Here is a 276246-nt window from a genome sequence, read left to right as displayed (position 1 = left end):
CAGTCTTCAGCCATCTTGACTGCCAGTGCAGGATGGCATCACTCCCGCGCATGAACAGAAATCATTCATCCTGGCACACTGGCATTGTACTGGAAATGTAATACTGGAGCGGTGTATGTGCAAACGTGTTAGCTTGAGCTCAGCTTTAAAGTGGTTGTAAACCTCAGAAATGAAATGTGAACAAAGCAAATCCCTCTATAGTGTCTACTTGTCTCAGTTAGGTGTCATTTCTGTCTGCTGCTTCATTCCTCTGCTATCAGTATGAATCACTTCTAACAAGTTTTCCTGACAAATGGTGACAGGAGAGGGAGCTTCAGCACACAGCCTGTGATTGACAGCCTTAGCATTGTTCCTGTGTGCTGTGTCGAAGGGGGGTGTCTCTTCCCTGCAATCAGCTTTCAGAGCTCTCCTCACTGAGCTCTGCAGTGTGTAATTTCAGTCCCCCCCTGTTTTCTGACAGCTCAGACAAGCTTTATAAGTTCTGGACTTTGAATAACTGTAGAGGACTTCCTAGTGCTGGACATAGTTGGGGTGTAGCAAAGGAAAGAATACCCTACTTGAATAGTGGGGAATAAATCAAACCAGTTGCTTTGCCCTGGATAGGAAAATAAGTTTGATTTAAAAGAAACCTTCCATGATAGAAACATGGAGGCTGCCATTTCTGACCTTCTCTTCTTTCCTGACCACATGGCTTTAGTACTTGGAGTCACTGAGTCACTGAGACAAAATGAGTATACAGATAAGGCCCTCTGACTTTCTGATGACTTTTTCTGAGCCTCTGCCTGAAAAAATGCTAAAGGCAGGTATTTGGCATAAAAGCCAGACAACTAGCATTTTTAGAAGGAGGTCAGCCATGGCAGCCCATATATTTCTCTCCGGAAAGGAGACCTGTCATAAAAGATATATAGAAACATCCGGCTAACAACCTGTTGGCAGTCTTTTATGTTTCAATACAATGCAAGTCACTGACGTGGAACAACCATGCAATAAGTAAAATGTCAATGAAACCTGGACTCTATATCTGCATACTTGCGAGAAGGTAATGACTCAGAGATCACAGAAATCAGTTAGTAGGTATGGAGTGGACCTGACCCTGCCAGCCATATGTTGTTGGGGGGAACGATGAATTAGACTGGATTGAAACCCAGTGCTGATTGCTGTTTTTCCTCCCAAAGATAAACAGCACAAGTAACATCTAACAAAGACATTCATTTTCTCCCTCTAGCCCAGTGGTTCTCAACCTTTCTAACGCCGCGACCCCTTAATACAGTTCCTCATGTTGTGGTGACCCCCAACCATAAAATTATTTTCGTTGCTACTTCAGAACTGTAATTTTGCAGTGGGAGGAATAGTGCCCCATCATTGGTATCAGTGGGAGGAATAGTGTCCCATCGTTGGTATCAGTGGGAGGAATAGTGTCCCATCGTTGGTATCAGTGGGAGGAATAGTGTCCCGCCATTGGTGTCAGTGGGAGGAATAGTGCCCCATCATTGGTATCAGTGGGAGGAATAGTGCCCCATCATTGGTATCAGTGGGAGGAATAGTGTCCCATCGTTGGTATCAGTGGGAGGAATAGTGCCCCATCGTTGGTGTCAGTGGGAGGAATAGTGCCCCATCATTGGTATCAGTGGGAGGAATAGTGCCCCATCATTGGTGTCAGTGGGAGGAATAGTGCCCCATCATTGGTGTCAGTGCGGGGAATAGTGCTCCATCATTGGTGTCAGTGGGAGGAATAGTGTCCCATCATTGGTGTCAGTAGGAGGAATAGTGCCCCATCATTGGTGTCAGTGGGAGGAATAGTGTCCCATCATTGGTGTCAGTGGGAGGAATAGTGCCCCATCATTGGTGTCAGTGGGAGGAATAGTGCCCCATCATTGGTGTCAGTGGGAGGAATAGTGCCCCATCATTGGTGTCAGTGGGAGGAATAGTGCCCCATCATTGGTGTCAGTGGGAGGAATAGTGCCCCATCATTGGTATCAGTGGGAGGAATAGTGCCCCATCATTGGTGTCCGTGGGAGGAATAGTGCCCCATCATTGGTATCAGTGGGAGGAATAGTGCCTCATCATTGGTATCAGTGGGAGGAATAGTGCCCCATCATTGGTGTCAGTGGGAGGAATAGTGCCTATCATTGGTGTCAGTGGGGGGAGGAATAGTGCCTATCATTGGTGTCAGTGGGGGGAGGAATAGTGCCCCATCGTTGGTGTCAGTGGGGGGAGGAATAGTGCCCCATCGTTGGTGTCAGTGGGGGGAGGAATAGTGCCCCATCGTTGGTGTCAGTGGGGGGAGGAATAGTGCCCCATCGTTGGTGTCAGTGGGGGGAGGAATAGTGCCCCATCGTTGGTGTCAGTGGGGGGAGGAATAGTGCCCCATCGTTGGTGTCAGTGGGGGGAGGAATAGTGCCCCATCGTTGGTGTCAGTGGGGGGAGGAATAGTGCCCCATCGTTGGTATCAGTGGGGGGAGGAATAGTGCCCCATCGTTGGTGTCAGTGGGGGGAGGAATAGTGCCCCATCGTTGGTGTCAGTGGGAGGAATAGTGCCCCATCGTTGGTGTCAGTGGGAGGAATAGTGCCCCATCGTTGGTGTCAGTGGGAGGAATAGTGCCCCATCGTTGGTGTCAGTGGGGGGAGGAATAGTGCCTATCATTGGTGTCAGTGGGGGGAGAAATAGTGCCCCATCGTTGGTGTCAGTGGGGGGAGGAATAGTGCCCCATCGTTGGTATTAGTGACACAAATGATGGGGCACTATTCCTCCCACTGACACCAATGATACTTACCTTGCTGATCCCTGCTCCAGCCTGGGCTCGCTCTCTCCCTCTCCCATCTACAGCCTGCAGAAGCAAAATTTGCACTTACCTGTCAGCTGTCTTCCTTCTCTGGCCTCTCTCCTCTTCACTCGGTCCTGCAGCTCCCTCGATCTTCTTCGATCTGCGCGCTCTGCCGCTCGGCTCCTCCTCTCCAAGCTCCACCTCCTCGCCGGTGATTGGCCGCCTGTGTGCCTCTCCTGAGCTACAGTTCCGGTGGCCAATCAGCGGCGAGGAGGCGGAGCTGTTGAGTGATCCCGGAGGTGTGGCCAGGTTACAGGGGCAGCATATCATCCCGCCCACAGATCGCGAGACAGAGCAGCGGTGTCTCGGTTCCTAAGACCATCGGAAATATGTTTTCCGATGGTCTTAGGCGACCCCTGGGAAATGGTCGTTCGACCCCCAAAGGGGTCGCGACCCCCAGGTTGAGAACCGCTGCTCTAGCCCTTTCCTTGTTGACATAAATAGGAATGTTTTTCCTAGCCTGATGTTCATATTTATGGACCCAATGGCCATTGGGTGGGGAATGATCGGACAACTTTTAGTTTTTGACTTGAGTTGCTGTTTAAAGCTTCTTGAACACGGATATATGAATGTTTATATGCAGGATCTTGCCGACAGAAAGATCCTGAGTGAAAAACACAAGTTGTGTTCCCTAAAGGGTTAGTTCACTTTTTACCAAAACAACTACTTATGAAGATAAGGGTTGTTTGTAAATAAAAACAAACTGTGCAGCTTTGACCAAGTGGAATAAAGCCCTTGCTATAGGTGTCGGTGATTTATGTTCTTCATGAAGCCTGACTGGAAAACTCCTAGGATGTTGCCTATCTGTTACTGTTCGCCTTACCATCATCACAGGAGCAAGCTCTCAAATATTGAGCTCAGAGCTGTTGTATCATGGTAGAGAAATCACAGGTGAGGGGGTTTGAATCAGAGAAAGAGCTCACTTCTGTGATGGCGAAGGTGATTAGTAACAGCTAGCTGTTCCTTAGCAACATCCTTATCAACATATTAACATCATATTAAAATACTCCTATATAAGCTGCCAGGAGCTGGCATAAAAATATAGCATAAAAAATGTTAATTTGGTGTGTAATAATGCACATTTACAGGTGAATGGTGTTTAGACACTCATTCTCTACTCTAGAATATTAATTTATCCTGGCCACTGGAATTATATTACACACATATATACGCGTTATGTGCGTATGTATGTAAATTTTGCCAGTAAGGTCTTCTCTGAACGCAGGTTTGTGGCATTTTTTTATGTGGCAAGCATTTGCACCAGTGTCAGTAGCATTGCTGACACTGGGGCAAATTCAGGTAGTTTTTACTACTGCCACTTTAAGAACTTTTCACAATGTCAGCGACAGATTCTTAAAACAGAATTAAACCTAACTTTAAGCCCTCATGCACACTGGATGTTTTTACAGCTGCTGTTTTTGGCTTTTGACGATTTTTTCTACAGCTAGTAAACCCCCCCCCCCCAGCATGTTATCCTGTGTCCATGCACACATAGACTGTAATCAACATTTTTTGGCTGGGACGTTTTTTGGCTGGAATAAAAATCCAGGACTAGTGGGTTTCTAGAGGAATTTTTTTAGCTGAAAACGCAGCAAAACACGGTAAAACGCAGCAAATCGGCGTTTGTGGACCTTTTTTGGCCAACAAAAACCTATAGAAAAAACGCAATCGCAGAAAAACATGGGAAAACATCACTAATCGTGGCAAAACGCCACTAAACGCTAATGCAAAAACGCACGTTTTTAACGTGACATTACACAGCTAACGTTACCAGCGTTATCAAAACGTCCAGTTTGCATGAGGGCTAAGAAAACTGTGAGCAAGCTCTTTATTGTAGTAGAGACATGCATTAATACATACCTGCCTGCTCCCAGTTTATGCTTGAATGTACATTGAATTAAACTGGAAATGTGCAGTTCACCGTGCATTATTGGCACACTTTGCCTACTGTGTGCACAGGTGGGATGATGTCTTCCTCCGCCAACTAATCAAGCCTAAAACCCAGCACCCAGGGAGAAGATGACACTGTCTGGAGAGGGACATAACCACTGGAAGGTAGAAGTGACTATATTGGGGAGTTTAGTTCCACTTTAACCACTTGCCCTCCTGAGGATTTACCCCCATTCCTGACCAGGCCATTTTTTGCGACACGGTGCTGCATTACTTTTACTGATAATTGCAGTCATGCAACGCTGCACCCAAATTAAATTTACATCCTTTTTTTCCCACCAATAGAGCATTTGTCAGGGCTCTGTCTTCAGCAGAGGTGTTAGGAGACCTGGCACCCCTGCTAGTACCTTGCATGGCCGCAGAAGTTCACATTAGCTCAAATCTGGCTCCAAACAGCCTTTATAAGGAAACCCTGCTCTACTCTCAGGTGCTGGTTGATCTCTAGCTTCCCAGTACCTTATTTCTGTTCCTGTGCTATTGTGATCTGTGATTTCCTGATACTGACTCGGCTTGCTCCTGGACCTGTCTTCTCTGCTTAACCCCTAATCTGACCTTGGCTTGGCTAATGGATATCCCCTCTTGCTCCTCTGTGTATGACCTTGGCTGTCCCATCTGACTACATCTGCTCTGTTTCCCACCTGGTACCTGACCTCGGCTTTGAACTGGCTATCCTGTGATCCTCTGTTTCTCAGAAGGCACCACCTGTCTGCAGATCCCATCTCAGTGCATCAGCTGTGGACCACCAAGGAGCACTCCTACAGGCGACCTGTGCCACTTTGGGCCTGACTCCTGCTGTCCCACTCTCAGGGGAGTCTGGAACTTAGTCGCAAGGGAAGCCCTCTTTCCATTGGCCTCTAACACCAGGTATGTGATAGCGTTTTTTCGGTGGTATTTGATCGCCTCCTCCTTTTTTATTTTTTGTGCTATAAACAAAAAACTATATTTTTTACGTTTTACTATTAAACATGTCCGTAATGACAGTCCAAAGTGACGATAGACCCTTGGTGAGGTAGGCTAACGCGTTTCGGGAAACGTACTCTCTTCTTCAGAGCAAAAATGTAGGCCTGCTATTCCAAAATTTATAAGGCACAAAATGATTTAAGAGGACAGGAACACACCCCCTCACATGACAACCCAATCAGGGCTGAGCCAATCAGGTCCACCTCCAGCAACAATGTCACAGCGAAAAAATGGTGATGCGCATATGAACATGAATGGACAACCAGAACGCTTGGGGCAAAGGGCATGACAAAATGGGAAAAAAAAACAAAACAAAACAGTCCTCTTAAAACATTTTGTGCCTTATAAATGTTGGAATAGTAGGCCTACATTTTAGCTCTGAACAAAGGAGTACGTCTCCCAAAACGCATTAGCCTACCTCACCAAGGGTCTACCGTCACTTTGGACTGTCATTACGGACTCTTCTTCTCTTTTTTTAATCCCCCTTTGGTTTGTGAGTATGCATGTATATGCTTTTAAATAAATTTCTATTTCACCACGGTAATGCACGAAGAGAGTGCGCCCTGTTTTGCTTATATACTCTGCTTTGTATGGCTCTGCTATGCATACACAACTCATCCTTGGTTTTTCTTGCTGTCTGTGCATTTCTGTCCCAGACAGACAGAAATATAAACTGACATTATAAACCTTCCTACCTGCACCTTGTGATTTCCACCTGCATAAAAGGTGCATTGATCATGTAGTTTCATGGTGTCTTTTGGTGGCCTGTATGCACAGCCTATAGTAGGGTAGATTATCACATTCCAAAAGTTTATCTGTAGTCAAACAGGAGGAATGTGGCATTACACTGCACAGACCTCTGCATGACCTCCGTCTGTAGTCTAAGACCTGACATGTCCTGTGAACAAACTATATATCCCACAGTCCCTGGGTTACAAAGTCTTGTGTTCTGCAGGTGAGAGCTAACCAGTAATTAGATCTGACACATACACAAACATGCAAAGCAATTAACAGAGAGATGCTGACTTTCATCACATTAGCACTCTCACATTTGTGAAGCAAAACAGAGGAAATGGCAAGGCATTCGATGAAAAACTAAACAAAACAAATGTTTTTACTTTTATTTAAACTGGTCTATGTTACAAGATTTAATAAGTATATTCATATATTGTTAATTTTACTTACAAACATAAACAGGCTCATAATAATTGCTTTGCCCCATTACATAAACAGAAAAAAAGGAAACCATTCCAAAACTGTAAAAATAAGTGAGCTAAACCTCCAAAGTAGAAAACCCATCAATGAATCAAGTCATAATCGTAGTCTTCATCATTTTCTATGTCAAGTAGTTCATTAAATTTGATCTTTTTCTTAGGTTCTTTTCCTTTGTCAAAGGTATAGCTGCTCTCACAATGCCGTAACATAGTTTCAGAGGACATCCATCTTTCACCACGGCAGTAACTTGGCTCGATACATTGGCCTTCCTTTATATCAGTTCCTTTATCGACTAATAGTCTTCTGACCGTTAGAAGTTTGCAGGTGCAGTTCCAGGGGTTGCCGTCTAAATAGAGGTGTTGCAAACGTGGCAAGCATTCCAAAACCTGGTGATCTAGGGATGTGATTTTGTTATTTCGAAGGTTGAGAACCTGGAGCTGTTTCAAATTATTTACATCATGAACTCCAATGTGTTCAATTTTGTTGCCTTTGAGGTCTAACCGGGTTAGGGTCACTGGAAGCCTAAAAAAAAGACCAAAATTAATTTGGCTTCAAAAAGTTGAGGACTGTGGGTGTAAGGCATGAGCCTGAAAAACATAAACAAATTGCTTTGGGCATGTGCCTTATTTATTTTCTCAAGTATTTATACATCGTCAACAATTTACACAGCATTTTACATACTGTACATTCACATCAGTCCCTGCTCTCAAGGAGCTTACAATCCAAGGTTCCTACCTCAAATGCATACATAATCATACTTGGACCAGTTTAGTTGGGAACCACTTAATCTACTGACGTGTTTGGAACGTGGGAGGAAAATGAAGTACATGGAGGAAATCCCCACCCAGGACCGTCCTAGTGCACAGGCCAACCTGGGTACTGCCAAGGAGCCCCAGGTGCAAGGGGGGCCCCTACTGTCCCCCCCCACCGTGCATTTTCTGGCACTCCTCTGGCACTTTGCAGGGGTTAAGGAAGAACCCCCCCAAGGCATAATATTTGCTGCTTGTGTGGGAGGGATGTGTTTTTCTCCGATCACATGGAATGAATAGGGGAGGAGGACAGCGGGCATTGAAGCAGTACACATCACGTCCACACAAGCAGCAGTGGTAAGATTGTGGCCAGATCTAGGGGACTGCTGGAGTAGACTAGGCCCCGCCAGAGTTAAGTTGCACTGCCTAAAAGCCCGCTACCACTCCTGAGGCTGTGCCGGAAGTCTTCTATCCCTGCACAGTACATGGCTTGAGTACAGCAGTAAGAGCTCCTCCTTCCCATCCGATTTCCTTACACACAGCTACAGTGTGCACAGTGTAGAGCAAGCTACTGTAACTGAGCTTCCGTTCTAACCATGGAATTTCAACAGGTCAGAACTAAACCCAGTAGCCATCTATACACTGTGCAGATTGTAGCTGTGTATAAGGGAATCGGGTTTCAGCTCCATTGTGTGCTATGTGGGGAGCAGGAGATCTTGGTGGCTGTGATCAGGCTGTGTACAGTGCATGGATGGGAGGAAGAGCTGAGCTCTGCCTAGTGCACTGTCAGTAGTGCCCCCTTTCCTCTCTCCTGCCATTAGTGACCCCCTGTACTGTGCCTTCCTGTCCCCATATTATGTCCTCCTGCTCACCCTGTACTGTGCCCTCCTGCCCCCAGACTATGTCCTCCTGCCCACCCTGTACTGTGGTCTTCTGTCCCCTGTCCTGTGCCTTCTGCCCGCCCTGTACTGTGCCCTCCTGATCGCCCTGTACCGTGCCTCCTGTCCGCCCTGTACTGTGCTATTTTGACCATCCTGTACTGTGTCTCTTGCCTATCCTGTACTGTGCCCTCCTGTCCCTTGTATTGTGCCTTCCTGACTACCTGTACTGTGCCTCCTGTCCACCCTGTACTGTTCCCTCCTGCCTGCCCTGTACTGTGCCATCCTGCCTCCTGTACTGTGCCCTGCTGCCTGTCCTGAACTTTTTCCCCCTGCCCACTCTGTAATGTGCCCTCAAGCCTGCCCTATACTGTGCCCTCCTGCCCGCCCTGTACTGTGCTCTCCTGCCCCCTTGTACTGTGTCCTGCTAACCACCCTGTACTGTGCCCCCCTCCTGGCCCCCATACTGTGCCCTCCCCCCAGATTGTTTCCTTCTGCCCTGTCTATACTGTGTCCTCCTGCCCACCCTGTACTGTGCCCTCCTGCCTGCACTGTATTGTCCTCCTGCCCACCATGTACTGTTCCCTCCTGCTCCCCTGTACTTTGCTCTACTTCCCACCCTGTACTGTGTACAGACATACATACAGTATATACAAGCCGCAGATGCTGGGAGGCTGTGTACGGGGAAAAGAGGGTCAGTGTATACAGGGGATCAGTGTGCAGAGATGGTGGGACAATGTATACAGGAGGTGAATTTAATGTGGGATTATTCCCTAGTTGTGTTTATTTGTTGTTTGTAATCAGACTAAAAGGCTACATCTGATGTAGCATGCTGCAGGAAACTCTCTCCCTAGTAGGGGTCCCAGTGCCTTACTTTGCCCTGGGGCCCATGAATCTTTTAAGATGGCACTGTCCACACAACCACAACAAGAAAATCCAGGTAGTGTCCTGGTTGGGCTTCAAACCAAGGACCCTAGTGCTATTCCCTCTTCATCTCAATGACCACTATTGCAGGCAAGTCTGTCAAAAATGACAGCTGACACTTGCTCTGCATTGCAGCAGTGAGGGCAGTCCCTGTTGTGTGGAACAAAGCTTCTTAACAGGGTTAAACACATTGAATAGAAGATTTATTGAGAAATATGATGTAACATCTATTTACTACTATTGTTTCATATGTGGGCAGAGGTGACCTTTGACCTGCATATTTTGTCTGGCAAAGTGTATATATGTAAAATCATATATTAATTTCCATAAAGATTTCAGTTATTTCTAGCCTATTTCTACAACCCCAATTCCAAAAAAGTTGGGACGTTGTGTAAAATCTACATAAAAACAGAGTGCAATGATTTGCAAATCTCATAAATCCATATTTTATTCACAATTGAAATTAGAACACATAACAAATGTTTAGACTAAGAAAATGTACCATTTTAAGAAAATAATAAGGTAATTTTGAAATCAATGGCAGAAACACGTCTCAAAAAAGTTGGAACAGGGCAATGTTTACCATGGTGTAGCATCCCCTCTTTTAAAAACATTCTGTAAACATCTGGGAACTGAGAAGACCAGTTGGTGGAGTTTTGGTAAAGGAATATTGTCCCATTCTTACTTGATACTGGAGTCTAACTGCTCAACAGTCCTTGATCTGCTGTGTTGTATTTATTGTTTCAAGAAGCGACAAATATTTTCAATTGTTGAAAGGTCTGGACTGCAGGTAGGCTAGTTAAGCATCTAGACTCTTCTACTACGAAGCCATGTTGAAATATGCAAGGCCTTCCCTGAAAGCAACATCATTTGGATGGGAGCATATGCTGTTGAAAGATAAATCCAAGTTTTAGAGCATTGATGGTGCCTTTCGAGATGTGTAAGCTGCCCATTCCATACTCACTAATGCACAGGCATACCATACTCAGTTTTGAACTGAGTGTTTATAACAAGCCAGGAGGTCCCAACAGTAAATAAAATCAGCTGATTTTCGTCCCGTCTATGGCCGACATTTAATTATTTCTGTCCCTGCAGAGAGCTATTATATTTGACATTAAAAAGTATAGTGGTTGCAACAATGTATAAATTTGTATCCATTTCGGATACAGATGTTTTTATTCGGATACAAATAGATACATTGTTGCAACCTCAATACTTTTTCATGTCAAATATAATAGCGGACTGGAATTCTTCTTCTACTTTTTCCTACTTCTTTTTCTTCTTCTTTTTCTTGCAGGTCACGGCTCATGCGCAAATTTTTTATCGGTAAAAAGATCGGCCGATTTGTCCATCATTGCCACGGAAATCGGCCGAACGGCTAAATCGTCCGATTTTTTTCCAACTTTACCAATAAAAAAAGTGCCAAAATCCAGAAAAACAGCCAACCAATTAACCCATTAATGGTGAGAAAATTTGCTGTTTTTCGACCCATATATGGCCTGCATTACTTTGATAGATTTTTGTTGCTCTGTCCCAACTTTTTGAAACATGTTGCCGCCATCAATTTCAAAATGACCTTTTTTTTCTTAAAATGCTACATTCGCTCAGTTTAAACATTTGATATTTTTTAAATGTTCTATTGTAAATAAAATATGGATTTGTGAGATTTGCAAATCATTGCATTTTGTTATTATGCAGATTTTACACAGTGTCTCAGCTTTTTTGTAATTGGGGTTGTATTAATCAGAACGATCTTGAAGTTTGTAAACTTACTTTATGAAGATCCCCACACATTTACTTCTGGGAATTATGTGACACATATTCACTATTCCCTGTGGGTAGGCACTGCTGAGTCACAGATTTTACAGTGTCTGCCTTCTGAATTACTGGGGCACTATGAGGTGGAGTTTCAGGAGGAAGCAAGGTACCATGGGCTATGTAGTCTTTAGAAATTAAAAGTAAACAGCAGAGGAGAAGCTGTAAAACATGCAGGGAATCCAGGAAGCTGTGGAAAGAGATGGCCAGCAGACAGGGAGCACTCACAACATGAAAGGAAATGTTTCAAGTAAGCTTATACTGGATTGTCAAAAACATCTACTACAGTATTTGCATTGTTATTACAGTGCTGATGTTATAAAATTAAAATGTATTCTGTGACAATATATATTCTTTAAAGTGTTACTAAACCCACAACAGTGAAATCAGTCTGTAGATGCAGTAAAGCATGCTTGTTATACTCACTGTGGAACCTAAGGGGTTAATCCTCTGCATTGTGTAAAAAGGCCATTTGATCCTTTCTTCTCTGCCCCTCCTCTTGTTCAAATGTCCAGGTCTTATCTCCTGATAAGACAGACTGAACCCGTAGCTCTTCTGCACATGCTCAGTTTAGTGTGTATTGCTAGTGAGTTTTTTTTTTCTTGGGAGAGTGCATGTGATCAGCACAGAGCTAGTCAGCACTGTCCAGACAGAGGTCAGGGGTTTTGCATCCTACTAGAGCAGAAAGAAAACTCCTACAAGCTTTAACAAGTGCTCAGCTGAAGTCACAAGATTGCTCTAACTGCTGATGAGAAAAGGTATTTAGCAGTTAATATTTACTAAAATAATTGCACTTCCATGTTTTGTGTACTGTGGGACCATATATAGTGAATTCAGGGTTTGGGGTTTTGTAACACTTTAAAGCCTAAGTTTACTTAAAAAAAATGTTTAAATCAGCACAAGGATATATTACTTAATTTAAACATGATGGGGTTTATTTACTAAAGCTGGAGAGTCCAAAATCAGACTCCCTTCTGCATAGAAACCAATCAGCTTCCAGGTTTCATTGCCAAAGCTTCATTGAACAAGCTGAGGTTAGAAGCTGATTGGTTTCTATGCAGAAGGGAGTCTGATTTTGGACTCTCCAGCTTTAGTAAATAAACCCTGATGTGTCCCTTATGCTGCTGTGTACTGGTTTAGCAAAAGTTTTCTTCCTCCTAGGCACCCCACCCCCACTGCCGTAATCTTCTGGTGTGACAGGGGTTAATAGAACTGAGTAAGCTGTGACAGGCACTTATCAAGTGTTCCTGACTATGTCCACCTTTTGGTTTTCACTCTTTGCAATGGTCATTGGCCAACTAAAGGAACTACACAAGCACCATATCCTAATCTCTAACTACCCTTTTGCAACATACCACTAGACACGGCTTTAAATGCATGTACTCTGTAGGCATGATGACTATGACTACTGACTCTGAATCAAATGAAGTGTAATGGTTTATTTTATATTTTTTTTCTCATTTTATTATTTTATATAACATTTGCCAAATTGACATAATCCGCTGTCTAGTAGGTAACAAACTTACCCCTGTGGAATTGAGGTTAGAAGGTTTTGCTCCATGGCCAAGTTGGACAAGTGAACACACCACTGGAGTGTTTTGTCTTCTAACTGAATCATTCCATTATTGTCCAGGAACAAATGTTTAAGGTAAGACAGGCTCTTCATGTCTTGTACTGTCACTCTGGAAATCTGGTTATCACTGCAGTCAAGTCTCTGTAATTTGAATGGTAATTTATTGGGGAAAGATGAGAGGTGGTTCTTGGACAGATCTAAAGAGGTAAGATTGACAACAGTTTGGATACCATCTGCTGAAGAAAGCTGGTTCCCAGAAAGGTTAAGCTCAGATAGAATTTCCAACTGTTTTACATCTCTGACTCGAACATTTTTTATGTTATTCCTCTCAAGCCTCAACGAAAGCAGTGATCGTGGGAGTTGTGCTGGAATTTTAGCCAGTTGGTTTCCTGCTAACTTAAGAAACTGCAAGCTTGGGAAGTGTGAAAAGAAATGTTCATGAAAGAAGAGCATCTTGTTGTTCTCCAAGCCTAGGTATCTCAGTTGTGTCAGCTTAGCTGTCCCAGATATGCTTTGCATTCCATTACTGTCCAGGATCAGGCGCTGTATATTTGTCAATGTAGAAAACACGTCAAAGGACAATGTCAGCAGCATGTTGTTCTGGATTTCAAGCACCTTTAGCTTGGTCAAACCATCAAAATCATAGTGATGAACAGAGCGAATAGAATTATCTCCAAGTTTCAGGACCTCCAGACTTGGTGGAAGTGATCTGGGAATAGTGGTTAGCTTATTCTTCCATACTTCCAACACTTTCAAGTTACTCAGTGCTTTGAAAGTGTTATTTTCAGTTGTTTCTGTCCCACTGGAAAACAGCACCAACTCTTGCAAACCAGACAGGCAAGTGAAGTCTGAGAGCTGGGAAAAAAGCAATTATATTATTAAGTGCTAGTAAATGTCTTTTATGTTTTTTTATGTGCTTAATGCAAAATGTGTGCTGCATAAATACCTGACTTTAAAGTGTTTATTTGCCTACATGTAAAGCCTGGTACAAACATCATGTTATTTTTGTTAATTTTAGTTGTTTTTGTTGAACTTAGCAGCTCGCAAGGAGGTCTCTGTACTAACTATTCAATGTTAGTATAGCAATCTCCCTGCTGTGCTATTGTGTTCTGAAGTGGGGGCTACCCCCACCAGAACACACCGGTCAGTGCTTGCAGCCAGTGTGTCAGGGTCCACCGCAGCGTCTCGCCCAGCGCATGCGCAGTCTCGTCAGCTCGCGCCGGGATACCGGCACTAGGTCCGCGGCTGAGGGAGACTCGCGCATGCGCAGTAGGCGCTGCGAGTCCACGCTGGGCGGCCAATGACAGCGCAGGGCGCGGTATTTAAAGATACCCTGCGCTGTCACAGATCGCCGCAAGGTCTCTTCCTGTACCTGAGTTCCTGTATTCCTGTGCCTGTACTATTGTGGACCCGGATTGCCCTGACTACGCTGCCTTCTCCTGATTTTGACCCGGATTGCCCTGACTACGCTGCCTTCTCCTGATTTTGACCCGGATTGCCCTGACTACGCTGCCTTCTCCTGATTTTGACCCGGATTGCCCTGACTACGCTGCCTTCTCCTGTCCTGACCCCCGGCTTGTTTTACCTCTCTGCGGACTGACCTTCCCTATACTGACCCTGTGTGTGACCTGACTATCCTTTGCCTGCCGTTTCTGTACCTCGCTGCCCCCTAGGTGACAACTGGCTAGTTTTGACTACGATCCGTCCATCCATCCATCCATCCTGCCTGGGCCTGCCAGCCTCCTCACATCTGGCTCTCCTCCTGTATCCATCCCCGGAGGTTCCCTCTGCCACGGGTGGGATTGCTCGGAGGTCGTGACCTGGTCCTGGTCTGCTTCAAGTCCATCCCCACCATCAGGGGCCCTGGTGAACACGCAGACCGGGACTTAGACTCCACACTCTGGGTATTCCTGTCTAGTGGGCTGCCAGAGAGGCTCCACCGGGCGGATCCGTAACACAGTGGCTGAGAGTGCTGATCAGATGCCGATCGGCTACTCGTTTTCCAGCAAGCTTGCTCGGCAGAAGATGGTCGTGAGGTTGGCTTCTGTCAAACAAGGATAGTAAAGAGATCAATCAGACCCCTTCAAAAAAAGATGTTTTAAAAGAGAATCGACAGTGGTGTAAAATTAACAGCTTTACTGAGACCACAAATAGGTAATAAGGCCAGTAGACCAGGAATCCTCCATTCACTTTAAAATAAGGTAAGATAACGTTATCTGTTTAAAATCACACCCGGGCCACACACATATTCATATAAAACTCTTAACAGCTACCATCCGTCTTAAATGAGCATATTAAATGAGTCAGTGATATACAGAGCCTCATCTAACGGGTTTACCCGCATTCAGCCAAAAGGCAGTGACAGGGCTCTGGGAATCAGTCTCACCAGGTATACCTGATAACCTGCATAATGATAACAATCATCATATAGATACACATGGGTTAAGGGGGCTATATTGAGACCTGAAATGGGTTATATAAGCGGTACAAGTCCGGGTCAATGACCACTGCAGAAATGTATCCCTATGGCTAAAGCATAGGTGCACCAGTATTGGCAGTTAGAAAAGCTGCTTAAGTATAATGAAGGTTTAAAGCTAATTAGCTTGTGTATAGCCAGGCATTACCAGCCCAATGGTAGCCTGGTTACAGGATACATAAGGTGGTGATGACATCCAAAGATAAGTTATTGGAGTAAGCGTGTGTCACTAAAGTTCCATAGAAGTGAAGCTGATGGCCGTGAATAAGGCAATATTGGACTTGTTGCACAAGAAACGGCAGCCGCCGCATAAACTGTGCCCATAGGCTCTCACCACTCCAAACGATATAGTGGATCTACTTGATGGTATTACAATCACCACATGGATAACAGAGTTGTAAGGAAACTTGGATCTCATCTGGACAAACGGACCATGATAGCCTCCGATACCCCACAGGGTTTGGGAGGTGATCCTCTGGTTAGAAGTGCTCAAGGTGGCAGTCTTAGGTAGTGAAGCGGAGGTGGCAACTTCAACACCACCTCTGCTGGGCATTGTCGTGCACCAGGAGGAACCCAGGACCCATTGCACCAGCATAGGGTCTGACAATGGGTCCAAGGATTTCATCCCGATACCAGCATAATGTTCTCCACAGCTTCTCCAGACCCTTTCACGTCTGTCACATATGCTCAGGGTGAACCTGCTCTCATCTATTAAAGCACAGGATGCCGGTGGTGGACCTGCCAATTCTGGAGTTAATTGGCAAATTCCAATTGAGCTCTATGATGCCGGGCAGTGAGCACAGGGGCCACTAGAGGATGTCGGACCCTCAGTCCACCCTCATGAAGTCTGTTTCTGATTGTTTGGTCAGAGACATTCACACCAGTGGCCTGCTGGAGGTCATTTTGTAGGACTCTGGCAGTGCTCATCCTGTTCCTCCTTGCACAAAGGAGCAGATACCGATCCTGCTGTTGGGTTAAGGACCTTCTACAGCCCTGTCTAGCTCTCCTAGAGTAACTGCCTGTCTCCTGGAACCTCCTCCATGCTCTTGAGTCTGTGCTGGGAGACACAGTAAACCTTCTGGCAATGGCACATATTGATGTGCCATCCTGGAGGATTTGGACTGCCTGTGCAATCTCTGTAGGGTACAGGTATCGCCTCATGCTGCCAGTAGTGAAACTGACTCTAGCCAAATGCAAAACTAGTGAAAAACAGTCAGAAAAGATGATGCCTCCACCTGTAAAACCATTCCTGTTTTGGGGGTTGTCTTATTGTTGCTCATCATTAACACCAAAGCAACTGAAACTAATTAACAACCTTCTATGCTACTTAACTGACCAGATCTATTTCCCAGGAGTTTCATTGACTTGAAGCTATACTCTGATTAAAAATTGTTCCTTTCATTTTTTTGAGCAGTGTACTTGTAAAGTTGAAGCTGTAGTAGGGAGCAAAAGCTGCATAAGTTGATGTCTCCTCTAAAGTGCTGCTCCTATACCCTGTCATGGTTGGTGTGTGTAGCACCAGCCAAGCATGGCCCATTCAAGTGAATGAGGCCGCTCTGCAGTTGCCCTGCAACCTTGTACAGTACAGCAAACAAAAGGTTAAATAGGCAGTGCTGTTGTGCTTTCTCAATACTTGCTTTAAGCCCTTGGACCCCGCAGAAGAGTACAGTTGCAGGGCACTTGCAAAGTGGCCCATTTACTTGAATGGGTGTCGGCTGACAGGTGGTAGCACCCACCAAAAGCAACAGGGGGTGTAATTCCTGCTGCAGCATGTGAACACCTTTGGCTGCTGCCTCAACAGCTAAAGAGGGCAGGGATTGGGGGCAGTAAACTGTGATTCAAACACAGGGTTTTACCACTCCCCAACTTTACATGTGAACAAGCCCTTAGGGTGCCACTGCCAATTACAACTAAGGGCTCATTCACAGGTGCAGTAGGCACTGCTGCTCCTCTGCAAAGTGATCCCAGTGCATTTGACAGGTGCATTTGACAGGTGGCGAGCAGGCAATATGTTGCCTCCGCATCAACTGATTTAAACCCATGATTGCCATGCAATGCACACAATTTTAACACAGTAGTATGGCAATTAGAGGTTTACATCAGGTATGAGGAGGCAACAGTGTGCCTGGTGATCTTTGACTTCTTCCATGTTGTTCAGGTTGATCACCACCTCTTTAAGGTTGTCTAACCCTGCTCTATAGCAGCAGAGCCAAGCTAAGAATCACTACTTTAGTAAAAAAAGAATGCAACAGAAACAGCTACTTGCAATTATCCCCATAAACAGCATTCTCTAAGGCTGCATTCACACTTGAGTGATTTGTAGCTTGAATCTTGAAGCTCCAAAAATGCTCAGACTTGAAAAATCAGTTGTTCTCTATGGTGCCTGTTCATATGATCGGGTGCGAACAGGCACCATAGAAAACAATTGATTTTTTAAGTTTGAGCTTTTTTGGAGTTTGGAGCTTTTAGCTTCAAGCTACAAATTGCTCAAGTGTGAAGGCAGCTTCAGTAAAGTTCAGAGTAACTCTGGTAACACATGTGAACCATTGGAGGTATCCAAGGCCCAAGGACACAGGGGGGGGGGGGCACCCCACTGGAACTGGAGAACTCTGGCAGCAGTCGAGGAGGGGATCCCATGTGTAGCTTCCTGGAAAAACTGTGTGATAGTAGGCTCTGGCCAAGTTGCCTGCACACCAGTTCTGGCAGTGGAAGGCTGCTCACCTGGCTGCAGATCACTTGTCCAGCTACTTCTACTTTATTAGGTTCGTCCTTTCTGAGCTCTGTCTAGGATCCCAGAGAGTTATGGGAAAGAGCAGCTAAAGGGGCCTGAGACTCCATCTGAACATGGTAAGTAGATGACACTCTGCTGCAATAGCTTTATACAGCACATGGTATTAATCACAAAGGAGACACACCGATAACTGCAATGTACCATTAACAGTTTCTGTCAATTCCATGCTAAAGTGTTGTCTTGATCTGTTCAGTTGTTCTAGGATTTGAAAGTGGTTAAAATTATTATTATTATGCAGGATTTATATAGCGCCAACAGTTTGCGCAGCGCTTTACAATATAAGGGAGCCAGTACAATTACTATACATTTCAGTACAGAAGGAATAGGAGGGCCGTGCTCGTGGAGCTTACAATCAAAATCTTTCTATGAATTCCTGGGTGTATCCACTTTAAAGCTGGCCATACACCTCACAATCTGATTGAACAATCTTTTTTAGATCTACCAATTATGTAGTACAAATTCAGTGCATTGTTTATACAATGTTAATGTGTGTATTATTAGAAACAAATTGCCGCTGGCAGCAGTCAGAATGTTGCAAATCCTGTCATCTGCCTAGATGCACCTGTCCCCCAGCCATTTTGATAGTCAGAAGACTCTCCTGTGACTATGAATAGCAGTGAGGCATAGAATCTTGCCAAAAAAAAGGGTAACAGTAGAAAAAGTGAATTTCTGTATGTGCAAAATTGTGATATTTCTACCTAAGGCTTATGTCAGATGGGTGACTTTTCTGCTAGTGATCCTGGTACGGATAATTTGTTAAAATCACCAGGGGCAGGATCGCTAAAAGGCTGCCTGTTTGTCCTTATAGAATGGCTCCCTCTGCAGCTGAGGCAGTGCAATGTCTGTTCCAATTCTAGCGATCAAAATTCAGCAGTGTTAGGGACAATAGTTACAAAGTTAGTTTGGCTGAAAAAAGAAAAAAGTCCATCCAGTTCAACCATTAAAAATAAAAAAAAAGAGTTATAATCCTATACTCACAGTTGATCCAGAGGAAGGCTAAAAAACCCATCAAAGCATTATACAATTTGCTCCTGCAGGGGAAAAAATTCCTTCCTGATCCCCCGAGAGGCAATCGGATATTCCCTGAATCAACTTTACCTATAAATGTTAGTATCCAGTTATATTCTGTGTATCTAAGAAAGAATCCAGGCCTTTTTAAAGCAATCCACTGAGCTGGCCAGAACCAACTCTTGAGGGAGTCTATTCCACATTTTCACAGCTCTTACTGTGAAGAAACTTTCCGTGTTTGGAGATTAAATTTCTTTTCCTCCAGACAATGACAGAGAGACATCTCATTACATCTAGCTACAAAGGGAGAGAATCCATAGGGACAGACAGAGATGCCTTTTAGTGATCCTACCGCTGGTGATTTGTCTGTAGAATCACCAGTCTGATATCAGCCTTTCTTTCAGTAAAGGCTATATTATTTTGTTATTTTACTTAGTAAATGTCTGCAGATTGTTTTTACATTTCATTAATAATTTGAGTATTTGTATTCCTGTATGTGACAGTGTCATTGCCATGGCCTCTGTATGGCTGATGTCAGATGGGTGATTCTGCCACTAACAATAAATCACCAGTGGCAGGATCACTAGAGGTTGCCGTCTGTCCCTGTGGAATGGCTCCCTCTGTAGCCAGAGGCAAAAGATGTTAATGGGCTGAAGACCAGACCTTTTCTGACACTTATTGTTTGTATTTTAAAATCAGTATTTTTGCTGTCAAATTACTTGGAACCCCTATACATACAGAGTTTATATAAAAATGGTGAGTGTTGCAATTTGTTATGTTACACGGTAATTGTGCAGTGGTTTTTCAAATGCAGTGGGGTTTTGTTTTGTATTTCAATGATTTTTATTAGTTTATAAACATTAAAAAAAAACAGGAGCAACAAGACACGCCCACACAGAGGCCAATTGCACATACAAAAATAAGGAAAACAGTGCTCTAACACCAATAGAGCAGGGCCTATCAAAGGCCCAGAAATGACAAAAACATTGGTATAACAGTAACTCAGTAACTCAAACCAAAGGCAGCTATCCACCGCTACACCAAAAACAAACAGAAATGGAAAAGGAAGGAGGAGTACAAAAGGGAAAAGATGACAAGACCATGAACAGGGGTTCGGGAACGCCAGTACCGAGCAACAACACAACCCCAGACTAGCCTGGGGGAGAGTGGGAAGGAAAAATGCAGTGGTTTTTTTCTTTAAGCAGAGGCCCTAGAAAATAAAATGGTGAATGTTGCAATTTTTTATGTCACACGGTAATTGTGCAGTGGTTTTTCAAATGTAGTGGTTTTTTTTTAAAATATACTTTAATGAAATTGAATGCACAAAAACACAATATCATACCCAATTATTTGGTAAAAAATAAAAGATGATGTTACACAAAGTAAATAGATACCTAACATGCCAAACCAAAGCCATGCTTTAAAATTGTGCACGCTGGTTGAATGGTGACAAACTATGGTATTTAAAAATCTCCATTGGCGATGATTTAAAAGCCTTTATAGGTTACCAATTTAGAGCTACACGAGAGGTCTGGTGCCAGAATTCTTGGTCTCGTTATAACGTTCACATGTGTGGTGTGAACACTATTTACATATGTGTGCACGACCTACGTATGCAGTCGCCTTTGCATGCAAGCACTTTACATTGTCACTTTTTCTGGTTTCTAATACCATAGAGATGATCGGGGACGTCGCAGTTCTCTCCTGCTGCATGAAAAAGCAATCCAGCGGCTAATTAGCCTCTAGGATTGCTTTTACATAAAAGCCGATCACCTCCTGAAAAAAATACTTAAAGTGCCACTGTAAATATACGCATTGCAGTCAGCAAGTGCATCGCTAACAATGTGAGCAACATATCACTGATCCAGCTATAGAGGGGGTCATTCCATAGGGAAAAACAGGCAACCTCTTAGTGATCCTGTTGCTGGCTTTAGTGATCCTTCAGCTAGCGATTTTTTTCTAGTAGCAGAATTGCCCATCTCATATCAGCCTACATACATTGTATAACCTTGTAAAAGATGGTGTGGCTTTATAAATCATTATAAGTACTACTACTTACATCATACCTCCCAACTTTCTGAGATGGGAATGAGGGACACCTATAAACAAAAGTATGTAGGCATAGGACACACCCCTGCCACAGCTCCTTAACCCCTTCCCGCCGGCGCCTCCCAGCCCTTGAAGAGTTTCAGACGCTGGGGGCGTGGTTTAGAGATCATTTGACCGCTGTGATGCGTCGTCACAGCGGTCACATGATCGGGAAAGGTCCCGATCGAAAGAGTGGACTGGGACCTTTCCGTGAGTACCGCACATGTGTGCTGGGAGCGCGCAGAGCACACGCTCTCAGCACATATGTTTTTTGTTACATGAACGCAAATGTGCGGCCGCTCAGCATCTAGGCCCTGACACCGAGAGGCCGCACATTTGTGTGCGGCTGGTGTGAAGGGGTTAAAGGAGAATTAAAAAAAAAAGATTGGTTAAACCAACAAGTGCTTTTTTTACCACTACTATTCCTTTAGATTGGCTTTTGGAATTTACAAAAGCAGCCATTTAGGATTTGGATGAAAAATTTGTACTGTAAAACACTTTTTGATACATAAGTATTGCATTTTATATACAACTATATAGATTAGACCAAAATTAGGGACAAATGAGGAGGAAAGAGGGACAGAGGGGCTTTGTTTCAAATGAGGGACAGTACCTCGAAATCAGGGACTGTTGGGAGCTATGCTTACATACCTCCCCAACTTCCTGAATGGGACACCTCTTAGCACACAGTATATAGGCAAATGAACAGCCCTGGTTACCCTGGCCACAAAGATTTAAAATGGAGAAAATGATTAGCTAAACCACACAAGTGCTTTTTTTACCTCTATTCTTCCTTTATATTGGCTTTTCAAAATACGATATGCAGTAATATTGAGGTTGGATAAAAGTAGTAGTGCATAACATTTTTGTTAGTAAAATAGTACATTTTGTATAGAGATATACACATCAGATCAAAAAGAGGGACAGCTGAGACTGTAAGTGGGACAGAAGGATTTGGTCTCAAAAGAGGGACAGTCCCTCCAAAAGATGGTCAGTTGGGAGCTAAGCTGGTATTACTGCTACTAATATTATAGTATTATAGTAACAAAGTATAACAAATCAGTGTTATATATACCCTTGCTTTCAGTGGATGATTTTTTTTGTAGTTATACAATATTGAAAGGGTGAACCTTTTCAAGGCTACATTCAGAGCGGCAAATTGTAGCAGCAGGAATCAGAGATTCCTGCTGCGGCTCTCAGCAGCTAGGTGCAGCCAGTGGCCCCATTCACTACAATGACAGGTCATCAGCAACCAGAGCAATTGTTGGCTCTCTGCATTGCCAGCAATTACCTGCTGTGATCACTGCTGAATGCTGCGTCACTGGCTATGCAGAGAGCTGTGAAAAGCTGCAATTGAGGGTGACCTGTCATTATAGTGAATGGGGCCACTGGCTGCACCTAGCCGCTAATAACCGCATCAGGACACTGATTCCTGCCGCTACAATTTGCATTGGCCCTAATTGCCGGTGTGAGTGTAGCATAATATAATGTCAGTTCCTGCAATGTGAATAAGCTGAGGCTTTTTTTCTCAGAGAATAGCTGCAGGTACCCCTCCTTATCCTAAAACACCCCTTGTGTCCACCTCTGACCTACCTTTGAGCACTGACCGTTGTCTCTTCCCCCTATCCACCTCCTAGTACTGCTCCTTTTAGAGAATACAGAGCCAAGTATAATTTTGCAGTGTTAAGTAATGTGCATGAAATTGGTTAACAATAATAGACACCTCCGAGCAACAACAGATCCTTTCCAACAAAAGTACACCCTTCCCCAGGAACAAAATACACCCCAACAACAGTAGATCTGTCCCAGCAACAATACACCCCTGCTGGTAACAATAGATCCCCTAGCAGTCAGTGTCAGTAGACCCTCCCCCATCAATATAAGAATCCTAGAGCAACAATAGATTCCCTACATCAACACTAGACCCCCCAGCAACACTACACCCTCCAGCTACAATAGACCCCCAGCAATTAGCATTAATAAATCCTCCAGCATACCCCAGCCCCCTTTGCTTGTACCTACACTCTGTGCTGGAGGTGGCAGAACTGTGGGCAGCACAGTGGCTAAATGGTTAGTACTTCTACCTGGCAGTGCTAGAGTCATTGGTTCAAATCCCAACCACAGCACCACCTGCCTGATATTGGCATGTTCTCCCTGTGTTTGCATTGGTTTCCTCCCACACTTCAAAGACATGCTGGTAGGTTTATTGGTTCATGTGAATGTAAGGTAGGGAGCTTAGATTATATATACACCCCTTGAGGGTTAGGGACTGATGCAGAGACTGACCATTTGGAAATGTGGGCACTGCCCAAGGGCCCAGGGTCAGCAGGGGGCCCCATGAGATGCCCCTGGTACCTTCTTCATAAGCCTTTTTGAGTTTGGGCAAGGACACAGGGGCCCCATGATTCCCTATTGCCCGGGGGCCCCATGAATTATCAGTCCGCCCTGGGCTGATGTGAATGTACAATATATAAACTTATGGCACTATATATATATATATATATATATATAAACTGATAGCACTATATAAGTACCTGTGATAAATAAATATAATCAAACATACATCACAAACCCACAATTGCCTCTCTGGGTAAATTTACTTTTAGTTATTTTATAACAGGTAAAAAAAACTTCAAGATATCTGTATTTACTTAAATGTGTAACTGTGTATTGCATAATTCCTGTATAATATTATCTCGCTATATTGTACAGCGCTGAGCAAACTATTGGCGCTATATAAATCCTGTATAATAATAATATAATGGCATTGTTCAGTAGGTATGGTTGCAGTGACATTTCCTTGCAGTACCTGCACTCACCTGTAGGTGTCGGATCCTGCTGTGGCTGATGTAGAGCTTCCTGGTGGAGGCAGGGATCCCCCCTGGGATGTCAGAGATCCTGAAACATTGCATTGCCCTGGGGGAGTCACAACTACATCGCCGAGGGCAAAGAGCCAGACAACTGCATAGGCAGGAGAGCAGGCACAGAAGACTAATGACAAACATATTCAGCTAACCCTAGTGTGAGATGTGGCTGACAATATATAGTATGATCAGATCTGATTATGGAGGGCAATCACAGTCTGTGTACTTATCTAAGCCAAGGGGTGACAGCCAACAATGGACTCCCTGACAGTCTTGATGAATTATCAGTAAACAGAGGTGATCAGTACAGTGTTGTGGAAGGTGACCATCTGGAGTCTGTATGTGTGGTCTGATAAAGCTATCTAGATGCCTTTATCAGAAATCAAACCCTGAAGACAGGTTTGTGAATAGTAAATGTATGCAGTAGTTGATGGTTTTATTATTATTCTATTCCTATAAAAAAAAACACAAGATTAATATACGCAACACAAATAAATCAGGACACTACAGCTTCTAAACAATTGGACATACTGCATATACAACATAGAGGCACAAGGGGGTATAGCTCAGTGGTAGAGCATTTGACTGCAGATCAAGAGGTCCCCGGTTCAAATCCGGGTGCCCCCTTCTTTTGTGCATTTTTTTTCTTTACACATATTCTCTTGCAGAATTCTTTCATACCAACATAGAAATGCAATTTGTGTTCCAAATATTTTATTTACCTTTACATTCTATATCAAATAAAAATCTCCCTATATATATACAACCACAAGAAAGCAACACAAAGCACTGCATGCAGATGAATGATCTCTACTGACACCTAGTGAGCAATCTTGGAAACGGGTTTTTTCTTTATTCGCCTGTAGCTCAAACTGATTTGCACTTTATTTTGTCTCAGCAGGTCACTAATCATAGGCATTTGCCCAGATTATGGCCATTAAAATACTGTTAAAACAACTAGTTTAGTTTGCCCTGTAGCTGAATATTTCATTATCATTAACTGGCAGTTATTTAATATTGATCTAAATCCCAACTTGATCACATTAAAGTGGAGCTCCAGCCGATTTTGTGTTTATTAAGTCAGCAGCTACAAAACCTGTAGCTGCTGCCTTTCAATAAACACACACTTACCTGTCCCAGGATCCAGCAATGTGCTCACCTGCGCCGTCCCTTTTCTTCTTCTCTCCAGGGCACCGGCATCTCAACTGTGGGCACCAGCCTGTGACAGCTTGCGGTTTCACAGCTGAGTGTCCACTGTGCAGGCATGAGTTGCACTGCGACTCCTGATTGGTCCAGCAGTTTTCTGGGACCTTTGAAGGTTCCCAGGAGACTACGGGAGGAAGGACGGGGCCGAACTTCCGGTTCACTTTGCCATGGCGAACCGAAGTCGGAGTGGGTACCTGTCAAAACCAGGTACTTGCTCCCCCCTCCCCAGCAAAAGGTGCCAAATATGGCAGTGGAGGAGGGGGGGGACAAACAAGTGGAACATTGACTTTTGGGTGGAACTCTGCTTTAAGGCCACATTCACACCATACGTGCAGAAAAACTGATGGAAAATGATGCGCAGATTTCACTTGCAGAGACTCAAGTTTTCATATGCGTTTCAATGAGTTTTATACACATTGCAGATTCCTGTGCAGAAAAAATCTGCATGTGATAGTAGTGTAGTGGTGTGAACAGGGCATAGAGAACAATTTTTTTTGTGCCGTTGCAAAATGCGTGCAGAAAAACTGACGTCTCTGCAACATGGCGTGAACAAGGCCTTAGTTTGCTAATGCATTGTGCATCATAAACTAAATTTAATATAAAATACTCTACATTTTTCATCCCTTTGTGTATTTCAGTGCTGCTGATCTCCCACAGTGATTTTCAGTCATTTCATGTCTATTTGCACTCGCACGCTTGTTATTGTTTTAGTCCAGCTTCATAAAAAATGATGGACCATACCCGCATAATTTGCGTCAGCATGGCTGTTTGTAGTTTCCACCAGGGAAACATATGGCCCTGTATTGCGTCAGTCGTTTGAGCGTTAATGGATTCCATTAGTCAGAATATTAATTTATTCTGGCCATTGGAATGCATTAATGCTCAAACGAGTCTAAACGCATCTAGCATTTAGACGCATTTACATTTGTCTAGGCACATTCAGCATTTTTTCTGCTCTTCAGCTCCTTGCCTTAATGCACTTTTGATGCTTTTTTTCCAGCCTGTATTATTATTATTGCACAGGATTTATATCGGGCTAAGATAAGTATGGAGGGGAGCTGTACACAGAAGATTTTTCACCTTAATACATAGAATGCATAAAGGTAAAGAACCTTCTACCTTTACAACCATTTTAATCTCAAAATTATTAAGGTCCATAAGAAACAGGTTTTGGAAAATTCAAATGCATTTGTCTTGGGTAAAGAAGGATTTAGCGTGGTCACAGGCAACCCAGGAATTTCAAGCATTGTTTGTCATTACTGGGTTGACAGCAAACTTCAGGGAGGTAATACATGTCCTGTCAGCACTCATAGCTTAGGGAAGTTTTCCAATGTAGAGGCTCTGCCAGGGTTGGAGTACCACTGGTCTCAGAACATTGTTTGCTTCTGCTTGTTGCTGGAAACTGCTCTCCATTACATAGAGCAAGAAGAAACAATGGTATGGGTTATGAAGATTTATTTTACCTTGACCAGACTAGAAGGTGCCAGTAAGGTTGGCTGGGGAAGGGGATAAACATTCAGGGAGACCCCCTAAAAGGGTCTTTGCCTCCCAGGCTTAGCCTGGAAAGAATGTGAATCCAGAGACCCGGTCTTTGCCGCCCAGGCTTTGTCTGGAGGTGAGGTCCACTGTGAATGATCTCTTTGACTCTGAGGCCTGCTGTATGTGGAGGCTTCATCAGCATCAGAATCATGTCCCAGAGAATGTGAAATTGACCTATGCTAGAACCTGGAATATAGGAGCACCTTCATAAAGTTTGATCAGTTGATTGCTGGTCTCGGAGTAGAGGCAAACCCTTGGCCCAGGAGAAGAGCTGACATTATTTTTCCATCAGAGTGGAATAATGTTGTTGTTGTTTGGGTGTCTTGTAAACCCTATCTCTCTCTTCTTTGGACTTGGCCAATAAAACTTTCAAGCAAAGATTGGTAGAGTGAACATCAGTCATTGGGTTGCCACTTTTGTGCAGAAAAGGCAGTTTACACAGGACGTAATGAGCTCACTGGGTTTCTGGCAGGATCAAAGGGTACTTTCTGTACTGGCCGCATTAAGGAAATTCAGTGCCCGCCACATAGATTGGGTTATTTTAGACTTAGCAATGTTCAAGTTCCAAAAGAGCATAAAATGATGATACGCTGGATCCATGGATCTTAAATAGTAAAATATTTTGAGTTCAAATCTGTGATAAGGCTGGTTAGTTGTTTGCTAATAAAAGTAACATCTATGTGTAGTTTTACTTCGTAGAATGGTATGAATTTTTTGTCCATGCTCAGGTCCTATGTGAGGTTGGGAAAGCCAATAAGATGTAGGTTGACAGTGTGCAATGGGCTTTGGTGAGAAAGGGTGGCTTATCCATTCTTCATTACAGAGAAAGTTAATCTATCTCCCAGTTAACTTTTCACCATCTCTGGTTTATTCATTATGCTATTTGATCACTATCTGTGAAATGCAGGAATCTTGCATTGGTTACCAAAGCTTGTGAAAACTATGTGCTTCTCATGACAGTTTCAGTAAAGTATGACAGGCTGATAACATTGTGTTTACTGACTGCTCCATTATCTTATCACAGGAATTGTCTTGTAGACACTGATGCATTGATCACTCTTCAAACTCAGTTGTGGACTTTCCCTTATGATATTAGATGAAGCTTGGCTATGTCGTTGGAGATGTTTTTGAAAGAAATATACAATGTTTACATATGCAAGGATAATTTTGCTTTGTGGGCATTTGAAGTGAACTTATATTCCATTTCGGAAGTAAACGTTCTACGTTAGAGCAGACAACACATATTAAAGTACCTGTCCCCCTTGCATTCTCATCTTTTTTTTGCTGCATTCTCCATTAATAAAAAAATTAAAAATGCAGTGTTGGTTGTGGGACCTCCTTGTAATGGCCATTGCACACGAACAGACCTGTATCTCTAGCAGAAAAATCAATCTGCCTGTGTCAAGACATAAGAAGACAGTGGGTGAATTAATTTTTCAGCCACCAAAATTTAGGTTTTGATCCAGGCCAGCAAATCTTGGGCAATTCATTGGTTTTCCGGTTAGCCAAGTGAAATTGTGTTCACCCTTATTTTAAAACAAATGCACAAGACTGGATGATATCTGTGAATATGGCTTCACTGAGCTATGTGAAAACTGTACTGCTTTAGCAAATCAGGTCCAAAGTCTGAAGCTTTCTACAGGTTCCCTGGGGAACCTTTATATGCTTTTATTTATGTACACTGCTCAAAAAAAATAAAGTAACACTGTTTAATCAGAGTATTGTATCAAGTCAATGAAACTCCTGGGATATTAATCAACAATGAGATGACCACCAAAACAGGAATGGTTTAACAAATGGAGGCCACTGACATTTATTTCCCTACTCATCTTTTCCGACTGTTTTTCACTAGTTTTGCATTTGACTAGGGTCAGTGTCACTACTACTAGCATGTGGCGATACCTGAACCCTACAGAGATTGCACAGGCAGTCCAACCCCTCCAGGATGGCACATCAATACTTGCCATTGACAGAAGGTTTGCTGTGTCTCTCAGCACAGTCTCAAGAGCATGGAGGAGATTCCAGGAGACAGGCAGTTACTCTAGGAGAGCTAGACAGGGCCGTAGAAGGTCCTTAACCCATCAGCAGGATCGGTATCTGCTCCTTTGTGCAAGGAGGAACAGGATGAGCACTGTCAGAGCCCTACAAAATGACCTCCAGCAGGCCACTGGTATGAATGTCTCTGACCAAACAATCAGAAACAGACTTCTTGAGGGTGGCCTGAGGGCCCAAAGTCCTCCAGTGGGCCCTGTGTTCACTGTCCGGCACCATAGACCTCGATTGGCATTTGCCATTGAACACCAGAATTGGCAGGTCCACCACTGGTGCCCTGTGCTTTTCATAGATTAGAGCAGGTTCACCCTGAGCACATGTGATAGACGTGAACTGGTCTGGAGAAGCCGTGTAGAACGTTATGCTGCCTGTAACTTTGTTCAGCATGACCGTTTTGGTGGTGGGCCAGTTATGGTCTGGGGAAGCATATACATGGAGGGACATACAGACCTCTACAGGCTAGACAATGGCACCCTGACTGCCGTTAGGTATCGGGATGAAATCCTTGGACCCATTGTCAGACCCTATGCTAGTGCAGTGGGTCCTGGGTTCCTCCTAGTGCACGGCAATGCCCGGCCTCATGTGGCGAGAGTATGCAGGCAGTTCCTGGAGGATGAAGGAATTGATATCACTGAATGGCCCCCCATGCTCGCCTGACCTAAATCCAATAGGACATCTATGGGATGTCATGTTTCGGTCCATCCAATGCTGCCAGGTTGCACCTCAGACTGTCCAGGAGCTCAGTGATGCCCTGGTCCAGATCTGGGAGAAAATACCCCAGGACACCATGCGTTGTCTCATTAGGAGCATTAGGAGCCCGATGTTGTCAGCCATGCATACAAGCACATGGGGGCCTACAAACTACTGAGTACTATTTTGAGTTGCTGCAATAAAATTTCAGCAAAATGGACTAGCCTGCTGCATCATTTTTTCACTTTGATTTTCGGGATGTCTTTGAATTCAGTCCTCTGTAGGTTGATCATTTTAATTTCCATCAAACTATGGGGCATCCTTAGGTTCCTAACACATTACCCAGTCCATATCAGTATAGATATCCAACATGATATTTTTCCCCATTGAGATCTGATGTGTTTTCAAAGTGTTCCTTTAATTTTATTGAGCAATGTATTTATTTTGCATAAAGGGCATTCATTAGGGCTTCATTCACATGGGTGAACAGCAACAAGAATCAGCGATTCCTGCCAGAGCAGGAGTTACTGGAGAGCCAGATTCAATGACATTTTGGCTGTACTCAAGTCAGTCAAAGGATCAGCTTGGGTACAATCAGCCTGACAATTGATGGATTGAACCTAGGCTGGTCCCCGCTGAACCAGCTGAGACTCGATCTATCTATGTCCAGCTTTACTTTTATTCCTAAAGTAGTTCTAAAACCTGGGCATTTTTAACATTAGAGCATTCTGTGCATTAAGGTAAAAAATGTTGTAGTGTTTGTTTTGCCCCCTCACCCCCCTGTATACTTACATGAGTCTTATCTTGATCCAGTGCCATGCCAATCTACAGCAGCACTCTGTGTGACTGTCAGTACATGGACACAGTCTGGCTTGGGATCAAGCCCGCAGATGTGCCCCCATAGCAAGCTATGGGGGCACACAAAGAAGAGGAGGTTTGAGGCTGGTCTGTCCCTGGCCCTTTAAGAGGTTTCTGATGCCGGGAAGCTGGGCAGGGTTTTTGATAATGTAACCGCTGTGAGTGGCTATCACAGTGGTCACATGATCGGAAAGCTTTCCTTTAAGGGCCAGTAACTGTGCAAGGTGTGTGCTCTAGGCACATGTTTGGCACAAGGGGTTAATAATGCTTTAAGATATTACATTAAATCATTTTTCAGTCCTTCAAGCATTCTCCAACTCCAGAAATACATTATAAAACATACTATATTTCAGGAGTATTTCAGCTGGTCATGAGTCAAGTTTTGCCTAATCCTCTTCTTCAGTATTGGGTGGCATTCAATGCTGTACAGTACAGTACTCATGTTTACACATGTAAGCACTGTACTTTGCTGCGAGTTACACTGCAGGTCCAAGACTGCTGGGAACACTAATGGGAAAAGGTGGGTATTGCAGCAAAAGCTGCATTTTTTATTTCAGGTGTTAGGGATATTAAGGCTCATGCAAAAGGGAATAGTAAAATACTGATGTCTATGCAGGATCTTGCTGGCAGAAAGGTTCTGCAAAAAAAGATGCATGTAATGGTAAGTGCTTTCATTTGTATATGTTTAGACACATAAACATCTGCAACCATTCATAAAGTTCTTTTTGCATTCCTTTAGTTCAGTTTTTACTCCCAGAATGAATCATTATATGTGTTTGCATAAATTATTGACCGCCAACTCAGAATTTTCTTCTTTGACTTGCAGCTGAACGCAGTGCAAGATCACTGAGCTCATAATCTACAATACTGCTACAGACAGATCTGTAAAACAATTGATGCTGTACAGAAATGAAAGCAGCATTTTTACCACCTGTCTACATGAGGTGTTAGGATATAAATTATTGTTGAAGCTAGAGTTGGACTTTAAAAAAATGTGGCTTAAAAATTTATATATATCTGCTACACAAGTAATTTTTTTAATTTATTGTTGTAGACATTTCCATTTTAATATGCAGCCATCTGTGATTCTGTACAATATATGGCATTATGCAACATGGGGGCTTTCTGTGCTCTATACCTGACATTGTTCGATTGTATATAAGTACTGTTTGTATTGTAATTGCAGAAGAATAGCCTTACAAATATAGAAAAAACCCTGTTACGTGTGTAACATGATGATGTGCACAGTTTGGAGTCGATTATTTTTGAAACGCTCATTTCCATTGTCAGTGACCATGAAGTTCCTGATTAGTTTGTGTGAGGTTAAGTGGTTGTCTGAAGTCCAGAATTGGGAGCAAATGCAAGATTTCTTTCGGAAAATTATCCTTCAACAGTTTGGATTGCAAGTCTTTAACAATCTTCGGTATATCTTCTAATGTTGGATAATAGGTAATTTCTAACAGTATAAAGCCGGCCATAGACAGACTGAAATTTGGCTGGCTCATCAGGAACAGGCCGAGTTTCAATCTTCCTATGATCAAGCTGGTTGAACTTAAATCGATCCATCAATCGACTTCAGTACAACCAGCCTATTGAGTTTATTTTGCTATAGCCACTGACAGTGATCATTGTATTCTGCTGGGAGAGAAGGTTCCCTGTGCTCTCCGCTAGCAGAACACAATAGCACTGCAGGAGGGATTCCCCCATCAACACTGACTGAGCATTCCCAAAAGGTTGGCCATGCTGTTTACAATCTCACATTTTGTTCATTTAAAGTCAGGCTGCACAATATTTTCATACCTAGTTGCCTTCACACATATCCAATAGACTAGATTGTAGATAGTAGCTTTGATGACCAAAATGCATTGAAAGGTATCACAATTATACAGTAAGTGCACTGTGCCCAGTGTGAATTTCATTCGTTTTTTTTCTCTGCTGTAGTTTCAATCATTCTGATTCATTGTAAAGACTAAGTTCACTGTTAGTAACATGTTAAATGTTATTCTCGTATTTAGGGTGTAATATATAACATGTTACTAATGCAGAACCCCCGCTCATCCACTGATCCTCCACTGTGACAGTGTTCAGGAGTTCTTCTGTCACATAAAAATCTGTGAATGATTTATATATACAGCCCCAAATCCAATCACTGTCCAAATCTTGCAGACTTCATCTCAGCAACATCTCCAAGATACGCCCGTTTTTAACCTCTGAAACCACTAAGCAACTTATTCACTCCCTGGTTATATCTCGCCTTGACTATTGTAACTCCCTCCTCATTGGCCTACCTAATCGCAGGCTATCCCCTCTTCAGTCTAACATGAATGCTGCTGCCAGACTCATCCACCTTACTAACCGTTCTGTATCTGCCACCCCTCTCTGCCAAACCCTCCACTGGCTTCCCATTGCCCAACGGATAAAATTCAAAACATTAACAATAACATATAAAGCCATTTATAACTCAAATTACATCACCAATCTTGTCTCCAATTATCACCCAAACTGTCTTCTCTGCTCCTCGCACGAACTACTGCTCTCTAGTTCCCTTGTCTCCTCCTCCCATGCTCAACTCCAGGACTTCTCCAGAGCCTCCCCCATCCTCTGAAATGCTCTACCCCTATCTATCCGTCTATTACCTAATCTGCCTACTTTTAATTGATCTCTGAAAACCTATCTCTTCAGGGAAGCCTATCCTTCCTTCAGCTAATAACTAAATCTTCTATTTCTCCTATCAGTTCATCCCCCACAGTTATTACCTTTTGTACCTCCAGCCCCGCCCTCTTAGATTGTAAGCTCCAAGGAGCAGGGCCCTCCTAACCCTCTTGTATTGAACTGTATTGTTGCTGTATTGTCTCCCTCGATATTGTAAAGCGCTGAGCAAACTGTTGGCGCTATATAAATCCTGAATAATAATAATAATATATACATACTTTTTTTATTAAAAGGTGAATTTAGCCATAAATTATAAGCCTCTTGAAGTAGCAGTAGATGCTGCAGCAGTATCCTGCATGTTTGAAGTGACACCTCTCTGTGGCACTAATACTATGGATTATCAATGATCTATGTACATACCCCTGACTCCTGCACACTGTAAGGTGCATAATTCTGAAACTGCACTACATACAATACATATTCTTGACACCTGCACTTTGTTTATTATATACACACACAATACCTGCACTGTGTATGTTACATTCTTTTGACCCCTGTACTATGTACAAGTTTTAAACTACTTAGTACAAATTTTTCACACCCAAATTTCTCCACAACACATAATGCACGTCACCTCCTTCTTCTCTGCTTGATGCCTGCGGGCTAAGGGGAGGGTTAGGCTTAGGCTCTGGCTCTTACAGGTGGGGGGGCCTGTCAGGTAGGTTATATAGGGCCTTATGATTTCTAATAGCGGCCCTGGGGCCAGCACTAGTAGTTAAGCAGCTGTTGTGACAAAGAACATGCCGACAGGAGGAGACAATAGAATAAGTAGAATGAAAGTATTAATCACATACAATTTTTTTTGTCATTAACTGTATATGATTAATACTGACAATGATAGTTTTCAGTATATGAATTCCTGTAACAGACACTAACGGTAACATTACTGGTTTAAATCTTCTTTCCAAAATTTAAAAAAACTGTTGCAATGACAAGTTAAACATTAGCTGGATTTAAGCTTTAATTTGTGCTTTGCTTACTCAACCTCTTACTCAACCCAGTCTGCCCATTGCATATAGATGGCGGAGGGGAAACTCTGTCAATGCGGACTAACATACCTGTACATCAGCCTGCATTGGCAGCTCCTGTGCGGCTCACAGAGCGTGCACCCGGGAGTCTGGCGATCGGCTTGTCACCAGGACACAGTGGATCACTTTACTGCTTTGTCTGGGTGATCACATAGTGTTTTACCATGTAACTGCTGTGACCAATCACAGCACTCATATTGTAAATACTTTAAAGTGAAACTAAAGATCGCTTCTCTCTGCTCTCAGTGAAAGAGCAGAGAGAAGTGATCCTGTAGTCTGTGAGTGTACAGCAGCCTGTCAGGTTGCATGTACACTCGCAAACTGCAGTGCCAACTACCCCAGTGTCCCAGTTTAGTGCCTCTGTGTCCTTGATCACTGCACCAGTATATCCGTAATAAATAATTCAGCCAGCCCCTGTCAGTGTCCTGATCGCTGCCATACCCTAAACCAATGCCCTGATCACCGCCATTCTATATACCAACACCCTGATCACTGCCAACTGCCTTACCAGTGCCCTGATCACCGCCATACCCCATACCAGCACCCTGATTACCGCCTTACCCCACACCAGCATCCTAATCACAGTCATGTCCCATACCAGCATGCTGATCACTGCCATGCTCCATACCGGCATCCTGATCACCCCATATGCCATACCAAAATTTTATAACAAAAACTAAGCAAAAAACCCAGTAGTGATCAAAAACCACCAAAAGAAAGCTCTATTTGTCTCAAAAAAAGGATACAAATTCCATATGGGTACTGTGTTGCATGACTGAGTAATTGTCACTTAAAGTGTGATAGTGCTGAAAGCTGAAAATTGGCCTGGACTGGAAGGGTGAAAGTGTCGAGACTTCAAGTGGTTAAAAGATGAACTGAAGTCCAAATGTAAAAAATGTGAGCAGGCAGGTTATTTATTGCAGTCAAAAAAAATACCTGCCTGCTTGCAGTTTTATTTAAAATATACACTGGTGGAAATTTGCTAAAACTGATGTACACAGAATGTGGTGCAGCTGTACATAGTAACCAATCTGCTTCTAACGTCAGCTTGTTATGACTGGTTACTGTGCACCATTGCACCAGATTCTGTGTGCACCAGTTTAGTAAATCTCCCCTGCTGAGTTTACATTCCCAGCACAGTGCCTGTGTGCCAGGATGATTGAACTAGAAAAATGTTATTTGTTTCAGATTCATTCGTTAAGTAAATAATTTTGTTGCATCATAACGGTTATTTTAGCATGATTCATTTTTGGAATTTGTTTTGTATATTTGGATTTGCTTCATATATTTGTTGTTCCAAACCGATTTGTATTTTCAGAAGTTATTTTGGAAGATTGTCTATATTTGTTCTAATGTGTTATTTCGTTATTTTGGGAGTTTACTTATGCACTGCTATTCCAACCCACAAAGAGAAATGGAATGAGCTGATTGGACAATATAGACTGGAGTCATGTGCATCCGAAAATAATGAATAAAATGAAATTAAAGTGACATTAAACCTTCAGTTTTTTAATAACAAACATGGCATACTTACCTGCTCTGTGCAATGGTTTTGCACAGAGCAGTCCCACTCCTCCTCTTCTGAGGTCCTCTGCCGGGCTTCAGTCTCCTTTTCAGTGAGTGCTCCATGAAAAGTATGTCTTCATGGGGGCACCCGTGTGGGCTCGCTCCTGAGCCACCTGGTCTGTGTCTATTGCTACAGACAGGGTGGATCGGCCCTACCCCCCTGCTCCTTTGTCACTTCATTTGATTGACAGCAGCGGAAGCCAATGGCTGCTGCTGCTATCAATCTGCCCATTGAGGAGAGAGACAGCGGCAAGAGGAGCTGCTCTCATGCACATTGCTGGATCGGATCAGGCTTAGGTAAGAATAAGGGGGCGCTGGGGGAATCCTGCAGCACAGGTGGGTTTTTTTACCTTAATACATAGAATGCATTAGGTTATAAAAGAAAACCTTCAGGCTTTAAAACCACTTTAATTTCGGATTCATTCGTGTTATGATTTGGAGATTCTGATGGACCCACCTCCATCCAACCAAAACACAATAATTAGGAATCATCATCTTATTTCACTTTTATTCCTTACTGTAGTTATTGCAATATTTAAAAAATTTTTATAATGAAAAATATTCATGCAAAAAGTAACAGCTGATTATCCAAGAACCAAAGACTACTATGCCCCTCTACTCTTAAACGTAAAGATTAATTCCAGAATAAATATGTAACAAGTCAGCGCTGAAAACCACAAACCTTAAACAGCTAGCAAAGGATAGGTATACAGAAACCCCTCGAAGCATACAATGTAAAAAATGCATTGTCTTAATAAACTAAAAAAAAAACATTATATAGCATATACTCTAAAGTAAAATAGTAAATCAGCATTAAGAAAGAAAATTAGAAAAAGTCCTTATTAGAATCTTGCTGTCCAGCCATGTCCACCATCCCAAGGAGAAAACACCACCACTTGTGACTGAAAAAAATGCATTTACCAACTCCAAAAGCTGACAGTGCAGCAAATAGCACGTTGTAAATGACCAAGACCAGCATTCCTCTATGGACATCCAGCTCCATCCATCCACCCACACTTGGTCTTCTCACTGTAGCTGCAATCTGCACCGTTAGGGGGAATAGGATTATAACCACGCCATTATACGAGTAGAGATTTCTCACCGAATCCAAAACCAGAAGTGGCGGCATGACTTCAGCGCGTAGCTCCACTCTGATGCATTTCATGCCAACGCATGTCTTCAGGGGACGCTATTTGCTGCACTGTCAGCTGTAGGAGTTGGTGAGTGCGGTATTTGTTCGCTCACAGGTAGTGGAGGTTTCTCCTCTGAATGGTAAAAGTTACAATGGGAAAAAAAGATTCTCAAAAAGACTTTCTATTCTTATTTTCTTCCTTCAAACTGATGGACTATTTTACTTTAGAACATATGCTATATAATTGTTTACCTGAGGCGTTGCATCAACCCCAATACAAAAAGAATCTTATTAGAATATTCATGCTACGCTCACTAGAATGAAAAGGAATGGATACAAATCAATATGGATAATTCGTTATGTTTTGGATGCTTCAAAAATTGTTTTGGATTTGTTGAAATTTGTTACTATTGTGAAATTCTGACAAAATTTTAGTTATTCGGATGTATCCTCGAATAGTGCACATTTGCTCCAAATTTCGTCTCATAACAAATCGAATCACACATGTCCTATCATCTTGCACAGGCTGATTGAGAAGGCTGAAGACCGAAACCCAGGAGAAGATGCTGGTTCCGGTGAGGGACTTCGTAGGCATCAGGTATTGCTTTAGGCTAGGTTCACATCTATAAAGGTTGTGGCTGATGCATTTTTTCGGTGTGTTTTGCATATTTGAATGCGTATTTTTGATGTGTTTGGCATTTTTTTGGGCTCAAGTAGCATCAAAGTAGTGAGGGAACTTTTATGTGTCCAAAGTCATATGTTAGGGTTAAGGGCTAGGGTTAGCATTATGGGCTAGGGTTATATGTTAGGGTTTGGGTTAAGGTTAGGGTTAAATGTTAGTGGTAGGGTTAATGGATAGGGTTAAGATTAAATGTTAGGGTTAAATGTTAGAAGTAGGGCTAGGGCTAACAATTACCACTAAACCTAACAATTACTCCTAACCCTTACATTTAAACCTAACCCTTAACCCTGACATATAAACCTAACCCTAATATTTAACCCTAACCCTTAACTCTAACATTTAACCCTAACATGCAACTTTGAACACATAAAGGTTCCTGCACTACTTTAAAGTGACTATTTGAATGCTAGAGAGTGTAAAGTCACATCAAAGTCACACTACATGAAAAAAACTGTAATACTTTCCAATTGGCCAAAAAAATGTGACTTTGGACACATAAGGCTCCTGTTCTACTTCAATGCTGCTTTTATGCTACTTTGATGCTACTTGAGTTCCAGAGTTGTGTAAAGTTGCATCAAACATTGCACTACATGAACAGAACTGTCATACTTAACTTTTAGCAAAAAAAAAACAAAAAACAAAACCCGCAAAATGCACTAAAAACGCAACACTTGCATTTTTGGTGCAGATTCATTGAAGTCTATTACATGCAAAATGCAATCTGCTGTGGAAAAAAAAGTCACTGACCCTTTCCAAAAAACGCACCAACTCAAATCGCACAGATGTGAACTAGATCCATAGGAAACCATGTTAAAAGGACTGTAGTGCATTTCTGCAAAATGCACTAAAAAAATGCATAAGTGAGAACCAGGCCTTAAAGTGGAACTAAAACTGTTTTATACTATGTATCTTCTGCAGTAAAGGCTTTTTTCTTTCCTGTTCCCATTCTTATTCAGTGTGTACACTCAAACTCTGGTGTGCATGTACGGGTGTTATGGCATCCTGGGGCAGCCAGTCAAGATAGCTGAAAATGCTGAACCGAAAAGAATAATCTGGGTAATAGATGTCAGCGGTGACAAGGGACCACTTGGACATTGCAATACTGGAGCCTAGGTTAGTAAAGTTCTGCTTTGTAGAACAGCTAAACTCATCGATTTAACTGCTTTCCAAAAGGAAGCTCAAGTTAGAAATGCTCAATAAATAGTATTTTTAACAGACCCAACCCAGACAGGGGCTTTTGGAGGGGACTAGGGGGCTAGCCTTTTACCTACTGATTATGACCTACAGAGGACTCCGGGGATTTTCTCTGCTTCTCCCGGTCAGAGCATGGAAAATAATTCAGTTCAATCTCTGATCCCATAAAGACAGCAGATCATTCTCTGATAGACAATAATGTGATGAATGGTGAGAGCGAGGCTCGGATTAAGTCTCTGAATAAAGACAATAAAGCTTCCCTTCTGGAGTGGATGGAAAGGTGTAATATTAATCTTGTACAGGTTAATGGTCAATATGAAAATATGGTGGCCCCCCTGCAGACTGGGTTGAAGAGGTGCCTCCATTTGGAACAGAAATATTTATCAACAATTTCCCTCAAGAAATCTATGAAGATAAATGAATTCCACTTTTTCAGACTGCTGGAACATTGTATGAGTTTTGTCTTTTGATGACTTTCCTAGTAGACGGATTACACAAGCGAAAGCCAAACACCTGAAAAACAGCATGTGTAATGTATGTTGTATATCCAGAGCTGTGGGCTTGTTTCCGGACCTTCTGGGGTGAGCTCCCTGACTAATCAAAGGCTTTATTGATTAGCTTACTGTTAATTAGATCACTGTTTAATTAGGTTACTGTTAGCCGCTAGCTGTTTGTTAGATGTACTGTTGGACGTACTGATGATATTACTGTTTAAAGTTGCATTGTTTAGGATTATGTGATCAAGATCTTATCCGATTTTGTGTGGTTTACATTCCGTGTGAATTTTCAATAAAGGGAGTTCCTGCTTACACCTAAGCTAGTGTTAATTCTTGGGTGCAATTCCCAGCTATAATACCTTGTTCCTGTGTTCCAGTGGCGTGGAAGCAGCTCTTTGACAGAGGCACCCAGGTGGGGTGCCAGGCGGTCCATCACAGTATTAAAGAATATCAAAAAAGAATTCCAGGTATGGATATTTTTACATAGTTAAATCAGTCCAGCTTGAACCAATGAAAGCATGTATAGGACTTACCTTGAAGATCACTGTGGGAGCTGGAAATCATTGTATTAGGCAACGCTACTCGGTGATCTCCACTAGCTTCCGTACCTCATGCCATGCGGCTGTCCTGCTACATTCTGAACACAAGAGATTGCCACTCAGCACAGGTGCTTTTCAGGGATCACTTTGCATGTTCTCAGTGTATGAAAAGCGATCTCTTATTGAATTAGGTAGAGAGGCAGGGTGATGATGTCACAAACTCCACTTTGTCCAATCAGATGACACTAGCATTTATTGAAAAAAATTCAAAACAATCTCTGAATGGTGCCCATGCTGAGAAAGATTTCCTGTGTTCACAATGCAGCAGGGCAGTCACTCGGCACAGGACCTGGAAGACAATGGTGATCACTGTAGTAGAGGAGACTACTACAGTGATTTCCAGCTTCTAGAGGGATCCCACGGGCATAGCACATGCATAATTTTTTTGCTTCAAGCTGAGCCAATGTAACTATGTAAAAGTATCCATGCCTAGAATTCAGCTTTAAATAAATGTTTTTAAATTGTATAAAAAGATAATAAAGCAGAAATAAATCCATCTATTTGAAGTAGAATTCCAGTCTAGTATTAACTAAGCTCCCACCCATCTTTGAACACCTATACTAACTACCTTGCTGAAGGCAGATGCATATACTTGCCTATTATCAGAGCGCTCTGGTCTGGCCATGATCCTATCTGATGAAGTCCCATGATCCGTGATATACCGTTTAGGGCGAAACATGGACTGATGTGGACTGGAAGTGATGTACTAGGAAACCACAGTAATATTTCTCTTTGTTTCTAAGTAATGTAAGTCAATTTTTAAACTAATGTGAGTGTGGTTTTAATAAATAGCCCTGTTCTCAAATACTACACCATCGGAGGCTGTTTCTGCTGTCTTTGGCATGTTTATCTGACACAACATGGCCGCATGAATGTCAGACAGCCTTAAAGTGTTACTAAACCCAGGACCCTGCATCCACTATATCTGATCTCACACAGTAAACACAAACATTAAAGTTCAATTATGTTAGTAAATATAAACTGCTAAATATATTTTGACATCAGCAGTTAGAGCAGTCTTGTGACTTATATCAGTGTCCAGCAGAGCTCATGCTAAAGCTTGTAGTAGGAGTTTTCATTTTGCTCTAGGAAGATGCAGAACCCCTTACCTCTGTCTGGACAGTGCTGATTGGCTTTTTGCTGATCACATGCACTCTCCAAAGAAAGAAAAAACTCTCTAGCAATACACACCAAACTAAGCATGTGCAGAGCGACTCCACACGATATGTCTTATCAGAAGATAAGAGGGGGGCACTGGAAAAGGATCAGAGAAGTCATGATCAAACAGCATTTTTACACAATGCAGAGGATAAACCCCTTAGGTTCCACAGTGAGTATAACAAGCATGCTTTACTGCATCTACAGACTGATTTTACTGTTGTGGGTTTAGTAACACTTTAAAGAAAGGTTTCTCAACTAGGGTTCCTCCAGAGGTTGCTAGGAGTTCCTTGAGCAATAAGCAATTTTTGCCTCTCAGGTAGGTTCCCACTGGCACCTTTGATCTTTTTAGCAATCTGTGAGGGGGTAATTCTTCCCAATGATCACAAGTGTAAGGAGCAGTATTACTTCTGACTATCACACGAATGTATCATGAATTGTAGATATAGTCATTTTTAGCAGGGGTTCCTTGAGGATGGAAAGGTATGTCAAGGGTTCCTCTGTGTTGAAAAGGTTGAGAAAGACTGCTTTAACATCCCTAGCCGTCTGATTATGTCAGTATTTCTGTGCTCAAAGAGGTACTTTTTTTGCATGGAAATATGTAGTTTTTTTATTGTAGGCAGTAATTTTTAGGAATAACTCACTGAAATCTGTCCGAACAAGAGTCTATTAAACATCCCGGGTAGGATAAAATTTGAAACACGAAATCATAAATTCTAATTTAATAAATAATCATAAAAAATAATATAATAATAATCAATTTAATTCAATAATATAATCAAACCAAAAACATTGAAATTTGAAATATAGTGCCAAGTTCGCACATCACTGAGCAAAGTCGCAAAATCGTTTTCAGTGTCTGATGAGGAATTTCCCCACGAATCATTATCACTCAATTCTGCAAGTGGTTCTGATTTACTATCGCTGTTCTCTAGCTGGTCTAAAACCGATTTTGACCTAAAGGGAAGCTTTTTGGACACCATGGACATTTCTCAGTTTCAAGGCAGAAAGAACAGTAAAAATGCAGGCAGGGCGCAGGACAAAGCAGTAGGGACAAAATGTATGTGAAATGGTTTGATACAGTAATGTTTTACTATGTGATTTTATTGTATTTAGTGAATGTCAGTTTTCGACATTTTCAAATTTCCCGCCAGTTCCGTCCCCCATACGTTCCGACGTCGCAGGCAACGGAACCCGGAAGACAGATGCCGGCATTGGTCGGAGGACATTGCCAGGGACACTGCAGGAGGGACATCGCGGGAGTGCAGGACAAGGTAAGTGAAGAAGAGATCCCAGAGCAGCGCTGCAGGGTATGACCAAGTGTAGCTTGGGGTTAACGCTTGTGGTGCTGAAACTTTACCCCGAGCTACACTCGTGAATACCTCCAGGGAGGTTAAAGGGTGTACCTATTTTCCTGGATGAGAGTCTAAGTGTGCATTTGGGCACCCTAGTGGACAGGAGGTCCTGGTGACTCTACAAGTACTTAGGAAACCCTGGTGGTCACACAGCACGCATTACACGACCTTAAATTAAATGTGGGTCATAGCACTAAGGTGTACCAATGCACATGTTTGTGGATAACGGCTGTGTATGCAAGCAGGTGCGGTAGCGACCATTGGCTGGACTTGAAGATCGTCAAGGCAGAAGAATGTTACCAACACACAGTGGATCTCCACTGTGGGTCCAAAGCTTTATTCTGCAATCACATGGTTCAGAAAAAAAAAAGTTTCAGAGGATAGCAGGACCCCTTCATCAGGCATGTGACCCAGTGTTAAGGTGGGAGCATTGTGAGCACTGAGGTGGCACAAGAAGAAGTATTACGGTTCATGGTATTGAATCACTACTGGCAATTGGGCTAACAGCACTACCAGGTTCAAGAGCATTTACAGTTATGCTCAACAGTTTGCACACCCTGGCAGAAATTGTGGAATTGTGGAATTGATATTGAAAATATGGCTGATCATGCCAAAAAATGCTCTTTTATTGAAGGATGATGATCATATGAAGCTATTTATTATCAATTAGTTGTTTGGCTCCTTTTTAAATCATAATGATAACAGAAATCACCCAAATGGCCATGATCAAAAGTTTACATCCCCTGGAATGTTTGGTTTTGGTACAGACACACAAGGTGACACACACAGGATGAAAATATTGGATGAATGATTGTCCGTTTTTTTGCATGCTAGTCATATCAAAAGTGAATAGGTTACAATTTATGAAAATTATCATAAAACAGTATATTATGTCTGAGCATGCACGGTCTTGGTCACTTGATTTTTGTATGAACGAATACTGTACTTATTAAATGAAAATCGTTCGTTCTGTTATCTTACGAGAAAAATGTTCGTGCTTGTCCCTTCGGATAATTTCACATGAACTGTCGTGATCCGCTCTTGAAAACCGTGTACTAATCATCAGACAATTGCTAGGAAAGTGGTATTTTTTGTTTGATATTCTCCTTGTGTGTACTAGGCTCTAGTCTCCAATTGGGGACACCTGTCCGATATCCCATATGGAAGAAAAATATATTTTAAAAATATTCTTCTCAAATATATTGACATATATTTGAAATGCTACAATTTTAGCCATATTCAATATATATTATTATTATACAGGATTTACAGCGAGGAACAGAAGTATTTGAACACCCTGTGATTTTGCAAGTTCTCCCTCTTAGAAATCATGGAGGGGTCTGAAATTCACATTGTAGGTGCATTCCCACTCTGAGAGACAGAAATAAAAAAAAAAATCAGGAAATCACATTGTATGATTTTTAAAGAATTTATTTGTGTTGCACTGCTGAACATAAGTTTTGAACACCTAAGAAACAGCAAGAATTTTGGCTCTCAAAGACCTGTTACTGTGCCTTTAAAAAGTCCACCTCTACTCCACTCATTAATCTAACTTAGTAGCACCTGTCTGAGCTCTTTAGACACCTGTCCACCCCACAGTCAGTCAGACGCCAACTACTACCATGGGCAAGACCAAAGAGCTGTCAAAAGACACCAGAGACAAAATTGGGGACCTCCACAAGGCTGGAAAGGGCTATGGGGCAATTGCCAAGCAGCTTGGTGAAAATAGATCAACTGTTGGAGCAATTGTTAGAAAATGGAAGAGGCTAAAGACGACTGTCAGTCTCCCTCGAACTGGGGCTCCATGCAAGATCTCACCTCATGGGGTATCACTGATAATAAGAAAGGTGAGGAATCAGCCCAGAACTACAAGGGAGGAACTGGTCAATGACATGAAGAGAGCTGGGACCACAGTTTCAAAGGTCACTGTCGGTAGAAAACTACGCCGCCGTGGTTTCAAATCATGCATTGCACGGAAGGTTCCCCTGCTCAAGTCATCACATGTCCAGGCCCATCTGAAGTTTGCTAATGACCATCTGGATGATCCAGAGTAGGCATGGGAGAAAGTCATGTGGTCAGATGAGACCACAGTAGAACTTTTTGGTCTAAACTTCACTCGTCGTGTTTGGAGGAAAAAGAAGGATGAGTTGCATCCCAAGAACACCATCCCTACTGTGAAGCATGGGGGTGGTAACATCATGCTTTGGGGGTGCTTTTCTGTGAAGGGGACAGGACAACTGCACTGTATTAAGGAGAGGATGAATGGGGCCATTTATTGTGAGATTTTGAGCAACAACCTCCTTCCCTCAGTCAGAGCATTGAAGATGGGTCGTGGCTGGGTCTTCCAACATGACAACGACCCGAAGCACACAGCCAGGATAACCAAGGAGTGGCTCCGTAAGAAGCATATCAAGGTTCTGGAGTGGCCTAGCCAGTCTCCAGACCTAAATCCAATAGAACATCTTTGGAGGGAGCTGAAACTCCGTGTTGCTCAGCGACAGCCCCGAAACCTGACAGATCTAGAGGAGATCTGTGTGGAGGAGTGGGCCAAAATCCCTGTTGCAGTGTGTGCAACCTGGTCAAGAACTACAGGAAACATTTGACTGCTGAACAATATGGTAGTGTGACAAGAGCACCCCTACCTGAAAAAAGAAGGTTACTAAGAGATCCACGCGGAGTAATATGGATACAAAAAATTACAGGCAATACTTTATTTGATCACATAGATCATAAGGAGGTTAAACATGAGCACGGTGAACATGTCAAGCAAATAAAATCATTTTAAAAGCACTTAGCGTCTTCATATCAGGGTCATTTAGGCAAGTAGAGTACCATATAAGGCAATATATGGTAATGGTGAGGTTTTGATCCTAGGTTTCCATGAATTTCCAACTCGTATTAGAGTGAACCATAGATTCAGCGAATATGTTCCCAATATAAGTCAGGATGTGTAGAGTAGCCTTCTGATGTATGGAAGCTGGAACACAAAAATACACAAAAAATGTATGAAAGTATAGGAGCTGACTCACATCCAGGCCTCACCAAACCTCCCTCTACAGTAATTAGTGGACACCTTCATTACCTTCTTAGTTGTGAAACTGTCATACCCGCTTCTCAAATGTAGGGACTTCCTGGATAGCCACCCCAAGTGAAACACAGTCCACAGTACCAAATGATTCTGGGGATATATATAAAAAATTATTATAAAGAACACAGGCATCAAGTGAAACCCTGAAAGCAAAAAACAAAGTATGGGTATATTACCATCAATAGGGATCAAGAAGACTCCCGTCGACTTGAAATAGGATCAGGTCCTTGATGCTTGTTCAAAGGTGCATATGGGGGTGGGAAGCCAGGTAGTCACAATGCGTAAATTCCAAACACATATTATGTATGTAGCAGGCCGTGAATACCTGAGTCTATATTCCCAATAAAGGGTTTCCAAATACCTAGATACATATCGTAAACTACATAATAATCCTTTCCCCAAACTTGTAGTTGCCCTAAATAAAAAAGTGGAACTGGCACGTGAAGCAAACTTACTAACTAAACGGGAATGTGACATGCTGACAGTTGATGTCTATAACATCCCCACCTTTTATGTAATCCCAAAAATACATAAAAATCCTACTCAACCACCGGGACGCCCTATAGTATCTGCTATCAGTGGTCCGCTGGAACCAATAGGTAGATTTGTAGATGATTTAATTAAGGATCTGGTCTTGGAACTTAGATCCTATGTAAGGGATACGGGAGATGTACTGAAAAAGATTCTAAATGTAAGAGTACCTAAGGATGCACTTCTGGTGGGAATTGATGTGGAATCATTATATACCTCTATTCCACATGTCTGGGGACGGAGAGCTGTGGCCTACTTTTTGGAGACATATTTCCCTGAAATGGAGGCTCAAAATGAATTTATATTGGACTTGCTGGATTTTATGTTGACCCATAACTGTTTTCAGTTCCTGGGTTCCTTCTACCAGCAAATATGTGGCACCTCCATGGGAGCACCCTGGGCCCCGGCATTTGCATGTTTACATCTAGGCTTATGGGAAGAGGAGTTGGTTTATCCCTCCACTCCCTATAAGCAACACGCAATAAAATGGTTGCGATATATTGATGATGTCCTGATGGTCTGGGATGGAGGTATAGATGAGTTAAAAAAATTTATGGAATTCCTAAATGATAACGATAGGAATATCAAACTTACTTATACAGCAGATAGAGAGGTAATAACATTCTTGGATTTATCAATCTCAATTTATGAAAATAAACTAGTCACTAAAACGTTTAGAAAGGAAACAGCGGCCAATACACTTTTACATGCTAATAGCTACCATCCAAGGAGCTTAAAACAGGGAATACCCATTGGCCAGTTTCAGAGAATAAAAAGGAACTGTACAGAAGAAGCTGAATATAGCAATGAATCTATTCAGCTCTACAAGAGGTTTAGGGAAAGAGGTTACTCACATAGAACCCTAAGAAGAGCAAAAAGAAGAGCTCTTGGTAGAACAAGAGAGGAGCTTATAAATAAACCAAAATCAAAGCCAGGGGCGAACTCGGTAAATCAACCGGTAAGATTCATAACTAAATTTGGACAACAATGGGATGAAGTCAAGAAGGCCCTGGACTCTCATTGGTATTTATTAACTCAAAATCCACAGACAGCAAGAGTGGTAGGGGAGAGCCCCCAAATGGTAGCAAAAAGAGCTCGAAATCTAAATGACATACTAGTACAATCAGCGTTTCAGAGGGCACCACAAAGAAATTGGCTAACTAGGAGGACAGGCCTATGTGGTATGTTTCCATGCGGCCATTGTCAAATCTGTCCATTTGTACATAAGTCTAATCAGTTCTTTAATAATGATAAATCTAAGGCATTCCAGATACGAAGTTTCATTAACTGCTCCAGCAGTAGAATAATATATATGATAGAATGTCCATGCAAGAAGATGTATATAGGAAAAACGAAAAGGAACCTCAGGACTAGGATCGGTGAACACTTGAGAGACATTAGAAATGAAAATAGGAATGTAAGAAAGGGAGAAAAAGAGAACCCACTGGCACAACACTTTAAAGAAGTACACGGGGGCAAAACAGAAGGTCTAAAAGTGAAAGGGATTTTCTTGCTTAATATTTCAGCCCGTCGGGGGGACTTTGATAAAGTCCTCCTACAAAAAGAAAAATTCTGGATCTATACCCTGGGTGCACTTGTCCCATACGGACTGAATACAGAACTCAACTTTGGAGTTTTTTTGAATTGAATTTCTTGGAACCTCTAATATACCCTGAGCTATAACTTAAACTGGGGTATTATATAGGGGAGTGAAATATGGATCTATCCGGATAAAGTATGAATCTAACTATGTGAGTCTTCCTATTCCCACTACATATTGAATTTTTATATTAACTAGATCAATACTAAAATTAGGAAATTGAATCCTCTCTTGATGTCTCCCGTTTGAATTATAATAAAAATTCCTTTCCATTATCCTCTTTAAAGATGATCTGATTTACAATAATATGGTCCCCCCCCTTTTTATTGCCAGCAGTCAATTTAAATTTAATATATGTGTTTTAATTCACTTTGGATCTTTCGAATGTAGTGATACTCTTTCAACACAAGATGGCGAGGTGGAGACTCTTTGGTATGCAATCAGTGCACCATATAAGGCAAAGGATTGAAGTCCCCTCCCAGTTCTGACGAAGTCTGCGGTGATTGGCGGACGAAACGCGTCAACGTAATGACGTCACTACGCTCGGCGTCTTCATAGGGTGCGGCGCCCACGAGGTGGGATGGAACGGCGGTGTCACAGCTCCTTGCTAGGAAGGTACGAGGCCCTCTGAAAACTACCATAAAGTCTACTACTACAGCGGTTCGCAAACGGCAATCCCCTAGGGGAATATACCTTCCACCGGTGGCAAGTTATTTAAGCTTACAGCTGTGTAGATTTATAGAGTATATCTGGAGCCAAGAGGGCATGTTATACGGGCCTAATCTACCCTGTATACTCGGGGAATTTTTTGGAAATCCTCTTTAGAGGATAATATATACATATATATACTTATATGCTATCCTATTTAGGCATTGTATGCTGTGACAAAGCCATATCCTATTCAAACCGCTTCAATTTTCTTAGATTGAGTAATTTTTGGAAACCCCTTCAGTGGGTATATAGACTCAGGTATTCACGGCCTGCTATATACACAATATATGTGTTTGGAATTTACGTACTGTGACTACCTGGCTCCCCACCCCCATATGCACCTTTGAACAAGCATCAAGGACCTGATCCTATTTCAAGTCGACGGAAGTCTTCTTGATCCCTATTGATGGTAATATACCCATACTTTGTTTTTTGCTTTCAGGGTTTCACTTGATGCCTGTGTTCTTTATAATCATTTTTTATATATATCCCCAGAATCATTTGGTACTGTGGACTGTGTTTCACTTGGGGTGGCTATCCAGGAAGTCCCTACATTTGAGAAGCGGGTATGACAGTTTCACAACTAAGAAGGTAATGAAGGTGTCCACTAATTACTGTAGAGGGAGGTTTGGTGAGGCCTGGATGTGAGTCAGCTCCTATACTTTCATACATTTTTTGTGTATTTTTGTGTTCCAGCTTCCATACATCAGAAGGCTACTCTACACATCCTGACTTATATTGGGAACATATTCGCTGAATCTATGGTTCACTCTAATACGAGTTGGAAATTCATGGAAACCTAGGATCAAAACCTCACCATTACCATATATTGCCTTATATGGTACTCTACTTGCCTAAATGACCCTGATATGAAGACGCTAAGTGCTTTTAAAATGATTTTATTTGCTTGACATGTTCACCGTGCTCATGTTTAACCTCCTTATGATCTATGTGATCAAATAAAGTATTGCCTGTAATTTTTTGTATCCATATTACTCCGCGTGGATCTCTTAGTAACCTTCTTTTTTCAGGTAGGGGTGCTCTTGTCACACTACCATATTGTTCAGTATGCATTTTCTGGGTTTATGGATCCACACTTATATACTAAGTGAGTCGGAGATATGATTATGACACCAGCTATTCGTGTCATTCTAGGTGGCCTGTTTCTGCTCTATTTTTGTGAGGAAACATTTGACCTCTGTAATTGCAAACAAAGGCTTCTGTACCAAATATTAACACTGATTTTCTGGAGCTTACAATCTAGGAGAGAGGGGCTAGTGGTACAAAAGGTAGTAACTGTGGGGGATGGACTGGTAGGAGGAGTAGAAGATTCCAGTATTAGCTTAGGGCAGGATAGGCTTCCCTGAAGAGATAGGTTTTCAGAGATCGCCTAAAAGTGAGCAGAGTAGGCTATAGTCTGATAAATTGGGGTAGAGTGTTCCAGAGGATGGGGGAAGCTCTGGAGAAATCCTGGAGACGAGCATGGAAGGAGGAGACAAGGGAGCTAGAGAGTAGGTCTTGCGAGGAGCGGAGTACGGTTTGGGTGATATTTAGAGACAAAATTGGTGATGTAATTTGGGGCAGAGTTATAAATGGATATATATATATACACACAAACTGTATGTTGAAATGTGTTTTTATTACAAAATATTTTTAAAAATATATTTTTTTAAAATATATTATTCAGATTTTTTTAACATATAAAAAAGTAATTTTAACATATATTTTTATATATATTTGTAAATGCATTCCAAAAATGTATTTTTGGATTTTTAAATACATACAGTATATTTGAAATGTATTTTTAAAAATATTTTTCATTTATGTTGTAATAAAAATGCATTTCAACATGTAATATATATATATATATATATATATATATAGAATATTGCCAAAATTGTAGTATTTCAAATACATGCCAATATATTTGGGAAGAATATTTTTAAAATATATTTTTCTTCCATGTGGGATGGAAACACCTTCACTTTGAAAAGATTAGGTCTCACTTCCTGCTGTGCCTCCCAGACAGGACGTGAAGTGAAATCTCCGCAGGGGCGCCTGTTAGGAGTTCTGATAGCCTCCTACCTGAAAACTAATAAAGCTTTGTCTTTAGACACACTTGAACAGGAAGCAGCGTTAACTATACCAGTAAGACACAGAGCTATCACAGCTGGACGGGTGTGTCTAGCCTCGCGGGACTTACATAGCGATCTCTCGGCAATCGCTTGCTTTGTTCTTTAGCCTATCAGTTGTGGCAGACAAGAAAACACGAGTACCGATGTATAAACGGAACTGACTAAAACGTTTACGAAGCGAAGAATAAGGAGACGTCCAACAGCGGCTAATAACGAGTTGAGGACAGGGTACTCCAATGACTTCGTGGACCATCACAGTACACGTATATTACGATAAGTAAAAGCATTGCAGACAAGTACTAGGTCTAGCCAGGGCAAAAGAATTCGCCCCCGCCCCGGTGGCCACTTTATCCAATCATAAATGAGGGTTGGAGCACCTAGCTGTAGCTGGACCAATCTGAGTGCGTCGCACACTTTCAGGTCTTGGCTTCACTACCGTAATGGGCCAATCGGAAGGCAGCGTTGTAAAACGATTAGCCAATCCGCCGGCAGGTTGCCGTAACGCCTGGTGTGAGTGACGCTCTCCATCTTCCCGTCTCCGCTGCGCTGTCATGTCGGCAGTACCGTGCTCGGGTGCTTCATCCTCGGGGCCGGTTCCCGGGATGTCCATGTTCCGCTGGCTGGAGGTCCTGGAGAAGGAGTTTGACAAAGCCTTCGTAGATGTGGATCTGTTGCTGGGAGAGATAGACCCTGATCAGGCCGACATCACCTATGAGGGCCGCCAGAAGATGACCAGCCTGAGCTCCTGCTTCGCTCAGCTGTGTCATAAAGCGCAGACCGTCAGCCAGATCAACCACAAGCTGGAGGTGAGTGAGGGGCCTGTGTACAGGCTGGCAACATGGTTCTGGGGGGGGGCTGCCTGTGGTCATATGGCTTGTCAGTGTCCTGCATGGGGCCATACAAACCTATCAGCAGCCTTGTGACTGAAGTCACCCCACGTAAGGGCTTTATATCTTAAAGAGGAACTCTACTGCTGACTTTTACAAAGTGCCTGGGGTCTAGTGCTGTCTTCCTGCAGCCTGCTCTTCTTTTCGCCATGGGTCACCGCTGCCACCATCTTGGATACTGGCACCAGCTGTGCTTTCCTGGCAACTCACCCCACTGCGCTCGCACCCTGCTTTGTGAATGGTCTTGCAGCCTCCAGGGACATGTGATGTTTCCCTTGCAGGGGGCGGAGCAGGGAACGTCATCCTGGCCCAGGTGAGGATTGTGGAAGCGATAAAAGTCAATGCACATTTTCCCCCCCCCAAATCTCCCCAGCCACCCTGAAAATCCTGTCAGTTACAGGCAGAGGAAGAAAAATCTAAAGGAGATTGTATAGTGTATGGCCAGCTTTACACACAGCCTCCCTAGACCAGTTAAAAAAAAAAAAAAAAACTTTTTTCCTGGAGTTCTACTTTAATCCTTACATACTCTATCCAAAGCAAACAAGTTTTTGTCTTTACATACACTTTCACCCCCTCAGGTTGGAGGTAACACAAATCCTAAAGTCCCTTTTACATGGGGTGAATTCTGCCAGCGGATCCGCCTGCTCATTGGGGAATCTGTTCGCTAATCCTTGCTGAGCAGGCAGATGACAGGTCCGTGTTCGCTCTGCTTATGCAAACAAAGCCCGCTTTCTCCTGTAATCAGACTGCCTGTCCATTTACATCCTACTGTCATCCGATTCGCTACATCAGTGGTCGCAAAAACTGTGGCCCGGGGGCCAGATGTGGCCTTTTGTTTGCTTTTGTCCTGCCCTTGGGGCACTATTTCATTTACCGATACCAATAATGGGGCACAGTTCCTCCCAATGACACTAATGTTGGGGCATAGTTCTGCCTAATGACTCCAACAATGGGGCCCAATGACACCAATGGTGGGGCACAATTCCTCCCGATGACACCAGTGGTGGGGCACAGTTCCTCCCGATGACACCAGTGGTGGGGCACAGTTCCTCCCGATGACACCAGTGGTGGGGCACAGTTCCTCCCGATGACACCAGTGGTGGGGCACAGTTCCTCCGGATGACACCAGTGGTGGGGCACAGTTCCTCCGGATGACACCAGTGGTGGGGCACAGTTCCTCCGGATGACACCAGTGGTGGGGCACAGTTCCTCCGGATGACACCAGTGGTGGGGCACAGTTCCTCCGGATGACACCAGTGGTGGGGCACAGTTCCTCCGGATGACACCAGTGGTGGGGCACAGTTCCTCCGGATGACACCAGTGGTGGGGCACAGTTCCTCCGGATGACACCAGTGGTGGGGCACAGTTCCTCCGGATGACACCAGTGGTGGGGCACAGTTCCTCCGGATGACACCAGTGGTGGGGCACAGTTCCTCCGGATGACACCAGTGGTGGGGCACAGTTCCTCCGGATGACACCAAGAATGGGACATTTTCTACTCCCGATGGTTACAGTGTGGCCCTTCTTAAAGCAGTGTTCCAGCTGAAAGAAAAAAAGTCAGCAGCTATAAAAACTGTAGCTGCTGGTTTTTAATATACAGACACTTACCTGTCCCTCGGTCCAGTGGTGTCTTCACCACCACTGGTTTCACTGGATGTCTTCTCTCCCTGGTGCTGGCATCTTTAGTGTGGGCACCTGACTGTGACAGCTTGTGGCTTCACAGCCGGGTGCCCACTGTGTGTGCGCGAGAAGCGCTGCGCTTTGTGAATGGCCCCGTAGTCTTCTGGGACCTGTCACATGTCCCAGAAGACTATGGGGAGGGAGGGGGGAGGACAACTTCCGCTTCCGATCGCCTAGGTGATTGCAGCATAAGTGGGAGCGGGTACCTGTCAAATTCGGGTACCTGCTCCCCAAAGGTGCCAATCCTTAATGGGGAGCGGGGTACAAAGCATTATAGCAGAACGTCCCCTTTTGGGTGGAACTCCGCTTTAAGTCTTAAGGAAAGTACACTGGCCCATTGCTTAAAAAGTTTGGAGACCCCTGCGCTAGATGGATAGGGTGCGGATCGGATACCGACGCTCCTTTCTAAAACATACTGATTGACATTTATACTTAATCATTTTATTTTTTTCTCTAAAATACACTCCCGACCTTTGACTTTGAACATTGAAATTTCACCCTGACCTTGATCCTAACCTGACACTGACCTAGATCAACCTCTAGCTATTTTTTAAAATTAATATTTATTTTTTTACACACACTTCTTTACACTTTTATTTTCTAGCAAGGAGAAAAAGATACAATGTGCCTTTTTCTCCATTCTGTAGTAGAAACACACACGGGGTGGACCTAACAGTGACGGAATGCTGTGATAGCCAATTAGAGGCTATCGCGTGATCAGGAAGTGAGCCCATTCACACAAGGTGCAGTAGGACTGTGCTGGACATAGTCCCACTGCCAGACAAGACAAAATGCCTTGTCTCCCACCAGGCCAGTTCACACCACCACATTGCAGTGGTGTTTGTTGAGAAAAAGTACAGCTTGTTTTTTTTTTTCAGTGCAATGAAATCTGCTGCAAACCCTCACCTTGTATAACAACCCATTCAGTTTAAAATGGAAAGGAAAGGCAAAACATTTTTGGATAGATATAAAAAAAATTATTAATACTGTACCCCCACTTTTTTTTAATACGTGATCACACTTAACAGCACACTGATCTTTCCAGTGAATGGTGGGGGGGGTTTGTCAGAACAAGTCTGATCACTGGAGAAGTGCAGCGCATCTAGAGAAATGACCATGCTGTGCTTTCTTGCCTAGTGTGGTAAGTTTTTAAAAGGAAAGCAGAGGGTCTGGCAGGAACACTGAGAAAGCTATAGAAAGAGAACAGGACACTTTTTCATATAAGTACATTGTACAACAGAAACATATCAGGAATATGAAATGTTGGGTTTACATATTTTTCAATGAAATGCGATTTTGTGACAGTTCAGTAAAATTTATTAATAAAAAAAAAAAAGTAAACAGTTATAAGTGTCGCAATTTTCCCTGCTGTCATCCTACTGAACACCAGCAACTGCATTCTAGCGCAGCTTCTGGTGTGGATGGGCCTTAAGAGTTTCTAAACATTCCAGACATGAACACTGGTTTGTAAATCTTGCAGCATGTTGGATGGATTGTTACTGGAGTCCAGTAGAATGTGATAGATTTTTTTGCCATGTGCTGTTCTGTGTTTTATCACACATTTGGCTGCAGATTTGTGTGTTTTGCTGTGTTTTTAGTTTAGCAAAACATGCATTAAAAACTTTCAAATGGTTATAAACGCATTGTTAGGGCTCGTTCACACTTGACTCATTTCTAACTCTTCCCAAACGCCCCTATAGCATTTGACAAGAGTTAGACTATGCAAGTTTTTGAGGTTTTTGATAGGCGTTTTACAAGCGTTAAAACTGCACCACAAACGCCTATAATGAAGTTAATGTTATTAACGCTCCGCAAATGCCTTGCAAACATCTGCCAGATGTTTGAGGAGCATCACCAAAGACTTGAATGGGAGGTGTTGAAAGGCTTCAGCTCCTCCTGACTGGACATGAGGCGTTAATTTTGTCGTGCCACAATGCTAATGCTTCAGTGTGAACAGCACTGTGTGCTGCCTTGTGTATAATTTTCATAGGCATTTGAGGAGCGTTAAAAACGCCCCTTAAACACCTGAAAAATGCCTGCCTACAAAGCTAGCGTGAACGTAGCCTTCTACTGACCTTTTTGAATTGAATCCAAGATGAGCAGTGTGTCCTAAGCAAGGGTTTGATGTGTGCCTGAACAAAGGGATATAAGCAATGCTGCTGTGGTGAATGGGACTATATTGAAATGACATTTCTGTAGAGCTCTGTGTAATAAAAAAAAAAAATAAATAAACCGTGTGATGTGCTGGGGGGTGGACCTTTCTGTTTCAATATTTTTATTAAGAAAGTTTTGCTTTAAGAATACAACAAGCTCAAGATACGACCACGCATGGGCAGAGCAGAACAAAAACACATAAACCGATACATCCTGCTGACTTGTATTAGTCAAATAACGTAATGTCCAATGACATCAAGGAGGGACAGCAAAAAAACCGAACAAAATAATAGCAGCAGTAATCCAACATATTATCAGAAAAAGAAGAGGAAAGAAAAAATGTTAGAAGAAAGGAAAAAGAAAATAAAACAAGGAATCAGAAAGAAAACATGGAGGAAAGGGAAACTAGAAGAATCACAGATCCAGGGCTAGCACAGGCAGCGACTATAAGAGGCCATAACTAGTAGGAGGCAGGGATGGCAAGGAATAACGTATCCAAGGTTCCCAAACCTTAAGGAATCTCGGATGAGAATCATGAAGAATGCTAGACATCTGTTCATTGAACAACATAGCATTCATCCGGGTCTTCACCCCCTGGAAGACAACCAACGGGGTTCTCCAAGCTTGAGCTATAGCACGTTTGGCCGAAATAAATAGGTAGGATGCCAATTTTTGCTGAGACCTAGGCAGACCCAAAATTGGTCAATGCAGGAGGGCCACCCTTGCATCCCTACGGACAGGGGGTGGACCTTTCAATCATCTGTTCATAGATCCTGTCACATTTGTAGAAGCTGTACTATGGCTTCTCTGAATGGAGGAGCTAGGTGGAAAGGGCAGGCATAGTCAGCCTCTAGATGACAGCTTTTCATAGCCCCCTCAGTTCTAATAGCCCCTACTGCACTGGAAGATCCTTGGGGGGGGGGGGGGGGGGCGGCTTAAGATTTCCAGAAGAAGGAATCCAGGAGCCAGCAGCACAAGGGACACTCTGGGTTAACAGCAAGTCATATCCCTTGTGCTGATTTATGTATTTTTTTGACTAAACTAATGCAAGCCATGCATGAATCGAGTTTTGTCTGATTCAGCAGGGACCGGTCAAATTTTGATCCATGTATGAGTAGGGTGGTTGTACAGAAGTCAATCTACTGTCAGATTTTTTTTTTTTTTGCTCAATCAGCACTGCGAACTATAGCTGGCAGCACAGTGGCTAAATGGTTAGCACTTCCACCTGGCAGTACTAGTCGTTGGTTCGAATCCCAGCCACAGAACCACCTGCCTGGAGTTTGCATGTTCTCCCTTTGCCTGCGTGGGTTTCCTCCGGGTACTCCGGTTTCCTTCCACACTCCAAAGACATGCTGGTAGGTTAATTGGATCCTATCTAAATTGCCCCTAGTATGTGTATGTATGAATGTGAGTTAGGGACCTTAGATTGTACACCCCTTGAGGGTTAGGGACTGATGTGAATGTACAATATATATGTGTAAAGCGCTGCGTAAATTGACGGTGCTATACAAGTACCTGAAATAAATATTCTGATCGGGGAGGGGGAGTCTCCCCGCTTTCAGGATGCCAAGGCATAGTGGGAGGATTCCCCCATCCGCCTTTGAATGTGTAGATGGAGTCAAGTCATCTTTTTGTTTTTTGTATAAGCTGTTTGTTGAACAAAAAATGGATCTATAGGCAGCTTTAGGCTTTAATTATTACATCATGTGTCTATATACTTCATGGAAGACATGTCTCAGAACAATTCTCTCCGTGGGAAAACAAGTCATTTCAGAAACTGAAGATGGAATCCTACGTGACATTTGTGTTTTGCAAACAAAAGATGGCAGCGTGGGGATAGATTAGATGCTTTCTTGGAGCAGTTGATGGTGGTGGGAGGAGGAGTAGGATGCATGGTGATCAGATAGTTTGCTACCATCTACTCTTTATGGCCAGCTGACAGTGAATTCTTTTAACTTTCACACACTACTCTTTGATCCTCTGAACCTACAACAAACACACCTGTCTTTGTGTTTTATAATGTGAAGTGTACATAAGAAGACATTCTCCCTAGTCTCTTTTCTAATGGTATTTTTACATGAACTTTAAAATGACTACATTTTTCTAATACATAAGGGTGAGTGCCTTAAGCTGGGTATATTCTAGGGGATTTTTCAAGGAACATCTGCATGCATATTCTCTGTACATTTAACAGCTTGATGAATGTTGTTCAAAAGGAGTTCAATAGTTTTGTTTGCTTTCAACATTTGATTTTGGAATTAGTTGACTTTACTGAATTAAAACCACATCTACTGTTAGACATTTGTTCACTTGCGAAAAAATTTCCATGCTGCTTCTTCAAATTTTCTCTTCACTGCAATCAAAACAAATGTCAATGACTAGAAAATAGAACAAATGTTCTTAAACCAAAACATTTTGAACAAAAATCTACTAGTGCAGTAATCTCCAAACTGCGGCACGGGGAAGGGGGGCAGATGTCACTCTTTGCTTGCTTTCATCTGGCCCTTGGGGCATTTTCATTAACTGATACCAACAATGGGGGCATAATGCCCCCTGCTGACACCAATGAAAGGGGCAAAATTCCTCCCAATGACACATATGATGAGGCACAATTGGTCCCAATGACACCAATGATGGGGTGCAGTTCCTCCCAATGTCACCAATGATGGAAAACAATTCTTTCCACTGACACCAAAGATTGGATGTTGTTTATTCCGACTGATGGCAGGACCTTTTCTATTCACATTGGCCTCAGTCTGGCCCCCCTTAAGTCTGAAGGACAGTTAAGAAGACTTTTTTGTTTTGAAAGTTTGGAGATCCGTGTACTAGTTTATACCCAGCTGTACAAATGTGTACAAAGTGTTGGTGTTCACCAAACCAAATGTCTGTTGCCATTTCATCATGTAGATTAGAAAACCAACAAAGCACTAAGGGCTCATTCACACCCTTGCTTCATAACAATGCATGAAACCATTTGCTGATTTGTTCTGCCTTTCAGCACCTCATGCTGCTAGGGAGCACACTTGCATTTTCCTACACTACATTGCAGAGCTGTGAACCATCACTGCTTTGTAGTGGGGTGCCAAGTAGAAAATGCTGTCATTTTGTTCAAGTAGGTGTTTGGGTGCTTGAGCAGCGCATACAGAAAGTCAGTGTTCTTTTCTTTATGCAGGTTAGAAAAAGCAGAAAATGAATAGGCTGTCTTAGTGCAAAGCATGTAGCAGCAAAATTCAGCAAGATACTGCCACATTAACATTGTAACCAAACGGTATGAATAGACCTAAGGAGTTACTGTTCGGGTTTAGGGATACTCTGGCTGATACAATGAACTTCAGTTTACCATCTAGGTGCAGCCATTCAGAGCCCCCAGCTGATTCCCCTTGTAAGCAACAAAGGACTTGTTCAGTTTGTAATCACACATTCCTGAAAGATCAATGGATTGGCTTGTCCATATGGTCAACTTACAATGAAATTCCTATAGTTGGCTAAGGTAATCAGTATATTAGAGACCTTATTAGCTAGTTGTGAGGTCAATATTAAAAAGGAAATATGTAATTTGCAATTACCCAATCCGGTGCAGCCATTCAGAGCATGCACACAGCAGGAGACTGAAATTGCACCTGAGGTCTGCTTTTTTTTTTTTTGTTTTTGACAAAAAGGAATGTATACAGAAATATTAATAAAAAAACTAAATATGTGTGTATGTATACAGTCAGGTCCATAAATATTGGGACATCGACACAATTCTAACATTTTTGGACCTGACTATATATATATATATATATATATATATATATATATATATATATATATATATATATATATATATATTTTACAGGATTTATATGGCGCCAACAGTTTGCTTATATATGTATATATATATATATATATATATATATATATATATACAGTGGGGATCGAAAGTTTGGGCACCCCAGCTAAAAATTTGTATTTATGTGCAGAAAGAAGCCAAGGAAAGATGGAAAAATCTCCAAAAGGCATCAAATTACAGATTAGACATTCTTATAATATGTCAACAAAAGTTAGATTTTATTTCCATCATTTACACTTTCAAAATAACAGAAAACAAAAAAATGGCGTCTGCAAAAGTTTGGGCACCCTGCAGAATTTATAGCATGCACTGCCCCCTTTGCCAAGCTGAGACCTGCCAGCGTCATGGATTGTTCTCAATCATCGTCTGGGAAGACCAGGTGATGTCAATCTCAAAGGTTTTAAATGCCCAGACTCATCTGACCTTGACCCAACAATCAGCACCATGGATTCTTCTAAGCAGTTGTCTAGGAAACTGAAAATAGTTGACGCTCACAAAGCTGGAGAAGGCTATAAGAAGATAGCAAAGCGTTTTCAGATGTCAATATCCTCTGTTCGGAATGTAATTAGAAAATGGCAGTCATCAGGAACAGTGGAAGTTAAAGCAAGATCTGGAAGACCAAGAAAAATATCAGACAGAACAGCTCGCAGGATTGTGAAAAAAACAATTCAAAACCCACGTTTGACTGCACGATCCCTCCAGAAAGATCTGGCAGACACTGGAGTTGTGGTACACTATTCCACTATAAAGAGATACTTGTACAAATATGGTCTTCATGGAAGAGTCATCAGAAGAAAACCTCTTCTACGTCCTCGCCACAAAAATCATCATTTGAACTTTGCAAATGAACATATAGACAAGCCTGATGCATTTTGGAAACAAGTTCTGTGGACCAATGAGGTTAAAATTGAACTTTTTGGCCGGAATGAGCAAAGGTACGTTTGGAGAAGAAGGGGCACAGAATTTAATGAAAAGAACCTCTGTCCAACTGTTAAGCATGGGGTTGGATCAATCATGCTTTGGGGTTATGTTGCAGCCAGTGGCACAGGGAACATCTCACGAGTAGAAGGAAAAATGGATTCAATAAAATTTCTGCAAATTTTGGATGGTAACAGATGCCATCTGTGAAAAAGCTGAAGTTAAAGAGAGGATGGCTTCTACAAATGGATAATGATCCTAAACACACCTGGAAATCCACGGGGGATTACATCAAGAGGCGTAAACTGAAGGTTTTGCCATGGCCTTCACAATCTCCTGACCTCAACATAATTGAAAATCTATGGATAGACCTTAAAAAAGCAGTGCGTGACAGACAGCCCAGAAATCTCAAAGAACTGGAAGACTTTTGTAAGGAAGAATGGGCAAAGATACCTCAAACAAGAATTGAAAGACTCTTGGCTGGCTACAAAAAGCGTTTACAAGCTGTGATACTTGCCAAAGGGGGCAGTACAAGATATTAACTCTGCAGGGTGCCCCAACTTTTGCAGACGCCATTTTTTTGTTTTCTGTTATTTTGAAAGTGTAAATGATGGAAATAAAATCTAACTTTTGTTGACATATTATAAGAATGTCTAATCTGTAATTTGATGCCTTTGAGATTTTTCCATCTTTCCTTGGCTTCTTTATGCACATTAATACAAATTTTTAGCTGGGGTGCCCAAACTTTCGATCCCCACTGTGTGTGTGTGTGTATATATATATATTGTGGGGTTAGCTCAGGTGGGGGATCTCCTTCCCTGGGACAAAGGTAGACCGCACAGCAGGCTTTCGTCAAAATCTGACTGGTTGTCAGTTTTATTAAAAAGGTTTGCAAGAAATATCAAAATAAACAAAACATCAAAATAAACCCTTGCCATCCAGGCACTAACTAAACAGCAGATGATTCCTCTCTCAGAGGTGAAGGGCTTCTCCCTGTCACCAAAACAAAATAACAGCAAACCTTTTCTTGCAGGTATAGTCCATACACACAGCTCTCAGAACACCTCTCTGAGTCCCAGGCCACGAGCAACTCCTTGCTCCAGCCCTGCCTTATTTATACCACCTGTTGGTGGTCATCAGTGGAGCCCAAACTCTGGTCCGGACCCACCTGCTTAACTGTGGCCCCGAAAACCCGGAGTGGACTCCACCTAAACGGTCAGGTATGAGCATATGCGAGGTGACACATAGCGTCCCTCTATCACCTCGCCGTTCATCCTGTCACAATATATATAAAAGATTGGCTTTAAAGTGAATCTTGGTGAAGTGACAGTGCCTGTTACTTTTTGGATTGGGGAAAAAGGAGGGATGTTATGTGACTCACTATCCTTTTCATGTGACAATGCTGGTGCTTAGAGAGAGATTGGTCACCTAGACATCCAACACTGCCACTTGGGAGCCGGGTTGATAGTCTTTTAAGCTGCAGGTTTGTGTTTGTTTTTATCTACAGATGTTCCTTAGCTGAGTAGTCAGATTTTTGGTAAAGGTGAACTATGTATTTTATAGACTATCTTCAGTCCTTTTTTATAAAATTAAAAGTCAGCAGCTACAAATACTTGTCCAGGGATCGAGCACTGTCTTCACCTGGGCGCCGCCATGTTTACTATGGGAAGCCAGCTGTTACTCCCTGCAGCCAAAAATGGAAAAGGAGGGTAGGGAGGAGGAGAATTAACAGAACTTCCCTTTTTAAGGTGAGGTTCCGCTTTAAAGTGGTAGTAAACTAAACATTTCTACTTTCCTCCTTTTGAAATCATTAATAATGTACATGGTGTTGTTTTTACAATCTGTCTGACCTGTGCCGTTCTGCAGAAATCGAGCTATGTTCAATCCAGTGACGTCACTGGCATATGCACATTTTAGCTGCGATTCATGGTATGTTCTGTGTGCAAACAATCCTTTTTGTCGGATGCTATGCCCACATCATCCCCTCTGTGGCATTGCATTGCAATCCTGCGAGAGTACATCCCCACACCCCCTATATGACTTACTTACTGCCTACATACTGCCCATGTATGAGTTTACGGTTGTCACCATTGAGAGGGGGTGGAAGCTGGATGCAGAAGAGGGGACCCAGGATAGCAAAGACCAGCTAAAACATGTAGACATGAAAGTAAGGAAAAAAATACTTAGCATACAAGATTTTTCGGCAAAGAATATAACAATCTGCATTGTCATCTCTTAGCCTACTGCCCTTATGTTTTTCAATTTGTGTCAGATGAGTTTACTACTGCATTAAGCTTACTCAGGGCTTTATCTCCTATTTCTGATGGGAAAGCAATAGAATGGTAATCATTTTGTGGTGCTGCATGGCTAAGATGTATTTGAATGAGTAAACTTCCTGTAGATTTTTCAGCGTTCAGAATCTTGATGGATATACTATTTATGTTTTGTGAAAGATCCAACTCCTTTCATCAGGTGTCTGAATGTTAGCATTCTAAAAGCTTAACAAGCACCTGGGACGTTTGCCATATCGCAGTGCAATGATGCAGTTTTTTAATTGATTCCCCTGTTTTAGAAGCATTTCAGAGATTGGCTTGTGTTTTTTTTTTTTTTTTTTTTCTTTTGTGATCTCTACACTTTTTACTTATTAGGGCCATTACTTCTAAATGGTAAGAATAACGAAGTGCTGATGTGCTTTACAGTTATCCTATTATCCTACAGCCTGTTTGATTTGCAAGTGTGTGTGTGTGTGTGTCATCAGTTTTCCTCTGGTGTGCATGCAGAGCTACATACAGTGTGAAATGTTGATTGCATGTAGCAGGTGCTGTTCTCACTGTTTTTAATTAGGACATGTTTTTTTTTTTTTTTTTCCCCCCAAACGAGTAGTACTGTTATTATATTAGCAAAACCTCATTATTTCATAAGTGCATGGTTATATTATACTTCCTTTTTGTTCACAAATCCAATTTAGTTTCCACAGATTTTAGCCACTTGAATTCCTGAAGCTTTTACCCCCTTTCTGACCAGGCCATTTTTTTTTTTTTTTTACAATACAGACTTGCGTTATTTTAACTGACAATTATGTGGTCATGCAATGCTATACATAAATTAAGTTTTTAGACATTTTTGTCCCCACAAATAAAGCATTCATTTGGTGGTATTTTATCACCTCTGAGTTTTTTTTTTTTTGCGCTATAAGCAAAGAGACTGAAAATTTTGAAAAAAAACCCAATATTTTTTACTTTCTGCTATAAAATATACATTTATTCTGCTACATATTTTTGGTAAAAAAAAACCCCCAATAAGTGTATATTGATTGGTTTGCGCAAATGTTATAGCTTCTACAAATGGCGCTGTGTTTGTGTATATGTATGTATATACACATATTTTTATTTATATATATATATATATATATATATATATATATAGATATAGTTTTTATTTTATTTTAATTTTTTCATAGTAGTAATGACAGCGATCAGCGACTTATAGCAGGACTGTGATATTGCAGCGGACAATCGGACACTAACTGGCACTTTGTGGGAACCAGTGACACTAATACAGTGATCACTGCTAAAAATGAAAGTGAATGAAATAGTGCCGCAAGGGCTGGACAAAAGCAAGCAAAGGGCCACATGCGGGCCACAGTTTGGAGACCACTGTCCTAGACTATCAGCAGGTGCCGGAGCTCATTCATTGGCTGGCACCCGCTGATTGGCTTCTGCTGTGACTAATCACAGCAGAAGTGGCGCAGCTGCACGTGCACCAGCTACCAGGAAGTGCAGAATCACATTTATGTACGTGATTCTGCACAGTGCGGCCGCTCTGTAGCAGTATATCTGCTCTGGGGCAGTCACCAAATGGTAAAGTAGTAAAAAGGGAACTATCAGTAACTTTTCAAGTTTGCGTTAATAAGTTCCTGGCATGTCACAGTATGCAACTACAATACAGCTGTACCTTTTTTAATAATAATTCTCTGAACTCTAGCTAAGTGATGTTGCCTAGGCTGGGAGGTTCAGTCTATGTAAATGACAGCAGTTTGCTACAGGCAGGTGAAAGCATTTACACAGTTCAGCTGGGCATACACTGATTTAGGGCCCGACCACACCAGTTGCGGTGCATTCTCAACACAGAAATGCGCTACTCTTGTTAGACATACGCGGGTTCTCCCTGCCACTCTAAGCAGAGAGCAGTAACTGTCAGGCTCTCACTGGAGTGCTGGGCTATGGAGGGAGCAGCTTGCTCAGGCTACTGGGTGGATCCTGACCTTATGTTTGTGATTTTTTTTTTTTTTTTTTTTTCTTTCCCCAGCCTGGACCGAAAGCGGGCTAAAGTTCTCTGTTGGCTGAAAATGGGTAACAGGTGTGCAGAATGAATGAGCTTTGGCTGTCCTTTAAAATTATACAATGTATTAGTATGAAAACTTTCTACTATGAGATCAAAAATGTAAAATTGTAACATTTCACCAGAGGAAGATTATTCTTTGAATTAGGGCCACTTCACACCAGAATGCGTTGCAGGTTTGTTTCCTGCACTGCGTTCAAAATGCTCTGCACTTGCGATCTGCAGTGGGTGTCAGTGCAGTGCAGAAGTGCCATGCAATTCAGTTTGTTTTTTTTAAAGTAGTACATTCACTACTGCGTTATTTAAAGCGGCGCTCCACCCTAAAGTGGAAGTTCTGCTTTAAGGACTGGTCCTCCACTCCCCATTAAGTATTGGCACCTTTGAGGAGTAGGTACCCAAAATTGACAGGTACCCGCTCCCACTACCGCTGCTGACCAATCAGATGCCGTCTAGCCCAAACTGTCATCTCTGCAAGTAGAAGAAAGAGACGGGCGGAGATTTCAAATCCCTGCCATTTTCTCCCCTCTCCGACCACTGACACTAAGCATGGGATGCCTGCAAGGAGGTTTCCCGCACCGCTCCTGTGTGAACTCAGGTTAGGACAAGCCTGAGTTCACACTGGAGCAGTGGGGAAACCACATGCGATTTGGACAGATATTGCATTCCTATTCAAATCTCATGCTATTCTTTGCAGTGCGATTTGCGTCCATTAACTCAAATCGCACTGCAAAGTATCGGTACTTGGTATCGACGAGTACTTGACCGAAAGTATCGTTACTTGTACTCGCCGATATAAAAAAAAAAAAATGGTATTGGTGCATCCCTACTAAAATTTTTACACTTTTTCACCAATCACTGTGTCTGTTGACACATTTTGGATTATATTGATTATCCTGTTAATGGGATGAAGGAGTTGATGAGATGAGTAGTGTTTCCTGGCCAGCACCACTGTTCCCTCCAGTATAAGGTAAATTTACACTAACTGTTGATATAACTGCTGGAAAATGGTCATTGTCAGATTTATCATAAACCTCCCAAGTGCATGCACTTCAATACCTTTATTAAATGCCACATTATAGTCTATCAATCAACCTTCAGTCCTGGACACAAGTGAATAGAGGCCTTTTCTGGTTAAAGCAAAACTATGTTCACCTCTGTGATGTCCAGCAGCTCCCTTGCTGGCACATCTTGACCCAGACGTCATCAGGTTCACTGTACAATGTAAAGAGGACTGCAAACAGGCAGGTAGGAATACTTCATTGCAGGAGATACATAGGGGGAGATTTACTAAAACTGGTGCGCTCAGTCTGGTGCAGCTGTGCATGGTATCCAATCAGCTTCTAACTTCAACTTGTTCAATTAAGCTTTGGCAGTAAAACCTGGAAGCTGATTGGTCTCTGTGTAGAGCTGCATTCAATTTTATACTGCTCAGTTACCATAAGGTACCATGCAAAGTATTTGCAGTTTCAGTGCCCCCATTTTAATAATTTGAATGGATAAATGTTGGGTATCAACATTCTGCATGTACGACTTTTATTCACTCATTACAACATGGTGTCATGGCAAAAACTGGTTCTATAGAAAAATGTTTTCTTTTGGCCCCGTTTTTGCTGTGCTGGGAAACACATCCGAATGAGTGAACTGGCCTTTAGCTCTTACAAAATAGATAACCGGAAAAGCGACATTCTACAGAAATGTCTTCTATGTTATTCACTGCCCTCTTGAATAGCTAAAAGTTGAGTAGAACCACTCTAATCTTTTGTTCTGACATTTCTGTTTTCATTTCTGAGGAATCTGAGTCCTGACCTCGCTGGACAGGTTTTTATGTGGGTTAATGTTTCACAATTGTTTGAACACACCTAGTAGTTTATAATCATTAATCTTTTGATCCTGTTTCTTGCTAAACTAAAGCAGGCCATAGACTGCTCAAAAACCACGTGTTTTTTTGAACGATAAATGAAAAATCGGTCGTTCGTTAAACCAACGTTACCACCAACAATTACAAAAATCGGCTGACCAAGTCATAGAGTCCACCCCATATAGCAGCCAAAACTTCTGTTCCTTCCAGGTCATGGCTAATGCGCATATTTTTTTTTTTTTTGTTAAAACGATCGTACGATTTGGCCATCATTGCTGCAAAAATCGGTCGTTTTCCACGAATTTCCAACATGACCAATAATCCAAAAGTGCAAAAAACTCGAACACCAGCCGACCAATTAACCCACTAACAGTGCGAAAATTGGCCGATTAATCTTTCGGACAAAAAATTGGCCGATTTTTGAACAGTCTATGGCCGGCATAAAGTTTTTTTTTTTTTTTCTTTTTTTTCCTTTGTCAAACAATTGTTAATTGGGCATTGGGTCTTTTCCTGCAAGAGTTTTGCCCATTCACACCATTTGACATTTGTGTTGGGCTACAGTGGGCAGCTGTGTGTGTATACAGGGAAAAAATAATAAACACACACAAACACTTGCCAAAAATATTGAGACACCCCTCCAAAACATTGGGTTCAGGTGTTCCAATCCCCTCCATGGCCACAGGTGTATAAAATCAAGCACCTAGGCATGCAAACTGCTTCTACAAACATTTGTGAAAGAATGGGTCGCTGTCAGGAGCTCAGTGACTCCAAGCGTGGTACCGTGATAGGTTGCCACCTGTGCAATAAGTCCATCTGTGAAATTTCCTTGCTACTAAATATTCCACAGTCAACTGTTAGTGGTATTATAACAAACTGGGAACAGCAACTCAGCCATGAAGAGGTAGGCCACATAAAATGACAGCGGGGTCAGTGCATGCTGAAGCGCACAGTGTGCAGAAGTCGCCAACTGTCTGCAGAGTCAATAGCTAAAGGCCTCCAAAACTGATAGCCAGGCCTTCTCGTCCGACATAATTTCCTGACCTCACAAATGTGCTTCTGTAAGAATGGTCAAACATTCCTATAGACATACTCCTAAACCTTGTGGACAGCCTTCCCAGAAGAGTTGAAGCTGTTACAATTGCAAAGGGTGGGCCAACTCAATATTGAACTACATGAACTAAGACTGGGATACCATTAAAGTTCATGTGTGTGTAGAGGCAGGCATCCAAATACTTTTGGCAATATAGTGTGTGTATGTATATTTATATGTATGTATGTGTGTGTATGTATATATATATATGAACAAAATTGTTACCTAATATGGTGTTGGACCACCTTTGGCATCCAAGACAGCCTGAATTCTCTTAGGAATTGACAAATATTCTGTAAGTCTTGGATGTAGATAATAGAATCTATTACTACTCTTCATGTAAAAATCACTCCAGTTCTCACAGATGCCGGAGGCAGAAAATGACTGTCAGCTTTGTTCTCCAGAATTAACCATAGTGGCTCTATGATATTGAGGTCCGGCTACTGCAGTGCCCAGGGAAGGTGAGACTTCGTCTGCATGCTCCTCAAACCATGATTTGAAAGCACCACCTGTGTGAATCGGAGGGTTCTTGTCTTGGTAAATGGCACTGTCTTCAGGAAACAATATCTGCACCATGGGGTGCACATGGTCAGCCAAAATGTGTACATGGTCCCTGGCAGTGTCTCTATCTTTCAAGGTGATGATGGGACCTGCAGACTACCTAGATATGGCTGCCCTAACTTTGATTGTGTTGCCACCATGCTTTACTGTTGGCACAAGACAGTCCTGGTCATAAGCTTGGGTAGGTGTTTGCCACATGTAAACGTCCAGTGGTTGGGAATAGTGTGAAGCTTGATTTATCAGACCATATTAGTCTTCCATTGATCGATCGTCCACAATTTATGGGTGTTGCACCGCTCTCTTCTGAGTATTACTATCAGTCACTAGTGGTTTGGCAATTGAATCTCGCCCGTGAATTTTTTGCATACAGAGTTCCCACTGCACAGTTTTTGCGGACATGGACTTTGGAAAACTGAGATTAAGCTCTGCAGTCACTTTTGCAGTGGTTGTTTCCTTATTGCGGGCCACTCTCCTGCGCAATGTCCTTTTTGTCTTTTTCAATCAGTTGTTATTATTATTATTATTACATCTAGTTTATATAGCGCCAAAGGGTTTGCTCAGCGCTGTACAATAGAGGGGTGGACAATACATGAAACATTACAGCACCTACAAACAGCACACGAGGGGTTATAGGGCCCTACTCTTTCGAGCTTACAATCTAGGAGGGAGGGGGTAGTGGTACAGGAGGAAGTGGCTGTGGGGGATGGAGTGGTAGGAGGAATGAAGGAGAGCAGCAGTTAGGTGAGGGTGGGGTAGGCTTCCCTGAAGAGGTGGGTTTTCAGGGAGCGCCTGAAGGTAAGGAGGGAAGGTGACAGTCTGATGGATTGGGGTAGTGAGTTCCAGAGGATGGGGGAGGACCTGGAGAAGTCTTGCAGATGTGCGTGTGAGGAGGAGACCAGGGAGCAAGATAGAAGGAGGTCCTGTGAAGAGCGAAGGGTACGGGTAGGGTGGTACTTGGGAATCAGGTTGGTGAGGTAGTTAGGGGCAGTGTTGTGAAGGGCTTTGTAGGTCAGAGTGAGTAGTTTGAATTTGATGCGTTGGGCGATAGGGAGCCAGTGGAGGGATAGGCAGAGGGGGGTGGCAGAGGTGGAGCAGGTGGTGAGGTGGATGAGTCTGGCCGCTGAGTTCAGGTTGGTCTGAAGTGGGGAGAGCCTGCACTGGGGTAGGCCGGTGAGGAGGGAGTTGCAGTAGTCAAGGCGTGAGGTAATCAGGGAGTGTACGAGTAGTTTAGTGGTGTCTGGGGTAAGGAAGGTGCGTATTTTGGCGATGTTCCGTAGGTGGAGCCTGCATGTGTTTGTAAGTGATTTGACATGAGGTTGGAAGGAGAGGTTAGAGCCCAGAATGACTCCAAGGACTTTGGCTTGCGGGGCGGGATTGATGGTGGTGATGTTAGTAGTGATGGATAGGATGGGGGGGGGGGGGGGCGCAGGCAGGAGGGAAGAAGAGAAGCTCGGTTTTGGAGAGGTTAAGCTTGAGGAAATGGAGCGACATCCAGTCAGAGATGTCGTTTAGGAGGTGAGTGATGCGGGCGGAGAATGTGGGGGTGAGGTGGGGGGTGGAGAGGTAAATTTGAGTGTCATCAGCGTAGAGGTGGTAGTTGAAGCCGTGGGAGTGTATGAGTTTGCCAAGGGAGGAGGTGTAGATGGAGAAGAGAAGGGGTCCAAGGACAGAGCCCTGGGGGACCCCAACAGAGAGGGGGAGTCAAGGGGAGGTGGCACCATTGTAGGAAACGCTGAAGGAGCGCCGGGATAGGTAAGAGGAGAACCAGGAGAGAGCGGTGTCTCTGATGCCAAGGGAGAGTAGTTTTTTAAGGAGGAGGGGGTGGTCAACTGTGTCGAAGGCCGCGGAGAGGTCCAGGAGGAGGAGGACAGAGTAGTCGCCTTTGGCTTTGGCGGTTAGTAGGTCGTTGGTGATTTGAGGAGGGCGGTTTCGGTGGAGTGTAGGGGACGGAAGCCGGACTGTAGTGGATCAAGGAGGTTGTTGTCAGTTAGGTGGGCGCTTAGGCGGTCATAGACTAAGCGCTCCAGGAGTTTGGAAGTGAGTGGCAGCAGGGAGATGGGTCTGAGGTTGTTTGGGTCAGAGGGGTCCAGGGAGGGCTTTTTGAGTATGGGGGTCCAGGGGGCAGGTAGTGAGGCGGGCTTCTGAGAAGACCCTGGTGACTTCCTCAGTGGTAGCGGGGCTGAAGGAGTGCAGAGCTGGGGGGGTTACGGTAAGCGGGGTCTTGGGTGTGGAGGGGGGCAGTGCGGTTGCAAGGTCAGAGGAGGGAAGAGATGGGGGGGGGGGGGGGGTGGGCTAGGTGGGGAGGTAGATTGCGAGTTGACTATGTCCTGACGGATTACATCAATCTTGTTGTGGAAATGAGTGGCAATTTCGTGGGCGGTGAGTGAGGTACTGAGTGGAGGAGGGGGGGGAGAGTAGGGAGTTGAAGGTGGAGGAGAGTCGGCGAGGGTAGGAGGAGAGGGTGTTGATCAGGTTTACGAAGTAAGCCTGCTTGGCGGCGTGGAGGGAGGAGGTGTAAGTGAGGAAGGCAGATTTGTAGAGGGAGAATGAACGGGGGGACCTGGTTTTGCGCCATAGTCTCTCTAGCGCGCGACTGCGGCGTTTGAGGCATTTAGTGTGGTCGTTCTGCCATGGTTGGAGCGGTCTGGGTTTGATGTAGCGTGTGGTTAGGGGTGCCAGAGAGTCTAGGGTAGCTGATAGTGAGTCGTTGTACGTGTTAGTGGCTAGGTCAGGACATGACAGTGGAAGGATGCTGTCGTGTAGGCGGTCGGCAGCTAAGTGGAGGGGGGCCGGGTTCAGGTTGCGGAGGTTGCGGCTGGTGATGGTTTGGCGCTCTGGGGGGGGGGGGGGGAGTTAGGGGAAGGGGAGATGGAGAACGTGAGGAGGTGGTGGTCGGAGAGAGGGAAGGGGGTGTTAGAGAACTGGTTGAGGGTACAGAGCTGGGAGAAGACGAGGTCAGTTGACCATGTTGACTGCATTTATGCTTATCAGACGACGTTTCCCAGAAACTGTATATGCCGTTATAACCTTTGATGCTGTACCTCGCTATACTGCAAATAGATTGGCAACTTCAGCTACAGAGGCACCAACTAAGCGGGCACCAACAATTTTGCCCTTAGAAGTTCAGTGAGCTATGACATGACTCTGTATTACTGGCAGAAACGAGGCTTCCCACCTGTTAGGCAGGTGTCTCATCATACAGCGGAAGCAAAAGAATGTTACATCACTTTCGCTTTCAATGTGAAACATGTAGTAACTTACCTGCAAATCGTGTAGTGTTTCCATATTATTATTATTTTTTTTTTTTTTTTTGTGCTTTTTAGGAATTTTTTTTTCTTTTTTTTTTTTTAAGCAACTTTGGGTGCTTTCATAGAGATTATCACCAAACAGATGCCTTGACATAGAATTATGACCTAGGGTCTGTTTACAAAGGTTTTTCCCTCAAGATTTACACATTTCACCAAAGTAACACATTTTAATGATTGGCTTCAACTGGAAAATTGAATAAATTCTGGGTGAAAGTTGTGTGAATCTTGGGTGAAGACGTTTATAAATAGAATCCTAAAGTGTGTGTGTTTTTAACAGGAATATATTTTATTTTCATTAGGGCATCTGTACTGTGAAAATTATGCTTGAAAAGGACAAGCAAGTGGGCACATGACTAGCCTCCGGTATTACCTGTAGGCTCCCTACAGCTGAAGTTTTCCCCACTATTGATCTTGGCATGCTCTGCTATGCACTCTCTGTACCAGTGGAGAAGGAAGTTGCTCCCTCATATCAGAGCTGGTGACTGGTGATCTACTTGTGTGGAAATATAATAGGAAGCAGCAGGAGATGTTCACAAAGCACAGAACCACATAATGAATGAAGCAGAAGCAGGGATCTCCACTCCAGCAAGCAACACAGTAGTGACCTCACCAAACCTCATTACAAATTTGAAACTAACCTTTACAAATGATCTCACATTACAGATATACAGTTACACAAGAGTGCCAAAGACACCCTCCTATACCAGGAATTGAACAGGGTATGGTTGTCTAGAGTTCAGGTCCACTTAAAGTGTTATAATGAATGCAGGGTCCTGGGTTTAATATCTGGTCTCCCACAGTACACAGAACATACAATGCAGTTATTTTAGTACATATAAACTGCTAAATACCTTTTTTTTTTTTTATCAGCAGTTAGAAATCACAAGACTGCTCTATCAGTATCCAGCAGAGCACTGGTTAAAGCTTGTAGGAGGAGTTTTCATTCTCCTCTGATTGTCCTATGAGGCTGCTGGACTCCAGACCATCTGTATAGACAGCGCTGATTGGGCCTGTGCTGATCACATGCGTACTCCCAAGAAAAAAAAAAAAAACCTCTCTAGCAATACACAGCAAACTATGCATGTGCAGCTTGCCTTCAAGGCTCTGTTCTATCCAGCAGATGGAATGGGGACAGTAGAAGAAGGGGGAGTATCATAGAAGTCAGGATCAAACATCCTTTTTACACAATGCAGAGGATTAACCCCTTAGGTTCCACAGTGAGTATAACAAGCATGCTTTACTGCATATACAGACTGATTTTACTGTTGTGTGTTTCATAACACTTTAAAGTAGATATGGTAACCTAAATTTAAAAAAATTACCAATGATGTGCTGATGTAATTTGCAAGTAGTTGTTTCAGGGTTCAGCAATATCTTAGCAAGATTTCCTGGGAAAAAGAAATTGCCAAGCAATCATATTTCAAGGGAATGTTAAATGGGGAAGCTGTGTATATATAGCAGCAGACCACAACGACTGCTCAAGTTTGACTCCACATCACATGCAAGACCTAGACTTTCATTTAGTGACTGTGTAAGATTGTGATTTGGGGAAGTTCCATTTTACATGAGTTCTTGTGAAGAAGTTAGAACTGAATATGCTTATATGTGGCTGGATTCATATGAAATTTAAGATCTTACTGTTCATATTTGATTAATATGGAGGACAGAGTAAGGAAATCAGGCATTGACACAATGATTTGCTTGCAGATAATTAATAAAAAAAATTACTATCCAGTAATTCTCTATTTAGTTAGTTAATCTGGTAAATAACATTAGTTGTTTAAGTCAGCTGTATAAATCTCAACCAAGCTCAATCTAAATTCCTAACAAACCCAAACAGATGGGGATAGTTAAAGTATATGTAAACCATCACCTTGTAAAACAACTCATTGCGTTTAAAATAGAAGTGAAACATTTGTGTATAAATATATATATATTAAAAAAAATAAATATATATGCCTTTTTTTCCTTTCTTTATAAGTGATCAAATTCCCTCTTAACATTCCCAGTGAATGACTGTGCAGTGCGGGTGTGTGTCATCACAAGCCTGATCATTGGAGGACAGCACACACAGAGTTCCAGCACACCTAGAAAATTGACCATGCTGCACTCTCCCGCCTAGTTTGGTCAGTTTTTAATAGGAAAGCAGAGGGACTGGCAGAAACATTAGGGGTATCACACAGAGGAATCAATACAAAGAACGGGATATTTTTTTATACACGTTCATGGTACAGCAGGCACATATGAGCAATATGAATTATTGGGGTTACATTTTCTTTAAGGTCAATCAAGTGTGTGTCCAAGTACAACAAAACACAGTATATGTCAACCCGGACTACTTTTTTTTTTTTTTGCAAGGTTTTATAGAGTTGTGCCCATTCCAATAAATAAAGTGACAATGAACTCTGGTTTAAAAAAAAAAAAAGTCTATTCAAGTATGTAGTCTTAAAGTCGTTATAAACAGCCATGTATATCTTAGATTGTACACCCCTTGAGGGTTAGGGACTGATGTGAATGTACAATATATATGTAAAGCACTGTGTAAATGGACGGCGCTATATAAATACCTGAAATAAATAAATTAATGTGTAAGCTGTACCTACAGGTAAGCCTATAATAAGGCTTACCTATAAGTATAGTAAATATATCCTAAACTTGCATCATTTTAGAAGATATTTGTAGCAGCTGGTGGCACCACCGGAGCTGTTTTGCGCCCATGACTCCTCGAGTGATGTCATTGTGGCTCGGCCATTCAAACGGCCAGAGCCTGTGAACCCAGAAGGAACACTGGGTGAATATTTGCTGTCAGCGGTGACAGTGTGCCATTGGAGGGATCCATTTCACAGTTAAGTCTGTCATAAGGTGCTAGTATGCTGTTTGGCATTCAGTGAGAACATCATAATTAATTGTGATCAACCTGAGTAGGAATTTGCTTACTTTAACTGCTGATTGCGGTGTCATGCAACGATTTACCCAAATTAAATGTTATCTTTTTTATTCACACAAATAGAGAAACAGCCCCAAAGCATGATGTTGCCACCCCCATGCTTCACAGTAGGTATGGTGTTCTTTGGATGCAACTCAGCATTCTCTCTCCTCCAAACACGACGAGTTGTGTTTCTACCAAACAGTTCTATTTTGGTTTCATCTGACCATATGACATTCTCCCAATCCTCTTCTGGATCATCCAAATGCTCTCTAGCAAACCTCAGATGGGCCATGTACTGGCTTAAGCAGGGGGACACGTCTGGCACTGCAGGAGTCCCTGGCGGCGTAGTGTGTTACTGATGGTAACCTTTGTTACGTTGGTCCCAGCTCTCTGCAGGTCATTCACTAGGTCCCCCATGTGGTCCTGGGATTTTTGCTCACCGTTCTTGTGATCATTTTGACCCCATGGGGTGAGATCTTGCGTGGAGCCCCAGATCGAGGGAGATTATCAGTGGTCTTGTATGTCTTCCATTTTCTAATTATTGCTCCCACAGTTGATTTGTTCACACCAAGCTGCTTGCCTATTGCAGATTCAGTCTTCCCAGCCTGGTGCAGGTCTACAATTTTTTTTCTGGTGTCCTTCGACAGCTCTTTGGTCTTCACTACAGTGGAGTTCGGAGTGTGACTGTTTGAGGTTGTGGACAGGTGTCTTTTATACTGATAACAAGTTCAAACAGGTGCCATTGATACAGGTAATGAGTGCAGGACAGAGGAGCCTCTTAAAGAAGAAGGTACAGGTCTGTGGGAGCCAGAAATATTGCTTGTTTGTAGGTGACCAAATACTTATTTTCCACCATAGTTTGCAAATAAATTCTTTCCAAATCAGCCAATGTGATTGTCTGGATTTGTTTTCTCATTTTGTCTCTCATAGTTGAGGTCTACCTATGATGCCAATTACAGGCCTCTATCATCTTTTTAAGTGGGAGAACTTGCACAATTGGTGGCTGACTAAATACTTTTTTGCCCCACTGTGTGTGTATGTGTATATGTGTGTGTGTGTGTGTGTGTGTGTGTGTGTGTGTATATGTATATGTGTTTGCCTAACAAGCTTTGATGTGTGTAATGTGTGCTGCTTTTTACTAAAATTCTGTTTGTTCCCTGGGAGGGGGTTGGGGGCGTCACATGCATACCCTGAACCCAGAAGAAGGGCTGATGTACAGGTACATGGTTCATTGAAAGGGATTTTCTCATCAAAAACCAACTTGGTTTGAATAGGTTACAACTAGAACTACTTGTAGTTAAAGTTAACTTGGCCTTTATTTTTGTACTCCCAGTTGAAGGTAAATTCCAGGCATGGTTTTTATTTCTTAGTTACGTAGGTTCAGATGGGCCAATGTAAATATGACTTTCCTGTAAGACTGCTGGAACAGTGGAGGCTTATTGTAGTAGTCACCGCAACTACTGTGACCGCTGCACACTTCTGGGTCCTCTGGCGGGTGTTGCTTTCTTTGGCATGGGTGCCATTCACACAACACCTTTCATATTACTCAATGCATGTGGTGCAAACAGTGATTGAATGAGGGGGAGAGGCGGGATGATGGCGTTTCGCAGGACACATTAGCTTTTCGTTTTTTTAATAAATAGACCCTTATGTGTTAAGTAAGAATGTTTTTGTTTTTCCTCTCTGTGACAGCCGAAATTTTATGTGTGTTCTTCTTTCCCTTGTGCTATATTTATTTATTTCCAAGACCTGTCTCCTAACCTACAGTGTATATTGAACTCTTAAGACACACTGGTTAATGGACTGGATGTTGCTGCCATCCTTAAAATGTAAACATTTCTTCAATTTTGCAGGCTCAGCTTGTAGATTTGAAGTCGGAGCTGACAGAGAATCAAGCAGAAAAGGTGGTGCTGGAGAAAGAGGTGCATGATCAGTTGCTTCAACTCCATGCTGTGCAATTACAGCTGCATTCCAAGACAGGACAAAATGTGGATTCAGGAGCGATCAAAGCCAAACTGGTAAGATGGAAACCCACCTTGTTACAGTTTTTGAATGGCTATATTTATAAAAAAAAAAAGTAGACAATTGAAAGTCAACTCATCCTAAAGTGATATTTAAACTTCTGCTGGCACTGGCAATTTATACCACACACTTTTTGATTTTTCATATTTTCTGAGGATTGCTGTGCCTGCTTCGCTGCCCACATAAATATACAAAGATAACAGGTGCCACTTTCACCAAATCGATTCTTCTTAAAGTATAACTAAAGGAGAAAATGTTTTTATTTATTTTTAGTTTTGAATAGAGTGGGAATGGTTTAGAACACCTATTAGGTTTTAATTGCTGTCTATGCTCCTGTTAGGGAGATTCACCCTATTTGTCCTGTTTACCATTATTGTCAAAAGAGAAAATAAAAGAAACCCCTAATTTTGTGTTATCCCCAGGAAAGTAATAGAGGGAAAATCTTCCAATAGGGAAATTAGCTTTGGCGACCTGAAGGTCCCCAGAGAATTCCCTTAATTTTCAGAGATTTTCTCACTTCCTGTTTCAGCTATGGGACAGGAAGTGAAGGTAAATCTCCCTAATGGAACCCAGATGGCAGAAAACAAACTGACAGAGGTTATAACCCTCCCTTGCTCTTTTCAAAATGATAAAATATTATTGCCTACAGTTCTACTTTAATATGCACATAGTGCCATTTTTTTCATGGGTAGATTAGGGAAGCATTAAAAACCCTTTCTTTTTTTTTTTTTTGCCATTTGCTCCCTAATGAGGCAGTTTCCCTTCACTTCTGGTCCTGTAGAAACAGGAAGTAAAAGGAAACCTCTTGAATATATGGGGAATACCCTAACTGAAAAAAGTGTCCTTGTTGGAATATTTCCTATCTATTTCTCTTCTGGAGACTCGCAGTCCCAGTGATAATGGTCACCGGGACAAATAGAGGAATTCTCCCTAACAGGGACACAGAGAGCAAGAAACACCTGATAGGGATTTTATCCCCCCACCACTTAAAAACTAAAAAAAAAACATTTGGGTTTCGATTTTCTTAATATAGAAGATAGTCCTTTAAGTGTATTTAAAGCCTTTTTTTTCTTTTAGTTTTGGCCTGTCTTTTTTTTTTTTTTTTTTAATTTCTGTTGGGTTTTTATTGCTGTCTGTGTCCCTGCTGAGTAGATTCACTCTCTGTGTCCTGGTGACCATTGCCACCAGGACTGAAATTGAAGGAATATCAGCAAAGAGGGGAATTCTTCCAATATGGGGTACTTTTTCTGATGACAACTGTCTGAAATGATTTCCCTTACTTTGGACAGATTTATTATTTTTCTTGTCTGCGGGAGTGAAGGTAATTCTCTGATAATAAAATCCATTGGAACAGAGTTGTGGTCATATGGGAGATGATGGAAATACAAGCTGTTACAGAAATTCTTGCCAAACTCCAAGAGAGATGAGAAACTAGCTTTAGTTTTCATTTTTGAGCAGATTACCAAAAAAATGTCAATTCTTAGTAGTGTAGGTTATGGACCTTCTTCACATCAGCGATTACTTGCATACACTGGATTCCTGCAGCAAGAATCAGCAGAGTTTAACAGCTAGAATGACAGGGGTATGCAAACATTTGTGTCTAGGCTTGGATATCTGTCCTTAACTGTTGGTGCGGCTACATTCAAATAGCAATGGCTGCTGTTAGCCTGTCATTGTTTTTTACAGGCTGATCAGCTGCCGCTGTTTGCATACACATGTTGTTCCAGCTGAAAGATTCTGTTGATTCTTACTGCTGGAATTCAGGGTTTACAAGTAATCGTGTGTGTGTGTGTGTGTGTGTGTGTGTGTGTGTGTGTGTGTGTGTAGGTGGCCTAAAGGTTATATTCTGCGTTATTCTGAAAAAAAGCATTTCACTAATGCGATAACTAGGATTTGTTGTACAGTTGAGTTAGTATATTCTGTAACTTTGGGCGTGTTGTGTGTATATATGGTTAGAATGTGTAGTGCTTTAAATGCCTTTCTTCTTGGTTTAATCTTACCACTTATATATTTTTTTGTCTTTACTTTTTATTTCGTTTTCTTACCCCTTTCTATTTTGTGTTTACATTCTGTTTTCTCTCTGATCAGCATGCTAATATTGAAGTGAAACTTGTGCAATTTTACTACATACCTTATTTTAGACCTAGTGAAGTCACCATTAGGCCTCTATGTAATGAAGGCAGATCATGGCTGTTGGGAGGGGCTATCGGGCATCACAGCACCATGCTTCAGTACTCCTCTCAAGAGCCTTCAGCCATTATGCAACACTGTGCGGACTCTTGGGAAGAGTTGTGCAAATATCCAAATTCCTTGATGGGTAGATGTTGGTCTGGAGGAGTAGAAGTTCTTAGGTAGACTGCATTTGCATGCAGACTGTCCTTGATAACATTTACATGCGATGAGTCTTCATGCTTGAAAGTATTCACATCCAATAAATGAAAGGTCAGACCAGAGACCGTAAGACTGGGAAGGTAGAGGGCTAGATGAATCTGGATGTTCTCTAGCCAGGAAATGAGGTGGGCTGTATCTGAATTACCGCAGATTCTAATGCACAGTCTGAGCTTAGAGTGTGCAGTGAGTGAAAGTCATTTCAGTACAGGGAAGGAGCCTGTACAGATGTACAACACTGATGGTGAGGCTGAAATTCAACTTTAACATTTTTTGTTGAGGTTTTTTTATGACAGTAAACTTGTGTTATTTGCTTTGCTTTTTATAATTAGGCTGATCTTTAGCGGTTCATCTTTTGCAAAAAAACTGCCTATGCTGGTAAGGGGTGCTTTGTAGATGTACTGCTCTGACTAAAGTTGAATAATGCTCTTATTACAGGTGTAGACCATTTACATACCTCCCGAAGCCTGACTGGAATACTCCCAGGATGTTGCCAAGTAAGGCCTAGTCATTACTGCTCACCTCCACTATTACAGGAATCAGTTCTTTTTTCTGATGCAAACCCCCCTTTCTCTCCTCTGGTGCAGTAGCTCTGAGCTCAACATTTGAGAGCTCACTCCTGTGATAGTGGAGCTGAGCAATGAGGACTAGGACTCACTTAGCAACGTCCTGGGAGTATTCCAGTCAGGCTTCATGAGGTGTGTAAATGGCCTACACCTATAGCAAGGGCAATTATCTACCTTTATCAAAGCTGTTTTTATCTGCAAACACTCCTTATCTGCATAGGCTGTTTTTTGGTAGAGGGGAACTAACCCTTTAAACAGTTCAACTGCTTTGTCAGACTTTTTCAGAGTTCTTTTTTTCTAATGCTCCATCCTGTTTTTCTAACAATGTCTAGCCTAACCAGAAATGTCTCTTTCTCCTCTTGCCTTAAGTCTGTCCCTACTCTGGAAGTCATGGTGAGTATGACACCTTTCTGTCACCATCTGTAGCACTAACCTGTTATCTGACTTTGTGTAGTTGTATTAATCTTAGTGAGGCCAACCTTCCACAAATACAACTCCAGGGGCTTTGTTAGGTAAATGTAACCATGGGCAGGCTATTTACAGCCATGTATTTACATATTCTTCAAAAGCAGTACATGAGCTTTGAAACAAGCCCTCATGACATTCTGTAGCTGCAAGCAGTGGGGGTAGATTTAGATTTACTATGGCTCCATTCACACTTGTGATGCAAATTTGATGTCCAAACTGGCATTACAAGTCACAGCCCATTCTTTTCAATGGCACCCCTTCAGTTTAGTGCAGCTTTGCATAGAAACCAGTAGGCATCCAGTTTTTGTCTTTTTTTTTTTTTTTTTTTGGTTAAAGCTTTTGTTGAAAAAGCTGAAGTTAGAAGCTGAATGGCTACCAAGTACAGCTGTATCAGATTTTGTACTCTCCAGTTTTAGTAAATCAACCCCTATGTGTAGCAGTGAAACTTCAAAGATCCAATGTATTCCTTTACGTCTGGTCTCGGCACTCTCCTATCTCACTTCTTCCTCTACACCTGTTCTTGGTTCTATATTTCAGTTTAGAAGGCTGACAGGTAGCCAAGTCACTTTGAAATCATCCCCCTCTGTACCTCCATCCCAAAGTCTTTTTAATGTTTGTTAACCACTTCCAGTCTGGACACTTTCACCCCCTTCCTGTCCAGGTCAATTTTCAGCTTCCAGTGCTATCACACTTTGAATGACAATTGCGCGGTCATGCAAGACTGTACCCATATTCATTTTTTAGCATTTTTTTGAGACAGATAAAGCTTTAGTTTGGTGGTATTTATTCACCACTGGGATTTTTATTTTTTTTGCTATGTAAATTAAAATGTCCAAAATTTTTGAAAAAAAGTGTTTTGCTTATAAAATTTTGCAAATAAATAGTATTTCACCATAAATCTTGGCCAAAATTTTTTTCTGTTTTTTTATTTTTAGTTTAAAAAAAAAAAAAAAAAAAACCAAATTAGTTTATAACCAAAAAAGTATAATTTTTAAACTTTTTTTTTTTTTACTTTTTTTTATATTATTTTTATTTATTTTTTAAATACTGTCACCCTAGCAGTACAGTGTCACCATGGTGACACTGTACTACTTGTGGGGGGTGATGATTTTTTTTTTTTTTTTTTACACTGATTGATTTGCTTTTACACCCATAAAGGATGTAAAAGCAATCATTTCTCCTCTCTAGCTGCATTCTTGCAGCCATTGAGAATTACTGAGTGAGCTGTGATTGGTCACAGCTTGTCACATGGTACAAGGCTGTTGTGAATAGCCTTGTACCATGTGACTTCTGTGATCATTCACAGATTTCACACGTATTAAGCAATGATATCACAAGTGACATCTTGCTTACTACTGTGCATGTGATCACTGATTGGCCAATCAGTGATCACATGATCGGGACCACGTACAGAGGTCCCGTCCAATGATCGGTGTTCCACTGTGTTCGGAGGACACAGTGGGCACCGGATCGCGGTGCTGCGTGCTCCCAGGGAGCGCGCACAAGCAGGGTGCGGGGAGGCCGTTTATAAACAGCCACGCGACCCTGCACTGCCACCGTTTGGCCGTTTATATACAACGGCCGGAAGGGAGGTGGTTAATAATATGTAAATAGTTGAATGCTTATTGCCTGGCAGCAGTTCTACTCAAAAACATTTTAATACAAAATAATTTTCTCCTGCCTTCATGATCAGACTGTTGTAAGTAGTAATGGCTTTTCTCTAAGGTGGGGGTCAGCAACCTGACAATTGCAATCTGCCTGTCAACCATGGGCAGGTGACAGGTAGATCGCATTTGAGTCCCTGCTGACCCATAATTGCCCTGCATCTTACTGTACAATGGAAAACATCTTACTGACCTTTGTACACTGCCCTATCCACTACTACTACTGGGGGCTTGCTAGTTAATTAAAAAAAAAAAAAAAAAAAAAATCTTTTGTCTTGACTATTTTGCAGATAGACCAGGTCAGATATATTTGTAATGTAGACAGAAGTGGTCACATGATAACTAGGGATGCGCCAAAACGTTTCGGCTGAAAACACCCCTTTTGGCTGTTGACCGCAAAGGAAAAAAAGCACTGATACAGGTGCCAAAAAAACATCGCCCTTCAAAGCTGCCAACACTTGTTCAATGCTTTTTTTTTTTTTATCCAATGCTTTACATTGCAGAGGAGAGAAGTGGGGTCTTATTGACCCCATAGCTCTCCATAAAATGGACCTGTCACTAATTATTTATATCACAAGGGATGCATGCATTTCTTGTGATAACAATAAAAGTGATTAAAATTTTTTTTTAAAAGGGACAGTGCAAAAAAACAAACATTTAAATACATTTTTTAAAAAAAAGTTTAAAGTGCCCCCGTGCTCGCACGTAGTGGTGAACACATACGTAGGCCATGCCCACATATGTAAATGGTGTTCAAACCACACGTGAGGTTTCGCCACGAACGTCAGAGCAATAGTTCTAGCACTAGACCTCCTCTGTAACTTTATACTGCTAACCTGTAGAAATTTTTAAAGCATCACCTACCTGCTATAGATGATACTGTAAAGAGATTAAAACTATTAAGCAGTACAGCTAAACAAACATAATGTGAAAGCAATTCTGTCGTTATTTTGAAAACGTAAATTAATGGCATCACTGCAAAGAAAACCTTTAATACTTGCCTGTCTCACTGCCTGCGCCTTCAGACTCCTCAGTGTTAAAGGGTAAGTCCACTTTTGGAACATGTTACTTGTTCCACCTATTTTTAGGTGGCGTTGGCACCTTCTTCACCCAATCCCCCCTCCTTGTGACAGCATGAGGGGGAATTCTTTCCCCGGACTTGCTGCCAGTTTAAAAACAGCGCGGCTGTGCGGGGATCTGACTGCACAGCTTTTTCATTTGTTCACTTTCCTGTGAATTAATCAACTACAAGTACCATCAGCCATTGCGGCTGCTAGCTTTTGGTTATCAATGAACTATGAGGACACTGATGAGCTTTCTCATAGTTAATAGCAAACAGCTATCCTGAGAGCCTGAAGGGGTCTGACATTGCACCCACGATCTGCTGATCGCTGGTGCAATCCTTTACAGGCTGCTTAGAAAACAAATAATAAATGCATCTTTTTTTTACCAGCAAAAAAGTGCTTTAATTTTTTTTTCTAAAAGGTGATTTTTAAAGAGCAGCAAAAAAATGTTCTATTCTAAATTTACAAGAGTATTAGATGCTGGCGCCCTCCTCTGTGTTTCTTTGGTTTTCTCCACTGACCCATACTTCATTGCAAGACACAGTAGTGCTGCAGAAAAACAAAGTGCAATGGGGTACAAGGTTGCTGCAATGCCAGAAATGTACTGGATGCCGAAGATCATTCAGCAAGCTTAGATCTTTAACAGAGCAGTCAGACAGTTATATTTAAATAAACACTTTAAAAATATTTAAGATATATTTTTGCTTTAAATGACAATCAAAACTCACAATTGACTAATTGGTTGCAGTAGTTTGATGTGGTTACACTAATAAAAGTTGAGCTGTAGCTGGTTCATGTTATAACATTTATGAGTCCTGTGCCTGCATTTTGCATCACTGTTTAGTGTGTATTGCCTCATCTAGTTTCTCAGTCTATACAGAAAGTTTATTTCTACCTGCTTGTAAAAACAAAAAGCCAAGTCATTTGCCTTTACTACAAGGGGTATTCTATAAAGAAATAAATTTGTAGCAGTAGACACACACCTGTGTGCTGTTCCTTCACGGGTTTTATGTTGTTTTATGCTAACCGGTTTAATCGTTTGCTTTAGATTACAGGCATGTGTATTTTAGCCTGGAACCATAGTTTAGTTTTTATTTATTTTTGTTTTGTCATATGAATTGTCTTCATGTCATTATTAGTCACAGCTAATACTGTGGTACTTGGGTGTTATGGGAAACTAGGTTCAAATAAATATTAGTATTTATCTATCACTGGTATTTATATAGCTCTGATTAGTACATGCAGATTGTAACATATTGTACATTCACATCAGTGCTTGCCCTCAAGAAGCTTAAAATCTAAAGCTGGCCATACACTGGCCAAAGTTTGACTGGTAGAGCAGGGACTGGCAGAATGTTTTATCAGTATGTGGTCTCCCCCTCTTTACAGAAGTCAATTAGTTTAATCAGCCTCTGTCAGAGGGACATGACAGAGAATTTTGGGACCATCAGCCACTGATTAGTGTATTTTGACTTTGACAGGTACAGCTGTGAAACTACAAAGAGTCTTTATTTATGATCCCATATCACTCTTTCTAGCTTTTTTTTTTTCTAGCTTTTTTTTTTTTTTTTTTTTTTTGCATTCTTTAAAAAAACTGTCATGAAAGAAAAACTAAGACTATTGATGCTATTCTTCTGAAAATGCTTTATTCTGAGTTGGGAACAAGCATGTAGATGAGGAGAGTCAGAACTCCTTATCTGCATTCTAAACCACTGGGTCAGCATGACAGCCATACATACATTTTCAGAAGGAGAGGTCAGCAGTTCAACCATCATACTTCTAGTACAGATTGCTTTTATTGTAACATTCACTGTTAAATGTGATGATGTAGGAAAAAGAACTGGAGGCCAACAAGAAGGAGAAGGTAAAGGAAGCACAGCTGGAGGCAGAAGTTAAATTGCTTAGAAAAGAAAATGAAGCTCTTCGCAGACATATTGCTGTACTCCAGGCAGAGGTGTATGGAGCAAGGCTGGCTGCTAAGTACTTGGATAAAGAACTGGCTGGAAGGTAAGAGCCCCCCAAAGCCCCCCCCCCCATCAGGGTTGTGCTACAACCGTCTGTTGCTGCTTTTTCTTCACTACACTCATTCTTGTTTACATTAAAACTAAATTTATAGCTCATGTAAAGGAAGGTAACACCACTATTTTCCGTTTTGGCTTCTTGTTTCTCCTGTCTGTTTGTTGGACAGTGAACCAGTGTAATCACACTGTCCATTGAGCCATTGTTAATTGCTTATTGAACAGGCGGATGAAAGGGAAAGCTGCATAGCTGTGATAGGATAATATTATGAAACTGAAATATATATGCATGTGAATCATTTTACCTGCCAAAGTGTACTAATTCTGTTTTTCTGTTTAGCAGCCTCTTGTGATTTATTTTAAAAATATATTATTTTTTTGTGTGTGTCTGTCCTATGGTGGCTACACTCTATGGATCTATGGACCCATATGGAAGAAAAATATATTTGAAAAATATTCTTCCCAAATATATTGACATATATTTGAAATGCTACAATTTTGGCCATATTCAATACATTTATTTATATATATATATATATATATATATATATATATATATATATATTGCATGTTGAATGTGTTTATATACACACAATGTGGCTCTGCTTGCAAACACACACACTTCGTTTTCACAGGATTTAAGTGAGATCAACAGGGGCCAGTGGTTCTTGCTGCTGTCTCCATGTCCAGTGAGGTGAAAGTGGACTGTGCTACTGTTCTCAGGCACAGCGCTGGATTGAGAATGGGCTAGGTAAGTATTTGGTGGGGTTAACTGATCACAGAAGGTATTTTACTTTAATGCAGATAATGCATTAAGGAAAAAAATGTCTGCCTTTACAACCACTTGAAAGTCCAAATGAAAAAATGAATTTACATGCTATAATGAAATTCCATTTTTCTATCTTCATTAAGGGTCCAGCAAATTCAGTTGCTTGGTCGAGATATGAAGGGTCCTGCACATGACAAGCTATGGAATCAGCTTGAGGCTGAAATTCACTTACACAGACATAAAACCGTTATCAGAGCCTGTCGAGGGCGAAATGATTTGAAGCGCCCTCTGCCAGCTCCTCCAGGACATGTAGGTTTGCTATTTTCTATAAAATATGTTTGATATATCTATTGTATGCTGTCCTATTGTTAAAAAGAGCATCATATTTGCTATGCTTTTCAGAGATTTTTTTTTTTTTAATGCTGCCTTGTTAAACATACAACAGGGCACTAAACTAATATTTTAAAGGATAAGTTCACCTTTAGGGAGCATGTTATATCGATATGTGGGGGTGACCTATAACATGCTCTCATGCACCCACCTCCAGCTGCCAGCTCTCCCCACTCTGTGTCACTGGGTAAGGGTTCCTCTCCCCGCCCCTGCTGTCACTTTTTGAAAACAATGTGGCTGCATGGAGCTCCTCCCACACAAATGCATCATTTATTCAGACCTGGTTCACACTGATGTGATGAGGGAAATGCAGAGAATCCTGTGCAATTCTCACACCGCATTGCAATCACACAGAGTCTGCTTGTTCTGCTGTGGGTGTCGATGTTTTAATGACACCCTGAAACCGACCGCAAAATACAGTGTGATTGCCAGAAGTCAGATCACATGACCAAAGTCAAAGTTGTGTGCTTGCAGTATTGAAGTATAACGGTAAAAATAGCATGCAACCAGCATTTGCAGAACAGGAATGATTGCAGTTTTTGTTTCTCTCTTGACAGATGTTTTTTGAAGTGAATTTGTGTCTTGCTCATAGTAGGCAATGCAAAATCTTTAAATTGCAAGCTTACCAATGGGTTATAATTGCCTTTCATTCACACCCCTTGCCATTGCACTTAGTCTCCTAGAGCAGAAAGCAAAAACAAGTAATTTTAGGCATGGGGAGCATGTGATTTGCTTTTTTCCACCGTTATTGGGCACTTAGATACCCAATGCTGTCACATGGAGGTGGAAAAGGAGTACTTAGCTCTGTGTAAACTCCAAATTGCAACTTTCATTTCCTTTTGTATGACTTAATGGAATGCTATAACCCCTGTCAAGTTTTTTTATTTTTTTCTTTTTTTTCTTTTTTTTTATTCTTTTTAAATTTTTGTTTTCCCCTCTGTGTGAAACTCATACAGGGCTTTGCTCTTATTTTTGGCAGGGAAGTGAAAGGTAGGTAAGCATATGTCTCTGGAGGTCTGCATTGAAGTGAACCTGTTCCATTGTCTTACATGGACACAGCACAGAATCATTGTAAAGCTGAAATTTAGGCAGATAACTACCTGATTCATATAAAATACAAATATGCAATATCTTCTTCCTACCAAAGGATTCTGCCCACAATTTCAAACCACCTTATGTGAATGGGACTTTACAGATGCTGTGAGTGTACACTACACTGAGCATGCACCACAGCGTGGGAAATAAATTGCTAGTAAAATTAGTCATACAAAGAGAAGAACAGTTAATTAGCAGTCACTTTGCAGACCTGCTAAGCAGAAAGCATATTCTGTATGTTATGGGCAATTATAGCTGCCTCTTAGTATATACTGATTGCAAACTATACTTATTAACACAACCTTTAAAACCTTAACCTACATTGATATTATTTGTTGCATAAAGCTAAGTACACTAGTTGGGCTTTGTCACCTATTTGTACAACGTTCTAGATGTTTCCTTTTGCATCAGCAGGACCCAGAATGCTTAAAGAAAAGTCAAGGAGTTGGGCCAATCAGAAAAGTTATTTTGGTTAAAGAAGATCATGAAGGACTTGGTATATCTATCACAGTAAGTAATATGGATCTCACATACTGTATATGCAGCTTTTATATATTTAGAATGTATTTTAGTATATAGATCCGTTTCAAATTCTTACCTTTGAAAAAGGAGGTGGGCACAGTGGGTTTAGCTGTGTAGATTTCAGACTTTTTATAGCTGCCTGGTCACGGAGGTTGGGGCCTAATTTGAGCAATGAAAGGGAAAAAAAAATTAAAAACTGAGTTTTTAATTAAAAACTAATTTCACAATTATGACAAATCACGGCTTGAACTATCTTGCTTTGCATGTAATGAGTCTATCTCATATATTATATAAAAATAGTGCAGCGCTCAAAACTAATGTAGATAACCAAAACAGTGATAAATACTAGTGTCAACCCTTAATCAAAATGCCACTTGTATCAAATAGTGCAACACTCAAACTAATACAAATACCAAAAAAAACATACAACAGTGATAAAATTAGTGCCAACCCTTGATCAAAGGTAAGAAATTAAAGTGCAAAACATGACCATAAATACATAGTGCATAAATATATAAATATTGCTTAGAGAAAAGAAAAAATGTCCAATACGGGGAAAAAAACTCTAACAGTGCTCACACAGTGCCACACAAAATAAAACCACATAAGTGTTAAAATCAAGAACAATGTCCTTATAGTGGAAACAAGAAATAATTGAATTCATGCGATGTGCTTTTGTGATGATGGATACAGCTGTGACTGTGTCAAAAAAAATCCTTCCGTGTATGGCTAAAGTGCCTCCTCACCTCCTCCTACTGACCCCGAAGGGCCAACAGGCATGCAGGATCACCTGGATCCTTAAATTGTAAAGGCCAGCAGCTTCTTTTCTTTCCTGGATCTCCTCAGCAGGATTCCACAAAGCCCCCAGTCAGTCAGGGCAGTCCTGGGGAGTAGTAGCTCACCAACCCGGTGAGCCAAAAAGAAACTCTCTAAGTGCAGTATTAAGTAACTGATATTTATTTTCAAAGAGTAAAAACAGGGGTTACACTCACATTGCAGACATTCTCCCTCCTCACTGATGTGTGGGTGTACTGCATGCGAATGGGACCTCTCAGGTGTAGCAAGATGGCGTCTCACGCCGGAAATGCGTCACCACGCACCGGAACTACCGACTCGCGTACCTACGCGTTACGTCACCGTCAACTCGTGACTTCATCTGGGTAATACCCTACGAGTGTAGTTCCTCCCTTTTATATCGGACCCAACTGTTGGGTCCGATATAAAAGGGAGGAACTACACTCGTAGGGTATTACCCAGATGAAGTCACGAGTTGACGGTGACGTAACGCGTAGGTACGCGAGTCGGTAGTTCCGGTGCGTGGTGACGCATTTCCGGCGTGAGACGCCATCTTGCTACACCTGAGAGGTCCCATTCGCATGCAGTACACCCACACATCAGTGAGGAGGGAGAATGTCTGCAATGTGAGTGTAACCCCTGTTTTTACTCTTTGAAAATAAATATCAGTTACTTAATACTGCACTTAGAGAGTTTCTTTTTGGCTCACCGGGTTGGTGAGCTACTACTCCCCAGGACTGCCCTGACTGACTGGGGGCTTTGTGGAATCCTGCTGAGGAGATCCAGGAAAGAAAAGAAGCTGCTGGCCTTTACAATTTAAGGATCCAGGTGATCCTGCATGCCTGTTGGCCCTTCGGGGTCAGTAGGAGGAGGTGAGGAGGCACTTTAGCCATACACGGAAGGATTTTTTTTGACACAGTCACAGCTGTATCCATCATCACAAAAGCACATCGCATGAATTCAATTATTTCTTGTTTCCACTATAAGGACATTGTTCTTGATTTTAACACTTATGTGGTTTTATTTTGTGTGGCACTGTGTGAGCACTGTTAGAGTTTTTTTCCCCGTATTGGACATTTTTTCTTTTCTCTAAGCAATATTTATATATTTATGCACTATGTATTTATGGTCATGTTTTGCACTTTAATTTCTTACCTTTGATCAAGGGTTGGCACTAATTTTATCACTGTTGTATGTTTTTTTTGGTATTTGTATTAGTTTGAGTGTTGCACTATTTGATACAAGTGGCATTTTGATTAAGGGTTGACACTAGTATTTATCACTGTTTTGGTTATCTACATTAGTTTTGAGCGCTGCACTATTTTTATATAATTTATTCACACTGAATTTGGTATCAGTTTTGAGTGCTAGCAGCTAGTGATTAGACTTAGTAGGTCCATTTGTATAGCGCAGGAGGATTTCTGATTATTCTTGATTACTATCTCATATATTAGTTTCATCTTTTAAGTTGCATTACTGAAATAAATGAACTTTTGCACGATATTCTAATTTTTCGAGTTTCACCTGTATAACCTGATCTAGAAACCAGTTCAGTTGGGCAATGAGAGAGCAGCAACACACATAGGAGCTCATCACTCTGAGTGCTGTGCAAGGGATCATAAGAGGCTGATTTCAAGAAGTGCTTATGCTAATTGTATGTACAAATACATTTTGTTTCCTTTTTTATATTTAAAACTGGATAGAATAAGAATTATCAGTTGATTAGGCAGCTAATATTTGTTTCCTTGAACAGAGCTGTGTTCTTAAAACTATTATATTCTTACTAATGTAACATGTATTTAAAAAAAAAATGTCTTACTACTTCTTTTGTTTTTATTTGTTTAGGGGGGAAAAGAACATGGAGTACCAATTCTTATATCAGAAATTCACCCAGCACAGCCAGCTGACCGTTGTGGTGGACTTCATGTTGGCGATGCAATTTTGGCAGTAAATGGCATAAATTTGAGAGATGCTAAACACAAAGAAGCAGTTACTATCCTGTCCCAGCAGGTAATTGGGTTTAAAATCAATCATTTTAATCCACACCTTGTTGTATTGTTGGAAGAATACAACTGGTGGTAAGTCTTTTGCAGTTAGTATACAATTGCAAGTTACCTTGGAGGTGTTGACTTGTGTGCTTTTTAGCTTAATATATAGTGCATTCATAAAATATTCAGACCCCTTCACTTTTTAATTTTTGTTATGTTGCTGCCTGATATTACAGTTGTTTAAATTCATTTTTTCTCTTTAATCTGCACTCAGTACCCTAAATGACAAAGTGAAAACAGAACTTTAGAAATGTTTGCAAATGTAGGAAAGGCCTGGTTCACAGCTATGCAGTTTGCTTTTGATCCCTTTTTGCAATGCTTTTTGCGTTGCGTTTTTATGTTTTGGGGGTTTTTCTTTTATTTATTTTTTTTGTTAAAGGGGAAATGTGTTTGTTGCAGGGCATAATAAAAGCGCTGCATGCGTTTCAGAGCATTGTCTCCATTGAACTCTATTGTAGCAAAAATGCTGCTTTTTGCATTTAAAAAAAGTCCCTGACCCTTTCCAAAACTGCAGCAGCTGAAAAACGCATAGATGTGAACATGTCCCATAGGAAACCATGTTAAATGGACTGGTGCGTTTCTGCAAAAAGCAATAAAAAAACATTGTTGTAAACCAGGCCTAAAAGGAAAAATATTGGCATAAGTATTTAGACCCTTTGCAACAACACTTGAAATTTAGCTTAGGTGCCTCCTATTTCTCTTGATTGTTACTGAGATGTTGCTACACTTTGATTGGAGTCCACCTGTGGTAAAATAAATTGATTAGACATGATCTGGAAAGGCATACTCCTCTCTTTAGGTCCTTTCACATGGATGTTCTGATCGGGTCTACCTGCCTGTTTTTCAGGCAGACCCGATCAGAACCTCCATTCTCCTCTATGGACATTTTTCTGTTTAACCCCTTGACGCTGATCGCACGCAAATATGCGGCCTCTCTGCATCTGGGCCTTGACGCCAAGCGGCTGCATATTTGCGTGCAATTAGAAAATACATATGTGCTGAGAGCGTGTGCTCCCAGCACATACAGTTGTGTTCAAAATATTAGCAGTCAGACATCACTAACCTGATCAATCACTGTTTTTGGTAGCAATGATATTTCTACATGGCAAATAATTTACTAGCAGGTGTAGTAGAGTAATAGGGATCAAACAGACCCAACAGTCATGACATGCATGCTGCTGATTCTGTGTAATTGAATCACTAATTGAAAGGGGCATGTTCAAAATAATAGCAGTGTGGAGTTCTATTAGTGAGGTCATTCATTCTTTGAAAAACAGGTGGCAATTATTGCCCTTATTTAAGGAAGGAAGGCAGCAAATGTTGTACATGCTGGTTACAGCGCATTTCTCTCTGAAATTCTGAGGAAAATGAGTCCTTCCAGACATTGTTCAGAAGAACAGCGTACCTTGATTAAAAAGTTGATTGGAGAGGGGAAAACATATAAAGAAGTGCAGAAAATGATAGGTTGCTCAGCTAAAATGATCGCAAATGCTTTAAAATGGCAACCAAAACCTGAAAAACGTGGAAGAAAGTGAAAAACTACCATTCGAATGGATGGAAGAATAGCCAAAATGGCAAGGACTCAGCCAACAATCAGCTCCAGGAAGATCAAAGAAGGTCTAAAGTTACCTGTGAGTACTGTTACAATTAGAAGACGCCTATGTGAAGCCAAGCTATCTGCAAGAAGCCCCCGCAAAGTCCCACTGTTGAAAAAAAGACATGCTGAAGAGGTTACAATTTGCCAAAGAGCACATTGACTGGCCTAAAGAGAAATGGCGCAACATTTTGTGGACTGATGAAAGTAAGATTGTTCTTTTTGGGTCTAGTGGCCGGAGACAGTTTGTCAGACGACCCCCAAACACTGAATTCAAGCCACAGTACACAGTGAAGACAGTGAAGCATGGTTGTGCAAGCATCATGATATGGGGTGTTTCTCATACTACGGTGTTGGGCCTATTTATCGCATACCAGCGATCATGGATCAGTTTGAATACATCAGAATACTTGAAGAGGTCATGCTGCCTTATGCTGAAGAGGAAATGCCCTTGAAATGGGTGTTCCAACAAGACAACGACCCCAAACACACCAGTAAACGTGCAACATCTTGGTTCCAGACCAACAAGATTGACGTTATGGAGTGGCCAGCCCAATCCCCGGATCTTAATCCAATAGAAAACTTGTGGGGTGACATAAAAAATGCAGTTTCTGAGGCAAAACAAGAAATAGAGAAGAACTGTGGAATGTAGTCCAATCATCCTGGGCTGGAATACCTGTTCACAGGTGCCAGAAGTTGGTTGACTCCATGCAACACAGATGTACAGCAGTTCTCAGAAACAGTGCTTATACAACTAAATATTAATTAAGTGATTCAAAGGAAAGCAAAATCTTCAAACATTTTTTCAGTTTATATAGTGAATGTTTGAGTTTGTAAAGAAGAATAATTGAGTACTGTCCGTGATACTTTTTTTATTTGCACTAACATACAATTTTGAGGACAAGCTTTCGGGGTATGTCCCCTTCTTCAAGGTCTAAGCAGACCTTGAAGAAGGGGACATACCCCGAAAGCTTGTCCTCAAAATTGTATGTTAGTGCAAATAAAAAAAGTATCACGGACAGTACTCAATTGTTTGTCGCAAATGCACTAATACGGCTACAATCACCTCAAGTAAAGAAGAATAAAGAAGAATACAAACACTGCTATTTTTTTGAACAGTCTAATCACTTTTCTTCAATTTTTTTAGAGGAACAACACAAATTTGAAGAATTTTTCTTCATGTTTTGATTTGGATTAGAATGTGTAGTGTTCCCAATGCTTTTGTGTGTATGGAAATAAAAGCTATTAGAAGGATTTTGAGCTTTATTCACTTTTTTCAACACACTGCTATTATTTTGAACACAACTGTATGTCCGCGACTGCCGGAAAGGTCCCAATCTCTTCTTTCGATCGGGACCTTTTCCGATCATGTGATGGCGAATCATCGCGGTCACATGACCCTAAAACCGCTGCCTCGCCTCCTGGCTTCTGAGACTCTTAAAGGACCGGGAGGCGCTGGCACGAAGAGGTTAAACACACTGACATCCAATCTGCAAAAAAGAGACAGATGGGGGTCCAATTCCCCTTCCATCCGTTGGATCAGGTCAGATGGAAATGGACAGGTGGTCTGTTTCCATCTGACTGCCCATTGAGGACAGGGAGATGCTCTGTGTCCGCTCTGTAGCAGTGGAGCGGACACAGACCTGGCATTCCGTTGTTCAGCGGGGATCAGCGGAGAGATCCCCCGCTGAACTAGTCTACCCCCTGTGAAAGGACCCTTTAAAGACCTCACAGCTGACAATGCATACTGTATCAAAAAAAAAGCTTTGAGGTCAAAGAAACTGCCTGCAGAGCTCAGAAACACCTGTGTGTCATCAGCTTTAGACTGCCTAACTTATATTTACACCACTGTAACTATATAATATTGTTTTGAAACCGTAAAACCATTATAAGTTGGATACACCACCGGATTATGACTGTTTTGCCACGCAGTTTAGTTTAGTATAATCAATGCTATATACCATGCTAATGGAAATTGCTGGGGTATGTAAAGGAGCAGCTGCTTAAACACCGGCTTTTATTTCCCTAGTTCAGGGATATAAATGGTACCAGTTTTCTACCTTTATGGTGTAGTGCTACAATACACCTCCCCTTTTGCAAAATTCTCAAATGATTTCTCTATTGTGTTGGTGTATTGGAACCCCCCCCCCGCCCATATGTGAATGTTCCCCCTCATTATTTATATGCGATATATTGCACTTCCCTTAATATACTGTAAACCATACTTTGCATAAACCATATTTGTCATCAACATTTACAATAGTACAATAGTGCAATTATTTATGCAAAGTGCTTAAAATAGTGCAGTCCTTGAAAAGTGCTTAAAGCAGTGCAGTCTTTTGTGTTAAGTGCTCCAACTGTAAAATGCCATTTTTCAACTTCTTTGACACTCGTGCTTCCCGCCTATTGGACCCCACTCACCGAAGCTCCAGGACCCCTTTGCAAAAAGTGGGTTCTTAGCGCTTTATTAACACTGCACTCCTCCAACTAAATGTGCTCTACCAATGTTGTATCCTTTTCCACTCTTCACACCTCCACTGCACTGAAGAAATCTGCAGAAAGGACATCCATATAGACCACGCTATACACCTGCAGAGACCGTATGGGGGATCCTGATTGGTCACTTTAAAAAGGAAGATCTGGGGGTTTCTATCGATCTTAAACATAGACGGGATTCTTCTACGTTCCTATGTTGTCAGTTAATCTCCATTCTTCAGTCTTAGCTAGCTGATACGCTGAATTTTCTGGTGTGACAATATGTATCCATCAGCCCGCCATTTGCATATTATGAATTTTCAGTCATACCCTCAGTTTGAAAGGCCCAGCTTTGTGAAAGGTTAACTTAAATAACCGCTCGAGTCAGGGTCAATGAACCGCTCGAGTCAGGGTCAATGGACATCTGTCCAACTCGTTTTACTTAGGAAACGGGACACGTCAGGGTTGCCCCCTTTCCCCACTCTTGTTTGTCCTATCCCTCGAGCCCCTATTGCGCAAAATTCGCTCGAACTCTGACATCAAAGGGATCAGGGTATTGGACAAGGAATACAAGCTCGCTGCTTACGCAGACGACATCCTTCTCTTCCTTGCTGATCCACACACCACTTTGCCTAATCTGTTAAAAGAATTTGCCCTCTTTCGATTCTTGTCAAACTTTAAAATCAACTTCTCCAAATCTTTTGCCCTTAACATATCCCTGCCTCCAGAACTCGTATCTTTCTGTGAATCTCATTTCCCGTTTCGTTGGGAAAAGGATTCCCTTCCATATCTCGGCGTCCAACTTACCCGCAACCTCGATGACCTCTATGCAAAAAACTTCCTTCCCGCTCTACGTTCTCTCCAAGAGGACCTCCACAAATGGCATCGTCCTTGTTTCTCTTGGTTTGGAAGGGCAGCTATAATCAAAATGAACATACTCCCACGCCTTCTCTATCTTTTTCAAACGCTGCCAATCCACATACCTGCTGCTTTTTTTACATCTTGTAAAAAATTCTGCACACAATTCCTGTGGAATCATAAGCGTCCACGTATTGCTTTTTCTCAACTGACTCTCCCCAAACTTAGAGGTGGAATTGGGCTCCCTGACCTTCACCGGTACTACTGGGCATGCCACCTTACACGCATAGTGGACTGGCATGTTCATTCTACCTCTAAAGACTGGGTCTGCCTCGAAAATGCCTTCTCACCCTCACCCCTGACATCGATTCCATGGTTACTGCCAAAGCATACACCTCAAGAGCTCCTCATCCACCCTTTAGTGGGGCCAAGCTTAAATATTCTCCGCCTGAACTGTAAAACGGTATCTATCTCTGAGTCTCCGAATTCCTTAACCTCCATTCGTCTCAATCCTGACTTCCCCCCAGGCATGCACAAGTCATTCCTATCTGAGCATTGGCCACATGACCAGATCTTAGTTAAACACTTTATCCGCGGTGGAAAAGTACTATCGTTCCGCGAACTGCTTGATAGCCTAGATAGTCGAGATTTTCCTTTTTGGGCCTTTCTGCAGATAAGACACTTCCTGCTCTCACACAAACTGTTCCATAACTGGACTCGTCCCCTCACTCCTTTTGAATCCCTATGCTCTAGAGCTGAACCGCGCAAACATTTGATTTCGGCGATTTACCCTCTCCTTGTTGAGAGTAGGGATTATAACTCTTTACCCTCCTGCCGTGCTTGGAACAGAGACTTGGGAAACAGCTTATTGGACGCCGATTGGGACCTAATATTTATGCATACTCATAAATGCTCCCTCAATGTCTCGACTCAGGAAAATGGATATAAAATTGCTTCGAGATGGTACCGAACTCCGTCGAGAATCTCTCGTTTTAATCCTTCCGTCCCCAACAGCTGTTGGAGATGTGGAACCCCGGATGGATCCTTTCTCCACATTTGGTGGTCTTGTCCCAATATCCAACCATTTTGGCAGGAGGTCCACCGGCTTGTAGTGTCTGTGACCACCTTGTCCCTAGCTTTCTCTCCAGAGCAGTTTCTTCTCCATCACTCCTCTCTGCCCAGGGGACAATACCTCAAATCTTTAGCAATGCATATGGTCAACGCAGCCAGACTCTGTCTTCCCACTCTTTGGGGCTCCACCCGCCCTCCCTCCATACGCGATTGGCTGCTCCGTGTGGGTAAAATTGCGGAAATGGAAGAACTGATTGCGACCGCACTCGATTCCCCCACTAAATTCTCCCATGCTTGGGCCTGCTGGAATCGCTTTAAAACTACTTCTACGTACCGGTCCTTTATGAACCGTCCAACCAACACGCCTGATTGATTACTAATCTCCATTGTATGTTACTCCACACTCTAGAGCATACGGTAGGCGACTTCCCCACTTTCAGGGCTCTATCCCCACCTACCGGCCCCGGTTAATAGACTTTTGCTCAAATCCACCCATAAAAGACCCTTGGTGTTGACGACAATACGAACCCAGCTCCCCCCTTCACCCCCACCCCCGTTTTTTTTTTTTTTTTTTTTTTTTTTTTTCTATCTTTTATCTTTTCTTGTTCTCCTTTTCTTTCTTCTTACCTTCTTGTTACTCGCCCAGTTAACCACTGGGTTCCTCTTTAGAGAACATTAGGCATGCCATTGTCATATTTACCTTGCTTACATTAGCGACCCTCACGACAATCTAAGCTTACTTACAGGTACCACCACTCCAGTAAAACACTAGCTTCATCCTCAACGGTTGTGCTGCATCTACCCTGCCTCCTTCTGCGGCGCTATAATGAGAATTACATACTAAGAAGGTCCGATGCGATAACATTCCCATGCGCCCTACTAGACTGCCTGAGTATTACAGACTTACCCCGTCGTGGACTGGCACATCCATGCTCCTTATGTGGTTCTTTGTAAGAATATTCCTACTTTCTCCCGACATGCACTGCCAAATGTTGTAAATGACCATCGTTTGCTTTTCTTTTGTATTATTATGCACTTTTTCAATAAACGTTTTTTTTTGGAAAAAAAAAAAAAAAAAAACTTAAATAAAACGCATGCAGAAAGGAAAAAACACAAAAACAAAAAAACCATAATGCCTCATGCATATGGACATTTGGCAGCTCTAAACTGAGATGGAAAATCCCAGGCGCTTTTTGATGCCTGGGGAGCTGCTTGTGCCACATACAGCCACCAGTAAAGGTGAATGACTGTACACGGCTGTGCTCAAGTTAATAGCAATGCCTTCTGCATCAGTGTTTACCCACACATGCGTGTATGGCTCCTCTCCCAGAACATGCCACTTTGTGTTTGGGGAGAGGCACAATACACGCATGTATGGGTAAACGCCATTGCAGAAGCCGTCGACATTAACCTGAGCACAGCCGCATACAGCCATTCAATTGTATTAGCAGCTGTATGTGGCACAAATGGCTCCCGGGAGTGCCAGAAAACACTGGGGATTTTTTGCTTCAGCACACAGGAAATCCCTCGTTTAACGTGCTATTTAAGCTTCTAGTTTTATGCACACTGCCCAATTGAAAATTAAAACCATTGATGCCTTTTTAAAAAGTAGGCATTGACACTATTTTTCAAAATTCGAGAATAGAGAAAATTTCTTGCAATTGAACTAGATAACCTGTTGTCACCCAAATGGTACCCCGATCATAAAAACTAGAACCTCGGCGATGATCTTTTCATAGAGAAAATAGTACCAATCCTTCAAGTCTTAAAGAATGGATAGAATCCATTGATCTAATCAATAGTGCAGCCAGTCATTGTGATTGTGACAAATCTCTTGAAGTTAAAATTCATGTAAACCATACCAATATACTTCTCTGCACTTCCTTTTTTAAATATACAATTAAAAGTGTCTTGTTATATCTGCTTGATAAGTGCAAATATACCTGTTGGTCCTCTAAGAAATCCAGTGAGCAGCTTCCTTCCTGTGCTAAGTACAACTGCTGCACTGAAATCACAAGCACTGTACCTTGCTCATCTACCTCTATGAACTACAAAACACCTCCGCCAAGTTATAAAGAGATGATCTGTAGCCCTAACACCTCTCTCCTAGTGCACTGCTTCTGTGTGTATATAAATAGAGAGAGAGAGAGAACACACTCAGAATGAGATTTACAATGGCATTGACGTTGCTTTGTTTTATTATAGGACAGATAAACATGAAGTAAGAGTTGTGTGCTGGCGGTAGTCTTACCAGTTGGCGCACATTCCATTTAGCTGCGAATAGTAAAGGTATACTAAAGAAAGATGGTGATAAAGAAATATATATGGTCAACTGTTTTTTATAGCAGGTATTCTCCCTTCCCCATCTGTTTCTTTGTGCTGAAGTACTTTGGAGTAGGTCAAGGAATGCTTCCTGGAGCAGACTGAACTTTGTAATATTATAGCAAGATTTTCATCATAAAACACCGTAGATGACACAGGTTATTAATGTAAAAACTGTATGGCATTGTTATATGATACAGCATTACTGTTGCATTCTGAATGCATACTGTTAAACTTTTTTTCTTTTTGTCCCGTCTTCTTCACTTTGGCTGTTTTTATGGATTTACAGGTGAATAAAGTTGAACTTTAGACAGATATAAAAGACACACAGTAGTTTAATTACTGTAGGTACCTGGTAATGTCTAGTATATGTCTCTTGCAATCCCTATACAGATGTAATCCGGTTGGAAGAAGGGGTCTGGTCTGGGAGCTAAAAAGTTGTGCTGCATGTTAAGTGTTGACACAGAACATGTGTGATAGAAGGAAAGGGCAGGATGAGTTCCCAAAGTTGTGTTTCCCAACAATTTGAACTGGGAGTTTAAAGGCAACCCAAAACAGACAATGTAATTATATGAATCATTTTATTCCAAAAATAGAGACATCATAATTGAACACATAACACACACATTAAAAACATACATAACATAGCAAAAGAACTGTCTATATGACTTGCTATGAGTTGAGACGACGTGTTGCACCTTCTCCTATGACCCAGAAGGCAGTGAGAGGTGAATGAACTTCAGCAAGAACTTGACGCGTTTCAGAACATGTCTTTCTTCAGGGGTATGCTGAAGGGAAAAGGTGGCCGGAAAAACATTCTACAAAATGTAGTAAATATGAATCAGAATTAGCAGTCATATAACAAAGGAAATAAAGTAAATGTACAGCCTACATACCATCTAATTTTCTTCTGGAATGTTATAGTTGCACAAAAAAAGACATGAGAAAGTCTTTTTTCTGATATGCTCACCGGTGGCATCCTGGTGCACCAAGGGCTGGATGCTAAAGGGGAACTCAAAAGAAGGGGGGGGGACGACGACAATCAATCTCTAACGTGGGCTATCCTCTCATACAGGGATCACCTGAAAGGACAACAGACCCACTTGCGTGGATGCAAGAGGTCAAGAAAGAGCCTATAAAATTACAATATAAAGCCATTACTTTATTGTCTGTTCTCATGAAGACAGCAGAAGAACGAAAAATAATCCATACCAACATTGTCACCTGAATTCTCCAATATTTCTCTGCGAGTGAGCATCTCCAGTTAGTAGTGAAGTGGCATTCAGAAGATCTTCCATGTATTGCAAAATGTGAGGTTTAAATATGGCGCTGCTCAGGGTTGGTATTGCGCATGCACGGGCATTTAGACACCATATTTAAACCTCACATTTTGCAATACATGGAAGATTTTCTGAATGCTACTTCACTACTAACTGGACATGATCACTCACTGAGAAATATTGGGGAATTTAGGTAAACAAGAACTATTTACTCTTTTTTTGGCCCTACATTCTTCCACAAATCCTCTTGGGAGGTTCCCATTAGTGGGGAGTGCTTTATTCTTTTGGTTGCTTGTTATGTGACATATAAAGCTAATCCCTTAGATCCCTATTTAACTTATATTGTTGATACATATTTATAGAGAGCCTGTGGCCATTGGGGTGCAGTCTTGCACTTTTTTCACAGAAGTTTAGACTCTTTATTGCTAGTATACACATCTACTATAAGACATGAAGTTCATTTAATATCTTGAATAGTCCCCTGAGAGGATCTTAAGCGTCCGCATAATACTTAGTGAAGATAGTCCCAGGCTACTGTGGCATATATACATTATCGTGATACACACGTTTCATATGTTTATAAGCCATTGGTTTGTAGTAGACTAATTTCAGACACCTATTGTGACAATGTTGGTATGGCTTATTTTTCTTTCTTCTGCTGTCTTCATGGGGACAGACAGCAAAGTAATGACTTTATATTGTATTTTTATAGGCTCTTTCTTGACCTCTTGCATCCACGTAAGTGGGTCTGTTGTCCTTTCAGGCGATCCCTAGGTGAGCGGATCACCCACATTCGGGATTGGTTGTCCTGCCCCCCCTTCTTTTGAGTTCCCCTTTACCATCCAGCCCTTGGTGCACCAGGGTGCTACTGGTGAGCATATCAGAAAAAGACTGTCTCATGCTTTTTTTTGTGGAACTAGAACATTCCAGAAGAAAATTAGCTGGTATGTAGGCTGTAGATTTATATATGTTCCTGATTTGTATTTCCTTTATGTGATTTGCTAATTCTGATTAATATTTACTACATTTTGTAGAATGTTTGTTTTTCGGGCCATCCTTTCCCTTCAGTATACCCCTGAGGAAAGACTTATGTTCTGAAATGCATCGGGTTCTTGCTGAAGTTCATTCACTTCTCACTGCCTTCTGGGTTGTAGGAGAAGGTGCAACATGTCGTCTTAGCTCATAGCAAGTCATATAGACAGTTTTTTTGCTATGTTATGTATGTTTTTAACGTGTGTTAAATTATGTCTCTTTATTTGATGGAATAAAATAATTCATATAATTACATTATCTGTTTTGGGTTGCCTTTAAACTCCCAGTTCAAATTGTTGGGGAACACACCTTTGGGTATACAACGTTTTTGGGATGTTGGTAACCATGGAATAAATTCAGTGCTGGGTCCATTTAGGAGCAGGATGAGTTCATCAGTCTGCTGTACTTTCACTGTCTGATCAGCAGGCTGGGGATGAAGAGAGGACGCTACTGTATACCTCTACTGTAAGTGGCGTCATCCACTTGGCTGTGTGATGACTGTAAATCTCAACCCAAACACACAGCAGAGCTGTTTGCCCGGAGTTCAGCTTCTTTTATGTTGGTTTATACGGTGTAAAAATTTGTTTTTTGGGGGGGTTCTGTTTGCTACTGGGAAAAAAAATTGTTAACTATCATTCTTTAAATTTCTTTCAGAGGGGAGAAATTGAGTTTGAAGTAGTGTATGTTGCTCCAGAAATAGACTCCGATGATGAAAATGTAGAGTACGAAGATGAAAGTGGACATCGTTATCGCTTGTATCTTGATGAGCTAGAGGAAGGTGGAGCTAACCCTGCAGTACCTAACAAAGAAGGAAGTGGTGATCCTAAACCACTAAGAGGTAACTAAAATGTGTACAGTAATTTTCATAAACAGAGCTGTAGCCTTCCTTCTAAGGCAGCTTGGGGCACGTATATATTTGCATTATACAGACCACTTCTCGCATGCATATATTTTATTTTCAGATGTCTGATATATTTAGAATCTGATGATTTGTGTACTTAAAGTGTTACCAAACCCATGCACCCATTTTGCTGCAGGTATTGGAGTGGTGAATCCTCAAAGCTTTGATAAGTAATTCCCAAATAATGAGGGCTATAACCTTGATAAAGTTTGAGCATTACCTGAGGAAGTGAAAAGCTGAAATATATACGTAGGTTTTTTTTCGAGGGTGGCAGGTTATTTCCAGAGAGAAATTGGGAACAGCATATCATGTTCCTGCCACAAAAGCTAAAAAAAAGGATAGCTGATTACTGTTAATTGATTTCTAATTCACCATCAGAATTCATGTTTGTTAGTGCCAGTAGAAAAATCAGCGCTAGAGAATAGATTGGTAAAAAGTGAGTAGAGTGTAGTGTTTGCCAGGTATTAAGATTATAAGATACTGGGATTGATCTTTGAAGACTACTTGTAATTTTGTTGTGCATTAATGCATGTTACCGCATGTTATGTGAAGGCAGCCTAATCATTTGAATTTAGTTTCTAACACACCAAATATTGGACATGCAATATTTGTATTCGATGAAATTCACCACAATACACTGTAGTATGTTACCATGTACCACAATGCAGGTCTGTTACTTTAGTACATTGAGATACCATTGGAAAAGATTAGCACTGAAGCGCAATACATATATAATGTGCATTGTGATTATCACAACACATAAGTATGACTGAGTCCTTAGTCACTTGGGGGAAATGTATGTGTGGACCAGATTAGGAAAATAAGAGAATATGGAGAATAAAGGTCTGATTCAGAAGGATGACCTATGGGGGGGGCGTGTCTGTTGTCATTAAACATGTTGAATTGATGCTACTTGGAGGGTATCTGGTACTTAAGATGTGGAACAGAAAGAAAGTTTGTGTGTTAATGTATGATTTTGTTTATTAATACTCAGCCTTTTACTACCAAAAATGAAACCTGAAATCTGACATTGAGGATTAATCAGGTCTGTCTGTTTCACAGGAAGTTGATGAACGTAAAAAGTACTAAAAGATTTGTAAAGCAAAATCCTTCTACCTCCTCAGGTCATCTACAAGTTGATTATAAAGTAGATACAGTTGGCTTTTGTATACTATGGGGGTTATTTACATAGACTGGAGAGTACAAAATCTGTTGCAGCTCTGCATGGTGTTTTTTTTTTTTTTTTTTGTCAAAGCTTAATTGAACAAGCTGAAGTTAGAACCTGATTGGCTACCATGCTCAGCTGCATCAGATTCCGAGTGCACTAGTTTTAGTAAATCTACCTATATGTTTTTGGTAAATCTTCCCTTAGTATGTCTCTTGTGTTTTCTTCTAGTATTTGACCAGAAGCATCACGTAGAAGGACATGAAAATGGAGACCTGGAGCCATCAAGTGAATCCCTTTCAGGGGACACCGCTTCCAAGCTAGCATATTCTTCAGAGTCCCTGTCGTAGGGCTCATATCTGGTGTCTATGGTGAAAGAGACCGATATTCACTCTAGTGGACGAGACAAGCTGCAGTCTCACAGGGGGTCGAGATATTAGTACCTCCAATGCGGTTTCCTCAGGGTTTGTCTGAGCAGTTTTACATGTGCATAAATCTGTCTCGTTTATCCACTAAGAACCATAACTGTTGACATTTGCATGTTTCTTTTCTAGTTTTCTTTATTTTCCCATATTGTAAGCACCAAAGCATGTCTTTTAACATTAAGGGTGTTCTGGACTGCGTGTCAGGCATTAGTAAAATAATGTTACTGACAAAGTAAGGTGATTACAGCACAGTGACTAGAAGTGCTAGACAAGGTACATTTAATGCAAGTGACAGGAGGGAAGCATTTTATGCAAAATCATGTTTAGATCATTATATATATTTTTTTCTTTAACACTTTCAGAGCTACTTTGGCCGAGTACAATCACTCTAAAGTGTTTTTTGTGTGTTCCGTTATGCAGTAAAAGATCTTCCTGCTTTTTACAGCTGCTTGTTTTGTTGACTGTCATTGTTCTTTCTATCCAGTACATGCAGTATGAAGATATTGCATTATGTCCACACTTTAACAGGTTCACTAGAAAGATTTAGTACCTGTTCCAGTTATAGGGCTTTATTTATAAACTTGGTTTTGGGTAAAAGATGATGGGAAGAACTTTTTTTTTTTTAGCAGGATTGTTTATATGCCTTTAGCGGTCACTGGGGCTGACCGTTAAATTCTGATACAGCATCATCAGCAGAGAATGGGGAATATGCACAGGAGTACACTGCTATTTTTCAGTAATGGTTAACTGGATATTGGCATTTAAGGGTGAACTCTGGGCACAACTAATTTGTTACATTTAGAGATCCCCATAACTTTATCATATGGTCTCCTCTTTTTTTCATTCACTGGCCTGTGGATCCTTTAAACCTTCAAACTTTCCAAACATAGGGCATGTTTACTGTGTTTAAGACTTTAGGGGGGCCAAAACATGACCAAAGGGAATAAAAATGTCCTGACATCATTGTGAGTAAACAATGTCACATCTTTGGTATTAGGGAAAATATTAGTACCCCATTATTGGTGTCAGTGAGAGGAATAGTGCTCCATTATTGGTGTCAGTGAGAGGAATAGTGCTCCATGGTTGGTATCAGAGGGAGATATACTGCCTCATCGTTGGTGTCGGTGGGAGAGACAGTGTTCCATTGTTGGTGTCAGTGGGAGGCATAGTGCTCCATTATTGGTGTCAGTGAGTAGAATAGTGCCCCATCGTTGGTGTCAGTGGGAGGGACAGTGTTCCATTGTTGGTGTCAGTGGGAGGCATAGTGGAGGTAACAGTACCCGTCTGTTGGTATTAGTGAAGAAGTTATTGCTTCAGTTTGAGGAAGGGTGCCTCATATCAGTGTGAGGGACTCTACCTCAAGGGCCGGATAAAGGTATGCAAAGGGCCACATTCGGCCCCCGGGCCGCAGTTTGGAGACCACTGCTTTAAACTAGCTAAATAGGTTACCTTCCACGAGCTGGAAAGCGCCTATTTTCTGCCTATACATCTGATCACCACAGCCTGCTTCTATGTGCTGGGTGACTGGTCATACAACTGCACCTCTGTAAAAGCACTGATGTCCTCACTAGTGGGAAAGGCTGGTGGGGTTTACTCACTCTACCTTGCCCTGTCCAGTACTGCTCCACTTGTTTGTGCTCCATTTCTCAATTAGCTAGTTTTACAGGCAAACTCTTTCCTACACTGACAGCACTGTAGTTTCCTATCCAGGTCAATTAGCTGACAGGATTCCTTATTCCTGATAAAGTAACGCACACGTAAATAAACAAATGTCCACCCCTCTTCTGCAGTGACCACATTCAGATCATATACTACCACGACAAACTTTCTCTGCATTCACCTAATACTATTTAGAACTGTTTTATTTGTGAGGTTCAGACTGTGGAATATTGCTCCAGCTGGTGTGAGAAACCTTATGTGCTAATTGTACAAGGATACTATTGCTTTCTATTGTTGTACAGCAGAATGCTGCAGACATGACAGGGGAGTTTCTTGTTCCTGTCATTGACCTTGGAGGCGCTCATACTTGCTCTGATAGGGCACCCAACACATACTGGAATACACATAGGGTGCCCTGGTAGCCCTTCCTGCTTTATTCAGCTAGGGATACTTCTAAAGTAGGCTCTGTAATGACATCACAGGCATTTTATGTTACAATATCTCCATAATAGTGTAAGGCAAGGAGAAAAATCTTCATTCTTTATCTTCATTAATAGGGTAGGAGAGTGACTTAATATTGGATAAATCTGTTGCCTAGAGTTCTGCTTTAAATGTCACTAAACTATTAATGTAATTTCTGATTGCACTGTCAATTAATTAAGCCTTCAGTGTCCCGCACTGATCTGATTTTGTCCCATGATGCCTCTTATCTAGATCAGAGGCTCTCAAAGCTGTTCTCAAGTGGATCTCTCGACAAAAGCACATAGAAAAGTTGTGGAGGTCATTTGGTGATGGACCTAGCTGTGTTCCAGGGAGGGAATCCACAGAACATGTTTTAATGGCAAAGCCTGTGGATTGGTTTGAGAACCTCTGCTCTAGACTCTTCTTGAAAGCCAAAATGTGAAAGGACAGTGATTAAAAAAAAAAAAAAAAGGCACTCTGTCAGTAAGGACAGGGAGATACTTACAAACAGTCCTTTTATTGTTTTATGTATGAAGAGTTTTGTGATATGGGTGTCCGTTTCTCTCTCTTTTTTTTTTTTTTTTTTGCAACTGCACTATATATTGCTTGATAAAGCTTTGAAACATGTACATAGTAGCCAAATTGCTATTTATAAATATATAGTTTTTCTTGTTTGTGACATGATCTTTGTGGTGTCACTTCTGTATATGTTTAAACCTTTTTATACTGTATATTTTTAGGTTGAGATTTTTAGTTTATACTATATCAGCATCATTAAGGCCGGCCATACATGGCCCAGTATTTGCAAGCGATGCAACCAATTGCAATAAGCTGGCAGTGTAGGGGTCAACTCCTAAGTAACAGTAAGAATTCTCTAGCATCAGAAGTATTTATCGGGTCAGAAGATGTTCTAACATGGTGTGAAATCTCTGTAATCACTCAACAATCACTCCCTTGTCTCCACTGAAAAGGGAGACCTCCTGTTAATGGGCTGAGTCCAGATGTGGAGGTAAAAATACAGCGATCTGGAAACACCATGACCGATCTCTTGGTGCCTTGCATTGTTGGCCAGAGATCTGAAGCTGCCATGACTATCCCGTTAAAGCCAATACAGTGCCAGTTTGGATGTATGTGTTTAACCATTTAGTCATTGTCATGAGATTCCATTTCTGAAACATTTGCTTCAACAGCAGACTCTGTTGACAATCCATTCATATGAAGGAGGTTTTTCTATGTGGGAGTCTTAAAAACATATGTCATTGTTTTGTACTGAGTCTTTTTTTTGCACCATAACCATCAAGATGGATTTCCGCTCTTCATAAATGGTTTTTGTCTTTTTTTTTTTTTCCTTTGGTATGCACTGACTCCAAAAGTCATATATTACAGGTGCCACTAAATTCAATAAATCCACTAAACCATTGAAATGTGTTTTGTGTCTGCTTATATACATTTGTCTGTTTGGTCTGAAGCAGGTGTGTCGGGTTGTTTTTTGTGGGCCTCACGCCCCCCCCCCCTTTTGCTTTTGCAGTCCTCATTGGCATTGAATGAGGCACCAGCTGTTTTCCAGTTAGTAAAAGCTATATTGCCTTGCATAATTTAGCAGCTGTTTTCTTTAGGAAATAAGGCCCTCAGTCTATTAAGCTGTTGTTACAATTACTGTAATGTTAAGCTAAACTCTGGGCACCAAAAAAAAAACAACAAAAAGTACCTGAAATAAATAAATAAATAAAAAAATATATATATATTTGTATATAATTGTATTTATTCCAGGTACTTATATAGTGCTGTCAGTTTACGCAGTGCTTTACATACATATTGTACATTCACGTCAGTACCTAACCCTCAAGGGGCGTACAAGCTAAGGTGTGTGTATGTGTGTGTGTGAGTATATGTGTGTGTGTGTATATGTATATATATATATATATATATATATATATATATATATATATATATATATATATCTATGTGTGTGTGTATATACAGTCATTGCCAAAAATATTGACACAAATGTTTAGGCATTCCCATGTTTTTATTTTGTTTGTATTGGTATGACACAAAAAAAAAAGTGGAGGAACAGAAAGCCAACCCTGACACATTCCACACAAAACCCCAAGTATGGACTAGACAAAATTATTGGCACTTTCTCAAAATTGTAAGAAATAATTGCATTCCAAGTTTTGTGATGCTTCTGTAATTTTGTAATTAAATTCACCTGTATCAATTAACAGGTGCTGACAATATAGAAATCACACTGGCAACAATTTTCAAACGGTGAAAAACTGAGTCAACTGTTCCTGTTGTGTGCCACATGGAGCATGGAGAAGAGAAAGAGCAGCAAAGAATTGTCTGAGGATTTGAGAACAAAAATTGTGGACAATCTCAAGGTTACAAGTCCATCTCCAGAGATCAGTCTGTATATGCAATAAAGCATGCTTGTTATACTCACTGTGGAACCTAAGGGGTTAATCGTGTGCATTGTGTAAAATTGCTGTTTCATCCTCACTTCTCTGTTCCTCCCCTTCTTCCAGTTATCTCCTGCTAAGACATTTTGTGCAGAGACACTCTGCATATGCTCAGTTTAGTGTGTATTGCTAGAGAGGTTTTTTTTTTTCTCTTGGGACAGTGCATGTGATCAGCACTGTCCAGACAGAGGTCAGAGGTTTTGCATCCTCCTAGAGCAAAAAGAAAACACCTTCTACAAACTTTACCAGTGCTCTGCTGGACACTGCTAGAGGTCACAAGGCTGCTGTAACTGCTGATGAGAAAAGGTATTTAGCAATTTATATTTACTAAAATAATTGCATTTCCATGTAGTGTGTACTGTGGGAGACCAGAGAGTGAATGCAGGGTCCTTTGTTTAGTAACACTTTAATGTTCCTGTGTCCACTGTACGCAACATTGTCAAGAAGTTTAGAGCTCATGGCACTGTAGCCAATCTTCAATGAAGGATTGTTTGGTGGATAAAGAACCTCGATCAGCTTCCATACAAATTCAAGCTGACCTTCAGGTACAGGGTTACAACTGTGTTAGCTTGCACTATACATCACCATCTGAATGAAAAGGGACGCTATGGTAGGAGACCCAGGAGGACCCCACTGCTGACTTCGAAACATAAAAAAGGCAGATTGGAGTTTGCCAAAATTTTACCTGAAGAAGCCAAAATCCTTTTGGGAGAAGGTGCTGTGAACAGATGAAACATAATTGCATCTTTTTGGTAAAGCCCATCATTCTACTGTTTTCAGAAAAAGAAATTAAGATTTTAAAGGAAAGAAAACAGTTTCTACAGTTAAACATAGTGGAGGTTCACAGATGTTTTGGGGTTCTTTGCTGCTTCATGCACTGCATGTCTTGACTGAGTGCATGGCATTATGAAATCTGACAACTACCAAAGAATTCTGGAGTGCAATGTAGGGCCCAGTGTTAGAAAGTTAGGTCTCCATAAATGGTCATGGATCTTACAGCAGGACAATGACCCAATGCACACGTTAAAAAGCACCCAGAAATAGTTTCAAACTCAATCCCACAGAGCACCTGTAGAGAGATCGCAAAACTGCAATTGGGAAAAGGAACCCTTCCAATCTGAGAGACCTGGAGCAGTTGGCAAAAGAAGAAGAGTGGTCCAAAATTCCAGTGGAGGTGTAAGAAGCTCATTGATGGTTACAGGAAGTGATTTGATTTTAGTTTTTGTTTAATCTAAGAGGTCTGCTACCAAATATTAAATTGAGGTGCCAATAATTTGGCCATGCTGTTCTCTGGTTTTGCATGGAATGTGTCAGATTTGGCTTTTTGTTTCTATACTTTTTTTTTTTTGTCATACCAATACAAACAAAAGAAATAAACGTGAGAATGCCTAAACATTTGTAATTGCAACAATTTTCTAGGTGACGTGGTGCATTATCTGACAGAAATGCAGGGGTGCCAATTATATGTGTGTGTGTGTGTGTCTCTCTCTCTCTCTCTCTCTCTCTCTCTCGATATATATATCTCTGTATATAGATAGAGAGAGATTTACTAAAGCTGGAGAGTGTAAAATCTGTCTCACTTCTGCATAGAAACCAATCAGCGTTTAACCTCAGCTTGTTCACTTAAGCTTTGGCAATAAAACCTGGAAGCTGATTGGTTTCTATGTAGAAGTCAGCCTGATTTTTCACTCTCCTGCGTTAGTAAATAAACCCCAAAGTGTCTACACACCCCTGTTAAAATGTCAGGTTTCTGTGATGTAAAAAAAAAATAGAAAATAACTAATTTCAGAACTTTTTCCACCTTTTAATGTAATCTATAAACTGTAAAACTCAGTTGAACAACAAACTGAAATCTTTTAGGTGAAGGGAAGTAAAAATAAAAAACTAAAATAATATTATTGCATAAGTGTGCACACCCTTAAACTACTATTTTGTTGAAGCACCTTTTGATTTTATTACAGCACTCAGTCTTTTTGGGTATGAGTCTATCAGCATGGCACATCTTGACTTGGCAATATTTGTTCACTCTTCCTTGCAGAAACACTCCAAATCTGTCAGATTGCGAGGGCATCTCCTGTGCACTGCCCTCTTCAGATCACCCTACAGATTTTCGATCGGATTCGGGTCTGGGCTCTGGCTGGGATATTCCAAAACTTTTAATCTTCTGGTGAAGCCATTCCTTTGTTGATTTGGATGTATGCTTTGGGTTATTGGCATGCTAAAAGATGAAGTTGTGCCAATATTGACTGGTATTTGGAACTGTTCATAACTCCCTCTACCTTGACTAAGGCCCCAGTTCCAGCTGAAGAAAAACAGCCCCAAAGCATGATGCTGCCACCACCATGCTTCACTGTGGGTATGGTGTTCTTTTGGTGATGTGCAGTGTTGTGTTTGCGCCAAACATATCTTTTGGAATTATGGCCAAAATGTTCAACCTTGGTTTCATCAGACCATAACACATTTTCCCACATGCTTTTGGGAGACTTCAGATGTGCTTTTGCAAAATTTAGTCGGGCTTGGATGTTTTTCTTCGTAAAAAAATGCTTTCGTCTTACCACTTTACCCCATAGCCCCGAAATATGAAGACTATGGGAGATTGTTGTCACATGCATCACACAGCTGGTACTTGCCAGATATTCCTGCAGCTCCTTTTATGTTGCTGCAGGCCTCTTGGCAGCCTCCCAGACCAGTTTACTTTTCATCTTTTCAACAATTTTGGAGGGACGTCCAGTTCTTGGTAATGTCACTGTTGCGCCATATTTTCTCCACTTGATGATGACTGTCTTCACTGTGTTCCATGGTATATCTACTGCCTTGGAAATTCTTTTGTACCCTGCCAATTCTGGTGTTCAATGTCAAATGCCAATTGAGATCTATGGTGTGGGGCAGTGAACACAGGGCCCACTAGAGGACATCAGGCCCCCTAGCCTCCATGAAGTTTTTTTTTCTGATTGGTTAGAGACATTCACACCAGTGGCCTGCTGGAGGTCATTTTGTAGGACTCTGGCAGTGCTCATCCTGTTCCTCCTTGCACAAAGGAGCAGATACCAGTCCTGCAGATGGGTTAAGGACCCCTACCTGTTCAGCTCTCCTAGAGTAATTGTTCATCTCCTGGAATCTCCTCCATGCTCTTGAGACTGCTGAGAGACACCGCAAACCTTCTGGCAATGGCACGTATTGATGTGCCATCCTGGAGGAGTTGGACTGCCTGTGCAACCTCTGTAGGGTCCAGGTATCACCTCATGCTACCAGTAGTGACACTGACCCGAGCTAAATGCAAAACTAGTGAAAAACAGTCACAAAAGATGAGTAGGGAAAAAAATCTCAGTGGCCTCCACCTGTAAAGCCATTCCTGTTTTGGGGGCTGTCTCATTGTTGCCCATCTAGTACACCTGTTAATTTCATTAACACCAAAGCAGCTGAAAGTGATTAACAACCCCCTCTGCTACTTAACTGACCAGATCAATATTATTATTATAATAATAATACAGGATTCATATAGCGCCAACAGTTTGCGCAGTGATTTACAAAATTAAGGTAGACATAACAGTTGCAATACTTGGTACAAGAGGAAACAGAGGGCCCTGCTCAATGTCCCAGGAGTTTGATTGACTTAATGCTCCACTCAGATTAAAAAGTGTTTTCTTTAATTTTCTTGAGCGGTGTGTGTATGAGATATAAATAAATAAATAAATATATATACACACACACACACGCAGTAACATCCCTGTGCTGTACATAACCTGTGCAGAAAGCAGAACTGTGGCTTGCTATAGAAAATTACAGGCGCAATGGAGGCAAGACCAGTTACCCTGCACAAAAGAGTGGCTAGTCTTTCTTACAGGAAGCTCCTCCACAGAGGCAACATTTCACACTGAATAACACAGATCTGGAAAAAATACACAGAGACCAAGGTTCAAGTGGGAATACACAACTGTTTGTATTTAGACAATATTTGTTTATCCTAGAGTTTAGCTTTGGTTTATAAAAGTGCTATAATCGCTCTGAAATTAACCAACTTGTGCCCCTTGACTCTGTGTAGCACTTAAGTAAGCCACTGGGGTTGATTTACTAAAACTGGGGAGTGAAAAATCTGGTGTAGTTCTGCATGGTAGCCAATCGGCTTCTAACTCCAGCTTGTTCAGTTAAGTGATAACAAAAGAAAAAAAAAAACCTGGAAGCGGATGAGTTTCTGTACAGGGCTGCACCAGATTTTGCACTCTTCAGTTTCAGAAAATCAACCGCATTGTTCCGTTTTTGCAATCTAAATCTTTTTATGTGTTTAAAAGCTTGTGGAGCAGCTTGGTGTGCTTTGTCCATTTAAATATATCTATAGGCAAAACATTTAAAAGACTATAGTGAGTTTTATTTTCTTAGCCACAGATAAAGCCCTATTGGACGAGACTCGTTTGGCAAAGCTTATGTGCCTAACGTAGTTTCATAGCGGATACCGTTTTTCTATATGGTGAGAGTAGCCTTTGAATACTACCACCTGATGTTTTGATTGGATATCAGGGTGCCTGTTGTTTTTAGGGACTATTTCAAGTGAATACAACTGGTAGAAAATGGTATTTGCACTATATGCATTAAATTTTTTATATGCACCCACATGCTGGTATATTTTCTTACTCTGGACATGGTGCAGGAAACAAGAGTTGAAATGGATTCCTTCATTCTGGCGATTTAGCAAAGCACAAATTGACCTCTATGATGCAGTTTGAGGTCTAACCATCTGGTAAGTCTGCATTGTTATTACTGTCTGCACCTCTGAAAAAGGTTTTATACAAGCGATGCGAGATTATTTTTCATTCTTAGTTCCTTCAATGCCATATTTATCTTTGTTTCACTATTTAGTGACATTCCAAGCATATGCCTCTCTGGAGTCTTGACCTTTCATAGGAGAATAAATTGCATATTGGTCCTTCCATGTAAGGCAGCTGATGACCATGTTCATGTATGTTAAATGCCTCCACCGTTAGAGACTATTGAATGTATTTGCATAGATTTTTTTTCCTTTAAGAGATTGCTGCAGTCTACACACAGCCGCATCATACATTCATAGAGTTCTGTGAATGAGTAAACTACATCTGCTGTCAGCCTGTGTAGTTCTCATTTTGCTGTGAGGGCACTGGTGAGAGTTGCCATAGTCCATAGATTTTTCCTGCCATTAAGTAACTGCCTGCCCGTATGAGGTATGGACAGACCACTTAGCTGCTTTCCCACCCCCCTATAGCAGAAATGCTGCTACAGGGCCACAGGGGTGTGCTAAATCGTGTGTGTGTGTGTGTGATTTTGAATTTCTGGGTAGGGGGTGCGTGCCGCCATTGGCAGCCTCACCTGTCGATCACCGGGTCCTGGCTGGTGATTCCCGCCAGCACCTGGTGATTGCCGTGTATCACCAACGGGGGAGAGACCTGCACGTAAACAATACAGATCTCTCCCCTGTCTGCTCCTGCAGACTGCTTTATATGGCTCTGCATAACAGAACCATACAAAGCAGTGTGCATACAGTGTAAAGCACACATACAGCACACATTTAACCTTTTGATTGCCGCCGACGTTAACCCCTTCCTGCCCAGTGTCATTAGTACAGTGCCAGTGCTTTTTATTAGCTCTGATCACTGTATTGGTTTCACTGGGGATTTCAGTGACAGTCAGTTCCCCCCAGTGTCAGAATGCCCGCCGCAGTCCCGCTATAAGTCGCTGATCGCTGCCATTACTAGTTTAAAAAAAAATTTCCACTATCTATACCACCATTTGTAGATGCTATAACTTTCACATAAACCAATTCATTTACAGGTCTGGGATTTTTTTTTTTCAGCAAAGACGTAGCAGAATACATTTTGGCCTAAGTTTATGATGAAATTAGATTTTTAAAATTTTTTTACTGGACATGTTTAATAACGCAAAAAATAAAAACCGCAGAGGCAATCAAATACCACTGAAAGAAAGTTCTATTTGTGGGGGAAAAAAAAGGACATAAATTTAATTTGGGTGCAGCATTGCATGTCCACGCCATTGTCAGTTAAAGTAACGCAGCGCCGTATCGCAAAAAATGGCCTGGTCAGGAAGGGGGGTAAATCCTCTGGAGGGCAAGTGGCTGAGTGTCTTCATGATCCAGGCATTGCACCCACGATCTGCAGCGTCAAAAAATAATTGCACATTTTTTTTCCTGCAAAAAAGATGTGCATTTATTATTATATATTTTTATATATAAAATATATATATATTTTTTTTTTGTAAAAGTCGAATGTATCCATTTAAAGTTTAACAGATGGGGTAATTGCTAAATTTCAGCAAAGTGTCCATCTATTCCTATCAAAGTACAGACTACACAATCACCACAGAGTTAAATCCGAGCTCCAAGTTTACTTTTGGTAGTTTGTTTGGGCAAAGCAGGCGTAATTGAACTATTTCCTTTGCTAAGTGATGAGGCTGCTGTCAGTGCTGTAAAAACTATACGTAACATTAGCTGTGTTGTGGCAGCTGTACAGGGGTTTCCTGTTTGGTGCTGGAGTGAAATGCTGAGGTTTTTTTTTTTTTGTCTGCCATTCACAGGAAACCGTTTATTAACCGATAGCCATTCAATGGAAGCCTTGTATTCTAAGAAGCACTCAGCCCAACTTAACTTTGTTGCAGTAGCCGACAGGAAGCCCATGCTGCTACCGGAACACAGCTGGTGTTGCATATAGTTTTTGCAGCGCTGACTGCAGCCTCATCATTTAGTAAAGCAAATATTTAATTTTAGACCGGCTTGTCCCAAACAAACTATTTAAAGGGAAGTAAACTTAGAGTTTGGGTCTTGAAGGTGTTGCTTTAAAACCAGTCTCAACAAAAGCTGGATGTGGAACCATTTGAAGCACAATGGATTAAAGAGTCAGATGGCTTTACTTTTCCATCACTTTAGCACTCAAGAGATATTAAGGCTTAAAAGCATTCTTTAGAAAAATTTTTTTCTTTTATTTGTATGAATAAACAGCTATAGATATTGTATGATCGCAGAGAATTGTATGACAAGGGAAACAACATTTTCCATGGTGCCCATTCACATTAATGCAACTTAGCATGGTGCGATTTTGGAAAAGGTTCCTGTATAACTTTGATTCCATTCCAGCATGATTTTGGCCCCATTGAATATACAAAACTTATCTAAGTTGTAATACATAATTGTATTGAAAGTTTGACCAAAATCCTTTGGCGCCAGTCTAAACCTAGCTTAAAGGATGACCACCTAAAAGAATGCGAACTTCAATTATAGTGGTCATTTTCAACACTGGTTTATCTTGGACTGTATAACCATGGCCTTTTGATATGGGCTGCTAAGACTATTGTGTTATGTTCTCTTTCCCAGTTGTCCTTTACAATTTAAGTATCTACTTTTGTGTGTATCTTGAAGGCAGAAACTGAAATCTCATCAATGTTAAACACACTGTTATGAAGTTACCTTATGCACTATACAGTGTGTGCTCATATGAAAAGAGCATTTTCTGTGTGGAATGGTAATGTGGACCAGAAAGTAGTGTGCAGGTGTGCTTTGTAAATATTGTCCTTCCTAGTATCCCTGATAGTACTGTGTTTGTACTGATACAGTGCAATGCATAATTTGATCTATGGTGGTGGCACTTGTAGGTTTATATGCTGATAAAGCAAGCACAAGCTTGAGTTTCCCTGCTTATCTAGCTGGTCCATCTCAGAATAAATGCTGGGAAAATGTATAGGATAGGAAGAGGCAAACAGAGCTGAACTTCAAAGACCCTGGGAGAGGTGAGCAAACTAAACTTACTTGAAGGACCTGTTCAGTCATCTGTGTGCCAGCCCCCCATCACAAAGTTCCATAGATAATCTTCAACACTGGGTGGAGATGAATTAATTTTTTGGTAGGTCTGACCATGTTTTCTAAAGCATGTATCCCCTTTTTTTTTTTTTCCCCACCTGCTTGTGGGACACCCTATTGGCAGAGAACTGTGTAGGCTGTCACTGCTGACCTAAAGATGAGCTCCCTCTCTGTTTATTATCTCTCATGCATTAGTGAGAGATGTTTATAAAAGTACTGTTTTTTTGTCTTTTTTTTTTTTTTTCCCTTCCCACTTTTCTTTCTTCGGTAGTGTTGTTTTATATATTAAACACTAAAAATTAAAAAAAAATTAGTTCTTTAGGGCTAATCCACAAAAATATATAAAAGGAACCACATCCCAGTACGTACCTATGCTCTTGTGTGTTGTGCTATGTACCATCCATGTCCGAGGGCTTGGACAGGTGCTCAGGTGGACACAAGATCATGTGTCCATGGAGTTTGGTTCTCCAAAGTGCACAGAAGCACTAATCTGCCATGTCTATGTGGAATAACTGTGTTCCTTTTTTTGTCCACCATTCTGCACTCAGTGATTCATGTCAGAGATTGGTGGACACAGCTCTGATGCCCAGTGTGGCCCTCAGGACCCAATAGCAACATTAAGTGTTCTTTTGTATCTTTGTAGCCCCTGAAATGTGTTTGCTGTTACAAAATAAACATTTTTTACAAGGTCTGTACATGCTGGTGTGGTGCTGCCATCCTTTCAAAACTTCAATAAACTCCTCTGGAGGTCCAGCAAGACCCCACAGTTGCTGGTAAGCAGCCCTAGGACTGTAAACCACACCTCCATAAAGTTCAGGGCTCCTACTTCACAAAGATTGCATGTGTATGCATTATAATCGTGTTCCCTCTATAACAGGGGTCTCCAAACTATGGCCCTCCAGCTGTTGAAGTACTAAAAGTCCCATTGTGCCTCAGTGAGTCTTGCCTGTGGCTGTCAGAGTCTTGCAAGGCCTCATGGGACTTGCAGTTCTTCAACACGTGGAGGGCCATCATTTGGAGACCCCTGCTCTATACCCACCCTCCTGCACACACTGATTCATGTCAGAGAATGGTGGGCACAGTGCTGATGCCCAGTGTGGCCTTGAGGTCCCAGTAGCAATATGAACTGTAGAACTGTACGCTGTGCTTTAAGAAAAGCCTTGCGCTAAGTGATGTCCACACTGACGAGGATAGAGAAAGTGGTCACTGTAGCACTGTATGTGTATTATTAGAACTGTTGCCCCCTACTATGGTCACTGCATTCTCAGAAGTTGGGGCTAATACAGGCAAAATATTACTGAACCAACGTGTGAGTTAAAGGGTTTAGTTAATCTTTTTCTGTTCTTCTACAAGGGATCTTGCAGGTGCAGCCATTATTCTGTAAAAAGGTAGTAGAGATCTCCTGGAACCTGATCCCATTCTCCAGTCATCTCCTATGGAATGGCCACAGTCTCCAACCATTTCTTATAATACATCCATAGTCTCACATAGTGATAATGCTCAGGGGATATCATGGGCTGCACTTGAGACCCCTTAATTCTAGTCAGCTGACCACCACTGACAGATGGTAAGCCATGCTTCACTTTTTATGGGAATGTAATATGCATGAAACCTTTATGAAAACTAAAATGTTTTTCTCAAAATAGCAGGAGTGCTGCCTCAATGTATGTTATATGACATGAAAAGCATGCTTAAATAATGAAATAAAGTCCCAAATGTGAAAGCAAGTGAACAAAAATCCCTTTCACATCCAGAAGGTGATAAGTGCTCTGTGCTCCCTCTCACTCACCAACTTTATTGGACTCTTATGGTGAAAAGAGTCTTTCACGCTTTTGGTTGGGCATAGGCTCTGAGGACGCTGTAGGAGGGGCGAAATGCATCAGGCACAGATGTGGTGATACTAAGCTCAGGAGTTTTGTGGAATACTAGCAACCTACTATTGTACACTTGGAGACTCATGCCTATTATATCTGCAAACATGTGAGTGCAATACCATGTGTCTGCTTTTACTAATAAACAGAATTACGCTATTTTGGATGCATCTCTCCATTCCTTATATGTATTGATCTGTTGGATCTACATTTGAATCACTGAGAATGACCAGCAACATTTAATCAGGAGGACTACAAGCTCCAGCATGACTTCCTATGCCCCACCAAAAGCGTGAAAGACTCTTCTTTCACCATAAGAGTCCATTAAAGTTGATGAGTGAAGGGGGCACACAGGCCGGGACTTTATTTCACAATTTGTCATGTGTTCATAATTTATGTATGTTTTTCATGTCATACAACATACATTGAGGCAGCACTCCTATTTTTACTATTATGTTGTTCAGGTTGTACAGCAGCCCAGTTTTTGTTTAATATTGAGTGTGCACTATTAATTGGTGTGTCCTAAGCGCAGGTGATCATTATCTATCATAACATGTTTTTCTGCTAAACTGAAAATTTAAGAAACATTACCAGTGATCTAGAAAAAAGTCTCAGGACAAGTTTAGGGATAATAAATCCTATAGAAGGGTGTTTGGTAGATTCATCACCACCAAGACTAATGCTAACCATACACTAGCTGAAAAATCGTTCAAACTTGTTTTCAAATAACAAACACTTGGTTGTGAGAACAAACGTTATTGCATTCCTGTAAGCCTTCAATGGACATAAATGAATCAGTTTTTTGTTATATATGCACAGTAAGAACAATTTGATTTTTTTTTTTTTTTTTTTTTTTTTTTTTTTTTTTTTTTTTTAGAGGGCAAGAAACACATTAACCTTTCAACTTATTGGTCGTTTGACAGAAGTTTTCCAACCTGTTCCTTCAATGTTTTTGGCTCTGAAAAGTCAAAAACTATTTTCTATTTGTGCCCATTAAGTGGACAAAAAACAAAGGAAAGGTCCAAATGATGGATTTTTAAACAAGTTTTCGGCTAGTGTATGGTTAGCAGAAGTTTCAGCAATGCTCAAGTTGATAGTAATTACATACACAGCAAGTTTAGGTTCAGGTAGTTGCACAGGATAAAGCACTAGGGACAAAATGTATGTGAAATGGTTTGATACAGTAATGTTTTACTATGTGATTTTAGTGAATGTCACTTTGACATTTTTAAATTTCCCGTTGTTCTATCCCCGTACGTCCTGACGTCACAGGGAACGGAACCCGGAAGACAGATGCTGGCATTGGCCGGAGGACATTGCCAGGGACACTGCAGGAGGGACATCGCGGGAGCACAGGACAAGGTAAGTGAAGAAGAGATCCCGGAGCAGTGCCACATGGTATTCCTGAGTGTAGCTCGGGGTTACCGCTTGTGGTGTTGAAACTTTACCCCGTGCTACACTCGGGGAATACCTCCAGGGAGGTTAAAACAGCTGTAGTGTTTTCTGAATGTGCATGATTTTGTGTGTTAAGAAATCAGCAAAAAAAAAAAAAAACATCACCCTTGTTGTTTTGTTCATTGCAGGGGTGTGGAAATGTTTGAAAAAAAAGAAACTTCCTGTCCAGGGACTAAATTCCAATCTACTTGTCCAGATAAAAAATTTTTTTTTTTAACTCAAACTGTATTTAAATCAGAGGTGATTTTAGGAATGTCTGGGGCTTTTAAAAAGAAAGGGGCTTTATGGCAACTTAAACATGTAATAATTTTAACATTGCGCTGTTTATCTCCTCCCTGCCTGCCTATGTCCAGCACCGCACCCAGGGACTAGCAGGGAGGGGGAGAGACCTTGCAGTGTAATGAGCACTGATGGGTGCTCCTCAGGAAAGGGGCATATCAGGCTTGGCCTTTATCCCTTTCGCTGCCAGAGTTGTTTTTGTGTTTTTTGCACAAGTTTAAAAAAAAAAAAAAATCATTTTAGGCCTGAAGATTACATAAAACCCCCAAACATTATATATTTTCTGAAAGCAGAGACCCTAGAGAATAAAATAGTGGTAGTTCCAATTTTGTATGAGGAATGATATTACCCCAATACCAGTAAGTTAATTTTAGGGCACAACAAAAGCAATCAATTACAGTATTTTTTTGTAAAATATAAAAGATGAGGTTGCCCCAAGTAAATAGATATCCAACATGTCAAACCTTAAATTTGCGTGCGCTTGTGAAATGTTGATGAACATCAGTACTCTATATTTTCTATAGGTGACACTTTTAAAGCCCCTTATAGGTCATCAGTATAGTGTTATGGAGGAGGTCTTATGCTAGAATTTTTGCTCTCATTCTAGCATACGCAGTGATATGTAACATGAATATCGCAATCACCTTTTTCATCCGTTGGCACCCCAGCGTGTGCTTTTACATTTGTACACGTATATATGTGTGCTTGGGTGTAACTTTCATTTTTTACAATAAAAATTTTTTTTTTCTTTTTTAACTTAATTTTTCTTTTCATCACATAGGGGACATAGTCCCCTATGTGATGATTTTTGCTTACAGTTTCTCTTTATTGAGACATTGAGGGACTAAAAGACTTTGCATGTCTCCCCTGTGCTCCACTGAATGTAAAGCAGTGCACATCGCACAGCATTACATTCTTTCCTAACCTCCATGGCTGGGAATCTGTCAACAGGAACCCTGAAGTGACATTATAATGGGTCAGGATAAGAGCTGCTCTAGCTAATGGCAGTGAACTGGTCCTGGGCCTGCAGATGCGCAAGCGGAGCCCGGGAGAGCGCCTGAATGCTTCCACCTGAAAGGTGAGCCCTGCTACTTGCCCGTGGCAGGGCTAAAAGGTTGAAGAAAAAAAAATAAAAATACATGCGGTGGACGATACGAATTCAACATTCCTGCATTAACGGCACCCCTAAAGCGGCAAACCACACACTTGAAGCTCAAAAAGGTACTTGAGCTACATTGTCATGTGTAGGGCAGTACATTAAAATGAATGGGCTGCCCTATGTTTGTAGTATGACAAAACACACATGCATAATGCCATTTTGCATACTTTTACAATAGTCTATTGATACTTCCTCCAGCTCTCTTAACTCAAAATATGTAGCTCTGTACAGGCAAGGAGCTGGAGGAAGTCTACAGGAGACTAGCCATTGTACCCACAATCCACTGATCATAGATGCAATGTCATGGAGGCTCTTTTGCAAAAAAAAAAAGTGTAATACACTGCTCAAAAAAAAAATTAAAGGAACACTTTGAAAACACATCCAATCTCCATGGGGAAAATATAATGCTGGATATCTATGCTGCTATGGACTGGGTAATGTGTTAGGAACGTAAGGATGCCCAATTGTTTGATTTTGGGGGTGTCTTTGAATTCAGTCCTTTTGTAGGTTGATCATTCATTTCCATCAAAGTGAAAAAATTATTTTGCTGAAATTTCATTGCAGCAACTCAAAATGGTACTCAGTAGTTTGTATAGCCTCCAAGTGCTTGTATGCATGCTTGACATGGTTGGGGCATGCTCCTAATGAGATGACGGATGGTGTCCTGGGGTATTTTCTCCCAGATCTGGAGCAGGGCATCACTGAGCTCCTGAATAGTCTGAGGTGCAACCTGGCTGCGTCGGATGGACCAAAACATGATATCCCAGAGGTGTTCTATTGGATTTAGGTCAGGTGAGCGTGGGGGCCATTCAATGTTATCCATTCCTTCATCCTCCAGGATCTGCCTGCATATCTCGCCATGAGGCCAGGTATGGTCGTGCACCAGGGGGAACCCAGGACCCACTGCACCAGCAGAGTCTGACAATGGGTCTAAGGAGTTCATCCTGATACCTAATGGCAGTCAGGGTGCCATTGTATAGCCTGTAGCGGTCTGTGCGTCCCTTCCTGGATATGCCTTTCCACACCATCACTGACCCACCACCAAAACAGTCATGCTGAATGATGTTACACGCAACATAACATTTTCCATGGCTTCTCCAGACCCTTTCACATCTGTCACGTGCTCAGGGTGAACCTGCTCTCATCTGTGAAAAGCACAGGGTGCCAGTGGCGGACTTGCGAAGTCTGGTGTTCAATGTCAAATGCTAATTGACCTCTATGGTGCTGGGCAGTGAGCACAGTGCCTACCAAAGGACGTCGGGCCCTCAAGCCACCCTCATGAAGTCTTTTTCTGATTAGTCAGAGACATTCACACCAGTGGCTCGCTGGAGGTCATTTGGTAGGGCTCTGGCAGTGCTCATCCTGTACCTCCTTGCACAAAGGAGCAGATACCGATCCTGCTGATGGGTTAAGGTCCTTCTACGGCCCTGTCCAGCTCTCCTAGAGTAACTTCCTGTCTCCTGGAATTGCCTCCATGCTCTTGAAACTATGCTGGGAGACACAGAAAACCTGGCAATGGCACATATTGATGTGCCATCCTGGAGGAGTTGGACTGCCTGTGCAACTTCTGTAGGGTCCAGGTATCGCCTCATGCTACCAGTAGTGACACTGACCCCAGCCAAATGCAAAACTAGTGAAAAACATAAAAGATAAATAGGGAAAAAATTTCAGTGTCAAACCATTCCTCTTTTGGGGGTTGTCTCATTGTTGCCCATTTAGTGTCCCTGTTAATTTCATTAACACCAAAGCAGCTGAAACTGATTAACAACCCCCCTCTGCTACTTAACTGACCAGATCACTATCCCAGGAGTTTAATTGACTTGATGCTATACTCTGATAAAAAAAAAGTGTTCCTTAATTTTTTTTTTTTGAGCAGTGTATAAATACACACCTTTTTTTTTGCAAAAGGTGAACTTGTTCTTTAACACATTCCTTACAATGGATAGCCAGCAATATGCTTTATTCCCTTGCCACCCAGCCCCAGTGTCCCTTTAAAATGGTCTTATACTCCAAGGGGGCATGGTTGTAACAGTGGTCACATGATTGGAAGCCAGTCCCACCAGCTCCTAATCATTACTAGAGACTGGGAATAGATATTGAGAGTGCTCTCAGCACAGTAACCTGGTCATCCACGGACTCCTATGTGCAGGGTGTGGGTGTTACAGAAGGTAGGCTTTATCACTGCACATATACAGTAGGTTGCAAGAGGTAAAATGGGGTAAAATGTTAACAGTAAGTAGAACTCAATATTCAAATATCTGCACAAAAATAAAACTGACTGAAGCAATGCTAAATTTGAGCTTGTGCATGTTATACAAGTATATTTACTTTTATTAAGAATACACCACTGAGGCATATTGCACAGTTTTATTCTTTTTTGGAGACTATACAATATTTTATTAAGACTGGAACCAAACAATTTGTTTCTTTAACAACTTGTCATTTATCCATGCTACAAACATGCCTTTTGTAAATATATGAACAAAATGTTTATGCCATGGAAAGGTGAGGAGCAATAACCTACGGTTCTCTGCAAATTTTCTCTAGGACAGAGAAATTGAGAATAAACACAGCGTTAAAGATAAACAGTCTTGTTTTGTTAGAGCCACTATTCATTTTTTGCAACAAAACTTTTTTTTTTTTTTTTACTTCCATGCAGAAAGGTAAATTGGAACTCCTGCCATAACTATGCTTATTATTACATAGATTTTGGATGGGGTAAAACCCCTGTGGATCTTTGATGGTGTCTGTTTCCACATGAACATGAAGTAAGGGGGAAACTTTTCCATTGGAGACACAGACAACAGTGAAAACTTTGTGGAAAAAAATTTAAACCTCTGCTAGGTTTTACTATTTCCCTGTGCCCTGGGGGAGGTTTACCCTCACTTCCTGTGGTGTCACTGGAACTGGAAGAAAAGAGGAAATCTGCAATGGAGGCATGCAAATAATAATAATAAAAACACCCCTATCCATTATTTAAAAGGAGTAATATTGGAATGGATCCCGTTTCTATGGAGTATTGCAACACTCTGATTATTGGAGGAGGTATATACACTTTGAGCTGACAGCTTAAGCATCATTTGTAGTGTGTCTCACTTTAGGCCTCATGCACACTTGAGCTCAAAAACACAGATTTTACAGGAGTTTGATTTTTTTTTTTTTGCCTCTGAATGCCCCTCCATGTTAGCCTATTTGTCCATGCAAACATAGGCGTTTAGAGGTGAGAAATAATACCCATCACTTGTGCAATAAAGAGGAGTATTTTGTCAGAAATAAATACACCTAAGCATTAACCATGTTTAGTGCTTTTTTAATTTCAATGGCCAGAATAAATCAATATTCTGATCAATGAAATAAACACCCAAGGCCTTGAAGCACCTAAATGTGTTTGCAGAAATGTGGCTTAGGCACGTTTTGGAGCTGCTTTTCTCCTGCCAGGAAAAAAGTGTTTAGCAACTGGGGCTTTTACAATCAGAAACTACAAGCAGCTCAAAACATGGCAATAAAACTTCACTTCATGTAGAAAGTAACAATATAGCTCAAATGTGTCTGTACTCCCATTTTCAAAATGTAATCTGTCACTAACATGTTGGCATAGGCACCAAGAGGTGCATGTATAAATCTTCCATTATCCCCTAAGAGGCCTCTAAAGGTTGGGTGGTCGAATACTTAAATATCCACATCAATGAGAACATTGGATATTGGCTCTTTCCTGTGCTCCACATTTTCCATCAATATCCTGGAAGACTTCACTGAGGAATAAAAATGTATGTAAATGGGGTGCAGCCAAGTGCCCAGTTAATGTGCACATCAGAGGACTCCATGTTTAGGGTCTCCTAGTTTGCTCTACAAGGTACAGGACAACATATGCCTACATCAGGGGTGGGCAACTGTGGCCCTCCAGCTGTTGGTGAACTACAAGCCTCATCATGCCTCTGCCTTTGGGAGTCATGCTTGTAACTGTCAGTTTGGCAATGGCTCATGGAACTTGTAGTTCTACAACAGCTCGAGGGCCACAGTTGCCCACCCCTGGCCTACATCAACATGCGGGTGCCTATCCCCACTTGATGACATTTGCACAGATGTACTTTAAGATCACCTATTACTTATAAAGCCACATGAATGCCAATCTGAAGGTTGATTTAAAATAGACACACTATGACCAGCAATTAGGTACAAGGAATCTGGTCATCACACAATTGATCCAGTGCAGAAAATAGGTAATCTTCACAATGTGTGTGCTACAGTTATTGCTCAACATAGAATTCTACTTTGTATAAGGTTTACATTTAAAACCGTACAAAACATATTTGTCAAAGTGTCTGAAATAAGAACTGTTTGTATTGTTTCATAGCTTAGATCTCAACTTTTTTTTTTCCAGTGAGGGCTAAAATGAAAAAAGGATTCTGTCAACTGCTAGTAGCAACGCAGGCAGTTCCTAATGCTTTGTTGAGAGGCTAGAGGAGACCACTAACTTGAAGTTCAAACCTTCTGTGCAAATAAAAATAGCCAAAATATCTTTCAAAACCCAACTTTAGTTAACAAGTTGCATATTAAGGTAAAACCAAACTATAGTAAAAGTTCATATAAAAGTGGTTATTCCTTCCAGACGAGGCTCAACTTCGCTGATGAATGCTAATTACATGGATGAGAGAAGACATGCATTTGGAGTTTAGGAATATTTTTGCAGGCATCATAGGGCTTACAAATACAGATAAATGTTCACATGGGTGGAGGACAATTCACCATACAAAATTCTACTTGCAGTTTTCACTGATCCCCATATTAAGTTCATCCTTTGACTAAAAAGTATGAACTCCAAATATCCTGGCCATCCCTTTGGATCCCTCTGCACACAGTGTCAATGATGCCTGTGTAGAGGTCCATAGACTGTAATACAAAGCCCTGGAGTGAGTATCATATTTCTCGTAATAATAAATGCTCATTGGTCAGCACAGCCACATGACCATGCTTACCAACGAGGAGCACATCTGAGGCATGTTTTCCCAGTAAGGTGTTCCAGAAGAAAGAAGCGCTTCTCAATAGTCAGTGCAGCCATGTGTTTGAACTGATTGAGTGCCTGTCATTGTCAGCATTATGATTGATACGGATTTCATGCCTGTGTACACTGGCAGCACCGGGCATCACGACTGCTATGTTCCGCAGAATTCGGAGGCATAGCCAGGATATTTGGAGCTAGATCATCTTTGTTTTTTTGTGAAAAGGTGAACTTACCCTTTAAAAATGTTCAGCTTTGCTCCCAGAATGGTGAATGGTGAGACAACAAACACATGCACAAGGACAGGTGCCTAGGATATTGCCATTCCATTTCATCCAACTGGCCAAATAACTAGATCATCCATTTTTTTTTAGCATCTATCCCCTAAAAAAGGTACTATTTGAACTAAAAAGGTACTATTTTGAATTTGGGTACCAATAAACCATTCCTGTTTTACAGGTTATATAAATTAAAGCAAGTTTACATGTTAAACATTCACAGTGTTAATAATCATCTGAAAAAGTAATACACCAGAAAAGTCACATTTGTAGCCAAAAGTGACTACATAAAAGTCCAAATAAGATCAAGTCTGAACAGAAAAGATGTAAAGTGATTGAGGTCCTCTTAAATATCTTCTGTACACATTGCACAAATCTCACAGTGACGTGGGCCTCTGATACTGTACACAACTCACTTCTGAAATTTCCTATCAGCCTTGAGCAACATCACTAAATAAATCGTAGAAAAGTCATGTAAACAACGCAGATGTCCAGCAGCTGGGCAGTAACAATCATAGATGGGGTTTTTCAAGTCTGTTGTCCTCCGGAGATAGTCATAAGAGCGCCGTTATAGCAGTCTGGTTTATGGGCTTTAAGCAGTCTCTCGGAGAAGAATAGCCTTCTGCCGCTAAAGTGCAGTACTGCGGCTTCTGGTAATTGCCACTGTCTGCTGCAACCCAAGTATTATGGACTTTCGGCCTGTCGTATTCACACTCCTCTATGTGTATGTTGTGGGGTGTTTGGTAGTCTCCTCCACTGTCTTCTGCACTGGATGAGAGGGAAAAGCTGACACCAGAGAAGGAGTGCTTGCGGTCTAGTGACACCACAGGGACGTTGTAACCACACTCTGGTGAGAAGGTATGGTCCCGAATGACATGGCGCTCTATGATCGGGGTGGCATACTCCGGCTCTGGGTACGTCAGCGGCAGCGCATATTCATTGGTCCTGAGAGGGCAGTCATAGTGGTTCGCCATTTCTAGGCTGCCGTTATTGAGATCTGTGTCCATGGGCTTGAATGTGGATCCTTTCCTCGTTACTGTGCCAGTACCAATCATGAGGGACTGCTCAAAATCTATGGAAAGAAAAACACAAACTCAAGTCTGAATAATATATTATATTAATACATTTCTTTGAAAAGCTGTACTGTAAAGAGATCTTGCGGAGAAGTAATGAGATTGAAGGTAAACATTATGGGAAAAAAGATGTGCATTTTACTTAAGTATATTTTTTTCATTGTTTTAGGCCACTTTCCACAAATACCCAACAAATCTTGCTGATCAACTACACATTAGTTAATATAGTGCTTGTCTCTATATAGTGCAGATTCAGATTATATGCTGCTTGTTTATTCTGTGTTTAATCGTCTTTGACAACGCTCTGGCAAACTGCACTTTAATGTTTTTTTTTTTAGAAAGACAAAGATGAAGCAAAAAGATACTGCAGATAAATCACTAATCTCCAGGTTGCCAGCTCGGACCCCATCTGGTGCTCATTATTCTGGAAAAGTTTTGGCATTTTCACCATTAGGATCCATGCACATTAGGAGCAGAAAAAAAAATGTCAAACTCTGGCAGAAAACAAGTGGCATAAAAAAAATGCTCATAGTAGCTTGTATAGCACAAGAGTTTAGGAGAGCTTATAGGCATTTGCTTTTATTAGTGTTGTTTTTTTTTTTCAAAAACATTCTCATCTGATAATTTTTCAGTGTTCACTTGAAAACACTGAGCACTCCTAATGCTGAATTTATGGGCGTTTAGCCTTTGTTTTCTCCGACTTTCTGAAAACTTTCTGAAAAACGCACTTGAGATGTTTTTTTTCTGCCCCTAAATGCTCCTCTTGAAACATGCCTCTAAATGCCCTAATGTGTATGTACACAGAATAACCGCTGCTTCTACAGGGTGAAGAAAAATGCAAAACTTCTGTATAAGCAGCATTTTTTAAGCCCAGTGTGCATGGGCCTTTAATTTGTTCAGTGTCCACTATATTTTTTTATCTCCTTTTGCCAGCAACTTTGAAGACTGAGGAGTACATCTGCTATTGTGACTGATATTTGACGGAGTTGTACTGCTTTGTATATGCTTTCATCACATTGCTATTTTGTACGTGTTTATAGTTTTATTTATAGGTTATCGATTAAATGGGGATTTATGTATGCTATTCAGTGCATTCTGTTTACTTCATCATTTAGTTATGCTGCCTTTGGATATAGACAGAGTAGGTAAGAATGAGCAGTTTTGCCTGTGCACCAATGAAGCACAGTGCAGCTGAAGATTCTGTCTTATGGTTTAGAAAAGACAAGTAACAAATAAATATTAAAATTTTATATATATAAATATATATATATATATATATATATATATATATATATATATATATATATATATATAAAATGTATTTATTTTTGTTCTCCCTATTCACTTTGTGTACCGACACTCAGGAGGGAGATTTACGAACACTGACGCAGCTGTGCATAGTAGCCAATCAGCTTCCAACTTCAGCTTGCTCAATTAACCACTTGCCCTAATGAGGATTTAGCCCCCTTCCTGACCAGGCCATTGTTTGCGTTATGGCGCTGCGTTACTTTAACTGACAATTGTGCGATCATGCAACACTGCACCCAAATTACATTTATGTGCTTTTTTCCCCACTAATTGAGCTTTCTTCCAATGGTATTTGATTGCCTGTGCGTTTTTTACACCTGTGCACCTGTCTAGGATGAATCCTGCTGTAACCCTGCATAAATCAAACATTGTGATGCAGAGACACAGAAGCTTACACAAATAAATCCATTCACACACCATATATGTACTCCTACAAAGTCCTGAAGTCAAAGATCATAGTAAGTTTTGGTTTTAGCCACACATTTCACAACAGGTGGTAGTAAAATAATTTGTTTACTTGGAGATCAGATTTTTATATTTTTGTGTTCCCTGTATGTATTTTAATTTTGTATTTCTATAGCCATTGCCTGTTTTTGAAGCATGCTGCCACTAGGTGGCACTATAGCAAAGGCAATGCATGTTTCCTCAACTACAAGGGAACCTGTGAGAATCAAATATGAGCGCTCATTTTATTTTATATGGAACAGCATTTATTTTTATTTATTTTAGGTATTTATATAGTGCTGTCAATTTACACAGCGCTTTACATATATATTGTACATTCACATCAGTCCCTAACCCTCAAGGGGTGTACAATCTAAGGTACATCATATCTGAGTCTAGCTACCAAAGTGATGATCTACAATTTGGTTCTTCAAGTGTGGACTAGAACAAATCACGAGGGGAAAAGTGGTTTTTCTTATAGGATATCTAAACCTAAGAACATGTCATATATTACAGCTTGCCAGTCTTTAGATATGGTGGCTGCATTAGTTTTTTTTTTTTTTTTTCCTGCCAGTACAGAGAAAATCCTTTTTATCCTGCTAGTAATCCAGTGTCCTTGTAGTGTTCTGTGTACTAAACTGTTACATTTTATTTGCCTTCTAAATTCTTTCCTGAGAATTACAGGACACCTTCCCCCATTTAATAAAAATGAGGAAAGAAGAAGGGGTCTGCAGTGCACATCATTAAGAGCAACCCATGGTGACAATCCTGCTCCTCCACAGGTAAAAGACAGTAAACGCTGTCATCCTAAATAAGAAGAGTTTGTCATATGAAAATAAAGGGGAATAGCCTAAAAAAAAAATGAATGCGGCTACCACAGGTAAGCTTCCACATACTAGAATCTAACTTTTGGGTTTAGATATGCTTTAACCCTTTTTGGCAGGTTGTTCTTTCGACACATTAAAATAAATCTTTTTTTAGGCCTGAAATTTACTTAAAACCCTCAAACATTATACATTTTCTGATAGCATACAGTACCCTGGGGAATAAAAGAGTGCTAGTTCTAATGTTTTATATTACACAATATTTGTGCAACAGTTTATCAAGCACGAATATTCAGTAAAAAGTACACTAATGGTCATTTTAGAACACCGTATGGATCAGTAATGTTTGCTGAACATTCTTTCTTTGTAGGACTTGTATAATTCCGTAAAAAAAAAAAACCCCAAAAGCAAAAAAAAACCAAAAAAACAAAAAACCTCATTTAGGTTATATTATGCAATTTATTTAAAAAAAAAAAAAAAAAAAAAAAACCTTATAAAAGACGAGATTGCACTAGGTAAATATATTCCCAATGCATCAGGCTTAAAAAATGTGCGTGCCTGCAAAAGCGCCGACAAACTTCAGTACCCTATATTTTTTCAAAAGCGACACTTTAAAACCCCCTACAAGTCATCACTTTAGAGTGAACTAAGAATATTGGTCCTAGAGTTATTGCCCTCACTACGGCTTGTGCAATGGTATATAACATGTAATACAAACAATGTTTTATAGGTTCCTGTGTGTGCGCATGTGGGAACGGGGTGTGGACAGTTTTTGGGGTTACAGAAAGCCGACACTCCAGTTGTGGAGTGCAGCAGCTAGGAGCTCATGTAAAACTCCCTCTGCCCCATGACATACAGTAGTGGCAGTCAAAGGGTTTAAATCGGTAACCTACAGCAGTCAACAAGAGTTCAAGGTGTACTGGTCTGACTTTAACAAAAAGAATTCTAAAAGGTTTTATGGGTTACTGCACTTTTGCTCCTCACACATTTCAATGAACACATTCATAATTCTGTAATGCAGTAATTAAAATTAAGCTTTTAAGATGGCTAAGAAAGAAAAGAGAACATAGGGATTTAGCAAGACTTTTAGGAGGAAACTACATATGTTCACAGTCAGCTTGCCTAAATGACATCCTGGGATTACCCCACTGAACTCTGTCTCATGTACCAGGTATACAGTTGGGAAAATAATTATTTAATCCCCTGCAGATTTTGTGAAATGGAGGGTCTATAATTGTTATCATAGGTGTATTTTAAATGATAGAGATAGAATATAAACCAAAAATCTAGGAAAAACATGATGAAAAAACATGATATAAATTGAGTTGAAGTTCAGTGAGCAAAAAGTATTTGATCCCCAAGATGACTTGGGTACTTGATGGAGAAACCCTTGTTGGCAAGCACAGAGGTAAGACGTTTCTTGCATTTGGTTAACAGGTTTGCACACATCTCAGAAGGGATTTTGGTTCACTCTTCTTTACAGAACTTCTCTAAATCCTTAAGGTTTCTAGGCTGTTTGGCATCTCAAACTTTCATCTCCCTCCATAAGTTTTCTATAGGAATAAGATCTGGAGACTTTCTGGGCCACACCATAACCTTAATGTGTTTCTTCTTGAGCCACTCGTTTGTTGCCTTGGTGGTATGTTTTGGGTCATTGTCATGCTGAAAGACCCATCCACAACCCATCCTCAGTGTTCTGGCTGAGGGAAGAAGGTTCTCCAAGATTTTTACAATACATGACCCCATCCATTGGACCCTCATGTGGCAAAGTCGGCAAGTACCATTAGCAGAGAAACAGCCCCAAAGCATAATGTTTCCACCTCCATGCTTGACTGTAGGGATGGTGTTCGTAGGGTCATAGTCAGCATTTTTCTTTCTCCAAACACGGCGAGTCAAGTTAATGCGAAAAAGCTCAATTTTGGTCATATCTGACCACAGCACTTTCTCCCAATCCTTCTCTGAATCATATAGATGTTCATTGGCAAACTTCAGATGAGCCTGTACATGTACCTGTGAGGAGGGGGACCTTGCGGGCGCTGCAGGATTTCAATCCATGAAGGCATATTGTGTTATCAGTGGTTTGGTGGCTGTGGTCCCAACTGCCTTGAGATCGTTCACAAGCTCCTCCTGTGTAGTCATGGACTGATCCCTCCCTTTTCTCATGATCATCTTTACCCCATGACACAAAATCTTGCATGAAGCTCCAGATGGAGGGCGATTGAAGGTTATTTTGTATTTTTCTATTTGTTAGTAATCGCTCCAACAGTTGTCTCATTCTCACCAAGCTTCTTGCTGCTGGTCTTGTAGCCTAATTCCAGCCTTGTGCAGGTCTACAATCTTGTCCTTGATATCTTTTGACAGCTCTTTGGTCATTTGCCTATAATGGTGAGGTTTGAATGGAAGAAAGATTCTGTGGATAGATGTCTTTTATACACATAATGAGTAGTCGTTAGGAGCACCTTCCTAAAATTTACAGGACTAGTCTGTGTACCGCATGAGCCAGTCTGTGGGAGCCAAAAATTATTGTTGGTTGGTAGGGGATCAAATAATTATATTACTCACTGAACTGCAACTCAATTTATAACATTTGTATCATGTGTTTTTTTGGTTCTGTCTCAATCATTTAAAATACACCTATGATAAAAATGATAGACCCTTCATTTCTTAGTAAGTGGGCTCAAAATATTATTTTCCCCACCACCACATGCTACTTCTATGAGGTATGACTGTGCAGACATTGAGCAGATTGCCCATTGAGGAGCCTTGTATTATGTGATATACGAGCCATCGTATTCTTCTTGTGAGTTGCTCTTATATTTAATAAAGGGTTTTATTCAACATACTACACTCAGATAAGCGCTGCTGTGTTTCCATCTTCTATGTAGGGAGTGTTTGATGTTTGCTTCTTACCTTCCGTGTCACACTTGACAAAGTCAAACTTCTGCATCACTTCTTTGTCACTGGAATAGCTGATTGTAAACTCTGTTGACTGCTGTCTCATGAAAGGTTGTTCAAGTTGCTTCCAGCACCCTGCACCAGAGGACATTCATTACACACATGTACATCATACAATAATTTACAGTTGTGTTCAAAATAATAGCAGTGTGTTGAAAAAAGTGAATAAAGCTCAAAATCCTTCTAATAGCTTTTATTTCCATACACACAAATGCATTGGGAACACTACACATTCTATTCCAAATCAAAACATGAAGAAAAATATATCAAATGTGTGTTGTTCCTTTAAAAAAAAAAAAATGAAGAAAAGTGAATATTAGACGGTTCAAAAAAATAGCAGTGTTTTGTATTCTTTACAAACTCAAACATTCACTATATAAACTGAAAAATGTTTGAAGATTTTGCTTTCCTTTGAATCAATTAATATTTAGTTGTATAAGCAGGGTTTCTGAGAACTGCTGTACATCTGTGTTGCATGGAGTCAACCAACTTCTGGCACCTGTGAACAGGTATTCCAGCCCAGGATGATTGGACTACATTCCACAGTTCTTCTCTATTTCTTGGTTTTGCCGCAGAAACTTCATTTTTGATGTCACCCCACAAGTTTTCTATTGGATTAAGATCCGGGGATTGGGCTGGCCACTCCATAACATCAATCTTGTTGGTCTGGAACCAAGATGTTGCACGTTTACTGGTGTGTTTGGGGTCGTTGTCTTGTTGGAACACCCATTTCAAGGGCATTTCCTCTTCAGAATAAGGCAGCATGACCTCTTCAAGTATTCTGATGTATTCAAACTGATCCATGATCCCTGGTATGCGATAAATAGGCCCAACACCGTAGTATGAGAAACACCCCCATATCATGATGCTTGCGCAACCATGCTTCACTGTCTTCACAGTGTACTGTGGCTTGAATTCAGTGTTTGGGGGTCACCTGACAAACTGTCTCCGGCCACTAGACCCAAAAAGAACAATCTTATTTTCATCAGTCCACAAAATGTTGCGCCATTTCTCTTTAGGCCAGTCAATGTGCTCTTTGGCAAATTGTAACCTCTTCAGCACATGTCTTTTTTTCAACAGTGGGACTTTGCGGGGGCTTCTTGCAGATAGCTTGGCTTCACATAGGCGTCTTCTAATTGTAACAGTCCTCACAGGTAACTTTAGACCTTCTTTGATCTTCCTGGAGCTGATTGTTGGCTGAGTCCTTGCCATTTTGGCTATTCTTCTATCCATTCAAATGGTAGTTTTTCACTTTCTTCCACGTCTTTTAGGTTTTGGTTGCCATTTTAAAGCATTTGCGATCATTTTAGCTGAGCAGCCTATCATTTTCTGCACTTCTTTATATGTTTTCCCCTCTCCAATCAACTTTTTATTCAAGGTACGCTGTTCTTCTGAACAATGTCTGGAACGACCTATTTTCCTCAGAATTTCAGAGAGAAATGCACTGTAACCAGCATGTACAACATTTGCTGCCTTCCTTTCTTAAATAAGGGCAATAATTGCCACCTGTGTTTCAAAGCATGAATGACCTCACTAATAGAACTCCACACTGCTATTATTTTGAACATGCCCCTTTCAATTAGTGATTCAATTACACAGAATCAGCAGCATGCATGTCATGACTGTTGGGTCTGTTGGATTTCTATTACTCTACTACACCTGCTAGTAAATTATTTGCCATGTAGAAATATCATTTCTACCAAAAACAGTGATTGATCAGGTTAGTGATGTCTGACTGCTATTATTTTGAACACAACTGTACATTGTAATACATCCATAGAAAAACAAAGGCTGTAAACTTACCACCTTTTTGTTCCTCATTTTTGTAAGTGTCTGTTTTCAATCTATTTCTGTAAGATTAATGAATTCAACATTTAAAATGCTAGAAAATATACATACATTTGCAATAAATCAGTAGTTAATGGTTCTGACAGCTTATTGGCAGAAGAGGGGAGGATTTGGCATTGCTATTTCTGTAGCAGGATGGAGTATACAAAACAAAGTGTTAGTTTAGTATTGGTGCATAGCTTAGGGTTATGTGAGGTTATGTTATTAGAAATCATGTGCGTTTGGTTAAAGGGTTAGGCTTAAAGTAGAACTAAAGGCAAAACCTTTTTTATTTTAGACAGAGCAAGAGAGTATTATTTCCCCTTCAACATTCACTTGGCTTTCTGAGTCCCACTGGAGAAATTTCCCTTTGCTTCCTGTCCCACAGCCAAAACAGGAGGTGAAAGGAAATCCCTCCATAGTGAGGGAATCCTAGGATGTCACCAGAACTAATGTCCCCATTGAAAGACTTCCCCTCTAGTCCTGCTCTGGTGACAACCCAAAATTTTCTTTCACTGTAGGCGAGAACAGGACTAAAGGATGAATCTTTAACAGGAGCACAAACAGTAATAAAAACCCTGACAGGTATTCTATTCCCTCTCCACTCTATCCAAAACTAAAATAATAAAAAAAAAAAGGTTTGCCTTAGTTCTACTTTAACATATTAGGCTTAATTTAGGAGCCAAGATGAGAGGGTGAAGGTTGAATAGTATGGTCGGGTGTTACATGTTAGAATGTCCTGATAGCAACTATTGTATAAGGCCAAATCCTGCGTTTAAATGAGTTTTTGAAATTATTGACAGACATGGTGTTCAATTATACCATAATTTGGGGTTAAACCTTTATTGTTGTCAAAGCATAGTTTTTCAATAATCTCTTTCCCCCACTTGTGGTACCTTGCCAAAAGTAGTATCACATTCCTTCTAGAGAGATCCTGAGGAATCAGACAAGCCAAAATCTCACGAGAAGGCACTCTTGCAATCTACTGGAGTGTCTTCTCACAATATCTGGCCTGCTTCACATTCCCCAAGAATCTTCCCAATAGGACACCAACATCAAACCCAGTGATGTGGAAGATGGGGGAATAAAATGAACTTTTTTCTTCACAGGTATCTCTTGATCATATCAGCAGGTAATATTTACAGAGGGTGGATGTCGGGACATTACAAGCAATGTCAAACTGCAATGCAAGGTCCCCATTAAAAGTGATTTTCACAATTTAATCACTTGTCTACTGGGCACTTCCAACCTTTTCCTGCCCAGACCAATTTTCACCTTTTAGCGCTGTCAGTCGCACTTTGACAATCACGCAGTCATGCAACATTGTACCCATATGAAATTTGTAAATGTGTTTTCACACAAATAGAGATTTCTTTTGGTGGCATTTAATCACCACTGGGATTTTTATTTTTTGCGCTATAAATGAGAAAATACCAAAAAATGTGAAAAAAAAATCATTTTTCTTCATTTCTGTTATAAAATTTTGCAAATAATATTTCTTCATAAATTTAGGCCAAACTGTATTCTGCTACATTTCTTTGGTGAAAATAACCCAAATCAGTGTTTATTATTTAGTTGGAAGGAAAGTTATAGAGTCCACAAACTATGGTATATATCTAAAAAGTGATAAATCCTGATGTACCGACAGTCTATCTAATTTCTTGAGGCCCAAGAATGCCAGGACAGTACAAATACCCCACAAATGACTGCTTTTCGAAACGTAGACAGCCTGAGGCATTTAGTAAGTGGCATGGCAAGTTTTTTGACTTTCTCATTGTTTGTCAAAATTTTGTGGAAAATGCAGAAATTAAAAAAACTGACTGGCGACAGTATGTAAAAAAAAATATTTTTTTAAAATTTGTTTTAAAATTATTACTTTTTTAATGATTTTGTTTTCTACTCCTGTGACTAGAGCAATACAATGTTACCATAGTAACATTGTACTACACTGGACATCATTATGATAGCTTATACCAATAAATTTCATTGATATATGCAAGCATTTTTACTGAATGAAATGGATTAATTCAGTAGTTTTTGTTGTGATCAGCTGTGATTCGCCACAGCTGATCACATGTTACAGATGGGCTGTGATTGGCCCAGTCTGTACATTTGACCACTGTGACCAATCACAGCTAGCAGCACAGTTGTAAGCAATGAATGGCATGAAAGGACACCGGTTCTTTCCTCTGAGGATGTGCTTGGCACGTAACGCGTAAGGAGGAACCTGCGCACGCCTTGACGCCACGCCGTCGGAGCACTGGGGAGCTCCGGCGGCCACTACATCTGACAGGACGGTTAGTCCTGTTCCGCCTCCATTGCTAGTTTTCATGTTTATTCACTAGCGGTGTGCATTTTCACATATTCTCTGGATGCATCCTGTTTTATTTAATAAATGCTTTTTAAATGTACCTCACCATGGGCTTTTCTTTTTATGAGGAGTATCTCCTCCTAGATGCCGCTGTTATGAAGTGAAGGAGTGGTGTTTCTCTTTGGTGGAGCTGTGACTGCTTCCTTGCTGTCTTGTGGAACGATTGCTTCCTTGATCTGGGGATCTTCACTGATCCGGGGATTGCATCTACCTCTGTTCCCTGACTACATCTTCAAACTCCATCTCTACCGCAGTATATACATCTTTGATCAGTGTATATGGGCATTTGAAGTCGTCCTTCTTTTTTTGAGACTTTTTTTGGCCTAGGGCCTTCCCTTTCCCCCCTCCCTCATATTTTTGCGGACTTATTTTTATTGACTTTATGTGCTTTTATTTTATTTTGTTTTTTGTTTTCTTTAGCGCTGCACTTTACTTTTATATTTATGTGAGGAATCTTTTGGTTGTCCTATGTGTTTCAGCTGCTCGTCCTTTAAAGCGCTCACTTTTTTTCTTTGATTTACATTCATTGTTTACAACTGTCATGTGATCGCTGTAACCAATCACAGCAGATCACATGAAACTGGCAGGGGGCCGGTGTAGTGATCTGTAATTGCGCCAAAGCATGGCCCGTGGGGAGCACGCGAGGTGTGATCCTGGGAGGATGTCATAGGATGTCCTGCCAGGATAATAGGGATCCTGCTCAGCCGTCATCCTACAATAGGCCTGGTTGGAAGGCGTTAAGGACTAAATCCAAGATTGTTGCCTATTCAATATTTCATTGCTTCTCTGATCAGCAATGATTCTTTTCAGACTCCCATCTCCATGACAAGATTTGAAGTATGGAGATATGGTAGCATCCCTATACCACCAAATCCATTTAAAAACAAAGACCAAAATTCTGGCCAGCAGTAAAGAGAGATAGGCAGTTATGATCTGATATGATAGAATGCAATTCTATGTTCCACGATCAACTGTGTTAGATTCAGTGACAAGAACAACCTACAGAAGAAAATTCTGCAGCATTAGATAAAATATTGCCCAATATAGACTATATATCTAATAACAAAGGCTTCATCCAGTTTTAGGTATTGATGCACAGACATCACCCACCCCAACCAGTATGTTATCAGTGTAGGAGAACCTACCTTCGTGCTATACATATACAGATCCCAGTTACAATTAAACACAGCACCAGAACCACTGCGACGAGGACAACAATGAGTTTCCACCCTAAATTGGAGACAAGGAAATTATTTATTTCTCCGAGAAGAAAATGTTGCTGGATAAACTGTGAAGTTCACAAAATTTATTTTTTTAATTTATATTTTTATTTTAACATTTCTTTCAGAAAGAGATGCATACCAAAGTCATTTTCTTCTGAAGGAACTGGCTCAGTAATGTTCTCTTCCTCTTTTACTGGTGTTTTGGCCCTCTTTTCATTTGCCTTCTTCCACATAGGGTGGGTGGAGGAGTTGTGAGCTGTGGGGAAAAAACATGGATTAGCTGTGAGAACAAATGTGTTACTGCACCTACTGGTCAAGGTTAAAGGCCTGTCATATGCATCGCATCAGAACAAAGTCTTAGAGTTGGAAATGCCTGTCCCCTGGCATGCGGTAAAGAAGAACTCCTAATCTCCATGTGGAAGCAGTGATCTCTGCAGAGGTCCAAGTGTCCCCCGCTGAGCCAGGGCTAGAGCTCTCCAAATCAATAAGGAGTGTGAATTTTAATGATAGCAGACCAATTGGTGTTACTCAGCAGGGGGCATGTTTGACCACAGCTTTCACACAGAGAGCAAATGTCTTACTCTACAGCAGTGTTTTTCAACTGGGGTGCTGCAAGGAGTCCTCAGGGGTGCTGTGGCAACAGCCCAATCTGTTAACTCCTGGGATAGAAGAGAAAGGAGAGCACAGTCAACTCCAGTGTACAGAGGCGGCAGAGAGCTCAGCCCACACCTCCTCCGGTCCTCCCAGCAAAACAAAGTCAAGCTGGCCAATCTACTGTGTCCTACCAACCAATGATGTCAACAGATGCTAAGGACACGTCGGGTGGCCAGCTTGGCTGTGTTTTGCTGGCAATAGTACAGAAAGGGGGAGAGAGCTGGGAGGAAGTGTGGGCTGAGCTCTCTGCCTCCTCTGTACACAGGAGTTAACAGTGCTCTCCTCCCTCTTTTATTCAGATCAGATTGTACAAGAGAGAGGAGCTTTGGAGGGGGGGGAAGAGCACAACCCACACCTGCTGGCTCTCTCCTTCTCTGCAGCTGTCTCTACTCCTATAGGGACAGTAGGAACAGAAGATGTGCTAGGAGGGAGATTTGTGGGAAGGGCAAATGGGGTTGTAGGGAGAGGGGTGCTAGAAGGAGGGATTTGAGGGAGATTTTTGCTGGAAGGGAGGATTTGTGCTAGGAGGGGGGATTTGTGCTAGGAGTGGGGATTCGGGGGCAAAATACTTACCACAAATCACGTTTTCCTATACTGCACAAAAATGTGCTTCCTTTTGCAGAAGTGTGTGGATTCCATAAATTCGTAATGGCACCCCCATGCATTAAAAAAAATATAATGTGCTGGAGCATGCAAAAAAGTGTGCACATTTGAATACACCTCCTGGTTTAAATGCACCTCCTGGTGTGAACAAGCCCTCAGACTGGTGTACCCCAGGACTGTACAATACTGAAGGATGCCTTGACTGAAAAAAAAGGTTGCAAAACACTGCTCTACAGCATGCTGGTAGGGCAGAGGATTTTCTACAGGCTGGTGCTGCTTTTTTGGACAAGGACTCTAAGACCTTGAATACCGTTTGTTTTAATGCACTTTGAATGTATTTAGCAGATTTAAACTGAAAGTTCAGTTGAGCTTTAAGGCGTTACTAGCAAATACAGATAGTGATATTTAGGAATAAACCTATAGGGACGATACCAATAATATTCTGTATTGTATTACTGGTAATTCTGCTCTCCAAAGTTTTTTTTTTTTTTTACAGTTTATAACACCAGTTCACCTATTCCTATCTTGTAATACTTTCAGTTTAATTGGATGTTGTTGCTTTGTGTATTGCATTCCACACAGAACAATGCAGTATAAGTGCTGTTCCTTGTACATACTCTGTGTAAGAGCACATCCCATAAGTTCCACTTTCATAGCAATCCTTTGGTTCCAAGTGCGTGGTATGATACGGAGAGCTCGTGCCACAACAGGAGGAATTAAGTTGTTACGAGTCTGATCTTGATAGTCTGAGTTCCCCTCCAATACCTATTGAACAGCACAATACATACTTTACTTCACTATATAATAGTCACACAAGTCATTACAACATGAATATATTACAAAAGACACATTGTGAGCTTAGAGTCACATTTTTTCCAGATAAAAATATAGTTCTGCATGTTGTCTTTAGCAATCTGTCAAGATTTGTTTCTTGTATATACTAGAGACAAGAAATTCAAGTGATTGCATCTGACAACACAGTACTTGTGCTTTAAGCTTTCATATATGAAACCCAAAAGAGGTTTGAAAGCATAAAACAATTTGAGAAACAAAATGTAAAGTTGGGATTATCCTGTAAAGGCATATATTTTAAGGTGAATCCACAGGCGGTCTGGTTATCTGGCATGACCCATACTGTACATCATCAATCCTGAAGGGCCACGATGCTTGGTGCTAAAGCTCAGTGTCTGGTCCCTTAAGGTGGCCAAGAATTGCTCCAATGACCATACACTCGAATCAATATAGGCTCGTTTCCACTATCTAATATATAGTAATTAACCTGCGCCCAGGACAAGTGAGCAAATAATGTGTGCTTAATGACTTTACAATAAAGTGAAACAGTGAATTAGTAGGCTGCTGCTTCTACAAAGGTATAACCTTCTCCAATAAACAACATACATATGAAAGAGCTGCCCAAAAACAATTGATGAAAAATAGCATGAACTAGATAACCATTATACATAAATTCAATAAAATGAATAAAGTCCTTCATGTGAAAATAATAAATTGGTGCATGTGCTTCTTCCACAAACAATACGTGATTCGAGCTCTGTGTTCCCCACTAACTCACCAGCTGTATTGGACTCTGATAAATGAAACAAAAGTCATTCACGCTTTGGTGAGGCATGTGGAGTTCTGCTGAGTCTTGTAGTTCTCCTATCCACTATCCTTTCCACTATCTGCAAAAGACGTTCTTCTACAAAAGCGATCCACGCTCATGACATGTTGCCTCCTTACCTCCCGTTTTAGCCCCTTAAATGCCACACTACCATGCTGCAACCTAACCACATGCATTGCTTTCAATTGCAGGGTGGTTGCAGCATGGCTCCATTCACTTGAATGAGTTGTGTTTAGCATGCAGTACCTGGCAAACGTGAAAAAGATAATTTCTACTGTGGTCATGATGCTTCTACATCCCCAGCCGCTGCCTTTGCAACTAAAGGTGAAGCACTTGGTAAATAAGTGGCTCGACACATAGTTTTAATGCCCCTAACTGGTACTGTAGATGAGCCCTTAGGCTATATTCACATGAGCATACTGTGTGTGTGTTTTATTTAAATACAGAATGGATCTGAGCACTATAAATAAACTTCACAGATCACTTTCTCCAGTGTTTAAATGTACTTTGCCTTTAGACATATTCAGAGTATCTAATCTGGCCATCAATACATAGAATTCTATTTTCTCTAAACACAATTAAAGCAAACAAATTTAAAATGCATGTAAATCACACAGTGTACATTCAATCATTTCAATATACTGAATGCATTTATATGTATGCAATAAAAAAATGTCCTACAAATGCACATAAATTTATTTAACTTCATATATTTCACTGCCCATGTTGATGAGGCTTTATAGATCGCTAGACAGGGTGCTAAATATCATTGGTGGACATAATCATTTTGTAATGCTCTCCAGGCAATGTATGTAAACAGAAAAAAAAAAGTGGAAAAAAAAAAAATCACCTTTTCTTCATTGTTCATTGCTCCCTTGTAAGTCCTCCACTTCAATCCATCTCTTGTAAAATTGATTATGTAAGATTTCACATAAAAGTTAAAGTTTGGCAATGTGGATCCTGTAGTGACAATACCTGAAACAAACCAAGGGAAAGGAATGTGTTTTAGTGAATAAAAAACAAAATAAAAAGGCTAGCTCTTCTCATTTCCAATAAGTGGTCATTTAGAAACTGGCATCTAACAGATCCAAATATACAGCAGGTAAAAGAAGTATTGAACACGTCCCCATTTTTCTAAGTAAATAGGTGAGGTTGACATGACATTTTCACCACATGTTGATAACAACCCATGCAATCCATACATACAAAGAAATCAAAACAAATGAGCTCAGAAAGTAAGTTATGTGTAATAAAATGGAACGACACAGCGAAAACGTATTGAACATGCTAACTGAAATGTATTTAATACTTTGTACAAAATCTTTGTTGGTAATGGCAGCATTAAGATGCCACCTCTATGGAGAAACTAGTTGCATGAATTGCCCAGGAGTGATTTTGGCCCATTCTTCCACACAGTCTTCAAATCTTGAAGGTTCTGTAGGACTCTTCTATGAACTCTGATCTTCAGTTATTTGCATAGATTTTCTATTGGATTCAAGTCAGGTGATTGGCTGGGCCATTCTAGCAGCTTTATTTTCTTTCTTTGAAACCAATTGAGAGTTTCCTTGACTTTGTGTTTGGGATCATTGTCTTTTTGAAATGTCCACCCTCCTTTCATCTTCATCATCCTGGTAGATGGCAGCTAATTTTTAGCAAGACTGTCTTGGTACATTTTTCCATTCATCCTTCCTTCAATGATATGAAGTTTTCCAGTACCGTATGCTGAAAAAAAAGCCCCACACCATGATGTTCCCACCTCCAAACTTCACTGTTGGGATGGTGTTTTTGGGGTGATGTGCAATGCCATTTGACCTCCAAGCATGGTGTGTATTATGGCATCCAAAGAGTTCACTTTTTGTCTCATCTGACCAGACTATATTCTCCCAGTATTTCACAGGCTTGTCTAAATGTTGTGCAGCAAACTAAACAAGCTTCAACATTCTTTTTCTTCAACAATAGAGTCTTGCATGGTGAGCGTGAATACAGACCATGGCAGTTGAGTTCATTACTTATTATTTTCTTTGAAACAATTGTACCTGCTAATTTCAGGTCTTTCTGAAGCTCTCCACAAGTCATCCTTGGCTCTTGGACAACTCTTCTGATAGTTCTTTTCACTCCCCTGTCAGAAATCTTGTGAGGAGCACCTGGTCTTGGCCCGGTTTAATGGTGAAATGATGTTCTTATCACTTCCAGATTATGGCTCCAACAGTGCTCACTGGAACATTCAGAAGATTAGAAATCCTTCTGTAACTAATGTCATCAGTATGTTTTGCAACAATAAGGTTGCGAAGGTCTTGATAGAGTTCTTTGTTTTTACTCATTATGAGATGTTTCTTGTGTAATTGCTTGGTAATGAGACACCTTTTTATAGGCCATCAGTTGAGATGGAAACAGCTGATATTAATTTGCACTGAAAAGAGGCATGCTTGCTTTCTAATTACTGATAGATTTCAGCTGGTGTCTTTGCTTTCCATGCCTTTTTGCGCCTCCCTTTCTTCATGTGTCCAATACTTTTTTTCCTATGCCATTCCACTTAATCACAAATAACTTAATTTATGAACGTATTTGTTTTGGTTTCTTTGTAAATATACCTAGAAATTAAAATTTCTTTGGAAATATATTTACCTAGAAAAATGGTGACATGTTCAATACTTATTTTACCTGCTGTATCTATGAATAATGTTTTCTGTGCTGTGAACTATAACCCAGAAGATCCAAAAAAACAGCCATAAAGTGTATATACATATGAACAAGTTCCGTTTCCAACAACACATTCGTAAGTTCAATTTGTAGGCAAGTCCAACAAAGTAAGAGCTTGTAGCCAATGGCTGCAAGTGCTGATCGCTGTATTCTGGCAGACGGGAGTCCTCCCTGTCAGAACAGAAAGCAAAAGATGAGGAGATTGCCACACCAACATCACTTGAGTTAGTACGGCAATCTGTCAGTTTTCTATCATTCGGCCTGCTGAATTGAATGAAGACTAACTGAGTGTGTGTATACCCAGCTTTACATGATTGGACATGTTCACATCTTTGAAAGTTGAACGTTCATATGTAGGGGACTTACTGACTTACTGTATAGGCAAAACAATTAGCTTTGGATAGAGTAGGGAAGGACTACAACCCTTGTCAATTTCTTTTTTGCTGTCTGTTTACTATTGGGGAAATTTCCCAACTCTTTCCTCTCAAAGTTGTTCCTTAAAGTAGATCTTTAGCTAAAAAAATAAAAATTGGCAGACAGGCAAACATTTTAATGCAAAAGAGACATGCCTGTCTACCTCTGTACAGTGAGCTGCGCATGCGTAGCTCACTATACAAATTTGGCAATGCCAAGTCTGACGGAACTCCTGCACATGCATGGGAGTGATGTCATCCCTGCCCGCCAGTAACAGCGGACAGCGATCAAGACCCCGAAGCCGGCCGCTTGAAGATGTCAGTTCTGCTTTAAACAGGTGTCCCATTGGAAAATATCCTCTTTGTTCTGGGGACAACATTAACCTATTTGGATTTCCACTCAGTTTATTTTAGATGACAATGGGCACCAATAAAAATAAAAAAGGAAGGCTTTTCGCAATAAGGGTATAGACAGCAACAAAATCCTGAAGGGTCTTGATTTTAACCCCTCTCCACTATCCAAACACTAATTAAAAAAAAATTAAAAGAAAAAGTTTTTGCCTAAAGATACATTTTAATGACGAGCACTACACAGTAAATGCTAATCTTCACTGAAGAGGCCTATGCTAGGAAAGGAAATGGCAAAGATTTTTTTCCTAATTTTCAGTAGTGGAAATATGAATTACATCCGACAATTGAACATCATTACCAGTTATTTTCCTTCTGTCCCCCAGATCTATTTCTAGCCATTCACGGTCAGACTGATGACTGGAAGCCCAGGACAGCCCCTGGGTATTGGGTTGGGCCTTTCCCGGGGACCAGACCATTGTCTCCCCATTCTCACTTCTCCATTCCCAGGATGAGGTAGCTGAAAATTTCTCTTCTCCATTCCCTGCAGTCAATGAAGTGCTGCAATCTTAAAAAAAAAAAAAAAAAAAAAAAAAAAAGAGAAGTAGAAATACATGAATTTCATTAAAACAATCTATAGGCATGTTAAAAACATGCCCATTCCTCTCACTTAATAAACCTTCCAAAAGTTATTCAAGGGAAAGAATGAGCAGTACTATCTTGTATAATATTTAGTGCCGCAGCAGTCTGCAGATTGCTCTAATCGTTCAAAACAAAGATAAAGCACAACTCCACCTGGATCCTGGTATGTTTAATAGAAAAGCCATAGATTTATTTCAGGTCCTGAAACTTAAAGTATATGTGAACCCTCACCTTGTAAAACAACCTAGTCATTTTAAAATGGAAATTAAAGTAAACCGTGTGTGTGTGTGCGCGTGTGTGTGCGTGTGTGTGTGTGTGTGTGTGCGTGCGTGCGTGCGTGCGTGCGTGTACACACAATTAATACTTTTTTTCTCTCATATATTTTGTTTATATAAGTGATCACATAATCTCTGTTCCCAGCTGTATGAAGGGGCTTAGAGAGTGGGGGTGGGATGGGGTAAACAGCAGTACACTAATTTTCCCAATGAATGGCTGTGCAAGTGATGTGTCAGCACAGGTCAGGGCCACTGGGGGATAGGCAGGCTGTTCTCCCAGTACAGACAGAAAACTGACCACACTGGGAAGGATGTGCCTCATTCTTAAGCTGGCCACACACGTATATATTTATGTTGGAGAATTTGTTTCAAGAATATTCATTTGATTTTCTAAACTTTAGTGGGGTCAAATCAATATTCATTTTCGACAGCAGTGACGGGAAAATTTGAAGGGGCAGGAAGGAAATCTTTTCTCAATCAAATGAAGTTTCGGCCAGTGTATGTGGTTATCATTCAGAAATTACATTACTTTTAAAGTCAAATGTTAAAAGCAAAAGACAATTTTTGAATGACATTTGTCCATTCACCGAATATTCTCGTCTGAAAATCTACACGTGTATAGGAAAGCAGAGAGGCTGGCATGAACATCAGGTATTTCACACAAAGGAAGCAATACAAAGAGAACAGGATATTTTTTTCATACAAGTACAGCAGGCACATATTAGGAATATGAAATGTTGGGGTAACTTTTTTAAAACAAAGATCATATTGCCATGAGCCCAGACTTGCCTCCTTCCTACCTAGGAGTTTTAGCTGTTCCTGCCCACTTTTGTGTGGTTCAATGTCCACCACCCCCATTGCTTTCTCTATTACTGAAATATAAAAAATACAACAGAGAGAATAGGGGTTCCAGATATTGGCCACAGTAGACCGAGGAATTCAAGCACAATGACCTCACCAACAGAGTCCCTGAGATACTATATATCAAATCGTCAGGTAGTGTGGTTCCTAAGAATCTACCAAAAGCTGAAATATCAGTTTTGGGTGCACTGACTCTGTAAATACATTTAACTGTACCATTAACAACCCATCATTTCATGTTTAAATCTTACCTTTACCCTTTTTCCATAAATAGCATGTATGCCTATTTTTTACTATTCTTTTTCCCCATAACATCTTACATTGACAAAAACAAGCTTATGTTGTCCAGTCAGGGGCGGACTGACAACTCATGGGGCCCCCGGACAACAGGGGATCATGGGGCCCCTGTGTCCTTGCCCAAACTCAAAAAAGCCTATGAAAAAGGTACCAGGGGCATTTCATGGGGCCCCCTACTGACCCCGGGCCCTCGGGCAGTGCCCAAGTTTCCAAATGGTCAGTCCACCCGTGTCCAGTTATTAATTACAGATTATGTGGAGAGTGACTGCATTCAGACATGCCATGTGCCAAGTGAAAACAAAATGTCACAAGAAAAATTTGTAAAATTGTTGCCTGGCTTGCAAGTTTTGGAGTGTGGTTAACAATATGATTGTCACAACCCAACATCTAGGAGATCTTTTATCACCTTTAGATACTTGAAATTTCAATCTAGCCTAACCTATTTCAGGCTGTTTTAATATTTAGGAGTGCCAGTGAAAACCTGTTACCAGTCATGTAAAAAGGGCCAGTCCACCCATAACGGGTATTCAATTATGCACAGATTCTGAAAGACTGACTCTTACACTGGCATTTCTATCTCTCGAAAAACCGTCCAGAAAAATAAAATGTATAATGAATAAATACACTAATTTATTCCAATGAAATGGAATACTTTTCATTGGAGTATATGTGAATGCTCTCCATAATTTTCAAAGTAGGAAGGGAAGTCTGGAACTGAGGTACAGAGATCTTTCCACCAGAGTTCTTAAGAGATACAATAAATTGGTATATAATTTAATGTCCTAAAATCTATCCAATGGAAATATCAGCTATGGGTAGGATAGCCAATAAAGTCTGTAAAAGGACTCATGACAGTATGGTCAATTAACCCTTCCACTGCCTCAAGAGGAAGCTAAGCTCTGTGCAAGAAACTCTAACCCCACAATAACAACTTGATTTATTTGGATTTATAGTGAACTGTCAGATAGTAGAGTGGTTATGCTTGGGCACCTGGAGCAATGCTAAACCCCCACTTCATTAACACTGCCACTAGGTATGGATATTGTAGTGCAACAGGTATCGGCATTAGCTGTGCATAGTGCTAATGTTATATTTCCCGTAGAGCCTTCATTCAGACTTGCTCACAAGCGATCACCCCTGGACAGAGCGAATGTTCCCAGACTTCCCCGTGGTTCTGGCAATATGACACATCAGATTATCTGGGATGCTGTGGGTGACCAAGTGCTTGGGTTTTACAGAATCTTAGCAATGCCTTTGTAACTAACTTGTGTTTTTTTAAGCAACCCTGTTGCTATAGAGCACTTTTTAAATCAAGGCATACCTGTAATAGAACACGGACAGACCCTGCTCTGCTCTATGGGCAAAAAGAGCAAAAGGATTGTCAGATTACACCTGACTGCCCTCCAATCAGATCCACCTAGACAGAGGGGGACAGATCCCCTTCTGTTTTTTTTTTTTTTAGTGGTCCTGATGGTAGGTGGGTGTAAATAAACACAAGTCTGTTTACAGCCACCGTTTTATAAGGATGCATGGACCTTCCGATCAGGTCAACCTGAAAAACTGACAGACAAAGCTGATCAGAATGGCCGTGGGAGAGGAGCCCTAAAGACAACTGTGAGAGATGTTTCTAATAACATAGCCTAGCAGCAACTGTTCATATGTGCACTGTCATTATTTGAGATTACCTACAATGCCAAATTAAATAAAAAAGGAAAAAAATCTTAGCTCTGAATGTGTTTTAAAAAAAAAAAAAAAAAAAAAAAAAAAGGACACCGCCATTATGCCTGTGCCTCCGATTCATTCAAAGTTGAAGCAGTTGAAATTTCCAAATTGGTAATTTGGAAAAATCCAGCTCTATACCCTTCCTCTTATATTGTAAGCTCTAACGAGCAGGACCCTCTGTTTCCTCTTGTACCAAATTGTATTGTAACTAATGTCTACCTTCATTTTGTAAAGCGCTGTGCAAACTGTTGGCGTTATATACATCTTGTATTATAATAATATGTTTAAGTGGGGCACAGTGAATTACAGTCAGGTCCATAAATATTGGGACATCGACACAATTCTAACATTTTTTGCTCTATACACCACCAAAATGGATTTGAAATGAAACGAACAAGATGTGCTTTAACTGCAGACCGTCAGCTTTAATTTGAGGGTATTTACATCCAAATCAGGTGAACGGTGTAGGAATTACAATAGTTTGCATATGTGCCTCCCACTTGTTAAGGGACCAAAAGTAATGGGACAGAATAATAATCATAAATCAAACTTTCACTTTTTATTACTTGGTTGCAAATCCTATGCAGTCAATTACAGCCTGAAGTCTGGAATGCATAGACATCACCAGACGCTGGGTTTCATCCCTGGTGATGCTCTGCCAAGCCTCTACTGCAACTGTCTTCAGTTCCTGCTTGTTCTTGGGGCATTTTCCCTTCAGTTTTGTCTTCAGCAAGTGAAATGCATGCTCAATCGGATTCAGGTCAAGTGATTGACTTGGCCATTGCATAACATTCCACTTCTTTCCCTTAAAAAACTCTTTGGTTGCTTTTGCAGTATGCTTTGGGTCATTGTCCATCTGCACTGTGAAGCGGCGTCCAATGAGTTGTGAAGCATTTGGCTGCATGTGAGCAGATAATATTGCCCGAAACACTTCAGAATTCATCCTGCTGCTTTTGTCAGCAGTCATATTATCAATAAATACAATAGAACCAGTTCCATTGGCAGCCATACATGCCCACGCCATGACATTACCACCACCATGCTTCACTGATGAGGTGATATGCTTAGGATCATGAGCAGTTCCTTTCCTTCTCCATACTCTTCTCTTCCCATCACTCTGGTACAAGTTGATCTTGGTCTCATCTGTCCATAGGATGTTGTTCCAGAACTGTGAAGGCTTTTTTAGATGTCGTTTGGCAAGCTCTAATCTGGCCTTCCTGTTTTTGAGGCTCACCAATGGTTTACATCTTGTGGCGAACCCTCTGTATTCACTCTGGTGAAGTCTTCTCTTGATTGTTGACTTTGACACACATACACCTACCTCCTGGAGAGTGTTCTTGATCTGGCCAACTGTTGTGAAGGGTGTTTGCTTCACCAGGGAAAGAATTCTTCGGTCATCCACCACAGTTGTTTTCCGTGGTCTTCCGGGTCTTTTGGTGTTGCTGAGCTCACCGGTGCGTTCCTTCTTTTTAAGAATGTTCCAAACAGGTGTTTTGGCCACGCCTAATGTTTTTGCTATCTCTCTGATGGGTTTGTTTTGTTTTTTCAGCCTAATGATGGCTTGCTTCAGTGATAGTGACAGTTCTTTGGATCTCATCTTGAGAGTTGACCGCAACAGATTCCAAATGCAAATAGCACACTTGAAATGAACTCTGGACCTTTTATCTGCTCATTGTAATTGGGATAATGAGGGAATAACACACACCTGGCCATGGAACAGCTGAGAAACCAATTGTCCCATTACTTTTGGTCCCTTAACAAGTGGGAGGCACATATGCAAACTGTTGTAATTCCTACACCGTTCACCTGATTTGGATGTAAATACCCTCAAATTAAGCTGACAGTCTGCAGTTTAAGCACATCTTGTTCGTTTCATTTCAAATCCATTGTGGTGGTGTATAGAGCCAAAAATGTTAGAATTGTGTCGATGTCCCAATATTTATGGACCTGACTGTATATACACAGTTTGCCACAGGTCAATGCAATGGTCAACGGACTATGTCCTGCTAATTTGCAATAAAAAAAAAAAAAAAAAAAAAAAGTTTTGCATCACTATCACAACTCTATGTTCATAACCAGATATAGCTTTTCATGCATTTCTGGGAACATTCAGAAAGTACAGCAGTTAGTTGAGCCAGGACACACATTGGACATGGCATGGATCCCCTTTAGCTAGACCAGATTTAATCAGCTGAACTGTAAACTGTGAGAACAAAGTTGTGAAAACCAGACACCTGACAAATGAGTCCTTATATAATAATAATAAATCATCAAGAGACAATGCTGAGAGTTTTCCAAAAATCCCATTCATTTGCTCTTAGAATGGTCTTCCATCACGTTCACTGCAAGCTAATCAGCTATAGAAGTAATTATTTCTCCTTCTGTCTCCCAGTAACAGTATGTATTTATACACTATTGGCAGGGGCTGCCCTGCAGGCAGACTCAACATGTGGAATTTGTACAACCTTCGCTCATTGCCTCAACAAGCTAGATATTTACTGAACAGCTGCAGAATTATTCTAACCCCAGGTGACTGCTAGCTGGAACACTGTCAGTGATCCACATAAGCATTTATTTCCAAACTGTGTAAATGCTTCACTGATAGAGCCGGCTAATGAAGCTCACTTTATCTGTTCAAAAATTTACAAATCTAAAGTAGCCATTTAGACTACAATTTTATATTTGCAAAAAAAAAAAAAAAAACAATTCATTTCAATCTCTATGTAAGAATAAATGTGCATTTAATGTAATTTATCCATGTTAATTACCTTGTAAAACTGTCCCTTGTGTACATATTCAAAAGCCCTGAGACTGCTGCTGGGAGCTGTCATCTTGGATGGGATTTCATCAGTCCCGGCAGACCCAGAGCTGTCACTCAACTGACACTCAGTAGTAGTCCCCTTCACTCCCTTCATCCCTGACAATTACATAAAATTTGTGCTGGCCCAGCTACATTCCTCATCTCTTATAGACAGTAATGACACACTTCCAGAAGAGGAGAGGGTCATGACAGGCAAGAAGGATTGGGACTATAGAACTGACATTTCCTAAAGAAGTCAAATTTGCTAGCAAGTACGGGGAATGTTGCAAGTCAATGCAAAATAGTTTGCAGGAAAGAAAAATACACTGCAAGTAAGCATTAAACATTTGATTTATCTGTGCTCCTATCTGCCATTTTTAGAGCTGGTTACAGGGTCTATTTAACTTAAGCCTCATTTCACTTTTTACAAATGCTAAATTGTCAGGTTTTACTGTATACACCTATCCACAGATATAATGAGTAGTCAGAGGTGTAGGAGGGATTCGCCTGTCATCAATGCATCTTCTGTTAAGTACAATTATGTTTATGTGACAATATGTACCATAAAACACTGTTGGTGCTGAACTGTCTTTGCATGTTTAACCACCAGAAGGATTTACCCCCTTCAAGACCGAGCTATTTTTCCTATTTAGCACTATGCTAATTTAACTGGCAATTGCTCAGTCATACAACGCTGTACCCAAATGAAAGTTATATAATTTTTTCACGCAAATGGTGCTTTCTTTTGGTGGCATTTGATCACCACTGAGTTTTTTTTATTTTTTGTGATATAAACAAAAAAAGACAAAGAAATGTTTTACAAATTAAATTCATACATTTTGGTTAAATTATATTCTGCTACATGTCTTTGGTAAAAAAAAATCCCAATAAGCGTATAGTGATTGGTTTGCATTAAAGTTTTACTGTCTACAAACTATGGTATATATATATATATATATATATATATATATATATATATATATATATATATATATATATATATATATATAAATAATTTTTTTTTATACTGCTAATGGCGGTGATCAGTGACTTATAATGGTATTGCAATAGTGTGGTGGCCAATTTGACACTAACTGTTGCTGAGGAGAACTGACTGACACTGACATATCCAGTGATCATTGATAATACTATAAAATGGTCACTGTACTAATGACACTGGCTGGGAAAGGGTTAACATTTAGGGCGATCAAGAGGTTGACTGTGTGCCCAACAATATACGTGCTGCTTTGCAGAGATAAACAGAGAGATTGTTCCCTCTGAACAGAGCCCTGTGTTGATTTTCAACACAAGGCTCTGGCCTGTGATTGCACACAGTTGATCTGCAGGTCCCAGCCATGAATCATTGGCCAGGACCTGCTGAGAGACAGGTTGCCGTCGGGGGGAGGGGGGGGCAGGCCTGCATGCGCAGCGTTTTACAATATATGGGGGGAATTACAATACAGTTTAATACAGAATGAATAGGTAAATATTCGATTGGGAAACTTTCACACAGTCCCCTACTGCCTACAACTGCTGATCAACAACAGTTTTCCAGCATGTCCCTTCAAAAGATGTCGATCAAGTGATCAATATTGGCTGAGCAGGGATGGCCACACACTTACTGAAATTTGCCTGGTTCCTGCTAAACTGGCCAAATTTCGATCAGTGTATGACCAGCTTAAGATATGTGGGACATTTAGTTAGGTCCACAGTACACAGAAGACCCTTGATGAGGGACTTTTTTTACTTTTTTTTTTTTTAATGGTTGAACTGGATGGATTTTTGTCTTTTTTCAGCCAGACTAACTATGTAACTATGACTGTGGCTTACGCATGTATTTGCAAATGTGTGCAAACAAAACCCTCTATTTTTAACGCATACTATTAGACACAGCCAAATAGTTTTATTTGCAAGCTGGCTGGTAAGTGTTGCTGGGAAATCTTTTGTTTGTCTTGTGATGTGCATTGCCCTTCCATGTGCACCTTACTGCTAAGGCTGGTTATAGGTTGGGACGGTTGCCATTTTTTATGTAGTTGGCTAAATTGGATGCATGGACGCCCTGGATGCCTTTGCTGTCATTTTGGTATAGCTGGGCATCACGTGCATCCCTGTACCTTTAAGTAGTGATGGGCTCCTCCAGGCACACCTGCCCTTAACCTATCCATTTATACATGTGCTCCTACTATGGAGGCTTTTAGTTAGGTCCACAGTATACAGAGGACCCTTGTAGTGGGACTGTGGCTTACGCATGTATTTACAAATGTGTGCAAATAAAACCTTCTGTTTTTCATGCAAACTGTTAGACAAGGCCAAATAGTTTTTTTCGCAAGCTGGCTGGTAAGTGCTGCTGGGAAATCTTGTGTTTGTCTTGTGATGTGGGACAAGGTATGCTGCAGACTCGTCCCCACCAACTTATCAAGAGTAGTGATTGAACAATGTTTAATTTGTGATTGCCAATTTGTCGATGAGTCTCCACCTGTGGTGTTTGCTAGCAGACATAATGCCCAAAAACAGCCGGGTCAGAGACTTGAATATGTCTAAACCCAGCCATAGATGGTTCAAATCGTCTATGGGCAGGCTGATTGTACCCAATTCGATTGCTGTACGACTCGGGTACAACCAGCCTGTTGGATTTTTCATGTGAATTATTGCTAGCTGCTATAGTCCCTAGCAGGGGCGGACTGACCATTTGGAAACTCGGGCACTGCCCGAGGGCCTGGGGTCAGTAGGGGGCCCCATGAGATGCCCCTGGTACCTATTTCATAGGCTTTTTTGAGTTTGGGCAAGGACACAGGGGCCCCATGATTCCGTATTGCCCGGGGGTCCCATGAGTTGTCATTCCGCCCCTGGTCCCTAGCAATAATCACTGTGTTCTCCCAGCAGGGAAGGCTTCACAATATCACTCTGTGGGACAGATTCCCAGGTTGCAGGAAAGAAAATTGCTCAATTCCCCCATCAACACAGTTAGCATCGATGGGGGAATTGAGTGATTTTCTTTTCTGCAACCCTTGGTGGTAGGAAAGAATTGCATCATCTATAGCCGGCTTTTTGCTACCCTAGAGTACCCAAAAAAATAATATATACTGGTCAGATGCATTTTGATTCACTGCACTAAGGAATTATCACTTTGACAGAATGAAGTTGATCATTCCTACAGGTGCTTTAACAAAATCTAGCCATGACTATCTACAGCACGGGTGTCAAACTGGCGGCCCTCTGGCTGTTGCCAAACTACAAGTCCCATGAGGCAATGAGGCATTGCAAGATTGACAGTTACAAGCATGATTCCCAAAGGTAGAGGCATGATGGGACTTGTAGTTTTGCAACTGCTGGAGGGCTGCCAGTTTGACACCCCTGATCTACAGTATCTCTAGGGCGTTATTAAGCCCCTTACTGAATGGTTGTTAGATATACTAGTACTGTACTTTTCAGACAGGCACTTCATGTTGGATCAACAGAAGCACTCCATTCAACAGTATTTGTTTTTCGCTTTCTCCTTTGCGCAAAGCTCTGGCCTTGTTCAAACACATAAAAAAATACATGCAGGAGTGTACAGTGTATTATTCTTACCAAGGCTGTTAAACACAAACCGGCGGTCTGAAAGTGAGCCACTGCAACATAAAACAAAAGGGGAGCAGCGATTAGTACAAACAAGACAAAGCATTCTTTCACAAAGCGGTTAATCTCATTATCTGGGAGTTATAAAGCATTGCTCCTATCGGTGTCTCCACTAGAGATGACAGATGATTATTGAACACGACTCCTCTTTAGTCTTCAAAGGCCTTTGCCCCACGTCTGTTTGCATAGTGTCCTCTCATTGTCACGGATCATTGTCATGTTTGCCGAGTATTCATTTAAAGTGCCATCTCCTGGCGATTTAACAGCTGCTCTAATGACAGCATCTTCTCAGATGGGAACATGCCAATATGACTGTCATATGGTGAGTGGTAGTCTTCATCTTCCAGAATAATTCTACTGAAGTAATAAACCCAGGCATGAGGGGTTCTGAATGTTCCATCAGGAATCATTGGGCACTCAAATGTATTTTATAATCCACTAGATTATGGGGTTAATTTACCGAAACTGGAGAGAGCAATTTTAGTAAATCAACCCCTATGTGTCTGGTGGGGTTATACTGAAATGGTCAGGTGATTTTGTTTGAATCATATGCTTTTTCACCTTTTAGTGATTAAATAGCCATTTGTATAATGAAAGATTTCTCTCATTACTTATCTATGGCAAAAACTGTAATTTACAAATGACTCTGTCAGTGTTTGCAGTCATCCGAGGTTTGTGTGAACATTTGACTCAAGCAGTGAATGTTACATCATTAAGATTTGGCGATCAGTGTCTACGGTCCATTATCCTACTCAAGTATTGCACATTATATGAATCTTCATAAGATAGCCTATGAACAAAGCTTTCTTCGGATTTAAAGTGTAGCCCTAGGCAAAACCTGTTTTTTTTTGGACAGAGTGGGGAAAGATTAGACCCTCGGCCATGTTTTTGTTGCCGTTTTCTCACTGGGGGATTAACCACCTTACCACCTCTATTTGTACCAAGGCCAGATCTAGGGGGGTGCTGGGGTGGGCAATGCCCACCAGATTTTAGTTGTGCTCCCTCAAAGCCAACCCTAATCTGCCACTATACTGCAAGTATACTAACCTAACCTGCCACTATGCTGCCCTAAATTGACACAATACAACCCTAATCTGATACTTTACTGCTCTAGTTTGACATTACACTGCCCTGTCCTGAAACTATACTGTCCTTGACTGACACTATGCTGATCACAGTTATGCATTGTGTGCGGAGGAGGAGCTCTGCTGCCTGTGCCCAGGCTGTGTGCAGTACAGCGATGAGAGAGAGCTGTGCCCCTGTCCTCCTGCCCTGCCAGCCGTGACCCCTGTCCTCCTGCCCTGCCAGCCGTGACCCCTGTCCTCCTGCCCTGCCAGCCGTGACCCCTGTCCTCCTGCCCTGCCAGCCGTGACCCCTGCCCTGCCAGCCGTGACCCCTGTCCTCCTGCCCTGCCAGCCGTGACCCCTGTCCTCCTGCCCTGTCAGCCGTGACCCCTGTCCTCCTGCCCTGTCAGCCGTGACCCCTGTCCTCCTGCCCTGTCAGCCGTGACCCCTGTCCTCCTGCCCTGCCAGCCGTGACCCCTGTCCTCCTGCCCTGCCAGCCGTGACCCCTGTCCTCTGCCCTGCCAGCCGTGACCCCTGTCTTCTGCCCTGCTGACCTCCCATCCTCTGCCCTGCTGACGTTTTTTACTGCACCCCCACATCAGACAGGTTAGAACCGGCCCTGATTTGTACTGAAGGCCATTACTACCTATCACAGAGAAAGACATTTTTCAGCTGTCCCCAGAGCAGGAGATGATGGGAAATCTACCAATGGGGACACCTGTTCAGGAACAACGGTCTAATTCTAGTCACTTTGGGAGATTTCCTTACCGCTGCATCTCTGTGACAGGGATTGAAGGGAAATTTCCCCTATAAAAAAAAAACTGGCAGAGACTTTAACTCTTCCCTGTTCTATTTGCTCTTTATGCTTGATACAGACATTTACTGTGATACAAATGAACATATGAACGTCTTGCCAGTAATGGAAACAAACCAATTAGTTTAGTGCATGATACTGCAGTCTGTTTAAAACAGTCTATGTTAACAAAATAGCAATATATTCCAGATTCTGGTTATGCTGTATAGTGCTGATAAGAAAAATCCAGATGACTGCCTTGCTTTCATACACAAAAAGGCCAGTGCTGTTAAGTGACAGGTGTTAAACAATACATTAGTGCAGGGCTTAAAATTTCAAGTCCTGAGCTACTAGCCAGGCCTTAAGAGTTACTCGCCACCAGTTGCCCCACCCAAACCCTTACCCTGCCTCACCCCTAATGCCGCCCCTAAACACACCCTAAAATTCTTTCATGAAATGAAACTGTTAAATGTTACCCACATTAAATCAGGGTCCCCAGAGTCCCCCCACATTACATCAAGGCCTCCAATGTCCCCCTAAACACTCCATCATACTTAGACCATGCACCGTATACAACCATAACCCCCCATAATCTTTCACTCACAAAACCATAACTCTACCAAGCATATCCTACCTAATATCCAACCCAGCAGTACTTCAAATGCCCCATACTCTACCACCCATAATAACCACATCATCCTGAACCTGACCAAACCACCCATACATGAAGGTTTACATACAGACACATGTACATACACACACAGACAGACACCTGTACACACATACAGACACACACAAACATGTACACACACGCACAGAGACAAATGTACACACAGACACATGTGCATACACACATACACAGACACATGTGCATACACACATACACAGACACATGTGCATACACACATACACAGACACATGTGCATACACACATACACAGACACATGTGCATACACACATACACAGACACATGTGCATACACACATACACAGACACATGTGCATACACACATACATGTACATACACACAGACACATGTACAGATACACACACACAGATACATGTACATACATACATACATACATACACACACTCACACACAGCCCTATAAAAATTTGCAGTATATCGTTAACTTCACTCACAGAGCCGGGTACTGCCCTCTAGGGGGAGGCAGAGAGCACATCACACACTTCTTCCTTTGCTTTCATTTTGCTCAACTATTGAGCACTCTGACGGCCCCCAGTGCAAGTGACAGATCTGGCCCTGAGTTCCGAGCCTGCTCAGCAAGACGGCCCTGGGGGACACACTCGCCCCCACCATAATTTCAAGCCCTGCATTAGTGTGTACAATATTACAAGGCAATGCACTTTTGAATGTTTTTTATATACATGTAAAATGTAAAAAAAAAAAAAAAATCAGCTTGATGTAAATATCAACATGTGTTTTAACATACTTTGTTTCTTTCCAGAGTGGTTGTATTTTACTGCTCCTTCTCACAAGTCTATATGTTGGTTGAGTGCTGCAAATTGAACATTTTCTCCCTCCAGTGGCTAATCTACAAATCTTTGCATTTTTAAAGCTGACCTTGCACTCCATGCAAACTATGCCTAACTAGTAAAGGCCCCATCCCCATATTTTAAAATGCTGCAAAAACAAACAAAAAAACATCTGTTATTAGGTGTAGTGGATGGGGAAGCTAGGTAAAGAAAATATTTACCCTTCCCCTGTCTTCCACTGTGCACATTGTGCATTCTGCATCCTATGGTTGATATCCTGGGAAATGCCAAGTACCCCAAATCTTATGAGATGATTCTACAGAACAGTGCAGTAGCATCTTCTAGCAAGGTTTTGACTACTTTTTATTCCCCAAAATGTTGGCCACATCGTCACCATGGGTGGAAGTGGGTGTATTAATAGACTTCTCCCGTCCTTTCCCACATGTGTTATATAGTTAGTCTGGCTGAAAAACATCCATCTAGTTCAACCATAAAAAGGGAAAAACAAAAAAAAAATTCCCATTTATTTTTTAATATTCTACACTCACAGTTGATCCAGAGGAAGGCAAAAAAAAACCTAGCAAAGCATGATCCAATTTGCTCCTGCAGGGGAAAAAAAATCCTTCCTGATTCCCCCCTCCGAAGAAGATATTGGATTTGAGATTTTCTGGATCAACTTTACCTATAAATGTTAGTATCCAGTTATATTATGTGTATCTAGGAAAAAATCCAAACCTTTTATTAAAAGCGAAGTATGGGAATATATATATATATTTTTTAATCATACTTACCTAGTGGATGCAGCATTGGTCCAATTCTGCATCTGTCCCCTAGAAGCTCTGAGGCCGAGAGCTCAGCGATCACATGACTGCTGATCACTGAGTTCTCATGGCCTCTCTGAGCAGAGATTGATGACTGTCAGTCTATTCCACATTCTCACAGCTCTTACTGTGAAGAAACCTTTCCGTGTTTGGAGATTAAATTTCTTTTCCTCCAGACGTAAAAAGTGCCCCCTTGTCCTCTGTGATGACCTCAGGGTGAATAGCTCTACACCGAGTTCACTATATGAACCACTGATGTATGTATACATGTTGATCATATCCCCCCTTAATCTCCTTTTCTCAAGAGATAATAAATTCAGTTCCTCTAATCTTTCCTCATAGCTGAGCTCCTCCATGCCTCTTATCAGTCTGGTTGACCTTCTCTGCACCTTCGCCAGTTCCCAGATATCCTTTTTGTGAATTAGTACCCACAATTGAATTGCATATTTGTTTGTTTTGCAGAAATTTGAAATTTAGGGGATGGGGGTGCCTAACTAAATAAGTGGACCTTCCACTTTAATAACACGCCTGTAAAAATGTGAACCCCACATCAAAAATGACTTTAGGGTAAATTTTGCAATAAAACATGTAATCAGTAAAAATATGCTTCCATCCCTTTAATAAAAATACCCAGCAGAGTGAAGGTGCTAGAACAAGGACTTCCAGTCTGTAAAGCAGAACAGACACACAGCCACGGCCATCTGTACTAGATTTGGAAGGCCCTTTAGCATTTAACCCCTAACAATACCCATTATGTGTCTGTGAAAGAAGACACTATTGTATGCCCACACGGTAGAAAAGGACTGCAAATTACTTCCAAGCCAGCGGAATGATCAGACTGGAATGGCAAGGTCAGGTCTATACAGTAAGAAAGCCATTCATGATTTGACATCATTACAACTCGTACTTCCAGCCTGGCTACACATTGACATGTCAGGGAGATCATTAGAGAACAAGTGACTAAATGTGAAAGTTTAAGCCAGGAAAAAGCTGAACATTAAATGTAAGCTGAACTAAAAACTGCAAACACAGACATTAACTACATGGGGTTATCTGCCCATAGGCATTTGTAAAGCCTAACATCTATGTTAAAAAGCACCTGTCACGTTTTATCAATACATTTTATTAAAGGCATGGTGCATAGTTATCATAGCGATGCATACTTTGATCTTTCATCTGAAGTGACACCTGCTTCAACATTTCTGAAATAATCTTTAAATCGAAGCGAAACATGTTGTCAAATATGACTACATAATCATTGCCCTCAATGTTCACATTGGTAAGGTTTTGACATTAGATGTGAGACTTGGAGTCCCCAATAGGCTGACCTGTGGGCTCACGTAGGGCTATCATTAGTGGTAGCTGAAAGCATAACTACAGCCAAAACTGTTTTGAACAGATTCAGAAAGAGCTAGACTCTGTCAGATTTTATTGCTGTGTCCCTGTTGGAGAAATGGGTTTACAGGGAGGGAAAGTGGTTTATTATATTTTAGCTTCTTAGATGTTGTGGCTGCAATAGTTTTCTTTTTTTCCTTTTTCTTTTTTTTTTTATTCAGACTTTTTTCACCTGGTGATCCAGCCAGTAAAGCTGCTGACATTAGTTCGTTTTTATCAACCAGCAGGCTGAATGAAAAAATAATACTGATCCATTCCCCCCATCCACAGATTCAATGTGGATGGGGGAAACCTCCCCACTTAGATATTGTATTCTGAGAGCAGGGGAACTTCCCTGCCATCAGAGTACGCTGATCAGCGCTGCAGTCTATAGCCTGCATTGCTGATTGAGCGTCTAAAATCTAACAAGCGGTTGTAGAGAAGTCAATCAGTAGATCTACCTCTGTTCAACCAGGATGCCCATGCTTGGATTAACATTAAGCTAGTTAAGCATGTATGGCCAGCATAAGTGGCAGTTAGAGAATTGAGACAAACCATTTAACAATGGCAGTGGTGCTCAATGGTCAGATTTTATCCCAAAAAACCCCCCAAAAAAACAAAACAAAACAAAAAAAAAAAAACCCACACAGTTGCTGTAACTGCATAAAAAGTGGTTTGCTGGAGTTCAGCTTTGTTAGTCAAGTCCATCTAACAGTGCTGCTGTTCAAGGCTGCCTCTGTTGTTCCATTAGTGGAGAGGAGATACTCTAAGGCTGGCCATAGATGATGCAATTTTCTTTCCTTCAACCACATGTTGAAGGAAAGAAAATAGTTTTTTCCCCATCAACACAGTCAGTGCTGATAAGGGAATCCTTCCTGCTGCGCTACAGTATTATGAGAATGGGAGGTTTCCCCACTGTCAGAATACAATGATCACTGCTGGTGGCTATATCCACTGGCAGTGATTGTACAAAAAAATTACAGGCTGGTTGATCAATAGGTTGACTTCAGTACAACCAGCCTTTCCAAAGATCCAATTCCTGCTGAATTTCAATCCGCCTATGGCTGGCTGCAAACATTTTACTGCTGTTTTTAACGACAAAACAAAGTTCCTAAACTGTCTTCTTTTTGTAACTTTAAATATCGCTGAGTTAAAACAAAGGACAAAATGAACTTTAGTTTTGCCAATCACAGGTGATCCATCTATGGCTGGCTTTAGACAGGAAGCGTGTTACTGGTCAGACCACCAGGTGAAAACAAAATATAACGCACCCACCACATTTAGGCTGCTTTCACACTGATCCATTTTTCTTCCGCTGTTACGTTAAAAAAAAAGCTGACGAAAACCGCTTGACCATGTATTCCTATGGAACTCTTCACACTGATCCGTTGTGCGTGTTTCTAAGTCCTGCTTGCTGCATTTATGGTGCAGTAAAGTAACCAAACCAAAAATGCACCTTCCCAGGGGCGGACTGACCATTTGGAAACTCGGGCACTGCCCGAGGGCCCGGAGTCAGTAGGGGGCCCCATGAGATGCCCCTGGTACCTTTTTAATAGGCTTTAATAGGCTTTTTTTAGTTTGGGCAAGGACACAGGGGCCCCATGATCTCCTATTGCCCGGGGGCCCCATGAGTTGTCAGTCCGCCCCTGCACCTCCCCATTAAAATCAATTAAAAACATGGCAAAAATGCATCAAATACACACTCGCGGTGCATTTTGTAAGTCAGGTCATGTTAAAAATGCAACAAAAACTTTTTTGTCTGAAATCAGTGTGAAAGTAGTCTTTCGGACTGGTAAGTTGCAATATATTAAATCTTTGTTTATAATACTGCTTTAAGGCTGTTTGTGTCTTCCTGTCCCAATAACCTAATTCTCCTTGTGTCTGATCCAGGAACCATTGGGCCTGGAAATTAGAGGAAATCTCCCCAACAAAGTCAGACAGACATAAACATTCCCCACTCTATTAAGAATTAAACTCTTGGCATGTATTGGGCTTTCAAAAACAAAGCCGCAAAACAGCAAGTCACATAAGCCCAAAGGCAGGAGACCAGAAAACCTCAGCAACCCTCACTGTATATTTCTTCATAAGAAAACTCAGGGACCCTCCACTTTACCTACAGAGTAGACCTTTTTCTTCTCTACATGTGAGACTAGTTCATTTATTGGTATACAAAGTAAAAAAAAAAAATGTACATTTAATATTTAAGAAACTTTCAGAATAAAAGTCTGATCTATAAACAAAGTCAATTGTATTTCAATATATGTACACTTTCTTTGCTTAAAAAAAAAAGGGGCTATGAGAAATTTAAAAAGCAGCAATTATTACTTACGCTTTTGAAAAAATTCCATTTGCCAGAACCCCTCGGTATCGACTTGCACCTTTCTGATGTGTCACATGAATTTGACCTCCAAGTTCATCTGCGATAACTCCCGCATGAACTGCAGCTTTGCAGAGCAAAGACGTCTGAAAGAAAAAATGCAAACCTTTTTTGTTTAATCTGTTATTAATACAAACATTTTAGATTGTTGTCCATTTATACTTCTAAAAAAAAAATATACATAGCATATTATAAAATAAAAAAACTCAATATTTGTTACTGATCCAGCATATCAAAACTAGGTAAAGTATCCATCTACAAAGCAGGTACTATCTAAAACAGACTGGCAGGAGTTATTTTTTTCTATTGTCATTATAAAAAAAAAATGCCAATTTCTATTGGTATGAGCACCCAAAAATACAAAGATAACCCCAACCATTGTTTTTAAGATATTTATTTCAGGTACTTCTACAGCACTGTCAATTTGCGCATCTATATTGTACATTCACATCAGTCCCTAACCCTCAAGGGACGTACAATCTAAGGTCCCTAACTCACATTCACGCATACACATACTAGGGTCAATTTAGACAGGAGCCAATTAACCTACCAGCATGTTTTTGGAGTGTGGGAGGAAACCAGAGTACCCGGAGGAAACCCACGCAGGCACAGGGAGAACATGCAAACTGCAGGCAGGTGATGCCGTGGTTGGGATTCAAACAAACGACCTTAGTACTGCCAGGCAGAAGTGCTAACCATTTAGCCAATGTGCTGCCCATATAGATATATTTTTTCACAGTGCCAAGATCCCAGCACTAGGATCAACGTATTTTTTGTAGAGAAATATATTGAATCTTATTCATTTCCTTACTGTAGATCGGCCTTTCCCAATTTTTTTTCACCTTAGAGGAACCCTTGAAATCATTATCAGCTGTTTGGGAACCTCTGATAAAAACAATTCATTGGGGTCAGTGGGAAAAATGTCCCTTATATTGGTGGTCAGTGGGAAGCATGCCCCTCCTTACAGTGGTGGTCAGAATGCCACCCTTCACACAGCTAAAAAAGGTGTCATGCAGCTAACTCTACTAAGCAATATTGTAAAAAATGCTCATGCGCTACTGGACATGCAATACTTAACAAACAAAAAAATATAAATTAAATTATTGCAGCAGTCCCATACTTGTGCAATGTACCACAATTCATGTATAATAAAATTTAAACGGACCGCACATCAATATTTAACATATAATCATGTGCATGTATATCAAACATACAGCATAATTTGCCTTTAACAAAGTGCCAAATAGTTCAATGAGTGCATGTGCTCCACTTAATTGAAATGCTTAATTTCTTCAGTTAAATCAAAGTGCTCCACTGTGCTCAACAAAGTGCCCCACAGACTAGAACTCACCCTTAGCCAATGACCATCTATTTCTAGAGTGGTCTATAATGCTTGTGGGGCATTCCCCAATGGAACAGATGTCTCCAGATCTCCGCAAATATTAGAATAGGCAAGTGACCAAAAAAGGTGTACCTTTGGTATTTTATTGAACGGTAGATGTAAAAAAATCTCACTCACAAATAAAGTGACTATGCCCGGCACCTGGTGTACTCAGCCTTATTGTTCCTATTCGGTGGAAGCCGCTGTACCAAACGCTCCTCACAGCGGTGTGTGTTCCATAGGGCGGATGTGACGTCGGAAATTACGTCATCAAATCTCGACACGTTTCGATCAAAGATCATCCTCAGGAAGTGCCTCTGCTAAGTGGCATTGGCACTGGAACTATGCAGGTGCCATGAAAATGGGAGGTCAATCAGACACAGGTCATAGAACTCCTAGGAGCTTCTGGGGCATCTCTATGGTTCCACAGAACCCTGGTTGATGATAGCTGCTGCAAATTATTATCCATGCGAGTATTAACCAATACAAGAAGAGACTTTCACGTTTTCGAGGCCAAAACATTGAACATGTTAAATGAGCATCATGCACAGTACAGAGTTCTAAAGCAGTGGAAGAGCATCACAAATTAATTAAACTCAAGAACACAAATACCAGTCCATTACAAGTCCTTTGATATGGGGGTTGCATTAGTTTCCCCTGGTGATCCTGCCTGTCCTAGGGTGAAAAAACTCACTTACTGTACTGTATCTATGAAGAAGTAGCATGGTCACCCCATGACAAAGTATTAAAACTACACAACACCCCCAACCGATTCTCTTCTCCACCATAAGGGCGAGGTGTTCTGTAGCCCATAGAGAAAAGTACAGTAGAAGCAGGGTGAACAAGAACTTACAACATTTTGGTAGAATCAACAGGTATTTTTGCACTTAAACACATACAACAAAATTATTTCAATGGTGTAATTAACAGATCAAAAAGGCGCAAATAAGTAGCTCATTGTTAGGGTTTAATGATTTTTCAAGCCATGCAGACAGGAATCTCAGACCAGGTAAGCTTTCATATGTTTTTTACTGAATATGCAGCAAAAACATGTTGTGATTTATCCTCTGAAAAGCCAGACTCTCCGATTTGGAAATGATCTTCCTAATGTAAAGACGGGGTGGCCTGTGTCAGGTGCATTCATCCAGTGATATTTCTTATGCAAGTAGAATGCAGTAGATTACTTCTAGGCATTCTGCCTGTCAGCTGTCCACTGATGTGTAAACTAGAGCACACAATACTAGCTGCAGATGGACAGCTCTGTGAACTGGAATAACAATGAAGCCACTCACAGCTGGATGACCTGGACTCATTCATTTGGATCAATGAAGCAACAATGCAGGCAACGTACTCATATGAACTTATTCTCTAGGCAAAAAGGCAAAAGTTGATTTCAATGGTTTCCTGACCGAAGTCATTAGATGGAGTTTCTACAAATTAGGAAATGCCTGCCATTCAATGTCAGCACACCAATTCTAATACTACTTTACAGTCTAAGTGCATTTCTTAGCAAAGGTTTGTGCATGGCGATAAAGTATATGCCTAAAGGCCCATACACATGATAAAAAAATCGTATGAAAACTGAATATCTGATTGTTAGTATAGTGCTTTCGACAGCCAATTCTGACTTTTTAGACGACAACAGAGGGTGCAAGCTAGAAAGTTTTTAATCACATGTGAACACAACGTCTGATTTTGGTTTAACCTCTTTGCACCGGTGCCTCCCGGCCCTTTAAGAGTTTCAGAAGCCAGGAGGCGGGCAGGGTTTTGGGGTCATGTGACCGCCGTAATTCGCCGTCATGACGGTCACATGATCGGAAAAGGTCCCAATCAAAAGGGGAGATCAGGACCTTTCCAGCAGTCAAGAACATATGTGCTGGGAGTGCGCAGGGTGCACACTCTCAGCACATATCTATTTTCTAATTGCACACAAATATGCGGCAGCTCGGCATCAAGGTCCAGATGACGAGAGGCCGCATATTTGTGTGCGCTCGGCGTCAAGGGGTTAACCACTTGCCTACCGGGCACTTCCTCCCCTTCCCTGCCCAGGCCAATTTTCAGCTTTCAGTGCTGCCGCCCTTTGAATGACATTTGCAACACTGTACCCATGTGAAATTTTTATAATTTTTTACACACAAATAGAGCTCTGTTTTGGTGGTATTTAATCTCCACTGGGTGTTTTATTTTTTGCTAAACTAATGAATAAAACCCAAAAATTTTGGACCCCCCCCCCCCCCCCCGACACATTTTTCTTTGTTTCGATTATAAAATTTTGCACTGATGTGCACTGATGAGGCAACACTGGTGGGCACTGATGAGCACTAGTAGGAAGCACTGATGAGCACTAGTAGGCAGCACTGAAGGGCACAAACCAGTAGCACTGGCTGGCAGCACTGATGGGCACTGATTGTCAGCACGGATAAACCCTGATTGGCATTGACGGGCAGCACTTATGGGCACTGTTGGGGCTGTATTGGTATGAAGGAGGTACTGCCGATAACCAGCAAGTGTTTTTACATTGTGATCAGCTGTGATTGGCCCTTTACCGTGATTGGTGATCAGCTGTGTCTGAAGGCTCAGGGAGAACGTCAACAAATGCCCTCCCAGAACTGGACGACCACACTGTAGCCATCATTCGGCTAAAGCACAGTTGGCAAGTGGTTAATGTGTACAGTAATCATATGGAAATAATCAAATAGAAAAAAAACTTGCATGATCAGAAGCAAATGACACTACAAGTCAATACCATTCCGACTACATCCTAATTTACACTTTTATGGAAAATCGCACGATTAGTTGTCCGATTTTCTTATAGTGTGTACTAAGCTTTACAATTTCATAGACCTTTAGCAGGGTCCAGTTACTCTAGGTGAAATGCAAAATAAATTGGCAGAGAATTTGTATGAATGGCAAAAGATTACACAATTTTCTTTACTTCCACCACAGATGGAAGAAAAGAAAATAGTTTGATTCCCCCATCAACACAGTCAGTATTGATGGGGGAATCCCTCCTGCATGGATATTGTTTTCTGCCGGTGGAGAGGCTTCCCTGCTGGCAGAACACAACGATTACTGCTAGTGGCTCGCCACCAACAGAGATTGCATGCAAAAAAATTCAACAGGCTGTATGGATTGACTTCAGTTCAACCAGCGTACCCATGGATGGATTGAATCTCAGCCAGTCAGCACACCAAGTACTGCACTGTTGAACTGGCCAAGATTTGATCCATCTTTGGCCAGCTTAAGACACTAGAGATTAGATAAAATGTTGGACAAGAGGAATTTATTCAGTCACCAAACAGTATTTTTTTCTTCCATGACACATTAATAGACATGCATTTTTCCATATACAAATATCTTTGTGCTACTGGGTCTCTGTACTTAGTAGAGAACAATTGATTGGTTGAGAAACCCAACCCAGCCCAAGAGTTTTTCCACCAAGAAGTCCATTGCAAAGGTCGGTGGCTTCCCATAGTGTGCACAATTGCCATATGAACATAGTCATATATGGTATGAATGGAAAACACTTGAAAAACTAACAGCACCCATTCACTCCCCATGCATTGGTCATTAAAAAGTATGCAAAGAATCTGCAGCAGACAATAAACAAGGCACCTCTCAGCAACAACAACTTATATCTCAGAGACAAAACAAGATATCCCCTGCCAGAGTCCCGCTTACCCATTAAGAACAAAAGTCCATTCACTCTAAAGAGAGTTGAACTGGCCACACCAAAACCTGATTGCATACTTGTGGATTAATCTGAAGGGGTCTGTGAAAAATCTAGCTGAACTGGGGACTGTTTAGGTAGGTCTTCTCACAAAGTCATTTTTAAAGGATTATTAAGGTCATGGCAGGGGATCAGATTCAAACTCTGGTACAAAGTTTTCCACCAAAGAAACTCCTAAAAAGACAGTATGGAGCAGCTATTCTTTTTGTTTTGAACTGACGGCACGTTTAACACAGATATGCTCTTTGTTCGCCCACATATTTTCCTGAAAATGCATAGAAAAGTAAAACCATGTTAGTGACTCATGGTATGTTAACCTTGAGAGTAAAAGATATAGAAAACAAACAAGGAATGGTGTAGTGCAGACAAATCTCTCTACATAGGTTAAAAGGAAGGCAAACCTGTTAGAGATGGAATTTATGCCTGAGGTCAAAGTACTAATCATAGACAAGACATGACAGAAACTATGCAAAAGCTTAATGTTTAAAATAACACATAGAAATACAAAGCAAAATCCTTGTGTGGGAAATTAAACTTTACTTCCCCAAACTGAAATAACATACGATAAAAAAATCAAGGATTTAATTTAAGTAATGAGACAGATTATATTGAGTTGGGCTGAAAGGAGCCAAGAAGTGCTTCTCTAAACTTCAATAGTTAACATTATAGAACAACTACATTTTATCCTAGAGAAAAGAGCATTAAAAATGTTGCTTAAAAATGTTTGTCCAGCTGTCTTTTGGCAATGCTAATGTAAGAGATAGCAAAAAGCAACACTTGTCCTTTACACATTACCCATTCCTGCATGTTCCTCTAAGTCACATATCTCAAGCACAGCCCCATGGGCTGAATCCAGCTCGCCAAGCCATTTCATGTGGCCATTGTGCCTTTCCTGCAGCTGCAAGACTGCCCTCGTCTCTGCCCCCACCTTGTCTCAGCAGTAGAGAGGACAGAACTCCTCTGCCAGATCCTGTGCTTCTCCATGCAGCCGAGGAGTGGTTCATCTCTGCCCCCCAATCTCAGCAGTCAAGAGCTGAGAGGACAGAACTCCTCCTATAAATCCTACGCCTCTCTGTGCAGCTGCAGCAACCCCTCATCTCCGCCTCCCCTGGTCTCAGCATTCAGCAAACTCCGGCAGCTAACTCCTGCCCTTCTTTAGTCCTCCTCCAGACCCTGCACTTTCTGCTTCCCAGCTCTGCCCCAAGATTCTTCCCGGCAGCAGCACAAAGTAAGGGGGTGCACCATGATATAAAGGAGGGTGGGGGACTCTTGACTTCTGATGGTGGGGGGCTCTTGACATCTGATGGAAGGGGTGATTGGGTGTTCTGGACATCTAGTCTTACAGATACAACCATCCCTTTGAGGGCAACCATAATGATGATGCAGCCAGCGATGAAATTGAGTTTTGAGATTGTTCTGCTAATGCGAAATACAGAGACTGTTAGATGAAATATTTTCTTTAATATGGTCAGGACTATAAAAAAGGTTTTCTTAATAGGTAAAATATACAGTGCCTTGAAAAAGTATTCATACTCCTTGAAATTTTCCAATTTTGTCATGTTACAACCAAAAACGTAAATGTATTTTATTGAGATTTTACGTGATAGACCAACACAAAGTGGAACATAATTGTGATGTGGAAGGAAAATGATAAATGGTTTTCAAAGCTTTTTTACAAATGCAAATCTGAAAAGTGTGGTGTGCATTTGCATTCAGTCCACTTACGCTAATACCCCTAACTAAAATCTAGTGGAACCAATTGCCTTCAATAGTCACCTAATTAAGGTGAGTCCACCTGTGTGTAATTTAATCTCAGTATAAATACAGCTGTTCTGTGAAGCCCTCAGAGGTTTGTTAGAGAACATTAATGAACAAACAGCATCATGAAGGCCAAGGAACATACCAGACAGGTCAGGGATAAAGTTGTGGAGATGTTTAAAGCAGGGTTAGGTCACCTAAACTGATAGGTCGGGCAAGGAAAGCAATAATCAGAGAAGCAGCCACGAGGCCCATGATAACTCAAGAGGAGCTGTAGAGATCCCCAGCTCAGGTGAGAGAATCTGTCCACAGGACAACTATTAGTTGTGCACTCCACAAATCTGGCCTTTATGGAAGAGTGCTAAGAAGAAAGCCATAAGAAGTCCTGTTTGCAGTTTGCGAGAAGCCATGTGGGGGACACAGTAAACATGTGGAAGAAGGTACTATAGTCAGATGAGTCCAAAATTGAACTTTTTGGCCTAAAAGCAAACCGCTATGTGTGGAGGAAAACTAACACTGCACATCACCCTGAACACACCATCCCCACTGTGAAACATGGTGGTGGCAGCATCATGTTGTGGGGATGCTTTTCTTCAGCACGGAAAGGGAAGCTGGTCAGAGAAAGTTGGATGGAGCCAAACACAGGGCAATCTTACAAGAAAACCTGTTAGAGTCTGAGAAAAAGACTCTAAAAGACGAGACTGGGGCGGAGGTTCACCTTCTAGCAGTACAAAGATTTATTTATTGAGATGCACCTGTATATTCTCCTGTAACTCCTATTTAACATATAGACACTCACTGCCAATTAGGAAAATACATTAAAGTGACACTAAACAATAACCTTATTCCATACACATCCACATACACACTGGTACTGTAATCTATTTTCCATGAAATTGTGTTATACAGTATTATTCTGCCTCCTTGTGACATCTTCCCTGAGCTCCCAAACATCTGCTTTTCCCTCTCATCTCCTTGTTCTTGGAACAAGCAGTGCACGTTAGTTGTGGTCATGTGTGTTCATTCACACTGCAAATCCCATAGTCCCTAGTCCATTTTGGGATTGAGCAATAAAAGGTGGCTACACTCCAACATACATTGGAAATAGAGAGAACAAATGTAACCACCCTTTAGCAGGAAGTCAGATCACGGCAGTAACAAAAAAATAAAAAAGAAATTTGGAGATTTGAAGGAACCCGAGAGCCATATCACGGGGTTTTTTTTTTTTTTTTTTTTTTAGTTAAGAATACATAATTGAAGAGAATTTCATTTCATAGAACAGAATTTCATAGAATTTAGTGTCACTTTAATACAGTTCATTGTTCTTGTCACACCCCAGAGCAGTGTTTGTACTGAATACACTATGAAATAAATACCTTTCCATAACTCAAGCTGCTCACAGATGGATCAAAATTTGACTGGTTCAGCAAGGAACAACTGAAATATAAAACAGCTATAGCTGTTCCCGATTGATTTCTGTTGGACAGGACTGTGGGTAAACTTTTGTTGATCAGTGGCCACAGCCACTGATCACTGTATTCTGACAGCAGAGTACTCCTTGCTGTCAGAATACAATGGCACAGTGGGAAAGATTTATCCATCCACCTGTCTGTGGATTCACTCATCCATATGTGGATAGGGAAATCCATTTGTTTTATTTTCGACCCGCCCCCTGGCTGATCACAAAGGCATCTATGGCCAGCCTTTACCCTTGAAACCAAATTGTTTCCTCAGAATTACATAAAAAAAAAAAAAAAAAAAAAAGAAGGACTATGGGTATAATGAAATTAGCCATATGGACCTATTTATTAAAGCCCTTGCCGCATTGGTAACCCTTATCTATCAATCAGATTTAAAACAAAATCTCATTGGTTGCCAAGGGTTATTAAACGTTACGCATGTGAGAACCCATTCCTTGTAAAAGGTCCTGTGCCTGTCTTACAGCCGTTTCATGATCTTTGTAACTACAACTTCAGAGATCTCTATAAAATGACTGAAACTGAACTGTATCGGTCATCAGTTGCTGGGAAAGCAAGCAGATCAATTAATGTACAAAGAGGGGAGGGCACCTAACACCCTCATGTTATTCTTATAAGTATCATATATAATTGTCAGGTGTGGCTTCTCTCTTTGTTTCCTGAGTCAGCTAAAATGCTCTTCAAAAGAGTACGGGACACACCAAGCAATCTGTGTAGGAAACGCAGCCAAGATCTTAGAGGTCACTAATCTCAGCTGCCTTCATGTGGTTGGGGTTGGCTGCATCAAATGTAGGTGTGGACCTTACAGCATTTGAAGGAATGAGTGTCTAGAGGCTTGGGTTTCACCCCAGTCATGATCTGTGCCTGACCTTGACAGAACTCTATAATTTAAAGCAGTGTTTGCCCATTAAATCACTAGCTTGTCTTAATGCAAAAAATTGGAACACAACTATATTGCAATGTCTAGATCACTTTAAATACATATTTGACCAGTTTCACACTCTACTCTGCTAATTGGATATACCAGTATATATTTTTTCCCCCACAAGCAATGTGTTACAATAAACAATAGGTGCCCATGTCAGAAGGTTGCGATCATTCACAAAAATCAATTAGATAGCTTGTGTACTGCCAGCTAAACAAACAGCCATAATGAACCAACCTAGTATTAAAGTGACACTGCTCTGTGACCTCCAATGATTAAGTTATTGGTAAATTCAATCTGGGGGTGTGCATAGCAGATTCTGGAACCCCAAAAGATACTCCAATAGGTAGAGCTCATTGTACTATTGCTCAAATGTACCATACTTGAACACACCTCTGCTTAGCAAAAACGACAAGAAGCTTCAATGACATCAATATGATACTGATAACTGCATGGTAGTATTCATAAACTCTATAATAAAACATAAAAGTGTAGAGCTACGTATAACCAAAAAATTAGTGCAAATACATGGAGTAAATAAAAAGTCCAATACACATGCGAAGGAGATATAACGTAGAATAAGCCTCTTTATTGGGACATCAATGTTTTCATGAATACTTCAAAATTTAGTCAAGAAGAGGAAGAGAATCCACCATCACCAACACTCAAAATATTCAAAAAGAATCCAAAAAAGAATCCAAACGCATATCATGGACCTGGAAACCTAAGAACGTCAAAGGATCAAACTGGCCCCCAATGGTAGATGGATAAAAACACCCGCTGGATAATTCCAAAAATTGGCTATGATGCGGACACAGGTAGAGCTCCAATCTTTAACTCCAAACATTTAACAAAAATGTTTTGGTTATATGTAGCGCCGCACTTTTACGTTTTATTATTTGATATATTGTTGCCTGCAATATTAAGGTGGCTGCTTATGTTCTACTGATTGTCTTATGTTAGGGAGTCACATAAATATTACAGCGCAGAATTTTTAACTTATACGATTTATATACTCTATTTTTACATTTTTCATTCCTTCATTAATACAAGGACATGCAATACTTTTTTCTAGTTCTACTTGAAGACCAATTTTTCCAGCAAAAGTGACAAGGATTGGAACAAACTATGACTTCTAGTTTGATACAATGCCTGTCATTTGTGGGAAGCCTGGGTCTGCAAGTAAATGTAAAGAAAAATATTAAGGCATGTGAAATAAAAACAGATATCCTGAATCTATCATTACAAGTAAGAGCCACATACATTTATAAAACAGTATTTCAGAAATAGTGTTTCTCTTTTAATTATTAAAGTGAGAGTTTTTAAATTGCTTCCTGGATTATAGACAGAAATGCACAGAATCTAATAGTTGCCTATATAAGATATGGTGGCTTAAACATTAACTATGTACAACTGGGCCAGACGCTGAATAGCTACTCATCTACTTACAAGCTTGTTTGTCAACTTGCAAAATGCCATGCTCAGTCCAGGTATGAAACTCTCCTATAGAAAACCCGTCTGGACAGAAAAAAAGGATGCTGCCACTGCTAACTTGACTTTGAAAGGCAGAAGCTCCAGTGCCATCATCCTCAGCCTTGCTTCACTACTTGGCTGACCAGAACAAGCATCATTGAAGTGTCAGAACCTCTGTAAAGCACATACTTGTTCAGTAGTCGCAGATTCTAAACCTCATCCTAAAAGGTTCTTTTAAAGGTAATCACTGAATTTAAATTGTTGGTGTCCTGACTTCAGCATGTTTGAACAATGAATGGACTTACTATAGGGCACTGCAGACTTTAGAAGAAATTTCTGGCAAATGAAGGAGCCAGTCTCTAAAACATTCTCCCCAATTTTGTAACTCACCTCTTAATAAAGCTGCATTGTAATAAATGAGGCCTTGTCATCTTTGATGGCCATACTGTGTACTGCTTTTCTACTTAACCTGCATACCTGTTCCATGCCAGAAACATGGAAGTTACCAAAGAAACCAGATCAGCGCAACAGCCAGACTATTAATTTCAGAAAGGGACATAAGGAATAGAAACATTTAACCTTCAGTACAGGTCCCCCTTTTCTATTGCCAGACACTTTTTCTTATCTTCAACATTAATATTTGCAGAGGATACCCAAAAAGAATGTACCATAGCATTTTTATTTCTGAAACTTGTGCACCCCTAAGCCACTTAGTCTTGAATGTGATGGATTAGATGAATAAAATGTCTCAGTACTTACATCCCTATATCCTTCCTCTATATCCCCAGATATGTCTCCTGCAAGGTCTCTGCATCCAGCTGGACAGTACCTGCTGCAAGCACAAAGAAACACAAAGTAAAGTCACATGCATTTTTTAAAATGAAAGACAATACAACAGGATAAAAACATCACAGGTTGCTCAAAATGGGTGATATTTTATGATCATCAATGAAAAACAAATCTACACATCAAATGAGGGGTTACATAACTATATTCATATGAAAAGATAATAATCCTGTTCATATAACATCAATAATACAGGTTAGTAATTCCTAACGCCTAAATATATGACTATAGCACACACATTACACACATGCAGACAGTTGCTGTATTCATCACTGACGTGAGGACAAAACAATACTTATATGCTATGCAAATCTTACTGAACTGTAGAACAGTACACAGAAAATAATCCTTACCTGAATTCTGTCTCTATGTAATGGTTGGAACGTGCCAGGCAGGTGATCAAATCTGTTAGTACAATATTAAAATTATAATATTAAAAACACATAAAAGTTAACACTATATACACACTGACGAAATCACCAACTTTAAAATCGACTTTATTCCAGCATACGATCTCGCCTTTCCTCCTGCCACTCCAAAGCGTTCATTTAATTTTGGCACCTAAACACAGCACGGTTTTGCTGCAATTGCCTCGCAAACTTGTCACCCAAAAAGGAGCAGGAGCTTTTTTTCGGGTGGTAAGCTTTGTAGGTCACCTCCCCATATGTACACATAATCATGACAGGTCACCTCCCCATATGTACACATAATCATGACAATCTGACAGCAGCCAGAGGAACCAGGAGAGATGAGAACTTGGAGCATTGTGTTTTATTGCTGTATCCATTATATTTTATATGGACACATTTCTAGATGAAATGGTGAGCCCAACCAAAACTGTTACTTTAGTTATGAATGGATGTCAGTAGGTCGATTCATCCGCTGGATGCTTATTTTTTTGGGGGGGGGTTAGTCCTGTAATGAGATCTCCAATGGACTTCCTGACTCCAAAGAGTTTTATTTTTCCTACTGCAGCAGAAGAAAGAATCTCTCTAAACCATTTCCTGTCATTTAAGTTTAAACCTAGTTGCAGACAATAGATGATGGTCTGACAACAGGCAGGTTTCTTTCAAAGGATTCTGCCATAAATATTCACTCTTGGGTCTCCCTAGCTTACATGTTAATGCCCACAGGGAGAAAAAGGGAGCATTTTTCAGCTACCTTTGGTACCAACTCGACCTACGCTCACCGGACACTTTATTACATACACCTTGCTAGTGCCAAGAAGCTATCCCCCCACACCATTACACCACCAGCCTGAACCATCGATACAAGGCAGGATGGATCCATGCTTTCATGTTGTTTATGCCAAATTCTGACCCTACCATCCGAATGTCACAGCAACCTGTCTGCCCATTCTCCTCTGACATCAACAAGGCATTTTCGTCCACACAACTGCTGCTCACTGGATATTTTCTCTTTTTTTGGACCATTCTCTGTAAACCCTAGAGATGGTTGTGCTTGAAAATCCCAGTAGATCAGCAGCACCCAAAGGACTCCAAAAACGCCTGCAAGGGTGGTCAGATCTGCATGTAGTCCACATTATGCATTAGGAAGGAAATGTTCTATTCTTGTAGGAGAGGAAGAGATGACACCGTCAGCGCTTCTTTTTTCCAAGGAAAAGAACAGTGGTGGGCAAATCTGGCTGAAAACAGTCACATTAGGCAATTGTTACCTCATGTCTGTGGGTATTTATAGACATACAATCATTTAATAATCCATCTGTAAGTAGCCAGACTAGGCAACCTTCAGGCCCCGTTCATATCTAGCAGTTTGGAATCTCGGTAGTTCTGTCCACAATCCAAAATTGCACTATAGTAGTGGCAAAAATGCACCACAGGTGTTCAAGTGCTATTTATCTTTAAAGGCAACTAAAATACAGTGCGGTTTTGCTGCGTTTGTTGTACGGCATTCACAGCACACTGTAGCGTGCAAAGCTTACCACCCAAAAAAAGCTCCTGCTCCTTTTTGGGTGACAAGTTTGTGCGGCAATTGCAGCAAAACCGTGCTGCGTTTTAGGTGCCAAAATTAAATGAAACCCAAAAATTGGTAGGTGAAAATTAATGGTACCCAAACATGCGTGGTTCATTTTGCCACTACTGCAGTGCGATTTGGAATTGCAGCGATTCTGCCAGAGATCCCAAAATGCCAGATGTGAATGGGGCCTCATGTATAGCCTAAAGGCAACTTGATAGCTGCACAATAAAACTCTGCATTTCACCATGGGGGGGTAATGTTCGGCAGAGAGTGGTATGATGAACATTTCAGTGCATCTCATGGTTTTGTTTTTTTCCTTTAACTTTGATTGAAGTGTCAATTAGTGCCACTTTCCATTTCAGGTGCACAGATGTCATAAGAAGGTCAGTTACCTCAATTATCACTACGCAATCATTTCACATTAAGTACCAGCTGCTATAGTTTAGGAATCCAGAGACATGTTTTTACCTGGATGATCACTGCTGGCAAAATTTATTAAGAATCCTCTTCCAGATATGTGGATCCTGCTTTCGAAACGTATGATGGCTTCATTGCTGTCCAGATACAGATCTTTACCAACATTATTCTGATTACCACAATAGCTAGCTACAATAAACAAAAAAAATATTTTGTTAGTGTGCATGTATATAGCTGTTATAAATTAAAGGAAAATACTACAAAGCCACATTTTTATTTTCCCTGATGTATGAAAAAGATACACATTTTAGAATAGTTAAAAGCTATGTGAATGATCAACAGTCAGTGAGCAACAGAAAACATCTAAGATTCTAGACCAGGGATCTCCAAACTTGCTAAAAAAAGGGCCAGATTACTGTCCTTCCGCGTTTAGGGGGCTAGGCTGGGGCAAGGGGGAGTATAAAATGTATTGGCATCAGTAGGAGTAAACAGGGCTCCATCTTTGGTATTTGGGGAGGAATAGTGCCCCATTGTTAGTGTCATTAGGAGGAATTGTGCCCTATCAGTGTCATTAGGAGGAATGTGCCCCATCATTGTTATCGTTGGGGGGGAATTATGTCCTATTGCTAGAGTCAGGAGGATGGATTAGTGCCCACAGGCCAGATAAAGGCAAGCAAAAGACCCCCTGTTCTAGACAATGGGGTTGATATACTAATAGTGGAAAATGCAAAATTTGGTGCAGCTCTGCATAGAAACCAGTCAGCTTCTGGGTTTTGCTGCCAAAGCTTAATTGAACAATCTTATGTTAGAACCTGATCGGCTACAATGCACAGCTGCACCAGATTCTGAGTGCACCAGTTTTAGTAAATCTCCCCCAATGTCTTATTGAGTGTAAAGGTCATTACAAATCTAGCATTAACTCACTGAGAATGACTTTGAAAGTAGTAGTAGTGTTGCCTGTAATAAAACTACGTCTGCAAAAATGTGATCAACCTGACATACAAATGCTTTTTCTTCATACCTAGCTTTAGTTGATATTAGAGATTGGTAGTAGATGTGGAAGCAAGATCTGATTATTATACAGATTTTATATAGCATCAATAGTTTGCACAGCACTTTACAGTACAACTCAATACTGGAGGAATCAGAGGGCCCTACTTGTTAGAGCTTACAATCAAGGGATACAAATATCGGTGGGGGATGAGCTGATGGAGAAAGTGGAGGAAGGAAGAGAATGATTAGGTTGGTATTTTGAGACTGATTGCCCCCTAAACAGATACCCATTATGCTAGTCTAATCCACATAAAAGAACTGCTTTGAAAATACAGCACATAAAAAGATATGGCCATACACTATGTGACTGTTGGGAGGTTTCTGAGGAAATGGATGAAAAATTTCTCAGTAGGTGGCCCGGTTAGTTGCCTCCCACCTGACATCCTTCGACTGTAAAATCAATGTAGGTGAAGAGAAAACTGTAAGCCAAACAGTGGCTGCAACCTATAAGATGTAGATGTTGTTCAGGTCATTTCGACAACCAAAGGCTCTGGTTGTCAAAATACAATAGCCACAGCAGGAGATTTCCCATCTACTCTGTATAGTGTTGCAGATTAAATGAGGGGAAAAACAAAAAACACTATCAGTGTATGGCCAGCTTTAGGATTGGACTGGAAGGATAAGCATCAAATAACTACATTGCCAAGACCAGCATATTGAATACGTGTGTAATTTATTCATAGTGTATTGGTCCATGTCATCTAGGGTAGGCCAACTTATCTCTTGCTCCCAAAGTCTGCATATCTGCAAGCTGTTCTTGGAAATCTGTCTTCTGACATACCAGACGCCATCTGAAGTTAGCAACGTTTAGCAGTTTAAGAAAATCCCACACAGCAAAGTATACATTGATTACACCTTCAGGGAGATTGCTCACTCTAACTTTCCCTAGAAAACAAGGATCATAAAAGCTCTCTGTTACCACAATTTAGAAGTAGGTGGAAACACACAGGCCTTTCATGACATGAAACAAAAGGTTTAAGCTGGCCATAGATGGTTTGAATATCGGTGGGTTTAGCAGGGACTGGCTGGAATTCTAACCATCTATGGACAGGCTGATTGTACGCAAGTCGATCCATCGATTGACTTGGGTACAACCAGCATATTGGATATTTCCATGCGATTGTTACTAGTGGCTATAGCTTCTAGCAATAATCACTGCGTTCTGCTGGCAGGGACAGCTTCGCCTGCAGGAGAACACAAGCGGTTTTGTGGGGGATTACCCCATCAACACTGTGGTTGCAGGAAAGAAAACTGCATCATCTATGGCCTGTCTTATTTGTCCTTGTGTTGCTTATAATTATAAGGATTGCCCAGCAAAAGTCTCTGCTGCTATGGCAGCCCATACATTCATCATTTCTTTTGTTCAACCAGTGGGTTGAAAGAAAAAAAAAAATCCAGTGAGGAAGGAGTGGGCTGGGACCCAGCAACATTGTGTGTTTCTATAGATGCACACAAGCTAGCTAGGGAGTGAGCCTGCACATGTGCCCCCAAAGCAGGCAGCTTGCTATCAGGGCACTTGGAGAAGAGGAGGGCCAAGATCGCCAGCAGAGGAGATTTGGGGCTGAACTGTGCAAAACTATTGCAAAGAGTAGGTAAGTATAAAATGTTTAGTATTTAAAAAAAAAAACAAAAAACAAAAACAAAAAATACAAAAAAACTAAACTTTTACAACCACTTTAACACAAAAGATGATTCAACACTGTCCAAAGGAAATCTGCATCGCTTGGCAAGTAAATTATTTAGTAACATACAAAAGTGACAGAACTGCAATCCAGTGCTCACCAGTTTCCCGTAACTATTGTACTGTAGTTTCTTTAAAATAGAGTTTAGCAATGTTTACCAATAAGAAATGTCATGAAAGGTAGAGCCCTCTGAATTTACCAAAAAGGGCGACTTTAGTAGGCTAACCCACACTTCTCAAAAGCAGATAACAGAGAAGACAAACAAAAAAACGCACACACATTATATACATTATACATACATACAGGGGCATATTTACCACAAGGCAAAAAAGGCATTTGCCTAGGGCGGCATTTCTCGGGGGCAGCAGTGCTCCCCCGAAAGAAGGGATGGAAGAAGGGACTCGTGGCATGGGGACCAGGTGAGAGAGCATGACTCTTTTTCTGGGGGATGGCCAGAGCTGTGAAGGTGTCTCTCTCTCTCTCGCGCCCTGGGGGGTGGGGTATTAGTGGAAGGTTCTCTCAGGGGGTTGGGCAGGGGTGTTGTTGTTCAATGTCAGATTCTATACATGGGGGGCGCCTGTTTTTTGTGTTGCCTAGGGCAGCACAAAACCTAAATACACCACTGCATACATACATACATACACACAGTGAGTATAGAACAGAATCACTGCCCTTTAAAATAATCACATTTTGTTGCTTTTCAGCCTGAAATGAAGACAGGCACAGTTTTTGTTTTATGCAGCTGTATTCACTTAGTGCAACTTATAATATATATAATAAAAGTAAAACATAGAACACGAAGGCCTTGTTCATACCATACGTGCAGAAAAACTGATGGAAACTGATGCACAGCTTTCACTTGCAGAGACATCAATTTTCATGCATGCCTCAATAAGTTTTATACATGTTGCAGATTCCTGTGCAGAATAAAGCTGCATGTGATACTAGCGTTGTGGTGTGAACAGGGCACATAGGGGACAACTGATCTCATTGAGCCCTAGCAGAACGTGTGCAAAAAAATTGACGTCTCTGCAACATGAGCCTTTACATGTTAGAAAAAAAAAATATTGAAAAATAGAATCATAGGACAGGAATTATAGGACTAAAAGCAAAACTTGTAAGAATGCAGCTTTACTTTGAACACAAACTATTAAGAGATAAGAAATGACTACTAAACTACAGGGAACTATGCATCTTCTTTTCATATTTCAGAAGACAAAGGTGACACATGGGTGTTAATGAGTGTACATTCACATATTTTATAATGCCATGCATCCACAATGCAAATCACTAAGAGCGGGATTAAGCTGATGAAAATAATGCCATCCAACATTCCCCTGTTTATAACTAAAGCTCATTTGTCTATATGAAAATCTACAAAGTCGCCATCCTCTGTGGCTCCACTGACATTCCACCGCGGACGCACAGCAAACAATGTCAAATAACTTTCCATTGAGGTATTTACAGAAGATGGAAGTACACTGTAGAGTGACAGACAAACACAGGAAGCAAGTCTTTTCATATCTACTATTTACAATAAGTGGCCTAAACCTCAACCAAAAAAAAAAAAAATCTGAATACAAAGGATTAAGAAAACACTGAGATTTGTATGTGCACATAAATCTGCAACAGTGTCTCCTCCGATACATAAAACTGCCAAACCACACCTGAATTTTGTAAAGAAACAAAAAAACACATGCTGCCTCCTTTTTAAGGTGAATTCCTAGATTCATATTTAGAACTGCCATTTTTGTATTTCTTGACCACTTCAATAATGAGATCTGCTCAACAGAACCTGTAGGGTTACCCAACTGCCAATGTATGGCATCAGAACTTTGATAAGGGTTCTCACTGAATGGAGTCTATATGAATAGAAAAATAGCAACCTGACAATAGCCACCCCAAAATCAAAGCATCAATTCTCAAAATAGAACTACACATAACCTGCCTTGTTAGTTGTCATAATTCTCAAATAATACAAAGTATATAAATGATCGGTGACCCATGGCCCTAAGCAGGAATGATAGATTGGTCAGTGCAAGATAAGTAGGAATTGACACAAAGTAGAATACAGCAATCACACTACAATGAAAAAAAAATAATCTATAGGAGAATATATTTTCCTGTTTTCTCCACTATACCCCCATAGAGCCCCAAGTGAGAACAAGGGGTAATATATTTCCCTATAGATTTTTGTTCATTATTATTATTGACAAAGAATAAAAATAAAGGGGTCAGGTGAGAGGCCGCGAGTCTTACAAGGCTACTAACAAGCCATGGGTAATCTATGAGACAAATGATATATATATACACGCAGTGCCACCGATGGAAGTCTCCCCAGAGGAACTCTATATCAACATTCTATCAGGGACAAGTAATAGATGTGTCAGTAGCAGTCTTCGCATTGAGCCACACAGGCTCGGTGGATTAGCGCACACGCAGTCTGAGACAGATAAGAGGCCAGGGATAATGATACAGGGCGGATGGATCATATGCTGGCACAGGCAAGATTTCTCATCCATGAAGGGTACTGCTGCCTTTATCTTTTCTCTCACTCACCAGACAAATCTTAATATTTCACTGGCTGCTGATTACATGACATGACTTATGGACCTTTCAGTCAAAAGGAAGGAAAATGCAGTTCCATCCTTCATTAGAGATCATGAGCTGGAGCAGAGGGCTGTGTTCCTGCAGACCGCTAAGGGCAGGCAACGGTCACTGCTTTGTTCTATCGGTATAATAGATATACGTGACAAAGTCGAAAAAGTCACTTTAAATAGAAAAGAGAGACTATTTCCTGGCATGTCAGAAACAGAGGAGGTACAGGTCAATAAATATTCTTCTAATACACATTTTGGCTCCATGAATACTAGCACTTTTCTTTAAGCTCCTAGAAGGTATGATGAATTTTTTTTCTGCTCCTAGAAGCGAATAGTGTTATTCTATGTGTCCCTGCACACATTTTTATGCTTGAAGCGTTTATAAAACTTCAGCATTTAGGAGCAGAAAAAAATTGTTTTTGTTGAGAAACACTTATAAGTCCTCATGCACACAGGAGAAAAAAAAAAAACCTCTCCTAGAAGCCTTCCTCCTCCTTTTACAACTGTTCAGCCATATTTACAGGCATCAGGCGCTTGGCCATTAATTCATTTCACTGGCCAGAATAATTGACTTCTGGCCATTGAAATGAACCAACGCTGAAGTGCTAAACGTGCCTAGTATTAACATCCATTTAGGTGCGCTTAGACACATCAAGCATTTTTTCTGCCAAAACGCTATTGCTTCTGGCCAAACTTGCCAAGTTTTTTTTATCCTGCCTGTAAACACTCCTGCCACTAAAAGATCCTAAAAGTCTATGTGTGCATGCACACATTGGATAATATGGATAGCCGTTTACAAGCAGTAAAAAAATAAAAATGCTTGACACCCCTAAAAATGGCTGCAAAAATGCACTGTGTGCATGAGACCTAAACGCTACTAAAACGCTCCCAGCAGATTTTTTCAAGCTTTTTTTGTACTATAAAAACGCTAATAAAATGCTATCACTCCTAAATGTTTTTCATCCAGAATTTTTCTAGTTTTTTGGCTTATAAAAATTGCTAGTGTGCATGGAGCCTTTATATGTAAAACATGTTTGAGATGGCAGGGAAATAAAGAGTCTAGCTATCTTATGGTGACCACACAGAGCATAAACATACACCACAAACTTTTATAAACTGCTGGTCCACAGTAAAGGGAAATTAGGAAATTCCTGATGAGAGAAAGGTAGAAGCTGCCATTGTGAATCTCCTTCTGAAAATGCACTTGTCCAATTGCATCTGACCGTAATGTTTTCTGAATCCCTGGTCAGAACAATCATGCAACGAATGAAGTCCAGAAAACTAAGCAGAAGCTCAAAGAACTGAAACCAATGAATGAACATGACAGCCAAGCATTTTCAGAAGGAGAGGGATGCAAAGGTAGTCTACATATTCAGGGAGAGGGTGAGATGAAAAAACAAAAAAAAAAAACAAAAAAAAAAAAAAAAGGGCTGAGCAAAAAAACGAAAAAAAAAAAACGAAAGAAAAAAAAACAATGATTCCTCTATCCACCTCATTTGTATTCCTGACTTGTTTTGTCATCGCTGGCTAGGAAATTATATTCTGACAGTGGCAGAATACACTGATCAGCAGCTGCAGCTACTGATCGAGGAACATTTCCCAAACATGTCCCTTTGACAGAAGTTGATCATATGATTGACTTCTGTTGAGCGGGCACGGCCACACACTGATCGAATTTTGGATGGTCCCTGCTGAGCCAATCAAATTTTGATCAGAGTATGGCCAACTTCGCTTGTTTGATCTCAGCAGGATAGTTACTAGAGGGAGGGGGGGAACTAGAAATCGGTTCATGAACTATGCTCAAGAAAATATGGCACAGCAAGCAGGTAACATGAGAATACCACTACATCATTCAAATAAACCTAACTGAAAAGGTGTACTCAATTAAAATATACTGTATCTTTATAAGTAAAAGCACATACAAGCACCCTAAAAACACAACTGGTCAAGTGAAATAAACCAGCACCAATGTCACTTGGAAGAGGTAGCATGTGGGGGCAAGTACAACCTGTCCTCTTATCTCTCAGGTAAGTTGCCAGTGACACCGATTATCTCTTTAGAGATGTGTAAGAGGCATTCTTTTCCACTGATTACTACTGTAAAGACGTTCCTCTTATTGACCACCACTGTAAGGGGGCCCTAATCCAACTGACCACCAAAGAAGGCACTTTTCCTACTGACTATCAATGTAGTAGGGCCCCTCCCAACTAACCAAAGTGAGAACCGCACTGACCACCATTTAAAGGGGCACAATTCTACCGCGTTCTTTATTCGTCAGATATACTGTATCTACAACTGATCACAGTAGTGTACCATAACTCTGAATGTATAATTTTACAAGGGTTCCCTAAGATCCCAAGAGTCCCTCCATGGCAAAAAGACTATGAAAGCCATCTGTACAGGCCTTTAAAAGTGCTAGTCTTTAATAAAAGATATAAAAACAGTGGTATGTATAATTTACTTAGCGATTTTACAATCTAGTGCATAATGCTGGGTACACACTCGTTTTTTTATTAATTCAAAAACAGAAGAGCTCGGGAGAAGCTCGCTGTACTAACTATCCAATGTTAGTACAGCAATCTCCCTGCTGAGCTATTGTGTTCTGACAGGGGGACTGCCACCCTGCAAGGGAAAATGTCACCAGCACACCAAGGATCACCAATACGGGTCCAAAAGTTTTAATGAACGATCACATAGGTTACAGCTAGGCAACGTTTCGGAGTCTCACAGGACCCCTTCATCAGGCATGTGACGGTCTCTCCCAGGGGCATCTCATGGGGCCCCCTACTGACCCCGGGCAGTGCCCGAATGCTCAGTCCACCCCTGCTCCTGAGGTTATCTTTAAAAAATGCTTCTAAATGCAAACGTGGCTTAACAGACTTTTTTAACCTACGTTTTCCAGCAGTTTCCATTGTTCAGAATTGTTATCCAAACCTCCCGTGTACATAGAGCCTAAATTGGCTAAAGGTACATGAAAGCAACATACCTACCAAATAGTGCATAATAGACTTTGGCCTTGATTTATCACTATAAAGGCACATTTCCTCAAAGACTTTTAATCTTACATGTACGTTAAAGCCCAACACCAGGAAAATAAAAAGTTAGCCCATTGTGTGGGGCCATGTCTACACTGCAAGGGATAATTGCTCCTTTATGTCTAGGGAAACAATAAAAAGATACGCAATCCTCCACTCCTTCCCGTAGCTAGGCCGGTCCCCCTTGCTTCTGTCCCCTCATGCTCTAGCAGTCTAGGGTTTAGATGTCACCGAGATCAGAGCTGGTTTCATAGCCCTGCTCTGGATGTAAAGATGCCAAGGGACAGTCCATCGCAGGATGGTGAGGGAGCTTTGTCTACTGGGGGGAGTGGTGAATCAAGTAAGTAAACCTGTTTCTCTTCTCCCTTGACAGAATGAGCTATGAGCACTTGCAGTGGGGCTGTGCGTATCAACGTTTTATTTGGCCAGAATTTGGCTTTAAGTATTAATAAAATGGCCTCTCATACAATGTTATGGCTTGTCATTTTAGCACGTCTAACACACCAATTAGCACTTCTTAAGAGATATTGCAGCTTGGGCAACTATCACTTTCAGTCTGTACAATATAATAGGACATATGTTGCATGGGGCCCCACCAGATTAGTGTCAGACAAATTCAAAATGAATGCCATCAGATTAGCCAGTATAAAGATGTATCAGCAAAGCCAGACTGGCAAAACTGGACGTAGCAGAACCCAGTTGTACTGCTATGTGATGCTGGTAGTTCATCCATAGTTATTGTTTTTTGTATGGAATCAGAAATAAAAAAAATGTTAACCAGATCTATGACATACAACCTGCACGTTTGCAGTCAACCGATATTAATAACACATGTGTATGACAAATTCGGCTTCCTGAGACAAAAGAAGACTGGGACAGTAACATCCGCTATAAATATCTGCCATGGACACACACAATGCACAGCAAACTTATAATATGACCATATCTTTGTTCAGATTCCTTACATCACACATGGATGAAAAACAGGAAACCATCCTTTGTCCAGGAATAACTTTACCCAAACATGAACATCTCTTAAAGGAGAACTCCAGACAAACGGCTAAATACAGAATTGAAATACACATACTTGTATACAGCTTTATCTGCAAAACGATTAGTACAGTAATTCTGTTCAGTCAGTCGTGTGATTTACACACCTTTTCCACACTGAACAGCGCAGCAGGTAACAAACTTTTCCATGTTCAGCCTCCGGTCTCCTTACTGGACAATAACATCGGCTATTGCCGAATTGTGACTATGCTGTAGTAGGACGTAAAAGAGTGATCTTCCTGGCTGTGTAGTGTGGTGGATTTGGGGAAGTCAGAAGATTGAAAATACAGAATTACAAACCATTTCCAGGAATTCTACTTTAAAGATCAATGTATCTGGCAATTCTAATAAACCAAGAATGGTTTTGACAAATTTGCCTACATTTTTAAAAATGTTTTGCGGATATACTGGCAACAAGTAAGCAGCTAGTCATCAGAACTGGGAGGAAGTTGGTGGTAGTGGTGGTGGGGGGTGGTGGTTAAACCATGGCTCAACCGCCAACCAATCAATTGACCGAGAACCAAGAGAAATACCTCTATACATAGGGAACGTTCCTTTAAAAGCTGGATACTTTAATTTACAGTTTAAAACAGTTTAATTATGCTTTTATTGGTCAAACATCAAATTATCGTAAAAACATAAATGTTCGTCTGTCCAGAATCTTGTCATTAAACCAATATAAATGCAGCAGTAACAGCTGTTACTGAAGGCTCAGACGGACAAAGACCTGCAGACCAGAGTATGCAGAAATGAAAATTAAGGTCACGTAAGGGCAAGATGACATATGTTAGGATGCTTAAAGCTCAGCACGCAACCTGTTAAGTGTTAATTAATTGTTAGGGATATAATGCGCAGTTGGTCTCTAATCTCATTTTCTGGATTTAGGGAAAGAGGTTTGCCACACATGATAATTTGATAGGTTGTGAGATAGCCACCTTTTGTCAAACCTCACAGGACCTGACACAAACGTCTCTGGGACTCAGATCATTTGCAATAGAGACCCACTTTCCTACCTTTACTTCTTAAAATAAATTTAAACCCTAGCAGAAATGTAAAGTATTTCAGCTTAACAGTCCTTAGAGGTGGTGCCTGGATTCGTTAGTAGAATTTCTGCAAGCACAAGTACTTGTTGATCCTGCCAGAAACCTTGTGTCTCTGTATCTTCCTTTGCATTAAAGCAGATCCCCCCACCCCTTTTTTTTTTTTTAAACCCCTCTTTACCAGTTTCAGGTCCTGCACATTTAAGGTACTTACCCACTCAGCAGATCCAGCATAGTCCTGCTGAGATCTGCTTCTTTTCTGCCTCCGCTTGGTACCATGCCACCATCTTCTTTAGTGATGTCATTGGGAAGCTGCCAGCTCTTCCGGGTCCAGCTGGTGGCGTCCTGATGATGCGTTGGCTGGCCTACCCCCATCTCCTTTTTCGATGAAGGACTGTGCCTCCTGGGAAATGTGATGTACATGAAGGGAAGGGGCAGAGTGTTTTCATTAAATTAAAATAAATAAAGCCAATTTGAGGGGAGGATGGGTGGATGGGAGACAACATCCTAATGAGGATGAAGATCTGCTTTATACTGATCTCGAACAATGTTATTGGCCTTCTCAGCTATTTTCAGTGAACTACAGAACATCTCCCCCATATATAATGAGAATGAGAAGAGCCTTTGTAGTGACAATGCTGCTCCTCCACAGATACAGCATGGTGAATGAGTATTGATAGCCTAGGACAGTGTTTCTCAACCTTTTTTCAGTCAAGGCACCCTTTAAAATTATGGGCAGTCTTGAGGCACCCTTTAACATTATTGACAGTCTTGAGGCACCCTGTTCTAAAATGTGAAAGACTATTCTAATAGTTTATATAATGCAGCAACATCCACACATGTAGGACACCCAACACTAGAGGTGATTTATTCTTCCAAAGCAAAACACTTATACACACTGGTACAGACTAGTATTCCAGTGTTTCTCCTCTCCCTAAGTTTTTCTCCATCACTAAGCTAATGTGACCCCAGCACTGATGGAGAGGGATGGGGAGGGTCAAACTAGGATTCTGTGCAGGCAGCTGACCTCCTCCTTATCTACTGATGATGTCATTGGTTGTCAGGATGCTGGCGGCTAGAAGGTTGTAATGGTGCACAATGAAAACCTGTGGCTTTATGTAACTAAAAGGCCGGCTTGTTCCACCCTCTAGCTTGTATACAAGTTTTTAGACATTTTGCCAGGGAACCCCCTGAAGAAACCTTAAGGCACCCTGGTTGAAAAAGGCTGGCCTAGGACAGAAGTGTGTTTCTGACAGGATCACCAAGTGAAAATAACGGAAAATAAAATACAGCTAGCAAATCTAAGACTGGTAAGTTGCAATAAATTACATGTTTTGGCTTTGGATCTGCTTATCAACAAGTTGAAAAGCTTCTGGAAAAGCTCACTGCCCACTAAAAAACCCTAATTGGCTTGTTCCTCAGCATGACTGTTGAGTACACTATTGGAAAGGGGCCATATTGGGTTCTAGATGTCCATTCCACCAGCCAGAAAGCAAGAGTGTTAGAATAGCAATTTTTCCTTTTCTTCATAGCAAACAGAATGATTGGTTTCTAGCTGCACGGAGATTTTTCAGAGTTCTGGAGAATGTGTGCATTCAAAGTGCTCTAGTTGACTCTACAGCCTGACAGCTTCCCAACTGAAGCAAATTGTACATTCAAAATGAAAACAAGTCAAACATTGGTTACATCCCTTGCAATTTTGAGGCTATGTATGGGTAGTCTTCATTTTTCACCCCTTTTCTTAGTATAGTTTTAAATTGGCCTTTATATTGAGTGGCGAGACAGACTTTCCGATCACATGATCACTGGGATTGGCTGTTACTGTGGTCACATAACCTGGAACCTATCCTGTTGGCTCCCAATTGTAGCCAGAGACTGGGAGCTGTGTAACAGCTCGGTTGCTGCGCTGAGAGTGCACAATGGCACCCTCTCAGCATACAAACGTTTGACCTCCATGGATGCATATGTGAAGTGAGTGGGCATTAAATCCCACCCTCCTGGCTGCCTTTACCTGGTTGTAGGAGTTTAAAGACAGTTTAGTTAGAGTGGCTGTAAACCTCAGACATGAAATATGAACAAATCATATCTCTCTACAGCAGGGGTCTCAAAACTATGGTCCTCCAGGTATTGAGGAACTGCAAGTCCCATGAAGCCTTGCAAGATTCTGACAGCCACAGGCAAGACTCCCAGAGACATGATGGGACTTTCAGTACTTCAACAGCTGGAGGGCCATAGTTTGGAGACCCCTGCTCTACAGTGTGTCCTTGTCTCAGTAAAGAGCACAAAGTGCCATTTCTGTCTGCTGCTTAATTCCTCTATCAGCAAGAATGTCTGACACCAATAGAAAAATGGTGACTGGGGAGGGATCTCCAGCAGATTGAAAGCCACAGCTCTGTTCCTGAGTGCTGTGTTCAGGGGGTGTGTCTCTTCCTTCCAATCAGCTCGCAGAGCACTCCTCACTGAGCTCTGCAGATTGTAACTTCAGCTCTCCACCCCCTTTTTGCTGAACTCTGAGACAAGCTTTAATAATTCAGCACTTTGATTGTATGTAGACAAGAGAAGACTGCTGATAAGTCACTTCACTGGGTATATGTAAGGGGTTACAACCACTTTAAAAGGACAGACATATGTAAAGAGCGCAGACACAAAAGAGGAAATGATCAAGTGTGTCACACTTCAATCACAAGACTGATGTTAAAAAAAAAAAAAAACACTCCAATAAAGAAATGATTATCCATTGTTTGAGGCAATACCTATACAATGGTAGATGGGGTTCCTTCTCTCATCTCATGTTCTTCTCCCTTAGCCTCAGTGCATTGTAAGGGGGAAAGACAGTGCCATCTTTCTGTATAATTTTACACACAAGCAAGAAAAATCCCACTAGAACTAAGCATCCAAGGCTAATAATTTCTGTTGTCATAAGACATTATCCTTGTGTATTTTCTCCCATTAATACAGCCAGGACCCTGGATAAGGGGGTACCACCAGCCCTCCTGTATGGGGCCCAGGCAGCTGGGTGAATCTGATGTGGGCAGGGAAGGTGATCGGTATGGCAGGAGGGGCAATTACTGGAACTGATCCCCTGTATGGCTCTCCCTGCAGCAGCTGAAATCTGGCTTCTTCTCCTCTCCCTTCTTGCTTTCAGCAGCTGCTGAGTAAACCATACAGGGGATCAGTTCCAGTAATTGCCCCCTCATTGAACCCATCACCCTACCTGTGCACCAAACTTTTCACTTTGCCAGTTTCCCCTTTGTGCCCCCAAGCTTGCAGTGCTGCCGACTTCCCTCCTCTCCCTCCCATCAGCCGCTGCAAGCACATAATAGGATCCTTCAGGATGGAGAGTGGGGGAAAGGTCCGGTAAATAAGTCACATTTACCAGCCCCTTCTTTTCCTGAATGAACACAATGACCGATTGGTACCAATTGCTCAGTGTTCATTCATAAATAAAGCTTAGTAAATGTTTTTTGTTGGGGTGGAGGGCCCTGTCAAGTTGGCTGAATGGGGCCCCGTGGTTTCTAACAGCAGCCTTGAATACAGCACCTGACTACAAAGATCTAACTTGCGTCTTAAATAAAAAAAGATTATAAAAAAGTAAGTGGACCAGTTTCAGAGCAAGCTAGCAAGGCAGAAAGGCCAGAGACTCACCAATTTCTTCATCAGATGTTCCTTTGTATATTTTGAGATAAGCAGATTCACAGTCTTGGGATTCGATATCCAGATCTGCCAGCTTTAGGTATAGGCTTTTACCAGCAGGCACTTTGATTTTTATTAAGCACAGGGTGTAGTTGGGGTACGTGCCAGGATAGTTCTTCGATGTCAATGTTCCACTCTCTTCATTGATAACCATGTGTCCACATCCATCCACTGCAACAAAGAACAGGAAGGATCATCATGAAATGGGCTACAACATGCTGAACAGCTAGGATTAGAATATGAAATAATGATAAATTATATGTTATCAGTATCAGATGTGACTTTATAATTTTTTTTTTTTTTTTTTAAAGGTAGCCAACAACTGCAACATATTAGGAAAAGTGACTCCTGAATAATGTCTTGGGGTGTTTCTTCTTGGCTAATAACATTTCTGAAAGAAACAATGTGACCTTACAAGAATAACTCAGTCCATCTGAACGTTAAAATTTTAATAGGTACAACTGCTCAGAGCATGGTATTTAATGAGCCGTAGATAATCACTGGCACAACAAACAGAAGAGCCCAAGAGTTGCAAAGTTTCAAGTTCCAATGCTCTAGTTTGGTACATCACTCAATACACCATTTACTGTAACCTGAAATGTAGCATTTGTAAATAGATTGGAACATGTACTGAGGCCTCCTGCAAACTGGGCATTTTAAAAACGCTGGTAGCGTTAGCTGTGTACATTCACGTTAAAAACACAAGTTTATCTGCGTTTTTTACATTCACGTTTAGCCACTTTTTTTTTTTTTTACACATACAAAACAAAAATTTGTCTCAAGAATGCTTAAAAATACCGGTTTACTGCATTTACCAGCATTAGAGCATTTTTACAACTAAAAATATTCTTGAAACCCACTAGTTCTGGGTTATGTTTCCAGCCAGAAAACACCACTGCCAAAAAAATGCGGATTAAAACCTATTATTATATTGTACAGGATTTATATAGCGCCAACAGTTGCTCAGCGCTTTACAATATAAAGGGAGACAATACAGCAACAATACAATTCAATACAAGAGGGTTAAGAGGGCCCTGATCCTGGGAGCTTACAATCTAAGAGTGTAGGATAGGTATCAAATCATGTTTTCAGTTTGTGGTAACAGTAAGTAAAATAACAAAAAAAAACCAAATCAAAGTTGCCATTGTGTGACTTTCAATCCAGGTTTTCAATTTTGAGTGGAGTGAACCATGAATGCTGACATCTTTGGTGTTCACTGGCAATCTATAGTCTCAATTATCTCATGGTAAATTATATAGTAGTATTTTAGTCATATTTGTATATAAAATGTACATTGTAAACGTAAAACAGAATAGACCAAAATAAAGGGAAAGCAAGCTCTCTATTAAGAAAGTATAAGGATATATCAGGCAACTTTTTCTTCTACTGTTACAAATACAGAGAAACCATAATAGAGGCTGTGAAGTATCATGTATTCTATGCATTCTTCCAGAAAAACAACTCCCATTACAAACCTCACCCATCAGGGATCAGGCAAAGCAGATAAACAGGAACAAACTGCAGGCTATTGTTTGGACTTTGGACAGCAAATACCGAATGCAAATCACAAAAGCATTAAAATGATACAACTGCTTCAGGAAAATGAATGGCTACAAATAAATATTGCTTTACTCAACTTTATTTAAAAACTCTTTTGTTTTGAAAAGGAAACTTCTCTTAATAAAAAAAAAAAAACTATACAAAAATACAGTACAAACTTAACGCAGACTTTTACTTTGCCTATTCAAGGTGAAGTACTAGATTTGCTGAAGGCATCATTCACCATATCAGACGCAAACGTTTTTTCTAACAATGTGCACATAATGTACACTCACTGGACACTTTATTAGGTACACCTTGCTAGTGCCAAGAAAATATCCCCCACACCATCACACCACCACCAGTCTGAACCGTTGATACAAGGCAGGATGGATCCATACCTTCATGTTGTTTATGCCAAATTCTGACCCCACCATCTGCATGTCAAAGCAACCAATCTGCGCATTCCCCTCCTCTGACATCAACAAGGCATTTTTGTCCACACAACTGCTGCTCACTGGATATTTTCTCTTTTTTGGACCATTCTCTGTAAACCCTAGAAATGGTTGGGCAAAACAGCCTGCCTGGTACCAACATCAGTGTCACTGACGTTCAAAGTCACGTAAATCCCCTTTCTTCCCCATTCCGATGGCCAGCTTGAACTTCAGCAAGTCGTCTTCACCACATCCACATGCCTAAATGCACTGAGTTACTGCCATGTGATTGGCCTATTTAGCAATTTGTGTTGCCAAGCAATTGAACTGGTGTGCCTCAAAGTGGCCGGTGAGTGTACATTATAGTGCACTAAGGTCTGGGTGCATTGCCTGCTACTGTAACAGTTTACTGTGGTGCTATTTAAAAGAATTATGAACGGAGCCAAAATAAAATACTCATCAGCAAGTGCCTCTCAATGGTGTGACAGTGCAGGGAAGAACGTAGCCCTGTGTATTCTAGGACTCCAGCGACTTGTACTTACCTTCACTCCTAATGGCTGAATACAGTGGAAGGCCAACAACAGAAAGGTAAGTAAATGCTACTGGGGAAGACTATATTAAAGCAAACCAGTAGCTTTTTCCTTTGTGGGCAAAGCATAGGTTCATGCTAAAGCTGAACTCCAGGCTGGAGCATGAAAATGCACTTGCACTGGCTCCCCTCACTTTAAGGGTTAAATATTCATCATAACTAGGGGAGACATGTAGAGTGGCTAAAGTTGGCTATAATGAAAAAATGGATTCCAGGTATAAATATTTTTAAATAGTTACATTGGTCCAGCTTGGACCAATATAACTATGCATATACCATACTTGCGCGATGCTCCTGGAAGCTGGAAATCACTGTGGTACTCCCCCCTACTACAGTGATCTCCACTAGCTTCAGAATCCCATGCCAAACAGCTGCCTTGCTGCATTATGAACACAAGAGGTAGATCACTCAGCAGGGGCGTCATTCAGAGAATTCCTTGTATTTTCTCAATGAATAAGTGTTTTCTGACTTGGATAAGGTGGAGAGGCAGGGCTTTGACATAATCTCCACCTTGTCCAATCAGAGAATATTTTGCATTGCGAAAATGAATGGCACCTGCGCCAAGCAAGCAAACACCTCTGTTCAAAATGTAGCAGGGTAGCAGCTTAGCACAAGACCCAGAAAATAGTGAGGATCAATGGAGTGGTGGTGCCTATAGCTGCATATGGGCCAAGCTGGATCAATGTAACTATGTAAAAATACCTATACCTTGAATTCAACTTTTTTATAGCCAATTTCAGTCACTCTAGAAGGGTAGGAACGTCTGTCAGACACCCCTAAAAAAGTGGAGTATTTAACCCTTGAAGTGAGGGGTGTAAAAATATCACATACTTTGAATTCTTCTTTAAAAGAGAAGTACGGGGTATTGGAAAAAAAAACCTTAATAAACAAGTGGATGCGTCATTAATCTGATGCTGCATCTGTCCCCTGCCGGTTCTGCACAGAGAACTGAGCGATTAAACACAGTGAACATGCAGTTCTCCCCCTCTGCTCCAGGTAGAGAGTTGTGACTGTCAGTCTCCGACTCTCTGCTCTGGCCCCAGCGCTCACTGGAGTGCTGGGCTGTGAAGGGGGCAGGAGGGACTGGCTCAGGGCCTCCACGGAATGTTGAGAGGCTAAGCCAGGTGCAGGTCCAGGGTTCTGGGTGAATCTCGACCGTATGGTCCGGATCTTTTCAGGCTTCAGCCCACTGTCAGTTGAAAATGGGTCACAGGAGTGCTGAACTACCTGCACTCCTGTGACCCATAGAAGTATAGCCTAAAAAGCTTTGGCTCTTCTTCTCCCTTAAGAAATTAGATGCACTTCTACGATTTATGAATACTTATGCATTTTGAACTGTGCATAATATCCTACACAAAACATGACCAACTAGAGTATTTTTGTAATTGTATACCAGTTTACTAAGAATGTAGCCACACAGTAGCTGCACCATTATATGCATAAATATATGCATATAGAGTACCTATATACACCTAGACATCTGGATAAACCTGCAATTCTAACACCAAAAACCAACTCACCCTGTAAGTCCACGTGTAAGAAAGCAGAAAATGTCTCACAAATGCCTAAACAATTCAGGCATTTTTTTACCTGATCATTTAACTATGTGAAAGGTGATGAATGAAAACGCCATACTTCTGCAAACCCCTGAGAAACTATTTTATGAATGTGACAGCAAAACTTCCTCATACAATTCATGGCAATGCCGCTCCCAGTGCATGACCGTCACTACATTTTTTCTATTTTCTTGTTTTGTGAAATTAAGCAAACCTTTTCTCTAGGGGTTAATCCAGTGACACGGATTTTTCTCTGCTGTTAATCCAATGGGATTTTCTAGGGTTCATACTGATTTGTGTAATCTGGAGCAGACACGTGCTTGTTGCTGTGCTCATAATCAGGCAGAGTAGTATGTTTAATCAAGTCTAATTAAACACACTGTAAAATTCTACTTTCAAAATTGTACTTAAAAAAATTACAGTTGGAGTTTAGATGATAAAGACAACAAAAACAATGCCACATGCCAGAGCAGAAGAATTTCACCTGCCCTTGGCTAGCATTTGTTACATGACAGTTATCCCTCCGACTCTTTCCAAGAGGCCCTCCACCCAGTTGAAGAATGTACAAGATCCCCTACTCTACTATACTTCCTTTCAAAGATAATACATAAAATGCTTGCTTGTACCTTACCAAGTCTCATACACTTATACAAACGTTCAAAAAGGAGAGCTCAGTAGGCATTCTGAAAATCCAAAGTGCTCCCAAACACTAGAAGGAGGTAGTGTGAAAGAAGCCAAATTGGTTCATTAGTTTTTGGGACCACCATCTTGACAAGGTTACTTTTCAGTGCAAAATTGTTAGCAATGGGTGGGTCTGCTTATAAAATAAGGAGAACATGAAGTGTTGGTAGGGAAAGGATAAAGCTGTACTCCAGGGAAAAACAGCTAACCATGCAGACAAAATACTGTACATATATGTTAGCCATGTTACCTGTCAAACGATCTATAAACTCCAACATGACATGATTTACACAGTTCTGCCAGACAACACAGCCAAAGCTGGCCATACACTAGTACGGAAATGAATTCATATGAAAATTTTCACCAGTACATTTGATGATTGGACCAAATGAAAACACCATTCACTGTTAGGAATTATATAGTTAGTCTGGCTGAAAAAAAGACAAAAGTCCATCCAGTTTAACCATAAAAAAAAAAAAGTTATAATCCTATACCCACAGTTGATCCAGAGGAAGGCAAAAAAACCTAGCAAAGCATGATCCAATTTGCTCCTGCAGGGGAAAAAAATTCCTTTCTGATCCCCCAAGAGGCAATCAGATATTCTCTGGATCAATCTTACCTGTAAATGTTAGTAACCAGTTATATTCTGTGTGTCTAGGAAAGAATCCAGGCCTTTTTTAAAGCAATCCACTGAGCTGGCCAGAACCAACTATTGAGGGAGTCTATTCCACATTTTCACAGCTCTTACTGTGAAGAGACCATTCCATGTTTGGAGATTACATTTTCTTTACTCCAGACATAAAGAGTGCCCTCTTGTCCTCTGTGATGACCTCAGGGTGAATAGCTCTACACTGAGTTCACAATATGAATCACTTATGTATTCATACATGTTGATCATATCCCCCCTTTATCTCTTCTCAAGAGAGAACAAATTCAGTTCCTCTAATCTTTCCTCATAGCTGAGCTCCTCCATGCCTCTTATCAGTTTGGTTGCCCTTCTCTGTACTTTCTCCAGTTCCCCAATGTTCTTTTTGCAAATTGTTCCCAAAATTAAACTGCATATTCCAGATGAGGTCTTACTAATGATTTGTACAGGGGTAATATGATATCTCTCTCTCTGGAGTCTATACTTCTTTTAATACAAGAGAGGATTTTGCTCGCTTTAGAAACCGCAGCTTGGCATTGCATGCCATTATTAAGCTTATGATCTACCAGAACTCCCAGATCCTTCAAAATTGATTCCCCCAGTTGTACCCCCCCCCCCAGTATGTATGATGCATGCATATTCTTAGCCCCCAAGTGCATAACCTTACATTTATCAACATTAAACCTCATTTGCCACATAGTTGCCCAATTAAACAGTGCATTGAGGTCGGCTTGTAAGTTGAAGACATCCTGTAAGGACGTTATTCCACTGCACAGCTTGGTGTCATCTGCAAACACTGAAATTGTATTTATAATCCCAGACTCTATATTGTCTATAAATATATTAAAAAGTAAGGGTCCCAACACTGAACCTTTGGGTACACCACTGATGACCCTAGACCATTAAGAGTATGAATGATTCACAACTACTCTCTGAATACAATCTTTTAGCCAGTTTTCTAACCATTTGCATACGGATTTTTCCAAGCCTGTAGACTTTACTTTACACATTAGACGCGTGTGGGGAACTCTGTCAAACGCTTTTGCAAAATCCAAGTATACCACGCCCACCGCCACCCCTCTGTCCAAGGTTTTGCTCACCTTCTCATAAAAAGAAATCAGATTTGTTTGACAACTTCTGTCTTTCATGAATCCATGCCGTCTGTTGCTTTAAATATTTTTTTCCAGCAAGAACTCATCTATGTGGTCTTTTATTAAACTCTCCAGTATCTTCCCAACTATAGAAGTTAAACAGGTCTATAATTATTTGGTAAAGATTTTGACCCCTTTTTAAATATTGGCACCACATTGGTCTTACAATGAATTAGTGTGAGAAAAAACATTTCCATTCTGCTCCTATGAATATTCTCATTTCTGCGATTGAAAATGACTGTCCATTTGTTCCCATTAAATCAGAAAACTGAATATTTTCTAACGATATTCTTTTAATGTGTGGCCGGCCAGCTCAAGTTACACCGGCCATAGATGAAGAGATTTTCGTGTGATTTCCCCATCAATTCATTCAGTGTTGATGGGGGAATATCTCCTGTGGAGCTCTTATGTTCTCCCGGTGGGGGAGCTGTCCCTGCTGGGAGAACCCAGTGATTACTGCTAGATGGAGCTACTGGCAATCGCATGAAGAATCAGTTTACAACAACTGAATTGAGTACAATCTCAGCCCATTCAGCAAGGACTGGCAAAGATTCAAACCATCTATGGCCAACATTAGAGACTTAATTTTTTGCTCCTGCAGTTAAGCAATACAACTTGGGCACCCACTTGCCCCCAGCCAGTGACTGAACAATGAGAGAGCAGTAGCACACTCATGCCTCAAAGCAGGAAAATATGTTAATGCCACACAAAGCTAGTTGGCTCTCACTTTCAAGTGCCTGGGGAGCCATACATGTCAAATACAGCCACCAATACAAGTGAATTCTTGAGTAAAAACAGACTGCTTTTGCATCAGTATTTAGTCGCATATACGCGCATGGCACTTTTCTTCTAACGTGCCACTTTTGTATTTGAAGAAAACCACCATAAGGGCACGAGTGGGTAAAACACTGATGCAAAAGAAACCCTGAGCATGGCTATGCACAGTTTTCATTTAGTGGACACTGCGAAGAGGGCAGTATACACTCCCATCATCTACAGACACCGGAAATGCAGCCAGGTGCCAGGGAAAATGCAACTCCTGTGCAGGTGTTGCATCAGTGACTGCCCAATGGCAGACCCTGAAGACATCAGACCTAACTTAAGAATGGTAGAAACCATCAGCACTGGCAAAAGACCAATGAGAGGGAGCATGGACGTTGCATCATTATAGAAGGGCATAATGTGCCATAATCTGCAACCTGGAGGAGGGCACTTCAGGAACTAAGTGTACCATAATGTGCAAATATGCTGTGTATGCTTGCACATTATGGCAAAAGCCCACCCATTTTAGAAGCAGCAAAGATCAGCTTTAAGCTCCTTTTGAAAACTACCGATGCTGGAGTGCCAGCATTGAGTGCTATCATACCAGTGCTCATGTATCTCAATTGATCCTTCCACATTTAGAGATGGAAGATGCTGGTATTAAGTTTATTGTAAAAGAATTAATAGCAAATCACACAAGGTTTTCTAATTTCTAACATTACCAATCCCTAACTCCACCCAGTGAAAGCCAGGAACTTTTACTGTTAGGCTTGGTTCATAACTATGTGGTTTCCCAGTGATCGTGTTTGCTCAGGCACAGCAGCCCATTCATTTGAATGGACAGCAGAACCCACTGAAAACACAGGGAAAAACATGCCTGCACCTTTTCAGAAAACGCAGCCCGTAGGGAAAGTGCATAGTGCAGTGTGGTTCCTAGAGCGGGAAACAGCACTGCAATCTCCAGTGCATGGGGTGCCATTAGGAATAATGGTACCCCCCATATCTCCTAAACTGCATCATGTTTTTAGTATGGGTGCGAAACGACGTGCAATTACACACCTTTCCACAGCCTGCACTAATGTGAACCTGGCCTTAGACACAAGGGGGTGATTTACTAAAAGCAAATAGACTGCACTCTGCAAGTGCAGTTGCTCCAGAGCTTTGTAAATGAGAACCTCTGCTGACTTCCATCATCCAATCATGTGCAACCGAAAATGCTTTTTTTATTTTCCTTGCATGTGCTTGGGCATAGTTTGCAAAGTGACACTTTACCCCATTTAATAAGGTCTGGAGCAGATTCACTTGCAAAGAGGACAGTCTATTTGCCTTTAGTAAATTAACCCCAAAAGCAGTTATGAAAAGGATATTAACAGCACTTTTTTTTTTAAACAAATATGTTATACATACCTGCTCTGTGCAGAGGTTTTGCACAGAGCAGCCCCGATCTTCCTCTTCTCGGGTCCCCTGCCGGAGCTCCTGGCTCTTCCCCCTCCTGCCAGGTGGCCCAGAGCAAGCAGCTTGCTACGGGGGCACCCAAGTAGTCTTGCTCCCGAGCTGTTGCTCTGCACGCCCATTTATATACCGAGCTACGGCTCAGTTCTGCCCCCTCTCTCTCCTCATTGGCTCACTGGCTGTGATTGACAGCAGCGGGAGCCAATGGCTAACACTGCTGTCTCACCCAATGAGGAGGGAGAGTCCCCTGAGAGCTGAGGCTCATGTGCACATTACTGGATCACGATGGGGCTCAGGTAAGTATTGGGGGGAGGGGCTGCTGCACACAGAAGGTTTTTTACCTTCATACAAAGAATGCATGAGGGTAAAAAACGTGATCCTTTACAACCCGCTTTATATATGTTGTTTTTTATACTTCGACATTGCAATTAGTTTGTTAATTCATTTCACGAGAAATTAACGTTACCTTACAATTGCATCAATACAGGAATGGTGCGGTGGCAAGGATGAGGGTGGAAGGAACAATTTTATATGGATATCCTTTAAGAACATCTTCAAAGCATGGAAAAACAACTACTTAATTGTATGCATGCAGCATCAGATCTGTTACCATCTCACACAATGTGACTTTATATGTCATCCCACACAATAATGTAAAATTTAAACACACACATATATATATATTTATATTTGAACACAGTCATGAGAGTGGTCATAAGCATACATCCTGCAAGTATTTCTTATTGATAAGCAATGTACCCTAGTTCCTGTATAATTTGCACCTGGATACCGAGAATTGTCCATAACAAAACTATGCCCACTCGTTAGTTACACTGGTCTTGTTAAATGTTGCATAGCGCTGCTAACATAATTATGCTCAAGCTGGAGATGATCTTTGTGTGTGGGAAGGTAAAGTGATGATTGATGTTACTATCCAACAAGCCTAACTAGACAATGTACTGACAAACCCACAAAGACAATACAGAAAACTAGGGAAAATTGTCACTAAGCCTGTGACTGTACATGCTGAAAACTCCAATATTATATGATGTATACTTTTTTTTCCCTCAAGATTACAACTGAGACAATTAAAATGTCTGACAAATACATTACATGTCAAAATGTAACAGGTATACAAAGTTATTGGTGAAAAAACCCATCATACTGCAGAAGTTATATCATGTGGGTAAAATATTTTGCAGCTTCCTGTAAATTAAAATTTAAAATATTCTAGTATAGGACTTTTACAGCCATAACTCAGCATGACTTTTGCCATAGTTTCAAATATGGGCACATCCAGGACACAAGAACCACCGATCAGGGTAAAAAGTCCTTCCTCTTCCTTTGGGTTAATATTGGCTTAAAAGTGGGCAAGACTTTTCAAGGTGGCTATGGCACCTAAGATCAGACAACTGGGCATATGTAACTATCAATCAGTTTCAGGTCACAGACATAATTTCAAGATATATATCACACAGGGAAATATGTTATTAGGATTATTAAGAGTCACCTTGGAATTCTTTGACCCCATTAAAAGTGGTAAGTGCATGCTTTAATGCATTTATATGGTCTGGGATTTTGTGAATAAATCCCAATATTCTTTTATTTACAGTAGGAGGTCCAGATATTTTCTCATTTACTTTAGACAGGAGCCAAATAAAAAAAAAAAAAAAAAAAAAAGAAAAAAAAAGAAAGAAAACCCACACACAACACAGGCCTCATGTGACTTCTGCACTAATTAGATATTTTGTGATTTACCTTAAAAGGCACTCAAGTATGGATGTGAAAGGGTTCCTAAGTAATAGATAACCAACATACATAGCTTAAAGAAAAAGTAAATCTTAGATGCAAGCTCGGTTAATGATTGGAGATATTAAAGAAAACCTGCACCATCCTACATTAATTTTAAACAACTCAGAGAAGTACAGAAATCCAAGGGAAGGTGGAAAAGAGGCACTGAAGGTCCCTTAAGAATAGCCTGTTGGCCAAATTTTCCACCATGAGCAAATGTCCCCTTGCCCTGCCAGATGGTAATGGCTAGTAAGCTGACCATAGACTGATTTTTCACCTAAAATGAAGATTAACAGATTGTTATGGACATCAGGTACTTTTATTTGAATAACCAAGTAAGAGATTTTCTAGCATAAATTAAAATTGTTCTTGGAAGACCATTATTAAAGTGCGTACAGCCCATTTGTTTTTGGTCCTGGATGGCATGGGAAAGGGTTAACAACTCGGTCAAGTTTTCATTGCTGAAAGCACAAGCAATATTAGAGAAATCCAGCAGTATTCTACATCAAGGGAAAGGGATCCGTTTTCCATCTAACCGAAACAGGTTGGAGGGCAGTTGGGTGTAAATGAACAGTAGAGTCCATTTACACCCACCGGTCCATAGACCAGAGTAGGCTCTGTCCATGTCCGCTCTGCATAAACTGAGCAGACATCTGCCCAATCTGCTCTAATCAGCAGTGGATCAGCAGACAGATTCTGCCCCATGTGTAAGGGGACTAACTCTCACCTATTGTCTTAAAATTTGTACACTACATTACCAAAAGTATTGGAATGCCTGCCTTTACACGCACATGAACTTTAATGGCATCCTAGTCTTAGTCTGTAGGGTTTGATATTGAGTTGGCCCACCCTTTGCAGCTGTCCACAAGGTTTTGGAGTGTGTCTATGGGAATGTTTGACCATTCTTCCAGAAGTACATTTGTGAGGTCAGGCACTGATGTTGGACGAGAAGGCCTGGCTCGCAGTCTCCGCTCTAATTCATTCCAAATGCCACAAAGTTGGGAGCATGAAATTGTCCAAAATGTCTTGGTATGCTGACACCTTAAGAGTTTCCTTCCCTAAAACTAAGGGGCCAAGCTCAACCCCAGAAAAACAACCCCACACCATAATCCTCCCTCCACCAAACTTTACAATAGACACAATGCAGTCAGACAAGTACTGTTCTCCTGGCAACCACTAAACCCAGATAGGTCCATTGGATTGCCAGACAGAGACGTGTGATTTGTCACTCCAGAGTACACGTCTCCACTGCTCTAGAGTCCAGTGGCGCCATGCTTTTTACCACTGCATCCAATGTTTTCTATTGCACTTGGTGATGTAAGGCTTAGAAGCAGCTGTTCGGCCATGGAAACCCATTTCATGAAGCTCCCTACACACTGTTGTGCTAATCTGAAGGCTACACAAAGTTTGGAGGTCTTTAGCTATTGACTCTGCAGACAGTTGGCGACTTCTGCACACTATGCGCTTCAGCATGCGCTGACCCCACTCTGTCATTTTAAGCGTCCTGTTGCTGAGTGGCTGTTCCCAGTTGCTTCCAGTTTGTTATAATACCACTAACAATTGACCGTGGAATACTTCGTAGCAAGGAAATTTCACAGATGGGCTTATTGCAGAGGTGGCAACCAATCATGGTACCATGCTTGAATTCACTGAGCTCCTGAGAGTGACCCATTCTTTCACAAATGTTTGTAGAAGCAGTCTGCATGCCTAGGTGCTTAATTTTATACACCTGTGTCCATGGATGTGATTGGAACACCTGAATCCAATGATTTGGAGGGGTGTCCCAATCATTTTGGCAATATAGTGCATCTAGCACCTTGCTATCACCTCCACCTATACGTTTTTGTTGCTGTCTGTACCCCACATGCAAACGCACCATCTCTTTTTGGCATAGATACCATTGTCTGAAGGGCTGAAAGTAAGGGAAAATTCAACATTTTGAGCTGCCACCAGAACAGTAATAGATGGGAAGTCATCTAACATTTGTTTTGCATAGCAACTGCTTTAGAGAAGATTTCTCTCAGCCCCTGCCCACTTTCAAGGGTAAGGCCTATAAATATGGGTTAGAATTTCCTGCCTAGTCACTACCTAGCACTGGGGATGTCCACTAAGCCGTCCACCTCTCAATAGGCCAATGTACATTCACCAAATCAAAGATTCATGTTTATGCCACAATCATTTCTTAGAAAGATTATTCAAAGGCTAGACCTTGCATGGTCCTACAGCCAAATCTTTCATGCCCATAGGTACTATATTTCATCTTAGGCAAGCCATAGAGGATTCAATTTACTTTCCTGCAACCAAAGAAAAATCACTTGATTCCTCATCAACACTAAGTTGATGGGGGAATCCCTTCGAAGCGCTATTGTGTGCTGCTGGCAGGGAGCCATCCCTGCTGCCAAAACCCAATGATTACTGCTAGCAGCTATAGCTGCAAGCAGTAATTGTATGTAAAAAAATCCAACCGGCTGATTGTACCCAAGTCGATCAATAGATCAACTTGGGTAGAAACAGTCTGCAATAGATGGATGGAATTTTGGCCAGTCCCTGAACTGGTCGAAATTCGATCTCTCTTTGGCCATCTTTAGTTATAATGGTAACATCTGGTTTAATCAGGAGTTGCATACCATAGAAATACTGCACAGGTCCCTTGAAAATTCACTTTTGGTACTATATTTGTAACTATTAAAACACATCAAATGTTGCAAGGTAGTAAAACTTGTGACTATGTTACAACATTTAAACAGTAGATAATGCTGATAATACTGATCACAAGTCAAAAAGATGGATATTTTATCATTGTCTTCCATATACCGCATTCTTGTGGCTGGCGCCTACGCATACAAGAACCTCAGGAAATCCTTTCTGGATTACAATATAAAAGGAAAACAAGCAGAGCAGCACATGAACACCACTCCCCCACAGATGTTACTGCCTCTCCGGGACACACCATTTACTCCCAATTTAATTATCTCCACTATGGTTTGACAGGAGCTATTGCTGCAGGCCAAACTGCCTGGCCTTTCTGTGTGATTGAGTCCCACACTAGCACAGCTGTGCTGATGTGATCGGCATAGGACTGAATGCAGAAAGAAGTTATGTCTTCCAATTCATTATATATAAAACCGTGCAAATATTTTTGTCATCTTTAAACCTTACTTAATTACCTTATACCATACTTTCTATAACAAAAGGATTTAGAAACAAATTTCTTGGGTGTATTCATGTACACACACACGAAAAAACTTTTTAGTTATTTTAAGTCTGTATACCAGCATTTATGTATCAACAACCATCATCTTGCTCTACACAGAGAACATTCCCATCAATGCTATCCCTACGGATGCTCACAATTTGACATCCCTTTAAGAAGTGGTTAAGCCCCATACACACGATGAGAATATTAAACAAAAGATTGTCCATTTTTTTTTGCATGCTAGTCTCATATCAAAAGTGAAGAGGTTACTAAAGTTACAAAAATTCATGTATGACAGAATAAAACTATGGTAGTGATGTAATGTGTTTTTATTGTATTTTCTGATGAAAATTGTACTGATTAAATTAAAATCGTACAATCTGGTACCGTACGAGAAAAATTGACATGCTTGTCTATTCAATCAATTTTGGACGAAAGCTGCGTAGCAGAATATCACGATTGCTTTGAAAGCGGTGTTTTTCGTACGATTTTCTGATCGTGTGTACTATCCCTCAGTTTGGGTGGAAGATATCAAGAGTAGCACAGACACAGGAACTCAGAAGGAGGCTCTTCATACCAGTACACTTTTTGATTTTGGATGGAAACCACCTGATAGCAACCTGCACTGTCTGTACATTTCAGTATATTGAGCATGGAGGAAACAGGCTGCAGTGTTTTCTTCTCTTGCAAAAAAGTGATATACTGGAGAACGCAAACAACTGAAAAGACTTTAGGGGGCTCACGCACACACTATGCATTTCCATGTGTTTTCTAAAGCAAAGTACATCAGAATAAATATTGCTTTTTAATGGAGATCATCCACTAGTGTTTTCCAAAAATGTCTTGCATTCTGCATCATAGTGTACTGACTTGCATTTTGTCATTCAAGTAACAAAACCAGCTCCTCCAAAAATGCATGTCCACATGTGCAGTTCTGTACGAACGAGTCTAATTCCTTTTCCCATCTCTAAATATCATCTGTCACTCAAAGACTTTAACTAAAGCAAGAGGCTGAAGTTATTTGTTTTGGTCAGTAAGGTCTCTACGTGCATGACCATCTTGACATTCTTAAGAAGGGTTCCATGGAACCCTACTGTCCCTCCAATGGTTGGTAGGAGTTCTTTGAGCTGTGGTTGATTGACCCTCTCTTACTGGCGCCAAACACAGTTCCAGGGCCAACACCACTTTGCAAAACCAACAACATGACAGCAATTATCTTTTTAGAAATCTGCAATAGAAAGCTTTTATTTGTCCTACTGACCACCAATGTAACAGGCATTTTTCTCATTGTCCCAAGATTTACTGGTTTCATCAAGGGTTCCTAGAGACCTGAAAATTATTTTAGGGGGTTCCTCTTTGGTAAAAAAAGGTCGAGAAAGCCTCATTTAGACTTTACATCTGTAGAGTGAATTTCTTCTAAAAAAAAAAACTATCATAAATCACTAAATAGAAGGTTTTCACCAGCTGGAAATGATCTGCCAATTTACCTGAAAGCAAAGAGATTAGTCTTTAAACTATGTGTACCATGCACTGAACAATACTGTATGAAAAAGTTTAAACAGTACTTCAAAATTATATTGGCACTAAAATTTATAGGTATATATCAACCCCTAAAACACCTTACTAAAGTTACTGGCTTTGTAACCTGAAAAATAGCCCACTGTGGCCCCAGATTACAATAGATGTCAGAGGTCAACCATGGACCATGGAGGCATAAATCTATTCAGTATAAAAGACTGATTTTGGTCACTAGAACAATTGCTCAGGCATGGAAGCGCCCGTTTGTCTCTCTTCAGGGGTGCGGGACCATATGACCACAATGATACTTAATGAACAGATGTCGAGTATTTTTAACAACTCCCAACGGAAATTTTTGAAAATATGGGAGCCGTGGTTGCAATCTGTCCTTCCCACACTCCCCCTGGCTAGTCTGGGGTTGTGATGTTGCTCGGTACTGGCGTTCCCGAACCCCTGCTCATGGTCTTGTCATCTTTTTCCTTTTAAACTCCTCCTTCCTTTTCTGTTTCTGTTTTTGGTGTGGCGGTGGATAGCTGCCTTTGATTTGAGTTACTGTCAATGTTATACTAATGTTTTTGTCATTTATGTGCCATTGATAGTCCCTGCGTGGGCTTTTGCTCTGTTGGTGTTAGAGGACTGTTTTCTTTATTTTTTTATGTGCAATTGATGGCCTTTGCGTGGGCGTGACTTGTTGCTCCTGTTTTGTTTTATATGTTTATAAACTAATAAAAAGAATTGAAATACAAAAGACTGATTTGGAAATTCCTCTGTTTATTACTGAGCCAGGAAACCTTTGCTGAACCAAAGGGACATTTGGGACTTCCACTCTTTGTGAGATCACCAAGCTTGAGTGTTTGTGTCACCTGTAAGCAACAGACATCAGGATGCTGGAAGGTTGTTGGATTACGGAAGTCTACTAATTCTAGAAACAAATGCAAAATAGGGCTACAGGAAGTGTTCTGTATGATATGGAATGCAAGGGATGATAAAACGGATTTAAATGGATCTCAAATATTCAGCCACAAGATTGTATTGATTAGGTCTAAACGTCTGGCGATCCATGTCATCTTACCTTTTGGCCATTGTACACACAGGCTTCACTTTGTATGACTGCAACTCCAGTGTGAGGATGTTAAACATTGACCATAATGAGAGAGCTGTCTCTCTGGAAGGCTTTAGTATTCTTTCAGTACCACCTGAAACTCATCAAAAACATAACTGCTGAAGCCTGCTAGCAGCTGAATTGTGCTTTAAAGTGTATTTCCACTTTTGCAGCAAAATTGGGATAACACCTAATTTGAATTTGTTACATGTGCCCATTCACATAGCATAACTTAAAAAAAAAATACATTGGGCTCCATGTGCAGTGGAACGGATTTCTACTGGTAGCAGAAAAACGCTAAACACGGCATAAACATGTGTAAATGCAGGACATCATTTACCCGTGTATAGCTCTTGGATGTTTATTCATTTCATTGGCCAGAGTACTTGCCACTGATATGAATACATGCCCAAGTGCTAAACGCAGTTCGCGCTTAGGCTGTTTACACGTTTTTGCCACGTTTAGCGTTTTTTTGGCTAAAACCTCTCTTTTGCATTCAGTAGAGGGACATTTAACGGGCCCTAAACTCTGCTGCTGTTAAACTCTGGTAACAGTCTGTATGTGCATGGACACAGGCTTTTATTAAGTTGAGTTCAGGGGCTTTGGCAAATAAAATGCCAAACGTTCTTGAACTCACGTTTATGAGTAGCAGTGTGCTTGAGCGCCTTAATCATTGCAGCTTACCTTCTTTTTTTCAGATGTTACGAAAAACCCAGCACTGTATATTCTGGAAATTTTAGCGCTGTAAAATCCTACTAGTTCTCTCTTTTTAGGATGGGGCATCTGTGTTTGCCATGATTAACCCGGTCTTTGCTGTGCAGGCAGATCTCATCAGTTGTAAACTAGGTTGGAACACAGTCTGTTCTAAAAAGGTGTAGAAGCTGGGCTTATTAAGTTGCATCTTAAGTTGGCCATAGATGGATCAAATCTTGGCCGGTTTAGCAAGGACCGTTCGAGATTCTATCCATCTATGGGCAGGCCGATTGGATCAACTTGGGTCCGACCACCCTATTGCAATTTTAGCATGTGATTACTGCCTATGGCTATAGCTGCTAGCAGTAGTCATTGTATTCTGATGGCCAGGAAAGCTTCCCGCACCCCCGCTGGCAGAATGCAATAGCACTGCGGGAGACATTGCTCCATCAACATTGACTGTGTTGATGGGAGAATTGAGCAATTTTCTTTCCTTCCACCTGTGATGGAAGGAAAGAAAATTTAATTAGTCTATGGCTTGCCTTGATAAGAAGAAACTTAGCCTGTCCTTAGGACAGACTCACTCTAAAATTGTTCAGCCATGAGGCTCCTGAGAAATATTAAAAACGCCTTTTTTGGTACGCTGTGTGAAAGGACGCAAACCTATAATGGGGTTCTCAAAATTGACTGACAACAAAAGTGGAAATACTTTAAATGTTTTAAGAAACTGTTCCAAGACCCATTAAAACCTTCGAAAATGTTTTGTGTAAGTTGTACACCCTACCAGGGGCGGACTGGCAACTCATGGGGCCCCTGGGCAAAAGAGGATCATGGGGCCTCTGTGTCCTCGCCCACTCTCAAACCACACCCAAAAAGCCTATGAAAGGTACCAGGGGCACCGCCCGAGGGCCGAAATGGTCAGTCCGCTCCTGCACCCTACTCTGAAGCCCACATGTACAAACCTTATTGAGCAATCAGTCCCACGTAATAGCTTCATATTTTACAGGACTAGTCATGTAATCAGTTTGTCCATAGTTTATCTAAGGACTTGTTCACACCAGCATTGTGTTACTGCATGGCCACTGAAGTTAAATGTGAAGACAGCAGTGCTGATGCGTTGCAAACAATACATCACACTATAACTTTGTTTTTGTTGGAACTTTACTGAAGTTTCATTCAGTTATATTGTCTTCAGGCCGGTGCAATGCAGTAAATTCTCTTGTACCATGCTGTACTGAATGCCATTTGAGCACACACCACCACGTAGAAATATATAACGCTTTAAAGAGAAGTATGGGGTTTGTTTTTCTCCCTCAGTTATACTTACCTAGGTGGATGCAGCATTGGTCCCCTGCCGGTTTCAAGAGTGAGAACTCAGCGATCACATGACCATCGATCGCTGAGTTCTCACAGCCGCTCTGAGCAGAGAGCGGTGACTGTCACCGGGGGAGGGAGATGCACACAATTTTTTGTACCTTAATTCACAAAATGCATTAAGGTAAAATGCATTCAGCGTTAATTACTTTAAAGTGGTTGTAAACCCGTACTCAGTGAAGGGATTGGCCTCAGGTAATACACAGAGATTAAACAAATCCTCCTACATAAGTTCTCCCTCTCTATCTGCAGTCTTCTCTTCTCTACATCTGTTCAAAATGCTGAATTTTAAAGCTGGCCTGTGAGTTCAGAAAAGAGGGGGCAGAGAGTGGACGTTACACTCAGCAGAGCTCAGTGAGGAGAGCTCCGAGAGCGGATTGGAGGAAAGAGAACCCCCAAACAGCTCACAGGAACAGAGCTTAGGCTGTCAATCTGCTGGAGCTCCCTCCTCTGTCACCATTTTTCTGTGTCAGGAAAACTTGTTTGCACTGATTCATGCTGATAGCAGAGAAACAAAGCAGCAGACAGAAATGACGCTTAGTACTCTTAATTGAGACACACTATAGGGATATGCTTTGTTCATATTTCATGTCTGAAGTTTACAACCACTAAGATCTCTAAACTTGAAGCACATCATTTTTTCAGGTCAAGGGATCTGTATCATAGTGCATTTTTAGATGTCGCCTCCCTTATCCCAAGAAAATACTGTCTTGGAACAAGGGATCTAACACTCAGGCTCCATTCACATCTGACCGTAGCATTTTTCAGCATTTTTAGCGCATATTTTATCACGATTTTTGTGAGTTTTTGACTTTTGGCATTTTTTTATTAGCCAATAGAGAAAAATATCATCCATTGCATCATTTGTTGCTAGGTTTTTCTGTTTTTTTAGTTTTTCCATCAGCTTTTAGTTTTATTATTAATTTATTATTTTGTTTTTGTTAGGGTAAGGGGTTAGCGTTAAGGTTAGAGTTAGGGTTTGGGTCAGTATTTTATTAAACATTTATTTCATTTTTTTTAAGGTTAGGGGTTATTATCTATGCTTTATCATGATTTTTTTTTCATTTATATTCTTATTCTTTGATTTTACATTTATTTATTTGTATATTACTTCCCCCCCCCCCATTTTTTCATTTGAGGGGAAGAAAAAAAAAAAAAAAAAAAAAAAAAAAAAAAATCGCACAAAACGCATGTTAAAATGCACAATGCGCATTTCTATTCTTTGCAATGTGCCCGACTTGAGCTTCAAAAGTAGCTCTAAAACTTTTTTGAGCTTCAGGCATTCTGCTTCAGGCAAATTGGAATGGAGATGTGAACTATCTCCATAGAGTAATATTGATTTTTTTTTTTCCCCCCTGAGCGTTTTGGAGCTTCAAGCTACAAAATGCTTAGGTGTGAATGCAGCCTAAAAATAAAGCGCACGATTAGGCAAAAGAAAACCAACTGTAACACTCCAACAATAGTATAACGTACACCAAGAGGTAGCATGGGGATCACAGTTTGGTACTTCAAAGATTACCATCTTAGAACACTATGCTACATAAGGTATTAGCTGACAGAGGAGTGTCCCTCTCTCTCTCGGACTGTCCCAAGAAACCAAGAACCTAACCAATAATGATCCATTGACTCATCACTGGAAAGACATACGGCCACCTAAAAGCAACAAGGCATGTTGTGTTTGGTTTCACCCAGATCAGTACACTAAAGTGCCAATCAAAGTCCACAAAATGCTTAACTCAGCTGTGACTCAGCCAGCTGGTGCGTCTCCAAGACTGTTTTCATGGAAATCAGCAAAGTTTTCTGTGGAATGACACACTGTAGGTGTTACCAATAACATAACCTGTTGGCCATGTACACAGTATAAAAATATTTGTTCACAGGAAGATGATCATTTATAGTATAAGGTATATCATATGTATTAGGTATATCACATAATAAAGCAATAAAAAAAAAAGAAAAAAAAAAGAAGAGGCAACAGAGACTTCATATGTATTAGGTATATCACATAATAAAGCAATAAAAAAAAAAGAAAAAAAAAAGAAGAGGCAACAGAGACTTTGTTCGAAAAACTGACCAGAGTAGAATTGCTACATGTGTATATGGTACAGCCTCTATATTGGTAATGCCACAAAAAGTTTCTATAATCCAATAACCGATTTGACAGGATCAGGCAATCTACATGGCATGCGTCCAAGAGATGGCCTTTGTTGAGCATACTTATAAATCTGAACGTCTTTGGCAGCACCCAAGTGAAAAATGCCTATTCACACTCTTTGCAAGTCTGAACTTTCATTAAAGCCCTCCAATGTCAATGACGACGCATAAATGTAAATAATTTGGTCCCTTATGCAAATGCCACAGAATATGTCAGCAATATGTAAAATATTTGCATAAAATTTTAGGATGACAACTGAAACAAAAGTATCCCCCTTAGGCAGTCAACGTTATGTAGGAGTATAAATTAAGGGTCTCGAAGGCCGTATGTCAGTAAAGACAGCATGGTCCAGAGTCTTGACAATGATCCAATTTTATCTGTGCAGGACAGAGACCCTGTGACATCATTCTCTATGTCCAGGCTTTAAGTGGCCTTTGAGAAGAATGCTTCTCAGTCTGAGGACTGCTCATGACAAGGAACAAAGTTTAAGTAGGACCGCTGAGCTCACACAATCAGCTGTAATTAAAAATTCTTTCCTTGGCTAGTTTGCTGTCTTGACAGTTTGATACAATATGCCAGCACTAGAATACTATACTAGATCATAATATTTAATTATACAAACAATAAAGGTATAGCTCATAAGTGCTTAAAAAGTCTGGAGTAAGAACAACTGGCTTACAGCGATGGCATTATAACATTAAACAGATAGAAAAACCTCATAAGGACCATTGAGAGCTGCTTGCCCAGGTTAATGTAGATGTAAATCTTAAAGTATAACTAAAGGCAAAACTTTTATTTTTGGATAGAGTGGAGAGGGATTAGGACACCTGTTTATTATTGCTGTCTGTGCCCCTGTTAAAGAGATTCACCCTCTCTATTTGTTCCATTTACCATTATCATTGAGAGTAAATAAAATCCCAAATTTTGGGTTGCCCCCAGAAAAGCAATAGATGGGAAATTTTCCAACAGGGACCACTAGTTATGCTGAACTGGGGGGGGGGGGGGGTCGCCAAAGAATTCCCTTCATTTCCAAGGATTTCCTCTCGCTTCCTGTTTTGCTATGGGACAAGAAGTGAAGGGAAATTTCAACAATGGGACACAGATGGCGGAAAAAAAAATAAAAATCTGAGGGGTTATAACCCTCCATTACTCTGATATGAAAATACATATTTTGCCTGTAGTTCTACATTAAAGTGATATTAAAGGTTCATTTTTTATAAAAATAACAAACATGTTATACTTACCTGTTCTGTGCAAAGGTTTTTGCACAAAGCAGCCCCAATCCTCCTCTTCTCTGGTTCCCCTACCAGTTCTCTAGGCTCCTCCACCCTGCTGAGTCCCTCTTCCTAGGGAGGTACTTGTGCAGGGTTGCTCCCACACCTCGCTGGCTGCGGCCATAGACACAGACAGAAGGACTTTGCCGGTTGAGTCCGTAGACACAGACAGTGGGGCTATTGGAGAGTTAGGAACTACAGAATATCAGGGTGCCATGACGAGGCTCTGTAGCTTACGCATGTATTGCAAATGTGTGCTAACTAAACCCCTGTTTTTAATGCATACTGTTAGACAGGTTAATTTGGTTTGTTTGCAAGCTGGCTGGCAAGTTAGAGCTGGGAATTTTTCTCTTTTGTTGTTTGACATGCGTCACCCTTCCATGTGCTCCTTGCTGTGAAGGTCAGTCATAGACTTGGGCAGTGGCCAATTTTTGGGCTTCGCCTTGCCCCCGCTCCCTCCTCACTGGATGTGATTGACGGCAGCAGGAGCCAATGGCTCCCGCTATTGTCTCTGACCCAATGAGGAGGCACAGAGCTGAGACAGCAACCGCTCTTGTGCACATTGCTGGATCGAGAACAGGTAAGTTTAAGGGGGGGGTGGTAGATGCACTCGTACGTTTTTATTACTTAATCCATAGAATACTATGTAAAAAACATTCAACCTTTACAACCACTTTAACAGAATTACATGTAAGTTGCTAAAAGACTGTGTCAAACAAATGCCTTTTCCATAAAATACCGGTTTTTACTTTTTTTTAAATTCTCTTTATGCATCCCAGTGCGGTCGATACCCTCTGCCAATTTTACTACTAAATGATAGATAATTGTTATCTACATAATTGCCCTGGACCAGCTTCCTGATAATGAGAACAGTGGACCATGCCTGCACATAGCACTGTCAGCATGGCCACCAGTCTCCACCAGGGAACGTGCGACAGGGTGAGAACATAGGATCACAACCAGGAAGACAGAGCGTTTAGATCATTGTCACCCTATAACATGAACTGCCTAAATAAGGACCCACAAAGCAGGATCATTGGGTAGCAAAAAAAAAAAAGAACCTTAAATTACATTAAAGATCAGAATTTTTTTTAATGGGTTTAGATCTACTTTAAGTTGTCATTAAACCCAAACCTCTTTTTTTTCCTTTTAGAATAAAGGTTTTACATGAATAAATAAAAGCTGACAATTTTAATCACCCCTGTCAGTGTTGAATGGTCTCATCCATGGTAAACTGATCCATTCTGCTGGAGATCTTGACCTTCTGAAAAAAACTGCAGACTTACTGGCTGAATTACCAGATGAAAATAGAAGAAAGCAAGCCTAAAAAAGAAAGCAAATACAGCCATGACATCTAAGAATTGGTAAGGTGCAATATGATAAATGTTTGCATTTGGGTTTACCTCGGTTTTAAGCCTCTGGATGATTTACTGCTCTCTGCAAAGCACAACAGACCATTCAAACAACTCTTATAAAATCCTAATAATAATAATAATACGTATGGATCACAGAAGCTACCCATCACAAATCCTTGATGAAAAAAAAACTATAAAAAGAGATGTTTGACTATAAAGGGAAGCTCTGCGAAGCCTTTGAAGCAATTTATTAAGCTTTGTAGTATAGAGGGTTAGAACAAAAGAGAAAAGCAGGAAATCCTATGGACACCATTAGCAGACAGTGTGCTGTAACCACGCTGAGTGGGATGTTATCTCTCCAACAGTCATCAGTAAAAACAAAGCATTCCCCTGACAATTTGTGCTGAAACAGTGCAAACAGATAAAATAAAGTCTGTGTGCAGATTTCTCCACTTTATATGCATAGTCAACAGTCACAACAAAAGAAGAGATTTCCAATCAGCAGATGCTCAATTTCTTATTAGATCATTTTATTGGCCATTAACCACAAACAATTGATAATTTATTTCAATGAGAAAATACTGATAAGGTCCACCATTAATAAATTTTAATTAAAGTGTGCATATGGTTACTATAATCCAACGTATAGCTTCACTCTTCATTATCTGCCTAAGTGCAGGGTGTACCAAGGGCTGGCCATATTTGCTGTGGTGGGAAGAAAGGTGGCCACAGACGTTGTATGATAGTCTCCTGACCCGGCATCATACGGCAGTCCATTGTCTATGGGTCAACGTACAAGCCTTCTCAGAAAACAATTGATTGTGTCTGCACATGGCTTTCCCACTTTCTAGGCTTGTGTGACTAGAGCGCTCCTGTTTAGAGGAAACACAAGCTCAGAATCCATTATGGAGATCAGGGACCCCCTATCCATCTTGTATTGAACTGTATCATTGTTGTATTGTCTTCCATTATATTGTAAAGCGCTGAGCAAACTGTTGGCGTTATATAAATCCCGAAGAATAATAATATTATTATTATTATTATTATTATTAATAATAATGGAGATGTGATCCTTAATACAAATCCAAACATTCACAAACGCTATGTCCAGCTTAATGTAAACCAACATTAAAGAAATACGGGGGCTATATGGCTGACCTCCGCAAAATGCTAGTTGCCTAGCCGTTATGTGAACCTGCTGGCTTAAATACTTTCTGAGCCACTGACCTGTGACAAGTAAGCAGAACGGGAAAGTTAAGCTCATCACACATATTGACATCTGACTTTACAATCTCCTTTAGATCTACCAACAATTACATGATGCATGGGCCTGCATGGACCTGTCTGACTGAATTGGAGATTGCACAGAGAATGGACAGTAAAATGTTAATGTATATGGTGAGTTTCAAAAGCACTTATCAGCATATTTGTAACAGTTCAGTGACTCTAAAGCAATGAAGAGAAATATTTATCATGGCAGTCAGGGAACTAGCATTTCAAGATTGACAGGTCAGCATTACCAGCCTAAATGTTTCTTGCCTCATAAATTTCTATGTAGGTAATCTGTACTGAGAAAACATGGGGTCTTCCATTTTTAAAATGCTAGATGCCCGGGTTGATTAAAAGTCAACAGTTCTGAATTTCCTCTGACTTCACTATTGGCATGCTTGTTATTGGTTAATGACTGAGAAAGTACTAAGTGCTGAAACAGGCAAGCAACTAGCATTTTTAAAGATAATCAGCAATAGCACCTTCTGTATTTCTGTTAGAACTGGTATTCTTTAAAGAGAAGTGTGTGATTGCTTTTTTTTTTTTTTTTTTTTAATCATACTTACCTAGGTGGATGCAGCATCGCTCCAATGCAGCATCTGTCCCTTGCTGGCTCTAAGGCTCCATGCACACTTGCGTTTTTTTTTTTTTAAGCTAAAAAAAGCTGAATAAAAAATACTGGTAATAGCGTTTTAGGAGTGTTAGATTATATTTGCGCTTTTACAGTACATGTAGGAAAAAAAAATAGGAAAAAAAAAATGTGTTTTAGTAGCATTTAGCGTTTTTTTTTTTCTGGTGGAAAAATGATCAAACTACAAAAACATTTTTTTTTCTGGTCCTAGATGCTGAACCTCAAAAAACGGTAATAGCCTAAAGTAGTGTGCATGGACACCTAGGATAACACCATTTAGCTTCTAGGAGCATAAAAATGCCAAGAACAGCTTCTAGGAGCTTAAAATATATGCTAGTGTGCATGGAGCCTAAGGGTGAAAACACATGACTGCTGAGTTCTCACAGCCGCTCTGAGTGGAGAGCGGTGACTGAGAGGCGGATCGCTGAGCCACATGCTGCTCCAGACTCTGGGGTGGATCCTGATTTTTTGAAGTCAGGATCTTTCCCCATCCTGGACCGGCTCAATGATTATTATTATTATACAGGATTTATATAGCGCCAACAGTTTGCTCAGCGCTTTACATTATAATGGGAGACAGTACACGAGACAGCACAGTAACAATACAATACATGAGGGGTTCGAGGGCCCTGCTCCTTGGAGCTTACAATCTAGGAGGGAGGGGAGAGTGGGGAGAATGATGTCAGCTGACAGCAGGTTTCAGCCGAAAATGGGTCACAGGAGTGCAGAACAAACTGCACTCCTATGATCCACAGGAGAAGTACAGCCAAAAGAGCTTTGGCTGTACTTCTCCTTTAAGCAATGTGTCCAATCTTGTTCATTGAATGGGCTTTCTCCTAATATGCGTGTATACTTTACAAGCAATGGAAGATTGTTCCCATTTATCAGCTAAAAAAGGTAAAATAGATCCCGCAGTTCTAGAGGAGCTCTTCGTTAAAGAGCAATCAACTTTTAATGCCTATAAACACAATTGTGAATGTGATATAAATCCCAAAAAACCCAAATCACACTCTAAATTCCAATTAGAAAAAACTTTCCACCCTTGAAAGCTCAAAATTATATAGGATTATTCTAAAAAGAATCTCCCCTTCTTTAAACAAATCCCCAACTAAAATATATAAACAAACCACACACCTTAAAGGTGATACTATGTAATAATCAAAACAACAATAATCATAAAGAAGCCCAGTGTCTTAATAGTTCAAAATCATTTTCTTATAATGTTGATTGCTTCCGGTGACTCAAAAATAAAAGAAACTCAGATAGTGTATTACCATAACATTTTTTTTTCCCCCACATAATGTTATGGTAATACACTATCTGAGTTTCTTTTATTTTTGAGGTTTTCACAAAAGTCACCGGAAGCAATCAACATTAGAAGAAAATTTCAAGTTTATCACATTTATTTCTTCTTTGAATGATTTTGAACTATTAAGACACTGGACTTCTTTATGATTATTGTTGTTTTGATTATTACATAGTATCACCTTTAAGGTGTGTGGTTTGTTTATATATTTTAGTTGGGGATTTGTTTAAAGAAGGGGAGATTCTTTTTAGAATAATCCTATATAAATTTTAATGCCTATTCACAGTTGCCCTAAAAGTCACCCATAAACAGTGCATGAGAGTGCAGTTGAAATCTCAGTAATTTTATGAGATAAAGAATAGGCAAAGCAATCAAAGTTTGAAATCTGTAAACTATGCAGAAACCTTTTGCTGCTACAAGCAGGATCTCTCACCATACTGACAAAATAATCTTACCATGTGTGGCCAGTATAGGAGTAACAATGTGACAGACACAGTAACAGGATAGACAGGTGTACACAGGCAGCAATACACTAGACACAGCCTAATCAATGCTAATCAGATGAGGTGGAGGATGTTGTGCTAAATTTCTCACCTATGGATAACAATAGGACCAATTGATTAAGTGCTAGACACATGGAATAGGAAAGAGATAGGGAGGTTAGGAGAAATTAGTGCTATGCAATATTGTTTATTGTATGCTACACAATTTCATCTCCTTCCCACTGTACTCATTATTTCAACCTTCTATGGTTTCTAAACATAATACATCTTCCAATGCTTCACAAACTCTACTAAGTGCACAACTACATGACCTGTGCTTATTAACCGTTTCAATACCGTGTGATTTTACACCTTCCTGCCCAGGCCATTTTTCAGGTTTCAGTGCTCTCACACTTTGAATGACAATTGCGCGGTCATACAACATTGTACCCAAACTAAAATTTTATCATTTTCTTCACACAACTAGAGCTTTCTTTTGGTGGTATTTAATCACTGCTGGGGTTTTTATTTTTTGCTAAATTAACAAAAAAAGACCAAAAATTTTGAAAACAAAACACATTTTTCTTTGTTTCTGTTATAAAAGTTTACAAATAAATAATTGTTCTTCATAAATTTAGGCCGAGATGTATTCTGCTACATGTCTTTGGTGAAAATAACCCAAATTAGGATGTATTTTGAGTTCACAAACTATGGGATAGATCTGAATATTGATCAATCCTGAAGTACTGACAGCCAATCTAATTTCTTGAGGTCCAAGAATGTCAGAATAGTACAGATATCCCCAAATGACCCCTTTTTACAGAGTAGACAGTCCGACGTACTTCATAAGAGGCATGGCGAGTTTTTTGAAGTTGTATTTTTTTGTCATAATTTTTTGGAAAATTAAAAAATTAAAAAAATTATTTTCACTATTTTTTTTTTTACATACTGTCACCAGTGCAGTACAGCGTCTTCATATAACTGGCATGGCGGTGAACAGGGACACTGACTGGTGACAGTATGAAAAAAAAAAAATATATATATATATTTTTTTTTTTATTATATTAAATTTTTTATTACATTTTTTTAAAGATTTTTTTTCATATTTTACTATGACCAAAGTAGTACAATGTTACCATAGTAACATTGTACTACTTTGGGGAAGTGATCAGTATTTTTTTTTTTTTTACACAGTCTGCTTATAGCAAAGAATTACTTTGCTATAAGCAAGCATTTAGCTGAATGAAATCGATTCATTCAGCTTTTTTTTTTTTTTTTTTTGTGCTTAGCTGTGATTTGGTGACAGCTAATCACATGACATGTGCATGTGATTAGCTGTGACCATTCACAGCTAGGCACTAGTATACAATGGATGGCATCATGAATGAAGCCATCCATTGTATACAACTATCATGTGACCTGCTGTGATTGGTCACAGCAGGTCACATGGTACCAGCCACGGGAGCCGGTACTCGGATCTGTCATCGGCCGTGTCCGAGGTGCACGGCCGGTGACAGATCGCGCTGCTGTGCCGCTCTGCATTAGCGCAAATTGTGCATGTGCGGGAGCACTCCAAATGGCGTGCACCCAGAATACAGGAGCGCATTTGAAGCCGCCAAACGGCCATTGGCCGGGCGGCTAATGGTTAAAACTGCTGTTAAGCACGCTTTGTAGCCAATATACAGTACAAACATTAGTAAGAGTCTCTATAGAGCATCCTTTCAATTTTCAACACAGAGGAACCCTTAAAAACCTTTCCAGCCTCAGGAAACCCCTGCTAAAAATTACTATATCTAAAACTCATGTTACATTAGTGTGGCAGTCTGGTGGAAGAATGCTCCATAAGGCTGCATTAACATTTGAGCGATTTGTAGCTTGAATCTCCAAAAACACTCAAGCCTAAAAAATCAGTTGTTCTCTATGGTGCCTGTTCACACCTGATTGCACGAACAGACACCATAGAGAACAGAACTGATTTAAGTTTGAGCATTTTTGGTGGTTCAAGCTACAAATCACTCAAGTGTGAATGCATCCTAATGGCTAAACAGAGGCAGAAATTTCTCATTGTTCAAGGAACCCTCTCTGGAGGAACCCAGGTTGAAAAACTCTACTATAGAGTGAGAGAACATAGGGACCCCCCATCTAGTAACCACATCCCATTTTACATACAAAAGTAAAACTAGAACAGTTGGACTTTATTGGCACCCCAAGGAATTACATAATACTATAATAAAAGCAAAAACAAAAAAAATATTAAACAGGAAAAAAAAAAAATAAAGAAACAATATTCAACAAGTTAAAACTGTTGTGCCTTCAGTGTACATAAAGGGAAACTATATGAACACTGGTGTATCAGAGGGGCTGAGGCTGCTCTTGGAGTCGAGGCACTGAACAGAAGACCTAAACTACCAAGCGGCTCCTTCAAAGGTAACACTATATATATATATATATATATATATATATATTAATGTTATGTATGGTTTACCAATAAAGTAATCTGCACAGTTACTAATATATTTTTTTTTGGTCAGAGGTCCGAAGAATGAAAAAAAAAAAAAATCAGACTAATCAACGCTGACACCCCCTTCTGAAATTCAAGTGCCTGGCTATCATGCTGATCTATTAGGTTTAATACAATCTGGAGTGCTGAACAAGAACACAGCATCAGGCTTGAGAGTTGGCTCTCTTGCTACCTGTGGCATATTTGTTCCAGGTCAGTACTTAAGTCAGAAGATCATCATGGCAGCCAGGCAACTGATGGTTTCTTTCACAGAGATGATAGTAGTACCACAGCAGTGGAGAGGAAGTGTGAGGCAGCTGATGGTTGATGCTTTAGGGCTGCTTTCTTAGATCTCTGTACATTATATAACCAGAAGGAAGTGTAGGAGAATCCAGATCTTCTCCACTACCTCAGTTTTTGAGCCTAATCTGCCCAGAGCTAGGAAAGAAGATACCAAATGTAAGACAGGGTAGTAGTGGGATAAGCGACTGTCAATGTCCCATGAGGGACACAAAATGGTATGCAACCATGACACTGGTACTCCCCAGTAGTGCTACAAGATTTCAACTCAAAACATGCAAACTGAGTCGCAATCTTGTAGCATATGGTGTCACATTCTGTCTCTTTTCATCGTTTTTAGCACAGGGAGAATTGAAAGAACTACCCCAGTATGTAAGCACTCTGGCTCTTCAGTAGGTAATAACTGAGCAGGTCTGAACCAAGAAAGTCCCTTCTTGAATGTACAATGAGATCATCTTCCTATTCAGCACAATGTATTGGAGTTGATGAGAAGGAATGGCAGTATCTTAAGACTGCATCTCAATAGCTTCTTCATTGTAGGGAAAGGAGGTAAAAAAATATAATTTGTTAAAAAGATACATTTTTGCAGGTCTGGCTTTGAACTAAGCCTAGCCTTGCATCAAATTGTGAGATCTACTTAATCACTACTGCCTCCACCCCAATGTAAAAATGCCAAATTAAAGCTCAACACACACACACACCAAGGAGAAAAATATAAAATATACTTACCTTGGAGGAACATCATCTTCTAAGATCCGAGATACTCAACATTCCTAGGATTTCACCTGGTAAGGGTATTTTGTGTTCTCCTCACATACATTTATTAAAAGATGTAATGTGACATTTTTACATGGGTTTGGGACCCTGGTGAATAGGTGGACCTTGTATTTTGCTGGTTTTTATGTTTAAGTTCGATTATATGTCTAAGTTAGACATAACGGTTTTATTTTTTCTTCACCAGAAATGGACAACTGTTAAGCACTAATTTTTCTCAGTCCCAAAATATCCCCCGGGTCTTATTTTCTTTAAAATGTCAACGGGCTTTACTTCCTTTTCAATGTATACAATACTCTGAAACCTCAGATTGAATCTACTGTCTTGAGTAACAATGACCACAGATGGGTTAATAGAATATGATGAAAGCTCCGATATCCAGCTCATTACAGAGACAATACAGAGTTGCCATTGTATTCTAGAAAACTAATATAATTATAATTTGCAGCTTACTCTACAGATGCATGGGTTTCTGGACAGACATATTTCATGCTATAGAATAAAAGAATCAGTGACTTGGCCATCTGCCCTTTATATCAACTACTTTTGCTATGTCACAGTCTCAACATTATATGGGTTGTATGTTTTCCAGCATTTCCTAAGGTTGTATTAAGTAAACTTTCAGTCCTTCAGAAAAACATTAAATAAATAAAATCAGAAGGAGGGCATCATTATACTGTAGATTTGGGCCCTAGATTAATTATATTCATTTTGCTAAAGCAGTGTGTATGAAACAATTACTATACATATATATTCACATACATGCACACATACAGAGACACTCACTGGCCATTTCATTAGATACACCTGTTCAATTGCTTGGTAAGACACATTGCTAATCAGCCAATCATTTGCAACTTAATGCATTTAGGCATCTAGACATGGTGAAGACGATTTGCTGAAGTTCAAACTGAGCATCAGAATGGGGAAGGAAGGGAATTTTGGCGACTTTGAATATGGCATGGTTGTTGGTTCCAAACGGGCTGGTCTGAGTATTTAAAAAACTGCTGATCTACTGGGATCATGCACAACCATCTCTAGGGTTTACAGAGAATGGTCTGAAAAAAAGATGATAAAAAGGCAACAGTAACTCAAATAACCAGTCGTTACAACTAAGGTATGCAGAATACCATCTCTGAATGCACATGTCGAACCTTGAAGCAGATGGGATACAGCAGCAGAAGACCACACCGGGTACCACTCCTGTCAGCTAAGAACAGGTAACGGAGGCTACAATTTGCACAGGCTCACCAAAATTGGATAACACAAGATTGAAAAAATGTTGCCTGCTCTGATGAATTTAGATTTTAGCTGCAATATTCAGATGGTAGGGTCAGAATTTGGTGTAAACAACATGAAAGCATGGATCTATTCTGCATTGTATCAACGGTTCAGGCTGGTGGTATAATGGAGTGCAGGATATTTTATTGGCACACTTTGGGCCCCTTCGTACCAACTGAGCATCGCTCCTGACCATGTCCATCCCTTTATGACTACAGTGTACCCATCTTTTGATGGCTACTTCCAGGAAAATAATGCACCATGTCACAAATCATCTCAAACTGGTATCTTGAACATGACAATGAGTTCACTGCACTCCAATGGCCTCCACAGTCACCAGATCTAAATCTAATAGAGCACCTTTGGGATGTGGTGGAACTGGAGATTTGTATCTTGGATGTGCAGCCGACAAATCCGCAGCAACTGCGTGATGCTATCATGTACATATGGAAAATAATCTCTGAGGAATGTTTCCAACACCTTGTTGAATCTATGCCATGAAGAATAAGAGAGTATGTATATATATATATATATATATATATATATATATATATTAGCAGCACAGTGGCTAAACGGTTAGCACTTGCAGTACTAGGGTTGTTGGTTCGATTCCCAAGCACGGCACCACCTGCCTGGAGTTTGTATGTTCTCCCTGTGCCTGGTGAGTTTCCTCAGACTACTCCGGTTTCCTCGCACACTCCAAAGACATGCTGGTAAGTTAATTGGCTTCTGTCTAAATTGGCCTTAATATGTGTATGTATGAAAGTTAGGGACCTTAGATTGTACACCCCTTGAGGGTTAGAGACTGATGTGAATGTACAATATACATATAAAGCGCTGCGTAAATTGACAGCGCTGTATAAGTACCTGAAATACTCACACACACTTTCATCCTTTCTTGCATTTCATGCTACTAATAAGATCCTGCAGCCACTTCCTAGCTACATCACCTCCAGCGATGACTGCAAGACATTTCCTGATGTTAACAAAAGTTTAATTGGTGTTGAAATGGCCAATCCTGGGCTACCATATTAAAATGCCTCCTACCTTTTGATCCCCTCTATCGCGCCTATGGGTTACCTCCAATGATATAAGCAACTCTGTTGAATTTTCCTTATTCACACACTACCTTTTGAATGTCTGGGGAAAATTGGTCTCTAAATTCCCAATCTCTGCATGTCCTCTCCCCATGACACCCCTTAAAAAAAAACAAAAAAAAAAAAACTCACCTTCAGTTGGAGAACATACCTTCCATTCATGGGATTGGTGCACCCACCAAAGACTAAAATAAATACTGTAAATTCTCAGGCAGTAACACAATTCTGTTTGGTCTTAAAGTGTTACTAAACCCAGACCAGAAAAATCAGTCTGTATAGGCAGTAAAGCATGCTTGTTATACTCACTGTGGAACCTAAGGGGTTAATCCTCTGCATTCTGTAAAAATGTTGTATGATCCGATCCTGTCTTCTCTGATCCTCCTCTTCTTCCAGTGTCTCTTAAATATCTCCTGATAGAATGGAGGCTCAGGAGCAAGCTGCACATGCTCAATTTGGTGAGTATTGCTAGGGAGTTTTTTTTTTTTCTTGGGAGAGAGCATGTGATCAGCACAGGGCCAATCAGCACTCTACAGGCAGAGGTCAGTGGTTTTGCATCCTCCTACAGGAGGATGAAAACTTCTCCTACACGCTTTAACATTGTGCTCTGCTGGACACTGATAGAAGTCATAATACTGCTCTGTTGATGAGAAAGTGTATTTAGCAGTTTGTATTTACTGAAATAATTACATTTCCATGTTGTGTGTACTGCGGGAAACCAGATATAGTGAATGCAGAGTCCTGGGTTTAGTAACACTTTAAAACTGGCAAGGTATTTTGCCCACATAATGTGGGTATGGCTATAAAATGACGGCATTTTTAAATGCATGGAGTCATCACGCATCCTTCTCTATTGTCTCCGTTGTGATCTCCCAGCTTCAATAAGGTGTATAAAACCAGCTGGACAACAGACCATGTTGTCTGATATCCTACATGACTTCTTCCATAGTAGATATTTTACTTATTCCACTATTACAGCTTTCTCCCCAAAGTTAAGCAATAGAAAGTTTTACAAGCGCTTCGATCCAATAATATATACGAGGTCTCACGCACAATAAAAAATAGACTTTACCAAATCTGAATTACTCTGATAAGAATGGTTTACCAGTTAAGAGGCAATCCTTATCTGGCTCCCGCACTCAGTAAGCTAGTCATTTTAATATTTTTCCTCCAAATTTACATGACACCGTTTGGAAGTATTTTCCCACGTTAATTATGTATTTCATAATAGACTTTCCGTGATCTAGAGAAACGTGTCTTTTAATGTCAGACATATAACTTGTCTGGAAAGTAAGTCAGACAACAGCTAATAAATTTGTAATCTAAGACTATGACAGAGCAATTACTAATTCATCAATAAAACTTATAGAACTGTACCTGGATGCTACATGAATAGTATGTTGACACCGTCAACACCATCACCTGATGAATATGCTAAAGTATACGTCATATCTCCGAAACCAAGAAATCAACTGAATGAATACCTGTCGAGTAAGAAATATGGGGAGCAACAAGCTCTCAGTTAATGAAAGTCAGAGTTTGTTACATATTTTCTTGGTATACATTGAGCTGGCCGTACCTCTTATACATTAAGCTGGCCGTACCTGGCTCAGTTTATCTTTTATTCAGCCCAAAGGCTTAATGAAAAAAACTGAACAGATTCCCACATCCACACATTAACCCCTGGTTCACATATATGCGGCCGTGTGGGCCACGTTTTGCACAGGCACGAGAGCCCATTCATTTGGATGGACTCCCGTGCCACACAGGAAGGAAGTCCCTGCACTTCTTTTAAAAATGCAGCCCGCACGGGAACCTCAGTTCCCGGTACAGTTTTGTTTTCCAGTGCGGGCGACATGCCATTAGAACTAATGGCACCTGCCCGCGGTTCCACATTTCTCTGTGCGGGTGGTGGCGGCTGCACAGATTTTTGTGCGGATCCGCAGCAGCACCACCCGCACAGATGTGAACCTAGGGTCAAGGTGGAAATGGGAATCCTCCTCACTGTCATTGCATTCTGACAGTGGAGGAACCATCTGGACTCCTCAGTTGTCAGAATACACTGATAAGCACAGCAGAACTGATAAAATTAACATTTTCCAGCAAGACCATTCATGAGCAGAAGACCAGTAGATTGAATGCTCTCAAACAGGACTGGCCATAGATTGATCAAAATCCATCCGGTTCCTGCTGAACCAGCTGAATTTGTGATCCATATATGACCAGCTTAAGAGCACTGGAATTAAAACAGTGGCCTAATGTCTAGACAGTTAGCATTCTCAGAAGGATAAACCAGCAGTGTAGTCTATATACAGTATTTGCCCCATGACCACACTTCCATTAAATACAACAGAAGAATATAGGTTACCTGCTCACCTGTTACAGTTACTTAAATTAATTTCTTCTAGGTTCAACTTAATTTTTGTACACCAATATATGAGACATGGTGGTTGAACATATTGGCAATAGTAAAATATATGAAGTTAGATGACAGTAATGCACATCCTCTGGAATTCATAAAGACTGGCGCAGGCAGATTTTGCGAAAGTGTCTCTTGTGCATTCTAAAAGTGATGTTGAATGCGCCAAATTCATGTACCTGTCTAGAATTTGTACTTGAATTTGGTTCATGCTATACCACTTTTAGAATGCATGAGAGACACTTTGGCAAAATTTGTCTGACCCTAGGTTCACACCTAAGCATTTTCCACAGCGTTTTGCATTTTGCAGAAACGCACTACAGTCCATGTAACATAATTTGCTATGGGACGCGTTCACATCTCCACGTTTTCAGCAAGTGTGTTTTTTGGAAAGGGTCAGGGAATATTTTTAAAAGCAAAAAGTTGCGTTTTTGGTTCTATAGACTTCAAAGGAAATGCTGCAGCGTTTTTGATGCACTTTAAATCTGCCTAGCAACAAGAACAAAAATAACAAAAAAGCAAGACGCATCAAAAACACAGTAAAAACTTGTCAAAATCACATGTGCAAAAACGCAATGCGGAAACTGATCAAACACAAACCGCATAAGTGTAAACCTAGCCTGAGCCAGTTTTTCTCTCTGTATGGTAAAAGAGTTGGTCTTAATTAGCTCCACTTTTACATATTGTGTATTCAATGCGACACAATGTAAAAATGGAGCATTTTAGAATCTGAATCTGAATTTGGTGCATGAGTCGCTGTCAGAACCAAAAGTGTCACAAATGCTTCCTGAATTTGGCACAATACCTTAACCAGACGGATTACTACCAGAAGGGTGGCACAGAAACTATATTAAATTCCCCCCATGAAGTTCTAATTCTACCCTGGTCCATATGATCTTACCTTTGTCTTGGGACACTATCCAGTTCACTGATGGCCTTACACACTTTAATTGTATTATCCGATCAACAAGCGATTTGATAAAAACGATTAAATCAACAAACAACTGAATAGAACCAACTTCCTCTCTGGCAGATTTAGGTTTGATTTAGATCAGCTCTGATCAAGATGAGTTGATCAGCCAGGGCAGAAAATAATCAACTGACTGATCAGCAGCACTGAAATGCTTAAGTCATGAATTAGATTGTATTTTGATTGATCAACGACTGCATTTTGAAAACAAAGATGCAATGGTAACTTATGGATGTAACTTGAGTTCAGATGTTTTATCTATCAGCCAAAATCCACTTTCAAGTTTGTGGCATATCGATAAAATGCGTTGTCAACTATAGATCAATTATTCCCATCAGGAGAGCTTGATCAGAAAAGAAATTGATCTGTTGCCAAAGAGTTTACAGCCACCATAAGGCTAGACCTACAGGGTATTTTCAGTAGTTCAATCATAGCCAAGCGTAGATATGATTGAACAACTGGCTCCTTATAGAGTAAACTACACACGCAGCAAGTTATCATACACAGTGCTCCAATTGCATGCAAATGATTGCTACTGCATGCTACTTGTGTAGCTTACACCACAGGGAGCCATTTGTTCAAGCTATGTAGTGATCTACTGCTACTCCTAATGATTTAGTAACTTGACTAAACTATTTTAAATCGCCTGTGAAATTCTAACTTTTGCAAATAGCTTTTAAAGTGCAATCGGTTAAAGACTGTAGCGATCAATCGCACAAACCTCCTCTCACCTGACTTTTCTTGTGATTGTGGGTTGCAGGAATTGTGCAGAATCAACAGTAATTGCAGGACAAGTCAATGGCAAGGTGGTTTGTGTGAATGATTGCAGCAATCTGTCACTAGTCTGGCCTGTGTAGTTAAGGCTACAGTGACAGCTAGAGATAATCCCAAGGTATGATTTACATACATGGCTTCACTTGGCAATCTGACCATGTGAGAGGTACAAACATTCACAAAATATCTCAGGACTCCTGCGCTGCAAGAGTAATAAAACGGCGTGGGAAGTTTTTGTCCAATGCCTTTATTCGCAGCAGATAACCTGGCACCACAGTTTACAGGTCATACATTGGTAAATTTTTGTTTGTGCAGAAAATCTCGCCAGAACATTTCATAATGTCTACTGTTTTGATGAAAATGTTCTATTCTGATCATCCAATATTTTATGCTACTGCAGCTGATAACTATCAATTGACCTCTATTAGAAAATCAAGCAAACATTCCAAAAAAATTCTACCCCTGTATGGCCATAAAAAAAAAAATAATAAAAAAAAAATCTTTTAAGGATCACTCACAAACAAGCCATGTCCAATAATTTTTGAAGCGGAAACAACAGAAGAATGATCCTGCAGCTAGTTTATCTGTGTATGATCATCTCCCACCTAAAATAAGCAGTCCCGGTCCAGTGATGAGATTTTGTCCATTGCTGGTGCATTGTTCCCTGGTGACAGTGCTTAGCATCGCAGTCTGTTCATGTATAGTCAGCACTTGCACTTTTAACTATTGGCTGAGTACCTAAACACACTGCACTCCTTACAATGTAATTGTACAATCTAGGTGATCCATGTTATACTTTACAAAAACCAGAACACAATACAACGCTAAACAAAATCAGATACCATATGAAACGCATTCACACCTTGAAAAATGTGTTCATTCATTCATTATATTGTGTAATACTAAAAGGAGTTACCAGGAGGCGAGGTTCTCTACTATAAAAGTTGATTGCTTTCTATAAATAAGTATCTCAGGTGTATGAGGAAATTTGTGACGTGATCTGTAATGAATGAATATTTTACTATATTAAACTCACTTATTCAAGTCAATGACTGATTGGATCCTACAAAAAGCACTAGTATGTGCCTTGGTAACAATCATTTTGGTTAAAATGGTACCTGTACCTTTTTAATTGTGCTGCACCATGCAATCTATTGAGTTTCCCAAAAACCAAACTAATGTATCAAAACACAATATTTCTGTTTACAATAGAAGATTATATTTAAAAAATGTGAGGTTTTCTAATGTAAACAATTTCTTTAAATTCCATATCAAAAAACATGGGTAGATAATGACTTGTACGCTGTCCATAATACAAACATGCTGAAGCTGGTAGAGAACCCACATTTCATTATGTATATATTACGGACGGACAAGTGTAGACACATCTAGAGCTATTCATCAATATTTTCAGCCATTTTCTCCACAAGATAATATTAGGAAAAATATTATTTAGTTATGTCAATCGTGGGGGAAGGTTGCCTGAAAGTTGTGTCAATCGTGGGGGAAGGTTGCGTGAAAGTTGGGAAAATCGTGGGGGAAGGTTGCGTGAAAGTTGGAAAAATCGTGGGGGAAGGTTGCGTGAAAGTTGGGAAAATCGTGGGGGAAGGTTGCGTGAAAGTTGGGAAAATCGTGGGGGAAGGTTGCGTGAAAGTTGGGAAAATCGTGGGGGAAGGTTGCGTGAAAGTTGGGAAAATCGTGGGGGAAGGTTGCGTGAAAGTTGGGAAAATCGTGGGGGAAGGTTGCGTGAAAGTTGGGAAAATCGTGGGGGAAGGTTGCGTGAAAGTTGGGAAAATCGTGGGGGAAGGTTGCGTGAAAGTTGGGAAAATCGTGGGGGAAGGTTGCGTGAAAGTTGGGAAAATCGTGGGGGAAGGTTGCGTGAAAGTTGGGAAAATCGTGGGGGAAGGTTGCGTGAAAATTGGGAAAATCGTGGGGGGGGGGGGAGGTTGCGTGAAAGTTGGGAAAATCGTGGGGGGGGGGGGAGGTTGCGTGAAAGTTGGGAAAATCGTGGGGGGGGGAGGTTGCGTGAAAGTTGGGAAAATCGTGGGGGGGGGAGGTTGCGTGAAAGTTGGGAAAATCGTGGGGGAAGGTTGCGTGAAAGTTGGGAAAATCGTGGGGGAAGGTTGCGTGAAAATTGGGAAAATCGTGGGGGAAGGTTGCGTGAAAGTTGGGAAAATCGTGGGGGGGGAGGTTGCGTGAAAGTTGGGAAAATCGTGGGGGGGGGGGAGGTTGCGTGAAAGTTGGGAAAATCGTGGGGGGGGGGAGGTTGCGTGAAAGTTGGGAAAATCGTGGGGGGGGGGGAGGTTGCGTGAAAGTTGGGAAAATCGTGGGGGAAGGTTGCGTGAAAGTTGGGAAAATCGTGGGGGGGGGAGGTTGCGTGAAAGTTGGGAAAATCGTGGGGGAAGGTTGCGTGAAAGTTGGGAAAATCGTGGGGGAAGGTTGCGTGAAAGTTGGGAAAATCGTGGGGGAAGGTTGCGTGAAAGTTGGGAAAATCGTGGGGGAAGGTTGCGTGAAAGTTGGGAAAATCGTGGGGGAAGGTTGCGTGAAAGTTGGGAAAATCGTGGGGGAAGGTTGCGTGAAAGTTGGGAAAATCGTGGGGGAAGGTTGCGTGAAAATTGGGAAAATCGTGGGGGGAGGGAGGTTGCGTGAAAGTTGGGAAAATCGTGGGGGGGGGGGAGGTTGCGTGAAAGTTGGGAAAATCGTGGGGGAAGGTTGCGTGAAAGTTGGGAAAATCGTGGGGGGGGGAGGTTGCGTGAAAGTTGGGAAAATCGTGGGGGAAGGTTGCGTGAAAGTTGGGAAAATCGTGGGGGAAGGTTGCGTGAAAATTGGGAAAATCGTGGGGGGAGGTTGCGTGAAAGTTGGGAAAATCGTGGGGGGGGAGGTTGCGTGAAAGTTGGGAAAATCGTGGGGGGGGGGGGAGGTTGCGTGAAAGTTGGGAAAATCGTGGGGGGGGGGGGGGGAGGTTGCGTGAAAGTTGGGAAAATCGTGGGGGGGGGGGGGGGAGGTTGCGTGAAAGTTGGGAAAATCGTGGGGGGGGGGGAGGTTGCGTGAAAGTTGGGAAAATCGTGGGGGAAGGTTGCGTGAAAGTTGGGAAAATCGTGGGGGGGGGGAGGTTGCGTGAAAGTTGGGAAAATCGTGGGGGGGGGAAGGTTGTGTGAAAGTTGGGAAAATCGTGGGGGGGGGAAGGTTGTGTGAAAGTTGGGAAAATCGTGGGGGGGGGGAGGTTGCGTGAAAGTTGGGAAAATCGTGGGGGGGGGGTTGCGTGAAAGTTGGGAAAATCGTGGGGGGGGGGGAAGGTTGTGTGAAAGTTGGGAAAATCGTGGGGGGGGGGGAAGGTTGTGTGAAAGTTGGGAAAATCGTGGGGGGGGGGGGGAAGGTTGCGTGAAAGTTGGGAAAATCGTGGGGGGGGGGGAAGGTTGTGTGAAAGTTGGGAAAATTGTGGGGGGGGGAGATTGCGTGAAAGTTGGGAAAATCGTGGGGGGGAAGGTTGCGTGAAAGTTGGGAAAATCTTGGGGGGGAAGGTTGCGTGAAAGTTGGGAAAATCTTGGGGGGGAAGGTTGCGTGAAAGTTGGGAAAATCTTGGGGGGGGGGAAGGTTGCGTGAAAGTTGGGAAAATCTTGGGGGGGAAGGTTGCGTGAAAGTTGGGAAAATCTTGGGGGGGGGATGGTTGCGTGAAAGTTGGGAAAATCTTGGGGGGGGGGTTGCGTGAAAGTTGGGAAATTCTTGGGGGGGGGGGGAAGGTTGCGTGAAAGTTGGGAAAATCTTGGGGGGGGGGAAGGTTGCGTGAAAGTTGGGAAAATCTTGGGGGGGGGGGGAAGATTGCGTGAAAGTTAGGAAAATCTTGGGGGGGGGGGGGGAAGGTTGCATGAAATTTGGGAAAATCCTGGGTGAAGGGTGCGTGAAAGTTGGGAAACTCCTAGGTGAAGGTTGCGTGAAAGTTGGAAAAATACTGGGTGAAGGGTGCGTGAAAGTTGGAAAAATACTGGGTGAAGGTTGCGTGAAAGTTGGGTAAATCTTGGGTGAAGTTGTGCCTTGGTAACAATCATTTTGGTTAAAATGGTACCTGTACCTTTTTAATTGTGCTGCACCATGCAATCTATTGAGTTTCCCAAAAACCAAACTAATGTATCAAAACACAATATTTCTGTTTACAATAGAAGATTATATTTAAAAAATGTGAGGTTTTCTAATGTAAACAATTTCTTTAAATTCCATATCAAAAAACATGGGTAGATAATGACTTGTACGCTGTCCATAATACAAACATGCTGAAGCTGGTAGAGAACCCACATTTTATTATGTATATATTACGGACGGACAAGTGTAGACACATCTAGAGCTATTCATCAATATTTTCAGCCATTTTCTCCACAAGATAATATTAGGAAAAATATTATTTAGTTATGTCAATCGTGGGGGAAGGTTGCCTGAAAGTTGTGTCAATCGTGGGGGAAGGTTGCGTGAAAGTTGGGAAAATCGTGGGGGAAGGTTGCGTGAAAGTTGGAAAAATCGTGGGGGAAGGTTGCGTGAAAGTTGGGAAAATCGTGGGGGAAGGTTGCGTGAAAGTTGGGAAAATCGTGGGGGAAGGTTGCGTGAAAGTTGGGAAAATCGTGGGGGAAGGTTGCGTGAAAGTTGGGAAAATCGTGGGGGAAGGTTGCGTGAAAGTTGGGAAAATCGTGGGGGAAGGTTGCGTGAAAGTTGGGAAAATCGTGGGGGAAGGTTGCGTGAAAGTTGGGAAAATCGTGGGGGAAGGTTGCGTGAAAGTTGGGAAAATCGTGGGGGAAGGTTGCGTGAAAGTTGGGAAAATCGTGGGGGAAGGTTGCGTGAAAGTTGGGAAAATCGTGGGGGAAGGTTGCGTGAAAATTGGGAAAATCGTGGGGGGGGGGGGGGGAGGTTGCGTGAAAGTTGGGAAAATCGTGGGGGGGGGGGAGGTTGCGTGAAAGTTGGGAAAATCGTGGGGGGGGGAGGTTGCGTGAAAGTTGGGAAAATCGTGGGGGGGGGAGGTTGCGTGAAAGTTGGGAAAATCGTGGGGGAAGGTTGCGTGAAAGTTGGGAAAATCGTGGGGGAAGGTTGCGTGAAAATTGGGAAAATCGTGGGGGAAGGTTGCGTGAAAGTTGGGAAAATCGTGGGGGGGGAGGTTGCGTGAAAGTTGGGAAAATCGTGGGGGGGGGGAGGTTGCGTGAAAGTTGGGAAAATCGTGGGGGGGGGGGGGGAGGTTGCGTGAAAGTTGGGAAAATCGTGGGGGAAGGTTGCGTGAAAGTTGGGAAAATCGTGGGGGGGGGAGGTTGCGTGAAAGTTGGGAAAATCGTGGGGGAAGGTTGCGTGAAAGTTGGGAAAATCGTGGGGGAAGGTTGCGTGAAAGTTGGGAAAATCGTGGGGGAAGGTTGCGTGAAAGTTGGGAAAATCGTGGGGGAAGGTTGCGTGAAAGTTGGGAAAATCGTGGGGGAAGGTTGCGTGAAAATTGGGAAAATCGTGGGGGGGGGAGGTTGCGTGAAAGTTGGGAAAATCGTGGGGGGGGGGGGGAGGTTGCGTGAAAGTTGGGAAAATCGTGGGGGAAGGTTGCGTGAAAGTTGGGAAAATCGTGGGGGGGGGGGAGGTTGCGTGAAAGTTGGGAAAATCGTGGGGGAAGGTTGCGTGAAAGTTGGGAAAATCGTGGGGGAAGGTTGCGTGAAAATTGGGAAAATCGTGGGGGAAGGTTGCGTGAAAGTTGGGAAAATCGTGGGGGGGGAGGTTGCGTGAAAGTTGGGAAAATCGTGGGGGGGGGAGGTTGCGTGAAAGTTGGGAAAATCGTGGGGGGGGGGGAGGTTGCGTGAAAGTTGGGAAAATCGTGGGGGGGGGGGAGGTTGCGTGAAAGTTGGGAAAATCGTGGGGGGGGGGAGGTTGCGTGAAAGTTGGGAAAATCGTGGGGGAAGGTTGCGTGAAAGTTGGGAAAATCGTGGGGGGGGGGGGAGGTTGCGTGAAAGTTGGGAAAATCGTGGGGGGGGGGGAAGGTTGTGTGAAAGTTGGGAAAATCGTGGGGGGGGGAAGGTTGTGTGAAAGTTGGGAAAATCGTGGGGGGGGGAGGTTGCGTGAAAGTTGGGAAAATCGTGGGGGGGGGGTTGCGTGAAAGTTGGGAAAATCGTGGGGGGGGGGGAAGGTTGTGTGAAAGTTGGGAAAATCGTGGGGGGGGGGAAGGTTGTGTGAAAGTTGGGAAAATCGTGGGGGGGGAGAAGGTTGCGTGAAAGTTGGGAAAATCGTGGGGGGGGGGAAGGTTGTGTGAAAGTTGGGAAAATCGTGGGGGGGGGAGATTGCGTGAAAGTTGGGAAAATCGTGGGGGGGAAGGTTGCGTGAAAGTTGGGAAAATCTTGGGGGGGAAAGGTTGCGTGAAAGTTGGGAAAATCTTGGGGGGGAAGGTTGCATGAAAGTTGGGAAAATCTTGGGGGGGAAGGTTGCGTGAAAGTTGGGAAAATCTTGGGGGGGGGAAGGTTGCGTGAAAGTTGGGAAAATCTTGGGGGGGGATGGTTGCGTGAAAGTTGGGAAAATCTTGGGGGGGGGGTTGCGTGAAAGTTGGGAAATTCTTGGGGGGGGGGGAAAGGTTGCGTGAAAGTTGGGAAATTCTTGGGGGGGGGGGGAAGGTTGCGTGAAAGTTGGGAAAATCTTGGGGGGGGGAAGGTTGCGTGAAAGTTGGGAAAATCTTGGGGGGGGGGAAGATTGCGTGAAAGTTAGGAAAATCTTGGGGGGGGGGGGGAAGGTTGCATGAAATTTGGGAAAATCCTGGGTGAAGGGTGCGTGAAAGTTGGGAAACTCCTAGGTGAAGGTTGCGTGAAAGTTGGAAAAATACTGGGTGAAGGGTGCGTGAAAGTTGGGTAAATCTTGGGTGAAGTTAAAGGAATATTAGGCATAGTGTCCCCTGAGAAATAAATATGTAACAATCTTAGAAATCTTGGTTGAAGGTACATAAAAGTTGGGTAAAGGATAGGTGAATCTGGGGTGAAGGCTGCATAAAAGTTGGGTGAATGCTGCATTAAAGGTAGGTGACTGTTGAATTTTTGATGACCATTTGGTGAATCCTGGTTAAAACATTGATAAACGGAGTCGGACCCACTATTGCTCAGATATGTTCCTTCCACCCATCCACTATCCCCCCCTCATGTCATTATTGGGTGCCAACTTACCCAGAGTCTCAGCCCGCAGCGGTGTCGGCATGGTGAGTGCAGAGAGCAGTGCGGTAAGTAGTACAGCTCCAGGTTGTGTCCAGCCCCGAGCTCCGATCTGAGCCATGTCTCCGATAAGTGACCACTCTCCGGGAAAGTTCTCCGCTGGCTGTCACTAGAAGCAGGATATCCTCTCCAGACAGGGAACCCCCGACTCTCCATACAGAGAGACGATGAATACACGCCGAGCTTCCCGAGCTGGATACGAGAGGAGCACATAGACACAGCACGGTCCTCCTGTCTGGACGATCTCTCCTGCCCGGCCGGCTCACAGACTCCACTACTCCGCCTGATCCCGGGGAGGGGAAGGGGGAGGCTTCAACGCTGAGCACAGCAGCGACTCCTGCTGGTGGCTCTGGGGAATAGTCAGGCAGGGTATTCATGTGAGATAACACACTGATACAGGGAATGGGAGAGAGCAGAAGAAGAGAGATCGGTCATCTGCTTGTCTTCTGATAATAGTCATAGACTGTACTCAGGTGAAAGTGGAGCCAGAACGTTTGTAGTTTTAAGTAAAACTGAAGGCAAAACGTTTTTTAATTTATTTTGGATAGTAAGGGAGGGTTATAACCCCTGTGAGGTTTTTATCACCGTTTGTTCTGTTCTTGTTCTGAGGACAACCCAAAGTTGGGGATTTTTTTTCACTTTGATTCTCAATGATAACAGTAAATGTGACATTTAGAGAGGGTGAATCTCCCTAATTATGACGCAGACAACAATTAAAATCTTACAGGGGTTCTAATTTCTCTTCTCCCCATCCAAAACTGAAAAAAAGGTTTTGCCTTTTTGCCTAGTAAAGTGATACCCTTTATTAGAAATACATTCTTCTGTCAGTTATGGCTGCAATCTTTCTTGGTCTACCTAACCTTGGCTTGGTATCAAGAGATCCCCAAACTTTCCACTTCTTAATCTGTGATTTAACAGTACTGATTGGCATATTCAAGGCTTTGGACATCTTTTTATGTCCTTTTCCATCTTTATAAAGCTCCATTACCTTGTTACGCAGGACTTTTGACTGTTTGTTCTGATCCCCATGGCTCAGTATCTAGCTTAGTCAGTGCTTCCACATAGGAGCTAACAAACTCATTGGCTATTTATACACTGACACTAATTGCAATGTAAAAAGCAAAAGATGTGGGACATTAACCTCTAATTGGCATTTTAACCCGTGTGTGTCACCTTGTGTGTCTGTACCAAGGCCAAACATTCCAGGGTATGTAAACTTTTGATCACAGCCATTTGGGTGATTTCTGTTATCATTATGATTTAAAAAGAAGCCAAACCACTATTTGATAATAAATGGCTTCATATGATCATCATCCTTCAATAAAAGAGCTTTTTTGGCATGATCAGTCATATTTTCAATATCAATGGCAACATTTCACAATTTCTGCCAGGGTATGCAAACTTTTGAGCACAACTGTAAGTCTGCCATAATTCACTGTGCATACTAGCACATTATGGCATAAACCACCCGTGGGCCCATTTAAAAATGAAAAAAGAGTTTAATACCACTTGAAATCTTTTTTTCATTAAATTGTTTCTTACTGTGTGTTTCTGCCTCCTTGTAATGTCTGCCGTGAGCTCTCAAAGCTTTTATTTTCCCCTTACTTGCACTGTTCTAGTCCATCTCTGGCGTGAACAAGAGAGGGTGCTATGTTCCTACATACATTGGGACCATGAAGAACAAGTGTAGCCACCCTCTAGGGGGAAGTTGAATCTCAGCAGCAAAAATAAATAAATACATGGATAAAAAAGGAATTTGGAGAAAGCAATAGAGGGTCACTTTAAGAGTCACTTTAATTTCAGCAATGAGGCACTGCTGCCTGCCTATGTCTGATTTCTATTCACATGTTTAGTGCCTTTATATTAAAAGGTCACACTGCCTACACTCTAATACCATCTCAGTATTTACTGTCATCAAGGCTCACAGGAGTAGTGTACATACACAAACATATAATACCACCCACCCCAAAACATTCCAGCTATGTCAAGATGTAAGAGCCATAACACATTCCACTGGAGCAAATGACAGCCAAGAAAAGGTGTCATCTACCAAGACACTTCTCAAGTCAAATTTGCAAACATTTGTCCCTAGACAGCCATCATATACATTCCTGTCCCATGTTCAGCACTGCTTGCTTTAGACAGAGCCTGATCTTTTACAAAGCATGGCAAAGCTGTAAAAAATATTTTTGTAATTAGGGGATGTGCTCAATTCTTAGTTTTTTGCAGAGGTTGCAGTTCAAAAAATATTTGTAGTTCTCTGTGAATATAATATAAATGTGCACTAGGAAAAAATGCTTACTGCAAAATAATGGCTATAATGAGCATACTACTATATAGACTTTCAACGCTATCTGCTGGAATTGGGACTGGCTGACTTAAAACAGATCCTGAAAAGTATCCCTTTCACAGAAAGGGTCTGATCAGGCAGACCTAATCGGATGGTCCATTCACCCCTATTGACCAGTGGGTGTCAACAGACTTGTGTCCCTTGCAGGGGCAGACTGACCATTTGGAAACTCTGGCACTGCCCGAGGGCCTGGGGTCAGTAGGGGGCCCCATGAGATGCCCATGGTACCATTTTCATAGGCTTTTTTGAGTTTGGGCAAGGACACAGGGGCCCCATGATCCCCTATTGCTGGGGGCCCCATGAGTTGTCAGTCCACCCCTGGTCTGTTTACAACCACCTACTGTACATCTGGGTCTACATCTGGTCTGCTAAAAAAAGAACAGAAGGGGATCTGTCCTCCTTCTCGGTTTAGGCGAACCAGATAGGATGGCAGTCAGGTGTAACTGGATAGCGGAGTCTGTTTAGTCCCAGCCCCCCATAAAGTAGAGCAAGCTCTGTCCATGTCTGCTCTGCATAAACTGAGTGGACAAGGATGTGTCATGAGCCTGCTATGCTCTGATCATCAGGGGATCAGCGGACAGATTCCCTGCTTATCTAAACGGAGTCTGCCCCATGTGAAAGAGGCCAAATGCTGATGACATATGGGTTATTTTCTTGCTGTGTTTGCCACCCCAAGATTTGCTACATTTACATAGGGACTATTTGTCACTAAGAAAATCGAATTGATTCCCTATGGGATCACTAACGGTTACATTTTAAAAGTGATGTGTTGTTCAGCAATTGCGATACATCAGTGTTTAATTTCGGCAGCAAAGTCACTTTCAACTCACCTCATTAATCTGCAAAGGCAGCAGGATGAGATTGAACACTAGCCACAGCAATGATGCTTTGCTTAGTGCCCGCAGCACCAAGCAAAGCATCAACAGGAGCAGGGGCGGACTGACAACTCATGGGGCCCCCGGGCAATAGGGGATCATGGGTCCCCTGTGTCCTTGCCCAAACTCAAAAAAGCCTATGAAAAAGGTACCAGGGGCATCTCATGGGGCCCCCTACTGACCCCGGGCCCTTGGGCAGTGCCCGAGTTTCCAAATGGTCAGTCCACCCCTGGCCGCTATCACTAATCCTGTCAGTTTTGTATCAAAATGAGCTCACTACATGGCACCTCCATCCCTACAGTAAATTTCTGCACCCAGGGCAGCCGCCCCTCCTGCCCTCCCCTTGTCTCGGCTCTGCTGCCACAGAGCGTAACCCTTTCAAGTTATGGTGCATTGATATGGCATTTACAGGGTTAAAACAGGCAGTGAGGAGGCAACATATCACCTTCTGTCTGTCAAACTCCCGAGAAAAGTGATATTTTTCAGAGAGATGGCAAGGGCAGCTGAACTTAGCCTTAGGCTGATGATGCACAGGCAACATGCCGCATGCCGCTAGCGATGCTGATGCTGACAGTTTAGGGACTGGATAGATAAGAGTTTTCCTGTTTTGTTCCTAAGGAATCACCAAGGTAGTGAGATGTAGCTCCCATCGCTAGCAATCAATATTCAGCATCAGCAGCAGAGTAACTTTTCACTGCGTGTGACTAGAGAAGGAATTATACCATAGGAACACACAGACAGGCAGCCTTTTTAGCGATCCTTCCCAGGGGTGGACTGACAACACATGGGGCCCCCGGGCAATAGGGGATCATGGGGCCCCTGTGTTCTTGCCCAAAATCAAAAAAGCCTATGAAAAAGGTACCAGGGGCATCTCATGGGGCCCCCTACTGACCCCGGGCCCTTGGGCAGTGCCCGAGTTTCCAAATGGTCAGTCCGCCCCTGATCCTGCCATTGGTGATTTGTCACTAGCTGCAAAATTGCCCTTGTGTTATCAGTCTTAATGTACAGAGAAGGGATGTGCTCAGGTTTGTTCTGATAGTGGTCCAAACCAACCTGAGCTCTCCCGCCAGGGAGCTGTCACTCATATGCCTTGCCAATCATGAGCAGCCGAGGCATACCCTGTCTTGCAGCTGCGCGGATCCAAACCCTTTGTGTACGTGCATCTGCGGGGCAGAGAACTCCTCGGAGGCTTATGATTGGTGGTCTGTAATGACAACTTTCTGACAGAATAGCTCAGGTGGGTTCAGACTAGTATCAGAACATGTCTGGCCTGATCCCTAGTACAGAGTTGTGTTTGAGTACAATCCTTATCTTGGATGTAGTAGCTAACTGATAGTGATTTAGTGATGGCATGTAGACATTGGTTTCACTAGAAACTCCATTTCAATATCCTTGTTGTTTAATCTGTTTAGTATTCAATTTGTTGTATTGACAAATGACAAAGGCACACCACACTTCTGTCTTTTCCCAAAAGATTGAAGAGGGCCCCATACTGGGAGTGAATAAATGAGGTGCTAGTCATGTGCAAACCTTCAGGTTTCAACTTCACACCCATTCAATGGAGTCATCTGCCTTCTACTACTGGGAGCTGAAGCCATGTATTGTATGCAATTAGATGCAAATTCAACATAGACAAATTTCTAGACATTTTTATTTATTGTAATAGGGTGTCCTATATGGGTGTCATATGATGGATGACAAGAACAGTGGCTAAGTGGTTAGCACTTTCACCTGGCAGCATCAGGGTTGTTGGTTCAAATACCAACCATGGCACTACCACCATGGAGTTTGCATACCCTCCCTGTGTGGGGTATTTAAGTTTCCTCCATTTACATCCCTTTTTTCATGAGTCATGGAAATTTCCCAAGACTCTTTGCTCTAACCCAGCATGCATTGTGTGACAGCAATTGTCCCATAATCCTGGTCTGGGATGTACCAAGTTAATGAGTCTCTCATGGGACACATCTTTGGCCATGTCTCCATAAAAGGTGATCTAATGGCATGTCACTTCCTTGTCTGACCACTACCTTGGTCATAGGTTGTTGTTTTATTGAAAATCAAAAAAATATACTGATTTGTAGAAAAACGTATGTTAGTCGATCGAATGTAAGCGGATGTCATCCGCTAACATCCGTTTTTCGTCTGTTCTGTTTTTTTTATGGAAGAGAAATAGGGATTTTTTCAGTTAAAAAAAAAAACGGATGTTCACGGATGCAGACATTAACGGATGTAAACATATGATCATTTGTTTACATCCTCTAGTCCAGGGCTACTAGCCAGGCCTTAGAGTTACTCGCCACCAACAAACACACACAAACAGAGACACCTGTACATACACACAGACATGTACATACATACACACACAGAAACATGTACACACACTCACAGAGACACATGTACACACACACGCATACAGACACATGTATACACACACAGGCCCGTACAGACACGCATACACACAGATACATGTACATACACAGAAATACACACTCACAGACACATGTACATACACACAGACACATGTACATGCATACACAGACACATGTACGTACATACACACAAACACACACACACATGTACACAGACACATGTACACACACACATACATGTACATACACGCAGACACTTGTACAGATACACACATGTTGTCAGGAATGGACTCGCCAATAGTGGTGGGACTCACCTGCCTTGTGGGTTGCAGTACCAGGACTGGCCAGCGGGTGCTCTCAGCAACCAGAGGCTCACTCCTGCAGTCAGCCAAAACACCTGCGGCTGATTGCAGGAGGTGCATATAAGGAATAGCCAGACTTGCAATCAGGGCCTTGGTGTAATGTTTTCCCAAGAGCCCCTGTACCTGCATCCTGTCTGATCCTGCTTGATCCCTGACTCTGATTGAACTCCGCCTGTCCTGACCTCTGCTATTCCTGACCACTCTCCAGTCTGCTCCTTTGGTACCTTGTCTGCCTGATTGCTACCAACCTGGCCTGCCCGACTATGCTTAGTATTGTTCTTTTGTTATCTGTTGGGGGTTTTGGTTTGGTTTGTTTGCACTGTGTTTATGTTTAGTCTTGCACTGCATTTATGTATTGTTTAGTCTTAAATAAATTATATTGTTTATACTATATCTGAAGCCTGTGTTTCCCTGTGTCAGTCCACACACCTCTGGTCATACCCGGAGCCCTGACACATGTACATACACACAGACACACGTACAATTGTACATGCATACACAGACACACAAACACATACACACACGTACACACACACACCCCCCCCATAAAAAGTTGCAGTACTTTGTTGTTCACTCACAGATCCTGGTACTGCACTCTAGGGGGAGGCAGAGAGCACAGCACACACTCCTTGCTGTGCTTTCACTGCGCTCAGCTATTGAGCAGTCTGACGGCTCCTAGTGCCAATGACAGATCCGGCCTGAGCTCTGGGCCTGCTCAGCAAGATGGCCCTGGGGAACACACTCGCCCCCACCATAATTTCCACTCGCCATTGGAGAGCAGGTGAGTGGAAATTTCAAGCCCTGCTCTATTCAATAGAAATACATGGGTGTCTGGTTTTCACGGAACGGCAAAAAAAAAAAGGCAAAAAAACTTTCACATGCAGTTCCCCTTTTTCCCCCACAGATCCCCTAAATACTCACCGGAGCTTGATCTCAGTCCAACGCTGTGCAGGCTTGACTGAGAGCAGTGGGATTCAATAGTTCCTGCTGCTGTCAGTCAAATCCTGTGAGCAAAGAGGGGGGCAGGGCTGAGCCGGGCTGAGTAGACAAACAGCTCTGCTCGGGATCAAGCTGGTAAGAGTACCCACCATAGGAAGCTGCTTCCAAAGGTGAGCACTCGGGGGGTGGGAGAGAGTAGCCAGGAGCACCGGTGGGGGACCTGAGAAGATGAGGACCTGGGCTGCTCTGTGCAAAACCATTACACACAGCAGGGAAGTATGACATGTTTGCTATTTTAATGCATAAAAAAATGCCTATAGTTCTGCTTTTAAGCCCAGCCCTGGTTAAAACTTGTGCCAGACCATTAATTTCAACAGAAACCTTCATATAATATTATATTTGCATTTTTTTTTCTTTTATTAACTTTAAAACCTTTTTTTTTGTCTAGACATCCAAAAGGCCTGAGACTGCTGCTGGGTGCTGCCATCTTGGATGTGATGTCAGCAAACTCAGCAAATTGAGGGGTATAACACGGCAGGGGGGAGTGGGCTGTGCTAGGGAATGAAAAGTCAAATTTGCTAGCAAGGTGAGAGGCACACTGCAAGTGAATAAAAAATAATTTATGAAAAGAAAAAACGCTGCAAGTAAGCTTTTACAATAGTTTATCTTTTTGAGCGATTCTTGAAGATACTGACAGGGTTAGATGAGTAGTACAATAGGCAAGGGGAATAATGCTATGAATCAGAGCTTTCGTAAGTTAATACATATACAATGGTAAGAGTACCTCTACATGGCTAGATGAACATGATAAGGATCTCTAAGAAGAGGGGATATAAGTGGGGATGCTTGGTTTGCATAGCTAGTATTGGCTGGGTGGGGCAGTTTTTTTCATGTTACCAGGTATACTAATCCTTGCATTGTAAACTGTTCTTATTCATTGCAACAAATAGGCTAGAAAAAAGTGCAAGGTTCAGCTAAGTGCAGGACTAGCGGAACTATGCTACATGCAAAGTTAGGAGTACTGGAAATATTGAGATGAAACATGAGATTATTGATCATTTTTAAGTTCTGCATTATTAATATTTTCAAAATATTATTCAAAATACAGTAAAAATGAGAGGGAATAATATTAATGTCCATCAAGTACAAAGTTATGTATCATTTTTCCTTATACATACTAATTTTAAATAAAGACGATGCAGGTGCAATAGTCTTAGAATTTCAGACACAGCTGTTTAAAACGTGTTAACTAGATAACAAATAACTGTGAACGTGCAAATTAAAATCTAAAATGAAATGTCTTGCATAGTGTTAATTTGATTCTGATGATTTATTGAAAAAATGTGCTCTACATAATATGTGTCAGACATCAGACATCTATGAAAATGGATTAAGCTGGAATTTAGATGGGTCTGCTGTTTAGGTCCTGAGATTCTTTCCCAGTTGATGTGTTTGCAGCCAGGCACACAGTAATCGTTCTAGGTTTATGCTTTTTTGATGCTTTATTGCAAACTTGAACTTGGATGGGTGCAAGGTAACTGTGGGATACTCCAGTACTGTTCAGCAGTAACATTAAGAAAACTTATTTTCCTACTTAAAGCAGAGCTCCACCCAAAAGGGGAAGTTCCGCTTTAAAGACTGGTCCCCCACTCCCCATTAAGGATTGGCATCTTTGGGGAGCAGGGGGAGAGCGGGTACCCGAAATTGACAGGTACCCGCTTCCACTTCCACTGCGATCGACATCTTCAGTGTTGGCACCTGACTGTGAAGCCGCAAGCTGTCACAGTCGGATGCCCACACTGAAGATGCCGGAGCCTGGAAAAACCAGACAGCTGGTGAAACAGGCTTTGGGGAGGACACTGCAGGATCGAGGGACAGGTAAGTGGCTGTTTTTTAAAAGTCAGCAGCTACAGTTTTTGTAGCTGCTGATGTTTATTTTTTTACAGTGTGAGTGGAACTCCGCTTTAAGAACCTGAGCACAGTCCTTGCAGCAGCAAATGATGGCCTAGGCTACACTGGGACACCATGAGCAATGTTCTCTTTAAGTAACGCTGACTTTAATGCAACAGGGATAACATCAGCACACAGTTGCTGGGATTTCTCACATTGATCTATACTCACTAATGTCCTTGGATAATCGGATGCCTCCTTCAAATATCTTTCAGACACCTCTCCCGTAAAGACTTTAGACCAGATCCCCCAAAAAAGAAGTCCCTCAGACAGTTCCAGCAAGGTTCAGCAGAATAGGCCCCCCAGCTAGCATAACTGTGACCTCGATGATCAGCAGAAGCATAGCTTGACTGCCCAGAAAAGCAAAAGCCCTTCCAGCTGGGATCTCCTTCTACAGGACAAGAACACTGCAGCTCCAGGCTTCAGAATATTTATGTCTCCCCCAGCCACTATCTGGGCACCCTGACCAGGGATTGGCCAGGCCCACATAAATATTCACACTATAGATTTGATTCCCCCAGCCCACTATTTTCCTAGAACCATCCAGAAAATGGGGAAGCAGCCAAATCCACAGCCAGTGAATCTAAGAGCAGACCAGGGTAATCAAAAACAGCTCCACTGATTACAGGAGAGCCAAGAACTAAATCTACCTAACCTAGCACCTATCTAGGAGGGTGCTACATAGGGTTTGGTATATTTGTTTTATACAAAATGAACTTATTTGTAAAAGATTATTCACCATGACTTCCCTAAGGCTGTTTAGAATCTGCAAGAGCAATATGAGTGTATTCCTTTTCCGGATACAACTTACCCTTCCTGCTTGGAGATGCTATCCCGCCAGGGGCAGACTGACCATTTGGAAACTCGGGCACTGCCCGAGGGCCCGGGGTCAGTAGGGGGCCCCATGAGATGCCCCTGGTACCTTTTTCATAGGCTTTTTTGAGTTTGGGCAAGGACACAGGGGCCCCATGATCCCCTATTGCCCGGGGGACCCATGAGTTGTCAGTCCGCCCCTGTATCCCACTGATACTGTTACATGAAATTAAGGACCTCACCGGACATGCATTGTCCAACTAATATATTTAACAAATGAAAATGAGTCTGTTGGTGTTGTAGAGTAAGTTGAAAAACACCAGTGGAGGACATGTTGCAAATGTGTACCGTTTGCTAGTGTAGAAAAGGTAAATATGTCTACAAAATAAAGTGAGTGTATAGGTATTATAAATAAAAGAGTTTGTAGTCTAGTGTACTCAATGTACATGTATTAGAATTATTTAAATATTGTATTAGTTGGTGAAGAATTTGTGTTAAGTGTGCATGGCTGGTGGGCAAGTGGGGACATGGGGCAGGATATGTCCACCAGTTTGCAGATAGGGTAGTGGGGAGGTTAACAGATTGGGGGATGTGGCTGTCAGGTGGTGGATTTTGAATTTTAAAAAGATGAGGTCATCATGTTACCATCATATCTGCAGGATTTTTATAAAGGTATGTAGATAGAGTGCATGCTTACAATGATGAGCTGCATGCTGTACACTGCACAGTATGTACAGTATTTCATAATATGATAGTATAATTATTTTATATAGACACGTACTGTAAATGTTTGCATTGATAACCTGTATACATTGTAAAGTGTAATGTACCACATTTATTATGCACTGTTACATCATATTGCATTATATTACCATATAGACACATTTGCAGTCTGTCACATAAAATAAGTAATGTTAGTCTTAGTTTATATAGGAAGTTTTTATATATATATATATATATATATATATATATATATATATATAAAATGCTATATATAGGTATAGAAAATGTATGCTCATTCATTGAATGAGAAAAAGTGAAAGAAAACCGAAGCTAAAGTTCTGCTTAGTACAACACAATTTTCCTAAAACAAAGGGTTAATACATCATCCAATGGTTAAAACATATGTAGACTGTCACACACTGATCTGTTAACCTAAATATTTGGTAGACTAGTTACAGAGAGGAAATGGATACTGGTCATAGACGTGTTAATAATTCAAATACTCTGGAAACTTGGAGCTGAAGGGTTAAAGCTGTGTGCTTCTCGGTCCTCCGGGTGCCTCTTTAGCAAGCTTGGTGCTAGGGATATACCCATGCGTGCAAACTCCTTATGCAGACTGTGTGCATTCATAGACACACACAGCGCTGGTAAGCCATGCTGCCTGCTCCCTCCTCACAGGAGTTTGGATGACAGCAACAGGAACCTATGGCTCCCGCTGCCCTCAGTGTCTCCTATGAAAGCAGGAAGAGAGGGTAGTGGTACTGGAGTCGAGACAGTGCTGGATTGGTTGCAGGAGTCAGGTAAGAGTTTAGGGATGGAGGTAGATAGGAAAAGTAGTGGGGTGTTTTTTTTTAACCTTAATACAGACAATATATTAGGGTAAAAAGCCTTTTGACTTTAGAACCCGCTTTAATGGCCTAAATGTACACTGCTAGTGTGAATACTAGTGAGTGAACACTGTGTACCATAAACTCCCTATCCCTACTCCTCCTCTCTTAAAACTCACAAACGACTTGCTAACCACTAAAACCAATGGTCACTATTCCATACTCTTACTCTTGAACCTCTCCTCTGCCTTTGACACAGTTGACCACCCCCTCCTCATCACAAAACTCCATTTACTTGCTCTCCGTGACTGTACTCTCCGGTGGTTCGAATCTTACCTATCTCACGCACCTTCAGTATTACTTACAACTCTACTTCCTCCTCTCCTACTCCTCTTCTCTTCCTTGGGTCAGCTGATAGCTTCTCATGGTTTCCAATACCATTTCTAAGATGATTACACACAAATCTATCTCTCTACTCCTCAGCTCACCCCATCAGTTTCCTCAAGTATCACCAATTTACTAACAGACATATCAGACTGGATGTCACACCACTTCCTAAAACTCAATCTATCCAAAACTGAGCTCATAATATTTCCTCCCCACATGCCTCTTCCCCTGATTTCTTGGTCAGGATCAATAGCACCACTATCAGCCCATCCCCGCATGCCAGAGTGCTAGGGGTAACCCTGGATTCTGAACTATCCTTTCAGGCCCACATCCAATCCTTCCCTTAATCATGCGCCTGAACCTCCACAACATCTCCAGAATGTGCCCTTTTTAACCAATGATACCACAAAGCTCTTAATTCACTCCCTGGTTATCTGTCGCCTCGACTACTGCAACTCCCTTCTCATTGGTTTACCTTTACATAGGCTATCCCCCCTCCAGTCCATCATGAATACTGCTGCCAGGCTTATCCACCTTACCAACCGTTCAGTGACTGCTACCCCTCTCTGCCAATCCCTCCACTGGCTTCCACTTGCCCAATGAATAAAATTCAAAATACAACAATTTACAAAGCCATTCACAACTCTGCCCTCAGCTACATCACTAACCTGGTCTCAAAATATTTACCAAACTGCTCTCTTTGATCCTCCCAAGACCTTCTGCTCTCTAGTTCCCGTGTCACCTCCTCCCATGCTCGCCTCCAGGACTTCTCCCGAGCTTCTCCCATCCTATAGAACTACCTACTCCAATCTGTCCGACTGTCTCCTAATCTATCCACCTTTAGACGATCCCTGAAAACCTTTTTCTTTAAAGAAGCCTATCTTGCTTCTAATTAGTAAACTGCCTTTTGTTTCCTCCATCAGCTCATCCCCCCCACAGCTATTACCTTTTGTATCACTCAACCCTTCCTCCTAGATTGTAAGCTCTAACGAGCAGAGCCCTCTGTTTCCTCCTGTACCAAATTGTATTGTAACTGTTATGTCTACCTTCATTTTGTAAAACGTGTCGCAAACTGTTTGCGCTACATAAATCCTGTATAATAATAATAATAATATCACTGAAGGCATTATGGTGCCATCCTACCAGTAGCACACTTCCTATCCTAGGGTGACAATACTCACTCACTATATTGGAACACCAGGAGCAGCATTGCCCTGCCACCACAGGATGTGTACTAGGACTACACAACATCTCCCCCTCTCCTCTTTTCCATAACAGGTCCGGAGGTGTTCTCTAGTCCAAAGGGAGAACTGATAACACAGCTAACTGGTAACAGTTAGCAGGGATCATATGTAACAGCTCACAGGATTTCTGGCAGGATCAATGGCTTTTTTTTATTTTTTTACACTTATCAAACAGGTCTAATAAAACTCTTTCAATAGTATAATTTACAGTATGCAAAAAAGAGATGTTTAATTGTTAAAGTGGTTGTAAAGGCTCAAGGTTTTTTTACCTTCTTGCATTTGAAGCACTACCCCCTTAGGAGTCCCTGAAGTTTTGGGATCTCCCTATAGTCCTGCACAGCCAGGCAACACGCATTTTCACATAGACTTGCATCCAGGAGTCAGTAACCAGTCGTTGAGCTTTGGTTTTGTGATTTTATTAGGAGATTGTAAATTGAATATAGGGTAAGGGGTGCATAGGATGCCCAATGGAACTGTAACGGAGGACAATCTTCCTGAACTATGTACAAGTCTTTACACAAAAATCCTCTTCTTGGAGAGCTAGCCAGAATCTCCTGTTCTACCACCCCAGATTCTCCTAATCCAGCTCTTCTGGGTGAATCTAATGCATGTCACATTAAAGTAAGACAATCTTGGGTTGTTGCTAATTTGGTTTCCCACCAGAGTGCTCCTTCCCCTATCTGGCATGGGGAGTGCAGGTCTATTCATTCAGTCCTTCTCCTGTGCTGCTGGTGGGTTGGTGGCTGCTACCAGGCCTTCTAGCTGGGCCACTTCTTCCCTGCCACACAGGTGGTCCTCTCTCAGGACTCGGTGAAGTCTCAAGTTTTCCTTCTTCCAAGGTCCTCCTGCCTGGAGGCGAGCCTCTCTCCATCTGGGCCCCCTCCCAGGCTTCTCGCACCAGCCTCACTTTCTCTCCATCTTCCACCCAAACTCTCCTCCAACTCTCCTGCTACTGAGCAGGCTCAGTTACTCTTCAAGGCTGTCCTTGCCCTTTGCCTCTTGTTGGAGATTGGCCAGGATCCTCTAAGAGTACAGACCAGCCATGCCTCACCTCCAAAGTCTCCAAAGTCCTAGACCAGGGGGAAATACCAGAGAGCTGATCTGCAGAGCCTCTCAACTCTGACCAAAATTTGAGCTTTTGACTATTGCACCCAGGTTGTTACTGGTGGGCCGGGGCTGCATGTCCTAAAAACAGAGGACAGTTGATGACCGGGCTGCATGGCGGGAGGTAATCGACAACCGCGGTCTGAACAGGGTTAACACAGACCTCGGCCACCATTCACCTCCCACTATGCAGCCATTCCTGTTGCAGGGCCAGCGCCAGCAAGCTAGGGGGTGCGAGAGAGAGGGATCCAGTCAGTGACACACGGGAAGCACCTGCAGCTTCAACAGTGGGCTTCCTCCTAACCTTGGCCGACACACAGTGACTGCTACACAGGAAGGTGGGTACACTGATCCAGTGTGTGTTACAGCCAAACGGTCCCACTCTGCAGCCATGGGTGTGGGGGGGTTGGGGGTAGATTGAGCTGTCTCTTTGCAATATGGAGCTAGCTGTCTCTGCTGGATTGGACCGTCTCTTTGTTTTATGGGGCTGTCTGTTTTGCTATATGGAGCTGTCTCTTTGCTGAATGGGGCTGTCTCTGCTGGATTGGGCTGTCTCTTTGCTATATGGAGCTGGCTCTTTGCTATACAGAGCTGTCTCTGTTGGATTGGGCCATCTCTTTGCTATATGGGGCTGTCTCTTTGCTGAATGGGGCTGTCGCTACTGGATTGGGCTGTCTCTTTGCTATATGGTGCTGTTGCTTTTCTATATGAGGCTTTCTTTTGCTGGATTTGGCTGTCTCTTTGCTATATGAGGCCGTCTCTTTGCTGTATTGGGCTGTCTCTTTGCTATATGGAGAGGTCTCTTTGCTGCATTGGGATGTCTCTTTGCTCGATGGGGTTGTCTCTTTGCTGCATTGGGATATCTCTTTGCTGGATGGGGCTGTCTCTTTGCTGGATTGGCCATCCCTTTGCTATATGGAGCTTTGTCTTTGCTGGATTAGGCTGTCCCTTTGCTATATGGAGCCGTCTCTTTGATGGATTGGGCTGTCTCTTTGCTATATGGAGCTGTCTCTGCTGGATTGGGTCATCTCTTTGCTATATGGGGCTGTCTGTTTGCTAGTAATGGCAGTAATCAGTGACTTATAGTGGGACTGTGGCGAGTATTCTGACACTGGGGGGAACTTACTTGGTGTCACTGACATTCCCAGTGACACAAATACAGTGATCAGTGCTAACAGAAAAAGCAGTGACGCTGTTCTAATGGCACTGGACAGGAAGGGGTTAACATGAGGGTCGATCAAAGGATTAATTGTGTGCTGTTTCACTATAAGCTGGGTCAGTGTGCTTCACTGTAATCACACTGCTTTGCAGTGTGCACAAGCTGACATGGAGGAGAACTGTTTTGTTTACAAACAGTTCTCGTGCCCATCGGAGATGCTTGGCAATCACCGGGCGCCGGTAAATAATCACCGGTTGGGACCCGGTGATTGATAGCCGTGGCCACAAATGGCGACACGGGTAAGCGCACACGCTCTTACCCAGAAATGCAAAATCACGTATATATACTCGATTTTGTGCACCCGTGCTGCCCTGTAGCAATATATCTGCTATAGGGCAGTCGGGAAGTGATTATTATTACTTTAAGGTCTACATTTTTAGCAAATTAGGCAGTGGCCATGAAATAAGTAATGAAATAATTGACTACACTCACTGACTGGTTAGTGCATTTTTATCAAATCAGAAGACTACAACTCCCATATCCTTCAGATAGCACAAGCACCATTGTTCTGATGATGTTTTAGAAACCAAAGACCTATTTATACCCTGAAATTTTCTGCTATACTGATTGTCATCTCTGGAGAGTAGTGAATAGAAGGTCTCCTCTCCTTGTTGACTAGTGATCCTAATGATTCCTGGATAGATATCTGAATCAAGGCCATAGTATGCTGGGCATTTCCCATTTGAGACATTCTTCATCAAAGCCCAAGCCAAACATCATGTGAGATGTGTCCTTCGGGGCCCTACAGATTTATCTTGGACAACCATGCTAATCTGTTTCAATAAGATGTATTATTTTTCCCCCACTGTTAGAACTTGTTTGGAAGGTCGAGCGAGCTGCCATAAAAAAAAGTGGTTGAATCATTGTTTCACTTGCCCCTTACCACCGAGCTGCAGGTTAGCATGGCCAATAGTCATGTTAGTACAAACTGCTGTGGTTGTGGTGCAACACATCAAAATTTATAAAGCAGGTCATGATCGGCAGGCAGTACAGCCACCAAATGCGATCCAGCCAAATGAATGGGTCCGCACCGCAACTTTGCTGCTATTTGAAATGCATACAGTTGTGGCATGGTGCTGCAGGCTTTCAGTGGTTAATACAGGTGATGAGCAGAAAACATTTCACCTTTGACAGTCCTGCCAAATGACTCTGAATAGCATGTAAATGAGTCCTAAGTAATTCTGTCAGATGGTTCCTTCCCTCTGCTTCCTTGGACCCTTCTATTATCAAACCAAGCACGTCAAAGCCTTCCCCATTTTTCAAGAAGAAACACAACAGAACTGTTAGGAAATAGATATCTTATACATTTTTTTGAATGAGAAGTCTGTTTTCTTTTCATGTGTTTGACAAATAAGGGCTCGTGTACACTGGGCATTTTCCGAGTGTGACTTGCCATGCCATGCAAGTTGCAAACCACATGGCAAATCGCACCCTGTTGTCCTCAATTAAAGCGGTTAGATCAGTGCGATTCCAACTTAGTTGGAGCTGCACTGATTTCTAAAGTAGCACATGCACTATTTCAGGTTCAACTTGCATAGACATCTGTGTCTTGCAAGATGCGCCTCAAGTCGGAAAGACATCCGATTTTTAAATTGTGCGACTTCACTGGAAGTCGCACGATTTCAAATTCGTATTGGTGTGACTGAGATGTTAGCCCCTGTGTCTCAGATTCCAGTGTCTTTGCGTGGGTGAAAGGCACAGTTGCATTGTCAAGCACCGCTGACAGCAGCCTGTAAAAGTTTATGAGAGCTGAAAAAAATGCATCAGCTGTATGGTATACTGAGTGGTACAAAGGTTAAGGGCCATATGTGCCCAGGGACTAATACCCAATATGCAGAGTTCTTCTGGGCGTTCGTCCCTGGGTACGTATGGCCTTAGTTAGTACCATTTGGCACATTGTGCCTTCTGCCACACGAAAATGCAAGCATTTGAGACACAGGGGCCATACACAGATTAGGCCTTATATGTGTTATCTTTTTAGGACTGAACCTGACCTGGCCTACATCTTCTGTGTGCATATATCTGTGTTTGTACTTCAATCAATTCCTAGTCCTTCTGGACTAGGCCCAGGCTATAGATGGACATACCTAGGAACATTTGTAACACCATGGGCCTGAAATGTATTTGCTGTACATATATAAGATGGGGCACTACTCCTCCTACCAGGGGCGGACTGACAGCTCATGGGGTCCCCGGACAATATGGGATCATGGGGCCCCTGTTTGTTTGTCCAAACTCAAAAAAGCCTATGAAAAAAATACCAGGGGCATCTCATGGGGCCCCCTACTGACCCCTGGCCCTTGGGCAGTGCCCGAGTTTCCAAATGGTCAATCCACCCCTTCCTCCTACTGACCATCAACCCTGCAGCCATGTTTATTCTCACTGATGCTGGGGCCAGGACATTTTCTATCCTCGTTGGCCCTAATCCAGCCCTCCTAAAGTCTAAAACGACAGTATACTGGCCCTTTGTTTGAAAAGGTTGGAGACCTCTGATACTAGCAATATAGCAGTGAATATTTGCACACCGTCACCAGGCTTGGGCCTATATTATTGAAGGAGCTTCTGCTGGAGGAGTGGTGGTTTGCAGTGTGCTGAGACCAGAGGCGTCCCTAGGGTTTGTGTCAACCAGTGCGGTAACACTTGGTGACACCCCCTCCGACGATCCCCGTAGAATGGATCGGATCTGCGGATTGAGCATAATGGATCGGACTCCGATCCATTATGCTCAATCCGCAGATCCAATCCATCCTGTGGGGATTGTCGACTTTCTTTACAACTTACCTTTTCTTGGAGCGGGTCCGGGTGTAGTGGCATGATGTGTCTCCCCTGAAGCAACTGTGTATGTCCCGGTTTCAGGCACGATCAATCGATGATAGTAGTTCTATCATCGATTGATTGTGCCTGAAACAGGGGCATGCGCAGTTGCTTCAGGGAGGACATCTACATGGGAGACACATCTTGCCATTACACCGGTGTCACCCCGTATAGGTTGCATGCCAATGATCCCCGCAGGATCGTCGACATGCAACCTATAGGGTGACACCGGACACGTTCCAAGAAAAGATAAGTTGTAAAGAAAGCTGATGATCCCTGCAGGATGGATCGGATCAATCCAGCAGGGATCGTCGGCTTGCTTTACAACTTACCTTTTTGTGGAGCGGGTCCGGTGTCACCCCGTGCGGTCGGTGTCACCCGGTGCGGACCGCACCCCCTGCACCTGCTTTGGGATGCCACTGGCTGAGACGACACTCTGACGGTGCTGAGGAGAGCCCCACTTCAATGGTCTTGATACCGGTGTGTTCCTTTTGCACAGGTGTTGTCCCTGAACTGTTTCTACTTGCCAGAAACCTCTTCCTGCACTATTCACTTTCCCTAACAAACGGGGTCTCTATGCCTCACCTATCACTCATTCCAAGCATGCCCAAATCACATGGGTACCCCAATTTATAGTGTCCCACACCAAGATGGCTGCCCAATGTCCCCAGAAGTTGCAGCAACTCGTCAGAACACTGGCAACTCTGAGATAAAGTCCCTGAGGGGGACAATTTCCTCTAATGGCTCCATTCCATCTGCATAATAGTGCAGTGCCATCTACTGGATGGAGGAAAACATGCACCTGCACTATTTATATGTAATTTTCTGGATGTCATAAATACTGATTTTGTTTGTACAGTAATGTGTAACCTAGTTCAGAATAGCAGTGATTGGTTGACAATATTCTAGCAGTATATTCCTGGCTTTAACAAAGACCTTTGAGGGTAGAAACATATTATTCATATAGGCCCCAATATCTCTGCATGGAATTTATGATGTTTTTTTTACTTTCAATAAATTTTTATTGAAAAAAGTAAAAAGTGTTACTAAACCCAGGACCCTATATCTGGTCTCCCACAGTACACACTACATGGAAATGCAATTGTTTTAGTAAATATAAACTGCTAAATACCTTTTCTCATCAGCAGTAAGAGCATTCTTGTGACTTCTATCAGTGTCTAGCCGAGCACTGGTTATAGATTGTAGGAGCAGATTTCTTTATGCTCTAGGAGGATGCAGAACCCTTGACCTCTGTCTGGGCAGTGCTGATTGGCCCTGTGCGGATTGCATGCACTCTCCCAAGAAAAAAAAAAACCTCTCTAGCAATACACACCAAACTAAGCATGTGCAGAGTGACTCCACATGATATGTCTTATCAGGAGATAAGAGGGGGGCACTGGAAGAATGGGAGGATAAGATGAAGTCCGGATCAAACAGCATTTTTACACAATGCAGAGGATTAACCCCTTAGGTTCCACAGTGAGTCTAACAAGCATGCTTTACTGCATATACAGACTGATTTTACTGTTGTGGGTTTAGTAACACGTTATGGCACAAAACATAGCATAAGAAGACTTTTTGTAATTGCCAAGAAGATGTTAGACAGCTAGAACGTAGCTGCCAAAAATACAAAAACATCCAACAGAATACATAACATATTAATAAACAAAACTTGTAGCCTGCCAGTGGAATTTATGATGTTTTTTCAACTGATGAATTGAATTTCCCTTCTCTGCCTATGTGTGTTGTGTAATCTCAGCCTTGACACGTGCCACTCTGTACCTCACTGCCTGCACATTGCTGACCTCTGCCCATTCACAGCTCTGATACTGCTTATGGTTTGGTGATTTGCTGCTACCGACCCTGGCCTGTGACCTGACTCTGCCTGTGTCTGAGATCCAGACATCTTCAGTGTAATGCCAGCTGTACTCCTGTGCATCTGATACCAGTGTTCCTAGACACTTGTGCCCTTCCATCATTCTTGAAGTCCCTGTCTTATTTTACAAGGTTGTTTGGACAAGGACTGTGCAAGAGGAAACTCTTGTCATCTCAAGCTCCTCATACAGGTGCCAAGATTGTTCATTGCCTAGGCCTAGACTAGTGCGAAGAATGTTCATTGCCTAGGCCTAGACTAGTGCCAAGAATGTTCATTGCCACACAGCAGTTGCCAGTTTGTGGAAGCCATCCTTGTAGTCAGGGGTGAAATGACCATTCTGGCATTTGGGCATTGCCCGAGGGGCTGGGGTCAGTAGGGGGCCCGGTGAGAGGCTCACTGGGCACAATTCACTCATCAAAGTATGTGGTAGGATACCATTTAAAAAATAATGTTTGAATTCACCAAAAAATGCTACTAAAATACAGCATGAGTTATTTTATCAAGTCATGTGGTATTTTAGTAGTGAAAACCATGTGTTAATGTTTCAGCTGTCAGCGGGGTTCCCACTGACAGCTGAATGTAAAAGAAAGAATTACTGGCAATTAAAAAAAATAATTAAGAAAACGTTGTGTGGTCTCCCCTCCATCCATACCAAGCCCTTCGGGTCTGGTATGGATTTTGAGGGGAACCCCCACGCCAAAACTTAAAAAAATGGCGTGAGGGTCCCCCCCAAAATCCATACCAGACCCTTATTCGAGCATGCACCCTGGTAGGCCAGAAAAGGACGGGGATGAGCGAGCCCCCCCTCCTCCTGAACCATACCAGGCCACATGCCCTCAACATAAGGGGGTGCTGTGCTGCAGAAGGGGCTCCCCCCCCCAGAGCACCTTGTCTCCATGTTGATGGGGACAAGGGCCGATTCCCAAAACCCTGGCCAGTGGTTGTGGGGGTCTGCAGGCAAGGGGCTCATTGGAATCTGGAAGCTCCCCATATCCCACCCATGTGAATGAGTATGGGGTACATGGTACCACTATCCATTCACAAAAACAAAAAGTGTAGTGTGAAAAACACAGGAGGCAGTCTTTGACAAGTCCTTTATTAAAACAAGAAAAATAAAAGAATGTCCCCCGAAGTAGATCCAATGTCAATCACGATGCCCGCCGCCGCTACCTGAAAGAAAAAAAAAAAAAAATTTTGCTCCTGACCCTGGCTCCTGGCCGTCTGCCTGCTCCGCTGGCTTGACAGTTCTTAAATATATAAGGACCAGGGCCACCAAGTGACATCACGCGTGTGGCCCACATCTCCTTGTAGTGTCATCAACCGGGGCATGCTGGGTCAATGATGTCACAATGGCATTGGATCTACTTTGGGCGACATTCTTATATTTTTCTTCTTGTAATACAGAACTTGTCAAAGACTGTCTTCTGTCTTTTTTCACACTACACTTTTTTTTGTGAATGGGTAGTGGTACCATGTATCCTATACTCATTCACATGGGGGGGGGGATTCCAGATTCCGATAAGTCCCCTGCCTTCAGACCCCCACAACCACCTGCCAGGGTTGTGGGGAAGAGGCCCTTGTCCCCAGCAACATGGGGACAAGGTGCTTTGGGGGGGACGACCCCCCAAAGCACTCCACCATGCCAATGTAGCCTGGTATAGTTCAAGACGGGCGTTCGCTCGCTCCCCCCTTTCCTGGCTGCATGCTCAGATAAGGGTCTGGTATGGATCTCGGGGGGTCCCCACTCCATTTTTTTTTCATTTTGGCGTGGCAGTTCCCCTCAAAACCCATACCAGACCCGAAGGGCTTGGTATGAATGAAGGGGGAACCCCACAACGTTTTATTATTTTGTAAATTATTTTGAACGCCCTTTCTATGCAGCTGAGCTGCAATGTGTAGGTGGGGTGTTGTGTGTGTGTGGCTTTAGCTTTAGTGTAGGCAGAGACACAGGGGCCCAATTATCTCTTATTCCCCGGGGCCCCATGAGTTGTCAGTCCACCCCTGCTTGTAGTTTTAGTTTGTGGAAAACTGAAAGAATGTATTTACATTACAAAAGTAGGTTTTGAAAATACCTTCATGAAAGGAAGGGTGGTCACACTTAGTGCAAAGCAGATATTTATAGAGTCATGTCATTTCATGAGTATGCAAAACCTGAGATACTAGTTCCTCAAGTCTGATCAGTGCAAGACAGGATATGCTGAGATCCAGGAAGAGAAGTATCTACCCACTACTTCTCATTTTGCAATGCTTGCAATTCGTCTGAGTGGTTGATTATCTCTATGCAATAAGCAAACAAGCTTGTATACTAAACAGCTGCCACCAATTCTGAAGATAATTGTTTGTTTAATAAAAAATAGGGCTCATATGTGAACTTTCCATTTACTCTAGGTTCACACTACAGCGGTTGTGGAAATCCCATGTGATTCGCACAGGAACCACACCACACCGCATTCCTCTCCAAATCCCATGCGATTTGTATGCGGTACGATTAGAGCCATACATTTTGAAAATGGTGCAGGACCCTTTTTTGGTCCGCATTAGAATTGGATCGCATAGGTATTCACATCTATGCAATCCAATTCTGCACATCACACCGCGTTTTGCGGATTGATGTGGGAGTGTCGTTAACATACACACCCGCATCGGTCCGTGTGAACTAAATTCTGCTTTAAAAATTATTTTCAAGTATATATTCTTAAAGTGGAATTAAACTCCCTTTTTTGCTTTGTACCTACAGGCAGGGCTGCTGATAGAAATCATGGGGCCCCATACAGACTACCTGACAGGCCCCCCCCCCACCTCCTTCCCAAGAAATAATCAAAGCGATATTTCACTAAAAATTAAATACAATAATTAATTAATGCTCATAAAGCCACAGCAGAGTGACGGGCAGCTGTAGCCCAAACCCCTCCTTCTCAAAGCCAGAGAACCTGTGTGAATGAGCCCTTATTTATGTTTTTAACCAATTTTTTTAACAACCCTGTTGGGAAGGGGAGGGATTTTGTTAAAATATCAGGGGTGTAAACAGACTCCTGATGTCTCACTTTTGAGACAAAAAAAGATTGAGAACTGCAGATGAGTGAACAGGAACTGCACTATACAGAGGCTCCTGTTCATATACAAACTGAAGCATAGTAAACATGGTTTACTATGCTTCAATTACAAATAAACACTGTGCTGATCACTCACTGTATTGATTCAGGGAAGGAAGGGGCAGGTAAATATGACATATTTACCAACTTCTACTCTCCATCCTGAAATGATCCCCCTATGTGCCTGCAGCAGCTGACAGCTAGAAGGAGGGAGAGGAGGAGAAGCTGGTAGCTGTGGGAAGGGAGAATAGGGGGGGGGGGGGGCGTAGTGTTGGATCCAGCGGATTAATTATCTCAAATCATATCCATATTTTCTATAGATATAAAAAAAATAACTAAACAAAATCATTTAAGAATATAAATATTGCAGTGATGCGGTACATTGCATGTGATTCGCACAGGATCCGCACCGCATTCCTGTACAAATCACATGCGATTTGTATGCGGTGCGATTAGAGCCATGCATATTGTATGGTTCTATTCGCACCTGCACCAAAAACAAGCAGGCCTCTTTTTTGGTCCGCACTAGAATTGTGAATACCTATGCGATCAAATTCTGCACATTGCACTGCGTTTGGCGGACTGATGTGGGGGTGTCGTTAACTTAACATACACACCCACATCGGTCAGTGTGAACGGGATGCGATTGTGATGCGGTGCAGAATTCGCACAGAAAACGCTGCAAATTCCGCACTGCATCAGAGTGAGGAGCTGCAGCGTCCTAACGTCACGCCGCCTAGGCCCATGCTGGTCCGGCGGCCATCTTTACCTTCAGCTTTTGGTCAGTTTATGTTTACATTTACTCTTGTTACTTACCTGTGTATGGATCAATAAAGCCCTTTTGAAGCAGTATCACACTATTCTGGCATCCTTTCTTGGGGCTCTTTTTGAGCCTTACCACCCACAGAGCCCACAGTGGAGGGAAGCGAGAGGTGCTACATTCCAGTGATGACCCAGAGGGGCGTCCATACCAGAGTAGAGGTGTCCATAAGAGGATCCAGCTGGCTTACTGAGATATAATTATTCTCAAATGCATGACGGAATTATGTATCTGGTGAGTGCGTAATTCTGCTATTTTTTCACCAGAAGATACACAGAGGATCACCTTTGTTGAAAATCTCACGTTTATTGATATACAGACTTTATCACCTATAAGCACCATTGTCAATTTATTGGACTTAAATTTGCACCATTGTCACTTTATCCTTTTACCTATGCTGATATATGCGTATTTATGCTGGTGTCACTTTACTAGTGTTGATTAATTTATCATCTATATTAGTACCACTTGCACTTTATACATTATCAAGATTTATTCTGAATAATTGCATTATTGATTGCATGGTGTTTAGCAGGTTATTGAGAGAGTTGTGCTGCGGCATGCAAGGAAATTATGTCAACGCAGCTTGGCCATTCAATCAGCCACAGCTGGCAAACCCAGAAGACTGAGTGAAGATGGATTCCCTATCAGTGGCGACAGGGTGCTGCTGGAGGGACCCATTTCATAGGTAAAGCTGTCATAATGTCCTAGTATGAGGTGCATACTAGCACATTTATGACAGTTTTTGGTTTCCATTGCGCATTAGCCTGGTGGAATGTCAATAATTTTCAGCAGCACTCCAATGGAGCAGGGGAGGGGTATGTGCATTGTGTTAGAAATAAATGATTTATTTTGATATTTTGATCCGTTTTGGAGCAATGATGGCCCATTCTAATGAATGGACTGCCTTAACACAATGCACGACATACCGCCTAGGTGTAAACAGGCCCTTAAGCTATCTAGTTAGGTTAAGGTTCATATCCATGAATTGTATAGATTCCCCCATCATACCAAATGCTTTCTAGTGTACCTTTATGGTTTCTTGGTTTTTTGCATCACATACCATAAGTAAGCTGCACTGCAATGTCTCTCAGCAGGCTAACTTATCACCAGCAGGTGAGAAAAGCAAACTGCTCTGTTTATTTTCTCTTACATTTGTGCTGCTTAGCTCCCTATTCACAGTCAGAAGTTATATTTTTCTAGAGGACTGGAATCTGTGCAATAGAAACTCAAATTACATAGTGAGGAATTTCCAGTTGTTCATAAGTAAACTCTCTACATGGCCTTTCCACAATTTTAGCATAGTACACAAGATGGATGTTGTGATTTCTACATACAGTATTTTTCAGGAAAGACCATGGTGGCATATCTGGTTCTGCATATTTTATTTTAGTATGTTAATTTGATTAATTGGAATATTTATAAATAAAATGAATATCACCAACTATTTTGTCAGGTTGGAAACCGAATTTATCTGTGTGAAAAAGTATATAATTGCTTGTACAGGATGATGATGATGGTGCTGCATTTTATATTCGACTTTTGAGGATTTTAGTTTAGAGTCATTTAGAATCACCTCATTATGTGGGCATGGAGGTATGTGTGGCACCTTGGGTCTCATTTAGACTGATGACTCCACAAGCGTCTAGTCATGGCGCATCACACTCTAAGCTTAGTGCTCTGAAAAGGATGTTAAACAGAACCAATTCAAAAAGCTTCATACTCAGTTCATACATTCCTAGGGAGTTCTCATCAGAATAGGTGTTATAAGGAAACTAAAAGATTATTTTTCTAAAGAAAGTATCTGATGGAATTTGTTACTATGCATGCAAAAATCACCCATGCCTGCATGAAGTTAGGCTCTTCTCACACGAGCAGGTGGTTGATCCACGTTTTACCTGCCTTTCTTGAAGCGGAGTTCCACCTGAAAAAAAAAAACGGCAGCAGCTACAAAAACTGTAGCTGCTGACTTTTAAAATACAGTCACTTACCTGTCCCTCAGGCCTGTGGTGTCCTCATCACCGCTGGTTTTACTGGCCGTCTTCTCTCCCTGGCGCCGGCATCTTCAGTATGGGCACCCGGCTGTGACAGCTTGCGGCTTCACAGCCAGGTGCCCACTGCGCATTCACAAAAAGTGCTGTGCTTTGTGACTTTATTTATTATTTATTTCAGGTACTTATATAGCGCCATCAATTTACGCAGCGCTTTACACATATATATTGTACATTCACATCAGTCCCTATCCCTCAAGGGGCGTACAATCTAAGGTCCCTAACTCACATTCATACATACACATACTAGGGACAATCTAGACAGGATCAAATTAACCTACCAGCATGTCTTTGGAGTGTGGGAGGAACCCCACACAGGCGCAGGGAGAACATGCAAACTCCAGGCAGGTGGTGCTGTGGCTGGGATTCGAACCAACAACCCTAGTACTGCCAGGCGGAAGTGCTAACCAATGGCCCGTAGTCTTCTGGGACCTGTCATGTGTCCCAGAAGACTATGAGGAGGGAAGGCGGGACAGCTTCTGCTTCCGATCGCCTAGGCGATTGCAGCAGAAGTGGAAGCAGGTACCTATCAAATTCGGTTACCCGCTCTCCAAAGGTGCCAATCCTTAATGGGGAGCAGGGGAAAAAGGCTTAAAGTGGAACTTCCACTTTTGGGTGGTGCTCTGCTTTAAGCATACCATGGCAGCCACTTTGAAGCTTTGACTCATGGCTGCAGCAAATTTAAAGTACGAGGAGCGTTCAAGTCAAACCGGGATTTTTAATTTTACAGGTATAAGGCTCCATGTACACTAACATTTTTTTTTGCTCCTAGAAGTTAAATAGTGTTATCCCGTGTATCCATGCACACTACTTTAGGCTATTAGCATTTTCTTAGCTTCAGCATCTAGGAGTAGAAAAAAAATAGTTTTTTGTAGAGTATTTTGGAGGGTTTTTCCAGCAGAAAAAAAAGTTAAATGTTTTTAAATGCTACTAAAATGCTCCAAACAGCTTTTTTCTAGCTTTCTTTCCTTTTCCTCTACATGTACTGTAAAAACGCTAACGCCCCTAAATACTACTTAAAAATGCTTTTACCAGTATTTCTTTATCCAGCGTTTTTTCCAGCATTTTGTCAGCTTAACAAAAATGCTAGTGTGCATGGAGCCTAAAAAGGGATGCTAGCGTGGTGGTACTACATGCAGTAGTAAGTGGCAAGTGTGTCTTATTACTGGCAACACACATGTCGTGGGCCAGTCCAGAGATCATTAATCAAGATGGCAGACCAACACCCATGTCACGGGCCAGTCCAGAGACCAATAATCCATTAATCAAGATGGCAGACCAACACACATGTTGCAAGCCAGTCCAGACACCATTAATCAAGATGGCAGACCAACACACATGTCACGGGCCAGTCCAGAGACCATTAATCAAGATGGCAGACCAACACACATGTTGTGGGTCAGTCCAAAGACCATTAATCAAGATGGCAGACCAACACACATGTTGCGGGCTAGTGTAGAGACCATTAATCAAAATGACAGATCAACACACATGTCACGGGGCGGTCCAGTGACCATTAATCAAGATGGCAGACCAACACACATGTCGCGGGCCAGTCCAGAGACCATTAATCAAGATGGCAGACCAACATACATGTCGCGGGCTAGTGTAGAGACCATTAATCAAGATGGCAGACCAACACACATGTCGTGGGCCAGTCCAGAGACCATTAATCAAGATGGCAGACCAACACACATGTCGCGGGCCAGTCCAGAGACCATTAATCAAGATGGCAGACCAACACACATGTCGCGGGCCAGTCCAGAGACCATTAATCAAGATGGCACACCAACACACATATCGCGGGCCAGTCCAGAGACCTTTAATCAAGATGGCAGACAACAGGGTTAGTGCATGCGTGGAACAGCTTGTGGTGATGAATTTTCTTGTGAACAAAGGCATAAAACCCATAGATATCTACAGAAGACTTCAAGCACAGTACGGTGATGAGACGCTCAGCCGCAGTAAGACATTTGAGTGGTGTAAAAGTTTCAAAGATGGCCATATGTCCCCCGTGATGATCCCGGACGTGGTGGTTCACAGCCCACAGCAGTCATTCCTGTGAACATTCAACACGTGGAATGCCTGATCCTGGATAATCAATGCATAACCTGTTGTGAAACTGGACAAGAGATGAATCTTTCTGTGGGAACGGTGAACGCAATAATGATGAAGTGAAACAAGCTGTCCTAGTATGGTTCAGACTTACTGACAAATCTTTCTATGCCGAAGCTTTCCAGGCATTAGTTAAATGCTGGGATAAGTGTATAAATGTAGCAGTGGAGTATGTAAAAAAAATGCAGTTTCCACTCCTTTATAAACTCAAAAGTCCCGGTTTGACATGAACACCCTTTGTAGTATTCCAGTCAAATTTACTATCCCTAAACCTGCTTCCACTCCCATTCTAAGCCTATTCTAATTACCATTTAAAAGACAGATATGTATACTTACGTTATTCCGAGGGTGCTCAAGTCCGGTTACATGATCTCTCCAGTGGCTGGCTTCAGTGAAGAGGGGAGATCGCCAACAATGGCTGCAGAGTCTGGGCAGTGAGGTCACCCATAGGTTTACTATGGGGCATCTGCTGTCGGCTGTCCCTCCTCTCCACTGACGCCGGCCCTGGGAACTGATCTCATGACCAGGCTGGAGCACCCTGAGAATAGGTTAGTATGAATTGGAATGCAACTTTAACTCACCTTGTCAAGTTTGCCATGTGGCACCACCCATGAAGGTAATTTCAGTGCAGGAATGGGGCCTGTGGAACTGTGCAAGACTGAAGGTATCACTGGAGTCCAGTTTAAAATTATAATTAAAGCCCTAGCATTTTTAAAATTTTTGGATAGAGTGGCGAGTGGCTAGAACACCTGTTAAGTGTCTATTGCTGTCTGTGTCTCCCATAGGTAGATTCACTCTGTCCATATGTCAAGGTGACAGAAAGTGATGGGGGATGAAAAATGTATCATTTGTCACTGATGCAGTAACAGAAGGATAATCTTCCAATGGGGACACTTGTTACAGTGACTGGAGCTCCTCTAGAAAGCAAAGATTAAACACTTTGCCCTCCAGAAAGGTATGTGTTATGTTGCTTCTTTAGTTGCCAGGTTACTTTTTTTTAATCTTTATTGATGGAGGAGCAGTGGTGGACTGTCTGACAGATTGCTGGCGTTTTTTGTCACCTCTCCTATTCAGTATCCACAATCACTGAAAGTGATCATAGAGCTATTCATCCGCCCAGATCACTTTCATATTAAAATTTAGGAGCTGACTGAGGAAAACAAATAAATGCTTATGGCTGCCGTGAGCTCTTTTAAATGCTTCAGACTCTGGAAGTACTGTGTACATCCAGAGAGCTAATGTAGCTTAAAATTGGCTTTAGATCTATGTAATTGATCTATACAAAGAGATGGTACATTGTATCACTAAAAAGGTGTAGCTAAAATAATTTCAACACTTTTTTTGCTACCGTATACCTTTCTCAAAAGTAGTTCCTAATGTATGCTTAAAGTGTCACTAAACCCACAACAGTACAATCAGTCTGAATATTCAGTAAAGCATGCTTGTTATACTCATTGTGGAACCTAAGGGGTTAATCCTCTGCATTTTGTGAAAAGCCTGTTTGATCCTGACTTCTCTGCCCCTCCTCTTGTTCAAATGTCCACGCTGAAAAGACAGAATGAACTTGTAGCCCTTCTGCACATGCTCAGTTTAGTGTGTATTGCTAGAGAGGTTGTTTTCTTTCTTGGGATAGTGCATGTGATCAGCACAGGGCCAATCAGCACTATCCAGACAGAGATCAGGGGTTCTGCATCCTTATAGAGTGGAAAGAAAACTCCTCCTATAAGCTTTAACCAGTGCTCTTCTGGACACTGATAGAAGTCACAAGACTGCTATATACTGCTGATGAGAAAATGTATTTAGCAGTTTATATTTACTAAAATAATTGCACTTCCATGTTGTGTGTACTATGGGAGACCAGATATAGTGGATGCAGGGTCCTGGGTTTAGTAACACTTTAAGCCCCAAAAAGGGGCAAAAAGCATCTGCAAAGTTTTCTACAGGTCAAGGACAGCAGCTGAAGCCATTTTTCACCCATGTCATTGACATTCAGCCTGGGTTCACACTGATGTGGTGCGGAATTCGTAGCATTTTCTGTGCAAATTCCACAGCGCATCAGAATCGCACCCCGTTCATGTGAACCGCTGCTGGTGTGTATGTTAACTTAACCCCCCCCTCCCGAAATCAGTCTGCAAAACGTGGTGTGATGTGCAGAATTGGATCACATGGGTGTGAATACCCATGCGATCCGATTCTAGTGCAGACCAAAAAAAGGGTCCTGCACCTTTTTGGTGCGGATATGGTGCAATTGGAGCCATACAAAATGTATGGCTCCAATTGCACCGCACACAATTCTCTTGTGATTTGCGCAGGAATGCAGTGCAGTTCCTGTGCGAATCATATGCGATAAACCGCATCACGTATGTGTGAACCCAGCCTCATGCTACAGGGAGTCGGTGTCAATGTGCAGACAGAAGCCATTTTGTTGAGATAAAAAACAACACCAAAGTGCATTCAAAGAACATCAGAAAGGGCATAAAACTCACACTCTTGTTCACCTTTTTACCATAGGGTGCTTCCACTCTAAACAAAACAGTGGAAAATGCCTTTCGCACAGGTGATCACAAATGCTGCGGTTTCCAACAGCAGGTACCTGCGGATTCCTGCAGTTGTAATTGACATGTTTGTGGATAACTGCACCACTGAGCCCATACAATGCAGCGACAGGCTTATTGGTGGCTGCAGCTACTCATGACTGTTCGCACAGCCAGCGATTACCTGAGTTGATTGTGACTTGATGCGCCTTGTGTGTGCAGATCAGCAGATTGCACAGCTAAAGTTTACACTGCCAAAGAACCATGCACATCTAAAGGGATCCTTGGATGTGTTCTTTCATATAATGCTCGGTAACAAATTGCATGATGGCAGAAACAAAAATGTAAAAGCTGTGAGAGGTGTACAAGGACAGTACAGATCAGGAGGAATGGTAATTAATGATAACTGAAATTATGTAGACAGAAAATGAAGTGGAGCTGAAGATAGTTATAGCAGCTGTAGTTGATTATACTATCAAGTGTGCAGGTAATAACTGGCAGTAACCAGCTAAAATTTAGAAGATTTGTTACAAGTGTGAGAAAAAATGGTAACGTTGAAGTTCAGATGATTCAAGATACAACTAGGAAGCAGCAGAACGATAGTCTAATGAGTAGGGGAGGGGGAGGTAGGTATCCCTTGACACTTACCAAAAGTTGCATATACAAAGGAGTTGCATATGTTAGTGGGGAAAATAGAATTCATTGTTAGAGAAAATTCCATCCCATAAAGTGGATAAACAGTGATATCCAAAATGAATGTAGTCTAATGAAAAGTTGCCACATAAAAATGAGTTACTCAGAGCATGTGATACATTGTTCAAATTACAAGTGTTGGGGTCCCCATATTCTGCTGGATTTACTCCTGTATGTTTTTCCCTTGATGCACTTTCAATTGAAATCAACATGTTCTTTTATGCAGGCCATAGACGAGTGGTTTATCGGCCGAATTTTTGTCCACATGAAAAATCGGCCGATAATCACGCCGTTAGTAGGGCCAGCCCGTCGGCCGTTTTACGCGGATCTCCTCATTTATTTTTATCGGTCATGCTGGAAAATCTGCCAAAAAACGGCCGTTTTTCGTGGACATGGGTGGCAGCATCAGCAACGGGGCCAACCGATTTTTCATTTATTGGCCGAAAATTTGGCCGATAAACGGCCCATCTATGGCCTGATTTAATGTGTGAGCCAATGCACTTTGCATTAATTGTCAACATGAACTGTAACATGCATGAGCACATGTTGATTCACATAATGCTTTATGTATCATGACATGCATTGAAGCACGGCTTAATGCACACTTTGAGATGCATTTTGATGGATTTCCATTGATTTCAAGCAAAAACACAAAGGTGTGGCTTCAGTCCAAGATAATTGTCATCCATATCAGCCAATTTTGCCCATACAATCAGCAGAGATAAAGCTGGTTCTGAACTTGTCTGTAAACTTCCTCCTCATTAGTTCATACTTGTGCAGTGCGATATATCGCATGTGACTCTCACAGGAACCACACCGCATTCCTGTGCAAATCACATGCGAATTGTGTGTGGAATGATTGGAGCCATGCATCTTGTATGGCTCAAATCGCAGTGTATCTGCACCAAAAAGCACAGTGGCTAAATGGTTAGCATTTCTGCCTGGCAGTACTAGGGTCATTGTTTCAAATCCCAGCCATGGCACCATCTGCCTGGAGTTTGCATGTTGTGCCTGTGTGGGTTTCCTCTGGGTACTCCAGTTTCCTCCCACACTCCAAAGACATGCTGGAAGGTTAATTGGATCCTGTCTAAATTGGCCCTAGTATATGATTGTAAGTTAGGGACTTTAGATTGTACACCCCTTGAGGGTTAGGGACTAATGTGAATGTACAATATATATATGTAAAGCGCTGTGTAAATTGATGGCGCATATAAGTACCTGAAATAAATAAAAAGGTGCAGGATCCTTTTTTTGGTCCGCACTAGAATCGGATTGCATGGGTATTCACACCCGTGCGATCCAATAATGCACATAACACCGTGTTTTGCTGACCAATTTTGGGGTGTTGTTAACTAAACATACACACCTACAGTGGTTTGCATGAATGGGGTGCGATTGTGAATTCGCATAGAAAATGCTGCCAATCTGCACAGCATTAGTGTGAACCAGGACTTACAGCGCATGTTTATCCAATGATTGATTGAAAAACAATTGTCTGGCTGTTGTATTGTACCTGCATGTCTAACCTTCACTAAAAGTTTGTAGCTGGCTTTAGAGATAACCAGCTGCAGCTTTTGGGGACCAGATCACAGTTGCTGAATGATTCTTTTATTCTGCTGCTGTATGCCAATTTATTGTTAACAGTGACATCTAGTGTTTGCAGTGGTTTATTTTCAGTAGTCTGTGTGTAGAGGCAAAACCTTTGCTCTCAGTTATGAATAGAATGTGGAAGTGTCAAAACTTTCCTCTGTCTGTTTTGTTTTTTTTGCTGTCTGTGTCCCCTCTGGGAAGATTCACCCTCACAATTGGTCCAGGTGACTATTGTTTCCAGTACAGAAACTGTTGGGAAAGCCAAAATGCTTGAGTTGACTAAGGAAAAGGAGAAGGAGAATATACCAACGTGGAAATATGTTCTGGTGACAAGGCTTTGGAGACACTGCCTGCTGTGTTTCTGGAACAGATGCAAAGCAAAATCTCCCCAAAAAACACAGACAGTAATAATATTTGACATCTATTCCCTATTGAATCTAAAACAGAAAGTGTCATTAAAAATCATCAATAAATGCTGTACTACATGCTGTTCATACTCACTATGGGATTTGTTTTCTCTATTCTGCATACATCCTGGTTGATTCTGCTGTTCTCTGTCTCCCCTTTCTGTCTATGCCCCCACTGCAGCTGTGGATTTTGCAGAGCAGTGTTGTCAGCTCAGTTTTCAGTCACACATGGCATAGTCATTGCTGCCCGAGCCAGGAGGAAGGGGTTAATGTTTTTACTGCCCTTACCAGGCTATGTTTGCAGGGTTTTCTTTGGGTCTAAACAGAAGAGCGGATCACATCTGAGAGCTCGCGGAATTCTATATTAGGATTTTGGGAACCACAAGAATACCGTCATGTAGAGGGTCTGCTGGAACTTGTAGTCTGCTCTGAAGACACTAACTCTTTACCATTGTTATGGGCCACTACCACTCTGGCCTTGCCAATATTGGACTCTATCTCTGCAGGTATGCTGGGGCAGCCATAGTTAGAGTTAGTCATACTTTTTTTAAGTTGTTATGCTGGAGTTTTCAAAGTAAAGCTTTTGAAACATTATTCTGTCTGGTCTGACGTTATTCTAAAGGAGTGTACAGAAGTAACCAGCACATTACACATAGACAGCTGAAGTTCAGTTAAAGAACATTGGGGTATTAGGTTAGTCTCTTCAAAAGTTAACATAGTATGAAGGAGAAACTAGTCTCTTGTGCCTCTTGACAACTACTTGCAGTCCACCCTATGTGCACTGGGGGAGCCCACTCTGTCACTGGGAGTGAGGTGGCAGAGGTACACTGGACAGGTGGAGTGGACATGGGCTCAGCGTGTCCCTTCTAATTGCCAGCAGTTACAGTCAAGGTGTGCATTGACATGGGACTAGGAGGTAAGCTGGAATCCAGTTTATTCACTTAATGTACATGGTGTATGGCTCATCTCTAAGTTGGAGTTCCTCCTAAACTTGACTTTCCCTGAAAGCAGTCCTTGCCTTGTCCTGGGGCATTGAAGAGCACGACACAACAAAGGGCAGAGTAGTAGAGTGAATCTTCGCATTCCAGCTCAAGAAATTTCTGTTTGTGTTCAAGTATGGGGCATGCAGCACTGCACTCACTACAAAGGTTATTGTATGACCTCTGTTTGTCTAAGAGCTGACACTTCCTCTAATGAAACTATATATCCCACAATCAGCCACAAACAGGCAGAACAATCAACAGCGAGATCACCAAACTGAAACAGATGTGTTTTAATCAGGGCCAGATCTAGCCTGTCTAATGTACGGGTGCAGCAAAAAATATCAGAGGGGTGGAGGATGGAAGGTCAGCAGCTTGTAGTTCAGTGTACAGAGGCCATTTGTTTGTAGGGTGGAGGACAGGGGTCAGCAGGGCAGTGCACAGGGGTCCAGGAGTCTGCAGGGCAGAAGACTGGGGTCAACAAAGCAGTGTACAGGGGTCTGCAAGGTGGAGGACAGGTGTCAGCAGGGATGAGGATGGGATCACTGCTGGCAGGGTAGAGGAAAGGGGTCACTGCTAGCCGAGCAACTCAGCAGAGCCCCTTTTCCCATCCCTGCACTGCAAATAGCCTAGGCACAGCTAGCAGATCTCCTTTTCCTGCACAGCATATAGATGAGATTAACTTCCTTTACCCACAGCACAGTGTATAGCTGGCTACTGCAGCTGGGGTGCCATTTTGGATCTGAGAAATTCACAGGTCAGAAATGCAACATCCAGCTACACACTCATTCAGCTCTCTCAAATAGTAAGAGCGACACAAGATGATGCCTTTTGCACCTGCTCAGTAAAGCTGGCTATCAGAGTGATTTCTGAACACAGTAGGCCTGTGTGCAAGATCATAAGTTGGACTGTCTGTAAGTTGCCTGTGAAAAAGAAAACGCCATACCCATCAACCTCACTGTGCACCATATGTTTCCCCCTGCTACCCAGGCCCCGTTGTGTTCCTGTCCTTCCCATTGGTAGTTGCCAGCACACAATAGGATCCTTCAGGATGGAGATTGGTGGAAGGGTCCAGTAAATATGTCACATTACAGTCTGTACCGATCACTCACTGTGTTCATTCATAACTAAAACATAGAAAACAGTGTTTTTTTAGGGGGGCCCTGTCAGGTAGGCTGTATGGGGTCCCTTGGTTTCTAACAGCAGTCCTGGGTTGTGGATGGTTGTTGGGGGGGAATGCAGCTGAAATCTGGTTCATAACCCACCCCAGAACACCCCTAGATCTGTTCACATCACATCACATTAGCACTCCCACATTTGTGATGCAGCACAGAAGAAATGGGAAAGGCATGAATTGAACATAGTGTGACCTGGAATAAAAAATAGCCTTTCCCTTTAGTGAATAGGGATCAACCATGAAACGACAAAGTACAGCAAAAACATGTCAGCTTATCATTACCTCCTTCAACTCTCTATGCCTGCCTCCTTCTCTCTCTTCCACACTAACTCGCTATGCCCCAGCCTTCTCCTAGTCCAACTCCAACTCTTTATTTCACTCATCCCCCCCCCCCCGGCTCCAACTCTCTGTGCCCCATTTTGCTCCCACCAACACTCTGTGCCCCATCTTGCTCCCTCCAACTCTTTTTGCTTCATTTTTTCATGCCTCAACTCTCTGTGCAAAATTTAGCCTCTGTGCTCCATCCTGTCCGCCAATTCAACTCTCTGTGCCCCAACTTGCCCTCCACTCCAACTCACTGTGCCCCAACCTGCACTCCACTCCAAGTCTGTGTGCCCGATCCTTCCTTGCTCCAACTCTCTGTGTCCAATATTACCCCACTTTAACTCTCTTCTGCAACTCTCTGAGCCCTATCCTACGCCCCCCCCCTCCATTTTTCCCCATCCTAATCACAACCTGCAACTCTTTGTGAACCATCCTGAGAGCATGTCATCCCCCCTCCTCTCAACTCTCTCAGCACCCCCGTCCTGCACTCTTCTCACTCTTCTGTATGCACATTTTATTCTCTTTACTCTTTCAATTTCTCCATCTCTGTCAATGTATCACCTTAGCTCAGTACTCATAAGTAAAAATTAAAATAAATGGGCATATAGATTACTGGTAGTGCAGGTAGAGTAGAAAAGACACACTGTCCTAACCCCCTGTAGCATAGACATTTAGACAATGAAAACCTGTGAGGAATCTGAGAGATATGAATGGAATGCTGTGAGACTGGGAGAGAGTACTTGAAATTAGGGGACACCCAAGAATTATTGGCGAATTGGCATGGTTGTAATTATTTCTATACACGCACATATCATATAATACAACTAGAAGAAATGTGTATGTACAAACGTTTGCTAAAAAAGCAGCCATTGGGACTCTATTGTAAATGATCAATATTTCCTTTTTTACTTAAGCACATTTCCTTGGCATGTGTCCCGTTGTTACAGCTTACAAGGAAAACTACGACATTTGGTGGATTGATGAATAACTAGGAAGGCCGCAAAACAGTTTAATGTCAGACTACCTGTGGAACTTTAGTCATGGGAGGGTGTGACTGTGTACATTATGATTAAAACAGAAAAGACAGATTCAGTCTTGGGATTTATTAGAAAGGTCTATCAGTGGAGAATAGCTTACATTTTTTAATGGCCAAATTTTAGTTAAGATACTCCGTAGATATATAGGAATCACATACCTATCAGAGAAATAAACAATTTCTTTTTGTAGTGTCAAAGAAAGCAAAAAAGTAATCCTGCTTCATCTACAGGGGTTTTCATTATGATCTTGCCAATCTTTAGATGATTCACAGTTATATATAATTTGCACATTTACTACTGGAATGTTTTGGAAACCTAATGCTACGACATAAAGTGGGCAGAAACTATGTACAATATTCTCTGCACATTTGCTCTGTTAATCACTGGAGAAAGTCTCTTTTTACACACATATGGCCAGGTAAGTTTCCATTTCCTATTATTTTTCAAGGAGAAACAAAGCTATATCATTATCCTATGTGTAGCACTGAAATGTATGACTGAACAGATATATTTAGCAACTGAAATACTGTAAATCTTAACTGAGAGACAGTATTTTTGATTAAGAAAATATAGTAGTATGTTGTGAATTTTGTCTCGTGGACAGATTTTTAAGTTGACTCAATAGCCAAAGTTGTTTTCTTGTAATTTTGTATTAGGTGGGAGAGTGGGAAAGGGTTAGAATCTCATTGGGTCTTATTACTGTCTGTGTCCCCGCTGGGCAAATCGACCTTCTCTGTTGGTCTGGTGATATTGGAAAATCTATAAATTTAAAGTTGTTGTAGCAACAGAAAGTGAGCTGAAATGTTTTCCACACTGGAAATTTTCACTCATTTCCTGTTGTCTCCCAAAATTAAGCTGGTCTTTGAAAATTCGATGCCAATGTAGCCACACATTGGCAACTGGCTAAAACTGTTTAGGAATGAAGATAAACTAAAATGTACATGTTCCAAGTTAGTATACAGTTGTGCTGAAAAGTTTGCATACCCTGGCAGGAATAACCTCAGGAGAAATACAGGCTGCTCTGGAAAAAGTTGGTGTGGTTGTTTCAGGGCATACAATGCAATGATACATGAACAAAATGAGCTGCATGGTAAGTTGCCAAAAAGAGGCTTTTCTGTGGCATTGGTGTATTAAAGACTTCTTTCTGGCAACTTGACCATGCTGCTCATTTTTGTTCAAGTATTGTCATTGTGCTACTTGAAACAACCACACCGTCCTTTTTCCAGAGCAGCCTGTATTTGTCAGGAATGGACTCGCCAATAGTGGTGGGACTCACCTGCCTTGTGGGTTGCAGTACCAGGACTGGCCAGCGGGTGCAACCAGAGGCTCACTCCGGCAATTAGCTACCACCTGGGGCTGATTGCAGGTGGTGTATTTAAGGGATGGCCAGACCTGCAGTCTGTGCCTTGTTGTACTGTTTGCTTGGCCCTGGTTTCCTGATCCTGTTACTTCTGTCCTGACTCTGCTTAAACTCTGCCTGTACTGACCTCGGCTAGTCCTGACCACTCTCCCGCCTGCTCCTGGTACCTACGTTTGCCCCCGACCCGTCCTGCCTGACTACTCTTGTATTGTATGTTTGTTATCTGTTGGAGGTTTGGTTCAGTTTGTTTACACTATGTTTATGTTTAGTTTTGCACTGAGTTTGTATTGTTAGTCTTAATAAATTATATTTTTTACTATATCTGAAGCCTGCGTTCTCCTGTGTCAGTCCACACACTTCTGGTCATACCCGCATCCCTGACAGTATTTCTATTGAGGTTACCTGTGGGTTTTTCCTTTGTACCCTGAACAATTCTTCTGGCAGTTGTGGCTACAATCTTTCTTGGTCTACCTGACCTTGGCTTCGTATCAAGAGATCCCCCAAATTTTCCACTTCTTAACCCCTTCACGCCAGCGCCTCCCAGCCCTTTAAGAGTTTCAGAAGCTGGGAGGCGGGATGGGCGGGGTGGGGATTAGGGATCATGTGACCGCTGTGACGCCTCGTCATGGCGGTCACATGATCGGGAAAGGTCCTGATCGAAAGAGGAGACCGGGACCTTTCCGTAAGTACTGGACATGTGTGCTGGGAGTGCTCAGGGCGCGTGCTCTCAGCACATATGTTTTCCTTTAATAGAATGCAAATGTGCGGCCGCTCGGCATCTAGGCCCAGAAGAGGTTAATAGGTGATTGAACAGTACTGACTGGCATATTCAAGGCTTTGGATATCTTTATAAAGATGCATTACCTTGTCTTTTGACAGTTCTTTTCAGTTCCCATGGCTCAGTGTCTAGCCTGCTCAGTGCATCCACATAGGACTAACAAACTCATTGACTATTTATACACAGACACCAATTTAAAAAGCCACAGATGTGGGAAATTAACCTTTAATTGCCATTTTAACCCATATGTGTCACCTTGTGTGTCTGTACCAAGGGCAAACATTTCAGTGTACATAAACATTTGATCAGGGCTTTTTGGGTGATTTCTGTTATCATTGTGATTTAAAAAGGAACCAAACAACTATGGGATAATAAATGGCTTCATTTGATCACTATTGTTAAATAAAAGACAAGTTTGTGGCATGATCAGTCATATTTTTAATATCAATACCAAAAATTCACGATGTCTGCCAGGGTGCACAACTGTATTTGACATTAATTTAGAAAGGTATATTACACAATTAAAACAAGAAGGAGAAGAAGGAAAGAAGTGAATGAATAAAGATAAAGGAACAAAAAACTTGAAACCATGAGTAAGCATAAGGGTTCATAGTTGAGATCCATCAAACCAAACAATCACATAATAAAACTAATAAAGTGTCTGCACCTGCAATATCTCTAATAGCTTGAATTCCTTCACCCTGTTCCACAGAAGCAACACAATTTTAGTATTGGCTTCCTAGTTAACACAAAGTCAGAGCTGAATCAGGCCTGATTTCATTACACATTTCTATATAGATTCTAATCATTTCTATTTTCCCTGCATTGTTGGGTGCAGCATTTGTGCTTAAGCACGTACTACACCCCTGTACAACTGGAATGGTAGTTATATATGCTGATTATGGCATCAGTAGGAACTCCATGGGGAACTGCACAGCTCTTCTGAGAAACTTTAAACCACCTGTGACGCAAGGATGACAGTGGGACAGCTTTGGAGGAGCCCAGACATGGAATTGACAGCTTGTTGTCATGTAAAAGTACTTTTGATCCATGGTTGCAAGATGCTGTCCATTAAACAGCCAGTTTTATGTGGTTGTCTGACTGACTACTCATGAAGTTTTAAAATGACAGATGGGTATTGGATGTGGTCCTATCACTTCGTATCCCTATTGGCCCTCTTCTGAGATAGTGGAGTTTATTTACGAAAGTTGGAGAGTGCAAAATCAGGCTCACTTCTGCATTGAAACCAATCAGCTTCCAGGTTTTATTGCCAAAACCTAATTGCACAAGCTGAGGTTAGAAGCTGATTGGTTTCTGTGCAGAAGTCGGCCTGATTTTGCACTCTCCAGCTTTTGTAAATAAACCCCAGTGTGTCCCTGTATTTCTGTGCTGTAATTTAGGGTGGTCTTTCTTAAAATAATAAGCATGTTATGTTTACTTTCTCTGTGCAATGGTATTGCACTGAGTGAGTCCCTTACCTTCTCTTCTGGAGTCCCCCATTGGCGCTGTCCACTCTTCCTCTTCTCTCATTGTCCCTATAGCAATCTGTGTGCTATGGAGCCATTTCTGTAAGGGTGCTCCCAAGCCTGACTGTGTACATCCATAAACACACTCAGCAATGCATGGCCCCAACCCCAGCTCACAGGATTTGATTGACAGTAGCAGGAGTCACTGGCTCCCACTGCTGCCTCTGTGTCCTGTGAGAAGAGGGAGAGAATAATGTAGCTGCAACAGGTACAGCACTGGATTGAGAGGAGAGTCAGGTAAGCATTTTCTAATGAAGGGAACACTTTAGGATAGAAAATGTCTTGCCTTTACAACCACTTTAATGACGGTAATAAAATATTATGACCTTTTTCTACACTGTGTGCACAATTGTGGCCTAAGGAGATCAACATCCTATATCAAGGTGTGCATAATTATTAGGCAGCTTCTTTTCCTCAGGCAAAATGGGCCCCAAAAAAATATTTAACTGATTCTGAAAAGTCAAAAGTTTGTAAAAAGTCTTTCAGAGGAATTCAGCACTCTTGAAATTGCTAAGATATTGGGCATGATCACAGGATCATCAAATAGTTTGTTGCAAATAGTTGCAAGAAACTTGTTGAGAAAAAAAGATGCAAATGAATTGCCAAAGGTTTGAGAAGAATCAAACTTGAAGTTATCAGGAACCCATTATCCTCCCATGCTGTCATACTCCAGAACTGCAACCTACCTGGAGTGCCCAGAAGTACAAGACTATTTGAAGACAGATTTTCCAAAGGTTCTACGGACTAATGAGATGAGAGTGACTCTTGATGGACCAGATGGATGAGCCTGTGGCTGGATCAGTTACGGGCAGAGAGCTCCACTTTGACTCATACGCCAGCAAGGTGGAGGTGGGGTTCTGGTATGGGCTGGTATTATTACTGTAATACTGTAAAAAACAGTTAATGCAATGCCAGCATTTGGGCACAATCTGTCCGCAGAAAGATCTTTTTGTGACAGATTTTCTTTTCAATAAGATTCATGCTCAGATCACCTAAGCGTACATGTTTATGGCTAGGCAAATAGGATTGCGAAGAAGAAAGAGATTATCACCACCTCTGGCTTTTGATATGGGAAACAATAACTATATATTATTGTGCCCCTCACTAGCAGAAGAAAATAGCTCTGCAGGAGGGATTCCTCCATCAACATTGTTAATGGGGTTATGAAGCAAAGAAAATTGCATAACCTATGGGCTGCTTTACTCTGTCCTCCTCTCCTGTATAGTGGTAGTCCTAGCTAGATTCTTGCTGTTTCTTCCACATTCCCTCAGTCAATGTTACTACTTCTCAGAGACAGGGTTTAGAAAAGTGATTGTCTTCTTAAACATCAAAGGACTGGAAAAACATTATTTGTACTGCAATTAGCTGAAGTAAGACCGTGTTGTGACTTATTGAAGAGTTTCTTGTGGATGGTCAGGTGACCATACTGTCTGGACAGACCTGGCCTAAGGAGGTATGTCAATGCATAAAGCGGCATTTGAAACAGAACATGAGATGTTTATATACATATATCTACTAGCGGGAAGCACTTCCAGCACCTCCAGTATTGAATATATGTAATGGAAAGGGGTGTTGGAGTGTGCTGGAGGGTCTATTGATAGCTGCTGC

The 276246-nt window shown here is 41.6% G+C and overlaps 3 protein-coding genes and 1 non-coding gene across 7 annotated transcripts; 2 read left to right on the top strand and 2 right to left on the bottom strand.

Moving 5' to 3' along the window:
* Positions 1-7033: 7033 nt before the first annotated feature.
* Positions 7034-24257, bottom strand: LOC149447725 (nephrocan-like). The gene is made up of 3 exons (XM_089652135.1): positions 24072-24257; positions 12843-13744; positions 7034-7472 (listed from the first exon to the last, which is right to left on the bottom strand). Exons 1-3 carry the CDS (start codon positions 24255-24257, stop codon positions 7034-7036), a joined length of 1527 nt encoding a protein of 508 aa, XP_089508261.1.
* Positions 24258-24671: 414 nt separating this feature from the next.
* Positions 24672-24743, top strand: TRNAC-GCA (transfer RNA cysteine (anticodon GCA)). The gene has a single exon. It is a non-coding gene; the product is annotated as a tRNA-Cys (tRNA).
* A 26131-nt stretch (positions 24744-50874) lies between these two features.
* GOPC (golgi associated PDZ and coiled-coil motif containing) lies at positions 50875-106484 on the top strand. 4 transcript variants are annotated; one of them, XM_089652165.1, is made up of 9 exons: positions 50876-51255; positions 75861-76025; positions 79353-79376; positions 84011-84186; positions 85110-85275; positions 86863-86961; positions 89614-89778; positions 101103-101286; positions 102746-106484. In XM_089652165.1, the coding sequence occupies exons 1-9, from the start codon at positions 51001-51003 to the stop codon at positions 102862-102864; spliced, it is 1353 nt and encodes a 450-aa protein (XP_089508291.1). In that variant the 5' UTR covers positions 50876-51000; the 3' UTR covers positions 102865-106484. The 4 variants fall into 4 exon arrangements, with proteins under 4 accessions (XP_089508293.1, XP_089508291.1, XP_089508294.1 ...); XM_089652166.1 differs by having other exon boundaries at positions 50879-51255; positions 86866-86961; XM_089652167.1 differs by lacking the exon at positions 79353-79376 and having other exon boundaries at positions 50875-51255.
* Positions 106485-122410: 15926 nt separating this feature from the next.
* Positions 122411-234579, bottom strand: DCBLD1 (discoidin, CUB and LCCL domain containing 1). The gene is made up of 15 exons (XM_089652163.1): positions 234258-234579; positions 189988-190206; positions 175934-176071; positions 173842-173893; positions 173402-173474; positions 161850-161983; positions 153926-153966; positions 144120-144326; positions 141148-141272; positions 139297-139444; positions 137562-137678; positions 137345-137429; positions 133805-133851; positions 131957-132076; positions 122411-126469 (listed from the first exon to the last, which is right to left on the bottom strand). Exons 1-15 carry the CDS (start codon positions 234361-234363, stop codon positions 125952-125954), a joined length of 2130 nt encoding a protein of 709 aa, XP_089508289.1. The 5' UTR covers positions 234364-234579; the 3' UTR covers positions 122411-125951.
* Positions 234580-276246: the final 41667 nt, after the last annotated feature.

This window comes from Staurois parvus, unplaced genomic scaffold (assembly GCF_062004578.1).
Source record: "Staurois parvus isolate SC_StPar_1 unplaced genomic scaffold, SC_StPar_1.0 ptg000672l, whole genome shotgun sequence".
In the NCBI taxonomy this organism is placed as follows: Eukaryota; Metazoa; Chordata; class Amphibia; order Anura; family Ranidae; genus Staurois; species Staurois parvus.
The sequence above is the reverse complement of the archived record's forward strand: the minus strand, read 5'-3'. Positions and strand labels throughout refer to the sequence as shown.

Coding starts and splice junctions, on each gene's coding strand:
- DCBLD1 (XM_089652163.1), bottom strand. CDS start 234,363: ATGGCTCAGATCGGAGCTCGGGGCTGGACACAACCTGGAGCTGTACTA. Junction 176,072..189,987: donor AACATCTGATGAAGAAATTG/GTGAGTCTCTGG, acceptor TGTTTATTGTAG/CTAGCTATTGTGGTAATCAG. Junction 144,327..153,925: donor GTTTGTGTTTAACAGCCTTG/GTAAGAATAATA, acceptor TTTTTTTTTAAG/ATTGCAGCACTTCATTGACT.
- GOPC (XM_089652165.1), top strand. CDS start 51,001: ATGTCGGCAGTACCGTGCTCGGGTGCTTCATCCTCGGGGCCGGTTCCC. Junction 76,026..79,352: donor GAGCGATCAAAGCCAAACTG/GTAAGATGGAAA, acceptor TCTTGCCTTAAG/TCTGTCCCTACTCTGGAAGT. Junction 89,779..101,102: donor TTACTATCCTGTCCCAGCAG/GTAATTGGGTTT, acceptor AATTTCTTTCAG/AGGGGAGAAATTGAGTTTGA.
- LOC149447725 (XM_089652135.1), bottom strand. CDS start 24,257: ATGTTTGTCATTAGTCTTCTGTGCCTGCTCTCCTGCCTATGCAGTTGT. Junction 13,745..24,071: donor GCAGGATCCGACACCTACAG/GTGAGTGCAGGT, acceptor CTTTTTTCCCAG/CTCTCAGACTTCACTTGCCT. Junction 7,473..12,842: donor CTAACCTCAATTCCACAGGG/GTAAGTTTGTTA, acceptor TCTTTTTTTTAG/GCTTCCAGTGACCCTAACCC.